This window comes from Acomys russatus, chromosome 17 (assembly GCF_903995435.1).
Source record: "Acomys russatus chromosome 17, mAcoRus1.1, whole genome shotgun sequence".
NCBI classification, from domain to species: Eukaryota; Metazoa; Chordata; class Mammalia; order Rodentia; family Muridae; genus Acomys; species Acomys russatus.
The window spans coordinates 42,443,200-42,725,121 of record NC_067153.1 but is presented as its reverse complement, the minus strand read 5'-3'; the positions used below and the strand labels follow the sequence as shown (position 1 = coordinate 42,725,121).

Below are 281,922 nucleotides of genomic sequence, written 5' to 3'. Positions count from 1 at the left end.
AGGAAGTCCCCCTCAGGCACAGTCATAGGGGAGGGGAGTAAGGGGAAAATGGGAGGGAGGGAAGAATGGGAGGATACAAGGGAGGGGATAACCATTGAGTTGTAACAAGAATAAATTAATAAAAAAAAAACAAAAAAAAAAAAAAAATCATGGATGATAATCCCTGTGGTGGCAAGATGGGAGTTAGAGCCCTAGAAGCAGGGGTCGGCCAGCCTGCCCTTTGTGGTAAAGTTCCTGGCCTGTGAGAAACTCTGTTTCAAGTAAAAGGGAGAAGACACTGGAGGACCAAGTCTGTCCTTTTCCCTGCACACATAGATACACACACGTACGTGCGCGCGCGCGCACACACACACACACACACACACACACATACACCCCAAACCACATTTTTTTTTTTCAAGACAGGGTTTCTCTGTGTAGCCTTGGCCATCCTGGACTCACTTTGTAGACCAGGCTGGCCTCGAACTCCCAAACCACATTTTAAAAAATCTATTAAGAAATAACCAACTCGGAGCTGGGCGTGGTGGCACACGCCTTTAATCCCAGCACTCGGGAGGCAGAGGCAGGCGGATCGCTGTGAGTTCGAGGCCAGCCTGGTCTACAAAGTAAGTCCAGGACAGCCAAGGCTACACAGAGAAACCCTGTCTCGAAAAACCAAAAAAAAAAAAAAAAAAAAGAAATAACCAACCCATAATGTGGAAATACTGTTTTTTGCTTTTGTTGTTGTTTTTGAGGCAGGGTCTCTCTATGTAGTCCTGGCTATCCTGGAATGTGTTATCTAAGTAGACCAGGCTGGCCTCAAGTTCTCAGAGATCTGCCTGCCCCTGCTGGGACTAAAGCATGCACCATGACACCCAGCCTGGAAATAATGCTTCTTAGTACAAGACCTGGGACAAGGCCCAGTTGGTAGAGTGTTTGCCTAGCATGCAGGAAGCCTGGGCTTGAGCGCTAGCGTCTCACAGCTGCTTAGCCCCAATAACAGCTCCAGTGGGCAGCGCCAGCACCAGCGCCAACCAGTTCATTCTGTCAAATCTCTCAAGCACCAACTCTGTGGAGGCCTGCACTTAATGTCAACGGTGGTACCATCCCTGTAAAAGAGGATGCCAACCAGGAAATGAACTCTCTGGCCTGGTCAAACCTGGGCATGAAAGATGTCCAAGCAGTGGGGAGGGGGTCACCCTGGGGTCACTTCAAATGGGGCCAAAGCCAGTGTGTGGGGGGGTCACCCTAGCTCCTCTAGAGCACCATCTCCTAGAGTCTCCTGTTGGCAGGCTCCCGTCAACTTCCTATTCTTCAACCTGCATTCACCCCTCACCCCTCAGTGCACAGCTGCCAATGCTTACTAGCCTGTATCATGAGATAGCCAACAAGGGTGGGGTGGGGTGGGGGAGGCAGAGCCCCTGCAATTTGGGCGTTGGTGCTCAGGCAGGAAGGGCAGGATCATAGTCTTCTGCCCTCACAGATTCCCTGATATTGTCTACTCGGACCTGGTGGATAAGAAGATGCTAATGTTTCCTGTGGTAAAAAACTGGAACCTGTGGCTGGGGGCAGAATGAATGGTCTGACTTCACTGTAGACTCTCCCTCTGGCTGCTGAGGCCAAGTGTCCCCACAGGAACAAAGCCACCAATTCTGTCGTAATAACAAAAGTTACTTGTAAAGAGAAAAACCAAAACTAGTATGGTGGTGAATGCCAGAAAGCCCAGCACCAGGAAGGTGGTGGAGACAGAAGGCTCAGAAAAGTTCAAGGTCATCCTTGAGTACAGAGCTAGTCCCAGTCTAGCCTGAGCTACAAATGACCCTGTCTCAAAAAACACAAGATTAACTTAACGTGATCCTAAAGGTGAAAAGTGACAGAAGACAGAGCACACCATCCCTCGCTGCCACTGTCCTCTTAGCAAATGCACACAGTCACGTCCTCACCAAGATGTTTGCCATTCAGCTGTCAAGAGGAAACTACTGGGAACCAGCCAGGACGCGGACAGGGCTCCGTGGTCAGAAGCAACTGTTGAACGTTGCACAGTGTCCCATTGGGAGCGCACAGCATAGGAAAGCCTGTGCATACGCATAAGCAAGCACAGGCAGCTTTTGAGCAAACCCCGCGACGTTGCTCATGCGCAGTGCGCAGAGCAGGCCCTGGCACACGTAGACCTCCAGCGTGAAGAATGCTGCCTGGCTTGCCACCTTGTTTTTCCTGCCAAAGTTATGATAAGAGGCTTTTCACTTATAGGCGATTTACTTTGTGAGTCATGGGCCAGAAATGGTGCTTTGGGATCTGAGCCAGCGTGGAGCAGCCGTGAGCAGGAGGAGGGGCTCTGTTCTTGGAACAAAGGCCCTTATTCGTCCCGGGGCCTTACTCACAGAAAAGAGTTAATGGTCACCAGCGGCACATCTGGACCTTGATTCTGGTCAAAGGAAGTAATCGTTTAAAAAAAAAGATGGACAGCTGTCTTCCCGAGTCTAAAGTTTAATGCGTTCTTTAGCATGCTGTAGAAAATCCGGTAGGGGAAGATCAGTGTGAACTCAGTCAGGGGTGACAGGAACCCAGTTCTGAGGGGATCAAATGACGAACAGAACTAATGAGCACCTCTGTGGTGTCAGTGCTCTGCCCCAGCAAGCTGCAGGTGCCTCGCCTCTGGCTCTGCTTGCTTTGTGTTGAAACCAGCTTCTTGCAGTAGGAAATCTGTGGCGGCAACAGTAACAGGCCCTCCCACCATCCGGACCGAGGAAGATGAACGGCGTGCCAGAATTCCAAGGGGGAAAACCCCACGAGTTTGATATTGATTGGACCAACATAGGTCATGTGACCACTTGTGACCTCATCACTGTATAGCCGAGAATGGAGTTCACTAGCGTCCACTGTTGCCCAAGGAAGAAAAGAAGGAAGGAAGGAAGGAAGGAATGCCTCATGAATATGAAGCAATTATTAATGTTTAAAATTATATTTTAGCCAGGTGTGGTGGTGCACGCTTTTAATCCCAGCAATCGGGAGGCAGAGGCAGGTGGGTTGATGTGAGTTCGAGGCCAGCCTGCTCTACAAAGTGAGTCCAGGACAGCGAAGGCTACACAGAGAGACCTTGTCTCAGGGCAAAAAATTAATAAATAAATAAAATGGTATTTTAGAGGCTGGAAAGATGGCTCAGTGGTTAAGAGCATGTACGACATTTATAGAGGACCTGAGTTCAGCTCCCAGCATCCACAACAACCAGTTCACAATGTTAAGTCCACCAGACAGGAGTAAAAAACCATTAACCCAAATGGCCAGATTGGAGCAAGCTTTTTTATTGTGCACAGCAGAACAAGGCCAGTCCAACAGCCCTCTCTCCTAGTGCAGGTTTTACAGAATGGCCCTGGTCACCAAGAAGATAAGGTTTTTATAGCTCAGGAGAAAGGAAAGAGACCTGAAGTGAAGAGGGGAAGGCCGCCATGGGTTAGCTGTAGGAGAAGCACATGGCCTGTGGCGTGGATGGAGAATCTGGCCCAGATGAAGAACATTTGGGATTATGGATGGGAGGTAGCTTGATAGAAGTTATTGGAAACAGATGGCATGGGATTGAGACAGGGATCCCATGCCTGAGGCCCCACTATGGAAAGTAGTTTAGAGGATTGATATCTGCCCTGCCCCAGGTGAACTAAGGCTATTTTAAAATATAACAAGTGTCTGTGCCTTGATTGCTTGCTAGCCGGGCCTATAGATAATACAGGCAATATAGATAAAAAAAATTTTTTTTTGGTTTTTTGAGACAGGGTTTCTCTGTGTAGACTTGACCATCCTGGACTCACTTTGTAGACCAGGCTGGCCTCGAACTCACAGCGATCCGCCTGCCTCTGCCTCCCGAGTGCTGGGATTAAAGGCGTGTGCCACCATGCCCGGCTCAATATAGATAATTTTTAAAACAATACTCCTTCCTTCTCTTTTTTTCTTTTGACAGTCTCTTTGTGTTGCCCAGGCTGGATCTGAGCTTGTGATCTTCCTGCCTTAGCTCCCTGAGTGCCAGGATTACAGATGTCTGTCACCATACCTACACGGGTCTTATCCTTTGTTTTAAGATATGCAGGACCTCACTGTACAGCTCTGATGACCTGGAACTCATTCTGCAGACCAGGCTAGCCTCAGACTCACAGAGAGCCACCTGCTTCTGCTTTGCAAGTGCTGAGATTAATGGGGTACACCACCATGACTCAGCCCTCATCTTTTTAAAAAATATATTAATTTATTATGTATACAATGGTCTGCCTGCATGTACACCTGCATACCAGAAGAAGATATTAGGTTATATTATAGATGGTCATGAGCCACCGTGTGGTTGCTGGGAGTTGAACTCAGGACCTCTGGAAGAGCAGTCAGTGCTCCTAACCTCTGAGCCATCTCTCCAGTCCCTCATCTTTTAATTTAGAATCATTACTGGAATTCTTTCTTTGCAGGGGGCTGGGGGGTGGGGTAGGGGAGAGGGGGAAGGAGGGGGAGGGTACATTTCATGTAGCTCTGGCCAGCCTTGAACTTGCTACAAAGCTGAGGATATCCTTGGAAACTTGATCTTCCTGCCTCTGTTTCCCAAGGATTGTAGGCATGCACTACCCATGCCTGGACTAATTCTACTCTTTAAACTACAGGGAGCCAGGCATGGTGGCGCACGCCTTTAATCCCAGCACTTGGGAGGCAGAGGCAGTCATATCTCTGTAAATTTGAGGCCAGCCTGGTCTACAAAGTGAGTCCAGGACAGCCAGGGCTCTTTTACACAGAGAAACCCTGTCTCACTACCACCCCCCCCCCCCCCCCCAAAAAAAAGAGTAGAAAAGAAACTACAGGGGCTGGAGAGATGGCTCAGTGGTTTAAAGCACTGGCTGCCCTTCCAGAGAACCTGGGTTTAATTTCCAGTACATAACTCCAGCTCCAGTGATTTGACACTCACACAGACATACATGCTGGCAAAACACCAATACACCCAAAATAAAATTTTAAAAAATCAATTAAAAAAATCTAGGCAAGTTAAAAATTAAAAGTGAAAAGAAAACTACAAATGGGACCAGGAGGTAGGTAAGGGTGCTTGCACCAAATCTGGTGAGCTGGGTTTGATCTCTGAGACACACAGTGGAAGGAGGGTACGGACTCTCACAAGTTGTCCTCTGCCCTCTGAATACGTCCTGCCAGGCGCATACAAAGTAAATAAATAAGTGTGGCTTTAAAAAGGGAATAGAATGCCCAGAAAGTGCATGGTGGCACTAGAATGCAGAAGAGCTGTGCAGAGGGGATCCTTCAAGGATCTCCTATCTCACAAACACCAAATTACTATCTCCTGATCCAACCTTCCTTTCCGCTTCCCGAATTGCTCAGCAAGCATCCACCTCTAAGTGCGACTCTCCTCGTGTCAGCTGGCGGCCATTCTACACCAGCCGGTTGCCCAGCCCTCACAGGAGGTCCTCACTGAGGCAGCTCTTTTTTTTTTTTCTGCCTATTTGTCTTTGCATCAGCTTCTCTTGCTTCAATTCCTTCCGTCTCTGCACTGCTAAGATGGTCTTCTCCGTATCCAAATGAACTCTATTTCTGCCCCACACTGTGCCTTCCACCTCAGGTCTCCAGGACTTTCTAGATCCCCGTGTTGAGCTAAGAGAATCAGCGCCACCAACCTCAAGAAGGAATCTGATGGGTTGTAGCGCACGCGTGGCCCACCGGCGTGGAGAGGCGGGTGATTAAACCAAGGGATGTTGGCTCAGTAAATGCTTTAATTAGTATACATCCTTTGAAGGCGTCCTCTGAGTGTATGCTGGCTGCACCTCTGATCCCAATCGAAGGCTGGGCGGCTGCCAGGTTGATTCATCCGTGACCTGAAGGAATCCTTGCCCGTAGCCTCCTAGCATTACACCTGAGCTGTTTCGTGTCCTTGCCAGATCTGTCACATCTTTATTGGCTTCCCTAATGACTTCTGTTGTTGGGAGTCATTCATTACATTTGCCGCCTGAGACGGCTGTGAATGAGGCTCTGAGACAGGGAAAAACCCTGGGCCCTGCAAAGGGTTTTGAGTCTACCCCCTTCCCTGACTCTGGCCCCCAAGCTTCTGGCTTCACAGCCCAATTCAAAATAGACCCCGACTATAAGAGAAAAATAAATCTTTCTGACATTTTCACTTCCAGACAATGGCCAAGATATCTGTCAGGTCCTGGGTCCACCACTCTGCTACAGGAAGCAAGTATCCAATGAGGTGTGAGAAACCATGCGGCTTTGTGACCTCAGAGACAAGTAAGACCTGGGTTGGAGCCTCAGACCCCAAACAGCAACAGGGTCTCACTCGCTGGTTCATGTTCATGAGCTCCTTCCTGCCTTCCTTCCTTTCTGCCTTCCTTCCTTCCTGCCTTCCTCCCTCCCTTCCTTCCTGCCTGCCTTCCTGCCTGCCTTCCTTCCTTCCTGCTTTCCTTCCTTCCTTCCGTCCTTCCTGTCTTCCTTCCTTCCTGCCTTGAAATGGCCATTTATCCTAGACTAGCTTCAGATTTGTGTCACCACATGTGTCCACGAACTGCTCATCTTGTCTCTACCTCCCCAGTGCTGAGCTAACAGGCAGGCACCCCATGCTCGCCTTGGACCTGATTCTTTTGTCCACAGAGGCCTGGAAGAGGGCATTGGATTCCTCGGAACTAGGATTACAGGTAGTTACGAGCCACCATGTGGGTGTTGAGAACTGAACTGGGGTCCTCTGTATGAGCAGCAAGTGCTTTTAGCCCCTGAACCATCTTGCTAGCCCCCCCCCACACATTGAGCTTGATTTTTTTTTTTCCCTCCCGAAACAGCGTTTCTCGATGTAGCCTTGGCTGTCCTGGACTCAGTTTGTAGACCAGGCTGGCCTCGAACTCACAGAGATCTGCCTCCCAGGTGCTGCCGTGACAGGTGTGAGCCACCTCACCTGGCTGATCCTGATTCTTGATTGAGAAATCTGTAATAAAACTTCCATGAGGATTAAATAAAAATACTTCTAGCAAATTCTTGAGATTTAGTGGACCATGTTTGCCAGCCTTCCCACTCTCTCTATAGGCAGGAGTGAAAGTTAAACATATTCTGAGGCCTTAGTGGACTGTGTCTGTCTTACACCCCATATCCTGTCCATTGAGCTAACATTCCTCGAAGACCCTGTGTATATGCTGGCTATGCACTTAAAAATATCACCTGGGCCCTGACACCCATGTATTTGAGGTCTTGGGTCTCCATCTTTCCCTCATGGCTTCTATAAACCTACCCAAAAGGGAAATTATATGGTAGGACCAAGATCTCCCCAAATCCGCAGAGGCCTTGGCAACTGGAAAATGTTGTAAATGGAGGTCAAAAGAAAACCTTCTTCTTCTTCTTCTTCTTCTTCTTCTTCTTCTTCTTCTTCTTCTTCTTCTTCTTTTTTTTTTTTTTGGTTTTTTGAGACAGGGTTTCTCTGTGTAGCCTTGGCCATCCTGGACTCACTTTGTTGTGGGAAGGAGTGAGCTTTGTCACAGGTGGGAGCAGTCTTGGTGGGCTTTACCCTTGGGCACCCCATGAATACCTTGTGACAGACTGAGTGGAGCCATCCTGGGTTTAGAATTCTGGAAGCAGACCTGGGAACCCCACCTGGTCTATTGTCTTTCTAATGGACCCTCACCGGGAAAAGGAGCCGGTCCTTCCCACGTGACTGAGGGAGTTGGGGAAGGGAGAAAAACAAAGTCAGCTGCAGGGAGAGCGTGCAGGAGCAGCGGACAAGCTAGATCAGCACGCCGGCCAGAGAGACACCTAAGGATCCGTCCCGTGGAACGGCTACCAGAAGGTTCACTCTTTCGTCCCTTTAACCTTTTTCCTTCTTTTATAAGCTAGTTGGGTTACATAATAAAGTTTAATTGCTAAGAAACAGAGTCAACACTTTGTAGACCAGGCTGGCCTCGAACTCACAGCGATCCGCCTGCCTCTGCCTCCCGAGTGCTGGGATTAAAGGCGCGTGCCACCACGCCCAGCATCTTCTTCTTCTTCTTCTTCTTCTTCTTCTTCTTCTTCTTCTTCTTCTTCTTCTTCTTCCTCTTCTTCTTCACATCAGATGGGTAATGTGCCCATGTTGTAACAAGGTCTAATGGACAGTACATATCGTGCAAAGGTGTGAATACCCAATCATCATGCTTATGAACCAAAAAAGGATCTTTAAAAAAAAAAGAAAAGAAAAAGATTTATTTATTTATTATGTATACAACATCCTGCTTGCATGTACTCCTGCATGCCAGACGAGGGCACCACATCTCATTATAGATGGTTGTGAACCACCATGTGGTTGCTGGGAATTGAACTCAGGACCTTTGGAAGAACAGTCAGTGCTCTTAACCTCTGAGCCATCTCTCCAGCCCCAACTCCCATCTTCTTTCTCAAGAAAGTCCTGAGCAGTTTTCTCAAGGATGCAGCCACTTTTGCAGTCTTCCTTTTCTACTTGCTTCGCTGTTTAGTTGACTTCTAATTCTGCCCAAGAGGAACGGGGAATGATGGGTCCAGAGACCCCACACCCCTCCCCCGCACTCCCCTCGCCCAGCTCCTCTCAGGACCACGAACAGCTCCAGGGAGCTACCTGCCAACAGGTTCTATCAGGCCAGGGGGTCTCCCTGCCTCTGTACAGGAGCCAGTCTTATGGCTGAGAGAAGCTCTACCTCCACAGTCTTGGCTCCTGGAAACCTAGCTCCATGATCATTAGAGTTCGTGTTGTGTACTGCTCAACCCTCCCTCACCCTCTGCTCTGGGCTGGAAGGTGGGGCTTAAAACCTGAAATGTCCAGAAACACTTTCTATTTTAACTCCAAGTAGAGATGGGAGTTCTAAGGATATAAAGGGATTGGAGAGATTAACCTACAAGCACTTTCTCACAGCGCCCTTCCTACAAGTCTCCTAAAGCCGGCCGGCGACAGTCGGATACAAGAGCTTCCAGGTGGACTGCCAAAGGAAGGCCAGGCCCACTCAGGACGCCTCACCCTCTTCTACTGTCTTATTTTTGGTGGCTACTAGTGTTGACACTACCTCTTTAGACCTCATTTTTAGACTGATGCATAGTCATTCCAGCATTTCAATAGAGAAAAAATATCTATGGTTATGTTTTCTCCCTCCCTGTCACTTGGGCCTATGAGTGTCTTCTAGGGCAAATCCCTCCTCCAGGCTTGAAGAACCAGAAAGGAAGGCGTCAGGAGACCCTGTGTGTGTGTTATGCTTTGGCTCAGAAAGCAGCATAAGGTGCCTTTTCTCCCATCATCAGAACACATGAGCCCAGGAAACCAGGGATGGGTGTGGTCCCTCACACTGAGCCGTCAGCCTCCCTTAGCGTGTTCACTACCCCAGCTCTGAGTCCTGCAGGCTTGGAGGTCATGATTTCTGCGGAAGAACACAGATTCAGCTCACTGACCCGGAGGCCAGGGCTACCATCAGTCCACAGGGCTTGTTATGCCTTTTGTATTAGTCCCCTTTCATGTGGTGTGACAAAGGACATGACAAGAGAAACTTAAGGAAGAAAGGGTTTATTTTGGTTCACAGTTCAGGCACAGCCCGTCAAGGGGGCGGGGAAGGTGGGGCACAGCAGCAGGAACGTGAGGCAGCTGCTCACATAGTGACTACACTCAGGAAGCAGAGATTGAAGGCTGAAGGTTTGCCTCCATCTGGGACCCCAGCTCATGACATGGTGCCACTCACATTGTGGGGTGGGGTGGGGTGGTGGTGTCATCTCACCTTGATTAGCATGACCTTAAATGCCTTCACAGACATGCCCAGAGGTTTGTCCTCTCGACGAATCCAGATGCTGTCATGATGACCGTGTTAACCATCTTACACTTTAACCAAGAGAAGGAAGGAGTGTCTGGCCTCCATTACAGGGACTTGTGGACTCAGTGCTGTGTGCTGGAGGAGGTGTGTCTGAAACCATAGGTCTAACTAGTGACTATCAGAGGATGGTAAAACTGAATCGAAAGCTTAATAAGAGAAGATTTATTTAGAATCAGAAAGGAGAGAGGGGAGGAAGGGGAAAGGAGAGAGAGAGAGAGAGAGAGAGAGAGAGAGAGAGAGAGAGAGAGAGAGAGAGAGAGAGAACAATACAGTTTGTGGCCTTTGGAGCCTAATATTGAGTCTGAGTTTGCTAATACTCCCCTGTAAACTCAGTACTCACAAAGCTGAGGCAGGAGGAGGGAATGCTCTAGGTCAGTCTGAGCTGCACAGTGAGAATCTGTCTTAAAAAAACAATAAGGTAGCTGGGTGTGGTGGCGCACACCTATAATGCCTGCACTAGGGAGGCAGAGACAGGTGGATCGCTGTGAGTTTGAGGCCATCCTGGTCTACAAAGTGAGTCCAAGACAGTTCAGTGGCAGAAGACCAGGGTTTGGTTCCCAGCACCCATATGGCAGCTCACAGTTGGGTATAACTCCAGGTCCAGGAGATCTTATGTCCTCTTCTGGCCTTTAAAGGTGTATTTGTTTATGTATTTTATATATGAGTGCTTTGTCTGCATGTATGCCAGCACACCAGAAGGGGCATCGGATTCCATTGTAGATAGTTATGAACCACTATGTGCTTGCTGGGACTTGAACTCAGGACCTCTGGAAGAGCAGAGCAATCAGTGCTCTTAGCCACTGAGCCATCTCTCCAGCCCCTATCTAAATGTGGTTCTTTTCTTTCCTGGGTGGCTGTTGGCCACCAGCCCACCAAGGCAGGAGGAGCAGAAGACAAGATGCAGGGCAGGTGGATTGCTGTGAGTTCAAGGCCAGCCTGGTCTACAAAGCAAGTCCAAGATAGTGCTACACAGAGAAATCCTGTTTGGGGGCGGGGAGGAAGACCTCAGGGAGGCTTTGTGGTCCACATCTGTAATCCCAGTACTTGGGAGGCAGAGGCAAGTGGATCTCTGTGAGTTTTAGGCCAGCCTCCTCTACAGAGCTAGTTCCACCACAGCCAGAGCTGCCCTGTCTGGAAAACCAAAAAACCAAAAACTAAAAACAACAACAGCAACAACAACAACAAAAAAGAAAGATCTCAAGATAATCTGCTGACTTCATGTCTTGAGGAACTACAGGAAGAGCAACCTGCGTCTAATAGCTGGCGGGTGGAAGACAGTTTCACAGATAACGCGTGGATGTGTGGTGATTACCGGATAGAAACAACAGAGGGCAGCTAGAAAGATAAAAGTTAGTTCTTTGGGGAAAAAAAAAATCAATACGTTTGGCAAGCCTTCACCCAGACCGATGAAAAACAACGAAAAGGCAAATAACTAAATCAATACTGGATGGGGGCCACTGCCGCTCCCATAGAGCAGAGAGGTTTAGGGAACCACAGGAATCAACTGTACACAACAGAACCAGGCGATTGTGTGTTCTAGGTGAACTGGACCAAAGCTCAGAAGGGACTGATGGCTAAAATCAGGCTAAGAAGAAACAGGAGGAACTGGGGACGGGATGTCGCTCATTGGTAGCGACAGGCATGCATGAACTCTGGGTTCAACCCCCTAGGAGCATTAAGGGGGAAAAAAAAAAGACAAACACAAAGAAGAAAGAGGAAATTTTGAGCGTGCTACAACAGATAGATTTTCATATGAGCCACCGTACCAAAAAGAGCCCAGAACGGAAGTTTTGAGAGTGAGTGCCAGCAAACATATCAAAGAACCCAACTTTCAAATCAGGAAGGAATGTTTCCTAACCCATCCTCTGAGCCAAAGACACCACACAAAAAAAGAAACCCTCTGATCAATATAATTTGTTAGCATTTCTGTAACCACCCCAGCAAGTGACTGGGGAGATGGCTCAGAGGGTGAAGGCCGGTTTTGCTCTTGCAGAAGATCTGAGTTTGGTTCCAAGATTACCTGTAATTCCTGCTACAGGGGATCCGACTTCCACTTCTGGCCTCTGTAGGCACCTTCACTCACTTGCACATACCTGTATGCGCGTACACACACACCCATGCACATAATTAGAAAATAAAATAAAGCCATGCTAGTGCACACCTTTAATTCTAGCTCTCGGAGACAGAGGCAGGTGGATTTCAAACCTGGTCTGCACAGAGATTTCAAGGCCAGCCAAGCCTACATAGTAAGATCTTATCTCAGGCCAATGAAAACAGATAAAGAACCAAACAAAAAACTCAGAAAACTAGGAATAGAAGGGAACGGTCTAAACTTTCTAAACACGATGCAGGACACTTGAGAAAAAGCCACAGCTACTATTGTGGTTGGTGGTAAAAAGTTTAAGTCTTCAGTCTACAGATGCCAAGAACTATAGGCCACCGTTTAATTCTATAGCTCAACATTTCAGACATTCTTGCTAGAGTGATCAAGCAACAAAGAAATAAAAGATGCCCAAATGGGAAATAAAGAAGTGAAGCTGTCATTCCTAAAACCCAAGTCTCAAAATCCACAAGAAATATAGCTATAGCTGACACACAGGGCCAGCAGAACTGCAAGGGGTAAGAGGGCTGACTGAGCGGGATGCCTACTGTGCGGGCCGGGCATGCGGCGCTGGAATCTCTGTAGTGGTGTAAGAACAGGGCAGAGAGGCATGTGCCTATAATCCCGGTACCACCAGGAGCTTCGTAGAAACGGAGACAGAAGGGTCCCTGGAGCCTGCCGACCAGCCAGGCTAGGTGAACCAGCACTCTCCAGGGGCAGTGAGAGACCTTGTCCCAAAAACGAAGATGGAAATTGATAGAAAAAAAATGCCTGATACCAACCCATGGCCTCCACATGCACTCAGGCATGCATATCTGCACACATGCACACACACAGCAAAATAAAGTATAAAAAGAGCAGTGTGCAGAAATTAGCTATGTTTTTACTTATCACCAAGGAGCAACCTAAAACAAAAATTAAAAAGTAATCCTGGGCTAGGCAGTGGTGTGCACACCTTTAATCCCAGCACTTGGGGGGTTGAAGCCGGTGGATCTCTGGGTTCAAGGTCAACCTGGTCTATAGAGCTAGTTCCGGGACACCCAGGGCTACATAGAGAAACCTTGTCTCAAACAAATGAACAGACAACAAAAAGAAAGAAAGAAAGACAAGAAGAAAACACCTGCATCAACAATAGCATATAATTTAAAAACCTGGAATAAATTTGAGAAAAAAGATGAAGTATTTGCACACTGGATATCATGAGGCATTGTGGAAATAAATGAAAGAAACACTAAAGAGATAAGGAAAAAAAAAAAAAAGAAGTCTGTGCTCAGGGAGTTGGAATATTTAATATGTTGACATGGCAACGTACCTTGGAGCAAACTACAGATTCGGTGTCATCTCTATCAGAGCAAACTTCATGAAAACTAATGGGCCATAGAAAAGCTATCATTATTATGAAATAGCAAAAAGCTCCAACTAGCTAAAACATACTGAAGGAATGTGGCTCAGCGGGAAGAGCACCTGCCTAGCATGCATCAGACCCTGGTTCCACGTCCAGCATTGCACAATCTGGGTACAATGGTGCACACTTGTAACTTCAGCATTTAGAAGGATGAAGCAAGAGATTGGAGTTTATGGTCATTCTTGGCTCCATCCTAAGGCTGAGGCTAGCCAACCTTTGTTGTTTGGGTTGAAACCCAAAGAACAGATGTGAAGGAGGCACAATTGCCAATTTCAAAACGTGTGGCAAAGTTGCCATGAGAGCACTGCTTGAACAGTGTGGACAGGAAACCATTGCAATCTGTGTGAAAGAAATTTGATGAAAGTCAGTGTTTCAGCATTGCCCAGGCCAGGTTCTGTGGCACAGGCCTGGAGACCAGGCTATTCAAGAAGCTGAGGTGGGAGTTTAAGGCCAGCATGAGGTGAGATAGCAAGACCTGTCCCAGTAAATAAATTAATGAGGCTGGGGACCAGCTCAAATGGTAGAGGCTTGCCTACCACGCACAAAGCCCTGGGTTCTATCCTCAGCACCAAAAAATCCAGGCGTGGTGGCTCATGTCTATGAACCCAGCACTCAGGTGGATCGGAAATTGAAGACCATCCTTGGCTACATAGCAAGTCCCAGGCCACCCTAAACTACACGGGAACTTGATTCCCATCCCATATGAAAAGGTTGATGTGGTTGTGTGCATCTGTAATTTCCAGAACTCTTTCTCTCTCTGGCTTTTTTTGTTTGTTTGTTTTGTTTTGTTTGTTTTTTTGAGACAAGATTTCTCTGTGTAGCCTTGGCTGTCCTAGACTCGCTTTGTAGACCAGGCTGGCCTCGAACTCACAGTGATCTGCCTGCCTCTGCCTCCCGAGTGCTGGAATTAAAGGCGTGCGCCACCACGCCTGGCTCTCTCTCTGGCTTTTTGAGACAGGGTTTTTCTGTGTAGCCTTGGCTGTCCTGGACTTGCTTTGTAGACCAGGTTGGCCTCGAACTCAAAGAGAGCTGTCTGCCTCTGCCTCCCAAGTGCTGGCATTAAAGGCGTGAGCCAGCATGCCCAGCTAACTCCAGCACTCTTATGATGAGATGGGGCAGGAAACCCCAGGGCTAGCTACCAACGAGCAGTAAACGCAGCAGCACAAACAAGAGAGGCCCTACACCAGTGAGGAGGAAGGTGAGGATTGATGCTGAAAGTGTTTGCAGACACACACACACACATACACACACACACACACAAACACACACACTCAGGCACACACAACAAATAAAAGTTAAAGATTAAATATTAAGGGACAGGAGAGAGACTCAGCAGTGACAAGCACTGGCTGCTCTTACAGAAGACTCAGTTTGGTTCTCAGCACACACGTGGTGACCCACAGCCTTCTGCAACTCCAGCTCCAGGGGATCTGACACCATCTTCTGGCCTCTGTGGACAACAGGCAGGCACGAGATACACAGACATATGAGCAGGCAAATGCTCGTGTACATAAAACAAATCACGCCTTTAATCCTAGCACTGGGGAAGCAGAGGCAGGTGGATCTCTAAGTTCGAGGCCATCCTGGCCTACAGAGTGAGTTCCAGGACAGCCAGGGCTACACAGAGAAACCCTGTCTCTGGAAAAAGCCAACCCCCCCCCAAAAAAACAAATAAAACCCCAAACCTTTTAAATAGTAAGTTGGAAGCCAGGCGTGGAGGTGCACGCCTTTAATCCCAGGACTTGGGAGGCAGAGGCGAGTGGATCGCTGTGAGTTCTAGGCCAGCCTAGTCTACAAAAAGTGAGTCCAGGACAACCAAGGCTACACAGAGAAACTGGTCTCGGAAAAAAAAATTTTTTTTTTCCTGTAGAGCCCAATTTCCTTACTTGAAGATGTCAAGTGTGTACGTTTGTCCTAACCGTTCCCATTGTTGGCCTAAGGCTGCTTCTTCTATCGTTGGGCCCTTAAGTCCTTCCCTGACAACACCTCACATGTAATTCCCAGGAAGCTGTGTTGTTCGCTAACTGGTCCTGCCAGTCTGCCACTTTTGATTTGTCTCTTCAAAAGCATTAGAGTTTGGCTTCCTTTAGTCATTGATTCTAAACGTGTTTCTGCTTTTGTGTTCATTTCCTCTTCCTATATTCTTAGTGTTTACCCAGCTGCTCTCTGTCCTGCCTCTCCTATTAAATGTTCGGCTTCCTGGGCTGGGGAAATAGCGTAGTTGGTAAGGGGCTTGCTGTGTCAACAAGAGTACCTGAGTTCATCCTTAGAAGCTGCGGGCAAGAGCTGGGTGTGGCCGCACATGTTTGTAATCCTGAGGGTGGGGAGATAGGAGGCTCCTGAATTTGCTGGAGAAGTTCCTGGCCAAGAGAGAGGATTGTTGTTGTTGTTGTTATTATTATTATTATTATTATTATTATTATTATTATTATTATTATTATTATTATTATTATTACCACCACTACTACTACTACTACTACTACCAGAGACAGGTTTTCTTTGTGTAGCCCTGGCTGTCCTTGAACACACTATGTAGACCAGGCTGGCCTTGAACTCAGAGATCCAAATGTCTCTACCTCCTGAGTGCTGGGATTAAATGTGTTTGCCACCACTGTCTGACTGAGAGACCTTGTTTTAAAAACAAAACAAAACACCAAGGTGGACATCTGAGGATGACCCTAAGATTGTCCTCTGACCCCCACACACTCAAGCATTCAGACACACACACACACACACACACACACACACACACACACACACACACACAATGCCTTATTAATATTCACTCTTTTCTTCTGATATGTGGAATTTTCATTTCATTTTCAATTTTACTTCTAAAATTACCACAAAGCTGACATACTTTCTTCCTATTTTTAATTAAAGAAATATTATATATATATATATATATATATATATATATATATATATATATATTCTGTTATTAAATTTCCCCAGAGTTGTAAGGAACACTATGTTTTGTTTTGTTGCTGTTGCTCAATGCGCCCTTTAGTTTTATACCACTTTGGTTTTCGGAAACAAGTTCTCGTTGTATACCCGTACTATCTCAAACTCAAACTTGCAGCAATCCTCCTGCCTCAGCGCACCCAAGTACGAGAATTACAGGCATGCACCAACAACATGTACAGATTCAGTCCAACCCTTTGACATGACAGGAGATCACTTTTTGGTGAAAAAAAAAATGGTCAGCTTCTGTAGTGTTCCTGGTGTAATGAAAAAGAAAGCAATGGGGCTGGCAAGATAGCTCAGAGGTTAAGAGCACTGGCTGCTCTTCCAAAGGTCCTGAGTTCAATTCCCAACAACCACATGGTGGCTCACGACTATCTAGAATGAGATCTGGTGCCCTCTTCTAGCCTGCAGGTGCTACATGCAGACAGAGCACTGTATATGTAATAATAAATACATCTTAAAAAAAAAAAAAAAAAGAAAGAAAGCGATGTCTACAGTTACTTGGGAAAAATTCTAGAAACTGCAAGGAAGGGAGGGAGGTTCATACTTCTGTACATCTCATTTTCTCAAGCCTTGATGCCTGTAGGCTGCTTCTTCATTTCTGCAGGGCAGACAGGAGTCGGCTGAATTCATTAGCATTGTATCTGAACTCATGGAGGTGGGGGGCACTGCTGCATTACACCTGAACTCATGGGGGTGGGGGGCACTGCTGCATTACACCTGAGCTCATGGAGGTGGGGGGCACTGCTGCATTACACCTGAGCTCATGGGGGTGGGGGCACTGCTGCATTACACCTGAACTCATGGGGGTGGGGGGCACTGCTGCATTACACCTGAGCTCATGGGGGTGGGGGCACTGCTGCATTACACCTGAGCTCATGGAGGTGGGGGGGGCACTGCTGCATTACACCTGAACTCATGGGGTGGGGGGCACTGCTGCATTACACCTGAACTCATGGGGGTGGGGGGGCACTGCTGCATTACACCTGAACTCATGGGGGTGGGGGGCACTGCTGCATTACACCTGAACTCAGGGGGGGGGGGGGCACTGCTGCATTACACCTGAACTCATGGAGGTGGGGGCACTGCTGCATTACACCTGAACTCATGGAGGTGAGGGCACTGCTGCATTACACCTGAACTCATGGGGGTGGGGGCACTGCTGCATTACACCTGAACTCATGGGGGTGGGGGCACTGCTGCATTACACCTGAACTCATGGAGGTGGGGGGCACTGCTGCATTACACCTGAACTCATGGGGGTGGGGGCACTGCTGCATTACACCTGAACTCATGGGGGTGGGGGGCACTGCTGCATTACACCTGAACTCATGAGGTGGGGGCACTGCTGCATTACACCTGAACTCATGGAGGTGGGGGACACTGCTGCATTACACCTGAACTCATGGGGGTGGGGGGCACTGCTGCATTACACCTGAACTCATGGAGGTGGGGGGCACTGCTGCATTACACCTGAGCTCATGGGGGGCACTGCTGCATTACACCTGAACTCATGGGGGTGGGGGGGCACTGCTGCATTACACCTGAACTCATGGGGGTGGGGGGCACTGCTGCATTACACCTGAACTCATGGGGGTGGGGGGCACTGCTGCATTACACCTGAACTCATGGAGGTGGGGGCACTGCTGCATTACACCTGAACTCATGGAGGTGAGGGCACTGCTGCATTACACCTGAACTCATGGGGGTGGGGGCACTGCTGCATTACACCTGAACTCATGGAGGTGGGGGGCACTGCTGCATTACACCTGAACTCATGGAGGTGGAGGCACTGCGGCATTACACCTGAACTCATGGAGGTGGGGGGCACTGCTGCATTACACCTGAACTCATGGGGGTGGGGGCACTGCTGCATTACACCTGAACTCATGGAGGTGGGGGGCACTGCTGCATTACACCTGAACTCATGGAGGTGGGGGGCACTGCTGCATTACACCTGAACTCATGGGGGTGGGGGCACTGCTGCATTACACCTGAACTCATGGAGGTGGGGGGCACTGCTGCATTACACCTGAACTCATGGAGGTGGAGGCACTGCGGCATTACACCTGAACTCATGGAGGTGGGGGGCACTGCGGCATTACACCTGAACTCATGGAGGTGGGGGGGCACTGCTGCATTACACCTGAACTCATGGGGGTGGGGGCACTGCTGCATTACACCTGAACTCATGGGGGGCACTGCTGCATTACACCTGAACTCATGGGGGTGGGGGCCACTGCTGCATTACACCTGAACTCATGGAGGTGAGGGCACTGCTGCATTACACCTGAACTCATGGAGGTGGGGGGCACTGCTGCATTACACCTGAACTCATGGAGGTGGGGGCACTGTGGCATTACACCTGAGCTCATGGAGGTGGGGGCACTGCTGCATTACACCTGAACTCATGGAGGTGAGGGCACTGCTGCATTACACCTGAACTCATGGAGGTGGGGGGGCACTGCTGCATTACACCTGAACTCATGGAGGTGAGGGCACTGCTGCATTACACCTGAACTCATGGAGGTGGGGGGCACTGCTGCATTACACCTGAACTCATGGAGGTGGGGGCACTGCGGCATTACACCTGAGCTCATGGAGGTGGGGGCACTGCTGCATTACACCTGAGCTCATGGGGGTGGGGGGCACTGCTGCATTACACCTGAACTCATGGAGGTGGGGGGCACTGCTGCATTACACCTGAACTCATGGGGGGCACTGCTGCATTACACCTGAGCTCATGGGGGGCACTGCGGCATTACACCTGAACTCATGGAGGTGGGGCACTGCTGCATTACACCTGAACTCATGGAGGTGGGGGCACTGCTGCATTACACCTGAGCTCATGGAGGTGGGGGGCACTGCTGCATTACACCTGAGCTCATGGGGGTGGGGGGCACTGCTGCATTACACCTGAGCTCATGGGGGGGGGGGCACTGCTGCATTACACCTGAACTCATGGGGGTGGGGGGCACTGCTGCATTACACCTGAGCTCATGGGGGTGGGGGCACTGCTGCATTATACCTGAGCTCATGGAGGTGGGGGGGGCACTGCTGCATTACACCTGAACTCATGGGGGTGGGGGGCACTGCTGCATTACACCTGAACTCATGGGGGTGGGGGGGGCACTGCTGCATTACACCTGAACTCATGGGGGTGGGGGGCACTGCTGCATTACACCTGAACTCATGGGGGTGGGGGGCACTGCTGCATTACACCTGAACTCATGGAGGTGGGGGCACTGCTGCATTACACCTGAACTCATGGAGGTGAGGGCACTGCTGCATTACACCTGAACTCATGGGGGTGGGGGCACTGCTGCATTACACCTGAACTCATGGGGGTGGGGGCACTGCTGCATTACACCTGAACTCATGGAGGTGGGGGGCACTGCTGCATTACACCTGAACTCATGGGGGTGGGGGCACTGCTGCATTACACCTGAACTCATGGGGTGGGGGGCACTGCTGCATTACACCTGAACTCATGGAGGTGGGGGCACTGCTGCATTACACCTGAACTCATGGAGGTGGGGGACACTGCTGCATTACACCTGAACTCATGGGGGTGGGGGGCACTGCTGCATTACACCTGAACTCATGGAGGTGGGGGGCACTGCTGCATTACACCTGAGCTCATGGGGGGCACTGCTGCATTACACCTGAACTCATGGGGGTGGGGGGGGCACTGCTGCATTACACCTGAACTCATGGGGGTGGGGGGCACTGCTGCATTACACCTGAACTCATGGGGGTGGGGGGCACTGCTGCATTACACCTGAACTCATGGAGGTGGGGGCACTGCTGCATTACACCTGAACTCATGGAGGTGAGGGCACTGCTGCATTACACCTGAACTCATGGGGGTGGGGGCACTGCTGCATTACACCTGAACTCATGGGGGTGGGGGCACTGCTGCATTACACCTGAACTCATGGAGGTGGGGGCACTGCTGCATTACACCTGAACTCATGGGGGTGGGGGGCACTGCTGCATTACACCTGAACTCATGGAGGTGGGGGCACTGCTGCATTACACCTGAACTCATGGGGGTGGGGGCACTGCTGCATTACACCTGAACTCATGGGGTGGGGCACTGCTGCATTACACCTGAACTCATGGAGGTGGGGGCACTGCTGCATTACACCTGAACTCATGGGGGTGGGGGGCACTGCTGCATTACACCTGAACTCATGGAGGTGGGGGCATTGCTGCATTACACCTGAACTCATGGAGGTGGGGGGCACTGCTGCATTACACCTGAACTCATGGGGGTGGGGGGCACTGCTGCATTACACCTGAACTCATGGAGGTGGGGGGCACTGCTGCATTACACCTGAACTCATGGGGGTGGGGGGCACTGCTGCATTACACCTGAACTCATGGGGGTGGGGGGCACTGCTGCATTACACCTGAACTCATGGAGGTGGGGGGCACTGCTGCATTACACCTGAACTCATGGAGGTGGGGGCACTGTGGCATTACACCTGAGCTCATGGAGGTGGGGGCACTGCTGCATTACACCTGAACTCATGGAGGTGAGGGCACTGCTGCATTACACCTGAACTCATGGAGGTGGGGGGGCACTGCTGCATTACACCTGAACTCATGGAGGTGAGGGCACTGCTGCATTACACCTGAACTCATGGAGGTGGGGGGCACTGCTGCATTACACCTGAACTCATGGAGGTGGGGGCACTGCGGCATTACACCTGAGCTCATGGAGGTGGGGGCACTGCTGCATTACACCTGAGCTCATGGGGGTGGGGGGCACTGCTGCATTACACCTGAACTCATGGAGGTGGGGGGCACTGCTGCATTACACCTGAACTCATGGGGGGCACTGCTGCATTACACCTGAGCTCATGGGGGGCACTGCGGCATTACACCTGAACTCATGGAGGTGGGGGCACTGCTGCATTACACCTGAACTCATGGAGGTGGGGGGCACTGCTGCATTACACCTGAGCTCATGGAGGTGGGGGGCACTGCTGCATTACACCTGAGCTCATGGAGGTGGGGGGCACTGCTGCATTACACCTGAGCTCATGGGGGTGGGGGCACTGCTGCATTACACCTGAACTCATGGGGGGGGGGGGCACTGCTGCATTACACCTGAGCTCATGGGGGTGGGGGGCACTGCTGCATTATACCTGAGCTCATGGAGGTGGGGGGGGCACTGCTGCATTACACCTGAACTCATGGGGGTGGGGGCACTGCTGCATTACACCTGAACTCAGGGGGGGGGGGGGCACTGCTGCATTACACCTGAACTCATGGGGTGGGGGGCACTGCTGCATTACACCTGAACTCATGGGGGTGGGGGGCACTGCTGCATTACACCTGAACTCATGGAGGTGGGGGCACTGCTGCATTACACCTGAACTCATGGAGGTGAGGGCACTGCTGCATTACACCTGAACTCATGGGGGTGGGGGCACTGCTGCATTACACCTGAACTCATGGGGGTGGGGGCACTGCTGCATTACACCTGAACTCATGGAGGTGGGGGGCACTGCTGCATTACACCTGAACTCATGGGGGTGGGGGCACTGCTGCATTACACCTGAACTCATGGGGTGGGGGGCACTGCTGCATTACACCTGAACTCATGGAGGTGGGGGCACTGCTGCATTACACCTGAACTCATGGAGGTGGGGGACACTGCTGCATTACACCTGAACTCATGGGGGTGGGGGGCACTGCTGCATTACACCTGAACTCATGGAGGTGGGGGGCATGCTGCATTACACCTGAGCTCATGGGGGGCACTGCTGCATTACACCTGAACTCATGGGGTGGGGGGGGCACTGCTGCATTACACCTGAACTCATGGGGGTGGGGGGCACTGCTGCATTACACCTGAACTCATGGGGGTGGGGGGCACTGCTGCATTACACCTGAACTCATGGAGGTGGGGGCACTGCTGCATTACACCTGAACTCATGGAGGTGAGGGCACTGCTGCATTACACCTGAACTCATGGGGGTGGGGGCACTGCTGCATTACACCTGAACTCATGGGGGTGGGGGCACTGCTGCATTACACCTGAACTCATGGAGGTGGGGGCACTGCTGCATTACACCTGAACTCATGGGGGTGGGGGGCACTGCTGCATTACACCTGAACTCATGGAGGTGGGGCACTGCTGCATTACACCTGAACTCATGGGGGTGGGGGCACTGCTGCATTACACCTGAACTCATGGGGGTGGGGGCACTGCTGCATTACACCTGAACTCATGGAGGTGGGGGCACTGCTGCATTACACCTGAACTCATGGGGGTGGGGGGCACTGCTGCATTACACCTGAACTCATGGAGGTGGGGGCATTGCTGCATTACACCTGAAACTCATGGAGGTGGGGGGCACTGCTGCATTACACCTGAACTCATGGGGGTGGGGGGCACTGCTGCATTACACCTGAACTCATGGAGGTGGGGGGCACTGCTGCATTACACCTGAACTCATGGGGGTGGGGGGCACTGCTGCATTACACCTGAACTCATGGGGTGGGGGGCACTGCTGCATTACACCTGAACTCATGGAGGTGGGGGGCACTGCTGCATTACACCTGAACTCATGGGGTGAGGGGCACTGCTGCATTACACCTGAACTCATGGAGGTGGGGGGCACTGCTGCATTACACCTGAACTCATGGGGGTGGGGGGCACTGCTGCATTACACCTGAGCTCATGGAGGTGGGGGCACTGCTGCATTACACCTGAACTCATGGAGGTGGGGGGCACTGCTGCATTACACCTGAACTCATGGAGGTGGGGGGCACTGCTGCATTACACCTGAACTCATGGAGGTGGGGGGCACTGCTGCATTACACCTGAACTCATGGAGGTGGGGGGCACTGCTGCATTACACCTGAACTCATGGGGGTGGGGGCACTGCTGCATTACACCTGAACTCATGGAGGTGGGGGGCACTGCTGCATTACACCTGAACTCATGGAGGTGGAGGCACTGCGGCATTACACCTGAACTCATGGAGGTGGGGGGCACTGCGGCATTACACCTGAACTCATGGAGGTGGGGGGGCACTGCTGCATTACACCTGAACTCATGGGGGTGGGGGCACTGCTGCATTACACCTGAACTCATGGGGGGCACTGCTGCATTACACCTGAACTCATGGGGGTGGGGGCCACTGCTGCATTACACCTGAACTCATGGAGGTGAGGGCACTGCTGCATTACACCTGAACTCATGGAGGTGGGGGGCACTGCTGCATTACACCTGAACTCATGGAGGTGGGGGCACTGCGGCATTACACCTGAGCTCATGGAGGTGGGGGCACTGCTGCATTACACCTGAACTCATGGAGGTGAGGGCACTGCTGCATTACACCTGAACTCATGGAGGGGGGGGGGCACTGCTGCATTACACCTGAACTCATGGAGGTGAGGGCACTGCTGCATTACACCTGAACTCATGGAGGTGGGGGGCACTGCTGCATTACACCTGAACTCATGGAGGTGGGGGCACTGCGGCATTACACCTGAGCTCATGGAGGTGGGGGCACTGCTGCATTACACCTGAGCTCATGGGGGTGGGGGGCACTGCTGCATTACACCTGAACTCATGGAGGTGGGGGGCACTGCTGCATTACACCTGAACTCATGGGGGGCACTGCTGCATTACACCTGAGCTCATGGGGGGCACTGCGGCATTACACCTGAACTCATGGAGGTGGGGGGCACTGCTGCATTACACCTGAACTCATGGGGGTGGGGGGGCACTGCTGCATTACACCTGAGCTCATGGAGGTGAGGGCACTGCTGCATTACACCTGAACTCATGGAGGTGGGGGGCACTGCTGCATTACACCTGAACTCATGGGGGTGGGGGGGCACTGCTGCATTACACCTGAACTCATGGGGGGCACTGCTGCATTACACCTGAACTCATGGGGGTGGGGGCACTGCGGCATTACACCTGAACTCATGGGGGGCACTGCTGCATTACACCTGAACTCATGGGGGTGGGGGCACTGCGGCATTACACCTGAACTCATGGGGGTGGGGGGCACTGCGGCATTACACCTGAACTCATGGGGGTGGGGGGCACTGCGGCATTACACCTGAACTCATGGGGGGCACTGCTGCATTACACTTGAACTCATGGGGGTGGGGGCACTGCGGCATTACACCTGAGCTCATGGAGGTGGGGGGCACTGCTGCATTACACCTGAACTCATGGGGGGCACTGCTGCATTACACCTGAACTCATGGGGGTGGGGGCACTGCGGCATTACACCTGAACTCATGGGGGTGGAGGCACTGCGGCATTACACCTGAACTCATGGAGGTGAGGGCACTGCGGCATTACACCTGAGCTCATGGGGGTGGGGGCACTGCTGCATTACACCTGAACTCATGGAGGTGGAGGCACTGCTGCATTACACCTGAACTCATGGAGGTGAGGGCACTGCTGCATTACACCTGAACTCATGGGGGTGGGGGCACTGCTGCATTACACCTGAACTCATGGGGGTGGAGGCACTGCTGCATTACACCTGAACTCATGGGGGTGAGGGCACTGCGGCATTACACCTGAGCTCATGGGGGTGGGGGGGCACTGCTGCATTACACCTGAGCTCATGGAGGTGAGGGCACTGCGGCATTACACCTGAGCTCATGGGGGTGGGGGGGCACTGCTGCATTACACCTGAACTCATGGGGGTGGGGGGGCACTGCTGCATTACACCTGAACTCATGGGGGTGGGGGGGCACTGCTGCATTACACCTGAACTCATGGGGGTGGGGGGCACTGCTGCATTACACCTGAACTCATGGGGGTGGGGGGGCACTGCTGCATTACACCTGAGCTCATGGAGGTGGGGGGCACTGCTGCATTACACCTGAACTCATGGGGGTGGAGGCACTGCTGCATTACACCTGAACTCATGGGGGTGGGAGGCACTGCTGCATTACACCTGAACTCATGGAGGTGGGGGGCACTGCTGCATTACACCTGAACTCATGGGGGTGGGAGGCACTGCTGCATTACACCTGAGCTCATGGGGGTGGGGGCACTGCCACATTATACCTGAACTCATGGGGGTGTTGTTGTGTCACACCAGAAGGTGGAACATGCCGCAGGTCAGTAGCTTTGTCTCTCTGATCCAGTTATGAAAACAGAGTGTATTCATCAGGGTTCTCTAGATTAATAGAACTTATGGAATGACTCTCTCTCTCTCTCTCTCTCTCTATATATATATATATATATATACACACACACACACACATACGTGTGTATGCATGTATATATGTCTGCACATATACATATATATGCATATGTGTACATATACATATATGTAAATGTATACACACATATACATATCTATATATGTATGCATGGACTGTATATATAAAGGCTATATATATATATGATTATATATATGGTTTTTAAAAAAGATTTATTTATTTATTATGTTTACAGTGTTCTGCCTGCAGTCCAGAAGAGGGCACCAGATCTCATTACAGATGGTTGTGAGCCACCATGTGGTTGCTGGGAATTGAACTCAGAACCTCTGGAGGAGCAGGCAGTGCTCTTAACCTCTGAGCCATCTCTCCACCCTCATATATGGGTTTTATTAGAATGACTTACATGTTGTGGTCCAGCTAATCCAACGATGGCTGCCTATGAATGGAAAGTCCAAGAATCCAGTAGTTGTTCAGTCCCTGAGGCTGGATGTCTCAGCTGGTCTTGTCTATACTCCAGGATCCCACAGAAGTGGGTTCTAATGCCAATGGAGGAGTGGACTTGTTAGCAAGAGCAAGAGCAAGTAGGCAAACAGAATCTTCCTCCTTCAATGTCCTCATATAAGCTTCTGGAGAAGTGTGGAATTATATATGTGTCTTCTCACCTCAGAGAGTCAGCTTAGAAGATGGGTGGTGGCTGTGCACATCTTTAGTCCCAGCACTTGGAGGCAGAGGCAGGCAGATCTCTGAGTTCTTGAGGCCAGCCTGGTCTACAGAGTGAGTTTTAGGACAGCCAGCCCTGTGGGATCGTCCCATTTCAGACGAAACAAAAACCACTCACAGGTGTATCCCTCCATTTTGGGGTTTTAGTTAGTTCCAGATGTAGGCAAGTTGACAACCAATAATATCCATCAAAAGTTCACCTCTTGTCAACCTGGCACACAATCATATCTCCTTATTTCATGGTTAATTTCTAAATGAAACCAATAACCAGGTCATGATTACACCCAACATGACATAGCTAAACCCCACACATTCACAAATGTTATACATATTTAACCAGATCATAATTATGCGAACATGTTGTAACTATCTCTCATACAGCCACAAACACATTATAAATTTAGAATAGGTGGCGATGACCCTTGAGAGACATTCCTTTAGTGTCTCAAATTAAATATGGTAATCATTGATTTTATCTTAATTGATGTTATATCACATGATAAAGAAATTGAGTAATGATTTAAAAAAAACCACAAATGGCTGTACCAACACATTCTAAACAAAATAGGACAAATATTCATGCCGATTATAATCCCTTTTCCTGCAAATGGTCGCATGGCCTCGGCTGGCATTTATTACTACCTTCCTCCACTACCCATTCTGTGTTTCCTCCGCCCTTGGCAAGCACCTCGGCAGGTCTTGGCTCTTTTCTTGGAGGAGTGACCCATTCCTTCATTCCTGAAGGGTCTGTGTCCTTGGGCCAGCTTGGGCCGGGCTGTTGTAGTTTCCCATTGACTTTAATCACAGGACATGGTAGCACCAAGGGACACACTAAAGGACAGCCTACAAGGACATCCTAAGAGGACTCCAGACATGATCTCTCTTAGCTCCATTATGGCGGAGCAATCCAGTCTCCCCTTGGTGACCGCGGTCAATCAATCTCCCTGCTAACACTGTTATTCCTTCCTTAGCCTGTCGGTTTAAGGACATCAGAAGCCAAGTGGCCAGGGGGAAGTCCAGCTTCCAGTTCAACAAATGTTTGCTGTGGGTCTTGGCAGGCACGCTCCCCCATCTGGAACCAAAACTTCTAGACCAGCGGAACTTAAAGTCACGGGAACAGGAAGCAAAAAATTTCCTTATGGGTCACTTGGAGTGACAGTGAGTGGAACTACTACTCCCTTTTACACCCCTTGGTCCCTGGGACTGAGGATTCTGGCTTTGGGAGAAACTACAACATACACTGGGTGTTGATTTTAAGCATATCCCATCTTCTGGAGACCCCTGTCCCAGCTCTCCAGTGCCACCTAATTGGCACTGTAACTGTGTCTTCAAAAGGCCGGTCCATCTTTCTGTCAGGCCAGCTGTTTCGGGATGGTGGGGAACGTAGTGGGACCAGTGGATTCCATGACCCAGGACCCACTGTTGCATCCTCTGTCTGTGCAGTGAGCTTCTTATTCAGAAACAATACTGTGGAATACCATGACGGTGAGTAAGGTATTCTGTAGGTCCACACATGGTGGGTTTGGCAGAAGCATTACCTGCAAGGAAGGCAAATCCATAACCAGAACAAGTGCCAACCCCAGCAAGGACAAAGTGTTGTCCTTTTCACAGAGAATGTCAACCTGCCACCAGGTCACTGGCTGGTCACCCTGGGGAATGGTAGCATACCTGGGCCTCAGGGCTGGTGTCTGTTGTTGGTGGGTCATTCAAGCAGCAGCTGTAGCTAGGTCAGCCTTGGTGAGTGGCAGTCCAGGTTGTGGAGCCACGCAGAATCCCCCATTTCTGCCATCACTGCCATGTGGTTCATGGCAGGGATGGCTGGGGAAAGAGGATGACTGTCCATAGACTGGGTCACCCTGTCTACTTGATCACTGAACTCCTCCTTAGCTGAGTCACCTTCTGATGAGCATTTATATAAGACACAAGTATCTTCACATCCTTCGCCTATCTGGAGAGACCTGTCCACATATGTCTTCCCCAGATGCGTTTCTCATCAGTTTTCCAATCACGCTCTTTCCAAGTCCCTGGCTCCAGCCCATGAGTCAGTGGACAATCACACATTGGCCATTTCTCTTTCCGAGCAAACTATAATACCACGTTTACTGCCAGTGAAGGAATGGGCTTGCTAGCAAGGGTGGAAAGAAACGGGGAGAGGGAGAGGGAGGGGGAGAGGGAGAGGGAGAAGGAAAAAGGGGGGGGGGGGAGCCTCTTCCATGTCTGTTCTCCCTTATATAGGCTGCCAGCAGAAGGCATGGCTCAGGTTAGAGGTGGATCTTCCCACTCAAAAGATTGGGATTAAAGGTGTGTTTCCCACCCCTAAGATCTGTATTGTATTACAAGTGGCTCTTCCAGCCCAGTGGTGGTGTTGGCAGCATGCCACTTTGCGCTACCTCTGATCCCAGCACTCAGGAGGCAGAGGCAGGCAGATCTCTGAGTTCTGAGTTTGAGGCCAGCCTAGTCTGGTCTACAGAGCCAGGATAGCCATGGCTACATAGAGAAATCCTGTCTTCAAAAACAAACAAACAAGCAGATTTTCCTACTTCAAATAATCCAATTGAGAAAAAAAAAAAATCTCTCACAGGTGTACTCAGCCATTTTTGGGTTTTAGTTAATTCCAGATGTAGTCAAGTTGACAACCAAGAACAGCCATTTGAAAATAGGAATAATTAACTGGGTAGTGGTTGTGCACACCCTCAATCCCAGAGGCAGGCAGATCTCTGTGAGTTCAAGGCTAGCCTTGTCTACAGAAGGAATTCCAGGCTAGCCAGGGATACACAGAGAAACTCTGTCTTGAAAAACAGACACACAGAGAGAGACAGAGACTAGTGTACATGCAAATACGCCTCCCACAGTTTCCAGGTGTAGAGACTCTGAATCCAAACTGTGCACAGCATCACACAGGGCAATTGCAGGGCCTGGAAACTCCCCAGCTGAGGAAAGGCACAGATGCCACACTAGCCTTTTCCCCTAGCAGCAGCTGGAGAGGCCAGATGACTGCGTTTCAGGTGCGGCAGTGTCGTGCCCTCTCAGGAATGCACAGCCGAGCCCCGGAGTGTGCAAGGGTGGGGCCAACAGTAGTGTTTTGCCCCTAATGTTTAGGGTGTTTCTATAAACTCTGCCCCTGCAGGTTACTCCGAGCCTATTATGCAAGTGCATGAAGACATGTGTTCACGGTCCCCAGCAAAGCCCGAGGGTTAACTTCAGCAGAAAACAAAGGCAAAAACAAAAAACCCTGCACAGTTCTTCAGTTGAGGATTGCAGAGATGAGTTAGGTTAACTTGCCCAGGGAGCTTCTCTGTGGCGAGCTGTATTTATCAACAGGAGGAAGGTGATGGATAGACGATAGACAGACAGACGGTGGATGGGTGGGTAGATAGATGAGTAGATGTAGATGGACAGACAGACAGACAGACGGTAGAGTTATACCTTGGCTCTTTATCAGAAACACAGTGGTTTGTTGGAGCTGAGCCACATAATTCATGAAGAGCATTCAGAACCCAGCCTGGCGCAGTATGTCTCCATTTTATTTTCTCTTGTAGGGCTTCTCACTGAACCCAGAGCTGAGCTCAACATGTGTTAAAAGCAGGAAGTTCGAGGCTCTATACACACACACACACACACACACACACACACACACACACACACTATACCTATATATGTACACACACACATATTTGAGACTAGGTCATTCTACGTAGCCCTGGCTGTCCTGGAACTCATTATGTTAATCAGGCTAGCCTCAAACTCACAGAGCTCCACCTGCCTGTGCCTCCCAAGTGCTGAGATTCCCCACCCCGCCTCCCTGAGACAGGGTTTCTCTATGTAGCTTTGGCTGTCCTGGACTCGCTTTGTAGACCAGGCTGGTCTCGAACTCACAGAGATCTGACTGTCTCTGCCACCCAAGTGCTGGGATTATAGGTGTGAGCTACCACACCCACTTGTGGATATAATTTTTAACCATGTAGTTGAGTCACTGACCTGGATTCTCAGGTAGCCCAGCTGAGCCTCCAATTCTGTATGTTGATAAAGATTTTTAAAAAAGATTTATTTACTCATTATTTATACAATATCCTGCCTGCATGTACACCTGCAGACCAGAAGAAGGCACCAGATGTCATAATAGATGGTTGTGGTTGCTGGGAATTGAACTCAGGACCTTTGGAAGAGCAGATGGTACTCTAAACCTCTGAGCCATCTCTCCAGCCCCAATAAAGATGTTCTTGATGCTGAGCCCCTGATCTTCCTGCCTTTCTTCTTGTTTGTTTTTTGTTTTTGTTTTTGTTTGAGACAGAGTTTCTCTGTAGCCCTGGGTGTCCTGGAACTTGCTCTGTAGACCAGGCTGGCCTCAAACTCACAGAGATCTGCCTGCCTCTGCCTCCTGAGTGCTGGGATGGCAGGCATGTGCTGCCATGCCCAGTTTGTGAAGTGCTGGGGCCCAATCTCAGGACGCATGCACGCAAGCACTCTAGCAACCGAATCACGTTCTGAGGCCCTACAATTTAGTCCTTCACATGGAGCCTTGTAGCAGTGAATCAGACTTCAAGTTCACAGTGTTTATCAGCTAAATACATTAGCTACTGGCTGAGAAGGCCTGTTGGTCTAACACTTAGGAAGCTGAACAAATACAGAACGGACCGTCCCAGAAGAAATACTTAAAAGGATTTAACATTTGTAAACCAGATCAAGTTAATCAAAGCCTCCTAAAAGATAATTACTTGAAAATATACTGATTATTGAAATCTCTTAGAAACATAATTAAAATAATATATTTTATATGTGGAATTAAAACTAAGCTAAATGATAAAGCAGGTTTTTCCTGTGGTGTTTAACTTTAATAAATTGAATATTAATTTTTAAAACCTAAGCAAACCAAGGAATAATTTTGTTTCTTTTTTCTTTTTAGTTTTTCCAGACAGAGTTTCCTTGTGTAGCCTTGGCTGTTCAGGACTTGCTTTGTAGACCAGGCTGGCCTTGAATTCACAGTGATCTGCCTGCCTCTGCCTCCCAGAGTGCTGTGATAACAGGCGTGTGTCACCTTGCCTAGCTGAATAATTCTTTTCTCAACACAAAAAGACAACTTAGAGAACCCCACACTAGCGGTCAATGTGTGTTTATAGTGTTGAGGTCATTGGAGAAATTCATTTCTATTTGTGTGGGGCTAAAGGGCACAAAATGTGTAGCCTTTTAATCTCACGTGGCTTTGGCCACAGCTCTTCCTGTTCCACACACAGCTGACAGACCACACAGGTCACACAGCATCCAGGGGTCACTGTCCCCAGCCCATTCAGGCTTGAGGGCATGGGTCACCCCTTGGGGAATGTCCTACCTTGCAGTGGACTGCTGCTGTGATACAGCAGTGTCACCACAAGGCTCAGTTCACCAATGCTGCTATGTTGTTTGTTCTCTCAGGCAAAGTCTAGCAGGCAGCCTGTGGAGGCTTGAATGGGTATGGCCGGCATAGACTGTGTGTGTGTGTGTGTGTGTGTGTGTGTGTGTGTGTGTGTGTGTGAATGCTTGGCCCATAGGGAGTGGCACTATTAGGAGATGTGGCCTTATTGGAGTAGGTGTGACCTTGTTGGAGGAAGTGTGTCAGTGGGGGGGTGGGCTTTGAGGTTTTACACTTACTCAGGCTACACCCAGTCTTCCTGATGCCTGTGCCTCAAAACGTAGAACTCTCGGCTCCTCCAGCGCCATGTCTGCCTGCATGCTGCCATGCTTCCCACCATGATAATAGTGGACAAAACGTCTGAACTGTAAGCCAGCACTAGTGAAATGTCCTTTATAGCAGTTGCCTTGGTCACACTGTCTCTTCACAGCAATAGAACCCGAACTAAGACACAGCCCATTCGAGCAGAGGCCTGCTCTGGACACCTGGGGTCTTTTGGAGTGGACGAAAGGCCTCCATGAGGGAATGGCCAGGCAGAGGGTATGTAGGAAGTCAACACACAGCTGCAGAAACTCTCTGTGATAGCCCTGGGCTGAGGACGGTGACTGAAGTCACTGCCAGTGTCCCCACAGTAGGGACTACATCACAGAGGTTGCTTCTAAGTTGATGTCATGACTAGCTGGGCTTGTCCTTGTGGCTCTGGACTCCCCTGTCCCTCCTGGGGACATCCAGGCATGTCCCCAAGCTCAGGCTCTGGGCTTTTTTATTCTTCCCTGGAGGCTGTATGCTTAGGGGGCATATCTCACAGGGTTCACTATACTCCTTGATATAAACTCTCAGAAGTTTCTCTTTTTTGGGGGGGAGGAGGATTCAAGACAGAGTTTCTCTGTGTAGCCCTGGCTTTCCTGGATTTGCTTTGTAGACCAGGCTGGCCTTGAACGCATTTGCTTCTGCCTCCAGAGCACTGGAATGAAAGGCGTGCACAACCAAGCCTTGCCCGTAAGTTTCTCCTTTAGAACTGTCCCATGGCCAGTGAGATAGCTCAGTGGACAAAGGTTCTCCAAGCCTGACAACCTGAGTTCAATTCGCAGAACCCACACTGACGTGGAAGTTTCTGGTTTCTTTGAAGACTAATTGTGTCACGTGGTGTTTTGCTGAAAGATGTCCTGTGAGAGGGCGTGCATCATTTTGCTGGGAGCAGACATGTGAGAGGGCATGTGATGTTTGGAAGGGGTGTGAATGGAACCCCACAGACAGTAGAACAACACTTTCGCGTTGCTAAGCCACCGTGAAACGCTTTGCTGGTCTCCGCTTTGCAGAGAGAAACGTCCCAGAGAAGTTCTCATGGTACTCCGGCTGATTATGGCCACTTCCGCTAACCCGTGTCCACTCGGCAGAGCCTTGCTGTCTCTGCTAGATCGTGCCCCCTCTACCGATTCGTGTGGCTGTCTGGTGTTGGCTATTGGACTGGACTGCTGGTTTCTTGACAACACAGAGTAGAATTGGCCCAAGGAACTACATCTAAACAGGTCCACAAATCCTTTTTCCTATATTCTTTCTCCCTTTCCTCTGGTCAGTGGGCTAGAAGTGAGGTTGAAGTGTTTAAGGACCCTAAATGAAGTAGGTTTTGAAAAATCAAAGCCTACACCAAAGGATGGGGAGAACTGATTCCCTCAACTTGTCCTTTGGCCTTCGTGCATAGGCACACAAATAAATAAATAGATATAATTTAAAACAAAACAAACCTTCCTCCAGAGGTAGAGATGTAGTTCAGTAGGTAGAGTGCTTGCTGAGCATGTATGAAGCTCTAGGTTCTAGGCCAGCACTGAAAAAAAAACAAAACAAAACAAAACGTATGGTGGCACATGCCAATAATCCTTGTGCCTCCCTGCAGAGGCAGGAGGATGAAAAGTTCAAGCTCATCCTCAGATGCACAGACTGAGGCCAGCCTGGGCTACACACCCCAGACAGACAGACAGACGGACGGACAGACCAGCAGACAAACTATCCCAAAAAACTGCAAGGACTGCAAGTGTCTGCAAGGACTGCACCCCCTTGATAATATGAGATGTTATCACTTACCCAAAGTCATCCCTGGAGACCCCAGAGAACGAGGAAGGAAAAAACAAAGGTTACATAACCCACAGTAGCAGATCGCACTCCTCCAGCCAGGTGTCATGGCCCTATGTGGGAACAGGACCACCAGGGTGTTGGCCAGAGCTGGGAGTGGGTACCACGGTGGCAGTGGCAGCCTCTGCAATCCTGCTGTGGGCCCTGAACCAGAACTGGGTAAAGAATGCTCAGTGGATATGTAGACGGAGCCCAAGGTGTGCCACCTCCAGCATCCCCCAGTGTCCTCTAGCAGCCCCCATACCCCGTTACTGCCTGGCCTTAATCTAAAATGAAAAATAATCTGGAGGAACAGCAGCTCCCCCAAACACAGGACAGAAGCTGCAGAGGAGAGTTTGCCAGTGACCCTGGGAGAGCACAGACAGGACAGGTTCCAGAGAGTCTGTAGTTGGAGAGCAGGTCAGAGAAAGCTGCTTCTTCCCTGGGGCCACAGTCCTCGGAAAGAGGGATGGCTGGGGGGGCGGCCCACTGGACCCAGAAGCTGTCCTGGATTTTCTTTGTAGTAACTCTGATGCTGGCTTTGAGCACCTGTCTGTCCCCCAAAGGGGCCTCTGGCTTCCTTGTGACAGATTGCATGGAAGAAATTCTTTAAGCCATAGTGGTGGTGTAGAAGGTTCACAGATGTCCTAATTCACTCTACACACACACACACACACACACACACACACACACACACACGCACACATACACACATACACACACATACACACACTCATACACACATGCACATGTGCACTCACACATATATACACACATGCACTCCTATCATGCACATGCACATGCACACTTACACATACACATACAAACACACACTCAAATGCACACACACTCATGCATGCCCTCTTGCACACATTTATGAGTACAACTTGCTGTCCCAGCGTATGGTTTCTGCAGGAACTGTTTCCACTGTTGCATTTGCCTGTCTCCTAGAATACACACCAAGGAGCCTGTGCTACAGTAGACCTAATCAGCAGTGGTTTCTCACCACTTGGAACCTCACTAGCTCTGCCCCTGCCCCTGCCCCTGGCCCTGCCTCTGCCCCTGCCTCTGCCCCTGCCTCTGCCTCTGCCCCTGCCTCTGCCTCTGCCCTTGCCCCTGGCCCTGCCTCTGCTCCTGCCCCTGCCCCTGGCCCTGGCCCTGCCCCTGGCCCTGCCCCTGCCTCTGCCCCTGCCTCTGCCCCTGCCCCTGGCCCTGCCTCTGCCCCTGCCTCTGCCCCTGCCCCTGCCCCTGGCCCTGGCCCTGCCCCTGCCTCTGCCCCTGCCTCTGCCCCTGCCCCTGGCCCTGCCTCTGCCCCTGCCTCTGCTCCTGCCCCTGCCCCTGGCCCTGGCCCTGCCCCTGCCTCTGCCCCTGCCCCTGCCCCTGTCCCTAGCCCTGGCCCTGGCCCTGCCTCTGCCCCTGCCCCTGCCCCTAGTCCTGTCCCTGCCCCTGTCCCTGAGCCTGGCCCTGCCCCTGCCTCTGCCTCTGCCTCTGCATGGAGCTTGCTGGGCTAGACCCCTTTTGTTCTGGGTTCTCTCCCAGAGCCTCCTCACTGCACTCTAACAAGGAACAAACTCTCCTCCAGGCCTTGAGAGGCTCTGTGATTGGCCCCTCCTCACTCTCCAACTTTCACCTCCCATCCGGTCAGCTCTGGCTCCACTGGCCCCCTTGGGTCTGCCTCAGGGCCTTTGTATTCATTATCTCTCTGCCTGGAAATCTCTTGCCCAGGTTCTCAGGTCAGGTATGGCTCCTCCAAAGTGCCCTTAACCACCCTGGAAGAAGGCCACACTCACATACCTTGTCCCCTTCACCACACAACCCCATCTAGTCCCTTTAAAACACATGACCTAGCCGGGCGTGGTGGCACACGCCTTTAATCCCAGCACTCTGGAGGCAGAGGCAGGTGGATCACTGTGAGTTCCAGGCCAGCCTGGTCTACAAAGCGAGTCCAGGACAGCCAAGGCTACACAGAGAAACCCTGTCTTGAAGAAAAAAAACAATAAAAAATAAAAAATAATAAAAATGAGATAACACACATGCCCTGCCTGCATGCCCTGCCCGTGCCTTGCATACTCAGTCTCTTTCTGCCACTCTGTAAGAATCCAAGCTACCCCAGGGCCGGAATGATCTGTGTCTACCATGTCACCAGCACTTAGAATCACATAAGATACACATTGCACAGAAGATATTATCTGCCTGGAGACTAGCGTCAAGCATTGTCTGGGGAATTGGGCGCTCTGAGATTCCCCAGGGAGCTCATGATTTATAGGAGGTGACAAGTGACCAGACAGAATTCCTGCAAGTAACCGAAGGGAGGCGAGAAAGACTGGCCAGCTCCATCTGGAAGGACCAGATATGGCTTCCTGCAGGGGGTGACCCCACAGCTGAGTACTGGGAGATGCTTCACGCTGGTGATGGGGATGGGCGGGGCTTCAGGGTCTATGCGAAGGAGGGAGGAAGGCAGCTGCATAGACCTGGCATATGAGCTTTTGGAGTCTGAGCAGTGAATGCAAAGGCCCTGAGGCAGGGAGCTCTCAGTGATGCCCTAGAGATGGGTGTGCAGCTTAGGGAAAGCCTTGGCTTGTTCTGATAGGTCACTGGGAAGACTTCCCACGATTGATGCCTTGGCCTCTTCAACATGGAGCCTTTTTTTTTTTTTTTTTTTTTTTTTCCTTCAAGACAGGGACTCTCTGTTGCAGGACATTTGATCCCATTGTGGTCCCTAAGATTTTGAACTGTAAAAAAAAAAAAAAAAAAAAATCTATCTTCTGTTTGGTGTGGCTCAGCACTAACACACACCTTTAATCCAAGAGCTTTTTGTACACACAAGATTTAATGAAGTTGGGCTGGAGAGATGGCTCAGTGGGTAAGAGCACTGGTTATTCTTCCAGAGGTCCTGAGTTCAATTCCCAGCAAATACATGTGGCTCACAACCATCTATAATGAGATCTAATGCCCTCTTCTGGCCTGTAGGTGTACATGGAGGTAGAGCACTGTATACATGATAAATAATAAATCTTAAAAAAAAAAAAAGGATATAATGAAGTTAACCCTAGGTCAAGAGGTCAAGAGGTGGAGCAAGATGCCAGCTGACAGGGATTAAAGAGTAGGCGGGACTTTGAGTTGAAGGGAATTTAAGACAGTGTGTAGAAGTAGAAAGGGCTTTAGCTCTTTAGCTCTTCAGCTCCTTGACCTTTGGCTTTTTGGGCTTTTTGGGCTTTTTGAGCTTTGACTTAGCAAGCCTTTGGCCTTCGGTTTTTGGCCCTTTCCTCCTGTGCTGTCAGCTGAACTAGTGAGCCTTCTGCCTTTTCCATCAGGACGTGAGCTCAGTAGGAAGGCCAGCTGGGTGCTGTCTCTGCCTCTCTGAGCTAGCAGGTGTTCACCCCAGCATCTGGCTCCTGAGTCTTTATTGGTAAAATAGACATTTGGGTTTTTCTTTTAAAACAACATCTCACTGTGTAGCCTTGGCTGTCCTGGACTCACTTTATAGACCAGGCTTCAAACTCACAAAGATTCACCTGCCTCTGCCTCCCAGAGTGCTGGGATGACAGGCCTGTGCCACCGCACCCAGCCAACATGAAGATTTTTAAACCGAGGAAGAATTCCAAACTTCATTTCCAAAAGACCCCTCCGTCTAAATTGGTGTCTCCCAGGTCCTTGCCCAGTTATGACCATATTCAGGCCTAATGCGAAACCATTCCAGTGCTGGCTTTCTAAAAATAGCCAGCCTTTCTTTAGGAGCACACAGTATCCTGGTATAGTCTTGTGGAAGACAGGACATGTTTTAGACTTTCTGTGTCTCACATCGGTCACCTGGATTCCCATCTGTAGTTTTATTGGTGGAGTTATATCCCAGGGCGGGGCAAGTCAGGTGGGAGGGGATGAGGATGAAGATGTAGACTGTGGGGGCTATTCATCCCTGCATTAAAGCAGAAGCCAGTGCTGTCCGAAGTGTCAGGAAGCATCACTACGTCTGCCTGGGATTATTTGGGGAATTGAATTAGCCAATATTGTATGCAAGTCAGGGCCACTTAGAGGAGTCCTTGAAGCATCTGGTGGGCCATGCGAAGGGTTAACTGTGGTAGGTAGCATCATGTGGAAGGTCTCTGGAGTGGACCCAACACACTGACTTTCAGTGTAAGAAAACCATGTAAGTGTGTGTGCATGTAGTACGTGCTTTTGCAGGGCACTATCCTCGACAGGAAGAAACAAGACATGTTGGCTCTCAGTTGCACAGGGTTGTACTCCACCGTGATGAGGAAGGCAAAGCTGTGTAGCTCAGATGGTGGTCATGGGAGGTACGTGATGGAGGCTGCTTACATCACAGGACCAGGAAGCAGAGAGCTAAGCCAGAACCAGAGGCCAGCCTGTCACTTCCATTTATTTATTTGTTTGTATGTGTATGTATCTGTTTACCACATGCATGCCGGGTGCCAACAGAGACCAGAAGAGGATGCTGGATCCCTTAAAACTTGAATTGTGGACAGTTGTGAGCTGCCATTCAGGGTGCTGAAAATTGAATTATGGTCCTCAGGAGGAGTAGCTGGTGCTTCTAACCATTGAACCATCTCTTTCAAGCCCCCAAACTATAACTTTCTTTCTTTTCTTTTTTTTTTTCACTTTTCTTTTGTTTTTTTTTTTTGGGGGGGGGTTGGTTGTGTGTGTGTGTGTGTGTATGTGTGTGTGTTTGTGGTTTTGTTTTGTTTTTACTTTTTTTTTTTTTTTTTTTGAGACAGGGTTTCTCTGTGTTAGCCTTGGCTGTCCTGGACTCACTTTGTAGACCAGGCTGGCCTCGAACTCACAGTGATGCACCTGCCTCTGCCTTCTGCATGCTGGGATTAAGGGCGTGTGCCACCACAACTACTTCCAGAAGTGAGGTTCTACATCCTAAAGCTTCCATGGCCCCCAAAATGGCACCATCGGCTAGAGGACCAAACACGAACATGTGGGGAACGTGTCAAATTGAGATTATGTCAATACAGTGTGTGCGAGCATGTTTGTGTGTTGTGTGTGTACCTTGAAACATGAATGGGCCTGTACTTCCAGCCCCACAGACCTGCCCCAGGCTGAAGTCCAGATTCCTAGAAGCCAAATGCTGTGTCCTCACAACAGTTCCACAAGACAGGAGACTCTCCATTTCACAAAGGAAGAAAAGAAGCCAGCTCCAGGCAGCATGGCTGGGTGCACCTCAGGCTCCAGCACCTGCTCAGTATCTTTCCACTTTGGGCTTCTCGGGCCCAGTGCAGAGAAAGAGGGGAGTTTGCAGTGAGGGTTTGAACAGCTTCTAAAAATCTCCTAGGTGACCCATCCACACATACAACAAATACGAACTGAACACCTGCTGTTTTCAAGGTCCTGTGTTGGCAACAGTGATGGAGGGGGAGCCAGGCAGGCAAAGTCCCTGGCCCCAGGAGCTTGGGGCCCAGTGGAGGAGTTAGATGTTAAATGTGGCAGGGAGTGTGGAGGGCTAGCGAGGGCGTGTGGGAAGGTAAAGGGACAGAGAATGCTGGGAGCAGAAGAGATCTCCCTTACTGAAGGTGATCAGAGGAAACTCTGAAGAAGAGACACTTGGCCTGTGGTCCCTATACTCAGGAGCTGAGGGGGTAACATTGCTTGGGCCCAGGAGTTTGAGACCAGCCGGAACAACATAGGAAAACTCCATTAAAGTAGGAGGAGCTTAGAAGAAAGTCCAGCAAGTAAAAGCACCTGCCAGGCAAGCCTGACAACCTGCGCTCATCCTTGGAACCCACATAAAAAGCTGATTTGGAGGCACGAATCTATGGTCCTGCTACTGATATAATGGGAATGGGAGGTCGAGATGGGAGAATCTTCTGGAAGCTGCACAGTCAGCTACCTCGGAGTTCACAGAGCAAGCAGAAACAAGAGGCCTCACATCAACAAGGAGGAGGAGGAGAGAGAACCAACTCTCAAAAGGTGCCCTCTGACCTCCACAAGGACACCACGGCACGCATGTCCACACACATACACACATGCAGCGATAATAACAGTGTTTTAAATAGGGGGGGGGGAGAGAGGTAACATTGGAGCAAAGACTAAAAGCAGGAAGGGAGACTGTGAGACTGTGAGTCCTAGAAATGCCAGCTGCTACAGCCATGAAGTCTCACCAACATGGCTGCCTAAACATGAGCTGACCGAGGATGGCATCAACAGACATGACAGAGTGATGAGGGGAGTTCACGAAGCCTCAGTTCTAGATACTGAGATGCTGAGTGTGGGAGAAATCACTCCCCCTCTTCCCCCCTCCCCCCAGAAGAGAAGGCCAATTGGTTACCCAAAACCAAATGCTTAGCCCTGGAAACATACATACAAGTAACACACACACACACACACACACACACACACAAAGAAAAAGAGGGAAGAATTTGAAAGAAAAGAGAGGAGTTGCACATGGAAGGAGTTGGAGAGTGGGATGAAAAGAGGTAATAATGTAATTATATTATAATCTGAAAAAGAAAGAAGAAAACAAGGCATGCATGCACCCATCTGACGGGGTATGCATGACATCTCATTCAGCCAACAGAGGGACGAGCACGTGCCAAGGGCCTGGGGGTGAGTACCAATTTGGAATCTGCAGAGCCTATAAAGGTGCCTGAGCTGAGGGGCTGAGAGATGGCCCAGCTGTTAAGAGCACTGGCTGCTCTTCCGGAGGACCCAGATTCAATTTCCAGCACCCACGTGGCAGCTCACATCCCTCCATAATTCCAGTTCCAAAGGATCCAGTGCCCTCTTCTGGCCTCTGCAGACACCAGAAGCGTGTGATGATCAGAGATACATGCAGGCAAAACACCCATCTACATGAAATATGATAATGCTTTGTAAGATGCATGGAAAGTCTCTGCCTACATGTTCTGGATCATTTTAACCCCCACCCCTCATCCCAAGGCCATGCCTGGAATACCAAAGCTCACAAAGACAGGAGTAGGAAGTGCCTGGGAGTTAGCATTTGTCTGCTGTACCCCTGTAGTCTTGAACCAGTGACCAACTGCTGAGGGCAACACTGATGTACTATGTACCAGGTTCCTGGGGGAATCAGGCTCAGGCCACTCTCTTCTTGAGCATGCCCTGGGAGATCCACACAATACACAGTGCAGCTAGCAGGTAAATGAGAAATATAGCATCTTCACGTTCTCAGCGAGGGTGATGAGGGTGTGGTACCCTGCTGGGCTGGGTTGGCCCACCGGATCACAGCCCGTATCATAGCCCTCACCATGAGTGCAGGATGAAGAGCCATGGGTTGCAGTTCTCCAGCGCAGGCACTGCTTTCCGTCACTAGGAAGGGACATCTCACTCAGCAGTGAACTTGCCTTGGGACAAATCTTCCATGGAATAGACATTTTTTGTTTTTCTTGAGACAGGGTTTTTCTGCATAGCACCGGATGTCCTGGAACTCACTCTGTAGACCAGGCTGGCCTTACAAACTCAGAGATTTACCTACCTCTGCCTCCCAAGTGCTAGGTTAAAGGTATGTGACATCACTCCCTGGCCTCTTTTTCTTTTCTTTTTTTCTTTTGGTTTTTCGAGACAGGGTTTCTCTGCGTAGCCCTGGTTGTCCTGCACTTGTTTTGTAGACCAGGCTGGCCTCGAACTCACAGTGATCTGCCTGCCTCTGCCTCCCAAGTGCTGGGATTAAAGGTGTGCGCCACCACCACCTGACTCCTGGCCTCTTTCTTAACCTTTCTTCCTTTCTTTCTTTGTTTCTTTTCTTTTCCTTTTTTGAGACCAGGTTTCTCTGTATATCTTTAGCTGTCCTGGACCCACTTTGTAGATCAGGCTGGCCTCGAACTCACAGAGATCCACCTGCCTCTGCCTCCCAAATGCTGGGATTACAGGCATGAACCACCACGCCTGGCTGGCTCTCTTAATTTTAAAAAACATTTATTTGACTATTTTTCTGTGTGTGCATGTGCCATGCCTCACATGTGGAGGCCTGAGGATAGTCTATGGAAGTCAGCTGTCTCCTTCTACCATGTGGGTCCTGAGGACCAAACTCAGGCCCTCAAGCTTGGCAGTGAGCACATCCAGTGATGTGCTGGTCACAGTTTAGCTGCTGAACCTCGCTCAACGTCAGCAGGTCCAAGGGCATCTGCCACCCCAGACTGGCATGATAACACCAGACAAAACCCTCCCTCCCCTCTCTCATCCCCTTCTCTACCCCAGGTGCCCCTCCCACCCCCGGCATAGGGCGTTCCACACACCTGTTCCTTCACTTGTCTGGCAGACTTTAACTAAAGCACTCACACGTGCCAAAGGCTAAGGACACAGCATCCTCAGCTGAAGGTCACAAAGGAAGGGGCTCCAAAATACTGCACTGTAAAGGGAGCATCTGCCCCCAGGGTCCTCACCATAAGCTCTGTCTCAAATTTGGACCTACTTGCGTCATTATAACACTGAGTTATTATAATATATAATTATATATTATATGATATTGATATTTTGTACTTATATTGATAATTATAATACACTATAATATATAATTGTAATATATAACAGCTACTTGTGTTATTTATAATAACCCTGTGCCTTAGTTGCCATTCTCTTGCTGTGAAGAGACACCATGACCAAGGCAACTAATTAAAGAAAGCATTTAATTGGGGGCATGTTTACCGTTTCAGAGGGTGAGTCCACGTTTATCGCGGCAGGATGTATGGTGGCAGACAGGCATGGCACTGGAGTAGTAGTTGAGAGCTTATATCTTATCCACAAGAAACAGGCAGCGCAAGACCAGGCCTGGTACAAGCTTTTGAAACCTCAAAGCCTACCCACGAAGCACACCTCCTCCAAGAAGGCCACACCTCCTAATCCACCAACTAGGGACTAGAGTCCATGGGCCTATTCTCATTCAAACCACTACCGCTCCCTTCACCACGTGACCTGGTTGCTCCTCCCATTCAGGGGAGGGGCCTATTTTCTCATCCCTAAATCGGCCACAACTTAGTGGCTGCACACAGTACTAGCTTATTACATCACACACCCATAAGTCAACAAAGTGGAGACTGTGTTCTCATCCCTTAGACTGCCATCAAGCTCAAGGGTCCTACACCAACCTTGGACCTATTGACACACTTTATTGCTTGGGATTGTAGGATGGAGGTCCTCAGCTTAGAAGCCACGCCCCATCCCTGTCACTGACTCTCTTCTTCAAGGTCAGCAAGATGGCAGCTATGTTGTCTGGGCCTCTCACATGACAAAGGCCTGACCAGGCTAACTTCCCTTTGAGCTGTTAAGAGTTAACTAGTTAGGGAGCTTAATCACATCTGCAAAAATCGCTCTACTTTTCCCAGAAAACCCAATGTGGGAGTGCAGTCCCAGCCTGTTCCACAAACTCTCCCCTCTTGTAAGGGGAAGGGATTGCATGGGATGTGTACACTAGGAACCGTGAGCTCATAGCTCGCTTTGACCGCGGGATGCATCACCAGAAGCGTTGTGTGACTTCTCCAGTTGGTTCTTCAGGGCTCCTGCAGCTGCGTGAGGGACCCTGAGCAAGCCCAGGGAAGGACAAAAGCTCACCGGGAGACAAGAGGACCACCCATCAGCTTTGGCCTCTCTCAGTGTAGCCACAGTGATGATCCTGGGCAAAACCAGGAAAGAAAACCCTCGGCTGGACCCAGCTAACACTTAGAACAAGGAGAAGGAATGCATCTGACAACTTGCAACCATACTTACGAGTTTCATGCTTTAGGTAAGACAGTGGTTCTCAACCTGTGGGCCAAGACTCCTGTTGTTGTTGTTGTTCTTGTTGTTGTTGTTGTTTCGAGACAGGGTTTCTCTGTGTATTCTTGGCTGTCCTGGAATGGCTTTGTAGACCAGGCTGGCCTCGAACTCACATCAATCTGCCTGCCTCTGCCTCCTGAGTGCTTGGATTAAAGGTGTGCGCCACCATGCCCGGCTTGCATAGCAGATGTTTATATTATGATTCATAAGAGTAGCAAAATTACAGTTATGAAGTAGCCAGGAAATAATTTTATGGTTGGAGGTTTTGATGATTAAAAAAATAAGATGCCAGGGGGCTGGAGAGATGGCTCATAGGTTAAGAGCACTGGCTGCTCTTCCAAAGGTCCTGAGTTCAATTCCCAGCAACCACATGGTGGCTCACAACCATCAATAATGTGATCTGATGCCCTCTTTGGGTCTGCAGGTGTACATGTAAGCAGAACACTGTAGAATAAATAAATAAATAAATAAATAACTCTTAAAAATATAAGATGCCAGGCAACAGATATTATATGGAGAAGTTTATTAGATAAGCATGAGGAGAGAAAGAAGAGGAGGCACCCCAGAAGAGAGAAAAAAAAAAAAAAAAAAAAAAAAAAAACAGGAAGAGAGAGAGAAAGAGGTAAGAGGTGAGAGAGAGAGGGGTGAGGTGGGTTTGTCCTTTTATATACTGGGCAGGGCCACAGCCAGTGGCAGGTAGGCAGTGACATCACAGGTAGACAGACTGGGGGCGGCGGGGTGGGGGTCACCACAACATGAGGAACTCTAGTAAACGGTCACAGCATTAGGGAGGTTGAGAACCTCTGGGGTAAGAGGACTGCTACCTATGGACAGCAGCTCACACAGGCCGGGAGAGGAGTATTTTCCTTGTAATGAATCAAACATCAGAACAGCTTGTGAGAAGTGAGGGAAATCTCCACCAAAGGTTTGCTCCCTAGAACAAGATGATCTTCTCTAGGGGTTGATGACCACTGGACAGGCTTCTAGTGGGGTGCCTATACATTTTTCAATTTTTTGAATGAATTAAGACATCACAATTTGCCAGGCATAGTGGCTCACACCTGTAGTCCAAGGACTCAGGGAGGCAGAGGCAAGCAGATTGCTATGAGTTTGAGGCCAGCCTGGTCTACAAAGTGAGTCCAGGACAGCCAAGGCTACACAGAGGAACCCTGTCTTTAAAACAAAACAAAAGACATAACAATTCTCAGGCCAGGCGTGGTGGTGTACCGCTTTAATCCCAGCACTTGGGAGGCAGAGGCAGGTGGATCGCTGTGAGCTCAAGGCCAGACTGGTCTACAAAGTGAGTCCAGGACAGCCAAGGCTACACAGAGAAACTCTGTCTCGAAAAACAAAACAAAACAAAAAAAGAAAAAGAAAAATAGTCAATGATCAAAAGGTATTACAAACCACTGAAAATCAAGGTGAGGGGCTAGGGAGATGGCTCAGTCTGTAAAGCGCTGGCCACAGAAATATGAGGGTCTGATGTGGGTTCAGAGAACCCATGTATTCTAAGAACCAAGTACTAAGCCCAGCATAGTAGTACAGGCTGCAATTTCAACACTGGTGTGTGTGTGTTGGGGGGGGGGGTGCCAAGACAGAGACACTGAGGCTCTCTGGGGCTTGCTGGCTAGTCCAACTAGTCAGCAAGCTTTGGTTCAGTTGAGAGACCCTGTCTCAAAAAACAAAACAAAACAAAACAAAAAACCAAGGTGAAGAGTGATTGAGAAAGACTCCTGGTGTCACCCTCGGCCTTCCACGTGCGTGTGCACTCACACAAGAAAAAAGCAAAACCGAGAAAGAAGGGTCTAGAGAGTGGTCTGTGGACCGATCGAGAAGGGACAGTGCTGATCTAATTAGATTCAGGTTGCTGCCTTGGAGGTGTTATTTGGGGCCAGGGTAACGGAGGGGTCTTTTCAAAGAAGCAAAAAGGTAATCACTGGTGGTGAGGTAATGATAGGATTAAAGAGTTGAGCAACAAAGCCGTGGACCTAGAAGCATCTAGAAGCCAGCTAAGACCAGGAGCTAGCTGCCTCTTCAGGGCCCCTTAGCTGTGACTTCAGCTCAGTGACAGTGACTTGGGACTTCTACCCTCCAGAGTGCGTCTTATTAAGCTGCTAAATTTGGGGCTGTTTGTTACAGCAGCAACGTGAGGCTAATCTGCCTCTGTTGTGGAACTACCTGCACTGGGTGGCTGGCACCTTTCTCACTGGACTGCCTTTTGTTCCCTGAAGCTTCCACACCGGCCCACAAGGACTGTGCACGTTCCAATATGTGGACCCCGAAGGTCACCTTCTTCATCTCCAGCCCCCTCACCTTGCACAGCTGCACCAACACCCACACACTCAACTGCTCGGCTATGCCACCCCAGAGGAGCAGTTCTCGCCTCAGGTGGCATTCACCTTGGGTTTGCCATCATGCCAGCTAAGAGCATTTTCTCATTAGCACAGAGATCTTGAGGGGGGCAGACGGATTCCAGTCAACGTACTTTCTATACGTATCTGCAGGGGTGCAGGGGGGTGGAAAGCTGAGAAAATCCTGGGTGGATTTGCACCTTCAAGAAATGGTGCTATAACAGAGGCTTGTACAACCCACCTCTGGTCCTAATAAGCCAGACATGGAATCAAGAGACAATCTTGATTGTTTCTTAAAAATCCCGAGCCGCCAATCCAGCCCAGCCCTAGACCACAGGTGAACAGTGCAAAATCTGTGTTAATGTTCAATCAATATCGTTAAGCGAGGAAGGCAACTCCAGTGTAAATAGTACAACCCTACGGTGCATAAACATTTAAATATAGAGGATGATATAAATGTACTCTACATGTGGATGGTGGTGGTGGTGGTGTGTGTGTGTGTGTGTGTGTGTGTGTGTGTGTGTGTGTGTGTTTATGCAGGCCTGCGGTTAGGGAAAGAACGGGGCTAGAAAATCCTAATGGTTAAATGCCTGTTATGGACTGTTCACTTTTCCTTTCCTTATCTGTACGTGTTTAATGTTTTTGTTTTGCAAAGAACAAGACCTTTGGCCTAATGGAAAATACAATTAAATAATTTCAAAACAAACGGAATGGAAGGCTTAGCGTTGGCGGGTTTCGAGAGGCGGGCTACATTCATGAGGGGCAGCTCCAGATGGCGGAATCATCCCTGCAGCTGTGGGCTGTAGAACAGTGTTGTGTGGCCTGCGGCCTGAAAATCCAAAATCAGATTTGACCATGAGGGCGAGTTCTTCTGAGCGACTCAAAGAAAGCTCTTCTCAGACTCAATCTGAGGTGTCGGGCGGTCCTCTTCCGATACCTCTCACTCTTCACTTAACAAATACAGGGTCTTCGCCAAGGTCTACTTGCAGGTGTTGCTCGCAGGCCTGGGTCATCTCCGCTTCCACAACCCCCCCCCCCGCCCCTTTCTGCGGTGGCGTTTTTTTTTGTTTTAACTCATCTGAACCCGTTACAAAACCACACTCCCACGAATACATAAATAATGGATGGAGTGATGTATTAAAGAAACCCCCACAGGGCCTGGCAAAGCTGCAGCGAATGCATTTCTGCTGTATCATATTTAACTGTTTGCAAACGTCGGCAGCAGGATGTACAGCTCCTGCAGACTCCGGAGCTTATCGCACCTCTCTGTCGAGGGCCTGGCAATTCTGTCGTGGGGAATTACAAAGAGGGTAGGAGGTGGCAGGGATCCTGGGCCTGCAGGATGAAGGGGACAACGTAAGATTGTACTGCACCTCACCCAGCTTGGCACTAGCCAAGCATCCATCGTTTTCCCTCCAGGACTGCGGCGGAGAGAACAGGCCCCTTTAAGATCCAGCGCGCGCCCCCGCCCGGCGAGCTCTCATTTTCCCTAGCAACCGCCCCGGGGGAGGGGGAGGTCCTGGCAACAGCGCTCAGGCCCGGAGCGTCACGTGACGGCCCGCAGCTGGAACGCGAGCGCGCGCCCCGCCGAGCGCCCGCCCGCCGGGGGCCTGAGCGCTGGGGCGCGTGCGCGAGCGGTGCAGCACCGGCCGCGGGAGCAGGGAGTATTATGGGCTGTGGGTGCCGCTGAGCAAGATGGAGCTGTCTGCAGTGGGCGAGCGGGTCTTCGCGGCCGAATCCATCATCAAACGCCGGATCCGCAAGGTGAGCCCTCGGCCAGAACGGTCCTGTGTCCCCCGCGGTGGTGTCGGAGCCCGCGGGCCCTCGGGACGCAGCGGTTCCCGCTAGCCGGGCTCCCTCGGCCACCCCCGCGCCGCCGTCTCCTCGAGTCCCTGCATCCTCCCCACCCCCACCCCCTATTTTTTTTTCTTTCTGTTTTTCAGGGACGCATCGAATACCTGGTGAAATGGAAGGGGTGGGCGATCAAGTGAGTGTCGTGGGGTTGGTGGCGTGGGGACCCGGGAGGCGGCAAGAAGGCATCTGGGCCTTAGGTAGGGGGTGCGTGTTTGTGCCCTCGCGGAGTGCTTCTGCCCCTTGGGTTTTCATTTTGCTTTTCTGCACGCGTGACTCGGCAGGTACAGCACTTGGGAGCCAGAGGAGAACATTCTGGATTCGAGGCTCATCGCAGCCTTCGAACAGAAGTGAGTTGAAGAAGCTGCCGACGCGGTGGGGCACCGCGCAGGGAAGCGGGAAAGGCGGTCTGGGCGGGGGAGTGGGGCCCGGGAAGGGAACTCTTTTTAATCTTTGCCGTTTCTTGGCTGCAGGGAAAGGGAACGTGAGCTGTATGGGCCCAAGAAGAGGGGACCCAAACCCAAAACTTTCCTCCTAAAGGTAACCTGGCCCAGCCCCAACAGCCCCCTCTCGGGCCCCCAGCCAGGGCGCAACACAGGACCTGCAAGGGAGGGACAGATCCGCCGCTGCCTATGCAGGCAGGCTTTTCCAGAGGGGCCCCAGCTGGCTAGGGGGTGGCAAGTCCCTGGCTACAGGCCTCAGCCAGCCCAGCCAAAGGGGGCCTGGGAGTCGGGGTAATCAGGGACCGAAACCAGGAACTTGGGGTGGGGGAATCTACTGGGCTCTGGGAAGCCGGTGGGTGTAGCAGGTGGGGCATCCTCCTGAGAGGAGGTGACCAGGAAGCTCTTTCTGCTAGCGAGCCCCTTCATCTCCTCCAGCCATCTCCTCCAGCCATGAACACACTGGCCTGTATTAGGATTTAGACTTGAAGCTAGTATGGGCTAACCTGGAACAAAAAGCCCTGTAGCTGCCCACCTTAGGGTGTTCCCCCTAGCACTTGGGGGCCCAACTTGAATATGACCTTAAGGTACTTCAACCTGAGTTTGGTCATCCACACCGGACTACTAGCTTTCGGGTGCTGAGCCTGTCTACCCCAAACGAAGGGAGCGTCCAATGAAGATGAGGAGGGGCATGGTGAAACATAGCCTGTTTGGCACCACCAGAGCAAAGAACTTCCGAGGAAGCCATCTTGGAGAGTTAGAATTCTTTTTGTTTTGTTTTGTTTTGTTTTTTGTTGTTGTTGTTTTGTTTTGTTTTTTGGTGGTGATAGTTTGTTTTGGTTTTATGAGGAAGAACAAACAGAGAGACCGGAAAGAGGAAAGCAAGCTGATTCCAGTTGTCCACTTAAGGCAAGGCAGCAGGTGGCCTCAAGCCACTGTAGTTTCCTTAAAGGATAAGGATGCCCCAGGTTGTCTTCCCATCAAATTTGGCACCAGAAAAACAGGAAGGGCTCCTTGGAGAAGAGACTGTAAAATGCAGAACCTCATAATCTGCAGTTTGTCCAAAGATCTCCAAGCTCAGTGGGGGCGGGGTGGACCAGTCTCACAGACTCTTGTCCCCTCTCGCCCCTCTCCCCCTGCCCTCCTCCAGCCAGAGAACTGGACGTAAAGGGTTAATCTTGGTAGATCAAAAGCAAAAGTGTGTGTGTGTGAATATTGGTCCTGGAATTTTATAGTTTTGTATTCCACTCCCCGCCCCTAGTCGCTGTGCATCTTTGGGGAATAACAACGCAGCAGCAACCTTAACCCTGACGCTTGCCGGGTAGGAGTGGTGGGCGGAGCAGCTGGAAGACTGGTGGGCTGTGTTGACAGCTTCTCGGCGCCCCTGGAGCGCCCTCTAGTGGCTATGGCTGTAATCTTGACTATCGATACTCAAAATGCCTTTTTCTCAAAAGTTGTGGTTTGAGAGCCCAGCAGTGCTGAGTCCTCCGCCCGCATCATCTCCTCCTATAATATTCTCAACATCCCAGTTGAGCTGAGTGTGCTACCCTCCCTTTCACATATGGGAATAGTTCTAATAGTGAAGTTGAAGACATCTACAGGAAACAGGATGGGGAGATGCCAGTGCAGGGGCCAGGGCGATGCACAGCGTCCCGGGAGGCCTTTTACGGTTACTGCCATATCCCCATTTCCCACCCAGTTAAAGAAAACAGGTTAATAACTTCACTAGCCGGGCATGGTGGCGCACACCTTTAGTCCCAGCGCTCGGGAGTCAGAGGCAGGTGGATCTCTGTGAGTTTGAGGCCAGCCTGGTCTACAAAGTGAGTCCAGAACAGCCAGGGTTCTGTCACACAGAGCAACCCTGTCTTGGAAAACAAACAAACAAAAAGCCTTCACCATCACAGAGAGCAGCGTTTAGATGTTGTTGTAATACTTCCGAAACCTAAGTGCAGTGAATTCACTAAGAATTCACTAAGCAGACCCAGGTCCTACTGTCAAAATGCTCAACCTGGGGAGAATTACATTTTTTTAAAAAGTGAGTGTTTTCACGTGTGTATGTGAACCATGTTTTGTGCCTGGCGCCCATGGAGGCCAGAAGAGGATCCCCAGAATTGGAGTTACAGGCAGTTGGGCTATGTCAGGTGGGTACTGGGAACTGAACCTGGGTCCCCTGGAAGAGCAGCCATTGCTCTTAACCTCTGAGCCGTCTCTGCAGCCCAAGAATCGTATTTTATGTAATACTCTTTAGACACTGCAAAATAAGAGATGTTTCTTATAGACAGTTTGAAAGCATGCTTTAGGGAAAGCTGGTTACTCAGGGGTCTGGCACCTGTCAAGTGCTGGCTGCCTCCAGATGTGTGGTTAGCAGGCACTCTTAGTGCTGATCACAGGAGGGCACCATGGCCTGCCCTCAGGACAGAGGAGGGGTTTGGAGGCTGTCATCGTGGGTCTACCATCTGCACACATCTTGCTACTCCAGGGGCCATCTGTCGCCACTGGAGCTCCATAGGACCTAGTCAGTCAGTGGGGGCTGGCGAGCAAGACGGCTCAGCAGCTAAGAGTACGTGCATACTGCGCTGTCAGAGAGCCAGACCACCAAACACCTGTAGCTCCAGCTCCAAATGATCCAACAACCCTTACTGGCCTGTGTCATACATAACACATTAAAACAAACAAACAAACAAAAAACCTAAAAAACTAGAGGTCAGGGAGTTGAGGCAAGATTCCAAGTGAATGGTACATCCTCCCCCAGCGATGTGCCTGGGAGGAGTGTAAGGGGAGAGGGGGCCCTGGGCGCTAGCTGTGCCCTCTGTGCTGCCACCTAGTGTCAGTGAGGCCCCAGCCTTGGTACATAGCCAGGGAGCCTTCAGGTGTGCAGCTCTCTAGAGGGCGCGAGGCTACCTGGTAAAGACATCAGGGGACCCCTGGAAGGTCACACGGTCCGGTCTAGACTTCAGAGGGTGTACAGGCTTCCTCTTTGTACTGATTAAGCATCCAGTGTGTGGGGAGTGGAGGTGGAGACACCCTCCCCCAACACAGGATTAATCATGGCAATGAACCCCAACTCTCCACCCCTAAGGCCTCCCAGCCTGACCCGGTGCTTTTCCTCACTGGAACTGGAGTTATCAGGTAAACTCAGGACCTTTGTGTCTCCCTCCCTGCTCGGTCCTCAGCCACAGCTGTCGTGGCAGCACCAGGGTGCGGCCTGCACGGCTCTCTGTCCCTAGCCCACGTCCCACCCTGGCTCCAGAAACTGCTGGGGTTCTCCATGTCTAGGTGGGGGCTGGTCTCTGGTGTCCTCCTGCAGGAGGCGTCATTCAGAGTAGACCCGGGCAGCTGGCACTCATTCAGTGCCTGTTGTCACCTCTCCATTTTAAGTCATCTGCTGGGGTTCTCCTGAGGTAGCAGCTGAGCTGCTGTTGGGCCCTGGGTCTCCTTAGAGATCACACTTGTCTCTCTGCTCCGTTGTCTTGTGCCCACCGAAGACCCAGCTGGATTCTCATACTGCCTTCTGGGTATAGGCTTTGGGATCCGCTGGTGTGAGTGCAGAGCAGGGCTGGGGCTAGGGCATTTGCAGAAGTGATGGTCGTCTATGGTCAGGGTGGATGGGGCAGAGAGGATCTATTCTCTGTCACCAAGAATCAGGCCCTAGGAGAGTTCTCTGCTTGGCTGGGGTCCCTCACAGGGTCCCTGTCATTGTTGCTGAGTCAGCAAGAGTGGCCTGCGAAGAAACCCCCATGCCGCCCCATCACCACCACACTTAGTGGTAGTAAAAAGACCAAGCGTTGAGAATTACCTGGCCCAGCCTGGCAGGCAGAGGCTGGTGTATCTCTGAATTCAAGGTCTACAAAGCAAGTCTAGGACAGCCAGGGCTACATAGAGAAAAGGGGGTGGAGGTGGGGAGAATTACCTGGCCCTTGTAGACAAGTTACACCATCGTCTTTCTGGAATGGATTTAATTTTTTTTTTTTTTTAAAGAGAAGAGTGTTATGTAGCCCAGGCTAGCCCCACCATGCCAGTCTTATTTGGTGCCTGGAGCCCCCAGCATGCTAAGCAAGCATTGTATCTAAGCTGCGCTTCCCAGGCCTTTACTTTTTCTGTCTGAAGGGCATAAAGTCACGGATTGTTCCGGGTATTGTCCTGAACGTATGCTGATGGATCTCAGGGCTAACTGGAACAGGGGTGTCCAGGGGCCTCAGGAACGCTTGAGGTTCCACTCATGCCCCTTTGCCCACAGGCCCGGGCTCAGGCGGAGGCCCTCCGCATCAGTGATATGCATTTCTCTGTCAAGCCGAGCGCCAGCGCCTCCTCACCCAAGCTGCACTCCAGCGCCGCGGTCCACCGGCTCAAGAAAGACATCCGCCGCTGCCACCGCATGTCCCGCCGCCCCCTGCCACGTCCAGACCCACAAGGGGGTAGCCCTGGCCTGCGCCCGCCCATCTCTCCCTTTTCTGAGACGGTGCGTATCATCAACCGCAAGGTGAAGCCTCGGGAGCCCAAGCGGAACCGCATCATCCTGAACCTGAAGGTGATTGACAAGGGCCCGGGAGGTGGCAGCACTGCGCAGGGCACCGGGGCGCTTGCTCGCCCCAAAGTCCCCTCGCGGAACCGGGTCATTGGGAAGAGCAAGAAGTTCAGCGAGAGCATGCTCCGCACCCAGATCCGCCACATGAAGTTTGGCACTTTTGCGCTCTACAAGCCCCCTCCCGCCCCTCTGGCGCCCTCTACCGCGGGCAAAGCGGATGTGGCCTCCTCGGGGTCTGGGCTGCTCCTGGACACCCCAGCAGCTGCCTCCTATGATGCACACAGCTCCAGCTCTTCCGGCTGCCCCTCACCCACACTGCAGTCCTCCGACCCAGACGATGCACCCCCCAAGCTACTCCCCGAGACCATGAGCAGATCTGCTCCCAACTGGCGAGAGCCAGAGGTGCTAGATCTGTCCATCCCTCCTGAGGTGGCCGCCACCGGCCAGCGCGTGCCTCCTGATGTCACTGCTGCTGCGGGCCAGGCACTGGAGCCCACAGGTGCCTGTTCCACCGAGCCTGAGGCTGGGGACTGGCGCCCCGAGATGTCACCGTGCTCCAATGTAGTCGTCACAGATGTCACCAGCAACCTCCTGACCGTGACCATCAAGGAATTCTGCAGTCCTGAGGATTTCGAGAAGGTGGCTGCTGGGGTGGCAGGTGCTACAGGGGGTGGCGGCGGCACTGGGCCAAGCAAGTGAGGGGCTTCCCCAAGGAGGGAGGCTTTGGGGGGCCTCCTTCCTGGAGTCATACTTGTGCTCCCACCCCATCCCTGCCCTCAGACCCGTCTGCCTGTGCTTTGCTTGCCTCAAATGGCTCAGTGTTGACCCAGGGATGGGGCTGGTAGTCCTGGACTTGGTTAGGGCCCTGGTAGGACACAGGAAGGAAGAAATGTTCCCTGGTGTCCTTGGCACTGTCCCTGACTGTGCAGGTGGAGCCCGTGAGGTGGTTTCTTGGGAACCCCCCAGAACTTGGGGTTCACCTATTCACATCCCACCCTGCCTCTCCTAGCTTGCTTCTTGCTCTTTGTGCAGCGTCTGGTCTCGGTGCTATCTTGGCAGCTGTGGGACCCCAGGAGATCCTGCCTAGGATGGGCACAGTCTCTTAGTACCACCTGGCACTGAATGAAGGATGAGGCCAAAATGGGCCCCTCCCTTGACGCCATTGAGGGTAGCATTGTCTGGGCCAGAGGTCCCCTTCCTTGCTTGCCTACATCTGGACCAGGCCCACGCGCATCTTGTGCCCCCCCACACCCTGTCTCCATCCAAAACCCCCTTTGAAGGTGGATGGGCTGGCAGACATAGCACCCTGCAGCAGCCCCTGGGCTTCTCAAAGCCCCTTCCGTTTTCTACCAAAGGTGCTGCAAGAACCTGCTGTGGAAACTTCTGGCTGTGCATGTGTGTTTGCCCCTTGGCTTGTTCTTGTGTGGATCCATGTGTGTGTTGGGTGCAGGGCCTCAGTCTCCCCTGCAACACCCTTTGCGGTTCCTCAGAGCAGGGTTGCTGAAGGCGTGGCCTCCTTTGCCTTAGCCAGGCCTCTCCAATCCCAGGTTGCTGGGGGACATGGAGCCCTCAGCCCCTTCCTGGGATGGTCAGCTTGAAAGTCAGACCTTCACCGCAGATGTGGCATGGTAGCGACTGTGAGAGAGGGAGAGCCTGGCTGCAGCGTCTTGTTGCAGTTGTACGTGGAGGAAAGAGAAGGCCTAGACTTGCCAGGCGTCTTCGGTCTCTCCCACTCCTCCGGCTTGCTTTTAACTGCTGAGGCTTCCTAACAGTCTAGCCTGTGGGAAGACTTCGGGTGCCTTGGGCATCTTCTGTTGTCCTCTGCTGCTAGGGAACCAAGGTATCCATGCCAATGGCAGAGACCAAAGCCCCAGATTCAGGCCAGGTACCAGGAGAGTAGGCAGGCCAGAGGGGAGAGACCACAGAGGTGGGAGGTGTCTGTCCCCAGGCAGCACTTAGGGGCTCCACCGGTCTTCCCTTGCACGGCCTGGGGTTCACTTGAGTGTCGAGTGGCATGTCCCTGTGTGCAGCCTGAGCTGGCTTCCGGTGTACACAGCCCTCGGAACCTTGCTTAGAAGCACGGGAAGAGGGAGAGCCGTGGGATCTGAGGACAAGTATTCTGGTCTTAGGGGAGACGCTCTTCCCTCCCATAGCCCTGCCAGGGCCTGCAGCCCAGCCCCAGCCCTCCTCCCCCCAGGGTATAAAACAGGGGCTCTCACAGGGTTTGAGGGGGCCACAGTTCAGGCCCCACCTTGTCCTGTGTCAGCTCCCATACCGTCCAAGTGCCAATTGGCTTTTCCCCCAAATAAGGGCTGGTATTTCGCCTCTGTCCCCAGAGGTGATTTCCCCCTCCCCCCTCCCCAGGTGAGCCACCACCTGGGTGCCAGTTACAGGTGTTTGCAGAGACCATAGAAATGTGTTTTCCTGAGAGTCTGTGTCATTTGTGACCTTTTTTTGTAAAGAAGTTGTGTTTTCAGAGGTGATTTTATGACAGGAAAGTGAAAGAGTTAGTTTTGCAAAAAAAGGGGAAAAAAAAAAAAGAAAAAAATTTAAAAAGTGAAAAAAAAAAAGAAAGAAAGAAAAAAGTAGAGAAAAAAATTGTGGGATTCCTAAGAGTGTAAGGTGGGGGGAGAAAGATATTTAAAAAAAACGTAGTCAGGCAGCAATTGCACAGGTGAGGTGGCAATGTTAGGGTGAAGTGGAGGCCTGAGCTAGCTGGTGGGTCCCCTGGAGTAGGAGGCACCACAGAGAAGGCCAGCGGGTAGGGTAAGCCATCTTTGCTGATGTAGGAACTAGCAGGCAGCTCCGGGGACAGGCAGGTAGCAGTTGTTGGGCTTCCCGGGGACTGGACCCAGTGCTGGTGCTTTCCCCCAGGAAGGCCTGTCACGCCTGTGCTCTTACTTTTCACCAGCTTGTTGGGTCATGTGGTTCCCAGCAGCTCCACAGGCACCCTGGTTGGGAAAGGGATGCAGGCTTAGGAGCCCCCTCCGTGCATGCCTCCGGACTCACGCACAAGGCCTCACGGTGCATGGACGCAGGGAAGTCGTGGGATGGCCAGTGAGTGGAATCCTTCGTCCCTCTCCTGGTTGGTCTAGAGCAGAGCCCAGAGGCTGCACAGACCCCTACACAGCCCTGCGTCATCAGCCTACTGCAGGCCCCCCTCCACCCTTGCTGCTTTTCATTTGCCTAATTACCAAGCAGAAGTTGCAGTCCGGTTTGCTTTATTTTTGTATGTGAAATGACCTCCCCCTGCCCATGGTCATGCCCTGTAAATGCACCCTTCCCACCCACTTGTCAGGAAATAGGAGTGGGTGAGCCCTGGGTCTTGGGTTTTGAGAGGAAGGTTGGGACCCATCTCTGTTTTGGTTCTTGCCCGGATCTCAGTCAGTCCCTCTGTACAAGGGCAACAAGGCCTTAGCAGTGAAGCTGTCTGGGTCTCCAGCTTCCCAGCCCCCGTGAGAGCCTCTATCAAGCCACCCTCCCTTCAGTGGGAAGGGTGGGATGGAGAGTGAGGTCTCATTTCAAACGAGGCCTCAGAGCCCAGGCTGCCCTGGCCTTTAAAGGGAAAGACGGGACTCTGGGTCAAGGATCTGGGACCTGAGAGGGTGCACCCCTTTCCCTTACTTTTCTGGTTTGTTCGGTTGGGTGTCTTTTGTTTTCTTTTGTTTTGCACTTCAGTGGTTGGTGGAGCCCAGCCCGGTCAGTTCTACCCCTGGGTTCCAGTGCACTAGACTAAGGGGGCCTCTCTGGGGGCGTCTGTGGTTCAAGGAATCACTTTTTAAAAGATAAGAGAAAATTTAACGGTTTTAGTTTTGTTCTGTCTGCTTCTCTTCTTGGTTCAGAAAGCCCAGAAAGTGGGGTTCCAGGACCCCTTCTGACAGCCACTAAGAGGCAAGAATAGGTACCTGGTCAGGTGGGAGTGCTAAGGACCCACTTCCCAGCCTACAGTACCCTCGTCCTTAAAGGAGCCAGGACTCCACTCCCAACTGTATGAGTAACATCAGCTAGGGATGGAGTCAGAGGGTCTGAGGGGCCCTGGAGGAATGAGTGAGATGCTGGGCACATGCGGGCCAAGGGCGAAGCAAGAATTCTTTTGTTGGTTTTAACTTAAGAACACAAAGGCCTAAAGAAATATGTATCTTATAATTTTTTTTAATTTTTAAGAAGCTCGTTTGATGAACTGCACGAATGGATTCTATATATATATATATAATATACGTACATAGCTCTATATTTGGGGACGGGCACTGTCTCTTTTCTCTCACATTTTAAAGATGAAGTGTTTTTGCCTTTGTCTGTGGTTCAACCATCCAGCTTACAGCTGGCTAAACTTTGCCTCTAGTGGTTAATGGCGAGAACGTAGTAAAGCTGGCCAACGGATGAAGGGGCGGGGCCCCCAGTCTGCCCCGCCCCTCAGGGAGGACCTCCGGTGGGGAAGATAGCTTATGTTGGATGTGGGTGCCGTTAGATTCTGGGCCAGGGGAGGGCGGGCTCGTACTGATCACTCTGTCTCGTTCGTTTTGTTCTGCTGCTCTTCAATATTGTATCGATGCCAGGAAAGGGGGTGAAACCTCTTTCACCCCCAAATAAATTGTCACATTCCGAAGCTACATGCCCCCGCCCCGGTGTGTCTGCCTCATTTGTTGTGGTCTCCCTGCGGCAGCTTCTCTAGCACCGCGGTGGCTTCCACACTCTGGAATCATAGGTGTGAGCCGCTATGCTGGGACAACATCACACCCAGGTCAGTGAGGTGGCACAGCAGATAAAGTCATTTGCTGTGAAGCTTGGCAACCTGAGTTGCTCAGGACATGGTGTGATTACCCTTACACATACTTCATACATAGGCACGTACCCACACACGCTTACATGAGCGCACGCACGCATGTAAATTAAGGGGCTGGAGAGATGGCCTAGAGGCTAAGGGCACATAGTGCTCTTGCAGAGACCTAAGTTCAATTCCCAGCACGCATGTAGTGTGGCTCACAGCCCTCTGTAATTTCAGCTCGGGGCTATCAGATGCCTCTGGCCTCCAAGGGCACCTGCACTCACATGCACACATCCATGTTCAGATATACATGTGCCTCTGTTTAAAAAGCGAGTCTTTGAAAAACTTAATCCATGATGTAGAGTGTTATTCATCAGGATAGTGTCAGCACTGGGCTGATCCTTCTCAGTCACTGCAAAGCCTTCCCAAACCACACCCAGGATGAACTGTAGGCCTGCAGGGTGCTTGACCATGAACACCGAGGCAGTGATAGAGGGTTAGAGGCCAGCACTCACCGAGGAAGGGGCTCAGGAGGTGGTCACTCCAGAGCCTAGAGGCACATAAGCCTGAGGGAGCCTGTGGCTGCCTTTGCTACTGGTCCCTACAGTTTGGCACCATATGGTCAGAGAGTGGTCTTTCACACTTCTAGGCGACATGAGACATCCCTGAGCTCATGAGCAGCCTTCAGCACTGTCCTTGGTGAACTGCAACCCACCGTGGGCTTCACCCAGCCCAGCATGAACAGCTGTCAGTCAGGTGTGGGCCCAGCGTCACCTCCCTCTGCGCCTCCTATCCCAGTGTCATATCTCCATGCCCAGTTCCCCACATGCCTCCCCACTTTGCAGCCCCCGTGTTCCCTAACCCATCCCTTTTAGCAGAGCCATATTCATGGCCTATAGGTTTTTGCCTGCATCCCAACAGGGCGTCTAGAAACTCCTCTTCAAACTGCCATGGAGCTCAGTACTCTCAGCCTTCAAGTTGTCCTCACCCCACTTGTCACTTCACCCCAATCCATGTCCTTCGAGACTACTTCCGTTGTCCAAGTGACTGGCCATTCCGCCTGACCTCCAGGCTCTGTCCTGGCTGCTCCTGACGTTAGCTTGTGGTCTCTTCTGTCCCCTCCTTCAAAATTGGTTGTCTTGTCCTCTCTCCTGGCAACTCCGAGCACCTGCTTGGTACCCTGCAGGCCCACCTTATCAACTGTCCGTAACCAACAGGATGACGATATTCTTGGACAACTGAGAATCAGGCCAGGACTGGCCGTGTCTCCATTTTAGCACCTCCAGCAGGTTTGGCTTGGGGCCAACAAGACTAACAGGAGGAGGGCGTCTCTGCCCAAGACACCAGGGTGACCAGGAGGAAGAGAGCTTCAGAAGCTCTGGCTGGAAGTGAGGCAGGGGAGTCCTGCCATGAAGGCAGTGCAGGTCCTTTGCGGCATTTGCTTTGTCGCTTGACACCTGGCCACCAGTCTTGAGAACCAGTGTCACTATTCCACTTCCAGGAAGCTCTTGAACCGGTCTCATGCAGCCCAGGCTAGTCTCAGGCTCACTAGGTAGCTGAGGCTAGCCTTGAACTCCCAATCCTCCCTCCTGCTTTTGCCTCCCAAGTGCTGGGATTACAAGCATGCACCGCCGTGCCTGGTGGTGGAACTCACTCTGTACACCAGACTGGGCTTGAACTCACAGAGAATGGCCTGCCTCTGCCTCCTGAGTGCTGGGATTAAAGGTGTGCGCCACTGATATTTTGTAACTCTTATGAGTTGCCTTAGCCTGAGTCCCTAGGCTTGTGCGTTGTATGCAAGGGCAGGGGGAGGGGCCAGTTAGTTCATTTGCCTAAGGTAGCCCACCTCTCTAGAGCCATCTTTTTGCATAAAACTGTAGAGAACAGAGGCCATAAAGTTGCCTTTGGAGGAAGGAAGATAGGTAAAATCTGTTGTCCCTGTCACATGCCTTGCCCCTGCTAAGCAGCTGTGACGCTTCCTTGTTGGGGGGCTGTGAGTGACTCCCACATCTCTTGGGAAGGTGAAGGTCTGGTGGGGCCCAGCACCATGAGCTGAGAGCGAGCCTACTCTAGGGCCTGATGTCCCATCTTCTATGCAGCAGGTGGGCAGTGCCAACCTGCCCCCATTCTTTACCCCGCATTCAGGGGTTAAGGTTAGTGACTAGGTGAAACGCAGATGTGGGACAAGGTGAGGAGTGGGCTTGGTGTCAGGTAAGAATGACCATTTGTTCTCAAGCCTACTTTGCTGATTTTGAAAAGCTGCAAGATCTGTTGAACTCTGTGAAGCAGGTGGTCAGTGAAGCTGCATTAGAATGCCACACCCCTCCTCCCAGGCCACGCCCCTCCTCTCGGGAGGCAGTTCTTCATCCAGATGCTGGCTCCAGAGAGCACACACTTCAGAAGGTCCCATAGCATGCAGAGGCAGGGCACAGACACCTGCTTTTCAGTGGAGTGCCACAGAAGGAGTGACAGGGGAGAGAGGCTGGGTGCTGGCCTCCAGCGTCCCAGGCATGCTGACTGATGCAAGGGAAGGCATGAACCCAGAACAGCCCTGGGGTGTGTATGTGCGTGACCATGGCCATCGTAGGGTGAGATTTGGAGTGACCTCTGTGGGGTTGATGAGACCTGGACACATAAGGCAACAGGACAAGAAGTTGGCTAGAGTCCAGTATGTGTGGAATGTGTGGGGTTTGGTAATCAAGTGTCTTTAGAGTTTTCTAGAAGGAGCCTATAAAATCAACTAGGTATGTAAGGTATAGACAGGAGGTAGGTGTTGGCACTGTTCACAGGCCGAGAACCCAGTGAGCAGGTAGCTGGGGAGATGACTCTGGGTAAAATACTTGTCACACAGGCACAAGGACCTGAGTTCGAACCCCAGCACCCACGTAGATAGTCAGGTGTGGTGCTGTGCGTCTATAAACCCGAGAGAAGGGAGGTGGGGACAGGAGGGTCCATGGGGCTTGCTGGACTGTCCATCTAGGCCAATCTGTGAGCTCTAGGTTCAGTGAAAGAAACTAAGGTAGAGGCTGGGCGGTGGTGGCAGAGTGAGGCAGATGTCCGTGAGTTCGAGTCCAGCCTGGTCTACAGAGTTAGTTCCAGGACAGCCAGAGCTACAGAAAAACCTTGTCTCAAAACAAACAAGCAAACAACCCTAAGGTGGCCAGTGATACAGAAACCTGACCTTCCAGCCTCTACAAGGAGGCATCTGGGGGAAGTGTATATTTACTTTGGAACAGAGGGCGGGGGGGGGGGTATTTATGAATGGATTTGAGGCTGGGCCAGTTCCTGCCGACTCAAGCACCACTGGAGAGAGCCTCGACGTCTGTCCCTGATGCTCCTAGGCTCTGGGATGACTGGTCATCAGTCATTCTGTGAAGACCACTAGGGACTCTCAGGCTTTTAACTCTAGAGGCTACTGGGAAACTCCAGGGGCAGTGTCAGCCCCTTGGACCCCTTGTCCCCTTCCCAAGCTCATTTGTTCCATCTCCGTAAGCAACTGAGCGACAAGAGACACATCAGACAGGTAAGGAGGCAAGTTGTATTGGGGTGGGGTGCCCCCAAAATCTGCCCAAATGGTGGAGCCTGGTTTGAGGCACTATGACCAGAACCTTCTGTGATAATACAAAACATTAGAGACACTAGGTAAAAAGTCACAGGCATCTTTAAAAAAAAAAAAAAAAGATTTATTATGTATACAGTGTTTTGTCTGCATATATGCTTGCACAGCAGAAGAGGGCCCCCAGATCTCATTATAGATGGTTAGGAGCCACCATGTGGTTGCTGGAAATTGAACTCAGGACCTTTGGAAGATCAGCCAATGCTCTTAACCTCTGAGCTGTCTCTCCAATCCCCATAGGCATCTTTTTAAATACTCAAGTTTCTAAGATAGGCTTGTTGTTGTTGTTTGCTTGTTTGTTTGTTTGTTTGTTTAGACAGGGTTTCTCTGTGTGGCCTTGACTGTCCTGGACTCGCTTTGTAAATCAGGCTGGCCTTGCACTCACAGTGATCCGCCTGCCTCTGCCTCCCAAGTGCTGGGATTAAAGGCGTGAGCCACCACTGCCTAGCTCTAAGAACAATTTTTTAAAAAAAATTCCTGGAGACCAAAAAACAAAGAGGAAATAAAACATTGGAGCTGCAGGAAGATGCTGTCCTGGGGCCAACCTGTGGGGTGGTGGGGTGGCATTTGTGGGGACAGAGCTGAGGCAAAACGTTGGCCCCTGCAGGTGTTGGCAGCTCAAGAGCTTAACCTGCGCCTCTATATAGAGATGAGGCCCTGGGATTGGGCCAGCAGAGGTGCCTGGATGCCTGAGAAGTGGGCCCAAGCCGGGAATCACCCCTCAGCAGAGGCAGTGCCAGGGAGCGCGGCTCATTCTTGACACTGCCAGAAACACACAAAAGGAATCCTCTCTTGAGAAATTACAACTCTAAACCTTCCCTGGCACAAAGTTAAGGTGTGAACTTGTATTTCTCACACAACCCTGGAACTCTCAAATTGAGAAATTAATATAAAAAACAAACGTGGGGTGGGTGTCACCATAGAACATGTGAGAATAGCAGATGAAAGTCCCTCCTGAGCACCATGCCCACTGCACAGACCACATGGCATTCTCTCCCAAGAAACCCCCGGAAACCACAAGATCACAAGCTCAAATGACAACACTGAGCAAAGGCGCAAAGGCAGACTCAGCAGTGGATAAAGGATTTGGGACCCAACACTTTTCTGTCTGCAACACAGGGCAGGGGCTCAGATGCTCCTGGGCGTCAGTCATGGAAATGCTGTACCGCTGAGCTACATCTCTGGCCCAGTTTTGACACAGAGTCTCACTAAGTTGCCTGGACCAGCTTGAACTCACTGTAATGCTCGTGAGCTTTGAGTAGGACCCTCCCACCTCCATACCAGAATTTCACATATAGAGTTTACACTACCAGGCCTTGCTCCCAACACATTTTAAGATATTAATTGAGGATTTTTCTATTTTTAGCATGTCTATATCAAATAGAACATAGAGAAAATCTCAGTAAAAAATTTAAAAGTCAATAGCAGTATCCAGGGCACTGTAATAAAAAGATAGGACAACAAGACAGAGAGCCTGAAGATAAATGTTCATTAATAGGCTCAAATGATTGGCTTACATTTATTTATTTATTTATTTATTGTGTGCCAAACTTAGGTCCTCAGGCTTGCCTGACAAGCACCTTTACTTCCTGAGTCTGCTCACCAATCTTAGTCAAATGATTTTTTTCAAAGGTGCCCAAACTAGCCAATGGCAAAAGAGCAATCTTTTCCCTTTTGAGACAGACTGGCCTCAAACGTGCTGTGTAGCCAAAGATGACTTTGAACTCCTGCTTGTGAACACATCTGGCTTATGTGGTGCTCCCTGCGGGTGGAACCTAAGGCTTTGTGCATGCTAGGCAAGTGCTATGCCAACTGAGCCACATCCCAGCCGCCATCTTTTCAATGAATAAAACTGTTTAGGAAAGCATTTAATTGGATTTTTAAGAGGTAGACACATGGTGAGGCAGGAAAGATTTTAAGGAGCTCCAGTGGTACAGTCAGCTAGTGCACAGTATTTAGATGAACTGTTTAAAATCTTGGGAACCAGCAAGATGGCTTACCTGTCAAGTGCTCTGGCAACTCTTTCAGAGGACCCAGGTTCAGTTCTTAGCACCTGTAGGGTGACTCACGACCAATCTGAACTCCAGTTCCAAGGGATCTGGTGCCCTCTTCTGGCCTTTTAGGGCACTGCACACACATGGTATACAGAGTTCAAAGTAAGACACTTCCACAAAAAACCTAAAATAAATACTATTGACAGTAAAATAGCAATGCATGAATGGACAAAAAAAAGTGCAAATCAAATATCTGATAAAAAGTTAAGACTCAGGCCAGGCATGGTGGTGCACACCTTTAATCCCAGCATTCAGGAGGCAGAGGCAGGCAAATTGCTGCGAGTTAGAGGCCAGCTTGGTATACAAAGCAAGTCTAGGACAGCCAGGGCTACACAGAGAAACCCTGTCTCAAAAAACATAAAACAACAAAAGAAGTTAATACCCGCAATACACAGAAAAATCTTAAAACCTAAGGACAGCAGGAAGGCACATGCCTTTAATCCCAGCACTTGGGAAGCAGAGGCAGGTGGATCTCTGTGAGTTCAAGGCTAGCCCGGTCTACAGAGCAAGTTTCAGGAGAGCCAGGGCTACACAGTGAGACCCTGTCTTGAAAAAAAAAAAAAAAACATAAAAGCAAAAAACAAAACCCCCAAAAACAAAAACAAAAAGTCCAGGAGCGGACCTGTGACCTCAGTGTTTCAGAGGCTGAGGTGGGAGACTGGGACTTCCAGGCCAGCCTGGGCTACTTTGTCTCTACAAAACAAAAACAGATGAACAACAAGATGGGCAAAGGACTTGGACATACAGTTCTCCAAACAGGACAGATATGTAGAGGGCCAGTTAGTCCAGAGTGGTCTGTATCAGTAACAGTTAGGGAGATGCCAATCAAAGCTGCACTGTGGCTGCCTGTGGCTCAGCTGATAGAGTGCTTTCGCAGTATGCACAGGCCCTGGGTTTGATCCTAGCACTCAGGAGGTGGAGGCAGGAGGACCGGAAGTTTCAGATGATCCTCAGTTACATATTAAGTCCCAGGCCAAGCGGCACTCTGTTGAGAGAAAAAAAGAAAAGAGAGAAAGGAAAGGAGAAAAACCTCTGTAGAGGCAATATCTTGTGTATTGTATGCATATATTTTGCCTGTTAATTAAAAAAAAAAAAAAACCCAATGCCTATAGGAAAGGATAGAAGGTGCTACATCCAACAGGCAGGAAGGATTCTGGGGTAGAGCCACGTGCAAGAGTTTTGTTCTGGAAGATGTGAGGACAGATGCATGGTATCTGAGCAGAGGTAACCAGCCATGTGGCAGAATGGAGGTTAGTATAAATGGGTTATTTTAAGTTATGAGCTAGTCAGAGAGGAACATAGCTATATGGCCTAGGTATCTGTAAATACATTTTGAGTTTCATAAGTCATTATTCTGGGTGCTTGGGGCTGGGAGGAAAAACACACACCCTACTACAGACCTCAATGAATTAAGTCCTAATATCTGCACTTTTAAAACTCCACACTCAGGGCTGGATAGATGGCTCAGAGCTTAAGGACACTGACTGCTCCTCCAAAGGTCCTGAGTTCAATTCCCAGCAACCAGATGGTGGCTCACCACCATCTATAATGTGATCTGATGCCTTCTGACCTTCAGGTATACATGCAGGCAGAGCACTGTATACGTAATAATAAATAAATCTTTAAAAAAAAAAAACAAAACAAAACACACACACACAAAAAAAACTCCACACTCAGGGTTGGGGATTTAGCTCAGTGGTAGAGTGCTTGCCTAGCAAGCGCAGGGCCCTGGGTTCAGTCCTCAACTCTGGGGGAAAAAAGAAAAAAGAACAAAAACTCCACACTCATATACTATGGTGACAGGAATATTAAATAGCACAAATACTTCAGAAAACAGGATGAAAGATGCTTAAAGACGTAAAACTAAAGCCAGGTGTGGCTTTAATCCCAGCACTCAGGAGGTTGAGGCAGGCAAATCACTGTGAGTTCAAGGCCAGCCTGGTCTACAAAGTGAGTCAAGGACAGCCAAGATAACATAGAGAAACCTTGTCTTGAAAAAACAAAACAGAACAAAAAACCACAAAACAAACAAACAAAAACCCTTAATACTAGAATTAACACAGGATCCAGGAACTGCTTCTGATTAACTTTAAAGTAAGATCTTTAAGAGGTGTTTCCTAAAAAAAAAAAAAAAAAGGTGTTTCCTCGTACCAAGAGTGGCACAGTTAACAACTAAATGTAGAAGCAACCCAGGCCTGTCAGTGGGTGAATGAAAATATAAAATGTGATATTGTTCAGCCTTGATAAGGAAGACAGTTCAGTTACATGCTAAAACAGGGATGAACCTCAACGACCCGATGCTAGGGGAAGCAAGGCAACTACAGGACAAATTCTGGGGGACCCCGCTTATACTAAGGTACTTTTGTAGAATGGGTCCCAGAGGGTTTCAGGCAGAGGAATGGAGAGTCCAAGTAAGAGCTCTGAAGGTGGTGGTGGTGGTGGTAGCAATCCAGCATTACAAAAGCAGTTGGTACATGGCTACCATCTCAGCTCTTGAGAGGCAGAGGCAGGAGGGTCAGGAGTTCAAGGTCAGCCTTGGCTACGTAGAGAGTTCAAGGACAGCATGAGCTACTAAGTCCTTGTCTCAAAACCAAACTAAACCAAACAACAAGGGGCGTCAGGAGATGGCTCAGGCGGTAAAGTGCTTGCTATGCAAGCATGGAGACCTAGTCCCATTCTCAGCACCCAGGTCAGAACAGAATACAGTGATGGGCTCTGGGGAGTTGGAGACAGGTGGCTCCCTGGAGCTCACTGGAAGCCAGTCTAGCTAAGTCAATGAGTTCAAGGCTCAGTGGGAGGCCTCATCTCAAAAGACAACATAGCTGGAGAGATGGCTCGGTGCTTAAGAGTACTTTCTGCTCTTCCAGGAGACCTGAGTTTGGTCCCCAGCACCCATATCAGGTGGCTTACAACCACCTGTAACTCCAGCTCCAGAGGATCCAACACTCTCTTCTGATCTTCACAGGTACCTACACACCTGTGACACATAGGCACACACTTATATTTTTTAAAAAAGTAATCAACTGCTGAGTTACATTAAAATAGTAAAGAGGGTCAATTTTATGTTGTGTGTTCCCTACACAGAAACACCGGAAACAAAATCAGTTCCCAAAAGAGGCATTGCTTCATCTATTCAGCAAGTATGTCACTGCTGTCACTCACCCACCACTGCTGCCTTCCCAGACTTATGCAGTCTCTGTGGGACAGCGAGATCTGAGGACAGCCATGACAAAGCCTGATAGAAGGCAGCCACCCAGGAGGCACACATCTGATCCGAGGTAGAGCTGGATGGACCCAGGTCCCCTCCTGTCCCTCAGCTGGGATGTGGCCTTCATTAGAGAAACTAGGGACCAAAGTCTTTTCTGCCCTTTCCAGAGGCTTTGTGAGCTCAGGGAATGACAAAGGCCTGTGCCTTCGTTCATGACGATGGTCGGTGGCCATGATCAGTGGCCACCGCAGTGGCCTTTATGAGTAAGTGGGCCTGGGGTGTGAGAGGCAGGACAGGCTGGGTGGCAGGGATTCTGTGTTCTGGGAAATAATGACACCACCCTGCCTCGTCCTCTGGTCATTCTTGCTTTCACGATCTGAAATGGAGCCATGAGCAACAGCATTTTGCGGGGGTGGATTTTGTGTCCCAGGCATTCTCTGTCGTGGCAGAGGCTCCTGGCTGTTGTACAAGGAACCAAGGTGCACTTCGCAAAAGGCAAACGTGCCTTTGCCCCTGATGTAGGTTTGTAAGCACAACCATCACCTCTCTGGCTCCCTCAGAGACCTCCGCCACACTCAGGCTTGCATTCAAGGCGCTGGCACCCCAGCAGGTAGCTTGCTGCTCTGAATACCTCCCAGAGCGCATCACCTGCTTCTCAAACTCAGGAGCCATGAAGAGCTTTGTCTGGAACTCATGTGGCCTGGTGGGGACCTGCTGGTCACCTCTCACCAGGCCTCAGTGTTCCTTTACCTTGAAGGAAAATAGGTCACCTTGGCAAGCTGGGTTACCTGGGAGGGTGAGAGGAGGTGATGGCTGAGACGACACACTTTCCATGACTATGTTTGAGATGTGGCTGCTCCTGCCTTCTGACTCGATGTCCCAGATGCTGGGGCACCAGTCACCATTGCTCAACACCACCCTAAACAGCATGAAAGGAAACAGGCTGAAATCCCTGCCCTCTGTGACCTCAGCCAGGCCATTTATTTAGCATGGGCTTCATGCTTCACCTGGAAAATGTGGACAGGGCTTCCTCGTTAGGATAGCAAACGTGGGCAGAATGGAATTTTTAAGGATTGAAGTCACTAAGATTGAACTACCTAGCACACAGCTCCTTTAATGCCCAGAGAAGTCCCAGGTCCTGCCGGACAGATTTCTGAGAGGTGGCCCTAAACCTGGGCCCCAGGCAGTCCTGCTAAAACTATCACACCATCCTGGCCCAACAGGATCCTCAGAGCCAGACTGCCTAGCTGTGTGGAACCTATGGCACATCTCTTACCTGTTCTGTGCCTTGGTTTTCCCATCTGTAAAATGTTGAAAGGATCTGGGGAGATATGAAGGCTGGTCCTATGGAGTGTCTGCCTCGAAAGCCTGTTCATCCCCAGAACCCACAAAAGAAGCCAGGCATGGTGGCACGTGACTGTAACCCCAGACCTGGGCTGGGGCAATGGCAGAGAGAGGGCAGACCCCTGCAGTTTATTGGCCGGCCAGCCTCACTGATCTCACAAGCTCTAGGGTCAGTGAGAGATCCTGTGTCCACAAATAAAAGTGGACAAGATGGCTCAGCGGGTTAAGGGGGTTGCTGTCAAGCTTGACGACCTGAGTTTGATTGCCAGGTCCCCCATGATGAAAGGAGAGAACCATCTCCTGCAACTTGTCCTTTGACCACACATGCGTGCGCACACACAAATAGATGCACGTAATTTATAAGCAAATACAAGTGGAGACCAATCAAGAAGACACCGGATGATGGTGTTTGGCTTCCATACACCTGCACATGTGTGCACACTAACAGGTATGCACCCCCTCCCCATAAACAAACCAAAATAGGAAAGGGCACTGAGGCCCCTTTCTTTGTGGGGTTGCTGGGAGCCAGACTCTGACTCTGTGTTTGAGTCTTCCAGTGATCCCCTGTGGTGCAGCCACTGAAGCTGAGAAGAAGTTGAGCCACCTGCTCCGGTGGTGGCGCTGGCAGCACGGTGGCGTGGTGGCGACAGCATTGAAAAGTTGTACAGCTGGGATCAAAGCCAAAGTGCTTTCTTCAGAGCACCCCCACTTACACAACCCGTTCTACCTCAGGTCTCACATTGGAAATCTAGCTCCCAACCACATGTGGTCCCCGAAGGCTGTCTGACTCACCTCCTTTCCCCAGGAAGTCCGAACTCTACCCCTGCCTGTGACTCATTCCTTTCCAGCCAGCCACCAGTGTCTGTGACTAAGTGACCCCTGCATGGAAATGTTGCTCTGATCTATCACTTCCTCTACAGCCTGCTGTCCCTTTCCAGTCCAGACCTCCAGTGGACACAGGGGCAGGGCAAAATGTGTTTGCGTCTCATTCTTCGACCCCATGTGGCCACAGAGCGAGGGAGCCATATTTGAGGCCTGAGGGTCTTCTTAAGGGTGGCTAATGTCACTGTTTTCCAAATCTTCTTACCTCAGCTCAGATGTTTGGTGAGAATTGGAAGTGAGGACACTAGGGACAGAGCTCAGAGTCTGTCCTATGTCTGGGCATTCTGTCCCATGAATCAGAGGCAGACTCCTTCGGGCTCAACTTAGACTCCCAATGTCTGGGAGTGGGGAGGTCATTCAGGAACATGTTTTCTTTTTTAGGCTCCGGTGTGAACCTTGGAGAATGTGGCTGGTATGAGGCCGGAGAGGTAGCTTAGTGGTTGAGTTTACTGCTCTTGCAGAGGATCTGGGTTCAGTTCCTAGCACCTGCTTTGTGACTCACAATGGTCTGTTCCTCCCATTCCAGAGGATCTGATGCCCTCCACTGGTCTTCAAGGACACTGTATGCATGCAGTGCACACACATTCACATAGGCACACATGCATACATACATTTAAAATAAAAAACTTTCGGGTTTTTTTTTTTTTTCAGACAGGGTTTCTCTGTATAGCCCTGGGGTCTCCTGGAACTCACTCTGTAGACCAGGCTGCCCTTGAGTCACAGAGATCCTCCTGCCTCTGACTCCTAGGTGCTGGAATTATAGGTGTGTACCACCACCACAGGCCAAAAATTAAAACCGTTTAACTTTGTTTATTATTACTGTGTGTGCCACGTGTCTGTGTGTGGGTTGTTGAAACCTTGCGTGTGTCACAGCGTGCATGTGAAGGTCAGAGAACAACTTTGAATCTGTTCTCTTTCCGCTAAAAGTTCTGGGGATCAACTCAGGTCATCAAGGCTTCCATGGCAAGTGCTTTTACCTGCTGAGCCACCTCCCCAGTAATAATAAGTCCCATTTTGAGGTATGATATGACCTGACGGCTTTAGAGGTCTAGGGCTGACCAGGACAGGGGCACATATACCTAGCAATGCAGCTTAAGTTAGGTGGATACACACACACACACACACACACACACACACACACACACACACACACACGCCCCCCTCTGAAGACAAGTTGTGACGGGAACTTACTGTAAGCAGGCAGCCAGTCACAGGATGTTTGCAATGGCCTCTCCGAAGAGTCTACAGAAGCAGCCATAATGAGAAGGAGTCAGCTTCTGGAACCTTCCAGGACATCTAAGCTCTGGAGAACTAAGCCAGGTGGAATTCCCCTTCTACCCTCCCCCTAACCCCAAACCCCTATGCTGGAGAATGCAAAGACACTTGGTAAAGTGTAGATCAGCTTGCTGTCTCAGAGGAGCAGCCTTGAGCCCACACACAACACGTTCTCTCCCTCTCTTCTCTCCCCTCTCTCCCTCTCTCCCCTCTCCCTCCCTCTCCCCTCTCCCTCTCTCCCCTCTCCCTCTCTCCCTCTCTCCTCTCTCCCCTCTCCCTCTCCCCCTCCCCTCTCTCTCTCCCCTCTCCCTCTCTCCCCTCTCCCTCTCCCCCTCTCTCCCCTCTCCCTCTCTCCCTCTCCTCTCTCCCTCTCTCCCTCTCTCCTCTCTCCCCTCTCCCTCTCTCCCCTCTCCCTCTCTCCCCTCTCCCTCTCCCTCTCTCCCCCTCTCCCCTCTCCCCTCTCTCCTCTCTCTCTCTCCCTCTCCCTCTCTCCTCCCCTCTCCCTCTCTCCCTCTCTCCTCCTCTCTCCCCTCTCCCTCTCCCTCTCCCCTCTCTCCCCTCTCCTCTCTCTCTCCCCCTCTCCCTCTCTCCCCTCTCCCTCTCTCCTCTCTCCCCCTCTCTCTCCTCTCTCCCCTCTCCCTCTCTCCCCTCTCCCTCTCTCCTCCCCTTTACCCCTCTCCCCTCTCCCTCTCTCTCCTCCCCTTTACCCCTCTCCCCTTCCCTCGCCCTCTCGCTCTCTCCCCCCTCCCCTCTTCCTCTCTTCCCTCTCTCTTCCCTCTCCCCTCCTCCCTCTCCCTCCTCCCCTTTCTCTCTCCCCTCTCCCTCTCTCCCCTCCTTTCCCTCTCTCCTCCTCCCTCTCTTCCCTCTCTCCCCTCCCCTTTCCCTCTCTCCCATCTCTTCTCCCCTCTCTCCCCTCCCCTTTCCCTCTCTCCCATCCCCTCTCCCTTTCTCCCCTCCCCTCTCCCTCTTTCCCCTCCCCTCTCCCTCTCTCCCAAGCTGGCCTCAAGGATGGTCTGACCTCATACTCCTGCCTCGACCTCCCAAGTGGCATACAGCATGCACCACCATGCCCAGCTTATTCCGTGCTGGAGAGCAAAGCCAGGTCCCTCATGCATATTAGGCAAGCGCTCTACCAAACGAGCCGCTCAGCAGATGTTTTAGCATCTGAAGATTCTGGTAAAGGAAGTTGGAGAGATGACTCAGTTGGTAGAACACCTGCCACCCAAGCCTGAAGGCCTGAGTTTGGATCCCCGACATCTGTGTAAAAACCCAGGTGTGGTGGCTCTTGTCCATGTTTCCAGTGTTGAGGGTGGAGGGAGGCTTGAGCAGAGACAGGCAGATCCCTGAAGCTCATTGGCCAGCAAGCCTAGCCAAATCTATGAGTTGCACAGTCAGTGACAACCTCTGTCTCAAAAAGAAGATGGAGAAGGATGGAGGAAGACACCTGTCTGTCATGGACCTCTGGCCTCCCCGTGGATACATGTGTGTGGACACCCACCCCCACACACGAGGAAGTCTAGTCAAACCGAGAGGTCACTGAACACATTGAGATTGCATCAGAGGTGGGAAAGATGGGTTAACTGACTGGCCTAAAGGGGCAGCCACTGGGCAAGAGTGAAGTCATCGCTGTCTGCAATGAGCCCAGCACAGCTCTTCCTGGGTTTCTAAGGATACCCTTTTGTTTTGTCGAGACAAGGTGTCACTAATGTAGCCCTGGCTGTCCTGGAACTCACTCTGTAGACCAGGCTGGCCTCGAACTCACAAAGATCTGCCTGCCTCTGTCTCCCAAGTGCTGGGATTAAAAGTGTGTGCCACTACCACCTGGCTCTATGGATGTTTTTAACAAGCCCTTCAGCCATGTCCTCAGATCTCACTCCAGGCTCGGGATTCAGGCCAGCCAGATGAGGTAGGTGTCTGGGTCTCTGACTAGAGACACAGACTACCCCAGAAATGTGAGTTTCAGTGTGTGAATCTGAACGTTAGCTCAAGTCAGCTGTTGAACAACACCTGTTTAACCGCTCTGTGCAGCTGGGCGTCATGGCGCATGCCTTCAATCCCAGCACTCGAGAGGCAGAGGCAGGAGGCTCTCTGTGAGTTCGAGGACAGCCTGGTCTACAAAGTGAGTCCAGGACAGCCAGGGCTACACAGAGAAACCCTGTCTCCAAAAACAAAAACAAAAACCACTCTGTGCTTCGTATCACTGTCTGCAATGCAGAAATGGCGGCAGTGGTACAGGGTTTCCTGGGGATTTTGTAAGGCTTTAGTGGAGAGCTTCAAAGCAGTACCTAGTGTGACAGGGCCATCTCAGGAGATCTTGGCTCCCTGTCACATGCCTTCTCCTGTTGATCCTGCAAAAGTCACCTCCCTCCATGCTTCCTGTTTTCAGATTTGAGGAATAGTGTGTGGGTGTAGTTTGCTGGTGGCTGCAGTTATGGCAGGTGGCAGGCAGACTTTAGACAAGGACAGACGTAAGGCTGGAGTCACCTGAGGCTGACAAACTAGCTCAGAGACAGAAACAAGAAGGGCCTGGCTCACAGGACTTTCTACCTGCCCTGAACACACACACACACACACACACACACACACACACACACACACACACACTCACACCGCCCATATTGTCTCATTTTTCAAGCAGAGAGCTTCCCTAACCTGGCCCCCGTTTTCAGATTCACCCTGGGTACAGGAGGAACCAGATGGCATTGGGAATTGCTGCCAGGCCCATATGAAGGGCCACCCGGGCAAGGTCCCAGGGCCCTGCTTGCTGTAGCCAAACCGGGGTTGTTCAGATCCATTTCACAGACAAGAAAGGAAGTCTCCCAAAGCACTAGACTCTGAAGACAGCATCTGAGGAACCCCAAGGTCCCCCCAGAATTCTCTTTTCTAGATCACAAACTGTCTCTGTACAGAAAGCAGATGTACCGGACCTGCCCAGAGACCACAGACTTGCTTATGGGAAAACTGTTTCTGGGCCTCAAAAGTGCATGCAGGGCTCAGTGGGTAAAAAAGTGTAATGACCTGAATTCCATCCCCGAGACCCACATGATGGGGCAAGAACTGACTCCGGCAAGTTGTTCTGTGACCCCTGCTTGCATACACACATCTCTCTCTCTCACCCCCGAAATAAATGTAAACAAATCCAAATGTTCACAAAAGCCATAGATTAGTGGGAGAGACACTGGTGTGGGGCCACTACGCAGGAAAGGAGGGGCTGTGTGGCCAACAGAGCTCAGGGGACAGTGGAGAAAGAGGCCATTTCTCAGGACATCTACACAGGACAGGCATGACGGGTTATAATGGGAGATGTTGACCTGACAACTGCTGAACTCACTTGGGCACCCACTGGCCATGGGACCCCAGGGCAAACCCCAAGCCCGAGTTTAGCTTCCCCAAGTGTAGACTGGAAACTGGGTAGCATATGGCTGCAGTCTGGCCATCGGCAAGACCCCACAAGGCAAGGCTCAGGAGGAGGAAGAGCCAGTGTCTGGGGGCTACTGGGAACCCGGTCTGTCCCTCCCAGCAATGGAAGGCCGCCTTGCTGGCCCTGTTCCCACTGTCCGTTCTACTCTGGGCCAGGCCTGGCCTGTGCACAAGTCGAATGCCCTTGCCAGCTGAATACACTCTTCCTCTTGCTTTGGTTCCTCCAGAGCCTGCAGGAGCAGATGTCCCCTTTCTGCCCAAGCCTGTGGCTGCCTTGATTCTCTAGCAGCTTCCAGGAAGCAGAGAGTCTGGGTGGAATTCTCTCAGCTTCCTCAGGAGGCATGCGCTATTCCCACCGGCTTCCCTCCTCCTCCCTGGTCCCAGTATCTGCTACAAAGGTACAAACATCTTTGGGCCCTAATAGGGTCCCGCTTCCCCTCCGGAGAGGCTGGAGTGTATTGCACCAGATATATAAATGAGTCCAGGACTCCAGTCATAAAGGGGGAGTGAAGAAAGGAGAACACCATCGACTGATCGCCTAATGCACGCTTAGGAACACATAAGGAAGCAGGCAGCACTTATTAATCACCTTCTGAGTGTCAAACACTCTACTGTGCTCTGGAAAGACAAAGCAATGTGGTAAGCAATGGAGCCTGGGGCCTGGAAGACGGCTTAGTGGTTAGAGGCACTTGCTACCAAGCCCGACCTGAGTTTACTACTCAGGATCCACATGGTAGAAGGAGAAGAGAGCCAACTCCTGAAATTGTCCTCTGATCTCCATCCATGCATGTGTGCATGCACATACACACTAGACAGATGATAGATAGATGATAGATAGGTAGGGAGGCAGATATATAGATAATAGATGATGGTTAGATAGATAGATAGGTAATAGATGATTAATAGGTAGGTAGTAGGTAGATAGAATGAAACAGTAAAAAGAAATGGTGCCTGCACCCGGCCCCTGGGAGAGAGGTCTATGCAATGTCTCTCCTACTTCTCATCACATCCTGTCAAGCAGGTATCACTGACCCATGGCAGATGAGGAGATGAAACAGCTCCTGCCAGACACCAGACCTCATAGAGACTAGACCTAGTCCATAATACAGAGAGGCGGCCTTCTACCTCATCCCCAGAGAGGAAGGGGATGCTTTGCTCACAGGCACACCCTCAAAGGGGGACACTGGCTCCAGTCATCAGGAGCCGTGAACGCTGGTCCCAGCCTGTGCACAGGCAGAAAGCACCAAGAAGGTGCTGTGAGAGACGGCACCCAGGGATGAAAGGAGGGAAAGGTGTGTGGTGACAGTTCAGTCCCTGGCAACATGGAGGGCCTGTGCAGAATGGCTGGGCTTTGGGGATGCAGAGGGCGGGGCCACATTCAAGGCTTGTCCAAGACTGAGAGATTCCCTGGGGTGTAGGACACTCAGCTCTAAAACCGAGGAAAATCCCAGGCCATCTGGTGTGATGGTGGCCCTAAGCCCACGTTCAAATTCTGGTTCTGCTTCGTGCCTGCTGTGGGGACAAAATAATCTATCTAGCAGCCGCCCATGCTTAACATTTTGATTACATTTAATGATTTATTGCGGGGTGGGGGACATGAATGCCACAGCACTTGTGTGGAGATCAGAGGACAACTTTCTTCTGTCAGTCCTCTTTTTATTTATTTATTTATTTATTTTATTTTTATTTCTTATTTTTTGACCTTTTTAACCATGTGAGTCCTAGGGATTGAACTCAGGAAGTCAGGCTTGGCAGCAAGTACCTTTACCTGCTAAGCTAGCCCACTGACCCACATCCTGTTTTCAGAAGTGATGTAATTATATTTAGTGCGTCCTTTCCATTCTTTCCATGCCTGTTCCTTTTAAATTAGCCGTGGTGAGGCTGGGTATGGTGGCAGCGCTCACCTTTAATCCCAATCAGAGGCAGGCGGATGGCTGTGAGTTCGAGGCCAGCCTGGTCTACAAAGTGAGTCCGGGACAGCCAAGGCTACACAGAGATACCTTGTCTCAAAACAAAGCGAAACAAAACAAAAACAAAAATAAATTGGCCATGGTGTGATAAAAACCAGTTGGGAAGAACTTTTATTTGTGTACTTATTTGTTTTACGGTATTTGTGGTATATGTGTGCACATGTGTGCAAGTATGTGGGGATACACGTACGTGTGTGTGCACATATGTGAAGAGGCCATAGGTCAGCACTGGTGTCTTCCTCATTTGTTTTCCATCTTATCTTTTGAGGCAGCATCTCTCACTGAGCTTGCTGTTTTGGCTAGGTTGGCCGGCGAGTCCTTGGCATCCATTTAGCTGCGTGGAACCCTATCACAGTTACAGACTTGTGCCACCATACCTGGATTCTGTTGTTGTAGCTCTAGCTAGTCCGAAACTCATTGCGTAGACCAGGTTGGGCTGGAACTCACAGAGATTTCCCTGTCTCGGCTTCCCAAGGGCTAGGAATAAAGCTGTGTACCACCACACCTACGCCAAAAAAAAAAAAAAAAAAAAAAAAAAAAAAAAAAAAAACAAACAAACAAACAAAAAACAAAAAACAAAAAAACAAAAAAAAACAAAACAAAACAAAAACCCAAAAAAACCTATCAAATATATATGTTATTTGATTTTTTTAGAAATCCCTTATCCTAAGAATGGAATGAAGATGAAGAAATGAAAAACCCAGGGATTCTGGGAATATATCTTAGGATCGAGCACTTGTGTAATATGCATACGCCCTGGATTCTGCATCACTAGAAGAAAACAAAGAGATGTAATGTAAGACTTGTGATGGGAAATGAGAGGTGGCTCCCTCAGGACACTGCTCTGACCATCATTGCAGGGTTCAGCTAGGATAAAGGAGGTGCAATCCCAGGAGAGGCCAGCCCAGCCTCCGCACTCCAGGTTGGGGAAGGGGCTTGAGCTGAGTGCCAGGGCTGGAAGGGAACGGAGGAGGTGGCACTGCAGCCTGGCCTCCACAGGCCAATGCAGAGATGGGAGGTGTTGCGGTGCCTGGGCCATTGGCAGTTTGAGATTGCTTCAGGTAGCCAGCACAAGGATGGAAAACCAAATTAGCATCTCTCTCTCTCTCTCTCTCTCTCTCTCTCTCTCTCTCTCTCTCTCTGTCTGCCTCTCAACAGGGTTTCATGAAGCCCAGGGTGACCTGGACCTCTCAACCCTCCTGTCTCTACCTCCCGAATGCTGTAATTGCAGCCATGGACCACACCCGGGCTTTTTGTGGCACTGGGGCTTCTGCTTGCTGCCAAGCACTCTGCGCACTGAACACTCCCCAGGCCAGAGAGAAGCCTTATGTATACTCTTCTTGTTCCTCGTTTTATAGAGGGAGACAAGGAGGGTGTCAAGAACAGCAAAAGGCCTGAGCTTCACCTCATCTGCAAACAGGCGAGTTAGGGCCAGGGGTGACAGTGCGTAGCTTTCATCCTAGCTCTCTGAGGCAGGGGGATCGCTATGAGTTTGGAGCCAATCAGTTCTACATAGAGAGTTCCAAGGCAGCAAAGGCTACATCGAAAGACCTTGTCTCAAAAACAAACAAACCAGCAAGTCATCAGATCTCACAGATGCTGGAGGAGAGTCAAGATCTCTCTCCCCTATGTGTGTTGGGGAGGAATCAGAGAGAGATGTCATTGCTCATATTATAGCAGGCGGCATTTACTGCATGGATGCAATAGCCTCCTGTGCTTTCATGGAGCAACACAGGTGCCTTAGATGGACACAACACACAGTAGTAGGTCTGTAGAACAGCCAGCAAACTGTGAGCTAAGACAGCCTCGGTCTTCTTTTGATGGGCTATCAGCTGACCCACTCCACTGTGGTCCCAGAGATGTGAACTGTACTGGTCAGGGAGCAAACCTGTTCTCTGGCCAGGGGGCAGCACTCACTGTGTTTTCCAAGCCCGTGTTCCATAAAGATATCCCTGGAAAGATAGTTCTCAACAAGAGATGGGGCATTACTGGCTGGTGTTCAAGCAGAGCGATGGCTTGTTAATGCCATTGGCTTGATAGTCATACTAAGCAATTAATAGACCAGTTTAAACAAGACTCAACCCCTGTACTCATCTATTCAGCTGTCTTCGAACTCTCCAGGCGGCTGATGACACTCAGATCACAGCTGACTCTTCTGCTCTGAGTAGTGGCTTCCTCTTGATCTCTCCTGGCCTTGCTGGCTCTCGAAGGACATTTTCCCTAGGTACATTAGAATAAGCTGGGGTGCTGATGTCTTATGCACCCCTAAGGCTTCAAGGGGTCCTCTCCCTGTTGTTGCCTCCAAAGATCTGAAGCGACCTCTCCAGTTGCGGATGCTTCCGTTAAGCCGTGCTGCTTGCTGGGTTTTCGGGTTACTGACTCCCATCCACACATAACTGGCTCTGGTGGTTTATTATGAACAGAGCCCACTGCGATGCTTACCACACAGATCTGGACAACAATCCCTGATTCTAGGAGGTGGATGAGCAGAGAGAACACACTCCGCATGAGTGTGGAGTGGAGAGAGTTGGAACACATGCCCCCTTCTCCTCCGGCCCCAGGCTGGACCGGAAAGGGGGCGAGGGGAGAGATTTTAAGTTGCTTTTTAAAAAAATTTTATTGCGAACCTAATTTTCAACAGAATATATATAGACATTTTAGACGTGATAAACTAAAACCTACACGCACAGCCCACTCCTGCCTGGTCTCAGCGCCCACCAGCTTGCTTCCCACCTGCCACTCTGATGGAGGCTGCAAGAAAGCTAGGGGTTTCTCCTCCTCTGGGAGCCTTGATGCTTGCAGGGCCCGAAGTCTCAGATGAAGGTGCTTACGATAGTACCTGCCACGCCGGGGGGTGGGGGGGGTGGTGAGGAGGCGGCAGGTGACGCTCAGGTGACCACAGCAGAAACAGATTAGGTCAAATTGCCTCCTCAACCCCAACTGTAGTCTCTTTCCTTTCCAACTTCCACCCTCGTACTCCTGTCCGGGCAGATGTGGTTCACCTCAAGTGCTCCTTCCAAGTGTGTACTAGCTGTGTGACCTTGGACTGCTACTTGGCCTCCGTGGGTCTGTTTCCTCTTTGTATCAAAAGCGAAATCCCACCGAGGATTAACTACAATCCAGCCAGAATCAGGCTGAGCCCAGAGCTCTCAGTTTTCTCATTTGTATCTTGAACATGTTCTCGCTGAGTGTTAACTGCGCCGAGTCTGCAGCATGCTGAGGCCAGGGCCCCGCAGGGGCACAGCTGTCTGCATCCCGGGGACCTGGAGAGGACCAGAGTCCAGAACGCAGGGTCGCCTTAGAACCCAAGTACCCTGTAGTCGTCCAGTCACCGCCCTATACGCGAGGTGAAGCCCTGGGCGTGGCGCACGCACCCTGGCTCCCGGCAAGGAACGGGTGCGGGGCTGGGCTTCGACCGTCCCCGGGGGAGCGAGTGGGGCGGGGCCGCCGCGCCCGCCTTCTCCTCCTCCCGCCGCGAGGGTTCAGAGCGGCGGCAGCAGCGGCCGCGGCGACAGCTCCGGCTCCCGCTCCGGCTCCCGCGCACTCGGGCCCCGCGCCCAGACCCCGCCGCCGCGCCTACCGGGGGCCTCGCGTGCCCCCTCCGCTCCTCACGCTGAAGTTCCTGGCCGTGCTGCTGGCCGCGGGCATGCTGGCGTTCCTCGGTGCCGTCATCTGCATCATCGCCAGCGTGCCCCTGGCGGCCAGCCCCGCGCGCGCGCTGCCCGGCGGCACCGACAACGCCTCGGCCGCCGGTGGTGGCCCGGGCCCGCATCGCAGCCTGAGCGCCTTGCACAGTGCAGGTGGCTCGGCTGGGCCCTCGGTGTTGCCCGGGGAGCCGGCGGCCAGCGTCTTCCCGCCGCCGCCCGGGCCGCTGCTCAGCCGTTTCCTCTGCACGCCACTGGCCGCCGCCTGCCCGTCGGGGGCCGAGCAGGGGGACGCGGCTGGCGAGCGCGCGGAGCTGCTGCTGCTGCAGAGCACGGCGGAGCAGCTGCGCCAGACGGCGCTGCAGCAGGAGGCGCGCATCCGCGCAGACCGGGACACCATCCGCGAGCTCACCGGCAAGCTGGGCCGCTGCGAGAGTGGCCTGCCGCGCGGCCTCCAGGACGCCGGGCCGCGCCGCGACACCATGGCCGACGGCGCATGGGACTCACCCGCGCTGCTCTTAGAGCTGGAGGACGCGGTGCGCGCGCTGCGAGACCGTATCGAGCGCATCGAGGTGAGCTATGCGCCGTCGGGGGACACAGGTTGGGGGGCGATGCCCTGCCTGCAGAGTGCTGGTGCTGGCTCCCTGCGGCTCTGGTCCGATCACCCAAAGCACGCTCCTGGCAGGCACCATGGGAGCATCTTGGTCCGGATCGCGGTGGGAGCCTGGCACGGTGACGAGGCAGGCTAGTGGGAGAACGGCGGCCACTTGTAGTGGAAATTGATTGAAAGGCAGGTGTGGGGAGGCTCTCCTTAGATGGTCTTCTGCCAGAACCCAAAGCAACACCCGCCCCATACTCGCTACCGTTAGAAGAATTGTACTCCTCTCAAGCCCAAGAGCGCCCCATTAACACCAACCTGCGCGCCCGGCACCACCTCCCACTATTCAGCCACGCCCAGCTTCATATCCCTGAAGCTCTGGGCTCTTGGGGAGTCATCGGATCACTCCCAATAGAGATCCACTTAGCTTCCTCTTTCTTCCTTTCCAGGTCAGATACAAGGAGCCCGGGCAGTAGGGACCCTACTTTGGGTTGTGTGTGATGCCAAAAGCCCTTTCTCCCTGCTACAAATTCCCAGTCTGGAGAAGTGTAGGTGAAACAAACAGATTGGGCAGGACAAACAGCCAGGAAGCCTTGGCCATTCCCAAGTACAGACTGATTTCCAGACTACAGGATAGATCCGTGAAGGAGAGGGGAGAGAGAGAGGGCAGACACTATGGCCCCCTGCTCTCCCTCAGGCTGCGTGCAGCTGGGCAAGCAAAGGTGAGGTGAAAGCATGGGGAAAGGACATGAATATGGCTCCGGGTTCAATCTGGAGGTACAGGAGGGGGATACCTGTGGAAAGCGTATAGGGCTCATCCTAGCCGACCTCCAGGAAGTCAGCTACTGACGTCGCCACCTTCAGGGTATCAGACCACAGTCGGCCTCACCACCCCCAGGGCTTCCACTCTCCCAGCACCCCTCCTCCCTGCCCAGGGGCAAGGTTCCTAAGCCAAGAGCGGGTAAAATGACCAGATAAATGCTCAAAGTCTGCAGGGAAAGGCGGCCTCAGTCTCCTCACCTGTGCAATGGGCACCATGACACTCTATGTCTCACCAGACCATCCAATTGCAAAGATACAAAGAAACACATACATGGGAGCAAATTCTCCCTTTAAGAAGATTGAGTTTTTGTTTTTTTGTTTGTTTATTTTTTGCCTGGCGGTGGTGGTGCACACCTTTTAATCCCAGAGGCAGGCGGATTGCTATGAGCTCAAGGCCAGCCTGGTCTACAAAGTGAGTCCAGGGCAGCCAGGGATACACAGAGAAACCGTGTCTCAAAAAACCAAAAAAAAAAAAAAAGAGAGAGAGAGATTTTTTTCCCCTCAACTTTCTCTCACTGCCCTAGCCTTGGCACCACTGACGGCACAGGTGGCTCCTCCCATGTCTGTAACCGACTCGGCAGGGTTGACCTCTGGCCCTGCTCCCTGGCACCTGGCTCTTGGCAGAGTGGGCTTCCCTGAAGTGGGCCTGCCAAAGCTGAGGGATCCTGGCGGCTGGGATTTGGCAGCGGGTCAGCTTCCCAGGTGTGGGGGAGCCCCGGCTTTCCCATATTCACCTTCTTGTGTTTGCTGAGTGTGGCAGACATGGAGCTACCGGGTCTGATTCCTGAGCCTGGTAGCAGTCAGGGTCAATCACCCGGGGTCACACTGCCACTGGGGACTCACACACCTCTAAGCCACTGACTGATTTCTCCCCTCTCTACTCACTCACTGTAGGTAAAAGGCCTGGGTTTACAGGGTCTGCTGTCACTGACGCAGTCCCCTGAATTCACTCTTGCCAATGTCCCCAGAGGTGATAAAGTGAAGGGGTTTCCGGTCTTTACCTTGCTGGCTCCTTTCAGACATCTGACCCCTTTCTCCCTGCCACATATGTCTACTTGGCTTCTACATGCGTTCCCCCCTTGTACTCTCTTGCAGCTCTGTCCGATTCGAGGTCCTTCTTGGTCCCGACAGTCCCCTGGGTGGGCTGAGCCACACCCAGGGCCTTCCAATGCTCACTCCACGTGCCCCATGGATCCTGTCTGTGTCTGAGTGTGCTTACTTCCAGCTGCCTTGTGTCTGGTCCCTCTCCTCCAGGCACACCCGAGTGTTCCTAAAGCCTAACTTGGGGTTTCTTTGTGGGGGCACACGCTTCAGCCTGAACTCAGCCACCTGCTTGAATCTGATCGGGATCCCCAACCCCATCTCTCAGGTCTCTCCTGCCTTTGCTTAGGACAGTCCAACTGGTCTTTCCACACATGTTAGTACCTGATCTAAGACTCTGCCTTCCCAGAGGCCTTCCCTGACCATGCTATGACCATCCCCCTACACACACACACACACACACACACACACACACACACACATACACACACACACACACACACACCTATGTACCTCTGGGTCACCCCTGCTCCTTCCAGCTAGACCTGACTTCAATAGATGGAGATACGCACCGCAGGTGGGAGCCGTGATTGAAGACTTCCGAAAAAGCAAAAACAACTTTTTTGTTTGTTTGTTTCAAGACTGGGTTTCATTTGGTAGTCCTGGCTGTCCTGGACTTGCTTTATAGACCATGCTGGCCTCGAACTCACAGAGATCTGCCTGCCTGTGCCTCCCGAATGTTGGGATTAAAGGCATGCGCTGCCACGCCCGGCTACAAAAACATTTTTTTAAATTGTATGTGAGTGCTTTATCTACAGAAGAGAGCCTCAGATAACATCTTAGATGGTTGTGAGCCACCATGTGGTTGCTGGGAATTGAACTCAGGACCTCTGGAAGAGCAGGCAGTGCTCTTAACCTCTGAGCCATCTCTCTAGCCCTCTACAAAAACATTTTTTTTAAAAACGTATTTATTTTCATTGTTCACTGGAAAAAGTCAACATGTTTAAGGAGAAATTTCTCAATTAACCCCACTATTTGCTCCCCTTTTGCAGCCCCCTGATACCAGTCCACCAGCAGGCATTGTAACAGGCCAAGGCAGAATCACCATATCCCCCACCGCAACCCCCGCCATTATCCATCAGTCACTAGCCCCTGTGGCTGGGGATGGGCGCAGGGTGCCTCTGAGTCTTCTCTTCTGCACTCTGTGGCAAAGCTGTTTGTTTCCTCTTCCATCTGTTGCACAGAGCCCTTAGCTGAAGTCCCGGGAGAGCCATTCCCAGGTCAGAGGGTGTTGACTTCTGACTATGACCAAGAACCACTTTCTGAGGGAGCTGGTCAACTTCCGTGGCATCCAGACACGCCAGCGTGTCCCAGGGGCTTCCATTTCTGTGCTAATGTGTGAGTAGAGTGAAGACTCAGGATTGGTTTAGACGGAATCTCCTTGACATAAGCCCTGCCCTCCGTCACCCGTTCTGGAGCAGAGCCATGGTGAGGCGCATCCTCACGGGAATCCCAGGGGATGCTGGGTCCAGGGAAGCCACACTTATTGATGTTCTGATAGCAATCGCCCCGTATTTGTAAGCACTTACCGTGCATTGGGAACTTCACAACAGCTCATTTAATCCCACCTCCATTCTGCGGAGGAGAAACTACTCCTCCCTTGCAAACAAACCAGACTTCAGAGAGGTTAAAACAATATCTGCAGGTCGCCCAGCATCAGAGGCTGGATTTGACCCAGCAGCATCTCGCTCCAGGGCCCTGTCTGTCAGGCTCTTCACGCTGACATTTTACATTCTGCATGGGTCAGACATGCCCCACCTACAAGGCAGAACACAAGTGAGGGCAGTGCCCACCTTCATCTTTGGGTGCTAAGAGTGGGCATGGGACTGGCTAGGCCTCGGCGGCTGGCCCTGCTGGTGTGGAGGCTGCTGTGGGGCTGCCGGAGCAGCTGGCTCTTCTTAGCTCCTCAGTCTGCCATGTAAAATAGGCCGTGTGAGGTTTCTGTCTTGGGGAGAGGAGACCTGAAGGCTCTGAGGAGTGAATCTGAGGAATGCAGCACAGGCAGACCTCTGCCCCTTGCCCCTTTATAATGACAGGGAGGGCATGGGTGGAGTTCCATTGAGAAAGTGCTCGCCAAGCAGACACAAAGCCCCAAGTCAGATCCCTAGCACAGAGTAAATGGGGGCATTGTGGTCCACACCCGTTATCCTAACTCTTAAGAGGTAGAAGCGGAAGGATGAGACTTTCAAAGTCATCCTCAGCTATGCATCAGGCTATGTTCAAGGCTCCATGAGACTCCATCTCAAAAAAATGAACAAATCTACAAGAGACCAGATGCTTCCTAGACACCTGGCCAGCTCTAAATGCACCACCCCGTGGGAGGGGGGCAGCCACATGGGGCTCACTTATGGCTTGGGACACTCTCTTTCCAGGCCTCAGTTTACATACATATCTGTAAAATGGGTGAGCTGGGCTGTGAAAGGCCCCTAAGGCGAGCTTGTCAGTGGTAGGCCATTATCCTAGCAAGAAGCCTGGCTTTGTAAACCCTGGGCCTGCAACTATCATGCTATGGCCTGAGAAGCCCTCTGTGTCTGATCCTCAACTAATGGGAAGGGACATCCCGTGCCCTTTTAAAAAGCCTCCTGTCGGAGCAGGGCATGGTGGTGCACGTCTTTAATCCCAGCATTCAGGGAGCCAGAGGCAGGTTGATCGCTGTGAGTCTGGGGCCAGCCTGGTCTACAAGTCCAGAACAGCCAAGGCTACACAGAGAAACCCAGTCTTGAGATTTAAAAAAAAAAAAAAAAAAAAAAGCCTCCTTTCTTCCAAGTCTTCCAAGAAGAGTGGACAGGATCTGACCGAGATATGTGGGCACCCTTGGGAAACACTCCCAGAGTAATCTTCTTCTGGACCCCCAGAATGGGTTTCCCCATTTTGGCCATGGTCACCATTGATGGGTTTTGCTCGTATTTAAACCTCGAGTGGCTTTGTGCCTGTGCCACAGGTCAGGCGTCTGTGGCAGTGGCCACTTGTCCCCATGCTGAGGCACCATCACCCGCTTGTCTGAGGACCGGACCTTCAGGTTATGTCTGATCCTAGTGTGAAACTACCGTGGACACTGCATGATCTCCTCGGGTGGCAACGGCCCTCCTTTCTGCTGGCCCCGTCTCCAGCAGTGGGATGCCTGAGTGCCAGCAGGGACATATATTTAGCCTCGGTAGGTACTGTGACACATTTTCCCAAAGTGGCTGTAAGAGTCTCCACACCCACCCAAGAGCGAGCCTCGCCCACCAGGCCTGGTCATCTGCAAGCTTTCCTGAGCTGGTGGGTGTAAGGGACTCGGGACCCGCATGGTTAATTGTGTATGGTTCTGCTAATTCATGCTGTCAGGTTCTGGAGCTGTTTGCCCATGGTGGGATAAGGTCAAAGCTTAGGCTGCTCACAAAGGAAGCTTAACAGGGTGTCCCGAGGATGGTTTGAATCTCTTATTCCCATTGAACTCTGAGGACAACAGTTGAGCTTATGTGTCCTCCATAGGATCAGAGAGACCGAGGGGCTTGTCCAAGGCCACACAACACAGTGGGGCTGAGCCAAGACTGTCGCCAGGGTTTCTGAGTAAAATGAACCAGGATGGAGACCGAGGGGCTTGTCCAAGGCCACACAACACAGTGGGGCTGAGCCAAGACTGTCGCCAGGGTTTCTGAGTAAAATGAACCAGGATGGGGACCGGGGGTAGGGGTTGGGGGTTCTTATCTTTGCTGTGGACAGCAGATAAGGCTCAGCATCACCTGTGCACAAGTGGCTCAGCTGGCTTTTTCTTTTTCCAGCTAGCTTTTTGACCAAGCAATCTAGCTCCAACAACACCCCCTTCACACACACACCCCGCCCCAGTAAAGATAATAGTAATAGTAGAAACTGCTCAAGGGCCGCTTGTGGCATGCCACACTTAGGGTCTGCTTTACATTTCATCACTTGCACCCCAAATCCAGGAAGTATTCAAATATGCCCTAACTTTCACAGAGGACACTCGTGGGGGCCACATAGCTTGCTCAAGGCCTCAGATAACGTAAGGGAGACGCCCAATAGCTGGGCAGACCGTTCAGCTAGGTTGATGTCAGGCAGGCAGCGTATTGCCGGGGTGCACACCACCGGATGAACGGGTAAATGAGGGCTCAGAAGCCAGGACAGAGCTTGGTACTTCATTCTTTTCTTGGAGCATGTTGGCTCCGGCGCCAGGAAAGCCACCATCTGGGAGAGCAGGCATTCTCTCGGCCAAGGATGGGGTGGGGCAGGAAGACTATTCCTGGCAGGAGGAACAGCATGTGCTGAGGCCTCAGGGTGAGATGGATTTGGGGGTGTTGAGGGCACAGGCACCTTGTTCCAAATCGGCCATCTTACCCCTCCCTGCCTTCTACCTGCCTCACTACCTGTCTCTGTCACCTGACGTCTGATGGTGCTGATTGCTGACCACCCTGTGCCTAGCTTTTATCTCAGTGCAGCCTGACAACTGGGTTCAGAGCTGCAACACAGTATTTATTTTTGAAATGGGATATTATGTAACCCAGGCTGGCCTTGAACTCTTTATATAGCCAAGGATAGCCTTAAACTTCTGACCTGCCTGATTTCACCTCCTGAGGGGGGGGTTACAGAGTGTGCACCATCACACACAGTTTGTGCAGTGCTGGAGCCCTCTGCCAACCAAGCTGTGTCTCCAGACCTCTTAAGGCATAGTGAAGCAGTGTTGGTGGCAGTGACAGTAGTTAGCACTCCACATAGCTCCCAGGGCCCCTGTCGGCTCTGAGTTAATATTGCTCTTGTGCCTCAGGGAAACTGAGGCATGGCATCTTTTTATAACAAGCCGCTCAGGCTGGGTGGAACCAGGGTATGAGGCAGCAGGACTTGTGGGATATGTGCATAGTTGGGAGGAGAGGCCTGCACTACTGTGCCCAGAATTTGGGCTGAGCAGGTGGGGGGATGGAAGGGGAGGGGAACAACTGACAATGTGTTGACCTGGGAAGTCAGGCCCTTCCTCTTTTCCTGTCACAAAAGAGACAGCCTCTTGTATGAGGCCAAGGCAGTTGACATTCCCACTTCTTTCCGTACCTCAGCCATTGTCACGCTAGTAGGACCCTCCTTTGGGGCCCTCTGTGTCACACAGAATGTGACAATGTGACGTAGCCTGCCTTTCTCATGGCTACTGAGACCATCCCTTTAAGCCTCCTAACAGCTAGGGTAATACTACATACCTACTTGGCAGAACCACAGACTGATACTCAAGACTGTGAGAGTTGGCAGGAGGAATGGACACGGGACTGCTGTGTGACCTTAGGCAGGCACTCCACCCTCTCTGAGCCTCAACACCCTGATCTCTGACTTAGTCCTCAGGAGGTAAGAGCAGCTGAGACGTTTGCCCCAAGTCTGCAATGCTGCTGTTCTTGCCATCCCCTGTTGAGTGCTAAGGAGCCCCTCCCCCCATCCACATTAGCTCATGTTCAGTTGAGATGGGCCTAGAACCCTGGGCTTTGGCTCTGGGCCCAGATATGGTAAACTGTCACGGACTCTCAACAGCCCACTTGAAATCCAGCTCCCCCCCCCCCCCCCCGCTCCTTCCTGCCCTATCAGGCACTGAGTGGGGGATAGTGTGACATCATCTCCACTGTCCCCCTACCGTCTCAGGCTGGGGCCCACTTGGCACGAGGCCCTGAACCCACGCCACACAGCCTGCGCCATGGCAGATGGAAGCGAGGTGGGGGCGTCATGTTTCTCTGATTCACATGCTGGGATAGGGGGAGGATGCTGCCTGGCCCCCCCCCCCGGCCCCCTCCTCCCTGGCCTCCTGGTGCCACCAAGAAGGTTTGACAAAGGACAGCTAGTACACCCACCACCCTTGAAGGCAGCAGCCAGGCCCTGTAGTGTAAACAGTTCTTGGTCACTAAGCTAGAGAGATAGACAGCCAGTGTCTCTCAGCATTTCTTGGGCACATTTCTTCAAGGCACTGGCCCTGCCCCTGGGGACAAGTGAGGGACCATTTCAGCCTTAGTGACCCAGCCCTGGCCTTGCTGGTCATTGTTTGGTGACACTGGGCATGGCTCTTAAGTTTTCCTGTGATAAGGGGACAAGTGTGTCCCTTGCATCCGTGTGATCTGGGGCACAGGAGCTGATGTGGTGACTAACGATGTGGCCTCAGGCTGAGGAGGTGCAGGGCTCACACTCAGCTTTGCTACTGTCGCTCACGGGCAGGGTAGAGGGTGACTTCCTGGTATCACCCTTCTGCCTGTAAGTCAGGGCTGTGACGCACAGGGAGAGAGCCCCATAGGCTGGCTGGGCATGAGTTTCAAGGGTTAGGTTGTGTTGAAAGACACCAGTGGGACACAAACCACAGCCACCCTCTGGATCTGTCATGGCAGGGAAGCTCCGTGGAAGTCAGGGAGAGCCTGCAGTCACAGGAAGCACCAGAGGCTTCAGACAGCTCTCCATTCTCCTCACCAGCCACGTGCTCCTCTCAAAATCTGTCTGGAAGCCCCCTGGGGGGCCCTGCACCCTCCATGTCCCATCTTTTCCCAGCTCTGCTGCGTGGCTTCTGCTTGGGGTGTGAGGTTGCCTCAAAGGACTGGAGGTCTTGGACAAGTTCAAAACTGCCTCTCAGCTCTGCTCAGAGAATCTCCCCGATTTGTTCGTCACCCAGACATGAATTAATACCCTGTGTGCCACGAGCATCCACTATATTTCATGGTACTACTATGTGCCAGGTGCTGCCCCAAGCACTGAAGACAGACAGTGCTGAGCTTCTATGTTGGTGCCTAAGCCAGAGACCCAGGTTTCACTCACTGCCTGGACCCCTGAGTAGTGTGGAAACTTTGAGCCTTGCAGAAATTGGGGGACCATGGAGGATGAAGGAAGCAAGAAGGGGTTGTGACATCAAATTTGGTTCCTCAAAGCTCCACTGAGGCTTCTGTGATGTGCTCACCAGAGGCCATCCTTTCCCGTCTGAACCTGTGGCCTTGCCCGCCTGACTCAATCCCACCCAATTTAAGACAGGACAAAGAGGACCCAGGAATGTCCTCATCCTGGGCCAGAAAGAGGTGTCAGCCTGCCTCAGGACACCCTGAATGTGAAAGACATTAGCAGCCAGCAGGCTCTGTTTATTGGTGTTTGCCACATGATCCTCCCCAGAATGGTAGTGCAATTGTCTTGTGAGGAAACGAGTACAGAACAGTCTAGAGGTTTTCCGAGCATCATACAGAGGGGATTTGTGTCATGGGGCCCAGCCATAGAAGTCTCTAGAAGCTCTCCATGTAGTCCTTTTCTACTATGAGGTTGTGCTCCAGAAGCCAGGCTCACCTGTGGTGGTCGGCAGGGCGGTGGCACCCCCCCCACGTGATGTCATCACACTCCTTCCTTTTCCTCTGGAGCAGCAGGAACTCCCAGCCCGTGGGAACCTCTCCTCAGCGCCAGCCCCTGCCGTGCCCACTGCCCTGCACTCCAAGATGGACGAGCTAGAAGGCCAGCTGCTGGCGAAGGTGATGGCGCTGGAGAAGGAGCGTGCTGCCCTCAGTCATGGCAGCCACCAGCAGCGACAGGAAGTGGAGAAGGAGCTGGGTGCCTTGCAGGGTCGCGTAGCGGAGCTGGAGCACGGTAGGTCCCGGGGTGTATGTAGATAGATGGCTGAGGTGCCAGACCCCTGGTCCTCTGGCTGCAACTTCCAGAGGCTGTGGAACATGAACGGGGACAGCCTGCTGGTGGTGGGGGGGGGGGAGTCACTGTCACTCTGAAAGTTACTGCTGACAGTTGTCATTTCTGGCTCTGCTAGGCCCAGGAGCTGGCTGCGTAATGACATGCTGGCTGATTTAATCTTCACTAACTGCAGGGATTTTTCACAGGTAAAGACAGTGAGTTTGAGAGAGGTCAAGTGACTTGCCAAAGGTCACACAGCTGATAAGTAGAGAGTCTAGGCCTGTAATCAGATCCTTCAGCCCACATGCCGTGCATTTAGCCAGACACAATTAGCACTTTGAGCAATCTGTCAGCCGTCTGCCATTTAACCCTCAGGCCTGGGGTCAGAGGATCATAATGGACAGTGTGGAGGTGTCAGGACCCCTGGGCTCCAAGCCTGTCACAGGCTTGCTCTGCAACCCTGAAAGGCCATTGCCTTTCCCCAGACCTTGCTGTCTTCACCTGAGAGATGGAGGGGCTGGATAAGGAACTTACGAGCTTTCATGGGCCCTTGTGAGACCAAGGTGGGGACATGGGGGAAGAAGCTGAGAGTGGCTCAGGTGTGAGACAGAAATTCAGGAGAAAGAAGCCTAGGTGACTTCCTGGAGGAGGAGTCTCGAGCCAGCTCTGTAGAGCAGAAGCAGCAAGTACCCATGGGAACCAAGGGGCCATGCTGGGTTTAGTTATAAGGGAGCAGTGGGCCTGGGGCACTCCTGGGAGGCACCCAGTTGAGTACTTGAACTGTGGCAGCAGCCTCCATCCCCACTCGATCCATCTTGTCCCTCCACACCAACACCCCTGAGGACCAGGGGATGTGCCTCCTTTCTTAACTGACTGCAGGATAGAGGAGGGAAGCCATGGTTGGGAGGCCCCTCCCCCACATCATTTTCCATCCTGGAGCTCCATCCCTGTCTCTAAACTGAGTTGAGTCTTTGACCGTTCAAATCCCAGCCCTGCCGCTTACTTTTGTGTGACCTTGAGTTAATAACCTCTGTGTGCCAAGGCATACCTGAAAAACGAGGATTATACCACTGCCTACCTCGTAATCGTGAGAGGAGGTGACACGTGGAAGGCGCTTCCAGTCAGCCTGCCACACACAATGTTTCTTAAGTAGGTGAACAGCTGTAAATAGTCATGATTATATATAGCTGATGAGCCTATGGGCCTGCCAGCCCTCACGGTGTGGAATGGAGAATGTTTCATTAGCCCATTTTACTGAAGAAATGGAAGGCCAAGGAGGTTGCATTTGTCTCGTTGGAGCTCACAGGCAAGATTTGAACTCAGGACATATGAATTTGAGAGCCCCCAGGCTTAATTTAGTCACACTTTTCAGCCCAGAGGCAAAAGTAGACTAGTTGAAAGCCTTTGGCACACACATCCCCGCCCCCTCGCTCCCCCGCCGTCCGTCCCTCCCACCCGCGCCCTGCTAGTGGCTTGGAGCCATCAACCCTCATCTCGCAGTGTCCACTGACCCCGTCCTGTCCCTTCCAGGGTCCTCAGCCTACAGTCCTCCAGATGCCTTCAAGGTCAGCATCCCCATCCGCAACAACTACATGTATGCTCGCGTGCGCAAGGCGCTGCCGGAACTCTACGCCTTCACCGTCTGCATGTGGCTGCGCTCCAGATCCGGTGGCTCGGGCCAGGGCACCCCTTTCTCCTACTCGGTTCCCGGGCAGGCCAATGAGATCGTGCTGCTGGAGGCCAGCCCTGAGCCAATGGAGCTGCTGATTAACGACAAGGTGGGCGGAGTCTATGGCACTGGGCGGGGCTCCAGGGGACGAGGACGGTTGGGCTCCCAAAGCACAGTGCCCTTGTACTATCTAGGAGCTGAATGTGGAGTGACACTTTCACTCTCCTGTTCACCATACTCAGCACACACTAAGCACCTACTGTGTGCCACGTTCGGTTCTGGGAATGTAGACACCCCAGATGCAGGACTGGCTAAAGGAGGGGTAACAGAGGTGACTCAGGTCGTCAGGGTATAGGCCAGCCTACAGGCACCCTGTGCATTCTCCTGGAGAGAGAGAGAGAGAGAGAGAGAGAGAGAGAGAGAGAGAGAGAGAGAGAGAGAGAGAGAGAGAGAGAGAGAGAGAGAGAGGGAGAGAGAGAGAGAGAGAAGGAAAGGCACTATCAGGAAGGGCTGCTGGTGATCCCCAAAGCTCGCCCTCTGCCTTTCCCACTATGGATATTTTGAGGATAGTGTGTGCGTCCTGGCTATTTTATGTGCCACCTGGGTCATCTCATTTACCAGCCTGTGCTTCAGTTTCCTTATCTGTTATGGACTCCAGAACTACTTTTTTTCTTTTACTCCCACTATTCTGCCCCCGGGTCATCCCCTGTCTGTCCAGGCCACCCTGTCCCCATGACTAACTGAGAACTGAATGAGGTCTCCTACCTGCCTCGATGTTTCCGCTTAGAGGGTGTGTTGGCTTTTTGAGACCCATTGGAAATATACATACCAAAGACCCCATTCCTATGGGACCAGCCCACAAGCTATACAGCTGGGAGCCTAATTGGGTGTCCAGGAGCCCGTGGCCCAGGGGGTCAGTGTGCTGCCTTGAGGCTTCTAAGATTACAGAGGCGATCAGGCGCGGGGTGGGGAGGGCTGTCCTGCTCCCCTCGTCGCGGTCTGCCGCGGCTGCCTGGCAGAGGGCAGCACTAGGCGCTCCCGATGGAGAATTCAGCACCATGGACAGGGAACCGCGATCAGCCCTGTTCCTGCCTCTGTTCTTTGCTCTTCTGTCAGTCCTGCCATGTCCTTCCAGGGGACTTTTTTCAGCGCGCTCACGCACACGCAAGTGCACGCACACACACGCGACTGTCTTGTGGTTGTGGCAAAACACCCGACAAAAGCAGTTTAAGGAAGGGTTTGTTCTGGCTCACAGATTTGAGGGTACAGTCCATCTTGGGAAGGCAGGGCGGCAAAAGCAGCTGTAAGTAGCTGGCAGGGCTGGCGTGTGAACAGGCTGGTCACGTTACATCCACATTCCAGAAGCAGAGTGACATGAGTGTGGACTCTCAGCTGGCGCCTTTTCACTCTGTCTGGAACCCCAGCCCATTGGCCACATTTGGGGTAGGCCTTCCCTCAACTAGGTCTCTCTAGAGACTCTCTCATGAGCAGTAACGCCCAGAGGCATGTCTCCTGTGTGACTGAAAATCCAGTCAAGCTGACAGTGGAGATGAACAGGCAACCAAACAGGCGATGTTGTCTCTAAAGCCTTGCTCTCCCATGTGGGCACAACTTGTTCAAGGCCATGCCCAGATCCACCCTCTGGGTCTGGAGTGGGGCCTGGTACCCAGCAGGCATCAGAGAATGCCTTATGAAGTCATCATCTCAGGGCATTTGTGAGATAAAGGAGCCCTTTAAAGCCACAGACAAGTAGCTTCACCTCACAGACCAGGGCCCAGCCACCCATAGTGGCTTCCAGAGCACCATGAGCAGAGTTCCAGCTTGAGTTTAAGCTCATGATTGATTAGCCATGTCTGCCCCTTGAGAACAGAAAGAGGCAGCCACTGTGTAGTCAACCTCCTACTCTGGCTCTGGGAGGAAAGAGCAGGCTCCTCAAGGTCAGATAGGAGGCTGATGGTAGAGCCAGGGCCAGGCTGTGGAACCCTTCCATCCTGAGTCCAAGACTCATTCTGCAAGGGTCAGTCCATCCATGCAGCCCCACTATGTGCTGGGCACTGTTTTAGGTGTACAAGGGAAATGGGTTTGTGGACACTTTCCCTACCATGTGTGACCTTGAAGCCCTGACAACAAAAAAGGACAGTCCCTGTGACCCGAGGAAAGCTGTTTGGTGGGGGTCATGTGGGAAGGAGGGAGAATCCGAGCAGGAAAGACAAGAGTTGGAATGCAGGTCAGACCTTGGATTCCATCCATAAAGGAAAGCTATGAGGCGGTCTGCCTGGCCATCCCACCTTCTCTAGCCTTGGGTCTCTAACCTCCGGTTTTGGTCCCGTGTCCAGGTAGCCCAGCTGCCTCTGAGCCTAAAGGACAACAATTGGCATCATATCTGCATTGCCTGGACTACAAGGGATGGGCTGTGGTCTGCATACCAGGACGGAGAACTGCGGGGTTCTGGTGAGAACCTGGCAGCCTGGCACCCCATCAAGCCACACGGCATCCTTATCCTGGGCCAAGAACAGGTAAGGAAGTAGAATGCGTCCCCAAGTCATTACCCCATCCACTCTGGGGCAGTGAGCATCTTGTCTGACCCACCAATTTGCAGATGAGCCACTGAGAACAAAAGAAGTGGGTGGAGCTGGAACCTGGGATGAGACCTTGCTAAAGTCTTGAGAGTGAGGCTGGAGCATTGGGAGGTAGCAGCCTTGGATGGGGCTAGAACTTTGGGAACCAGGCTTTGACAGGTACAGGGCCTGGCTCGACTACCTTTGTCCTTGTTCCTCGTTCCATGTCTCTTCTTTCTCTTTTGCTCTCTTGGCCTCAGGATACCCTTGGTGGACGATTTGATGCCACCCAGGCCTTCGTCGGTGACATTGCACAGTTCAACCTGTGGGACCACATTCTGACACCTGCCCAGGTGCTGGGCATGGCCAACTGCACTGGGCCACTGATGGGCAATGTCCTCCCCTGGGAAGATAAGTTGGTGGAGGCCTTTGGAGGTGCAAAGAAGGCCACCTTTGATGTCTGCAAGGGGAGGGCTAAGGCATGAGGGGCCACCTTGTTCAGGGCCCCTCCCTTGCCTATCACTTCTGGGACTTTGAAGGGGCACTCCCCTCCTCAGCCTGTCCATGTGTTGGCCTTCCCCTCCTTCCCCACTCCTGGCCGTACCTCCCACTTCCTCTCCCAGGCACCCTCACCTCCAGAATCCCGCCCCCTCTGCCACCTGGATAAGGACCAGTATCTCAATCAATTGGTCCAACCTAGGGGAGTTGAGGCAACCCCACCTCAGGGCAGTGGATTGGCTTGGTCTCTCACCTTACACACTGTCCCACTAGTCACATCAGAGCCCACTAATTATAACAACATGCCCTGAGGAATTGTGGGTAGAGGTGGCCTTTGACCCTCTCATCCCCTGTGCTTCCCCATAGGCCGGCGTCAGGCTGTAGAAGGGATGCTAGAGCTGTGTGAGATCAGAATCTCCTCCTCCAGCTTCTGCAGTTGCCCACTGGGGCTGCAGGGTCGTCAGGCCCACTGCCCTCCCTCCCCCTCCCTCCTCTCACCAGTTTCTTTGTGTGTTGTGGTTTGAATGTTGGTTCAGTGTCCGTTCAAGCCCCACCTCAGTTTCCAGAGGTTCCCTTCCCAGCTCCTACCCTAACAGCTAGGAACCAAGACCCCGGAAGCCAAAGGGCTGTGAACGCCCCCCTGTGCCCACTGGCAACTTTGCCCATCAGCATGGTTGTCTGCCCCCTCCATGCCCAAGACAGGACCTGGGTCACTCTAGCCTAGCCTGAGAGCATCCAAAGCAGAGGCACTGTGACCAAGGAGACAGTTCCCCCGGCAAAGCCCAGTGGCTTAGCCACCATGTTGACTTTTTCTGCATGGCCCTGGAAAGGATGGAAGATGCTGAGTGGGAGAGGAGAGGATTTAGTGAGAGAGAGGACCTCTTGGTTCCTATGACTTACTATGTAGCCTTTTGTAAGGACCTACCCTCTCTGGGCCTGGCTTTCCTTCTTTGTGAGCCGAGGCCATAGTGTTGGTTACTTCTGAGAAAGCTGCATTTGGAACATGAGATGAGCCATGATAGCTGGCAGACAGAGCAGGCAACCTGAAGGTCCAGTGGCTTAGCACAGAAGGTTCTGGAACTGCATAGCAGATGGGCTCGGGCTAGGGAGGGGTTAGGCTCACAGCTGGCTCAGAGAGTCAGGGTCAAGGGCAAGGGTCAAGGCAGAGCAGACACATATAAGCATTAGTTCCCATTGGATCCTTCGCCCTTGCCTTTCTGAGAGGGTCTCAACTGGCAGCTTCCTGGTCCCCGCCTGTCCCCACCTCCACCCCCACCCCAAGAGCTCAAAAGAATATCAGAGCTGAGAGAGGCTGCCCGTTGTAAGTTCCTGCTTGTGGAAGATGAGAAAGAGCAGAGAGAGGGCAGTTAACTTGTCCAGGATCAAACAGCACAGTATGGCCCTCGTCAGTGTTCTGCCCTGGGTACCATGCTATCTGTCCTTGAGTGTCTTTGAGCCCAGCTTATACCTGTGTGGGGAGACATTTGAGAGAATGCTTTCCCACAGGGCACTGGAACAATCTTTATGGGACACCCAAACATATTGGGAGGTGAGGGAAAGACAGCCAAGGATGCAGGGCCTTGCTGGTCCTGTCCCAAGTACTGGAGCCATAACAGGCTGGCTGAATCAGTGGGGACTGGTGGCTTTTGCCCCACCCCCTACTTTTGTCCTTGTCTCTGCTCTCCGAGGCCACTCAGCCCGAGACGTGACACAGGAGTGGGAGGCTGCAGCCCTGTGCCAGGGAAGCATGTCCAAGGCTTGCCCCTGGCCTGCCGATCCGTGTTTCCATTTTGAGAGCAACTACACGGCTCGGCACCTCCATCCACATCCCCTGAAGACAGTTGCTGAGGTTTCACCCAGACCTGCTGAGATCCCCGGTTGCCCAGTAACAGCCAATGACATCAGCCCCAGTGCTGGGTCAAGTGTCTGTCGTGAGGATGCCAGGGTTGTTGCTGGGTGACAGCTGGATTCAGAACTTAGACCTTGGGGGACTCTGTGCCTCACCAGGCTCTTGCTGTTGCTCCAGGAGAGGCAGCTTTAGAGGAGGCCTTAGGAAGGATGTAGCAGAAACTGCTCGGCCATTTGAGCCCACCAGACACACCATCCCAATCCTTTCTGCTTTGTCACGGTGGTGATGAGAAATGACACCTCAGCTGCATCCCTGTCAGGTCACTTTGTCCCACTGAGCTGGGAGTGTCCCACCATGCAGGGATACCCCCTTCTGCCTGCTCCACACCTGCATTGGCAAACACAGCAGGCAAGCCTGGGGCTCCAGAAGCATTAACACGTGCAAATCCACTGCCAGAAAGCACCCCCCCCCCCCCCCCCCGGTTAAATTCCAATTCCCCAGCCTAGGAGAGAGAAAAAAATGGGAGACACTGGGGTAGGGTTCTGAGTATGGATCACTGGGGAAGGGGCTGGCTCTCTTTCCAAACTCGCCACCCGATGCTCCCAAAGACAGCTGTAACCCTGAGCTGCCCTTGGGTCTGATGGAGATGGACCGAGGCTTGTTAGACAGTCACAGACACTGCAACTGCACAGACACTGCAACTGCAGGGGCCGCTGTATCCGCACCGGCTGGTTTATCCTCACAGCAGTTATAAGGCGGGGCTGACTGTTCTTGGCCCCGTGATGCAGGAGAGAAGGATAGGGCTCAGAAAGGCAAAGTACCAATCAGCCAGCTGGCAACAGTGCGATTTCTATGTGGAGGCAGGTTACATGCCCAAAGGACTGTGCCACCCCCTTCACAGTGCAGAAGGAACAGCGGTGAGTGTGGGGCTCAGGGCCAGTCAGGGGTCTCTCACCTATGCCCAAGCCTCAGCCTCAGAGGAAGAAAAGAGCATCTTCAGAATCTAGTGAGGTAGGCAGGGCGGAAGTGGCTCTTCCTTGGGCCCCCTGTTCTGGGCAAGGCCTATGTCAGGTGCTCTAAGCTGTTTTCTGCCAGATTCCCCACCTTTGAGGCACGTGGTGACCTCACCCACATCCCAAGGGATCATCCCGCCACAGTCCCTCATGAATGGGGACCACAGGCTGAGGCATGAGGATCTGTGGGAGGGAACTCACCCCTTTTAGATGAGGAAGCTGAGGCCTGGCCAGGGAGCTCCAATGACCCTTGAGGCTTCTCCAGGACACAGTGGCCACTTCCTTTCACCCCAAAATTGGGTCCCACCTACAAGCCCCAGCACCTTTGGCCTGAGGAAACTGGAGAAGGGTCTGCTCTGAGATAATGGACCACTCCCCTCACCCGTTAGTTCTACTGCCTGCCCACCCCAGATCCCACCTCCTACCCTATCCCTTGCCCCTGTTGGGTGGAGAACGGGGCAGCTTCCTGGGCTGAGCAGCTGGCAGCAAGCATGTTGTGAAGTCATGGGACACTGTGAAGCGAGCGGCCTCCACTGCCCTCCCTCCTCACTTTGCTCTCTTTTGTATATAAGTGACATGAGATGCTTTGTATATGTGTGAGTGTGTGTGTGTGATATGTGTCATGGCTTTTGTTACCTTTTTTTTTTTTTTTTTGTAAACTTGAATGTTCAAAATAAACATGTGGTTTACTCGGAGAAGACTCTTCTTTAATGGAGGGGGGGGGGAGCCTCTGCACACACAGAGCAACATCTGCCCCAAAGCCTCACCCATCCATATATGCCCCCTCTCAACCTGGACTGATCAGTTCCACCAAGCTGAGCTCAGATATAAAACTTCCAAGGATTTCTGAGGAAAGCTGCGTAGAAGCAAGTCCCACGTGGAAAGTGTCCCAGTTCTAACTCGGCTTTGGCCTCATTCCCAACACCCCTTCCCCACCTGTGCCCCAGTTCCAGGATCCGGGTCCCTGGTGTTGCTTAGGACCCAATCTTCCTGAGTCACATGCCCAGACCCTCAGAGAGCTTGGGGAGGGTGGGGCTTGGAAGGGTGGAGCTTGGGAGGTAGTACAGGAAGAGAAAGATGGTCTCTTCGCTTCCCTCCCTCCTCTTCCCTTCTTCTTTCCCCAAATTCTGTCTAGGCTCCTCCATGCCCTCTGACCTCTAGACCGGACCCAGACAAGCACTAGAGTCCACACCATCTCAAAGGGCACTTACCAGCACTGTCACTATTCCCTGCTGGTGACCTTTGGAAAGTCCAGGCGGAGGGGCAGGATTGGGGGTCGTGCATACCGGCAGGACAGAACTTCTCAAATCCCCGAGGGTGGATTTAGCCCTGGAGGAGGCACACATCACACAGGAAAGCCACAGTGAGATCTGCTGGGGCCTCTGAGCATCTGTGCACTCTCAGCTTTGTTTTAAAATACAATCCCAGAAATCTGCAGGCAGATACACCTGGAAAACTGAGCTGCTGGGCAGCATGCCCTGTTTATCCCACCTTGCACCACTTTCCTTGCAAACACCCTCTCTCCCTTTGTCCCACTGAGCTGGCAGTGTCCCACCAGGGAAATCCCCTTCTGCCTGCTCCACACCTTGCACAGGCGAACACAACAGGCAAGCCTGGAGTGCCGTAAGCATTAACACGCACAAATCCACAGCCAAAAAGGACAAAGGAACAGCCATCCCCTTCTGCCTCTGTTCAAAGTCTTGCTCTCCCAAGCAGCAACATCATATCTTCTCTGTCCTCAGTCTAGAACCTTCTGGCATGCAGGGCTGTGACCTTCCCTCCCAGCTCATTGAAGGATTGGAATGGGTCAGTGTTCCCTCAGTACCTCAGTACCGTCCCCAGGCCTGACCATGAACTGTGCCAGCCTCATCCTCAGCTCCCTCCTGCCACTCCAAATGAATATGTCTGCTTCTTTCAAAGGCAGTAAGATCTGAATCCTGCCATTTGACCTTTTCCAGAAGGGATCTCTTGAATCCCCAACTGCTCCTCATCTGCTCCATCATTCCTGTGGGCTTGCAGGTGACCGAAGTGTCTCCTCCCTTGAACAGACCTTGTTTGGCCTTATAGTTGCTGAGGTTTCATTCATTTCTGGGTGGTGTCTCCTCACCGTAAGAAAACCCTAAATGAGACAGTCAGCGAAACTTCCGTGAGTGCTGCGTAACAACCTGGACTTAAGGAGCAAGCAAACGCCAGGCTGCTGGGAATGAGGAGAAGGAGCAGTCATCACAGTAGAAGGGTGTGAGGGAAACAAGCTGTTCCCCCTTGGTGGCCAGGAAGGGGCAAGTCGGTGGGGGGGGGGGGGGCAGGACCGATACATCATTCAAAAAAATGTCCCGATGACTCATTCCTCCAAACAGGCCCCACCTCCTACTAGCTTGTACCACTCATACATGCAGTAAGTGGCGGAGTCAGAGCCCTCTGAGCCAATCACCTCTCAACAGCATCACCTGTTGGAGACCACCATCACCTTGACCATCCCCGTGGGTCTTTGTTCCTTTTGTTACAAACCCCCCTGGGATAGCAGGTTTGTCAGGCTAGAAGATGACTTCCGTAGACTGCCTGCCTAGCACTTACAAAGGCCTGTGTTCCTCCTCAGCCTGAACCAAGCATGGCAGCAAATCTGCACACTCTGGAGGAGTTTGGAGCTGGCTTCAGTTCTGCTGTGGGACCCAGGTGCCCAGCAGGTATTGTGTGGGCCCCGGCCCCGGCTATCTACATCCACTCAGCAGGCTGGTTCAGCTGATCCCCAGGCTGGGCTCACTGTCAGCCCCAGAGCTGCACTGCTGCCAGGCTGGGGTAGACCTCTTCTGAGAAGCCTGGGACTAGGAACTTGACCTCTGAGCTTCCATTTCCCCACCTGTAGGACAAACACCTGCCATGGCCATCTGCAGGAAATGGGGAGAAGGTAGAGATGGAGATACAGAGGGTTTAGAGGTGTCTATCTTCAGCTCCCGTCTCCAGAATGCCTTGCACGGGCTGGACCACTGCAGGCTGTCTCAGTCTCTCTCTCTCTCTCTCTCTCTCTCTCTCTCTCTCTCTCTCTCTCTCTCTCTCTCTCTCTCTGTGTGTGTGTGTGTGTGTGTGTGTGTGTGTGTGTGTGCGCGCGAGCACGCAGGGAGAGTTGTTGTTTTGGTTTGTTTTAGACAGGGTCTTTCCACATAATACATAGCTCTGGCTGTCCTGGAACCCACTATATAAACCAGGCTAGCCCCAAATTCAGAGACCCACCTGCCTCTGCCTCCTGAGTGCTGGGATTAAAGGTATGTACCACCCTGCACCCAGCCACATGTTTCTTTTTAAGACTTGGTTTCATTATTTCATTCTGGCTGCAACTTGCTGTGATTGAAGGCACATGCCACCACGCCAAGCTCCCCAGTATGTTTAGTGTGCGATCCAAACCTCCTCCATTGTCCTAGCCTACCCCCTTCTCAGCCCTCCCACTCAGCCACTCTTCCCCTTCGCTTATCATACCCTGAACATGCTTGTTGACCTGCTGTTCCCCGATGTGTGCCAGACAGAGACAATAAGCACCTGGGCCTGGACTGCTCCTCCTCATTCCCAGCAGGCTGGCTTTTTCTTATTACTTAAGTCCAGTTTGTTATGCAGCACTCACAGAAATTTTGCTGACTGTGTTAGGGTTTTAGTGCTGTGAAGAGAAACCATGACCAAGGCAACTCTTTTTGTTGTTGTTGTTGTTGTTGTTTTTTTATTTTTCAAGACAGGGTTTCTCGGTGTAGCCTTGACTATCCTGGACTCGCTTTGTAGACCAGGCTGGCCTCGAACTCACAGTGATCTGCCTGCCTCTGCCTCCCCAATGCTGGGATTAAAGGTGTGCGCCACCACCGCCTGGTGACCAAGGCATCTCTTATAAAGGAGAACATTTAACTGGGGCTGGCTTATAGTTTCAGAGATTTAGTCCATATTGTCATGGTGGGAAACACGGAGACATGCAGGCAGACGTGGTGCTGGAGAAGGAGCTGAGAGCTCTACATCTGGATCCACAGGCAGCAGAAGGGGACCATGCCACACTGTCCAGACTTGAGCTTATAAGGCCTCAAAGCCTGTTTTCACAGTGACACACTTCCTCCAACAAGGCCACACCTTCTAATGGTGCCACTCTCTATGGGCCAACCATTCACACACCTGAGTCTGTGGGGGGTCATTCCTAGTCAAACCATCACACTGGCCATGTGGACTAATTGGCTGCCTGGTCATTCTGTCATTTGCCCTACCTTTTTCATGTGTCCCAGATCTGGGGACCGAGCCCTTTTCACTCAGCCTGGACCGAAATGTGCATCTGCTTGGGGTCAGGGGTGTCCTCTTTTCTGATGGCCGCAGCATGTACCTCTTTGTAAACACCGTGTTTTGCTTTCACTGTGGGCCACCCAGAGTGCCTACAGAATGTATGTACATCACTCCATGGCAGAGGAACCAGATTTTACTGCTATATATACAGCCACACTTGGTGCAGACTAGGTGCTTACTTACTACGCCTTTACTGGATCCTAGCAGCCGATATCTACCAAGTGCTTACTATGTGCCAGGCACTCACTGCTCCCAGCATTTGGCATCTATTAGCTTATTCAGCCCAGCAAGGGAAGTAACACAAGCGAACGGGGACCCAGGAAGAGGCTTTGCCAGGATCACGATGCTGGGAAATGATGACACCAGGATGTTATGCCGCCCGATTCCAGAAGAGACACGCTGCCTTATGTCACCACAGCAGGAGGTTAAAGGGCTGGAGGATGACCCAGGGCCTGGGAGCAGAGAGGTCGGTGAGAAGCAGCCTTCAGCAGAGGGAGAGCCTGGAGGGTTGGGTTCCCCTGCTGCGTCCAGCTAGGGGCATGGAGCAGGAGGAAGGTGAGTCCTGACTGTCAACTTGGGACAGTCACTTCATCCCACAGGGAGTGGCGCAGTGTGGTGAGGAAGAGGCTGGTGAACAGGGCTGTGACCATACTGACTGGAACGGGGGATTAGGGAAGAGCAGGCTTCCAGGTGGCGGCCTGGGAAGAACGTAGTTGCTACAATAATGGTTCCGGCTGCATTGAGGTGCTGGGTCGGGGGCGTAGGCATAAGGTTATTGTGTAATTCAGATGCTGGGTTCTATAACCATCCCCCACCCCCGCCCCTGGTTCTGAGACTCTCCTATCTCACTGTTGTATAAACCCTGCTCTTCAATTGGCCCCTGTTATACCAATAAAGAAGCTCACAGCCAATCACTGATCAAGGGAGGGAATAGGGCTGGACTTCCTGCCATCCAAGGAAGAAGGAGTTAGAGGAGGAAGTCCGGGACTCAGCCACTGGCAGATAGATGTCCAGGAGGGACCAGGAGAGAGCTCAGCAAGGAAAGCTACAAAGTGCAAGTATCACTGGGACGCACTGGGAAGAAGCCACATTAGCTTAGAGGGTTAAGAACAGATTAATAACTGTTCAGTTATTGTGCTGTGAAGCTTGTTAAAATGCTATAATTGAGTCTCAATTGGTGTGATGGCTGGATTAAGAGAGAAACTGAGAAACAGTTTTATAAAAAATAACTTTAACACGGGTGTGTGTGTGTGTAAGAAGACAGCCCTCAAGACTAGCAGACCAGCCACTGGCTGGAGGTAGGCTAGGGTTGGGAAAGTATAAAGGTGACACATTGTGTCTGATGGAGGAAACGAAGTGGAGAGAGCAGCCATTTACCCAGATGAGGAATATGAGAACAAGCTGGAGGATCCATTCAATGTGGGACACGATACTTTAGACAGTGTGTGGGAGCCCGGTGTGGTGGCACACGCCACCCCTTTAATCCCAGCACTCGGGAGACAGCGGCAGGTGGATTGATGTGAGTTTGAGGCCAGCCTGGTCTACAAAGTGAGTCCAGGACAGCCAAGGCTAACACAGAGAGACCCTGTCTTGAAAAATAAATAAATAAAGTTTGTGGGCCATCCTGGTAGATGGCAGCCAGGATTCTCCTGGACATCTGGGCCAGGTGCACGAGGGACACCTAGTCTGGAAAGTAACCAATAAGAGCAATCAGAATCTAGATTAATGCTTCTCAACCCTCCTAATATTGCAACCCTTTAATACAGTTCCTCATGTTTAATGATCCCCAGCCATACATTTATTTTAATTCTATTTATTTTGTATACAGTGCTCTGCATGCAGGTACACCTGCAGGCCAGAAGAGGGCATCAGACACATTATAGCCGGTTGTGAGCCACCCTGTGGTGGCTGGGACTTGAACTCAGGATCTCTGGAGAGGCAGTCGGTGCCTTTAACCTCTAGCCATCTCTCTCCAGCCTCCTATTTTTGTTGCTACACTCATAGCTGTAATTTTGCTACTGCTATGAATTGTGATGTGTTTTCCAATATGTGGTTCTGCGTCTCCCGGGAAGCCCGAACGCCACTGGGCTTTTAGTGCGCACTTCTCCGCTGGAAGGTCCGAGCGCCATCAGTCTCTAGGCAGAAAAGGATGAGTGTGTCACAAGATCCCCAGTCCAGCCAGGGGTGCGGGGAAACGCGTTTCTCTGTAATAAGTATTACTGCTTTTTTCCCTGCGCTACTGGCCCCAGGCTAGGTGGCAGTGGGGAGCTCAGGGCCTGGCCTGTCTTGGACAAGAACAGCGGGGAGCCCCAGTGAGTTCTAGAGGTCACTGTGGTGGTTCAGAGGTGACTGCTTCGCCAGCAGTAGAGTCTGGGGGTCTAGCGATGAATTCAGGTTGCCTTTCTTTCCCCAGTGCTATAGCTCAGAACAAACAGCCAGTGAAGTAGACGGTGTGGATGGTGCTCGCTGCTTAATTTTATGTGAAACAGGGACATTATGAATCTCGGGCAGAGGGGAGGGGTTTTGAGGATGAATGTGTCTCATTGGCTGGGACTTAGGCTGTTGGTGATGCCCTATTTGCATAGGTAAAGTCAGCAAGCATGTGGCTGAGCACCTGTAGCCACCTGGGGGTTGTGCCAGGTACTTCCTCAGGCAGGCACAGACACACAGAGAGAGCTTTGTCCCACGCTCTAAGGATGAGTTTTTAAATCTCAAGTTTGAGATTTCTGGGGTTTGAACACTCTCCATCTCACTAGTCCCGGGTCAGTTCCCTTGGAGGCACGGTCCACAAGCCCCACACCCCAAAACTTAGGTGATCCCTGTAAAAGGGGTCACTACCTACAGGCTGAGAACCACTCGCCTAGAAGGAAAAGGATTAAGGGAACTGTGGGCATAAGAGCCCCCACGGGACAGTCCTAAAACAGCATTTCTCAGCTAGGCACACATCGAGAGCACTGCTCCCTGGGAGAAGGGGGGCCCTTCCAGCGCTCACACCTCCCACTTACAACTCCAGCAAGTATTGGAACTCTGCTCGATGAGGAAGCAAGCCAATGGAGCATCGTCACCAAATACCTGGCAGAGGCAAGGAAATGTAGCCGGGCTTTGTGGGGCACACCTTTTAATCCCAGCACGTGGGAGCTAGAGGAAGGTAGATCTCTGAGTTTGAGACTACTAGCCTTGCCTACTGAGTGGGTGAGTTCTAGGGCAGGAGCTAGGGCTATGCAGTGAAACCCTGCCCCTCCCCCCAACCCCCAAAACAGGCAGTGTTTCTTCTGGTTCAAAATCCAGAAGCATAGTCCATCATATACAATGGGGACGGAAAACATAAAGTGTGGTGACCAGGACTTGGCTCCTTTATATTTTGGTGGCTCCAGTAGCAGAGAGGAAAACTAGAAACAGGGCAGGGCAGGGCTGCAAACCCTCAAGGCCTACTCCGCAGCTGCCTGCCAGCTAGGTCTGAGGTCTCAAGAGTCTACAACCTGTCCAAACAATGCTACCAGCTGGAGGTCAAGTGTGCAGAACACATAAGCCCATGGGTGACATTTCACACCCAAACCATAACATTTTGTCAGAAAACCACATTAAATTAGAGCAAAGCAAGAGCCCCCCCCCCTAAAAAAATGAATTATAGCTCCGGGGGATACCAGAAAGTGAGGTGCCCTGTTACCCAGTGGCTGTCACTGTCGGTGTGCACAAGGCAGACTATGAAAAGCCCACATGCCCCCCCATTCCATTGCAGGAGACCCTGGAATCTGCATTGCAAAAGAGCCGTAGGTACTGCCTCTATAATGGAGAACTCCTGTGGAATAAAGACGAAGGTCTATCGATCCCTGCTTCTCGGAAGGTCACTGGTAACCATGAGAGAGGGAATTTCAGTGGCATCGTGGGAGTGGAAGCCAGATTGCAGTGGGCGGAAGAATGAAGGGGAGGCGAGAGAGAAGACGGCAGACGCGGACCCCTTTTGGGAGATGTCTGTCTGAGAGACAGAAGCAAGAGCATCATCCCCCTCAAAGGCTGCCCTCCGTCTCCTGGAGAGAGCTGGAAAAGAGGGTGGAGGCAATTTGGAGGCTGAGTAACACGTTCCACAGACCCTCAGAACTTTCCAGGGAGACAAGCAGGCGCGTGCTTAGCTGAGTTCGTGCTGCCAAGCCTCAAACCAAATCAGTTGTGTGTGTTCTCAGTCTACACAGTCAGGTTTAGGTTAGTCCAGTGTCCCAGATCAGACCCTGTTACTGCCCTAGTATTGCTCTACAGCAACTACTATGCCCCACCTCACATCAGGGGCTGTTTATGTTTTAAACCCCTGCACCTGCCAGGGGTGGTAGTGGCGCACGCCTTTAATCCCAGCACTCAGGAGGCTGAGGCAGGCAAATCACTGTGAGTTCGAGGACAGCCTGGTTTACAAAGTGAGTCCAGGATAGCCAAGACTACACAGAGAAACCCTGTCTCAAAAAACAAGACCAAGGGCTGGAGAGATGGCTCAGTGGTGAAGAGCACTGTCTGTTCTTCCAAAGGTCCTGAGTTCAATTCCCAGCAACCACATGGTGGCTCACAACCATCTATAATGAGATCTGGTGCCCTCTTCTGGCGTACAGGCACACATGCTGTATAAATAATAAATCTTAAAAAACAAAACAACAACAATAATAATAAACCCCTCCACCTACTACCCTACTTCCTTCTGTCTTCACCTACCCTACTTGGCCCTGCACCTAGGCCTCCTGGAGCCGCTGCTATTTTCCAGTTTTGTCCCACTCTTATCAGCCTTCTGGTCATCTTGAGCTCCGCTCACTTAGGTGCCACACTTAGAAGAGCCGGTACCATGCCAGCCTCTGCTGTAGAAGCAAGTGGAATAAATGATCCTGTATCCACTTCTTCTGGTGGCTTTCTCCCTGCTAGTCTGTATCCTTCTGGGAATCACCAGCCCAGGAAACCAGCCAGTGGGGGTTTCACCAGGGAATACATGTTAAGCATAGAGTAAATGTTTACATTATGGGGTATCCATAGTCTTCACCTTCCCCTCACCAAGCCGCACTGACACTCTTTTGGTCGTTTCCTCCCAGGAAGAATCAGAAGCAGGTTCTAGAGAGCTGCATCTGATGGCACCGGTGTCTCCCAGCCCCTAGAGCAAGGCACCTCTGGATGGTGCAAGGGAAGGAAGACTTGCGTTCCTTCTTCGGAATTATTCATTGATTCTCTCAAGTTCTACACATCGGTTCATACGAGATACTGGATGCTGTTGTAAAACACTAAATCACTACATAAATTCTGGTTGTTATCAGGCTCTTGAGGTCCTTGTAAAATAGCAGATCAGCGTCACGACACCAAAAGAAAAAACCCTTCATTTGTCATTTTCAATGAGGAAAACTCTCAGGGCAATACAGCTTTACGAAGTTTGCTTCTCTCCAAAGACAACTTCAAGCCGTCAGCGGCTGCTCAGGCATGTTTAGGACGACTATGAGTGAAGCTCCGCCTCCCCAGTCTCTAAGCCACGCCCCTACGTAAGCGCCGGCCTACTAGGCCCCTTTGGAATTAATTGGCACTTCTCTAGACCAATAATAAGTGAAATTGCTGTCAACGTCCGGTGAGAGAACGGGACTTCCGTGCTGGTTGCTAAGACACTCTTGCTCGCTCCTTGACAACCCTGGCGGGGGTGCGCTGGCAGCGGCCTCGGCTCCGGCCCCCGCGGGAGCAGGTGAGGCCGCGGAGTGCGGCGGGCAGCGCGGTGGGGCGGGCTGGCCTGGAGGGAGGACGGGAGGACGCGTGGGGCGGAGAAGGCCTGGCCCAGAGTGAGGCCCCACCTTGGCCCTCCGACAGAGGTTCCCGGCCCAGGACCTCCCCTTGCCCCAACGTAGGGGACCACGGAGCTGGGCAATGACATGGCACCCCACTACCACCACCACCGCTCTGCAGGGCGCTCCTCCTCACCTACCCTGGGTTCTGTTTAGAGTGCTCTCGCAGTCTCCCAGTTCTGACTCCCGCAGCACTTTGTCTCCGCGCCACCTCGCTGCTGGCTGGTGGTGTCAATCGCTTCGTCCCAGACCACTTGGTTTTGAGATTTGGCGACGTCCTGGGATTCTGGGATGGCTGTTGCCTTTTGGGGAGGACTCATCTATAAAGACGAAATTGGATTGAACTGTCGCAAAGGCGTTTTGGACTCTGGCGTCCTAGGATGTTGTTTTCGGACTCAACTATCAGCTCCCTGGAGAGGAGAATGTGTTCCTTTTCCCTCATTTTATGTAATGCAAAGAACTTGGCAAACCTAAGTTTAAGAATCCTGGCGAATTACCTGAGATCTCCTTGGGCACCAGCTGGTGCATCTATAAAGCCAATATTCTCCTTTGGCAATTGAAGTACAAAGGTCCAAGTCCAGTATAGATTCAGGACATGCTAGCTTGCCTTTTTTTTTTTTTTTTTTTTCCTGTGTGTATATGTGTTCCTTTGTGTGCAAGTTCATGTGGAGACCAGAAGTCAACATTTGGTGTCTTACTCAGTCACACTCTCCGCTTTCCTTTTTGAGACAGGGTTTCTCATTGATGCTGGGAGCTCACCATCGGGCCAGATGGCCAGTGAGTTCTGTGGATCCTTCCAGCTACTTCTCCAAAGCTGGGGTCACAGCTGTGGCTGCTCCACCTTGCTTTTTACTGGGGTGCTGAGAAGAAAACTCAGATCTCCATGCTTGTATAGAAGCACTTTATAAACACACCCCCACCCCAATTTCCTTTCTTTGTCTCTTACTACCTCGTGTTTTCCCTCCTAGGAGGAACCCAGAGATTTCCTATGGAACCCACTTAGTGTCCACTGTCTGTCCCTGAACCTCAGACCTGCTCTCTGGCTTTGACCTTTCGGTTAGGGACTCGGTGTGGGGGTGGGGAGAGGAAACCGGAAGAGGTGAATACGGTGGTGTGAGAGCTGGACCCATCCATAGCTTCCCTTTCCCCCCATCCATGATTCTGTCATCTTGTACTTGGGATCAAACATGTCCATTTGCATTTTGCCAGCTGCCAAAATCAAGCTGGCCTGCTTCTCTACCTGCCCACCTGTTCTGCCTGGTTTCTTCCATTCTCTACTAGGCCCATCCCACTGCGGAAGTCACGATTCTGTCTCCATGGGGATATCATAACACCCTTTCCATCGCTGAGGCTGCCCTTCTGGTCCAGGCCTTTAATGCCCACCAGGTGGTCTGTTGCTCTCCTTCCTGTCAACACAGTTACTGAGCACTGTGCTAGCTGCCGCCAGGAAAGCTCCAAGAAGCATGGTGCATGCACCGTGGTGCATGCTTGCAACCCAAATGCTTGGGAGGGAGAAGCAGCAGTTCAGGGCCATCCTCAGTTGCTCAGTGAGTTCAAGACCACTCCTTGTTATATGAGAGCCTATCTCAAAACACAAAAATCCACACTTTTTTTGATTTGTCTTGTTTTTTCGAGACAGGGTTTCTCTGTGTACTCTTAGCTGTCCTGGACTCTCTTTGTAGACCAGGCTGGCCTCGAACTCACAGCAATCCACCTGCCTCTGCCTCCCAAGTGCAGGGATTAAAGACGTGCGCCACCACGCCTGGCTAAGTCCGCGCTTTCATGCCTGGATTTTAGGGCCCCCCTACACTTCTACACCCCAGCCCCAGCCTTTTCTCTCCCTTTCTGTCTCCTAGTCTCAGGAAGCGTGAAATCTTCTCTTGCAGCCACGGCATTGCTCCCCTCTGGAGTGTCCTCCCGTGCCCACTTGGCAGAGTGCTCCCTCACCAGGGCTGCCTCCGGGGCTGCCTTTGACTCTGAGCTTCCCTCACTGTCCTCCCATCCCCCACCCAGTTCTCTGCATTCTCTTTCATGTCTTTCCGCCATGGACCATAACTCCTGGGTCAGTTTTCATATGTGCTGGGAACTCCATGGTGGCAGTGCTGCCTCTCCCATAGTTAGAGTGGAGTGTCAGAAGCATGTGCACTGGGGTGGGGGCTGGGCCTCCAGTTCTCATCCGGATGGGAAGGCACTTAGCTTTGCTCTGCCACGAGCTCAACAGTATCACAGGGAGAAGAGTGCCTGTTGGACCGGGTTTTTTGGGGGAGGAGGAGGATTTTTGAGAGCCTGTGTGTAGAATTCTTCTCCTGGTCTCTGGCTGAAGATCAGTATTAAGAAAATATATATGTTTTGATAATGTGTGTGTGTACGTGTACATACATGTTTATGTGTAGGAATGCCTGTGCGTGTGTTTGTACATGCATATAGAGGCCAGAGACAGATGACCGGTATTTTTCTCAGTCACTCATATATATACATACAGGGTCTCTCTTCAAAAACCTATAGCTAACAGCAACAAAAAAAAAAAACCAAAAAAAACTATAGCTCACTTATTGGCTATACTGACTGACCAGCAATCCCCAGGGTCCTCCTGTGCCTGCCTCCCAAGCACTAGTATTGGAGGCTCATAGCATAGCACCCAGCCACTTCTGGGTGTGTGCACTTCCGTATGAGAGAAAGAGAGGGTGTGGGCATGCACTCGCATCCCCAGTGTGCATGTGGAGGTCAGAGGACAACTTGGCAGCTGTCTCCTTCCACATGGGTTCTAGGGGTTGAACTCAGGTTCTCGGGCTTACACAGCAACATTTTACCCGTGGAGCCATCTCTGCAGCTCTGCACCCAGCTTGTTGTGTGGGTGCTGGGGATCTGAACTCAAATCCTAATGCTGAGCAGCGAGCCAAGCTGAGCCATCCCAGCTCCAGTTCAGTAAGGACCTCTCCTCTCCCAGGAGGCAATTGAAATGTAATTTAATTACAGTGTGGGTATCTTTTGGGCTTCTGCCATGTGCCTGCCACTGGACGGCTCATTCTGGGACAGTAAACGAGACTGCAGTCCCTGAGCTCCAGAGGATTGTCTGGACTCACGACACATGGTGAAGTTGTGATCACTTGTAAGCTATGACTACTGATTAACAATTGCTAGTGGTTTCCTAGGAAATAAATCAGTGCTGCATGCAATTTGGTCCTGTGATAATGTCACTTTTAACTCCTTATGTTCAAATCTGTTCTGCTAAGTGTGGAAGAAATGGTGCAGGAGCCTGTGTAACCCATGCTGTAGGCAGTTGCTCTTGTGCAGAGCCTGTAGCTGCCATAGTTAAGACTTTTTAAAAATTATTTATTTATTTATTAACTATGCAGTGTTTTGCCTGCATGCCAGAAGAAGGCACTAGATCTCATTGGAGATGGTTGTGAGCTACCATATGGTGTCAGGAATTGAACTCAGGACCTATGGAAGAACAGTCAGTGTTCTTAACCACTGAGCCATCTCTCTGCCTCTGGTTATAACTTTTTATTACACTTGTCTCTTAATGGAAATGCTTGGGATCTCATCCAAATTTGGGTATGTCCATGGGGGTATACTGTGTGAGTCACTGTCATTTACCACTCCGTGTTGGACAAAGAAAATGTTGAGCTGCCTAGCTAAACGAGTCAACAGATGTCTCTTCTAGCCCCACCTCTCCCTCCCCTTCCTTTCTTCCTTTCTCTTTCTCCTCCCTCTCCATAATCAAAGCAGAAAGAAGTTTTCACTGGGCCTCAGCATAACTGAGAAAGAGTAAAGGCCTTTTAAAACCAAAGGACACAACTTTTGTCTGCATAGAAAGGTAACTTTGTTTTTTGCTTTTGAGATAGGGTTTCTCTGTTTAATAGAGCCCAAAGTATCCTGGACTCCCTTTGTAGACCAGGCTGGCCTCGAACTCATGGAGATCCAACTGCCTCTGCCTTCCAAGTGCTGGGATTAAAGGTGTATACCGCCATGCCTGGCCCAGCAACTTTTTTTTTAAGGGTCTAAAGTTATCCCCTCCTTACTATCATCCTGTCTCTTGTTTACCTTGTTTACCTGCCGTCCTCCCTCCTTTTCCTTTCCTCTTTTTTTTTCTTAAAGAAAAGTTTCTTAAGACAGGATCTTATGCCAGGTAGTGGTATTGGTGGCACATGCCTTTAATCCCAGCAGTCAGGAGGCAGAGGCAGTTGATGCTCTGTGAGTTTGAGGCCAATCTGGTCTACAGAGTGAGTTCCAGAACAGTCAGGGCTACACAGAGAAAGCCAAGGTTGACTGTGTTGGGGGAAGACAAGGTTTCATGCTGTTGCCTTGTTTGGTGAAACCATTGTGTAGGCTAGGATGGCTTCTGCGTGCTGAGATTGCAGGTACGTTGCCCACGCCCAGCTAGATGATGGGTTCCTGATGCCCTTACAGTACAGTGGGAGAATGGCAGCCTTACTCTGTCCTGACCTGGGTAACCAGGCCTCTAGGGATCCAGCTGTCACCTGACCTCACTGCTGGTGTCCCTGGACCCTTCTCCTCACTGTCAGCTTTGTTCTCATTTGTTTGTAAAGGCGGAGTGTGGACATGTCAGGAAAAGCAGTGATGTGATGACCAAGGTACCCAGTGCATGTGCCCAGTGTGGGTATGTGGAAGGCGTGGAGGAGCCACACTTGTCCCCAGTGTGGGTATGTGCAAGGTGTGGAGGAGCCACACTTGTCCCCATTGTGGGTATGTGGAAGGCGTGGAGGAGCCACACTTGTCCCCATTGTGGGTATGTGCAAGGTGTGGAGGAGCCACAGTTGTCCCCAGTGTGGGTATGTGCAAGGCGTGGGGGAGCCACACTTGTCCCCAGTGTGGGTATGTGGACGGTGTGGAGGAGCCACACTTGTCCCCCGTGTGGGTATGTGGAAGGCGTGGAGGAGCCACACTTGTCCCCAGTGTGGGTATGTGGAAGGCGTGGGGGAGCCACACTTGTCCCCAGTGTGGGTATGTGCAAGGCGTGGAGGAGCCACAGTTGTAGAAAGTAGAGCTATTGTGGATCATTGTTGCTCAAGCATAGTCATGGTTGTCAAGATTTATTTAAAGCATGTGTTGCTTTAGTGCACCAGGTTTTTCTCATACTATCAGTGGTCAAATTAATGTTCTGCATAAAGATACAAACAGAATCTCTCAAAAGTGACCTTAGAATGGCCACTGTGGCTAAGCTGGCTCTCGCCTTTCCTTGGTCTTCTGGTAGTATTCTTATTATTCTCTTGTGCTTGCCTGTAATAGACTAGACGTGCAGGCAGTGCATTCAGCCTTAGCCTCTGTTACAACCACAATTTTCTCCTTAAAATACAAAAGAGGGGCAGCTATGGGAGACACTGAGGTCGTGAGTTCACAGATAAGCACTAGGGGAAGCTAGACTGTTAAACACGCAAGGCTGCTTCAAAGGAAGCAGTGCACAGCCTAGAAGGCACGGGAGCAGATGTGGGTAATAGGGGACCTTTGCCCCATCTTGTGGCTGAGATCACACTGGGGCTTCCCCAAGACCCTTATCACGAGCTTACCAATCTACAGAATCTGTCTTTATGGAGGATGTCACATGTACTTTACAAAGAGTTTTGATGTGGTCATGTCTTAAGCTTTGTGGTGCACATGGGATTGAGTTCATTGTCACCAGGATATTTTTCGCCAAACTGTGCTGTTGTTAAATACACCTAAAATAAACTATGCCAGGTTAGACTTTAGACATTTGAACCAACACCAGCTACTTAGTCATATTGAGCTGAAGTGCCTTCCTGCCTCCCACAGGTCCTTGCTCTCCTGGCTGTGTGGTTGTAGGGACGCGCCTACCCCACCCCCCACACCCCCTTGGGTAGAGGCAGGAGGCAGACACAGATAGGTGGCTGACCAGGAAGATGCCAATATTGAAGTTACTTCTTGCGTCAGGAGGATGGATGATCTGGGCTCAGATCCTGGCTCTACAAATGTTGGCTATTACTCCCAGGGCCAGCGACCAACTCTCCCGAGAACTGGGTGCCTTATTCTCCCCTCCCGCAGGGCCCTCCTTAAGAGTTAGAAGACAGTCCGTTGGGAAGCTGTTGTAGTGTTGAAATGAAGCGACAGATGTGCAGGTGGCTGTAGCCATGCCTCTGCCACCAGTAGTCCACCCCAGGCTTCCCTGGTGTCTAGTGACCCTCTTACACAGTGCCAGCAGAGGCCGACCCACAGGTGGGAATAGGGGGTGGTGACAATGTGCTGGGCCAGGTGTATGATTGGCTCCTGTGAAGAAAGATGGCAAATGTCCCTTCCTGCCACTCCAGCAACAGGTGTTAGTCCTTCTGTGAGGTAGAGCCTGCTCAGCCCCCACATCTAGATGAGAAGTGGAGGCTTAGGGCAGGAGCACCTGTCAGGAGCAGAGCAGATGTGAATTCAGACCCGCCAGTCTTTGAAAACACCATGACACACTCCAAAAGGGTCCTGTAGTTTCTTGGTTAAGTACTGGGTATAAGCCTAAGAGCCAAGAATGTTCCAAGCATTAAGTGTCAGCACATATGCACATGAGCGCACACACGCCTGCATGCACACTTGGGTGACAGACACTTTTGGCTTTTTCAGAGACCGTGCATTTTCCCTAAGCCTCCCACATGCTCTTACCTACTTAAAGATTCTCCTGAAATACCTCAGAAGTAAAGTCGCAAATGGTGACTTAAGGTCAGTGTCACAAAGAACAAGGGCTTTCCAGACAGGCACACTAGCTGTGACAAGGCCATGGGCAGGCCTGTGTGTATCTCTTGGGGAAGAACAGGCGCCACCATGGGCCAGATGGCGTGGAGTTGAGCTTTTGGCACCCTGACTGTGGCACACTTACATTATTAAAAAGTGTGCTCTAGTCTGATGCAGCCTCTCTCAGGCATGTGCTCACTCACATGGGAGATTGATAAGGTTAGTCCAACTCAGTTGTGCTATTTTGGGTAGCATCCGTTCAGCAGGGTGTACTAATCGTGGCTAAATGCCTGGAGCGGCACCAGAATGATACAGGGTCATAAAAATCCCTCCTCCCTTTCTGTGTGGAGGCATGTCTGTAATAAGCCTCTTCCTCTGTAAGCCTTACCCGTTGTGGATTGCCAGGAGTATATGCAGTGATTAGGAAAAGCTGTTGGTGTTCATGAGTCATGGCCATAGCATATTTGGTTGGATAGTGTTGGCTGAGTCCTGGCTGGAGAGTGACAGTCCTAGAGAGCAGGCCCCCTCCCAGTACTCACACAGGGCTTGTGTCAGCCTGCCAGGAGTGAGAAAGAGCGCCATCTCCAAGAAGCAGCGCAGGCCTCATTACAGCCCCTGTTCAGGGCCCCAAAGCCAAGGAAGGAGGCAGAACTCGATTCTCTTAAAGAACTGCCACCTAGACTGCAATGTTTCATTGGTTTGCTGACTTACACGTCTATTCTGCAGCTTTAGGGATTGAACTCAGGGCCTTTGACCTGCTAAGCTAGTGCTTTTCCACTTAGCATACCTGCAGCCCTTAGACCTAATGTTGTGACTTGGCATCCTCCACTCCATGCTGCTGCTCCCTAGAACTGTCCTGGGGACTTTGCTGTAGAGGACTCTGGGAGCACCCCTGAGATCCTGTGAGCTTCCACAGACTGCGAGGCTGTAGGCACGATGGCCTTGAGGATGGTGTGCACCCCTGCCCTGCCTGGCAGCCTTGCTGGCTCTGAAGATGACTCAGCTTGGGTTGAAACGCTTATTTGGGAGATGCTGGAGCAGCTGCTTCCACACTGTAAGTCGTTCCCACTTGGGATTCACAGAGGGAAACAACGTGGAGCGCCCTGGCACCCCCTGCCAATGCTGCCGGAGGAAGGTGGCCAAGGAGCCGGTGAAGTGGCGGTACTGAATCTGGGAGCTCAGGATGGGTTGGGAGACAGGCTTTAACGCTAGTGAGCAGAGATGAATGGCCCATTGGATTTTGTGGAACAAGAAACCTGACCAGAAAGTGCAGTGAGATTGTGCTTGGTAACCAGCCAGCTCCTATGTAGAGACAAACAAGCCCTGCTAAAAGCCAAGTTGTGCAGCCGCCCAGAGTTAGAAGATAAGGGGAGCCATCTGTCCTCTGGGAAATGAGAAGACACCAGTGTGGTGGATGGTGCAGTCTGTGCCAAGCTTTGAGCCTTGTTTGAGGGTGTCCCCCCAGTGGGGTGCACCGAGGGTAGCTGCAGCATCAGAGAGGTGTCAATTAAGAGCATAGTGCTGCCTGGAAAGAGTACCCAGAAATCTTAGTGCTCAGCCAGGCCAGATTGCAGTCAGCTAAGACTGCACGCACTGGAAGGGGAGGTGGAGCCTCACATTACTGCCAGGTCATCTGAGCCACACTCGTGGTCAAATGTGTAGAAGGGCCATGTGTGTGCATGAAGTGAGGGAACTGCTCCAGGGCAACACTATAGCCAATAGCTCGCCACAGTCAGCTGAGTGACCTCGGGCCAAAGGTGGCAGCTCTCCTGCCTCCGTTCCAAGGCTCTAGCTTCTGTGGCCATCATGGAGAGCTGGGAACAGGGGCTGGTGTGTGACAGTAATCCATGTCACCTGCTCAGCACCTCTTGGCCAGGCACAGTGGACTGTGCCTATATTCCCAGGTATTTCAGACGGAAGCAGGAGCTTCAAGCCTGGACAGGCACGGCCTCAGAATACACGCCTGTGTGCAGCCCCTTCCTGGGCATCGTGGGGTCTGGTAGCCATGCAATGAAATTAGGCTTAGATGCAGGTTCAAGAAGGGCCCTGTGATGTGAGGCCTCCTGTGTCCACTGTAAATTGTTAAGAAAGGCTCACCGTCATGGCGATTTGCATTCATGCCTGTCGGTGCCTCTGAGAGAGGAAGCCCTTTGATTTCATTCTAGGATGATGAAGAAACATCTGACTTCTGCAGGGCTGGTGGTCATTTAAGCTGCAGTCCATCTGTTTATGAAAAGCCCTACCTGTCGTTAGATGCCCAGATACGGTGGGAGAGGAATGTGTCTAGAAAGAGTCTAGAAGCCGTGTCTTGGGAATAAAAAGAAAAGTCTAGAACTGCCATTGAGTCCCCTGGGAGCCAGAGAAAGAGATCAGCCACAGACTGAGTGACACATAGGTGCCTGCTTCACCAGCCTTGTCTCATTAACTTCCCTGCCATGGCTGTGGCTCCAGTCACTAGTAAGAACTTCTTTGCCCCAGGCTGTGCTGCTGGTCATTGAACGGGAACCAGCACTAGGCCTTCCAGCTCCTAGACCAGCTACAGGACCTAGTGGCTCTGGGGACAGTAGGTAGGGACCATCAAGACACCTAGTATGCCAAGAAGACCACCACCCAGCACTGTGCCTATTAATGCAGAGCAGGGTCTTTCAGAAGGGACCCTCCCTTGGTGACAGACCCAAATTGTCAGTGGTCACCTGTGCATTTGGCTTCCTTCATACCAGACAGGCTGTCATCAGCACTCAGAAGCTGTCCTTGCTAATTGGTAGCTCTCGGCTGCATCCTGGCCTGGCCCACAGTCAGTCTGTCTTGACAATGACAGTGTGTTCTTGCAGTATCTCGGGTTGACTCACCCTCCGTCTGCAGACTTGCTGGCCATTTGGGAAAGGAGGCAGAGGCGTTGAGATGGGAGGTGTCAGATTGTCACTGAGACATTTCTAATCTGTGATGTGTGGTTCTGAAGCCAACTCTTCCCGCCTGCTTTTCCTGTTTTCTGCAGCACCCCTGGGGAAAGACATTTTCTGCTCCCGCCAAGTTGGCAAGGCCTGCTTCCCGAGCTGGGCAGGCGCTGTGATTGCCGGGCCCAGCGCCTCCTGAAAGCCCTACTCTCCTCCTGAGGGCACACTGGGAGGATCATGGGAGAGACAGAAGGAAAGAAAGAGGAGGCTGACTATAAGCGGCTGCAGACCTTCCCCCTGGTCAGGGTAAGCCTCTGGAAAGAGAAAAGTGGCCACCAGGCCCCATGGCCTGCAGGTGGGTGGAGCTTGCAGTGAGGTGAACAGGGCTCTGCTGGCTCCAGATACCTAACAGTCACAGTGATTCATTCTGTCATCCATCCATTCATTCACCAAGTTGAGTTCAGGCCACCTGCTGTATGCCAGGTGTGATCCAGGCACTGTGGACATGGTGGCCAGCAAGGCAGATGATGGCTCAGGGCACAGTGGCAGGCAGTCGGTGCTATAAAGGTAAACTGAGCTGGTACAGGGGCCAACAGGCCAACACCTGGAAGAAGATCAGTGACCCCCAGCAAGTTAGGTGGCAGGCCTATCAGGGATCTGAGGAAGGATCTGCCCCTCGAAGCAGCAGCGGGCGGAGGAGACTGAGTGGGACGAGTTTGGCATCATCAACATGGCTGGCTTGAGCCCCTGAGGAATGGCAGGTGTGAGGGTCAGAGTGATGATGGTGGGTCAGCCTGCGCACGCCTGGCTGGCAGGCACTCGAGGAACGTGGTGAGGGATATGAATTCTGAGATCCAAGGAGCCGTGAGGCAACATGTGTATGGTGGCATTGTCTCATGTCATTAGTACTTAGGAGAGTGGATTTAGAGGAACGTGCTAAGATTGCCATTGCCCAGTGACATGAGAGGCAGTAGTCAAGCCCTGTCGTAGAGGTGTGAGGTTGGCTCTGGTGCTCACTGTGGGTGAGATCTGGATGCCTGGGCCAGAAAGTCAAGGATAGGCCAGGTGTTTTAGACAACCGAGTGAGGTTCACCTGAATAGGGGACAGGGAGGCTAGAGCCCACAGAGGGGGTGAAGACATGGACGCCCCCGCCCCCGCCCCAGAAAGCACAGCTGTGTGGAAAGACTCGGCTGAAGAGGGAAAGGATGAAGACAGGCCCAGGCCTCCATATGGGAGGAAAAGGAACCTGGCAAACCTCCTGAGAAAGAGGAGCCAAGGAACAAGGGGAAGCAGGGCCTCCAGGATTGGCCAGGCCATCCCTTCTAGCTCTGGAGAAAAGCCCGCATTCTCTGGTGGGTGCCCTCCCACGCATATCCCCTGCAGAGGGGCATGGCCCCAGGGCCTATAGCTCATCCCATCACACCTGCTTTGCCCCCGCCAGGGATAAGTCACTTGCCCAGGGCTGGGCCAAGGAAGCCACCTAGTGTCCATTCCTTAAGCTTAAGACTGAGAGGCTGGCCAGGAAGGCCAGGTCACGGCTAAGCCTCTCTCTGTTTGTCACCCCGCCCTGTCTCTAGCACTCGGACATGCCAGAGGAGATGCGAGTGGAGACCATGGAGCTTTGTGTCACAGCCTGTGAGAAGTTCTCCAACAACAACGAGGTACTGCCATCAGTGCAGGTGGCCCTCGTGCCTCTGACCCTGTGTGTGATAGGCTGCTCCACAGTCCTGCTAGAGCCTTGGTTGGAGGTGGTCACTGTTCTGGAAGGCCAGTGAGAGGAAAGGTCGGTTCTAGCCAGGTTACCAAGGGCCATATCCACCCCAGAGGGAGGGAAACCAGCAGGGTCTCCATACTGCCTCTGCCCCCCAGCTTCTCAAGTAGGCTGTTGGCTAGGGCATCTTCCTGGGCTCCATCCCAGCCATGAGCCTGCCAGGCATTCATCCATGACTTCATCCATCCATTCAGCAAGGGTGGAGTCCCAGCTCCACACCAGGTATCGCTCTCAGTCCTGGGAACATGGCCACAGGCTTCAGCCCTGCGGTGCCACTCATGAGGCTGTGGTGAGAAAGGGCGGGGGTGTGGCCACATGCCGTCCTCAGCTCTGAAACCAGAGTCCTAGTCTGTAGACTAGGGGAGAGGGCGCCTCTTCCCTGAGCCGCTGAGGTGATAGGAACACAGGCCTCTTCATGCTGAGGGAAGCTTTTGGAAAGAGCCTGCAGGGGAAGTGGAGCGCCATTGCTATGACGGGTCTTTCTGAGGCCTGTCACCCTTGCTGGGAACACGCTTTTCTCACGGCAGCCTGCAGGCCCGTGTTGCCCCCCCCCCCACTCTGTTATCACACCTGGCCTCCACAGCAGCCTGTGTCCCTTTGTTCTGCTTCACCACTGAGGGTGTTGGTGCTGCTCTGGAACCCAGAGTCACAGCCAGCCCTCAGCTCAGGCTTCCTCAAGCCTCTTTCTCTCTTTGCCTTCACCACTTCCTTCCTAACTGACGCGGTGTGCAGGTGCTGTTCCCCTGTCGTAGTCCTGCGAAGGCTGCTAAGAACATCTATGGCAATCTTGCAGGGGCAGACTGATGTCAGACGCAGGCAGCAGCCCGTTTCAGTGCCTGGCCTCGCCTTGTGTAGGAGCTGGCCTGTGCTTGCCACTGTCCCTCATTGGCACCCTCTCCTTTCCAGAGTGCTGCAAAGATGATCAAAGAGACAATGGACAAGAAGTTCGGCTCCTCCTGGCATGTGGTGATCGGCGAGGGCTTTGGGTTTGAGATCACCCACGAGGTGAAGAACCTCCTCTACCTGTACTTCGGGGGAACCCTGGCCGTGTGCGTGTGGAAGTGCTCCTGACATCTTCACTGTGGCTCTCCTGCCTCTCCTCTGGGCTGGGGAGCAGCCCTAGGCAGAGCCTGGCCCTTGCAAGGAGAGTTCAGTCTTGTCTTTTGTCTTGTGTACCAGTTTCCTGAGCCATGCCCGAGTGTGCATTTAGTGACATCTCCACCCCCGGGCTCTCTGTTTTCTCCCTGAGTCCTGAGCTGTGGACAGGCATCTCTGTGCATGAGGGGTGAGGCCATGGGATTTTTCTCCTTGGAATGGACTGGTACCACCTTTTCATCCCAGGAGCCCCAAAGCCCCTCTGCCCCCAGGACTGCTGGGAAGTATCTACTGCCCTCATCATCAGTGGCTCTGTGGAAGCAGCCTAAGAGGAGGCTCTTCTCATGAGACCCAGGGACTTCTCTCCTTGTCATTGGGGAAGGGGGCTCCCTCTCCCCTTCCCCAGCCTGACCCTGGACGAACAGACTACCACCTCCTACTGGACCAGCAATTCCCACTCCTGGCTTTGGCTTGAGGATCAGTCTTCCTGTCCCCTTCTCCCAGCCCGGGCCACATGAACCTTTCACATCACCTCCACCAGATCAGCTGCTTGGCTGAGAGCTAGGGCTGCGGTACAGAGCGAGTTCTCAAGGTGTCACTGAGCTCCGGTGAGACACCTAGGCCAGGAGTGCTCTCACCGCGGGGCCCCGTTAGCAGGGAAACCTGGCCTGCCAGGGACTTCATCAGGGACCGCATGCTATTTGTACTTCTTACCTTGCTGGCTTTTCTAGATTCTTTTTGAGTGTGGGAAGAAGGGTTTTAGTAGAAGGGTGAATCATATTTTACACAGCGGTCTTATTTATATAAACGTGTTGGTTTTTACAATTAAAATGACCAAAAACTAAACTTGGTCTATTAAAGTTTCTTGGAATAAGGGCTCTGTTCTGCCCTACTCAGCCTGTGTATCCAGTTGTAGCGGATTTCCATCAGATCTACTGGATGATGCGAAAAGACCAGTGTTCCTGGGGGGGGGGGGAGGTGTGTGTGTGTGTGTGTTCATGCACGTGCATGTGCACACACGTGCATAAGTGTCTAGAGAAGCGCCACTGTAGCCATCTGGGCAGATGTGAGGAATACGAATTACGCCTCCTGGACTGGGTGGGAGGCAGCTCCTTGGCCCTTTTGGCGCTGCTGCCAGAGAGATAAGCAGCCCTGTGCTTGGGACAGAAAGGGGAGACGAGGTGGGGTGGTGCAGGAGGCAGTGTGGGGAGGCGGTGAGGGGGCACCAGCCTGGAATAGTTATGGCTGATCAACGCCTGCCTTGCATCTGTTCTTCCCTTAATCTGCCACACGTGGGTGCTGGCAAGTGAGGCTGGTTTCCCCAGCAGCCAAGGTGGAGTGGTGGCTGAGATTATGGGCCCCCAAGGTCCCCAGATCTGGTTCTTCTGCTATGTGTAGGTCTCAGTAGCTTTGTCTGTGGAGTGGGTGTGACACTTGCCTCCAGAGGTTGCTGGAGCATTTGCACAGCTAACACCCCAGTGGTGTGCACTGTGCCATCACTGTGACACTTTCCCTGCCAGGTCATGCTGGCTCACCTGGGCTGGGACACTCAGCAGGATGGGGCTGGGGTAGTGTCCAACCCACACAGTATCACGTCAACATGGTCACTGTTGTCAGTGCAGTGGACCCCTCCTGCTCCCAGGGAGTGTGGTTGTGTGGCCACTGTCAGGCAGGTACAGATAGGGCACCACAGCAGGGTACCTCCCTGAGCAGTCCTCTTCTTCCTCCCCCTCCTCCTCCCTTTTCTGCTCCTCCCTTCCCCCTCCCAATCCCTTCCTCAACAGTGTGTGAAAACAAATTATATTTAAGGGTGAAAGTTAGAAAAGGCTATTGTTATAGCTGAAAATCAAGTGCCTGCTTCCCCCACATAAGGCCATCGTTCACTAGGAACAGCAGCAGATGGTCAGCTTTGGTTTTCAACATAACCCAGGATCAGCTGGTAAGAGTCTCAAGGGGCATGCTCTCCATTGGGATGACCTGGGGCTGCTGTGGGAGCGTGTCTTACGTCAGTTGATGTGGGAAGACCCAGCCCACTGTGGGTGGCACCATTCCTAGGGAGGGGAGCCAGTCTGCTCTTGACTGGATGTGATGTGACTGGCTGCTTCACACACAGTGACTGTAATCTGGGATTCTGACTGGCTGCTTCACACACAGTGACTGTAATCTGGGATTCTGACTGGCTGCTTCACACACAGTGACTGTAATCTGGGATTCTGCTAACATGTAACACACGAGACAGCAGAAAAGCCATACTTCCAAGTCACAAACCCGCTTAAAATGTGCAGGGCAAGCAATGGGGAAACAGCTCAGGGAAGTGCTTGCTGCACAGGCATGAGGGTCTGAGACAGATTCCCAACAGTGGTGTGAAATGCCCGCATGGCAAGCATGCACCCGTAACCCCTGTGGCATGCACACACTCAGAATAAGCAGAAATGTAATGAATCAGAGAGCAATTGAAGAGGACACCCAGTGTCAATCTCTGCCGAGTGTAGACACACACACACACACACTAAGGTGGCCCTCTAGTTATTGCCCAGCCCCTACCTTCATGATGTTCTCAATAAGTGCTTCTTGCTAAAAAGAGGAAAGTCCTTAGAGGACACCACAGTCATGTTTGCTTCTCAGATACCTCAGTCCACCTCAGCACAAGAACAATTACCAGGGATGGCTCAGTGGTTAAGAGTACTGACAGGTCCTCCAGAGGACCCAGATTCAATTCCCAGCACCCACATGCAGCTTACAACTCTCTGTAACTCGAAGCCCTGACACCCTCACAGAGATATATATGCAGGCTAAACATCAATGCACATAAAATAAAAAATAAATTTGTAAAAAGCAATTGCCAGTTTGAATGAAGCAGAGATAAACCATTAAAAAGATCCCTTTCAGCCGGGTGTGGAGGGAGGCAGTGGCAGGTGATTTCTGTGAGGTGAGTTGGAGGCCAGCCTGGTCTACAAAATGAGTCTAGGACAGCCAGGGCTGTTACACAGAGAAACCCTGTCTCGAAAAACAAAACAAAACAATCCATTTCCTGCCAGCTGCACTCGGTCATTGCCATTGGGTGTGTTTCCCTCCCTCCTGCCATTGGGTGTGTTTGTTTCCCTCCCTCCGAACATTTGTGCACAACATCAACAGCTAGCAAAGCCCTCGGCTCCTAGGACTGTAGCAGGTTCAGTGGATGCAGCAGTTGGAAACAGGAATCGCTCTGGTTCCATTAGCAGAAGTCAGAAGCCCAAAGCTACAGGATGATGAGTCCAACCTTTAGAACTGTGTAAGGTGATGCAGTTGTGTCTGCCACGAGTTTTTCCAGAAGGAGTGTGCTGTCCTTGAGGAAGCTGCCTCTGCTCGTGGGTGCCTGGACTGCCCAGGTGCCTTGTCAGGCTTTCTTATAGACTATTCCAACAGCTTACATGTTGCGTGCGCACACCATTGTACTTCTGGCTCAGAGATAGATTTCCCCCATGGTTGTATAGCTGGGTCACAGGGACCTTTTAAAGATTTACTTTCTTTTTAGTTTAAAAAATTTTGTCAGCCTGGTCTACAAAGTGAGTTCAGGACAGTTAAGGCTATACAGAGAAACCCTGTCTCGGAAAAAAAAAAAAATACTGTATTCATTTACTTTTAGTTTTTTAAGACAAAGTTTCTCTGTGTAGCCCTGGACTTGCTTTGTAGACTAAGCTGGCCTTGAACTCACAGCAAACCTCCTGCCTTTGCCTTTCTGAGTGCTGAGATTAAAGGCTTACACTGCCACACCTGGCTACTTTATTTTTAATTACGTGCACATGTGTATGCCTTTGTGTGGAAATATGAGCGTGTGAGTGCAGTTGCCAGCAAAGTCCAGAAGAGGGCATCAGTTCCCCTACAGCTGGAATTACATGTGGGTCTGAGCTGCCTGAAGTGGAAGCTAAAAAGCAAATGCTTTTAACTACTGAACCATCTCCCTAATTCTATTAAATAGCAAGAACACCAGTGTCATGATCTCTATCCAGTTTCCCAGTTTCACCTCTCAATGCTAGCAGCCTTCAAACACACTTTACTGTTCTCATCTTAATCACTGCCAGATTTCCATCCTTTTTAAAAAGTTTATTATGTATACGGTATTCTGACTGCATATATGCCTGCACGCCAGAAGAGGGCACCAGATCTCATTATAGATGGTTATAAGCCACCATGTGGTTGCTGGAAATTGAACTCAGGACCTTCAGAAGAACAGCCAGTGCTCTTAACCTCTGAGCCATCTCTCCGGCCCCTTATCTACTTCTTTCAACTATTCATTACTTTTTTACTGTGTGTATGTGTGTGTGTGTGTGTGTGTGTGTGTGTGTTGTGCATATGTGTGGGAAGGAGAACATAGGTGTATCATGTGTGTGTATATGGAAGGGGTGAGGAGTGTGGCATTATTCAGGGAGCAACTGTAGAAGTGAGTTCTGTCCTTTGACCTTGTGGGTCCCAGGGACAAAACTCAGGTCAGGCTTAGTGGCAAGCGCCTTCACCCACTCAGCCGTCTTGTCGGCCCTATTATTTGTTTTTGTTTGTTTGTCTCTTGTAGCACAGTCTGGCTTTGAGCTCCCTCCTGCGTCTACCTCCCAAGCACTGTATTGTGCCACCACACACAGTTCCTTCTACCATTTTAAGGATGCTTCTGTTTTGACAGGAGTCTCTGGCAAGTTCTTTTCAGGCCTATTTCTTTCTTCATTTTTCTTTTTAGATATTTATTTTATTCTATCTGTATATGGGTGTTTTGCCTACATGTTTGTATGTGTGTCAGATGCGGTCAGATCCCCTAGAATGGATGGTTGTGCGCCACCCTATAGCTATTGAGAACCAATAGCCTTGAACTCAGTGATCTGCCTGCTTCTACCTCCTAAGTGCTGGCACTAAAGGCATGCGCCGCCGCCACCACCACCTGGCCCCAGTCTAGTCCTTAAAGGCCTGTTCTGGCCAGCTGACTGAGACCTCTTCTTTTAAAAGTCTGTGGCATACATTTCCAGGGTATGTCCCCAGGGGATTCTTTTCTTGACCCCAGGAGCTCTGTGTTCTGAGGTCCATGCCAGCCATGGCCCCCCAGCATGTCCCCTTGGGGTATCCTACAGCTGAAGAAGAGAGGGACACAACTGCCAGGGGCCAGTGGCCAGGCAAGCGGGGCATAGACCTGGGAACTAAGACCAGTGTGCTGAGCAAGTCACTTGCTGGGAAAAGAAGGTGGGGCTCAGGGAAGGACAACTCACTGCCTAGGAGAAGGCGAGGAAGGCTGGGAGGCTCCCTGAAGAGGTCACACCCGACTGCACCTTAGCATTTTCTGGGGGAAGGTATTCTGTGAAAGTCCCCCATTTGGCAGCCCCTGGCTTTCCTCCCTTGTGACATGTAATCCTTAGCAGACCTTTGAGGTAGGAACCGCCCTCATTTGCAAGTAGAGAAACCAGTGTTCGGAGGATGAATAGTTAAGCCAAGAGGCCACCAGGAAACAGCTCCAGCTAGGCCCAGGTGGCCAGGCTCCTGGCCCTCCCTCCCAGCGCTGCTGCATTCTCAGCCCTTCTCCTTACCTCTGTCCTGCTGAGGGGCTCCACATGAAGGCACGGCTTTGGCTCGCCTATTGCTTAGCTACTGCTGCCCTCTGAGAAGGCACACGCCCCCACACTGTGGCTCTCCGCTGCCATCTGGGGTACAGGAACCCTGAATCCGAGTCTTGCAGGGTAAGAGTCTTGCCTTGTTACACACAGGTGGAAGCTGAATGCCAGTACTCCACCTGGGAGAGAAGTGAGGGTTCCTCGTCAGCTGAGAGAACAGCATCGTAGTGCCACAAAGACCACAAAAACCAAGGACCATAGGCTCCAGGGCGAGTGGAGGGTACTCAGGGACTGGCCCAGTGAGGTAGAGGGCTCCATGGCAACCAAGGAGGGTGGGTAGCCAGAGGGGCACAGCCTTGGAAGTTCGTGGGGCCTACAGAGAATCTTCTAGTAAATATTTCATGTTGTCTTGGAAGTGGGCAGAGAAACCCCAGGAGCTCAACCTACTTCCTGCTTCCCCTGGCCAACCTTCCAGCTGGGCAGGAAGTGTCTCCTCTGGTGGAGGAGTCCTGGTCCAAGCCAGGACTGTCCTACTCCAGCAGGAGAGCCTGACTGCACAGCAGAGCTCACTTCCTCAAGAGCCTTGGGGACACAGAGCGGCTAATGATGGCTGACTGGTAGCTTGGGACCCTAAATCTTTGCCCCAAGTTTGGAGGTGGGTGGTTGGTATAGCCACAAACCACCCCCCTGTTCTATTTTCCCTTTGTCTCCTCATCTTGTATTTAAAGCAACTACCTCCCACTGCCAGCTGCTTCTTCAATCCTTAGAAAGATGGTGGGGGTGGGGAGAGAGCAAGCCACGGAGGCACAAGGTTCATATTGTTAATAATAAGACCACTAGACTCTCGGGTGCACAGATGTGCTGGGTCTGGTTTGGTGGTTCTGTCCACTCTGCTACCGACACGTCTCTCTCAGAAGTGAAGACTCAGGCCCAGTGGCAACAGGGCAGAGCCCCAGAGCCCAGCTCAAAACTGCTCAGGTGGCTGTTGCCAGCTCGAGCCAGCTCCTCCCACCTCTGTGTCCTCATGTCATCTGCAGGATAAGGATGGCCCTCCTGCTCCAGGGCCTGTGGGGCCCAGAGAGTTGGCTGAGAAAGTCCAAGGATGTCCACATTGCTGGGCCTCATGCATGTGGGGCAGGGCTGGTATGTGGAGCCTCGGGCTCCATTTCTTACACAGAACAAAGCATTGGGGGGGGGGGGTCTGGAAGGCTGGGCTGAGTGGGGCAAGATGGCCACGCTTACTGTTCTTTTACCATCTAAGTCCTACAAAGTTAAATCAGGAAATGCAGGGTGACCAATGCACACCATTGGCCAGTGACAGAGATTACATGCAGCTGGGACCAGACCCTGGGCCCTCATCTCAAGTTGAAACAGGCTCCCACAGCGTGTGTGCCCGTGTGGGGGCTTTGCCACTGACCAGGGTGGCAAGCACTCCTGCTATGTGTCCTCCTAGCCTCAGGACAGCCTAGCGAAGCAGGCCAAGAAGCCTCATGGAAGAAATAACTCACAGACATCTTGTGACACACCAGTGTGGAGCAGGCTCAGAGTGGGGTTCTCACTGTGGGCTGGGAGCTCAGGGAGACAGCAAGAGTGTTCCAGGCCCCGCTCTACCGTCCCCTACAGTGCTGACACCTGTCTAGTCATTCTGCTGTGGTTTGGGTTTTGGTTTTTCGAGACAGAGTTTCACACCGCATCCCCCGTGCCTTGTCTTCCGCCATGGTATCAGCACCTGCTGCACCTTGGTTACTCTGTAACTGAGCAGTGCTGCGGCCCAGGGCTCCACGCACACCACAGTGCATGTGCAAGCCAGGTGTGGTTCCTCACACTTGTTATCCCAGCCCTTAGGAAGTTTAAGCAGGAGGATTGTCAGCAATCTGAGGCCAGCCTAGGTTACATAGCAATTTCCTGGCCAGCCTGGGCTAAAGCCTGATCCCCTCCCTGTCTCAAACAAACAGGCTGCTGGTAGTGGTGGCTCATACCTTTGATCCCAGCACTCTGGAGGCAGAGGCAGGTGGATCTCTGAGTTCGAGGCCAGCCTGGTCTATAGAGTTCCAGAACAGACAGGGATACACAGAAAAACTCTTGAGAAATCGAAAGTAAAAATAAAAAATAAACATGCATGTGACTAATGAGCAAGTGAATAAAAGAATGATCATTGGGAGGCTGGAGAGATGGCTCAGCAGTTAAGAGCACTGACTATTCTTTGAGGGGACTGGGGTTCAATTCCCAGCACCCACATGGCAGCTCACAACTGTCTGTAACTCCAAGATCTGACATCTTCACAGACATACATGCAGGCAAAACATCAATGCATGTAAAATAAAATATTTTTTAAAAAAGAATGATGACTGGGTTAGACAGGTGGAAGCATAGATAGATGGAAGGAGGATGGAGGGATGGAGGGATGGATGGGATGGATGGGATGGGTAAGTGGAGGGACGGAGGGATGGATGGGCAGGTGGGTGAAGGGATAAGTGGATGGAGGGATGGAGGGATGGATGGGCAGGTGGGTGAAGGGATAAGTGGATGGAGGGATGGATGGGCAGGTGGGTGAAGGGATAAGTGGATGGAGGGATGGAGGTATACATTGGTGGGTGGTCTGAGTACATGGACTCAGAAGGGGACTCCTGAAGGAGAGCTGGCAGCTAGGAGTGCTGGGCAGGACAGGCTCACATTCCCAGCAGGAGCCCTCTGTGAAACTTCTGGAGTCCTCCCTGACCACACTGAGGACAGCATCTCCTGGATTTGAAGCCTTCAGGTCTGGAGTACCCGCAGAAGCAAAGGAACCTTCTGCTGCGTATGGACCCTTGGCAGGCTTGAGGCGACGTACACAGCTGTTGCTCAATCAATGGGTTGTAGGAGGCATAGAGGTCCTTGAACTCGCAGATAAACACTAGAGGAACCTGGAATGTCAAACACAGGGTTGCTCCTTCACAGGAAGGGGTGCACAACCTGCTACGCCGGCCACATGTCTGGTGGGTCAGCATCTGTGAGGTTGACCGGGATTCCTGGCCACAAAGTCCAGTTCCTATGCAGACACAGCCCAGCAGACAGGCTGCAGTGATCCATGTGCCTGGCCAGGGACCAGCGCTCTGCCTCCTATCTGAGTGAACCCAATGTTCAGAATAGGGCCACAGCTGCTTCCTCAGGCTCTCTGGACCCCATGAAGTCCCTCTATCCCATATACCCTCTTTCTTCTTCCTCTATCCCACTTTGTTAAAAGCCACATGTGCTGCTGGGCCCTGGAGAGGTTGGCATAAGCCATTCCTGTCATGAAACAGCCAGAGCATTAACTACAAACCCAGCTGACATGAGCAGGAAGCTCCATGTCCGAGATGCCAGGGAGCATGGAGGAGGGGTGGCCTCCCAGGAAGCACTGGCCCCAGGGGCTGTATACATGAATCACTTCATTGGTGAGGGGAGGTTTAGAGGGCCCTAGGGAAGTGAGGAGGGTCCCAGGTTTTCAGTCAAGATGCTGTGAGTAGGGAGTGCACACAGGCATGATAGGCTGGATGAGACTCATGAACAGGAGAAAGCAGCCTGGAGCAGTGGGCAGCGAGTCTTACAAGGTGGCAGGCCACTGATTAAGGACTGAGAACTCAGGCTCCTTCCCCCAGCTTTGAGGGTCTGGGGGCAGGGGTGGGGGTCAGAAGCAAGAAAGCCAGGCCAGTAAGAACCTGCCCCTACTAGCTGAAAATGGAGCTGGGCTGCAAGCCATGGCACAGGCACAGGAGGGCAGCAGCCTCTTCACACAGTCCTCACTTGTACCCTGAGCCTACTGACGGGTGCGGGCATATAACCCCCCAGACCCAAAATCCCCCATTGCCCTAGATAACAGCAGCTCCCCAGCCTGGCTTGCAAGACACATAGCTTGGTGCCTTCACCTCTCCCTAGGGCCAAGGTTCCTGGCACCCTAGCTCTAAGGCCTGAAACCCCGGGCCTTGCAGGGCAGGCGCCATAGGAAGCCCATGACATGGGACACCAGTGCCACCTTCACATGATCCAGGTGAGCTGGACCCAGCTGGGCCCCCTGTGGCAGAAGAGAAGTTCATGATGTTAAGTAAAAGTAGGCCCATCTTGCATCCCCCAGGAGCTCTGACCTCCATAGGTTAATTCTTCAGCTATGCCTCAGCCATTATGCTTTCTGAGAGAAGTCTCTACCGCTCAGCTTTCTGCTGCAGGCGGTGCAGGGCGGCCTCTTGTGGCCATATGTGGGCACAACATGGCTCTCGGTGCCTGCTGGAGCTTGCCCGGGAGGAGTGAGTGCAGGCCTCTGGCTGCTTCTTCAAGCTCATCAGGCCAAAAGAGAAGAGATGTGGCCGTTTTGAGTCAGCCAGAAACAGACTTCTGCTCTTCATTCACAAACATCTATTGTGCACTTCCTCCATGCACAACAGCAGGCCTGGTGAGGCAGAGGGTGGGCAGCATTGTCCAGAGCGTGCCAAGTGGGCACAGAGGGAGGAAGCGATGTTAATTTAGAGAAACTTTGACCAGTGAGGTCCCACAAGCTGCCAGGAGGCTCTTAGGGCTCAGCATAAAGTGATACTTACCTTATGGTGAGCGCTCAGTTAGCACAAAGAGACCCAGGGACATATTCTGGGCATCTTCTCCAGGGCAGTCACCCAGCCCACACACGACTCCTCCAGAGATCAGCTGCTGACCGCCAGGGCAATCAGTAGACTGAGAACCCGGGGTTTGCACTCAGGGCTGGTCATGTGGGCACCCTCTGCCTCACACATCCGAAGTTCCCAACTGACGGGAGGGCAGTCTGTCTGCATAGCGCAGTGTTTGAACAGACGGGTTGGGCACAGAAAGCTGGCCTTTCTCATAACATGATGGGACTCTTACCCAGATCCAGCTACCTGGAAGCCAGCTAGCTGGGGGCAGACGTACCAGATGGCAGAAAGGGGGGCAGACTATGAGAGTGAATGAAGCAAGGTGACCTGAGCAGGCTGTGTGTGTGCGCAACACCCCAACACCAGGTAGGAGAGAAAGGTTAGTGGGGAAAGGGAAGTAGTTGTCCTTAGCTGCTTCCTGCTGGTTAGAGTTGTTGGGTCCCTTAAGGCAAGTCCAATCCTTGTTTCCGGATGTCTCCAACTTCATCTCATCAAACTGCAGCAACAGCAGCCAGGGGCAGCAGGGAGAAGCACCAGCAGCCTTCTGCTTTATCGGAGCCTCCAGGCTCTCTCTGGGTCTGGCATTTATTCTCAGTGGCAAAGACCACACCCCCACACGAGGCAGTTCCCAGCTGACAAAGATCATGAGCCCTCTCATGGCAAGGCAGTTATCAGCTGTGGACAAACTGGAGCGGCCCTCATATCCCACACCTGGGATTAAAACAAAACAAAACAAAAAACATGTTTACATATCATAAACCAAAACTTCTACAACAGGCCAGCAACCCTAGCAAAGTGGGGAAAGATTGCTGGGGCTTCTCAGCTGTCAGCCTAGCTGAAAAACACAAGCTCCAGTGTCAGGGAGGGGCCCTGCCTCAAAGGAGTAATGGTAGAGAGTGGTTAAGAGGATGCCCTCAGCTGGGCATGGTGGCACACGCCTTTAATCCCAGCACTGGGGAGGCAGAGGCAGGTGGCTCGCTGTGAGTTCAAGGCCAGCCTGGTCTGCAAAGGGAGTCCAGGACAGCCAAGGCTACACAGAGAAACCCTGTCTCGAAAAACCAAAACCAAAAAAAAAAAAAAAAAAAAAAGGATGCCCTCATTTGATCTCACTATGGAATTGTTTGAGTTTGGGGAGAGATGTGGAAGCCAGCTGATAATCTAAGGAGTAAGTCCTAGGAGCAGGCAGTGCCCTCCTGATGAATAACCAAGGTCACCCTGGCTCCAGAACAAAGCTGTTGAGACTCAGAAGGGGAGGGTGCTGAGAAGAGGAGTGGGAAGGGACAGGAAAGGGAAGAAAGGAGAAGCTGGAGTGTGGTGGACTATCAGGCGCTGGGCAATAAGATAAAGGCCTGCAGGACCCTCAGAGCCTGCATGGCTGGATCTTGGCAATCAGTGGGAAAAGAAAGGAGGCAAGTCAGACGGATACATGTGCACTAGTCCCCCCCCCCAGGAGGCAAGTCAGACAGATACATGTGCACTAGTCCCCCCCACAGGAGGCAAGTCAGACGGATACATGTGCACTAGTCCCCCCCCCCACAGGAGGCAACAAGTCGGCGCAGGCCCCCCACAGAGGCAAGTCAGACGGATACATGTGCACTAGTCCCCCCCCCAGGAGGCAAGTCAGACGGATACATGTGCACTAGTCCCCCCCCAGGAGGCAAGTCAGACGGATACATGTGCACTAGTCCCCCCCCACACAGGAGGCAAGTCAGACGGATACATGTGCACTAGTCCCCCCCCACACAGGAGGCAAGTCAGACGGATACATGTGCACTAGTCCCCCCCCACACAGGAGGCAAGTCAGACGGATACATGTGCACTAGCCCCCCCCACAGGAGGCAAGTCAGACGGATACATGTGCACTAGTCCCCCCCCCAGGAGGCAAGTCAGACGGATACATGTGCACTAGTCCCCCCCCCCCCACAGGAGGCAAGTCAGACGGATACATGTGCACTAGTCCCCCCCACAGGAGGCAAGTCAGACAGATACATGTGCACTAGTCCCCCCCCACAGGAGGCAAGTCAGACAGATACATGTGCACTAGTCCCCCCCCCAGGAGGCAAGTCAGACGGATACATGTGCACTAGTCCCCCCCCCCAGGAGGCAAGTCAGACAGATACATGTGCACTAGTCCCCCCCCCCACAGGAGGCAAGTCAGACGGATACATGTGCACTAGTCCCCCCCCCCCACAGGAGGCAAGTCAGACGGATACATGTGCACTAGTCCCCCCCCCACAGGAGGCAAGTCAGACGGATACATGTGCACTAGTCCCCCCCTCCCACAGGAGGCAAGTCAGATGGATACATGTGCACTAGTCCCCCCCCCAGGAGGCAAGTCAGACAGATACATGTGCACTAGTCCCCCCCCACACAGGAGGCAAGTCAGACGGATACATGTGCACTAGTCCCCCCCACAGGAGGCAAGTCAGACGGATACATGTGCACTAGTCCCCCCCCCACAGGAGGCAAGTCAGACGGATACATGTGCACTAGTCCCCCCCCCCACAGGAGGCAAGTCAGACGGATACATGTGCACTAGTCCCCCCCCACACACAGGAGGCAAGTCAGACGGATACATGTGCACTAGTCCCCCCCCCACAGGAGGCAAGTCAGACGGATACATGTGCACTAGTCCCCCCCCCACAGGAGGCAAGTCAGACGGATACATGTGCACTAGTCCCCCCCCCACAGGAGGCAAGTCAGACGGATACATGTGCATTAGTCCCCCCCCCACAGGAGGCAAGTCAGACGGATACATGTGCACTAGTCCCCCCCCCACAGGAGGCAAGTCAGATGGATACATGTGCACTAGTCCCCCCCCACAGGAGGCAAGTCAGAGGATACATGTGCACTAGTCCCCCCCACAGGAGGCAAGTCAGACGGATACATGTGCACTAGTCCCCCCCCACACAGGAGGCAAGTCAGACGGATACATGTGCACTAGTCCCCCCCCCACAGGAGGCAAGTCAGACGGATACATGTGCACTAGCCACCCCCCCACAGGAGGCAAGTCAGACGGATACATGTGCACTAGTCCCCCCCCCCACAGGAGGCAAGTCAGACAGATACATGTGCACTAGTCGCCCCCCCCACAGGAGGCAAGTCAGACGGATACATGTGCACTAGTCCCCCCCCCCCAGGAGGCAAGTCAGACGGATACATGTGCACTAGTCCCCCCCCCCCCACACACACACACATAAGCCCTCCTTCTCCAATTGGCAGCTCCTGGCCACTGAGCCACAAAGCCTGGAGTCTAAGGCCTCCTGGAGGTCTTCGTATGGCAACTGGATGCCGTACTGCCTACAGCGCCTGGGCATGCACGAGTGGGAGGTGTTGGCAGCAAGGACTGACTGGCTGAGCAGAACACACCGCCACACACACGGGCTTTTGCAGCACTGCCCGTACCCCACAAAGACTGGCCACCTCATGCAAGCAGGAAGTACAGTCCTGAGGAAACAGGGACACTGTGAGGATGTGATGGACACAGGTTTTCTGGGGTCCTAGGTTGGGATGCCTTCATTGTAGACAGGAGACCTCCAGCCCTGTGTGCTTTCTGGGGAGCATTCCAGGGGCTTATTTTGGATGCTGGGGGAGGGGCGGGGCCTCTCAGTGTTCATCCTTGCTCAGGGAAGCAGGCTGGACATGCATAACAACACTGCTGTGCCAACCCTGCATCCTCAATGCCTTCATGGATCCTTCTCCCCAGGCTGTGGACGACCTTCGCTCTGCCACCCTGCCTCCATAGCCACCTGTCAGGAAGACAACGAGAAGAAGGTATGTCCCCACTTTGCAGATATGAAAACTGAGGCCAAATAGCCAAAGCCTGGAGGGTGAGGATGGATGTTTGCTGGGGAAGAAATTTGATTTATACTGGGGCCTCCCAGGCTACCAAAGGGACCAGGTGGAGGTCTCAGCAGCAGGGTCAGGATGGGCCTGAGGGGGGGCCTCTGCAAGCTATCTTAGTGGGCTTGCTCCTTTCACAGCTGCCTATTAACTGAGCTGTCCCCTCTTGCCCCTCTTCCCTTGGCCACTCCTCTCATATTTGGGGTACCTTTTCTAGGAGTTCCTTGACCCTTCATGTTGGGTTTTGGTCTGGTGCTACATGTTCGAATGCTAAATTCTGACCCCCGAGGTCTGGTTTCAGTCCAGATGAGCACATTCTCACGTACACCAAGTGGTGTTGTGTAAACCTTGCTCCCCAATTTAAAGTTGGTCGGTTAATAAAATAGCTAGAGGCCTGTAACTGGGCAGAAGAGAAGTAGGTGGATCTTAGGTTCCTGGGCTTGGAGTCAGATAGGGACCATGATGGAGAGAGAGGCAGGGGAGGAAGCAGGAGAGAAGGAAGTCACCACGGGGCAGCACAGACCATGAGCACCTGGCCATGAGGGCTGTCCTGATGGAGCAGAGCAGCCCAGGCAGGAACGATTATGGCAGGTACCTTGGGGTGTGTAACCGGGAAATAGCAAAATAGCTTGGAGGGTTGAAACCTGTCCAGATATTGTGTCTTAAAGCTTATTATAAATCTAAAAGGCCCCTGTGTCTTTTATTCAGGAACTAAATGGTCTGAAGTGGGGTAGAAAACCCAAATAGTTATTTAGGAGCAAAAGGAGTGTGGCGAACCCCCTGGAAAACAGTTCTAGAAGTCCATAGAAACATTACTACTTCTCCTTCTTATTCTTGTTCTTATTATTATTAGCATTGTCAGGAAGAGGAAGAGAAGGAGGAGGAGGAGGAGGAAGAAGAAGAAGAAAAGAGAAAGAAATAGATGTAATAAAGTTTGAAGTATGTTTGCCTTTTTTCTTTTTCCCGAGACAAGGTTTCTCTGTGTAGCCCTGACTGTCCTGGACTCGCTTTGTAGACCAGGCTGGCCTCAAACTCACAGTGATCTGCCTGCCTCTGCCTCCCAAATGCTGGGATTAAAGGCGTGCGCCACCATGCCTGGCCCTTTCACTTTCTTGTTGTTGTTGTTGTTTTGAAACAGGGTTTCTCTGTGTAGCCTTGGCTGTCCTGGACTCTCTTTGTAGACCAGGCTGGCCTCAAACTCACAGCGATCTGCCTGCCGCTGCCTCCTGAGTGCTGAGATTAAAGGTGTGCGCCACCATGCCTGGCCCATTTTCTTTTCTTTTTTTTTTTTTTAAGACAGGGTCTCACTATGTACCCCGACTGGCTTGGAACTCACTAGGTAGGTCAGGCTGGCCCCACACTCACAAGATCCCTCTACCTTTGCAGCCTGAGTGCTGGGATAAAGAGCAAGCACCACTATGCCTGCTCCACTTTGAGTTTTGAGGCAGTCTCTCACTGAACCTAGAGCTCACGGATTGGCTGGCTGGCCAGCCAATCGCAGGGACCCTCTTCTCTCTGCCTCCCCAGTGCTGGCCCATAAACCGGTTTGTGTGCTTGCTGGAGATCTGAACTCAGGTCCTTATGCTTGCAAAGCAAGTACTTTACTGGCTGACCATCTTCCTAGCCGTGAGAGAGAACTTAAAAACAAAACACATATGCTGTTGAAGTCATACTCAGGACTTGGTTATGGGGCTTGCTGTGGCCTGGCACCCGCCTGGGACTTAGGTTGTGCTATGATGTGCTGCATCTGGTCAAAGTTCATCCCTACAGCCTCATGCCCTGTCCAGCCTGACAGCGCCAGAGCAGAGCTGCAATGACTGAGCACCAAATCAGGCGTGGTGGCGCACACCTGTAATCTCAGCACTAGGGGAGGCAGAGGCAGGTGGATCTCTGTGAGTTCGAAGCCAGCCTGGTCTACAGAGTGAGTTCCAGGACAGCCAGGGCTACACAGAGAAACCCTGTCTCAAAAAATGAGACAAAATGAAACAAACAAAACCAAATGCCAACCTCACCACTGATAGAGCCTTCCCCGTGGTCCACACGCTATACTAAGCTTTTCCACACATCAGTTACATTGTTCAGATGGGGACATCAAGGTTGACAAAAGTTAAACAACATACCCACTTGTTCTTTAGGAGTGTCTGAGTCACGAGACAGATTTCTGAAGCACTGGGTCAGTAATGTCACTGCAGCAGCTGCAGCAGCTTCTGTTTACGTCAGAAGAACAGCCTCCCATAGCCATGGGACAAACACCTGCGCTCTGACCTATACAGCCATGTTCAAGGACCCTAGGCCTGCCCCCGCCTTCCTTCTGGGTGTTCAGTCCATGCAGGCCATTCCTCTAGGGCCCATCCCAGAATAGAGAGCAAGGGGCACAGGGATAGAGGGACGTGCAGTGTGTGGGAGCAAGCATGGAAGCCGCAGCTCTGCCTGGCAACATGAGTCGGGAAGTGTCAGGGGAGACACCCAGAAACCTGTCACTGAATGATTGGCAGGACAAGCCAGGCCCCAGCCCAACCCGGGCAAGGCCTTAGCCTTCAGAGACACCTTGGGCAAGGCTCTGGGAGTGCAATTGAGGCCCACGAGGGTCAGGAGTTGGGGGGGGGGGGGGACACTGCATCCAAGGCCACCTGAAGGCTGTGCCAGGAAGTCAAGTGACCGAAGTCCTAGAAGGTGTGCTTAGTGAGCATTTATTAGACACCAGACACTGTAATAGGCATGGGGGTCAGAGACGATGAAGACATGGTCATTCCAAAGAGTCTAGACCAACTGCTGTGTGCCTGGGAGTGTCCACCTCAGTCAGAGACCCACATCCCTGACCTACTGTAGCATGTACTCCCTATGCCTTTCTCTCCTCCAAGCAGACTCCTTCCATAAAACAGCTTTACTGGGCTGGCCTCTGTTAACAGACTCTTCAATTTGTTGGATCAAAGAGCCTGTGGGTACCATGTCAGGGGTGGGTAGGGTGCAGCCGCATCCCACGTCAGATCCCAAAGGAGGCAGAGAAACAGCCCCTGGGACTTGGGGGCACCAGTTTCTCAGGAGTTCCCACCCTCTGATAGCTGCCAAACCTGTTCGTGTACCCAGAAAACATGACATGAAAGTCCCCGCCCTGCCAAGTCGGCCTGTGATGGTTAAATGACAGACGCCAACACCCCAACTGCCGGCTGATGCTGACGTGGGGCGGGGAGATGTGGAGGTGGCCTTGGTTGCACAGAGGTGAGGGGGCTTCCCACAAGAGCACTGAGCACTTGTCACTGGCCATGAAGTAAGCAGAGTCACATAGCTCGTTCCACCACCACGTGGGGTGTACCAAGGGAAGCCCCCCAGCCTTGGCTACAGGTCAAGGACGAACTGAGGGCCCTGTGTCCGCCCCACAATGCCTGTGCATTGAAGTCTTTGCTGTTCTCCTCGCCTGACCTCACGGGGAGGCAGCAGAGTCCAGAAGGCCTTATTAACTTCTTCAAGGCCACAGTCACTTGGTGTGGCAAACAGAACGACTTATTATTTGCGTTTTATAAAAAGAGGAAACGGTTCAGAGAGGTTATGTGACTTACCCTGGATGAGCAAGCAGGGCACTTGGCCTACATCAGAGTAATAGAGTCCTTGACGTTGTCCCACCACACTCCACTGCAGTAGACCTTCTCCCACACTCTCCTGGAGAAGAAGGGGGCCAGTAGGCAGGGACCGTCCCGCGGGTCCTGTGGTGGGGGCGGTGTAGTCTTTGGCTCACCCCACTGAGCTCTATCTCACTCTTGGTATGTCTCGTGCAGGCAGCTTCATCAAGCACACTGGTTAGTTTCTGCCAATTTGACACAAACCTAAACTTATCTGGGATGAGGGACCCTCAGGTGAAGAACCGCCTCCATCAGATTAGCCTGTAGGCAAGTCTGAGAGGGGAGTTTCTTGATTGGTAATTGATGTGGGAGGGCCCATTGTGGGCGGCACTGTCTCTATCCAGGCAGTCCTGGGTAGTATAAGAATGCAATCTGAAGCCGGGTAGGGGTGGCGCACGCCTTTAATCCCAGCACTTGGGAGGCAGAGGCAGGCAGATCGCTGTGAGTTCGAGGCCAACCTGGTCTACAAAGTGAGTCCAGGACAATCAAAGCTACACAGAGAAACCCTGTCTCGAAAAAAAAAAAAAAAGCCCCCCCCCAAAAGAATGCAATCTGAGGGAACCCATGGGGAACACGCCAGGAAGCAGCATCTCTTCATGGTCCCTGCCTTTGCTCCTACCTTTGCTCCTGCCTCAGCAGCTGCCCTGACTTCCCTCAGTGATGGACTGCAACAGATGTGTGAGGCAAAGAAGCTTTTTCCTCCTTTAAGTTGCTTTTGCCAGTGTTTTATCACAGCAACAGAGAACCAAACCAGAACATCAAGTACATGTTGATTTCTTATAAATCAAGAAAACCGGGGCTGGAGAGATGGCTCTGCAGTTAAGAGCACTGGCTGCTCTTCCAGAGGACTTGAATTCAATTCCCAGCACCCACATGGCAGCTCACAACTGTCCGTAACTCCTGTTCCAGGGGATCTGACACCCTCACACAGACATACATGCAGGCAAAACACCAATGTACATTAAAAATAAATAAATAAAATTTAAAAAAAAGAAAAGCATTACACATAATAATAAAGTATCATCTTTATACCCACATGGGTAGAAACATAACTTTATTTTTCTAGAGCTGGAGATGGAACCCAGGCCCTTGTGCTCCAATCATGGAGCTATAATATGAGGGAAGGCACCACTAGAGGCCTACTAAAATAAATAAATTAAAAAAAAAAAAAAAAAAAAAGACAAAAAGTCAGAATGTGGCAGGGCACGATGGTGCACGCCCGTAATCCCAGCACTCTGGGAGGCAGAGGCAGGTGGATCTCTATGAGTTTGAGGCCAGCCTGGTCTACAAAGCAAGTCCAGGACAGCCAGGGCTACACAGAGAAATACTGTCTCAAAAACAAACAAATAAAACAGTCAGAATGTGGCCAGCCGTTCATGGCCAGGGTTGTCCTCTGTGATCCTCCTGTTCTTGGGGCAAGCCCCCCTCCCCAACACTGGAATGATGAGAGAAAAGACAGGGAAAGTAACAGGGACCCAAGGGTGGCAGAGAGAAGGCTGCCTTATGAATGACGGATTTCTCCAGAAGGGATGGAGGGTGGCAAGAGGCAGAAATGAAGGGGACACAGGTCTGTAATCTATCTTGAAGGCCTGATAGGGGCTGTGGTGACAATGGTCAGGAGACAGACGGTGAGGATCCCAGCACAAGCACGAGAGTGTGGAATACCAAAGGCAAAGAGTTCCCTAAATCCCCACATTCATTTCCCCACGGTGGCTATGACAAATGGGTACAAACTTGGTGACTTGGAGTGACAGAAATGTCAGTTCTGGAGACTTGAAATGTGTGATCTGTCAGGAATCCATCCATACTGCCCCCTTTCCCCTAGCCCTGCCTTCTCCTGAAAAGAATTCTAGTCACAAGGCCCCTGATAATCCCGGATCATCTCACTCCAAAACCTTTAATCATTTCTGAGAAGCTCTTCCATTCAGGCTCCAATCACAGAAGCCAGGATTAGCACCTGCTCATGTGTGGCGGCCTACCACACACGGAGAGCTTGCCTGCAGCCAGCCCATGGGCACGAGCCAGTGAGCCACAGAGCAGCACCTGGGAGTAAAAAGAAGTATGCTGTGCACTGGAGGTCTCCTTGATCTGAGCTTGGACAGAACAGGGAATTAAGAGTCCCTCCTTTAGCCTGGATGCCTTTAATCCCAGCACTCGGGAGGCAGAGGCAGAGGCAGGTGGATCACTGTGAGTTCAAGGCCAGCCTGGTCTACAAAGGGAGTCCAGGATAGCCAAGGCTACACAAAGAAACCCTGTCTCAAAAAACCAACAACAAACAAAACAAAACAAAACAAAAACCCAAAAAAACAAAACAAACAAACAAAACCCCAAAAGACTGCACCCATGTGTCCTGTCATAGCCGAACCTGCGGCTTTGTGGGGGCATTGGGTAACAGGGAATCGGGCACTTATTCCAGGGGGTTGGGAAGGAGAAGGATGTGTGGTCAGCCCTAACTTTTCTTGCCACCGGCTGTGGATGGCACCCTCCTTAAAACAGAAAAGCTTCTGTGAAACTTGGGGTTTCTGGCTGGACATGGTGGCACAAGCCTTTAATTTCAGCACTGAGGTAGGCGGATCTCAGAGTTCGAGGCCAGCTGGGTCTACAAAGTGAGTTCTAGGACAGCCAGGGCCGTTACACAGTAAAAATTTTTCTCGAAAAGCAAAAACAAACAAACAGCAAAAATCAGTGGTTCTGAAATTTGGGTACTATCCTGTCCATCCTGGAACACAAAATCCAACCTTAAAATGAAACAATATGGCCGGGTATGGTGGCGCATGCCTTTAATGCCAGTGATAGAGGCAGGCGGGATCATTGTGAGTTCGAGGGCAGCCTGGTCTACAGAGTGAGTCCAAGACCGCTGGGGCTCCACGGCGAAACTCTGTCTCGAAAAACCAAAAAACAAACAAACAAAACAGTATTAATCTTCTAATCTCAATTTCACCTCTGGGTGGCTCTACACAAGAAACAGAAAACTTCTACGAATCTGTTTCCTTCTCTTAAAAGGGGCAGACTCGGTTAGAAGTAGCAAGTGTCCAAACCATCCACGCACCTACCTTCGGCCTCGGGACAGGGACCCTTCCCGGGGCTAATTCCCACTGACATCTTGTGTACACCACTACCTAAAGCCTTGTGACCCCTGGGCGCGCGTGGGCAGGGGTGAGCCAGGGTATGTTCAGGTTTCACAGCCCGGGGGTGGTACTAGCCCCCACCTCCCACGCGCGGACTACAAGGCCCACGCGGAGGGCGGGCCGAGCCGGAGCCTTTGTGTTCAAACCAGCCAATAGGCGGCGGCGGAGGGCGGGGCGGGCCAGCTGGGCCAGGCCAATGAGTTGCGGGCTGTCAGCGTTGACTGACAGGCGCACACATACACACTCGGCCACGCGCGCACCGCCCTGCCCCACTCGCGCAGCGCGGGCCTCCGCCGGCCGCATTGTCCGTTCACCCACCCCACGCCGTCCCGCGTCTCCGCTCCGCGTGAGTCGCAGCCCCAGACTCGGGCCCGACTCGGCCCAGCGCGCGGCACCGCCCGGGGGACCTCGTCGCGGGAAGAGCCACGCAAGGTAAGGGACGGGGTGGGCCCACGGCCCGGCGCCCACTGACCCGGATCGCGGTCTGGCTGAAGTGCGGGCCTACGCCTCCTTGAACTGCCAAGCCGGACCACTCCAGTTCCTGCTACACGGCGCACGCCCAGGGCCACCCGCCGGCCGGCGCCCTGACGCATCCCGGTCATGGGGAGGGCGCTGTCCCCAGGCGGGACTTCCCCAGTAGCCTCCCGGGAGGAGGGCAGCTAAGACCCAGCCGCCCCAAACCGGCCCAGGGCAGTGCCACAGGCCAAGTCCTGGCATTGGAAGTTCTCAGCCTGCGCCACCGCCGCCTGTCACAGTTCGGGGGGGGGGGGGGGGGGGGGGGGGGGAGGCCCATTTAGCTCTGTTCCAAAACAGCCTAACCCAACCAAACCAAAACAAAGCCCTCGCGGCGCGCAGGGGTGTGACTTAGAGACAGGACGGAGGGTGAGCGCCGGGAGCACTTTTTCCTAGGGGAAGCGGTGTGGAAATGTCACATATAAGATTCCCCAAGACAGGGGTCATATCTCGGTTGTAATGAATACTCTGAAGTAGGAAAGGACGTTTTTAGTTGAGGGTTTTGTAACTGTTGGCTGGGTGAAGGAGTGTCTATCCTAGCGGCTTGCCACAGTGTAGACCTTTGTCATCTTGTGAAACTTGGATGGCCGCTGTGGTAAACTATTTTGTGACAACAGGATGAAGTACGAAAGCTAAAGATAAGGTCCATACAGCTCATACAGCCCTGGGGGGTGCTGGGAGGTGGCACACTGGCAGTGTTCAGCTCCCCACCTCCCCACCTCCTCAGAATGGCTAGATCATTGCCAAGAGCAGTGTGGCTACTGTATAAACCCTGGCAAAGGCTTCATGTGCGGCAGCGGGACAGGGGATGTGGGCATCTGGAGCTGTCAGGTGGGGGCGGCAGTCGTGGGTGGAGCTACCATATAAGGGCTGGAATACAACCCAGGACCCAGGCCAACTTCCTGCTTTGGCTACTATCAGGTTGATCCCTTTACCAACCTGTAGTGAGTGAAGGATGCCAGACGTGCATCCCACCTGGGAAGATGCCAGTTAGCCCAGACAGGAGGCTACTTGTCTTTCTAGCTGGATAAACCTGGCCTTCTGGTTTGTGTGGTCCGGGTTGAAGTGTGGTTCTCACGGCTGGGAGGTCAGTGTCCATCAGGAGTATCAGAAGTGATACAAAGTATACAGAGATACAAAGATCCCGGGAACTCAAGTAGCTGAGAGCTTGTTCTGTAATCCTTGCTAGCCTAGGCTCCGAGACTCACTCCGGTGTTGGTAATCTGAGATTTGAAATCGGGACCCAGCTCCGAAAGATTCATTTACCTTCTCTCGTGCGGTGCAAGGCTGTCCCTGGCCAGGTCTTTTCACCTTGGCCTTCTTGTCAGTTTCAGCCCCACCCCACGTCTTGACTGTCCTGTAGGCCAGCCTGACTGCAACACCACACACACCACAGCTCCGCCTTCCCCTTCCTCCTCCGTTAACAAATATTCGTTGTGTAACAGGCTGCATAGCCTCACAGTTTGCAGCCGGATTCCAAGAGTATGTTACCTGGAACTGTAACGCGTCCCCAAACAACTTGCAAACCTTTAGACCTTTGGAGTGCAAGTGACCAGGCCTTGCAGCCTGTCAGGTCCGAGCAGAGGGACCTGGCTCCCAGCCACAGCCTAGTGTCCCAGGTTCCTCTCTGTAAATGGGGGATGATGGCCACCTTGCTTGTGCCAGGGTCATTAGTGAGTAGGCAAGGAGCCAGGCAGCCAGTGGTCATTTATCATTGTCACGGTCACATCAAGATGTTACAGTGCAATGGCAGTGTAGGTGGGAAGGGTTTTTGCAATCGGGACGCCGCTGGGGCTGCACACCAGTGATTGTGGCTGAAAGGAAGGAAAGGAGGGGGTCTGGAGGGATGGCTCAGAGGTTAAGAGCACTGGCCGCTCTTCCAGAGGACCCAGGTTCAAATCCCAACACACACACACACACACACACACACACACACACACACACACACACAATGATGCTTCAGAACTGTCTGTAATTCTAGTACCAAGGATACAACACCCTCACACACAGACATACATGCAGGAAAAACACCAATGCACATAAAAATAAATAATTTAAAAAGGAAAGGAAAATATACCCCCATGGAAGGGGAGCAGTGGGTATGCGAAGCTGGACAACTTGAGAGAATAAAGCACTGGGTGGTGTGGGGGGCTGGAAGGCACACCCCAGTACCTGTCATGAGTCAGTCTCTGCTGTACCTTAGAGATTGAGCAAGGCTCAATTCTGGCTCCCACAGAACTCGGTGCCAAGGAGGATAAAGACAAGCAACCTGTACATTAGGAAACCTTATGAAAAGGGCCACAGAAGAGACTCCCTGAGTCCTGAGTAAACCCCAAGGCAGCAGGGGTGAGTGGAGAGGGATGCCCCATGTCGCAGGACTGTTTTCCTGAGTGCACAGGGCATCTAGTCTCTGCAGCAAGGTCGTGCCAGTATCTCTCTTTATATGTTGTCTTGTCTCCCTCTGCCCCAAGTCTCCCCTTCAGGAGAGGGTCCCCATCCTGCCCCATCATGTCAAGACGAAGCCAGCGTCTCACGCGCTACTCCCAGGATGACAATGACGGCGGCAGCAGCAGCAGCGGCGCAAGCTCTGTGGCTGGAAGCCAAAGTACCCTGTTTAAAGACAGTCCTCTCAGGTAGGGAAAGAGCCAGCTGCTCTTTCTTTGGCTGCTTTTGTGGATGGAGATGAGTTGCTTGATCTAGAGGATTCTGCCTCTCTTCACACCTGTAAGGATGTAGGGCCCAGGATGCTGCCTTCTGCACCCGCTGTGAGCAGAGGCCACCCAGCCTCAGGTTTAGTGAACAGGAAGTGGGGAGAGGCAGCTTCACACAGAAGCCAGGCAGGAAACACCGAAGCTGTAAGATGGGCTCACAGCAGCGACTGTGGATGGGTGTGGCAGTCCAGCCACCTTCCTAGGCCCACACTTTCACATCTCACCATCTGTAGGGCCGCAGGGCGCTCAGGGAAACAGCACCTTGTCATCCATGAACCCCTGAGGCTCTGGTTAGGTCTAGGAGGCCAGGTCAGGTTTGTCTGGATTTTTCAGTAGGCTAATGGAAACGCCTAGTCCCACTTGGGAACATGGGAAAAGATCTGGCTTTGAAGTTAGGAACTTGGGTCGGATGCTGGCACTGTCTCTAAGTGATGAGCATCTCTGGTGGGATTCAGCGATAGATACTAGGAGCTGAGCAGTAAGTACCTGTGATGGAAGTAGAAGTAGATGGGTTGTTGGTCGCCTGGCAACAAGGCCTACCCACGCAAAGCAAGGCTGTTGGCTTTCCCTTCCTGGCTGGGCTCACTTCCCTGCCTCTCCCCTCGTGGCTGTCCCACAGGACTTTGAAGCGGAAGTCCAGCAACATGAAGCGCCTGTCCCCAGCACCACAGCTGGGCCCCACCTCTGACTCCCACGCCTCCTACTACAGCGAGTCTGTGGTTCGGGAGTCCTACATAGGCAGCCCGCGGGCTGCTTCCCTCGCCCGGAGCGCCCTCCTGGATGACCGCCCACACAGTGAGCCCTATTGGAGTGAGTACCCCAGATCTCCCTCCTGAGACCTGGTCTTCAAATTCCTGCCCTCTTGGTGTTCCCAAGAGGCCCCTCAGGGGATGCTCCTTGGAGCATACCCCTCAGCCCCAGGCCCAGCAAGGTGGAGGCTGTGGGAGCTCATCAGAGCCCCTGTCTCCTGCCAGGTGGGGACCTGCGGGGGAGAAGGAGGAGAGGCACAGGTGGTTCCGAGAGCAGCAAAGCCAACGGGCTCACCACCGAGAGCAAGGTCTCAGAGGACTTTTTCGGCTCTTCCTCGGGCTATTCTTCAGAAGACGACTTTGCAGGTGGGTTCTGCCTCATTATCCCATGTGAGTGGGTTCTAGGGCTACAGGGAACCAAGGGCAAGGGGCACCCTGACAGTGTGAGGTAACCTCACATGTCATGGGCACGTCACAGCTTCCCTGAGAGCTAGAGAATTTGCCTAGCAAACATTGGCCTTGGGTAGTTCTTGTTCTCTCTCTCTCTTGTGTGTGTGTGTTCACACCTGTGCACACCTTACTGGGTGTCTGCATCAAAGCTCTCCCTCCTGGTCCAAGCTGTCCCTCACTAGGACTGTGTGTCTGTAGGACCCTCCTCCAGGGGTCTGTCAGTGACCAGAACCACACTTCTGTGTTTTGGGCACTTTAACCTGGGGCTCAAGAATGGTCAATACTCTGTAATTTCTGTTACATGCAGGAGTGATTCCCTTGTCTGGTTCTAAGCATCTGCCTAGAGATTGTCAGCAAGGTACAAAGGGAAAATGAAATGTCAGGACCGGGGACTCAGCTCAGAGTCACAGTGCTCGAGCAAGCACAGGTCCTAGGTTCAGTCTAGGATGTTGGAAACTTCCCATCCTGTCACTTCACAAACATTCCTTGACCTAGTGTGCGCTGGGCTAGTCTGACACTCTGGGCTGAGGATGGGTGGCTTGCACTCAAGGAGAAATTAGGTTCTACATCTGAGGCTTGGAGAAATCTGTGCTGGTGAGGAGCTGAGTTTGTTTGCCTCCCCTTCCCTGCAGGCTACACGGACTCTGACCAGCATGGTTCAGGGGCTGGGATAAGGAGTGCAGCATCTCGGGCGGGCTCCTTTGTCTGGACTCTGGTCACTTTTCCAGGTGGGTGCTGGCTGTGTCACTTCTTACTGTGTCTGTGACTGGGCACCCAGGCTATAGTTGGGAAAGGCTTGTGTGGGGACAACCGCTGGGAGCCAAGGGCTGTGGGCACCCCCTAGCAGGCTTGAGCAGGAGCCACAGCAGACTTGGCTGGGGTATAGGAAGATTGGGTAAGGGAAAGGAGTCACTGTGGAGTAGAGCAAAGGAAGTTTGGCAGGGGTTGGCCAGGGGAGCATGCAGATGGGGAAAGGGCAGTGTGCTAAATATGACCAAGTCTTCGGCTTAATGGCCACTTTTCAGGCCGGCTCTTTGGTCTTCTGTACTGGTGGGTTGGCACCACCTGGTACCGCCTGACGACCGCTGCCTCCCTCCTGGATGTCTTCGTCTTAACCAGGTGAGTGAGGCTGGATGATGAATCAGAAAGACCTGGTACCACGGGGCTTGCTAGAGCATCTAAGCCTGAATGTGGTCCACCATTCCCTGAAGGTGCCCCAGGCTACATGTAGGTTTTGGGTTAGGGAGCTTCTCCCTCCTGGTTGAGAACCCTCCCAGCAGTACTCTGGGACACCTGCATCCTTCCTAAGAACCAAGTGTCACCCAGTCCAGGCAATTCCAATCCTCACAGAAAGGGTGCCTTAGTTCCCACTGACAAACCGTGAGGCGCTAACACAAAAGAGGGGTTCTCAGGAAGCCCGTGATAGGCTACATTCCAGGGGTTCCTGCTCATGTATGAGGATGCTGTAGGGCCATTCCCCAAGTCCCCAAACCAACAGGGCAGAGGTTAAGGACTATGTCCCTTGGGCAGAGAACAAAGGCTAAACCAGGAGGTCAGGCACCTCTGCCAAGTCCAGGTCACAGAGCGTGGCTAGTGCTGTTGGAAAGAGGGACAGTCACCAAAGAACCTGAGAGAGCCAGGAATCAGTCAGAACTGAGAGTCTGTAGCTAGCCTGAGCTATATGGGGAGGCCAGGTCAGCCTGGGCTACCTATTAAGACCCTGTCTCAAAAACTATAAGTGTATGTGGCTATGAGAAGATGGCCCAGCAGTTCAGAGCACTGGCAGACCTTCCAGAGGACTTGAATTCAATTCCTAGCACCCACATGGTGACTCACAACAGTGTGTAACTTCAGTTCCAGGGGGCCCAATGCTCTCTTCTGGACTCTGAAAGCATCTGCACTCATCTATACATATGTGCACACACACATACACACATAGCACACACATACACATACCACGCACATACACACACATACATATACCACACACATACACACATATACACCCACATAAACACAATTGAAAATATGTTTTTTTGTTTTTTTGCTTTTTTCGAGACAGTTTCTCTGTGTAGCCTTGCCTGTCCTGGACTCACTTTGTAGACTAGGCTGGCCTCCAACTCACAGTGGTCTGCCAGCCTCTACCTCCCGAGTGCTGGGATTAAAGGCATGCACCACCACACTTGGCAAAAATAAGTTTTTATGGGCTGGAGAGATGGCTCAGTAGTTAAGAGCACTGTCTGCTCTTTCAGAGATCCTGACTTCAATTCCCAGCAACCACATTGTGTCTCACAACCATCTATAATGTGCTCTAATGCCCTCTTCTGGCTTGCAGGTGTACATGTAGGCAGAGCACTGTATATATAATAAATAAATCTTTAAAAAGTAAGTTTTAAAAACTCATACAACCAAAATTTCCCTATAACTCTTAGGATCTACAGGTACCTAGTCTGGTCCAGGTCCCATGAGAAGCCCAAACTCTAGTTTAGAATTCTAGAAAAGTCCCAAGGGACTGAGTGGAGCATGGAGGCCCAGATCCCACTGATGTCTGCCTTTTGTCTGCCCTCTCGAGGTCCAGGCACTTCCCACTGAACCTGAAGACTTTCCTGTGGTTCCTCCTGCTCCTGCTCCTCCTGACTGGTCTGACCTACGGTGAGCAGGGATGGAGGGCAGGGACGCTAGAGGCAGGGGTAGGGTGTGGCAGATGTGGGGCTGACATTGATCCAGTGGGCCAGGCAGAACCCTGAGCCTGATTTCCCCACTCCCCTAAGCCCTCCCCACAGCCTCTACTGACTCAGGCTGCCCCTTCCAACAGTGTCCCAGGGTAGAGGGGATATGCCTCATCTCCTGACCTTGTTCTTGCTATAGCACAGGGCGCCTCTGGGAGGAACGCGCCCCTGGATAGCCACTTTCTGGGTAGCAAACAAGAACTCAGAGCTATTATTAGGAGCAGCTATTTTCCTCTATTCCAAATCAGGACAGAGTGTGTGTGAGTGGATTGTTTTTACAAGATCAAGTGAAACCTTTGGCTGCCTTCAAGCCAGAAGCTCTGAAAATAGCCAGAAAGGCTCTGGTTGGGACAGTAAGAGCCACCTACCCACAGTTCTGCCTCATGCTGCCTGTCACAGAACCTTTTTGTCATCTTTGCCTTGTGTGTTCCACTTCTCACTGGACAATTTCACTGAGTTTCCTGTTGCACAGGAATTGGCTGTGTAGTCCCAGGCTCCTCACTTTCATTGCTTGCAGCAGCAATGCTTTTTTTTTTTTTTTTAAAGAGAGTTGGTTTTATGGTCTTCCTCCTCTTCCTTCTCCTCCTTCTGTTTTGCTGCCTTTTTTTTTTTTTTTAGACATTTCGCAGTATAGCTCTGGCTGTCCTAAAACTCACTCTGAAAACCTTGAAGTCACAGAGTCACCTGCCTCAGCCTCCCAAGTGCTAGGACTAAAGGCATGTACAGCAGCCACCACCACCCAGTGTACTTGTTTTTATTAGTAAGAGACTAGGACATTTTCCCAAATGTTGGTTTCCTGTTACAAGAACAACTTGTTCATACAGTGGAAACTAGGCATCACCCTTAACATAATACTTATTTTATTACTCACAATAGTGTAGTGTTTATCCTGACAGCACTTTCCCAGGTGTTACACACAGCTCAATCTGAGCTTCACCCTTTCCTCATGGGGTTGACAGAGCCAGCATCATAGCCAAGGCACATGGAGGAGCGAGTGGAGAGGGCCCAGACCCACTGAGGGAGCGTGTATGTGGCCATGTCCACTTGGAACTTCAAGCCTAGTGGCTGTGTACACTTCCTTCCTCTCCCTGTCCATGGCCGATAAGTGGCGAATGTGAAGTCAGGCACTCTCATTCTCTGTGGCTGCAATCTTGGCCCTGATCCTGGGCCCTCTGAGTCCCACCTTGAAGCGGGCACTGTGTTCCCATGCAGATGCCCAGGGTCGGCATCAGGCAGAGCAGGGGAGCTGCTAAGCCCACTGCCTCACACATGGCCACCAGACCCAGCTAGACCTTCTGCCTGACAGGGCAGCCAATGCTAGTTGTTGTCAAAGCTCCCCAGGGGACTGTTTGCAGTGGCCTGAGGTCAACCCCTGAGAACCTGCAACTGGTAAAGAAAGATGCTTTATCCCAAGTCCATCTGCCAAATGAGGGAAGGAACCCAGAGGGTGCTGTGAGGGTGAGGGTGTCATTTCCACCTCTGGTAGAGCAGGACTCACACTGAGTGACACAGGCCACGCCTGAGAAGACTGTAAGCACCCTCTCCCTGTGTCTAGGTGCTTGGTATTTTTACCCCTTGGGGCTGCAGACATTGCAACCAGCTGTGGCCTCCTGGTGGGCAGCAGAGGAGAGCAGGAGGCCACCTGAGGCGTGGAAATCCAGAGATGCCTCCTCGCACTTCCAGGTGAGTTGGGGTACTGAGGGTGAGGTGCAGCCTTCTCTGGCCTGACTTGGTAGGAGGCACCTCAGCTCTCCTAAGGCTGCAAAACTACAACACCCTTTCCTGGGTGTTGGAGGTCATGGGGGAGGGCGGGGGGGGGAGCACTAACTTTCCTTTAAACACAACTCAATAACTCAAAAGTTATGTGCCTCTTCAAAAAGCAGAAGGAAGGGGCTGGCAAACGGCATTGCTGCTTTTCAGTGTGATTTCTCCATATTGGCATGGGCCTCTGTGTGTAACATCCTGATCAAGCACCTCCCACCCTTCCCCCAACTTAAACTTATAGCTTAAGACTTCAAGTATGTAGTACCTGAGAGTCTGGGGGGCCAGTGGGCCCTCTGGCCTGTGCTAGGACAGGCTGTACTAGTTGTTTAGTGGGCCGGCTGCCCTAGGCCCTTACAGGGCAAGTGGCCCCACAAGTTTTGTTCACCTGTCAAGCTAGCCAGGGCTCGCTCGCTCCCATAGCAGCTCATCTGTGTTCTAGGAGGGGGAAATAAGCCAGATGGGGTAGGGCCTGGGGAAGCAAGTATCAGGACCAGAGCAGATTCAAGGAGAGGGAGGCAAGGCGAGGCGAGGGAAGGCCCTCAAGCAGGCAGCTTGCCAGGTCACGCTGCAGCGGCTGCAGACATGGGCATGGGAGACGGTGGTCAGTGTCTTAGATTGGGGTGGGTTCAAGCTGTGTGCTCCAGGGGCCTGCAGCCAGTGGAGGGTGACAGGTGGACATACAACCAGAGTGTAGTAGAAATACAGGTCACCGGAGCTGGAGACATGGCTCAGAAGTTAAGAGCATTGGCTGCTCTTCCAAAGGTCCTGAGTTCAATTCCCAGCAACCACATGGTGGCTCACAACCATCTCCAATGAGATCTGCTGCCCTCTTTTGGCATACAGGCACATAAGCACACAGAATACTGTATAAATAATAAGTAAATTAAAAAAAAAAAAAAAGAAAGAAATGCATGTCGCCAAAAACTCTGTCCCAGGGCTGGGGTTGCTGGGTCAGTGCACAGTGTGCTTGCCATGTGAGTATGACACCTGCGTTCAAGTCCCCTGTACAACTAGTGCATGCCTGTAACCCTAGCAGGGGGTGGAGTCAGGCGGCGCTCCTGCTTGCCAGCTAGTCAGCCTAGCTAAAACAGTGAGCTCCAGGTTCCACGAGAGAGCTCGTCTCAAAAAATAAGGTGGAGAGCCATAGAGGGAGACATCTTACATCAACCTCTGTTGCACATACATGTGCACACACACTTGCATACACCACACACATGAACATGGCAGGGCATAGTGGGTCACACCTGTAGTCCTAGTACTTGGGAGGCTAAGGCTGAAGAATCACCATGTGTGTTTGCAGCTAGCCTGGGCTACATAGTAAACCGCAGGACAGTCTGGACTAAGAGTGAGACCCTCTCCCAAGAAAACAAACAGCCTCCCCCCATCTTGATCCTCTAGTGATTTGAACCTTGTATCTGCTGAATTAAGCTTGCCATAATTTAAATCATATGTTCCAGCAAGGTATGATCTTCTTTCTTAAAATCATGGCATAGCCAGTCATCTGCACCTCAGTCTTGGGCCACTTTCATGTGAACAGGGGAAGCAAGGCCAGGAACAGAGCTCAGCCTGCCTCTGCTTGCTTAGAGACCCCAGGGAAGACAGCTGGTTTGGAGAGGTGATGGCAGGGCCAGGGTAAGGTGGGCTGGGAATGGGGTTCTGGGTTTGCTGCCTTCTGAACCATGCAAGCATGTTTAAAGCAGAATGTCTACAGCCTGAGACCTCTGCCCCAACGACCTTCGCCCTTTAAAGGCCAGTTGGTAGATTGCATTTTGTAATTTCCCTTGGCAAAGATTTGGTTGTTTGGCCAATAATAGTCCTCAGAATTCATGACACAGTATCAGATGCCACCCTGGGTCCGAATGGTAGGGTCTTCTCTGTAGGGCATTCATTTAAAGGAGGAAAAAAACAAAGCTTTCGAAGCATTTCCTCCTTTGGTGTAGTCATCTATGTGGAAGAGCAAAAGCACTTGAAAGCCAAAAGACCCTCCCCCACCCTCTACAACTCATGACATGGAGTGGAGGCTGCCCAGCTGGGCCCATGACCATCTGACAACTTCAGGAAATTTTCCTGGCCAGTCCTTGTCCTCAGACTTCCTCTCCCAACCACCTTTCCCTCCACACTGGGATCTGATGGTGACAACATTGTGTGTGTGTGTGTGTGTAGCATACACCAGGAATCGCCTGTCACGTGCTGTAGCCACTAGCCATGCCCCAGCTAGTTTTGCTCCCCCACCCCCCAGAGTCTCACTGTACAGTCCTGGCTGTCCTGGAACTCACTATGTAGACCAGACTGGCCTCAAACTCAAGAGATCCACCTGCCCCTGCCTCCCAAATGCTGGGGTCAAAGACGTGTACCCACTGTTTGAGTGGCCGTGCTCAGGAAGCCTGTGGTAGGCTCCTCTGGGCCCACACCTCTGTTCTTTCCCTCTGGCCCCACCAGGCTGAGCAGCAGCTTCTCTCCCGGGTGCACTCCCTCGAACGGCGCCTGGAAGCTCTTGCTGCTGAGTTTTCCTCCAACTGGCAGAAGGAGGCCATACGGCTGGAACGCCTGGAGCTGCGGCAGGGGGCTGCTGGTCATGGAGGTGGCAATGGTCTGAGCCATGAGGATACCCTGTCTCTCCTAGAAGGGTTGGTGAGCCGCCGTGAAGCTGCCCTGAAGGAGGACTTGCGCAGGGACACGGTGGCTCGCATCCAGGTGAGGAAACCACGCTACCTGGGTGTGGGACTGCACATCCCTGACAGTGCACATGTGGGGTGTAGGAGGCCCCACAGAGCATGAGGGAGACAGTAGTGTGTCCTATAGGGTCACTTGCCAGGTACCCTGTCAACATGGAAAAGATCCATTACCATGGTGGGAGTGCCTGGCACATTGCCTGGCACCAGTAAAGTATCCTTGTATTTCAGAGCTCATAGCATAAGGCCAGGAACTGAAACCTGCAAGTTAAAACCCCAGCAGCCCAGTTAGGCCATGTCCTAGTCACAAATGTTCCTCCATAGGGCAGCTGTCAAGCCTCAGGCTCTTAGGGTGTGGTGGCGCACACCTTTAATCCCAGCATTTGGGAAGCAGAGGCAGGCAGATCACTATGAGTTTGAGGCCAGCCAGGTCTACAGAGCAAGTTTTAGGACAGTCAGGACTACAGGAAGAGATGCTGTCTCAGAGCAAAACAAAACCAAAAAACACCCAAGAAAACAAACACAAAGACTTGAGTTTCCTCCTCATGGGCAGGAAGAACTGGCTACCCTGAGGGCAGAGCATCACCAGGACTCAGAAGACCTCTTCAAGAAGATAGTCCAGGCCTCTCAGGTGAGCGGACATCCATGAAGCCCCGCATTGGTGCTCTCACCCAGACTGTCCTTGGTTCTTCCATGAGTACTGCTGGGGTGTTGAGTATGAGGGGGGTAATCACATGCCTTCTCCAAGGGCTCAACTCACGCTCCACAGCGGCCCCAGGAATGTGCATGGGGCAAGGATGGTAGTTGGGTTAGGTGTGTTTACGCTCAGTGAACATAACCTTACGTAGGTGCAAGTGAGTGAGAAGGGGCAAGACTCACAGGACCTATGTGGTTTGATCTCTGCTGAAAGGGCTGGGAGACCCTGAGGCAGCGATCTCCCATATAGAACAGGCCCTCAGATTTCTCTATACTCACCATTTCTTGTATTTGTCCCTTCTTCCTGCTCCCAGGAGTCTGAAGCTCGGGTCCAACAGCTGAAGACAGAGTGGCAAAGGTAATGGCTGCCATCTGGCCAAGGCCTGCTCTGCCACCCCATTAGGGTTCTGCCTGGGCCCTTGGGGAACGATGGTTGCAACTTAGCTTAGGACGCTGGCTGCAGCCTCTAAGGTACAGGGCAGGTTGGTAAGGACTGGGAATGGCAGGCCAGGCACTGCAGTGAGACTGGAGCTTGTGGGCTGGCTGGCCTTTTCCGTGTGCTGTGGGCTGGTGTGCCTTCGGCCCCCATGACCAAGCTGTGAATGCATGGGAGGCTGTGTGAATTGTGCACTCCACAGCTAAAGGGAATCGGGCCAGAGTATTAGCTCTAAGACAACAGGCTAGTTCACAAGCTCCTGAGCTGTGTTCTGCTGCCAGACTCCAAGGGCAGCCCTGCTCCTTCACACAATGGCAGGAGTCTGTCAGGGGGACCCTCTTCCCTCTCCTCAGCATGGCCTTACCTGCTTCCCTCCCTCTGGAACTAGGATGACCCAGGAGGCCTTCCAGGAGAGCTCTGTGAAGGAGCTGGGACGGCTGGAAGGCCAGCTAGCCAGCCTGAGGCAAGAGCTGGCGGCCCTGACTCTGAAGCAGAACTCAGTGGCAGATGAAGTGGGACTTCTGCCACAGAAGATCCAGGCTGCCAGGGCTGATGTGAGTAGGAAATACCCAGAGCCTTGCCGAACATTCTCCCTCTGAGGCCACCCACCTGGGGAGGAGTGAGGTCATCTGGAGCAGTGTCCCTGGCCTGTCATTCTGGAGGGACATTCACAGCTGGACAGATGCAGGCCTGGGCTCTGTGGGAATGCTTCCTGTTCCTGGTCACTGTTCCTTTGGGTGTAGTTCCCAGCCTCTGACATCTCTTCCGGCTCTGCTCCCTCCCCCCTCCCACCCACCTACCCTACCATAGCAGCCCCTGCCACCATTGCTTCCAGCTTCTGAGTGACACTGTCCTTGTCCCTAGGTGGAATCCCAGTTCCCAGACTGGATCAGTCAGTTCCTTCTCCGAGACAGGGGTGCCCGCAGCGGGCTCCTACAGAGAGAAGAGATGCAGGCTCAGCTGCAGGAGCTGGAGAGCAAGATCCTTGCCAGCATGGCTGACATGCAGGGCAAGTCGGCCCGGGAGGCTGCTGCTTCTCTGGGACAGACACTGCAGAAAGAAGGCGTGGTTGGGGTGACAGAGGAGGTAAGGGGCAACTTCCCTGCCAAAGCACTTTCTACCCTGGACGTTGTAGAGTCGTCAGGCTCCCACTGCCAGCTCTCCGTGTGTTCTAGGACATACGTGATGGAGCCTCCTGGCTGGAGATGCGGGTGTATGTTCTGGGCCTAGTGTGGGTGGTGGGTGTGTACAAACCTGCATGGGTACCACTGGTGCCAGTCTAGCAGGGTCAGTCCATGGACACACATGCAGTGCCAGTGCCCCATTCACATCCTAACCGTCTGCTGGGGGCATGTTTTTAGCAAGTGCACAGGATCGTCAAGCAGGCCCTGCAGCGCTACAGTGAGGACCGTATTGGAATGGTGGACTACGCCCTAGAATCAGGAGGTGTGTGCTGCCTTCATCACTTCTGCCTTATCTTAGTCCTTACTCTAGCTAGGCCCCAAGTACACCAGGCAACCAGACACCCAGCCTAGACTCCCAACCAAGGCCAGGGATGGCTGAGGGAAGCCATGAGGTACTGAGCGGATGGATCACTGGCTGGGAGAGACCCTGTGAGTCTGGGTTAGAGCTAAGGGCTGGGCCTGAGGTGCTGGTCCCCATGCTCTTAGAGACAGGCAGTGGCAGTCTCTTCCCTGGAACTACTTGAGCTTATTGGGCCTCCCCACTGTAAGTTCTTTGTTTGTTTGTGTTTTTGTTTTTGTAGACAAGGGCTTCTTTATGTTATCTTGGCTGTCCTGGACTCACTTTGTAGACCAGGCTGGACTTGAACTCACAGTGATCCACCTGCCTTTGCCTCCTTCAAGTGCTGGGATTAAAGGCATACGCCACCACACCTGGCTCCCACTGTAATTTTATTTAGTTATTTTGGTTTCTTGAGACAGGGTTTCTCTGTGTAAAAGCCCTAGCTGTCCTGGACTTGCTTTGTAGACCAGGCTGGCCTCAAACTCACAGAGATCCACCTGCTTCTGCCTCCCCCGAGCCACACCTGGCTCACCATTTTGAAAACTTTCTAACAGGCGCCAGTGTTATCAGCACCCGGTGTTCTGAGACGTATGAGACAAAGACGGCCCTCCTCAGCCTGTTCGGCATCCCCTTGTGGTACCACTCCCAGTCACCACGAGTCATTCTCCAGGTGGGCAGTCTGAGCACAGTGGGGGTGCCCTATCTCAGCCAGTCAGACCTGGATTGGAGGCTCTGTTCTGACATGCTCCCCCCCATACAGCCAGATGTGCACCCGGGCAACTGCTGGGCCTTCCAGGGACCCCAGGGCTTCGCAGTGGTGCGCCTCTCTGCCCGCATCCGCCCCACGGCCGTCACCTTAGAGCACGTGCCCAGGGCCTTGTCACCCAACAGCACTATCTCCAGTGCTCCCAAGGACTTTGCCATCTTTGTGAGTACCTGATCTGTGTTGGGGTGGTGGGGGTGTCTTTGCTGAGAATCACACGGTGGTGGCTCTGGCACTGAGAGAGTTAGTGCATTTAAAAGAGGAGAGCCAGGGAGAGGCCTGGCCCTTCAGCACGGCTGTCTGAGGCTGCAGTGAGACACCAAGGTGTGAGTGAGGTGGCCCTCCCTGACTCTTCCACATCCCTGCATGCTTTTCTGCAGGGCTTTGATGAAGACCTGCAGCAGGAAGGGACGCGTCTTGGCACATTTACCTATGACCAGGATGGGGAGCCTATCCAGACCTTCTACTTCCAGGTACAGCACCACGTGCTTGTGGGGTGGCACCTCACACTCCCAGCCAACAGCAGACATCTCCCAGTACTTGCACTGCTGGACACACTGCTGGACACAGGGTTCAGGGATGGACCTGGCTTCCCACCCTGGTTACCTCAGGGTCTAGTGTAGAGATGTCCCTCCTGTCAGTGACAGATATAGTAGCACCCAGAGCTTCCTAAGCAGGTGCTGGCTGAAGTGAGCTTTACTGAGGAAGGGTGTGACAAGGATGTAACTGTGAAGGGTATTCCAGATGACCAGTCTGCAGTCAGCCAGGGTCTCAGGCAGGGCCTATGGCTTAAATAGAAGTCAGTATCAGATCTCCTAGGCCTGTTAGAGGCAGATTTTGGAGCTATATATGTAGCTCATTTCATTTTAATTGTTTTTTTTTTTTTTAATGAGAATTTTGCTTGTATATGTGTCTGTGTACTAGGCATTTATGTGTGGTGGTCCAGGAGGCCAGAAGAGGGCTTTGGATCCCTTGGAGCCAGAGTTACAGACGATTACGAGTTGCCATATGCATGCTGGGAACTGAACCTGTATTACATAGAAGAGTAGCCAGTGCTCTTGACTGAGCCAGCTCTTTGCCCGTAACACTATAGCTTTAAGCAGAGTACAGGCTAGACCCCTGAGAAAAAGCAAACTGTGACAAGGCTAACCAAGGCTGGGAGTGAATTCACTGGTGCTGCTCTCTGATACAGACTGTTCACATTCGGACCAAGGGCTGGCTTGTGGGTAGTGGTCCTAGGAACCCTGAAGTCTTCCCTGAGGGCCTTTGGCCTGGAAAACTTTGTTCCAGGAAATAGACAGAAACTTTAGAAATTCAGTTTTTTGTTTCGAGGCCCGGGGCAGGAGACATCTGACTGCTGGAGTGGCTCTCTCCCACCCTACCGCCTTCTCTGTTGGTGAGATGTCAAGGGACTGTGACACTGAACTCCTCTTTTCTGCCTAGGCCCCTAAGATGGCCACATACCAAGTTGTGGAGCTTCGGATCCTGACCAACTGGGGCCACCCTGAGTATACGTGTATCTACCGCTTCCGGGTGCATGGAGAGCCTGCCCACTAGCCCTCTGAGACCTTGTGCCTGCTGCTAGCCATCTGGGAGGCTCACTCTTCCCAGCAGCTACCCCTGCTGAGAGTAGGTGCAAAGCACCCCACCACTACCCGCACATGCTTGATAGTGCTGACTTCCAGGAGTGAGAACGTAGAGGCAGCACGTGTAGGATTCCCTGCACAGCCAAGCGCCTCCAGGTCATCCACAGGCTCCCATGCTTTTCTCCGTCCTCTCCCTAGAGCTAGGTGCCTACCAGGGTGTATATATGTAGAATACTTCGGAAGACTGGGAGCCAGGAAGCGAGACTATATTTGGTGAAGAGACTGGCACCAGGGAGCTCCTGGTAGGTGCCAAAGCCATGGATGTGCCAAGCCAGAGTCCCAGGGAGGTGAGCTGGGGGTCTTGTGGCCTTTTGGGACAGTGCTTAGCACTGTGCAGCTGGGGTTGTCCCTGGCAGGTGCCTGGTGAAGGACTCAGAGGCTGCTGTACTCCTCCAGTGTGGCAGGTGCCATGACCCACAGGGCCCCCGGTGTTTCCTGTGTGCTTCTGAGGGCTGTACAGTGCTGGGGACCATTGCTTTTTCTCCTGATGTGGAGTCTACTTTGCTCCATTCCTGCTGCATCCTGCCTGTGCTCCACAGCAAGCTTTCCAGTGCCCAGGGGAGAACCTCGGCCTGTCTTTGGGGCCGTTCTATCAGGGTAGTCTAGAAGAGTGGAGAGATGACTTTGTGTGGGTTCTCCTGGTCCAGTGCCAATAGCCAGGGGTGGTTCAAGGTCTCAGGTGGAGGGGGCTACACTAGCCCACCCCATCTAATGAGACCCTAGTGAGGGGCCTGTCGGCTCTAAAGCAACTTCCTGGGGCTCTCAGCTCTTACTTAGATTGTTTCCTTTCTGGCTCCTTCTCTATGGGGGCAGTTGATGGGGACTGAGAGGGAGCCTGGCAAGTTACCTTGTGTCGGGAAAGGAAGAGGCTTTTAGACCGAACAACCCTGCTGTATTATATATAGAATTCTCAAGGTTTTTGGTTTTGTTTGTTGTTTTTTTTTTTTTTAACTGAAAAGCTACAGGCTTGATTCCTAGCCCCATTCTGAGGGGCACCAGCTGGTACTCAGTTTCTAGGTCCTGGCCTCTGAGAGGGGCCTATGGAAGGGACCCAGGGGAGCTACAGGCAAAGCCCGGCTAAGTGTTCTGGCGAAATGGGGACCTGTACAGCCCTATCCTCGGGACTTGTTTTGCGCTCTCCTGTCACAAATGCTGCACTGTTGATTCTTTCTAAAAACAAAACAAAAACAAACCTCTCTAGATTCTAATTTATGCCTATGCAAAAAAATAAAGGATGCCCAGGATCAATGGATTGTCCTTTTTTTCTGGCTGTCACAGCGACTCAGCTGTTCTTTGGGGATACAAGGGACTGAGTTCTCAGCCAAACCACTGCACCCAAAGGCTCAGTTCTAATGCTCAGCAACACAGGTCAAAACCCACTGGGATGAACTTGAACCCCAGCTAAGATCTACTGCAGTGCTCCTGGATTTAGGGGCTGGCAGGAGAGAATGAGATGACTTTAGGAGCTTCCAGAACACCTGTGTGGGCAAGGTGCAGTAGCGTACACTTTTTATCCCAGCACTTGGGAGGGAGGCAGGCAGATCCCTGTGAGTTCGAGGCCAGCCTGGTCTACAGAGCAAGTCCAGGACAGCTAGGGCTGTTACACAGAGAAACCCTGTTTTGAAAAACAAAACAAAGCCGGGCGTGGTGGTGCACGCCTTTAATCCCAGCACTCGGGAGGCAGAGGCAGGCGGATCGCTGTGAGTTCGAGACCAGCCTCGTCTATATAGTGAGTCCAGGATGGCCAAGGCTACACAGAGAAACCCTGTCTTGAAAAACCAAAAAAACAAAACAAAACAAAGAAACAAACAAAAACAAAAACGCACCTCTGTGGAGGACTTTCCTATCTCTGCTTAAACACAGACAGCCAGGATCTGCCAGGTCCTGGGGAAGACACCCTGATGGCTACCTAGATTCAGCTCAGGGTGACCCTTCACCAGGAGCCTCCTACTGACCATGGCATTTTGCCCAGAGCTAGTCCTTGCCATGGTTGAGGAAGTAAAAGCAGGGACTGGTGAGCAGGGAGGAGAGGGCACTGGCTGGAGTACAAGGTGGCCCAGAGCCCAGGGACACTGGATCTGTGCTCACACTCCTTTCCATAAGACACGTCACTGGGCAGGAAGCGTCCCAGCAAACAGCCCTGTCACTTGCCACACACCACTAGGGCTCAGTGCTTTTGCTACCTGGCCCGTTCAAATCCCCTGGCTGCTTAGCATCTGAGCCTCACACCTTTCTCTTCCTAACTCTCCTCAACCTCAGCCAAATACACCCGGTACCATAGCACATTCCTGTTATATCGTCTCAGTACTAGGTACCAATGAGCCCCAACAGATGCCGACATGTGATGTGAGGATCTGGCCACCCGACCCTACCCCACAGCCTCAGTCCTAGAAAGAAACTGCAAACAGAAGTTGCACATAAAAAGGCTGGCTCTTCCTTGCACTTACAAGATTGATGGGTTAACAAGTTTATTCTTTATTGACTAAAAATGGGCTGGTATTTTCTCTAAGTGGAGAACTGAAAGGGCTAAGTTCTGCAGGGATCTTTAAAGTCCCTATTAATGACAGTTCAACACTGAGTCTAGTCAGCTCCCTTGGCCATACCCAGATCTACCTCCCTGAAGGCCAGAGGCTAGACTGGTAGCTATGGCTACTGAACACAACAGTTCTAATGACCACTGATGCTTACGGGGGCACAGTTAAGATGAGATGGGCTCTACTGTGGCCCAGTGCATATGAAGTCACAGCTGCCACTGCGCCATGTGCCATACTGTAGTCCCATTACTACAAAGGCACTGGCCCGGGTGAACCAGAGCCACAAAGAACAGGTGAGAAGAGTGGGAGTCAGGGGGCTGGCCTCTAGCTGGCTGGGCAAGGGCTGCAGGGTGAGCAGGAGCTAACACCGCTGGAGCCAGCCCTTCCCTGAGCTTCAGTGTCCTCATCCTCAGCGACGGTAGCAGCAATGCCCAGCGTGGAGTCAGCAAGCCAGCCCACAACAGCAGCAGCAGCAGCAGGCTGTGATCAGCCTGCCTCCCTCACACTCTATGAGTCCACACAACCCAAAGGCAGGGCTTTGTATGAAGGAAGTGCGGTTCAAAATAGCTGGTGGAGCACTTGTACTCTCAAAGTGGGGCTCCTAGACGCCCTGTTCCTCTCAGGTGCCACCAGGGGCACAGGGCAGGCAGAATTACAGTGTCCCCATGGCAGCACCTCCACCTGGAGGGCTGGGCAGGGAACATGACACTGTCAACTTAGAACAAACTTTTATTGTGAATGCTGGTCTGGTCAGTTCATGGCCATGGGGCAGTGGTAACTAGAAACAGCTAGAAGGAAGGGACGGGAGGTAAGAACAGTCAGGAGCAGAGGACAAGAGAGAGCTTGGGTGGGGAGGTGGGGCTGAAGAGGGACCCAGCCAGCTGGGCATCTGTCCTGGCTGAGAGAGAGCACCCCAGCCTGAGGTCGTGGTGCAGCACTCTATCCACACTGGCCTTGCCCACCCCACCATACCCTAGCAGCAGGCTGGCCTTCTAATGGCCTACAAGTCTGCACTGCCACCTGCCCTTGCACACCCTCATCGGGGGATCTGGGCTCAGGCCCTTCAGTGCTGGGATGGCAGCTGTGTTGGGGTGAGGTGGGGAAGGAGGGTTTCTAGTCCTGGCTCAACTCAGGAGTACCTCCCTCACCAAAACCCGACTGCAGGAAGACTCAGACCCAGTCTAGTCCCCCACGCTGAGCTCAGCCAGAGATGTAAGTGGAAACAGGAAGAGCCTCCAGCACGTACAGAAGCCAGAGCAGCTAGGGCCAGCCAGGCAAGCCCAAGATTGTCTCCACGGGGAAGCCCACCCAGGTCTTTGGATCCAGGGCAAGGGTCAAGAGTCAGGGTGGGCAGTCCTACAACACAGTCACCACGCCCTCCACACATCACAAGTGCCACTGAAGAGCGTTTAGAGTTACCTGCTTGGGAGCTTAGGAGGGAAAAAGAGAAATAGGGGAGGCCACCACTTTCTGTTAAACTCCCCACATCGTAGATTAGGGGATCCCTGAACCCAGGTCAGCTCCAAAGAGGGGCTTCTGGCTAACAGGGGCAAATGGCCAGGGAGGACAGGTGCCCTGGGCTCCTGAGGATCTCATCGAGACAGATGCAGACGGATGGAAGGACAGACAGGCAGCTTTCGGAGGCTGGTGGCCAGCCAGGACTGAAATGGAGACTGACAGGGTTAGCTGCACTCCTGCACACACCTCCTATGTAACACACACACACACACACACACACACACACACACACACACACACACACACACACACTCACACACACACACACACACGACAGAGATATATAATAAAAAGATAGAAATTAAGGGCCCAGATGTACGAAAGATATAAGGAAGAAGGCAGGTGGGAGATGGTCAGTCCTTGGACATCTGGTCCCTCTTCATCTTATAAATTACAATCCCCCTTGCAAAACGGGGGTGTGGCAACAAGGATGCTCTGGCTGTGGGCTGGAGTGGGTGGGTGGCGGTCAAAGATGCTCTGCCCAGCTGGTGAGCAGTGGCCAGTGAGCAGTGAGGATCTCATGGGTGGTCAAGTGGACCAGGGGAACATTCAGCAGCTGCTGGCAGGAGTCACACAGGCCCCCTGGGACTTCACCTTGTGGCGCTGGCCCCCTCGTCGCCGGCCCCCACTGCTGGGCTTGGGCTAAAAGAAAGAAAGCAGGCACTTGAGAAGCGAAGCTCCTCTACAGCAGGGCCAGGCAGCAGCCCTAACCTGGTCAGGAGTTTACAAGGAAATGGGGTCCTCCTGGCAGGCATGGAGATGTGTGCTCATGGCGGGGGAGCTGGGCAGAAGCATAAAGGGAACAGAGGTCAACAAGCATCACTGCTACCTGGCAGGGGCCCGGAAACCACATTAGGGCAGGGGACTGCAAGGGGGAAGGAGGGAGGGAGCATTGGAGAGGAGGCAGAAAAGAGTGGGCATAGTCCTGTGCAATTGTAACACATATGGAGGCCTATTCCAACAAGACCAGAGAGAAAACAACACGGGGCAGGCATCAGGGAGAGGGGTACTAGGCCTCTGTTAGGTCAGAAAGAACTAGAAAGACCAGGCAGGTGAGTAATATAATGACGCACACGCGGTACCACAACCTGGCGAAGGCCACCACCCTCATGCTGAGGTGAATGAGGAGCCTCTCAGGCAGTGTCTCTCAGGGGTGTGGGAGCTCAGCCAACAGCACCAGCACACCCACATATATTCTTATTATGAAGGGGAAGCCTTGGCTGGGCGTGGTGGCTCATAGGTGTGATCTTAGCATCAAAAAAGCTGAGGAAGACAGCCTTGAGTTCAAGGCTGGTTTAACCTATATAATGAATTTCAGGCCAGTCTGCCCTACAGAGTGAGATCTTACTTAAAAAAAAAAAATTGCCAGGAACGGTGGTACACACCTTTAATCCCAGCACTTGGGAGGCAGAGACTGTGAATTTGAGGCCAGCCTGGTCTACAAGGCAAGTCCCAGACAGACATGTCTAACACAGAGAAACCCTGTCTCGAAAAACAAAAAACAAAACAAAACAAAAAATCAAAACAACAAAAAGGGGAACCTTGACACTTTTCTATTCTGTTTTATTTGATTAAAACCAAATGCAAATCAGGACCAATTAGATTATCAGCCTTGCCAATCCCACCCCCATGCCAGAGGCCGTAAGAAGCTCTGCTTACCTGTGGCTGGAGACCACTGGATGTGGAAGCCTGTGTAGACCCCAGCGAGGAAACTTCATCCCCGGCTGGGGGCGCTCCTGCCGCGGACACACCAGATGGACCTCCTTCTTCTCGTTTGCTCAGGGGACCCTTTTTTGTGGACTGCATTTTAATCTGCTGGGGCTTTGAGTTCATAGGGGAGTTGTTGGTTGTCTGGAGGAGCTGTGGAGGCCAAGCGGAGAGAAGGTCAGGGCTGTCTGTCCAGCCTGAACAAGGAAGACAGAAAGGGCCATCCCAGGCGGCGGGGCAAAGAGGCCTCCATGCCCACTCTGAGGCCAGGACCACAGGACTAGTTTCGATGCCCTGCCCTGCTTCTCCCTGCCTGGAAAGGCTCCAGCCCTTTCTGGGCCCTGCTGCAACTCCCGCAGAGTTCTCTGAGCCTCTGCCACCCTGCCCTCAGGCAACTCCCGAGCCAGGGTCTGGGCTGCCCAGAGCTGCTCTGGACCATGCTGAAACTTCAGGCTCCCTGAAGAAACAAAAACAAACGCCTGTCCAACATCATAAGCTACCACCTAGGAGCAACTGCCTTGGAATCTTCCTTGTGGCCCAAGTTCAATCTCAAAGACGCAGGGAGGAAGACTGGCAGGGTTCCACAAGACACTACCATGGGCGCTGTAGCCTCTACCACACTGTCGAGAAGCCCAGATCCTCAAAGACAGGCCAGAGGGAAGCTTCTCAGGAAGAAAAGGCAGCCTGAGGATCATTCCAGTGGCAGACACGAAAGCCACCATGTCTGCCTCTATATGGGGCAGGGGTCAAATCCTCTACCAAAAGTCCTACCCAAAATCATGGGTGAGGTCCACAGCAGGCAAAAGGTGTGCTCCAGAAAAAACAACTCAAGCATCATGGGACGACCTTCAATACCCAGCACTCACTCCAAATGTATCTCCCAGGCTGTGGGAAGGCCTCAGGCACAGTCCAAGCAAACCCCAAGGCCCAGAGGTAGCAGGCACCTCAGAGGCCAATTCTGGCTCCTCAGACACTGTCCCATTGCCTGCTATGGAGGAGAATCCTACTCCCACGCCACCTTCTTTCCTTCATGACAGCCTTCAAAGCTCAAGACAAGCCTAGGGATAGATCCTGGGCAAGCAAAGACCACTCCAGGGCTCCCAAGAGGAGCTTGTGGTGACCATGGTTGCTGGACTGTGCTGAACTTAAGCGCCCTTGGGCAGGTGAAGTTATCCCATCATACCTTGGTGATGGTGCCAACAGCCTTGGTGCGACCTTCCCGGAACACCAGCCGCTGGTCTATGTGCAGGTACTCAGGGGTCTTGATGAAGCGAAAGTGGACAGTGGCCTTGTCTCCTGTGCGCAGACAGTCTTTATCCATGCTCAGAATGGTAGCTGTCTGCCGGATGCTCCCACAGTGTACTGCCAAGAGCAGAGTCAGGACATGCATGACCTACCCTGTGCCTTCAGCCTAGAGCTGTATGTCCAGGGCAGGACAAGCGCTCTGAAAGCCAGATACAGCAGGGCAGCCTACTTTCAGATCTGAATCTGCTTCCTCCCTATCTCTCCCCTTCCAAGGCCTAAGTGGCAGAGGTTGAGTGCCTCTGTGTGCACAAATGCCTTCCCACAGACTGTTCCTAACACCTTAAAAAAAAAAATTATTTTTTATACAGTGCTCTATCTGCATGTACACCTTCAGGCCAGAAGAGGACACTAGATTTCATAATAGATGGATGTGAGCCACTATGTGGCTGCTGGGAATTGAACTTTTGGAAGAACAGCCAGTGCTCTTAACTTCTGAGCCATCTCTCCAGCCCCCTGTTCCTATCACTTTTATACCACCAGGCACACAGCTATGCTCAACAACCTTGGCTAAACGAATACTGGCACACAAGGTCCCTGCAGACAGGTCTGGGTCTTAGAGCATCTGCAGGACTGAGCAACTAGTGTTGCTCAGAGGATGAACTGCAGGAATGAATAGAGCGCTGCCTTGCCTGAGTCGAAGCACTGGGCTTAGGTTGCGGGAGCCCCTTTGGGAGGGTGCCAGCACAGAACCTCTGGGGCTGGCAGGACCTTGGACACCTACCCATGGCTTGGTAGCGTGGACTAATTGTGGTGGGGTGGTGGAGGACAAGAATCTCAGCCTCAAATTCCCAGGAGGCCTGGGGATTCAGGCGTGGGGAAACCATCACCATGCCTTTCCGGATGGATGAACGCTTTATCTGAAAGGAAAAAAGAGAACATAGCTCAAGGGCCATGGTGTCTTTCAGGTTTACCCAGCCTGGTCCTAGAGATCAAGACATCTCTGCAGGAGTGGAAGCACTCCAACTCAGCCCTGCCCCTCACCACCACCGAATGCAGGCAGCACAAGGCAGCCTCAGTGGTGAGCAGTGAGCTACACACTACTACCAGAGGCATGAAGACTGCTCAGGAGCTCGGCCGTCCAGCTGCCTGGCCCTGAAGGATGGGCAAGAGCACAGGCAGGCAAGCATTCGGGAAGGAATCAGGGAGCATAACCTGACCACTGGACAAGACGAACCATACCCCATTTCCCCCTGTCATTTTGGCTTTCAGGAAGGTGACCCCAGAGCTAGCACTCAGCCCCAAACCCCAGGAGATGGAAGACCCAGTGGCAAGAGTATGTGGCACAGATCCCACCCATCCTAACCCTAAGGAGGATGGTGCCATGTGCAGGAGAGCTACTCCTCTCTGACTGCACTGTGAGCAAGTGACAACTGCTCAGGCCACAGGAGGAGGAGCAGAGCTCAGGAGACAGGCACTTTCCTGGCTTGGAAAAGTCACTATGTCGCCATGAACCTCAGCCTCCTCTGTGAAAACAGGGTCAGTAGCCCACACTGAGCCAAAAGATTTGGCTCAGACCTAGAGCTCAAGGGGAGTTTCTGGAATTATCCTCACTCACCTTCTTCAGTGCAAAGGAGGCCGTCTGGCCCCCCCGGACCTCCTTGACAGGCATGCGCTTGCGATGGATGGACTTGACAGCAATGGACAGGAAGTTGCCCAAGGGATCCGGGCCCAGCAGCAGTGTGTCATTCAGCTTGATCAGGCCCCTCAGTGTGGTCCCGGACACCACTGTCCCCACACCCTGCCGAGCAGAAGACCTCAACCTAGTTGACCATTCCTACCGCAGACTCACTCCTCAGTGAGAGTGGGAGGCGCCCAGGAGGCGCCCAGCAGCCACCCACCCTGCGCAGTCAGTCCCACCCAGAGGCACTCACGGGGACAGAGTAGGTATCATCTATCTGGAACTCAGCAGGCTCTTCCTCCCTGTAGCTGGTTCGGGGCGACAGGAGGTTGAGGAACATCTTGAGCAGATCGAGGTTCTCACCTGTGACATTGGAGATCTGGAATATCGGGCACATCCTAAATGGAAGAGAAGAAATAAGGAAGAGAGGCACTCGGGCAGCCAAGAGCTCTCGGCAGTCACCTTGTCCCTTTGGCTCTACTCTGTGACTTGTCTTGACATCAGGAACTCCACATTCCTGAGTGCCTTCACAGGCTACGGACTGCAAGGGGGGTGTGGGGGCTGTACCCCTGAAACATAACCCCTCATGATACTGTACAGATGCTGTAGAGCACAGACCGCGTGAGGAGGCAGGTGGCTCCCAACAAGGCCTGGGCAAAGGAGGGAACAGTCATCTAAGGATGGCCTTGGAGAAACGAGCTGAAGAGCCCTGGACGATGCTCAAATCAACATCTGAATCCAGGAGCATTAACATGTGGAAGAAAAGCCTGCCACAACAATGCTCAATTAAGCATTTATGCAATGAAAAGACTTGTTGCATAAACGCCAAACTGACCTGTGATTAGAGAGCTTTTGAGAAACAGTATAAAATGTCAGTGAGTCATGAAATGACTGTCCCACTGGTCGGGCACAGGCTGCTATACTCATGACTTCCAGTGCTCAAGCACCCTCTGGGGGAGCATGAGGGTTGTTGCCAACGTGCCTGGGTCTAGAACCCACTAAGAAGCAAGTACCTGGATGGGGCTGAGGCTATTTCTGGGAAGAAGCAAGGAGGCCCTTCTCCCAAGGTGGGCAGGGTTGTGGCTGGCAGAACCCCAGGAGGCCCCTAGAATGCCTGGTGATGGCAACTCCCCTAGGAGTGGTCAGTTCAGGGCACTGGGCACAGATACAGAGACATCTGAGAGAGAAGGCTAGGCATAGTGGCATATGCCTGTAGTCCCAGCACTCTGGAGCCAGAGGCAGGTGGATCTCTCTGAGTTCAAGGCCAGCCTGGTCAACAAAGTGAGTTCCAGGACAGCATGGACTATGCAGAGAGATCCTGTCCCAAAAAGCAAACAAACAAAAAATAAAAATAAGCCAACAGGTCCACTGTTGGAACTACTCAGCCTATAGCATGTAAACCAACCTAACATGTCCCATGGAGCATATATCCTTTCCACTGGTTCTGTGCTTCTAGAGAACCCTGGCTAATCCAGGAAGTTAAAACATCCCCATTTCCAAGGTAAGGATGCTGATGTCCCAACTGGGACTCCAACCACCGAGAGGCCAGTAATTCAGAATGTGAGTTACCCAATACAGGCTCTGAGCAACACTGCTGGCCTAGGAGGCTGTGTGAAGACAGAGCTGACTATTTCCTCCAACCATGCCCATGAGATCATGCTTGACTGCCTGTCTCTGTGGCCTGACTGGCAAGGGTGCCTGCCTAGAGGCAGGTGCTTCCTCAGCTCAGCCCAGCCTCCTCACCTCTCAGAGCTGAAGTTGGAGGCTGTGACAATCACATCGTCTTTGCTCTGTACCAAGACAGGGATCTTCCGACAGCCTGGTGACTTCAGCAGGCGCTGTAGCAGCTTCAGGGTTTCTTAAAGGGTGAAATGGAACAGAATTAGGGGACACAGCCTTCTCTCTGGCCGGACTTCCAGGGTAAGACGAGTGCACTCAATACTGATGCACAGACAGACAGACAGACGGACCAGTGTTACATGCCACAATGCCTGGAGAAGCAAAAAGGCGGATCAAAGCTGGAGGGGCACATGCTGCTAGAATACAGAGAGCACACGTGGGCCTCTTCTCTCATTGAGTCTAGACATACAGACAAGTGACTTGGGTTCCTGAGGACAATGTTCTTTCCCACAATGCTCTGCTTCCTGGGAGGTCTCATCTTGGGAATATCCTGGGCATTTACAAATCTATAAAGGTCCCTTTTTGTGTGTGTTTTGTTTTTCAAGATAGAGTTCCTCTATGTAGCCCTGCCTGTCCTAGAACTCACTCTATCGACCAGACTGGCCTAGAGCTCTCAGAGAGCCACCTGCCTCTGGCTCCTGTGTGTTGGGATTAAAGCCGTGTGCCACAGGCCAGCTGCAGGGACGCCTTTTGTGAGACCTAATGAGACAGTGTTCCATTCAACTTGCAGCACCAAGGGAAAAGTGACGAGGCCTCATCTTAAGGCCCAAGTGGAAGCTTTGGCAGCTAAAGATCACTAGGCTCCCTGCTTCTTCAGTGGTGCACCCCAATGCCGGCTGAGGCAGCGACTCTATAGATCCTGTACTTGGAACCAGGAGGGAAAAAGAACAGAGGTAAATTCTAGGCTTTGCTTAGATCAAAAGCTAAAAAGAACAGCTGGCACAGTGGTGCACACCTTTAATCCTAGCACTTGGGAGGCAGAGGCAGGCAGATCTCTGTGGGTTTGAAGCCAGCCTGGTCTACAGAGCGAGTCCAAGATAGCCAGGGCTCTTGTTATACAGAGAAATCCTGTCTCGGAAAACCAAAACCAAACCAAAACCAAAGGGAGGTAAAAAGGAGAGGGAGAAGTAGAGGACTGGGGCTGATGGACACTGAGGCTAATCTCGCACAGACAAGGATGCAGTCAGTGCTGGGCTGAGGCTCCGAAGCAGGCCGCCCAGAAATGCAGCATGGGCAAGCCCAGAGGCTGCTGCAGCTGTTTCACTTACCTTGAAGGATGTTGGCAGGACACATGTCAATCTTAGTGACAACCACAAAGACAGGTACATTGAGTGCCAATGCCAAGCCCAAGTGCTCTTTGGTCATCCCCACGATGCCAGCATTGCTGCCCACCTGCCGCAGAAAGGAACTGTCAGGACAAGGAAGACAGACTGCTGCTGGGTGGCCAAGGGACCTGGCCTGCGGGTAAGCGCTGGGCTGGGTGCAGTTCATTTAACCAAGCCCTGGTAATGGAGACTTATCCTGAAAAGCAGGTCCTGGTGACTAAAGTCTGCGGCCCCAGCCTCTCAGAAGCCTGAGTTTGAGGCCTGCCTGAGCTACGGAGAACCTTCTGGGCCAGCCTGGGAAACTAAGTGACACCCTATCTAGAAAAAAAAAAAAAGTAAACAAAGGGCTGGGCTGTAGCTCAGAGGTAGACTCTGCCTTGCAGCACAGACCAGAGGTTCAGTTCTCAGTACTGCAAAAAACCAAACCAAAACAAAACCAACCAACGAAACAAACAAACAAAAACCTCAATCAAACCAACAGCAAAAGAGCTGGAGAGATGGCTCAGAAGTTGAGTACTGATTGCTTTTCCAGAGGTTCTGAGTTCAATTCCCAACAGCCACATGGTGGCTCACAACCATCTAAAATGAGATCTGGTGCCCTCTTCTGGTGTGCAGGTGTACATGCAGGCAGAGCACTGTATACATTGTAAATAAATAAAAAATTTTTTAAAAGGTGCAGAGGTCAGGTGTTTATGAAGACAACATTTGTCTTCTCAGAAGGGAATCAGGATTATGTATCAGGTAAAAATAAAAACAAACTAACTAACAAACACCCAACAAAAGACCAGAGGCACCCTGTAAATAATAATAACAGCAAGCAGTCTGGGAAACACAAGCTTCTACAGTCCCCAAAGTGCATTCAGTTTGACACTCTTGTCTACAGTTAACACAGCTGTGCGCAGGCAGACCACTTCCGCTTTAGAGGGTCACCTGAGATTTGACGCCAGTATGAGTACAGAGTATCCCTGGGGCTGGAGAGATGGCTGCAGAGGACTCGGTACCTACACAGTGCCTCACAACTGTCCAAAACCCCAGTTCCAAGGGATCCTATGCCCCCTTTTGGACACTACATACATAGTACAAATACATGCATGCACGTACGCAAAATGCTCATAAACAGAAAATAAAAAATAAATAAACCTTAAAAAAGTGTCTCTGGCTGGACACCAAGAACTTAAGGAATGAATGAAAACTTCCTACTACGGCTCTCTGTTGCCTTTTTAAAAACATATTTAATCCCAGAATTTGGGAGGCAAAGGCAGGTGGATCACTGTGAATTCAAGGCCAGCCCCATCTATGAAGCAAGTTCTAGGCTAGCAAGGGCTATAATAAAATGGTCTCAGAAATTACTTTTTAAAAGAAGGCTTGTGTGTGTGTGTGTGTATGTGTGTGTGTGTGTGTGTGTGTGTGTGTGTGTGTGTGTGTACACTTGTGTGTGTGCAGGTGGTGGTGGTTAGGCATGCCGCCGTGGGTTTGGGAGACTGGAGGGCAGCCTCAGGAGTGGGCTCTCCCAGGGCTCCAGCGCGGCTGGCTGTCGGGCTGGGCAGCCGCTGCTGCCGTCACCCACTGAGCCGCCAGGCTGGCCTTCTTTGTTGCCTTGTATTTTCGGGCCATGTCAGTGAGTGCTTACTAAACACAACTGTGAGAGAAACTGTCACCCCGAGCCTGTGTGGCACTTTGAACATGCCAGGGCATCTTCACTGTGTAGCGTTCACTTGCTGGCGGAGGCCACAGGGGTCCTGACTGGCTGCTGCCTGCCCGAGTTAGGGACCCTCCAGCTGGCCAATTGCCGGTCACTCCCTTCCCACCCAGAGCCGACTGGTGTCATGGTCCCAGGCTGAGCTCAGAGTGCTGCTCTATTGGTTTCTATGATTACTTTTTCCTTGGAAATTCATCTCTGTGAAACACTACCATGAAAGCTCCTTGGTTTTGTTATTTATTTATTTAAAACAGAAAAAGAAATGGTACGAGTATGTAATCCAGGCTGGCCTCAAAGTCATGATCCCCCTGCCTCCACTTCTCAAGGGCTGGGATTCTAGGCATGAGGTACCACCACATACAGTTATCTGTCTGCTGTCTACAGAAGTTTAATAAATGGATGGTGGCCTAAAAGTGACAGGAAAAATCTGTTTGGGGTGCAGGCTATCCATCCCATCACTGCCCTTACTCATTACAGCTCAGTTAGGAAATGCTGTTTACTGTATGCACAACTTGAGTCTCTAAGCAAAGGCACGATAAGGGAACATGCCTTAGGCTCTGGCACAACAGGAAGTGTTCTCCAGGAAATGCTAACCATATGATATAGCTCATACACGCTGTATGCATGCACAAAAATACCCTGGACCTCACAAGTGGCAAATTATTACACATGCTAGTTAGTTACAAAACAAACACGCGCATGTGCGCACACACACACACACACACACACGCACAATGTTGGTTTCCAAACCCTTCATGATCAAAAAATATAGCAGGTAGTGGTAGTGTTGGTATTGGTGGTGGCAGTGGCACATGCCTTTAATCCCAGCACCGGGGAGGCCAAGGCAGTCATATCTCTCTGAGTTTGAGGCCAGCCTAGTCTACAGAGCTAGTTCCAGGACAGCCAGGGCTGCACATAGAAACTTTGCCTCAAAACACAAAAAAATAAAATAATAACAAAATACCTGCAGGGTAGGATTTTTTAAAAATTATTGTTATTGGGGGTGGAAAGGTGGTTTAGCAGTTAAGCGCACTGGTTGCTCTTCCAGAGGTCCCAGATTCAATTCCTAGCAACCACAAGGCAGCTGACAACTAGCTATAATCTAATTGCTGGGGACTTTGACACCCTCTTCTGACCTCTGTAGGCACTGGGCACCCATGTGGTACATAGACAGACACGCAGGCAAAACACCCAAATACATAAAATTTTTTTAAATTAAAAATTTAAAAATTTGTATTGGTGTGTGCACGCACACATGCACGTAGCGATCACACATGTAGCAGGTAAGAAGACAACTAGGTGAAGTGGGTGGGTTCTGTTCTACCTTTATGTAGGTGCTGGGGATCAAACTCAGGGTACCAGGTTTGCTTGGCAAGCCCCTATACCCATTGAGCCATCTTCCTCACCCTCCAAACCCTTCTTAATAGCTACAGCCCAATAGCTCCTATGTAACTTGCAGACATGCCTGCTGGTACGGCAGCCTTCTGTGGTCAAGAGAATGGAGGACAGCCTTTTGGAAGGTTCAAAGAAGTGAGAGCAACGCTGGGATCCCAAGAAGTGCGGGCAGGGGGCGGTGGGTAGCCTTCTCCGCTCCAGCTGGAGGCTGCCTCAGAACCTGTTTGTGGAGCAACTTGAGCAAGTTTTCTAGGAGCAGATGCCTGTGTTGGCCACACTGTTAGCACAGCTGAGGAGCCAGGAGGGCGGAGGGGCTTTGAAAGGACTTGGGAGAGGAAAACGTCTCTCCCTCTTTCCCTCTCCCTTCAAGCTGTGCACAAAGCACAGGAAGCTCGGCAGAGCACACACAAGCCAAGCCCCTGCCCTTCTCCTTTTCAGTGCCGTCCCATGGCAAGCTGCTCCAACTCCTGAGCATAAGCTCTCTGGGAACCCTAGGACCAGGAGGCCTGCTTCCCACTGTGCGTGCCACCAGGTGAGCACAGGGCCAGGCCCATAGCAGCCTCCCTGAAGGGCTGAACATGGTTCCACGTCTCCCTCCCAGGTCCTGAAGACACCACCTCATCCCCTGCTGACTGCTGCCCTTGGCGCCTGACGTGCTCTTTTCCTTTCTTCCCCAGGCTGATCTCAGAGGGTGCTACCCTGAGGGTCACTCTCTGGAAGTACCTCAAGGCTCAGGAAGGCATTAAAGAAAAAAATAAAAATAAAAAAGGCCTCTGTGCCTCTTCAAAAATGAAACCTGCAAGAGACACCTTGCTTTATACTGAGAGGTCCCCTCCCTGCTCTAATTGCAGGAGAAAGGCTAATACCTGTGGAGACCACAGAGTTCAGAGGACTGGGCTCCCTGAGACCCCAAAGTTGTCATGCTATCCCCACTAACAGGCCCCAATCTTTGCATAGCACCTCAGATCCCCTCCTGAGGGACCCTACACTTACCATGAGCATGCAGAAGTCAGGCAAATGGCCAGTCATGCCAAAAACAGTGGTCTTGAGGTACTTCTCATGGCCAGCCAAGTCGATGAAGGTGATCACCTTGGTGGATTTCTCGCAGATCTTTGTCCACTCCAGGCTGCCACCGTGGCTGTCGGGTTTGTTGACTACGTTGCCTTCACTGTCAAAGCCCAGAATGTCATTGCCCACACTGCTGGTTCGACCAGACTCAATCTCATGTTTGTGGCGGAAGAGTTTCTGGCGGGCAAAGCCGCGGCCATTGTCCAGCTCCCCGTGTGTCAGGACTCCCAGGAGTGTACTTTTGCCAGCGTCCACGTTGCCCACCACTGCCACCCTGCATGGACATGAAGACAGTGTGAGTTAGCTCCTGAGGAGACTGCGCAGCCAGAGACTGGGCCCCGAGTGCAGGCTCACCCCAGCACTCTGGCTCAGGACTTCCCTGTTCCTGGATGAGCAGAGGGAGCTTCCTGGAGCTGTTCTCAGGGAGCAGTACAAAGTTAGTCAGGAGTCATGGCTCCTTTAACACCCAGCCCTAAGCCCATTGCTGAGGAAGGCACAAAGAATCTCTCCGGCTCTGGCTTCTAGCCTCAAGCAATAGTATACTGAACAGAGCCACAAGGTGGCCACAGAAGGCATGGCTGGGCCTTCTCCTATATGTGCCAGATGGAATACCTAGAGAGGGACTCAGAAACAGAGCAGGACTGCCATGGCGAGTCCTCACACTCTCACATCTTATGAAGAGGTAGAGCTGACAGACAAGGGCCACAGGTTCTACCACACTCTGCGTGGTAGGCCCAAGTCATGTAGCAGGGCCCCTGCAAATGTTCTGAGACCTCACCTGACCTCCAGGAAGTCATTGTCTCCAACTCGTTTCCTGACTAGGTAATCGCGTACACGGCCACCAGCTTCTTGACGCTCACGCAAGAGGATGACATCAGCGTCTATCTGCTCCGCCATGCTCTTCACTGTGGCGTAGGAAGCCTCCATGTCAGCTTCACTCAGCCCGTACTCTGTTCCATCTGGTGACAAGAGCCCGGACATCAGCAGGAGAGGGAGTCCTGACCAATAAGCCGGCCACTCAACCCTACCTAAACAGACTCCCTCCTGGCACTGCAGAAACCCAGTGACAGCCCAGGTACACACAGAGCTAATGCATGACAGTGCCACAAGCTTCCCCTTAGCAGGGCACTGGGTAATTCATTCACAAGATTCTCCTTGAACTTATGCCAACCTTCATACTGGGTGCTGGGAACACAGGAGCCCTAAGTGGGCTCACAGCCCCAAATGGGGAGCATAAAAAATTAATCACTGTGACTGGAGCATTACCCTGTAGAACTGAAGGAAGAGAATGCAAAGCCCGGCCCAGGCATGTAGAGGGCAGCTCGAGGTGTGCTGAGCCCAAATTGGGTCTTCAGGCCTTGAGACAGGCACTACGGCAGAGAAGCAAAGCCGGGGCCTAAGAAGATGCACGGTGTGCAGGGAGCAGAACGGAGTCGGGAAGCGACAAGGGAGTGGAAGCTGGTATCACAGCAGATGGCAACAAACTTTTTGCACCAAGGCTTGGGGGACAGGCAGGACAATAGCATGGTCAGAGCAAGGTGGGCAGGAAGACCTTCTAGGCAAAAAGCAAGAGTTCAGAAGCAGGAGCCCAGCAGGGAGAAGTTCCAATGCCCTAGGCAAGCAAGGAGGGCAGGAAGATGGAGGGAGATGGGCGTGTGCCCAGGTTATCTTAGAGACAGTCAATAGCTGGAAAAAGGATTTGAGCCCAGGACATGGCAGTAGGCAGGAAGAGACTAACAGCTAGCTCCCTGTAGTCTAAGGCCAGCAATGCACCAGGTGTTTCCATGTAGGACAGAGTTCAGTGCCCACCGCTCCCTCAGCCCCTCAGTTCCTTCTAAGTAAATCCTGGAGCAGGGTACCATCCTCTGTTGCATCATCCAGGGAGGGACCTTGTCAGGCCAAGCCTGTTCCTGTTCCTCCTCCTCTTCAAGTTCCCTAAATCAAGCTCATCAATTCCAAGGTAAGGAAAGCCACTTCTCTCTCATGGACTGCTCACATTCTGAGCTACCAAGCTTCTCCTCAATTCTTCTGACCACCAAGGAACTCAGAATATAAGCCAACCCTTGCTGACGTTTGTCCCCAGTGTGCTGAACTTACCACTCTTAGAGCAGCTGCTGTCACCAAACGTCACCAGTGGCTTCCCATCATACAACACTCAGCCAGAATTCTCTTGATGTTTCCCCTGCCCCTGTGCCCTGATTGCCAGCATCTGCCAGCCCGCCCACTAAAGGCGCTCTTCTTCTTCCAACCTTTCCCCTTAACTATCTCCTTCTATGGCCTCACCTTGACAGTGGTGAAGACTTCAAGAACATTCTTATCCAGCCCTGGCACCCTCTCCAAGCTCTGTATGGAATGCAGTGGCCTGGATGAGATCTCCTAGAAGTCTGATAGTCAGGCTTAGCCACTCACCCTTCAAACAGTGGTGTAAATGACCGGCACCAAGGAAGCACTGGGCACTCCCTGCAACCTGTGAGGTAGGCTGGGCTGCAGCCTTTTAACAGCGGAGTAAGCAGCTGGACAATCCCAGCACTTGAGAGGATGAACAAGAGAACCCTAAGTGTGAGGCTCCCCTCAAACAAACAGAAAAGAGGAATGAGGGAAGGAAGAAAAGCAAGGTAAACAGAAACCAGCTATTTTGGAGCTGGGAGACTGCAGGGGGGCCACGGTGTAAACTGAGGTCTTCTGACTCCATACCTAGATGCTTTTCCTTCCCCGCTGTCCCTCCTGCTGCCTAGCTATCCCTCCTGCTCTTGCTATCCCCAGCCTAATAAAGACAATACTTTGCTTCTGGTCATTTGAGCATAACCCCCTCACCAGTCAGGCCCTGCCGACTCCAGTTCCCAACGGTGTCCCTCTTTTGCTGCCTGATTCAGGCCCATCTCCTATTGAATACCTGGTCTCAGTGACCCTAGTCTGAGTCTTCCCCTGCGCCACCCAGCACAGTCCACCCAGCACAGAACTCATACATTTAAGCTCCCAAAGAAACCATAGCTCTTTTTTTTTTTTTTTTTTTTTTTTTTTGGTTTTTTGAGACAGGGTTTCTCTGTGTAGCCTTGGCCTTCCTGGACTCGAACTCACAGCGATCCGCCTGCCTCTGCATTCCCGGGTGCTGGGATTGAAGGCGTGCGCCACCACGCCCGGCGAAACCATAGCTCTTACACTGCCTCTTTCACATCAAAATCTCTGAATGACTTTCCGGAACCAACAGAATGCCTTCCAGCTCCACCTCCTTTAAGCCCCTCCCCCACCCACAGGCTCCCCACATCAGCTCTACCCCAGTGCAAGTGACCCAGCAAACTGCACAAGCACTGGCCTTCCTGCCGGCATTTGCCACTTCCTGCCCTTGTGCAAAGACATTTTTAGACACATGCTCCCCCAACTACACAGATGCATCTTGAGGACGGGGACCACATCTTAACCGTTCTCTGGTGAATACCTTTCCTACTTTAAGTCCTCAAATGTCTGGAAAATCTTCAGACAACTGAACCACGTTAGAGCAGCTGGGCAGAGGGCAGAAGGGCTCCAAATGCACGGCTGAGCTCTAGCACCTTCGAAATTAGGGGAAATTGCCATCCTCATCCGACTACACACTTCCCTTGCCGCCTTGCAAGCTAGGGGCCAGCACCAATGTCACCTTGACCATCGGAGCTCTCAGGTGGTCACATTTCCTTTGTCTAGCAAGTTAGAAGTAGACAAAAGCCAAGGAGAAAAGCCAGAGTCCAGTTACTAAAGACCCTGCCAACCCTCATCAGATTTCTGTGCTGCCAGCTCGCTTACCCTCCCCACAGCATTTTCTACTCAAGGTGCTGTGGCAGCTGCCGGGCTTTGGGGACACAAGCCTCAGCTCTTTGGCATGGCATTCAAGGGCCGTAACTGGACCTGCCTAACCTGTCCATTCCCTCTGCACGTCACATTCTCCTCTGCCGACTACAGTACGTCTGGCCCCCCAAATACCCATCTCCCATGCCTCCACGCCTCCCGTGCCTCGGGGCTGCCGTGCATGTGGTTTCCTCTGCCCACTCACCACTGCTCACAGAGAAGCAGCTCCTCAGTGTGGCTGCTCCTGACTCCCACAAATACTGCCCCGCGCCCCTTGCTGTGCCATCTGTCACTCCACTGATCACCAGGGTTGATTAGCCTGATGTGGCTGGCTAGGCAAGTGTCCCCTCCCTCTCTCAGTGCTCCATGTGTCCCTCCACAAGTTGTACTCAATTGAAGAGGACGACCTTCCCTGACAGAACCATTCTTCAGTGATGGGTATAATGAAACAACAGTGTTCCCCTGCTGGAACCTTCAAAAGAGGTCTCAAGTCTTGACTTAATATTTAAGAAACAATCGAGGTTCTTTTAGCAAAGCAGTCTCATAATGAATCAACTACAACCTAAGACCCTGAAAAACCGCCACCACTAATGCTAACGTTTCCATGCCAAGTGTACACCCTGAGTTCTCATATAACTCTCATTAGAAAACCATGAGATACTCATATTTTCTTACTAATTACTTATTTTGAAAGATTTTATTTCTAATCAGATGTATGTGTGGGAATGTACACATGAGTGTAGGTGTCCAAAGACACCACAATAGGGTGTGAGAGCTCCAGGAACTGGAGTTACAGGTGGCTGTGAGCCTCCTAACCTGCACGGGAACTTTGGTCCTCTGGAAGAGAGGTACCCACTGCCCAGCTCAGTATTACCTGCATCTTAAGACAAGGAAAAAAGTCAGCAGGAAAACTCAGACTTTCAAGGCTCCAGATCCCAAACCAGTGGACCATTACTGACCTGCTCCTAAAGTCTCAGCCTTAAATGAAGAATACACAGAATTAGCACATAGTCCCCTGGATTGTGTACATAGTTTCCTATTTTTATTTGTTTGAGTTTTTCTTTTCTTTTTTTCTTTTTTCCTTTTGTCTTTTTCAAGACAGGGTTTCTCTGTGTAGCCCTGGCTGTCCTGGACTCGCTTTGTAGACCAGGCTGGCCTCGAACTCACAGCAATCCACCTGCCTCTGCCTCCCAAGTACTGGGATTAAAGGTGTGCACCACCACAACCAGCTGTGTACATAGTTTTCTTTCTTTTAAAAAAGATTTATTTGTTTACTATTATGTAGTGTTCTGCCTACGTGTGTGCCTGCACACCAGAAGAGAGCATCAGATCTCATTATAGATGGTTGTGAGCCACCATGTGGTTGTTGGGAATTGAACTCAGGACCTTTGGAAGAACAGCCAGTGCTCTTAACCTCTGAGCCATCTCTCCAGCCCCGTGGTCTTCATGTGCTTATCTGTGAAAGATTTCTCCAAGGAAGGTCTCCTTGTCTCCATGCTACGGTGGAAGGCCCTGGTGGAGGGATGAACACCAACACACAGAAGCAGCTGGGGATGAAGCTGACCTGTGGGGGCCTTGCAATCGACTCAGTGCTGTCTGACGCTCAACTTGTTTAACCCGTTCAGATCTGAGGGAGTCACTAAGAGGAGGGGGGTGGGGGGGCGGGGGCGGGAGGAAACAGGCAAGTGAGTTTTTGACATCTTACCTTCCAAAGGAGGGTAATTAGATCTGAGTTCCTGGATATGGCCAAGCTCAGACTGCATTAAAAGATGGGAGAAAATGAGGGTCTAAGACTTTTGGGAAGGCCAAAGCAGGAGCATTAAGAATTCAAGGCCAGCCTGGATTACAAGGCAAGACCCTACTACAACAAACAAGTAAATAAATAAGAGGCCTGGGTCTTTAAATATTCGCCCCACCACTTGTCAAAACTGACCCTTATGTGGTTTCCTACAAAGCAGGAAGTGACCTATGAGTGGTTTGTCTTCTTAAGGCAGGCAAGAGATGTACCTGACAAGCTTGGACAGGGAATCGATTTCTTATCACCAAGTAGACCGGCCTTTTCTGAATCGGCTGTCTAGCAGCACTTGGCAATGTGACTGACTCCCTCCCTCCTTGACAAGTGACCTCTTAGCCTATCTCTCTGACCATGCCTTCTTTTAGGCGATAGGAGCCCTGGCCAAGGGGTGGCAGGAGAGGGGAGATAAGGCAGGCATGATAGGATTTAGAAACTAAGCCTTGTCCCTGCTTGTCATCTCTTTTTTTCCTCACCCTGAGACAGGGCTTGTCTGTGACAGCCTTGACTGTCCTGGACTCGCTTTGTAGACCAGGCTGGCCTCAAACTCACAGAGATCCACCTGCCTCTGCCTCCCCAGTGCTGGGATTAAAGGAGTGCACCACTACCACGTGCTCCTGGTTGTCATCTTGAGGCGTTTTAAAATATTGTTTTCTCTGAGATTACTTGTGACCGTGCCATCTTTCCTCCTTGAGAGTGGGGACCAGCTTTCTTCGGCTTCCCATTGCTGAGGGTAGAACGCAGAGCCTTGCACACACTAGGTAAGCATTCTGCTGCTAACCCCACAAGCCCAGGGAACCAAATTTAAAGCATCCAAAAGCGCTCTGAAAAGTATCAAGCTTTAGAAGATCTCTAACACGTATGTCAGATAATGGAAGAACAATTTTTTCTCCCCAGTTCTGAGGATTCACCCAGGCCTTGCCCAAGTTAGGCAATGAAGCAGTGCCCCTAAGCTACACCTCCACCCTTTTTTATACTTTTATTTTGACAGTTTCAGGATGGCTTAGAATTGGCTATCCTCCTGCCTCAGTCTCCTGAGTACTAGGATGACAGGCATGCACCCCCAAGTCTCCTAGAAGGGGTGTGAGAGCTCCTAACTCAGACTCAAGACTTCTCAAGAACTATTCTGTGTGTTGCTCCTAAGCAGAGAGAACTGTCCCTAAGGCCCAGCCTGGGCTTCCTGCAAGCTATCCTCAACAATTTCTGCTTTCACTTCAGCAAAGATGATGTTATAATAACGATGAAGGTAGTAAGTAGGTTCTGGCATGGAGGGTATAAAGTAGGAGTGACTGGAGAGTGGACAAAACCAATCCGATGGTCTCATCTGGGACTCTGACACGGGACCTGCCCCTTTCTGGCCCCAGAGGTTCCATTGCAATCAATCAGTAGGTTGGAGCACAGTAACCAGAATGGTCACAAGACTATAAGCCTGACCAAATCTGATGGGAGCCAGGAGGGACTTCTGTTACCACAGCTATCCAGACTGAGTGGTCAGTGAGTGTGGTCTGGGCCAAACAAAATAGCTTGATGGAAGAGAGGAATTCTGAGTGTCTTTTCCTCGGTAGCTTCAAGATGAACCACAGAGCTTCTCAGCTGAGTAGGAAATAGCAAGCGATGGGATCCATAGACAGGGCCTGGGGAGGAAGACCTGGAGTGACCCAAAGCAAGATTAATTCTAGACCTACCTACGATTTGCTCCCTTACCTTAGACAAGAGGTCTCGTTGCTTAAAGCGTCAATTCCCTGCATGCAAAAGAGGAGTCCTGAGGTGGAGAGGAAGCATCTGTAGGGACTCTGGACCCCAGACTTGTCCTGACCACTAAGGGAGGAACTGACATCCAGTTACTGGTCCCTCCCTCCAGACAGCTCTGCAGATACTACAGTGTGGCTTCACAGGAGACACATGAGTAGAAAAGGTGGGGGAGCGGGGGGGGGGGGGGAGATGTACACTAAATAATTGCTTAAAACAAAGGAAAGGAAAACTATGCTCACCTGATCCCTGCCCAATGACATATATGGTTTCTCCGCATCCCTCGTCCATCCTCTCCCACATCTGCCGAAGTAGGCTGTCATACTGCTCTGACGTAGGGCTCACTAGAACCAGCTAGAAAAGAAACCAACAGCCTTAGGATCACACTCACTACGGAGTGTCACAGCCAAAGATGATCAATAGCCTGACCAAAGACCCTGACCAAACACCAGGGCCCCCTAATGGAACACAGCTATGCAGCCCCTCATATGCTTGCTGCCTCTCCTGGAGCAGCCTTATATGGCCCAGATGAGGTACGAAAAGGAGGATGTCTGTGCCACAACCCACAGGAGGAGAGGTGTGCACGGCCTGCCTCCCGCTGATTCACAAGAGGTCCCTAACGAGGGAGATGATGGGGTCTGATGCCGTCAAGCGGTGCTTTGTACCTCTACACAGGCTTTGCTCACTTACAGCCACATCCTGCACCCATAGCCCAGTGCTCCCATAATAACAGAAGATTTCTGTTCTACTGTGTCTATGCTATCTTGGTTACTACAGTGAAAACTACTTGAAAAGGCCCTCTTCGTCAACAAACCCCTCCTGCCCCTGAGGTTGGCATTATTAGCGCCCTAGCTGGGTAGCAGCTTACTTGGGGAGGCAGCTGCCATTAGGCACATGGGTTTCATTCTCTAGTCATTGCTATGTGACCTTGCACAAAGAACTCAACGTCTCTGAGCCTCACTCTTCTAGTCTGTAGAACATAATATCTAAGGCATTTGGGCTGGCTCATGTCGTGATACCAGCACTGGGGTGCTTGAGGCAAGAAAACTGCTGAGTCTGAACCCAGCCTGGGCTACAGAATGAGAGCCTGTCTCAAAACAACAAAACAACAAACAAAAGCATCTAGGCTAGGCTCGACCAACACTCATTACAAAGTTATCCTCACCCATTCATTTCTACAAGAGCTTCCGCATGAACCTCACCCCCCGTGATCATTGTTTTTCTTGCTGGAAGCTCTTGGAGCCTCACCTCCCACATTTAGCTAAAGTGAGGGTACACACATCCACTGTCACTCCTCTCAGGACTTACATGCACTCAAGCCACTCCTTCTCTCCTCCACACGGTCAGCTTCTCTCTCTCTCTCTCTCTCTGTCAAAGGATTTCCCCAGCTCTATGATGAAGTAACAGTTCCTTACTCATGGCAATTAAATAAATCGGTCAAAAAGGTACCACCCTCTTCACAACTCTATCCCAATTACCCACTGAGTTTTCGGGTTTCCTCAGCTCCCTGACCACGTACGGACGCCCCGCCGATCCACTTCTAACATGCCCATTTGACTCATGGGAGCTCATCACTGTAACCCTGATGCTGCCCAGGTTACACTGTCTCTGCATCTTGGATGGAGGGCTCCCTGAGCTTGGCCACCCTCATTACGGTATTAGAGGCACTAGACAGGATCGCCACGACAAAATGAAGCTAGCTAGCTTGCTTCCAAGTGCCCAGTAGAGACTAAAAGGAGAAAGAACGGTTGGGGATTGCTTACTTAGGTTGCAGGGAAAGGTTCTTTGCAGTTTAGAGCCAAGTTTTATGTAGTGGTGCCACCATGAGATGTCACAAACATTCTCAAAGCTCCATAAAATCTCCCATCCAAGTGGTAATCGGAACAGACCCTGCTTAGCTTCTGAGACCAGACGAGATCAGGCTTGTTCTGCATAGTATAGCCACAGACATCAAAGCTCCATAAAATCCCTATTGTAATTATCCTACGAAGGGCAGGGGGTGGGGCTGCTTTATCTTCCATCAGCTGCTTTTTAGTCCTCACAGGGAACCATCCTCTATCCAGTCCAAACATTTACCTAGTCTCTGATATGCATCTGGTACTATAATGTCTTAACATATGCCTCTAATTTTTGCAACACATCTATACTCTCTTGATGGGTTAGCTGGAGAACTTAGAGGTTAACAAACTTTCTTTTCTTAAGCAAACTTTCTTAAGGTCACGCACAGAACCTTTTTATTTTATTATTATTATTATTATTTTTTTTTTTCGAGACAGGGTCTCTCTGTGTAGCCTTGGCTGTCCTGGACTCGCTTTGTAGACCAGGCTGGCCTCGAACTCACAGCGATCCGCTTGCCTCTGCCTCCCAAGTACTGGGATTAAAGGCGTGCGCCACCACGCCCGGCTCAGAACCTTTTTAAAGGCGAGAGTTGGAAGGGAAACCCAGCCCTCCCGGTCTCCCCAAGTTAGAATTGGTTTCTTTAGTGATGTTAAACACCTTCTAAATACCAGTTACATTTTATACTTACTTTTTTATTTTCCACAATGTCACGTAAATAGTGCGATCTTAATTTCTGCCTACCTTCTCAACAACTCAGAAGACACTATTTTAAAACGCCCTTCTTTATTCCATGCATACAAGAGGTGGCTCCACTCCGAGGCTCGGGTCATGCTTACTGACTATCTTTCTGTTTGTTGTTGTTGTTGTTTTATTGTATTACAAGGCGGGGGTCGGGGGAGGCGACGCGTGGCACGGGTGTCCTTACGGACATCAAAGGACAACCTGTGGGAGTCAGTTCTCTCCTTCACCAGGTGGGTCCAAGGGATTGAACTGAGATCGTCAAACTTAGGAGGCAAGCGCCTTTACCTGCTGAGCCATCTCGTCAGCCCCATCTTTTTATTTTCTTTGGGTGGACACGGAAAGTGGACACTCCTCAGATATCATTCTCGCCCACTGGGCAACTGCTTTCTGTTTCTTTTCCAGAGATCAGGAACAGAAACGGCTGCCATCCCTTGATCCCTTTACACTGGCTACCTGTCTTCGCGAGCATCCGCCCCCTGCCCAAGCTACCCTGACCCTCAGTCCTCCGGGACGGTCTTGAAAGAGGAAGACCCTGTGTCTCGGGGACCCCTCCTGCGGAGGGCGGGCTGGCTCACACGGGGACAAGGGACGCAGGGCGCGCGGCCGGCCTCGGGAGCCCCGTTCCACGTGGCGGAGCCAAGGGGCAGCGATCCAGGCGGGAGCGGAGTGCGCGGGAGGCTGGGTGGACGCTGCCGGGTGCGGGAAGTGGGCCCGGGCCCCGCACGTCCCGGAGCGCGGCAGGTGGGCGGGTTGCGTCCCTCTGGCCTTCCACTGAGCCGCGCCACTGGTCGGCTGGCTGACCGCTGTCGCCTCGGAGACCGCCCGGCCCCTTCCAGTGCCCCTAGCCCCGCCACCGCCTCCCAGGCCTACCTTGCTGGTGAGATCCAGCTCCGGCTCGCCGTTGAGCGCCTCCCCATCCTCGCTGCAGTCCGAATCGAAGCCACCGTGGAGCCGTGCGGCGGCCGCGGCGGCCCGGGCTCCCCCTGGAGAGCTGGGCTCGGGGGCGAACATCGAGGCCGGCACCGGCGAGTCTACCGGGGAGCGACTCCGCTCCGCCGCCATCTTTAAGAACTTAGGCTAATTCGCAGCCGGCCGCCAGCCCTCCTTCCCTGGCTCATTTAACTAATTTATGCTCGGTCCCGCCTCCCCTCGTTGGAATAATTTATGCGCAGCTTCTCCCGCCTCCGGAGAGTGACACGTATCTCTATCAGGGACACAGGTGACCCAGTCTCTCAGCCACCAATCGCTGCAGCTGTCTCAAACACCTTAATTAATAATTAATGAGGCTCAAACCCCAACAACAAATGTCGTAGACGTCGGGAGTCTTGGTCCCACCTCGGGAGGGGCCAACACGGCGTGCACGCTACCTGCCTGGATCCTTCCCGCCAACGATAGCGAAGCAGAGGTTTGATTGACTTGACAGCTACCCAATGAAAGGAGACATCCATGCTTTTCCCCTCCCCCATACCGCCTCCTCACTTTCCAGAGGCGGGGCCAGCTTCCAAATCATACTGCAAAACAGTCCCGCCTGGAGCCCAGGATGATGGACAAGGGCAAGGTCCAATCTTGTCCTCCCTAGGTCCCGCGCGTCTGGCCGCTGCTCACCCAGATAGTAAACTGCAAAATGAGCCTGGCACGCCAAATGACTGTAGGCAGTAGCTGCAATACTATGTCCGGCGTGCTGGCATGCGCAAGGCAATTTTTATAGTAGAATCGATGCTATGAATTCCAAGAGTTGTAATACTATAGTAGCCAGACCAAGACAATTAATTAAACGTTGACCTTAGGGAGCTTCATTCATTGACTCCTTGGAGAGCTACAAAGTGAACAAATGACAGCCCAGACACCAGTGTAGAACACCTCACCACGTTTGTGGTGAACAGCTGAGCCAAAGGTCAAGGAGCTGTGAAGGTAGTTCCTGTGGGTTATTTTTTCAGTCGTCACTACTGGAAAGTCCCAGTCCAAAAACGTCCGTGTGGCTGAAATTCCTGTTTCCAATGTCCGAAAAAAACCTAGACTTTGTTAGGTGAGTTCTGGTTTCTATCAAGGTCTAATAATACTAGCTGTCCTGGGGGGCGGGGGGAGGGAGGAGAGAGAGGCGATCTGAGAAAGTATGGAAAATTTAGGGTTTGAACCATAGGAAGTACTGACCAAGAAAAGTGTTCAAAATATCGCGGTCTGCGAATTCAGGGAATCTATCTGAGATAACAGAATTGTATTCTCATTTGCAATAGGTATCACCAAGTCTCGGTACAGACGGTGCTGGAAACCTGGTCTTAATGGTTTGTTGTTATTGTTTGGGATTCATTTATTATTTTTATTTGTGGGTATGAGTGTTTACCTGTGTGCGTGTGTGAGCGTGTGTTGTGTGCGCACGCGCGTGCGCGTGTGTTTGTACCAGTGCGCCGCCTATGTGCGTGCCTGTGGAATCCAGATGGGGCCTGGAACCCTTTGGGACTAGAGTTAGTCTCCATTTGGGTGCTGGGAATCAAACCAAGGTCTTCTGGAAAAGTAGTCAGTGCTCTTAAACTCTGAGCCATCTCTCCAGCTCTTGTTGTTTTGAGAGTCTCAAGCAACCCAGGCTGGCCTTAAACTCATGTCGCATTCAATGAAGATGTCCTTTAGCCATGATTTTTCTGTCTCCACCTCCTAAGGGATATCAGGTGGGCCCCAGCACCAGTGCTGGAGACCAGCCCCAGACTTAGATAGGCAAGCATTCTACCAACTGAACTACATCTCCTTCCTAATAAGTTATTGATGCCCCACCTTTTTTTTTCTGGGTAAGTTGCTCATGACCCAACCTAGATACTCTTTTTGGTTGTGAGCCTAGCCTTTAATGGCTGAGCCATCTCTCCAGCCCGATACTCTTTTATCTAATCCCACGGTGTAGTTAAAAATATTAAAATGTTGCTTTGTTAGAAAAGCCAAATATCATGACATTGTTTTCATCATTTGTCAACTGTATGATATGGTGTATTAGGTCTTAGTCTATCTCCTTAACCTATCAGAAGGTCCAGAATGACATTTGCTTTTTGCATGCCAGCAAGTCAACCAGACAGATAGCTTAAAATGAAAAATCTGAAAAGAAAATTTAGATGGTGGCACATGCCTTTAATCCCAGCCCTCTGGATGCATAGGCAGGTCGATCTCTATGAATTCAAGGCCAACCTAGTCTACAGAGCAAGTTCCAGGACAGCCAGGGGCACACAGAAAAACCCTGACTCAAGATAATGATTTTGTTTTGGTTTGGTTTTTGTTTTTCAAGACAAGGTTTCTCTGTGTAACGTTGGCTGTCCTAGACTCACTTTGTAGACCAGGCTGGCCTCAAATTCACCACGCCTGGCCACAGCTAATGATTTAACTCTGATAACTATGTGTTGAAGCTTTCATAAAATCCCTGAAAAGGAGACACGCATGGTGGCGCACGCCTTTAATCCCAGCACTCGGGAGGCAGAGGCAGGCGGATCGCTGTGAGTTCGAGGCCAGCCTGGTCTACAAAGTGAGTCCAGATGGCCAAGGCTACACAGAGAAACCCTGTCTCGAAAAACCAAAAAAAAAAAAAAAAAATCCCAGCACTCAGGGAGGCAGAGGTAGGTGGATCGATGTAAATTCAAGGCCAGCCTGGTCTACAAATTGAGTCTATAACAGCCAAGGCTACACAGAGAAACCTTATCTCATAAAACAAAAAACAAGCAAACAAGCAAGCAAACAATATCCCTGAAAGGGGGCTAGAGAGATGATTCAGTGGTTAAGAGCACTGACTGTTTTTCCAGAGAGAAGGAGTTTGATTCCCAGCACTCATATGGTTGCTCACAACCATTATAACTCCAGTTCTGGCATTCTCGGGCACAGGTATCCCCATGGTACACAGACATACGTGCAGACAAAACATCCATAAGCAAAAATTAAAAAAAAATAATTAAACAACCCTTCTCGGAAGGACAAAGTCTAACTTGGGTGCCTGAGAACTGGATACATGAAGGCTGTGTCCATGTATTTGTGCATGCATGCTCATGTGTGCATATATGTGTGGAGGCCAGAAGTTGATGCTGGGTGCCTCCTCAACCACTCTTCCCCTTTTAACTAATCCCGTCATTCGGGAGGCAGAAGCAGGCAGAGCTCTGTGAGTTTGAGGCCAGCCTGGTCTACAGAGTTCCAGGATAGCCAGGTCTACACAGAGAAACCCTGTCTTGAAAAACAAAGATTTATGATTGTGTGTGTGAGATGTGTGACAGGCACACCTATGCCGTGCACACATGTGGGACTTTGAAGATGACTTCATGGAGTTGGTTCTCTCCTTTCACCATTACATAGATTTTAATGATCAAACTTAGGTCTCTGGGCTTTCATGGCAAACACCTTTGCTAGATGAGCCATTCTGCTAGCCTCACATATATATACCATATATATGATATATATATACATATATATGGTATACATACATACATACATACATATTCCTTAAACTTACAGAGATCCATCTGCCTCTGTCTCCTGAGTGCTGGAATTAAAGGCATGGATCATCATGCCAGGCTTTAAAAAAATTGTTTTTATTTTATGTATATGACTGTCCTGCCCATGTATGTATTGCACCAAGGGCATGCCTGGTGCCTACATAGGCTAAAAAGAGGACATTAGACCCCCTGGAACTGGACTTACAGGTGGCTGTGAGTGCTGTGTGGATGCTGAGAACTCTGAAAGAGTATCATGTACTTTTAACTGCTGGACAATCTCTTCAGCCCCCTCCATCTTAATTTTTGAGACAAGTCTCTCATCTTACCGATTGGACGAGACTGGCTGCCCAGGAAACCCTAAGGATCTTCATGCCCCTGCTTCCCCTCAGATTACAAGGAATGTACCCTTCTGCCTGGCTTTTTGTTTGTTTGTTTTGTTTTGCTTTTTGCTTGCATGTATGCCTGTACATCAGAAGAGGGTACCAGATCTCATTATAGATGGTTGTGAGCCACCATGTGGTTGCTGGGAATTGAACTCAGGACCTTTGGAAGAACAGGCAGTGCTCTTAACCTCTGAGCCACCTCTCCAGCCCCACTGCTTAGCTCTTAATGTGGGTGCTGGAGAGCCAAACTAAGGTCCTCACTTATGCTGAACTGTCTCCTAAGCCCTGTGATGGTTTCTGAAGATGTCTCACCCGTAGCGGGTATGGAAACCCCCTTTCCACATGCTTTGCTCTGTGTCTCTATTATTTGGCTGTTTCTCTGTACATTTTGTGATATCCTTTGGTTTTTTGTTTGTTTGTGTTTTGGTTTTCTTTGGTTTGGTAGGTGTTTTGGTTTGGGTTTTATTTGGGTTTTCAAGACAGGGTTTCTCTGTGTAGCCCTGGCTGTCCTGGAACTCATTTTGTAGACCAGGCTGGCCTCGAACTCAGAGATCCACCTGCTTCTGAGTGCTGGGATTAAAGGGGTGCTCCACCACTGCCTGGCTGAGATCCTTTGTAATATACTGGTAAATATGAGACTAGCACATTCCTGGGGTAAGTGAGCTATTATAGCAGATTGAGTTGGACCAAGAAGGCCCATGCGGAATGTTTTAAGAATGGATGGGCCAGAAATTCCAGAACTTCAGATCCTAACTGGCATTTGAAGTGAGAGGCGGTTTTGTGGGACCTTTATTTGGTTTTTGTTGTTGTTGTTTTGTTTTTTTCGAGACAGGGTGTCTCTTTGTAGCCCTGGCTGTCCTGGACTCGCTTTATAGATCAGGCTGGCCTCGAACTCACAGTGATCCACTTTCCTCTGTCTCCCAAGTGCTGGGATTAAAGGAGGGGCCTTTTATCTGTGGTTCTAACAGTATCTCCAAATATTAACAATTCAATTGTCTGGGGTGAGCAGAGGTGCCAGTTGTATTAATTCTATGGCTTCAGTCGATATTTAGCATTGTATGACCAGAAAGAGTTCAATTTCAGAATACATTGATACCTGACTGAAAAACAAAACAAACAAAAAACTCCATGTCCTTGTCACTATAGGATTTTTTTTCCCCAGAAAGGATATATATTCTGAGTATTTACTTTTTTAATTGAATGGGAGAATGAGTGTAAAAATTAACATTTTAGAGGTAATACCCAGGCTGGAGGGATGGCTCAGTTGTTAAGAGCGTGGGGTGCTCTTCCAAAAGACCAGGGTTCAATTCCCAGCATCCACATAGCAACTCACAACTGTCTATAAGTCCAGTTCCAGTGGATCTGACACCCTCTCACAGACGTGCCCAAATTCAAACCCTTAATTCACTACAGACACAGTGATTTCAATCATCTCCATAAACTTCTTTGTGCTTCAGTTTTCTTGCTGAGAAAGAGAAATCCTTAATATGTCACTTGGTATTATGTAATTATGTGTGTTATATAAATTGTTTACAATAATTCTAGCTGTGCAGCAAGTTCCTAGGTGCTAAATCCTATGTAAGTACACTGTATCTGTTTGGGGGTTCACAAATCACACAAAAAAAGTTTAAGACAAATCAAAAGTAGTCTAGGGAGAAGGAGAGGGAGTGGAAATCACTCAGATGTGTTGTGCAACACGGTTGACTGGAATGGTCTTGAGGATTAAAGAAACCACCGCTTTGAAAGTGCAAATTCGTTTCCTACGCCCCCCCCCCCCAACAAAAATCTGAAAGGAAGTTGGCCAGAAATGACTTAATTTAAAATCCACGAGAAACTGCAAATAGTCTGCTTTTCGACACAATGCACTGAGCTAAACTCAGAAAATAGGGAGCCCTAGTTGGTAGAGTGCTTGTTTAGCATGTACCAGACCCTGGGTTTGATCTCCTGCCCGGCAGAAATTGAAGTTCTTGGTTATGTAATGAGTTCGAGGACACACACACACACACACACACACACACTGGAGTTCTTGGTTACGTAATGAGTTCGAGGACACACACACACACACACACACACACACACACACACACACACACACACACACACACTCACACAGTGTCCAAAAAAGGATTGGAAGGAAAAAGAAAACACAGAAAGGAAAGCGTAATGAACTACAGCCATCAAGAGGAGGTTGCAGACCAAAAGGGCAGTGGGGCTGTGTGGAGTGAACGGAAATATGACACCAAGGATCTGAAATAGAACTCTCATTTCTATTTGAAATATGACTCCTCGCAAGGCTCCTCCCCCGCCCCGGCTCTCAAAGAAAACTGGAGGCCGACGGATTCACCAACCGAGATTAGGCTCGACAGCTTTGGTAAAGTGTTTGGCAGGAGCCTCTGTCCAGACTCAAAAAAGCACTCCTCCCGATGGAGGGCTGTGCGGGGTCCAGGCGGGAGTCGGCGCCGGGGCGGAGCTGCGGAGAAGTGACAAGTGCACCTTCTCCACTCCCGTGGGGCTCCGCAGTCCCACAGAACATCACCGCGAACTACAAGCGCGAGGCGGTGCCCCCAACAGCCCGCGCAGGTTACGTCACACTCACGTCACATATGACGAAAGGTTGGAGGGCGGGGTCGACGCGGGGGCGTGTCCGGGGCGCGCGCCGGGCGAACGCCGCTGACGTCGGGCTCAGGTGCGCGTGCCCGGCCGCTGTGCCCCCTGCTCGTCCGCGTGCGCGCGGGCCAGGTGGCGGCCGGCGAGCTCCAGGTGGTGACGAAGGGGCGACGAGCGGTCCCCTTGGGGCAGGCGGCGGGAGGGCGCCCGGGCTTGCCTCACGTGACAGCGGGAAGTCGCGGCGGGGACGGTCAGCCGGGTGGGCCAGGGCTGTACCGGGCGAGGCAAGGCGTCCGGCCGCACCCTCGCGGGCCGGGCGGGACCTCCCTGCAGTGGCGCTCGGGCCGCCGGTTCCCTCCCCCGGCTCTCCCGCGGCTCCGCCCTCGCAGAAGCGAGGTGTCTCCTCCGTTGGGCCGAGTCCGCCTGCCCGCCGGCGGGCATGGAGCGCTGCCCCCGAAGCCCCCGCGCGGCCCGCGACCGCAGATCCGCCGGCTCACGCTAGCTGTCTGCATCGGGCGTTTTCTCCACCACCCAACCGGGTCTTCGGAGTCTGTGGCGTCGTGATTCGGACGAAATGGAAGAAAAGGAGCGATGTGACCCATTCGGCTCTGCCCTCTTGCATTGAGGCCTAGTTGGCATCTGCAGAGAGGAAAACACAGCCAGGAAAGCGTGGTGTTTTCTTTTTTTTTTCCAAAGGGGGTGGGAAAGGAAAGTAGCTAAAGGGAGGAATCTTACATTTTATGTCATTTTTTTTCCTTTTAAATTCTGCACTTTGAAAGTGGTGGCTAGATAAACTAACCCAAAAGTTGTTTTATTTTTCTATCGAGAAGAGAGAAGAGGTGAATTTTTTGTTGTTGTTTTCCCTTTTGATTCCAACCTTTTCTCCCAGTGACAAAGCATAAATCATGGACACCAGAGCATAAGGTGAACCTCAGGAACCCGAAGACAGAGGAGCCTAGACCTTCCTCAGGAGAGAAGGAGTGGGGTGTTTATCTGCTCTGTCTGGAACCTAAATCGAAAAACATGAGTTGCATGCCATGGAAAGGAGACAAGGCCAAATCTGAATCCTTGGAGCCTCCCCAGGCAGCACCCCCACAAATCTACCATGAGAAGCAGCGCAGGGAGCTCTGTGCCCTTCACGCCCTCAACAACGTCTTCCAGGACAGCAACGCCTTCACGCGGGAAACGCTGCAGGAGATTTTCCAGAGGTAGGGCTCCCCAGCTTGGCACCTTGATCCCCACTTCTTGGTATGCCTGAAATTGTGTGGGTGGTGCAATGCCTTAGGGACATAAGCCTCTTCAACCCTATTGGTGGTGGTGGGGGGGGTGGTTGGAATTAGATGGTGTCGGCAGGAACGGGAGGTAACCACCATCTGGGGTTCATCTGTTGTGGAATAGCCACAGTTGTGCTGTCACCACGGATCTGGTCAGACAGGGGACTCCACGTTGCATGTGTTACTCCCATTTCGTGGTGCCAAATAACCCGACAAGCCATGGACTCAGGGTTGAGTTCAGGTCTGTAGCTCCACTGGTGGTCACTGCTGTAATGCCTCCTTGCCAGACCCTGCCACCAAGGAATTTAGAGTCTAGGAGGGACACAAGATAATGTTGACATTCGGTCACCAGTCACTGGAGGTGGGACATGATGAGCAGCGCGAGAAAAGTATCCCCACAGCGCTTAGCTTTTCTGAGGCCATGTGCTGGCTATGCTGCTCTTCACACACTGGTTTTTATTTTTATTTTATTTTTTCGAGACGGGCTAGCCTTGGCTGTGTAGCCTTGGCTATCCTAAACTCACTTTGTAGACCAGGCTGGCCTCAAACTCACAGTGGTCCTCCTGCCTCTGCCTCCCGAGTGCTGGGATTAAAGGCCACCCTGTTTTGTATGACTCTCCTCACAGTCGTTTCACCGAGAGAGAAAGGCACAGAAAGGTCAAGTGATTTACTCAGAGCAGCTTCTGAACAGCTGTGCTGTGTCTGGAGCTGACTCCTCCTGCTGCTCCCTTCTTGGGGCTGGTGAGGAGTTCAGTGATGGAGCGCTTGCGCATCATGCAGGAGGTCCTGGGTGCAACCCCCAGCACTGCCTTCCCCATGAGAAAAATGACGAACCCCTGAGAACAAATACGTCACTCCACAAGTGGCCCGGGTACAGTTTTATACCCATTACGTTGGTTTTTGAAAAGTCTTCTACCAAAGGCCTTGAGAGTTAATTCTGTAGTGTCTGGCTGGGCCCAACAGCACGGCTGCAGTCCATAGCATCTTTGATAGTGAGCCTGTCTTATCCTTTTCCAACTGGAAAAGGTTTGGTATACCCAGACCTCAGGGCAGAGGAAGCTCAAGGATGCTTTAAGCAGTGAACGCTGAGGCTCCAGAGGACCTTTTGACACTCCTTCCTTGGAGATGAAATAGCTGCTGCACACGAATGTCAGTTACAGCTCGAACGAGCTTTTTGGGGTAAGTTGTGAAGCGTCAGTGTGGACCACTTATCCTGAAAGAACTGTAGCTGCCTGTGAGAAGAGCTCTAACCCTAGTGCTCTCACAGAATTACAGCGAGGGTAATTATTTTCCAGTGCCAATAAAGGTCAGAATAACGCCTTTGCCTTAGCTGGGCAGATGTGCCATTTGCCTCATGACCATTATCTGCAAGAACAGTTCACTCCTCAGGAAATGAAGCTCTAGGAGGTGAGCAAATGAAGCTTCGACTACCCAGTCATGTGACAGAAAGGAGGGCCCACACCTCTGAGCTGCCTCTTTTTGGGCAGCTGTTCCTGTTTCTTCTGGGTAGCCCTGAATTGTTTCCTTATCTATAACCAAGGTGAAGGAACCAAGAGCATCTGAGTGTGCTTGGTACTTTATAGTGTGTGCTGACAATCTCAGAGCAACCTTAGCAGTGGTATGGGTGGCCAGGGCGCAGTGGCGTGGGGAGCCAGGCTTCAGCTTATGTAGTCTGCCTAGTTTTGCCCATCCGTAAACAAATGCCAGATTGTATGCAGTTAGTTGTATCAGGTTGACAGATTGTGACCTCTCTGAGTCCGGCTCCTGGACTGACAAGGGAGATCTCACCCTGAGATGGTAACCACTCAACATGTGGCATGGTCTGAGGGCCGTCTTCACACAGGCCACTGAGTCCTCACACCCAGCTTGGGAGGAAGGCTCTGCTGCTTCCCCTTGTTCCAGACGAAGAAATCAGGACGTGGGGTTTATATTTGCTAATGGCCAGATTTGGGCCCAAGCTTTATTTAGCTCCAGGGCCTGCCTCCAAAGTGCTCCTCCAAGCTGCTTGCTGCAGACTGGAAAAGCTCCTCAGAGAAACAAGAGCTTCAGTAGCTGCCTTTCTAGCTACTAAGTGGGACTGGACTGGGGGCGGGGGGCAGGGTCTGGGCTATATGTGTTTGTGGAGAATTGAGAGCATCTTTCAGATGTGGTTTTTTTTGTTTGTTTGTTTGTTTGTTTTTTTCTGAATGAAAGATGCTAAATATTTGCCTGGCACCCACATGGGACCAGGGCCCTGTGCCTTTTTTAAAGCTTTTGCAAATTGTGGTATATTTCTGTGTTTCTGCTAATAGAATTCCATAAAAAGGGGTTCTCTTATAGAACACTTTTATTTGTAAAGATTCTGTGTGGATAAGTAGAGACAACCCCCCAAAAAATGTATGGAAGGAATCTACAGGAAAATGTAAAAGACGAAGAGGGAAGAGGGAGACTAGTCATTTGCATGGTGCCAGGTCCTGGGAGGCACTGTGGAGGACACAAGCTGAGCAGGGCACCTCGGGGCTGCACCTCGGTGGGGCAGGGCTAAGAGGCTGAGGTGCAGAGAGAGCCATGGACAGTAGAAGAGTTTAGAGATGAAAGGTGGTCTCGTTAGAAACTAGCATTCACAGAGAAAAAGGCTGACAAGGCTTGCCCATACTGTCGTTAAAGCGTGGCTCATGAGTGGTAGCGCGGGAGCAGCAGTTGAGAAGAACTGTTTGTTGAGAGGGAGTTCATCAGAACGGCTGAGTTTTCACTAGCTGAAGGAGGAGGAATACAAAAGGGTGGAGTTTAATAGCGCTGTGGAGAATGACTCACGCTCAGGATAGAAGTGAGTAAGACTTTAAGAGCTGAGCCTGCGGTGCTGAGCAGCAGGGGCGTTGGGAGGGGGGAATCAGGTGTAGCTGAGGCTTCATCCAGGAGGGAGTATCTCCAAGGTGGACATGCGTCCTTGGTGTGCATCCCACCTCCTACAGTTTACTGTGTGTATATCTAAACCGAAAAAGAAGGGTTCTGGGGTACCTGAACTACCGGCCTTCTGCATGGTCAGCAAATGTTGTGTTACTCTTCACGCTCAGCTTGTAGAAGCATTTATCTTATTTTGAGATTTTATTTTATGTGTATGGGTGCTTTGCCTGCATGAATGCCTTTGCACCACATGCTTGTATTGAGTCCTCTGGAACTGGAGTTACAGGTGATTGTCAGCAGTCATGTGCAGACTGGGAACCAAACTTGGGTCCTTTGGAAGAACAGCCAGTGCTGTTAACCACTAAGCCATCTCTCCAGCCCTTCTGGTAGTGTGTTTTTGTTTCTTTGTTTGTTTGTTTGTTTGTTTTGGGGGGGTGGGCTAGGTTACTTTTGAAATGCTTAGGCCTGAAACAATTTTCCTGGCTCTTCCCTATTATTTTAGTGGTGAGATGTTCTTACAGCTACCTATGCACCCCTCTCCTAAATAGAATAGCTGCTCTAATCTGATTAGACAGAAACTAGCCTGGTTCCGGGGCGTTCTAAATGAAGAAGAGAACCAGAGGGCTAGGCTTGTTGGTGAAAGGTAAGCACCGTTCATTCAGTCCTGAGGATGTGGGAGGAGCTACATTTAAGTCAGGGAAAGAGAGAGAGACTGAGAAAAATGCTGAGGTTGTTTTGTTTGGTTTTGGCTTTTGATTTTTGGAACAGGGTTTCTCTGTAACCCTGGCTGTCCTTGTACTTACTCTATAGACCAAGCTGGCCTGGAACTCAGAGATCTTCTGTCTCTGCCTCCTGTGTGCTAGGATCAAAAGTGTGTGCGCCATCGCTGCCCAGCTAAGGTGCTGAGTATCAACCTCTGTGGAGTAGCTCATCCAAACCCATGATGGCAAGAGCTGATGTTTACCTACTCTTATGAGCTGTGCTTTATTTAAAAACATACCAAGAAATTCTGATGAAAGAAAGAATTAAGGGGGAAAAAAGTTGATTAAATCCCCCCCCCCTTCATTAAAACCCCAAATCACTACCAGAGCAGGCACAGTAATACTTTTGGAGAGGAGTGAGGACATGGGTGGTGCCCTGGCCAGACCTTACCTTAGACTAAGCTTCAAGATTTCTGTGGAAATCAGCAAGGCAGGTGTGAGCTGCAGCCACTGTACCCAAGGGGCTTTGGGAGAGTGCAGCGTGAGCAGCGTGTGTGGGGATTGGAAAAGGGGGTGGGGACTGGGGGGCAGGCTGGTCAGGGTTGTCTTAGAGGCTGCATCCTTGCTGTGCTACTAACCAGCCGTGCGTGACTGTGCAAGTCACTGTAACCTTTGCACCTCAGCTTCCTTATTTACAGTATCTAAGGATTGTGGAAGGATTAAATGATAACACCCATGAGGCAGCTAACCCAGTTGGCTGCCAGTTACCCTTAAAGTAAAAAAAAAAAAAAAGACTTTCTTGGGGTAGGAGGGGAGTCACAGGGGTAGACAATCCCTCATCAAATGACCAGTGAATGAAATGGGCAGAGTAATGGAACTAAAATCTCTTTGAGTTTGAGGCCAGCCTGGCCTATTACACAGAGAAACCCTGTCTCAACAAAACAAAACAAAAAACAAGAGAGGGGGAGATAGAAAGAAAGAAAGGAAATTGCCAGGCGTGGTGGCACACGCCTTTAATCCTAGCACTCAGGAGGCAGAGGCAGGTGGATTGCTGTGAGTTCGAGGTCAGCCTGATCTACAAAGCGAGTCCAAGACACCCAAGAAGGCTACACAGAGAAACTCTGTCTCAAAATAAAAATAAAATAAAATAAAATAAAAAATAAAAGAAAGAAAGAAAGAAAGGAAAGGAGCTGCTCTGTGAGCAAAAGGTAAATGTTTTTTCCAAACCTCTAAGGCTGTCTCTCTAGAAAGCAGAGGGAAAGGGGGTGGGAAGTTGTTTCCAAAGCTTTAAGGGGAACAGGGTCCTGGGTGGAGGGCTCTGATGTGTGTAACAGGTGTTTGTGGAGACTAGAAGCTAGCATAGACCTCGACATGCTAGTAGGCACCACACACATATATTAATGGAAGAGCCAGATCCCCTTTGCCAGAAATAAGGAGAATGCTTTTTTTTTTTTTTTTTTTTTTAAAGCAGTTTTGATGCTCTTTTCCCAAGTCCCTGAGGGCTTCTGTCTAAATGCCAGACTTTGGGGAAAGAGATTTCTTGGGAACAGACAACCAGCAGCCCTATAGAATGGAATGGAAATTGTTGCTAGTAATTCCTATATTGATCAGTTTGGGTTTTCTTTGAAAGGAGATCATAGCCCAGACTGGTCTGGAATGTACTGTGTATAAGAAGATGCGCTGAGCATCTGTCTGTTCCTCAGCCCTCCACCTCCCAAGTAGTAGAGGACAGTCCTGTGTCATCACTCCCCGTATTGGTCAGCCTGGGCATGTTTATTAAAGTTTCAAGACTTGAGCCGGGCGTGGTGGTGCATACCTTTAATCCTAGCACTCAGGAAGCAGATTACTGTGAGTTCAAGGCCAACCTGGTCTACAAAGTGAGTCCAGGACAGCCAAGGCTAACACAGAGAGACCCTGTCTTGAAAAACAAAAAACAAAATAAAACAAAAGTTTCAAGATTTACTGTTTGGTTGAATGTACTAAATGAATTCTTCAACAAATTAGTATCAATGATGTTTGGATAAATTTGGAATATGTGTGGCCCTCTGTGTCTCCCTCCATATTCTTTCTTTTCTTTCTTTTTTGGTTATTGGAGACAGGGTTTCTCTTTGTAGCCTTGTCTGTCCTGGACTTGCTTTGTAGACCACGCTGGCCTCGAACTCAAAGTGATCCACCTGCTTCTGCCTCCCAAGTGCTGGGATTAAAGGTATGTGCCGCCACACCTGGCTTAATTCTTTTTTTGGGGATGGGGTGGTATGTATGTATTTGTTTATTTATTATATATACAGTGCTTTGCCTGCATGTACCCCTGCAGGCCAGAAGGGGGTTTCAGATCATATTATAGATGGTTATGAGCCACCATGTGGTTGCTGGGAATTGAACTCAGGACCTCTGAAGGCCATCTCTGAGCCATCTCTCCAAGTCCTGTTTTGTTTTGTTTTGTTTTGTTTTGAGACCTGGTTTCTCTGGGTCACCATGGCTGTCCTGGACTTGCTTTATAGACCAGGCTTGCCTCAAACTCCTAGTGATCCACCTGCCTCTGCCTTCCGGAGTGCTGGGATTAAAGGTGTGTGCCACCATGCCCAGTGACAGATAATTCTTTTAATTTCTTTTCTGCATCAAGCCTCACTCCCTAATTACCCATAAAGCCAGGGACTGGGCACTTAGAATAACAGACCTCAAAAAGCCAAGGCAAGCCAGCCCAAGATTACTAGGCTCCCTCCAAGAGGAACCCACAATCTGTATGCTAGTGTCTCTGCTCAGAGCACAGTAGTAAAAGCTGATACACAGTAAGGTATTTTCAGAAGCTAGCAGTAACCCAGCCCAGAGGGGCTTTCGGCAAGAGGGTTCCCCTAACCAGCCAGGCTGTACAAAAAGTGGTGCCCATGAGTGCAGGTACCTGCACAGCCTGGAGGCATGAGATCCCTAGGAGCTGGATTTGGATGGTTGTGAGCTGCCTGAGGTGGATCTTGGGATCTACTGAGGTTCTCTGGGAGAACAAGCATTCCTAGCACCATGCCTCGGGCTTTTGCTTTTTTTCTTTTTTCTTTCCTTTTCTGTTTTGTTTGTTTGTTTTTGTTTTTTGAGTCATGGTTTCTCTGTGTAGCCTTGGCTGTCCTAGACTCGCTTTATAGACTAGACTGGCTTCAAACTCACAGCAATCCACCTGCCTCTGCCTCCTGAGTGCTGGGATTAAAGGCGTGCGCCACCATAGCCGGTGTGATATCAGTTTTTTCCAAAGGTTGTCACTGGGTACATCAGCCATACTTCAAGGTAGGCCCCATGCCTAGGCGCACTTGGCCAACACAAAACAGATCTCTTCTTTTAGTTTGACATTCTGGGGTTTGGGGTTGGTTTGTTTGGTTTTTTGTTTGTTTGTTTGTTTTTGTTATCTTTTGAGAGGAAAACATGAAGTTGAGTGGTTAGGGAGGTGAGAAGGATCTGAAAGGAGTTGGGAGGAAAAAGGAACATGATGAAAATATATTGTATGCAAAAAAGCACCAGTCAGGAGAAATAAACTTTTCTCTTTCTCTTTTTGTTTTTTTGTTTTGCTTTTGTTTTCGAGACAAGGTTTCTCTGTGTAGCCTTAGCTGTCCTAGACTCACTTTGTAGACCAGACAGACTGGCCTCGAACTCACAGTGATCTCCGCCTCTGCCTCTGGAATGCTGGGATTAAAGGCGTGTGCCACCACCACCCAGCAAGAAATATTTTCATGTGTAGGATATTTTATCTACATGTATGTGTACCAAGTGTGTGTCTGGTGCCAGCAGAAGCCAGAAGGTATTAGCTCCCCAGGAACTGGAATTCTGTCATGTGAGTGCTGAAAACCAAACCCTTAGCCCTTAGCCACTGAACCAACTCCCCAGCCCTAAATCCCTGCGGTGCTCAACATGGTGGCACACGCATGCCCAGCTCTGGTCATATTTTTTAAAGATTTATTTACTTTTACTTTATGGGTATGTTTTTTTGACTGCATATATGTTTGTGCCTCACTTGTGTCCGTTGCTCATGGATGCCAGGGAGGGGCTTCAGGTCCCACAGAACTGGACTTACAGTGTTCTGAGTCACTCTGAGAGTGCTGGGTCACTTCAGCCCTCCACTCATTCCTTTTGTTTTTTGAGACAGGTTCACACACTATAGTCCAGGCTGGCCAAGCCTGCCTCAGACTCCTAACTGTTGGAATTACAGGTGTGCACCACCACCCCTTGAGACTGGAGAGTTTTAAACGGCTTTATTTTTTAAAGAATGAGCTTGTGATATGCTCAGTTGCCAGAGTGCTTGCTTGGCCTGCATGAGGCTCCGGCACTGCCAACACCCACCCTAAATCACTATGGGTGCTATGTTTGAAGAAAGTTTTGGTTTGCTTAAATTGAGATTTCTTAAAGTTTTAGAATTGACTTCTTTGGCCCAAAGTAGGTATTTTCTTCTGGAAATGACATGTTGCAGCCTCTGGCACCTTCCTTCACATCTTCCAACACATCTTTCCCTTTACAAGAATGTCAAAAGACTTACTAACCCATGATGTGCCATATGCCTTTGGTCTTAGCACTTGAGAGGCATAGGCAGGCAGATAGATCTCTGTGAGCTCCCCGACAGTCAGGCCTATGTAGAGAGACCCTGTCTCAAAAACAAACAAATCCAACAACAAAAAGACATGTTGACCTGCCAGGCAAGATGGCCTTCCTCAATGGAGTGTGGTGGCGCACTCTTTACTCCTAGCATTTGGGAGGCAGAAGCAGGTAGATTTCTGTGCATTCAAGGCCAGCCTGATCTACAAAATGAGTTCCAGGACAGCCAGGGCTACACAGAGAAACCTTGTCTGGGAAAAACAAAACAAAAAGATGGTTATCCTCATCTCCTGGCTTGTCAATACTGTGAAAACAAAATAATAGGGTTGGGAATGCCTTTAGCATAGGCCTCGATGAAACATGGAAGGGTTTGAAATAGGTGGGGTGATGTATATCTGTAATCCTGGCACTTGAGCTGCGGCAAGAGGGTCCTAATTTCAAGACCAGCTTGAGCTGGTGTGGAGACCTTAGTTGAAAGCTGGGTACATTTGAACTCTGTCTGGTGTGCATTTTTTAAAAGAAACTCAGTCTCTTGCCTCTGCCTGCTTTTTGTTTGCTTGTTTGTTTTGTTTTTTCTAGACAGGGTCTCTCTGTGTTAGCCTTGGCTATCCTGGACTTGCTGTGTAGACCAGGCTGGCCTTGAACTCACATCAATCCGCCTGCCTCTGCCTCCCGAGCGCTGGGATAAGGTGTGCGCCACCACGCCTGGCTTGAATTGATTCTTGGTGCTTTTAACTTTTCTTTTTTTTAAGGATACACACAGGCACACACGCGTTCACACACAAAAGCGTGTACGCTGACTGTAGATGACTTCTACATGAGTTCGACATTCCAGTTTAACACAGGCCTCATTACTTTTTATTGCCTTTCATTTGGCTCCAGTTCCTGCATTTGTGCTGCCTGTCTCAGCCACTACACGGGCACACACACACCCCTTTGAATATTTAATGATTATGGAAGTACAAGCCGTAAGAGTATTTAAATTGCAAAAAGGGAGGGTAACAGCTACTGCCTGTGCTGTTTTTAAATGACACACACCAATTACTGGTACTTTTTACATTTATAGTGAAGATCTCACTATGTAGTTCTCACTGGCCTACAACTTAGCAGATGAGGCTGGACTTGAACTCACAAAGACCTGCCTGCCTCTGCCTTCTGAGTACCCTAATGAAAGTTGTATGGCACCACCATGCCCTGCTTTGCCTTTTTTTTTTTTTTTTTTTTTTTTTTTTTTTAAGGTTTGTATCAAAGCAGAAATAGCAGTAGGAAGGCTGTGGTGACAGTTGGTAAAGGAGCCAGCAGATCGCTTCCTGCGGTCATTCCCTCCACTGCAGCGCTCCTCCCAACAGGCCAGATACGTTCAACCACCCTGAACTGTTTTGCACTGGGAGCAGTAATCTCTAGGCTAGCAGGAGCCGGGCATGCCATGCTTAAGTAGAAACTCGTGAGACCGTTCCACTTGAAGTAACCAGCTTCCAGGGGCAACACTGTAAAGTGCTTTTCTGGCTGGGGAGGCTGTGCAGATCAGCAAGCCTAAGCCTTTCCTTTTACATTTGTAGGTTGTCTCCCAACACTATGGTGACGCCCCACAAGAAGAGCATGCTGGGAAATGGGAACTATGATGTGAATGTCATTATGGCAGCACTTCAAACCAAAGGCTATGAAGCTGTTTGGTGGGACAAGCGCAGGTAAAGAATTGAACTTAATTTACTGACCACAGCGGGGTGTGGTTCCAACCCCAAGTGAATGGGGGCAACCGTGGAGTGTGGCTGCCCCAGAGCCTAACACCTTTTCTCTTCTGCAGGGACGTGGGTGTCATTGCTCTCACTAACGTCATGGGCTTCATCATGAACCTTCCCTCCAGCCTGTGCTGGGGTCCACTCAAGTTGCCTCTCAAAAGGCAGCACTGGATCTGCGTTCGTGAGGTGGGAGGGGCCTACTACAACCTTGACTCCAAACTCAAGATGCCAGAGTGGATTGGAGGCGAGAGTGAGCTCAGGTGACCCTCAAGGCCGGACTGCTGGGCTTTTAGCGTGGTGTGCTGGGGAAGCCGAGCTCTTCTTAATTGACAAAGGAAATGAAATCCCTTATGTCCTTGGGTCCTTTCCTGTCTTCTTGGATTGGAGACTTAGGACTCCATCCCTGTGATGAGCAGCTGTCCTATCCTGTGATTCTAGCCTTCTAGTTTGATGGGGCTGACATTGTCCCCTCTGTAGGATAAGGGAGGAAGATGGCGTTCAGTCCAGGCAGGGCTAAGTTTCTCTGTGACTAAAGCTTTTTCATTTTCTTGTTGTTTTCATGACAGAGTCTCTATGTAGTCCCAGATGTCCTGGAACTTTCTATGTAGACCAGGCTGGCCTCAAACTCACACAGAGATCTGTCTTCTGGGATTAAAGGCATGAGCCACCACCACACCCTGCCTCGTGACTGGAGCTTTTCCTTTTATTGTTTCTTTCTGTTTGTGTGGTTTTAGTTGCTTTTCTGGAAAAGGTTTCTCTATGTGTCCTGGACTCTGTAGGCCAGGCTAACCCCAGACTCAGAAATCTGCCTGCCTTTGCCTCCTTGGCAATCTTAAAACTCCAAGGGTGGCCTGGCCAGGCCAGGTAGCTCACGCCTTTAATCCTAGCACTCTCTGTGTTCCTGGACATGTATGGAGGTCAAAGGACAGTTTTCAGGAGTCCTCTTCATCCACTGCGGGTTCCTAGGATCTAGGTCAGATTGTCAGGCCTACTTAGCAAATGCTTTACCTTGAGTTGGTCCAGATTTAGGCTGTTTTGTTTGAAACTTAGTAACAGCTGGGTGTGGTGGCACATGCCACCCTGGAGGCAGAGACAGGTGGATCTATGTGAGTTTAAGGTCAGCCTGGTCTACAAAGTGAGTCTAGGACAGCCAAGGCTACACAGAAAAACCAAAAGAAAGAAAGAAAAAAAAAAAAAAAAAAAAAAAAAAGGAAACTTAGTAACCATCAAAATATGCTATATTCTTGTCCTCTCAACATTGGCCACTAATGGCAGTAATATATATGAGGATGAGCAGAAATTGAGACTAGATTTTTTTTTTTTTAAATTTTTATTTATTATTATGTATACAGAGCTCTGCCTGAATGTACACCTGCAGGCCAGAAGAGGGCATCAGGTCACATTATAGATGGTTGTGAGCCACCATGTGGTTGCTGGGAATTGAACTCAAGACCTCTGGAAGAGCAGGCAGTGCTCTTAACTGCTGAGCCATCTCTCCAGCCCCAGACTAGAATTCTAACAGGAATGGAATGGTAACCAAAACTGAGTCAGTCACCTTGGACTTTTTGTTGTTTTGTTTTTTCTTGACAGTGTTTCTCTGTGTAGCCCTGGCTATCCTGGAACAATGTAGACCAGGCTGCCCTTGAACCCAAGAGATCCACCTGCCTCTGCCTCTGCCTCCTGAGTGCTGGGATTAAAGGCGTGCACCACCATGCTTGGCCACCCTTAGAGTTTTAAAATTGCCATAGAGAAACCCTGTCAAGAAAAGGAAAAAAAAAAGGGGGGGGGTGCCACAGGTGTGAGTGGGGAGGGTTCTGGTGGATCAGTGGCCTCACTACAACTCACTGCCACCTCGGTTGTGATCTGTTCCCTCTCCCATAGGAAATTCCTAAAATACCATTTGCGAGGAAAAAACTGTGAACTCCTATTGGTGGTACCGGAAGAAGTAGAAGCCCATCAGAGCTGGAGGGCCGATGTGTGACAGTTCTGCCAGACCTACTCTTTGCCTCAACCCTGCAGCCCTCTTTGATGTGCTGTGGCCTCGACAGTCCACTTTCCCAAACATCTCATTGGGTTTTCCCTTTAGATTTGCCAGTGCAATAGCACAGATGTGTAGACTGTCACAGCCACCCAGCGCTGTGCCTGGGGAAGAAGGTAGGAGCTCTGAACGCTTAGGGCAAGCAAGCCAGTAAACACCCTTTTCTATTTCAGAGAGGGAGGTGAAAGGGGTCCTTTGTGAGGGTAGGGCATTGCTTGCTTTCCCCTTTCTATGAGGTCTTGACACAGGTTCTCCTGGTAGTGTCACTGATGTTTCTGGCACAGGGAGGCCACCTCCTTTCTCTCCTAGGACACCAGGGGAATCTGAGGACACAGTACAAGCCAGTACTGGCTCAAAGGACCCAGAGCATAAGCTTCTCAGGAAACTGTCAAGTCCCCAGTGGTGGCACCGCATGCCATCTGCAATCATAGTGCCACCTCTTATCCCATTTTTAATCCCATCCAGCCTTGGAGTTTTATAATGAAAAGGTCTTATATTCCAAAGTAGGTGAATTGCACAGTATTCCAGCAGGTGATGGTGAGACGTCTCGTGTGGCTTTTCATTCCAGTTATGTCCCTACCATCTCACCGCCCTGACTTAGGAGGCGAAAGACAGTGAAGAGGGACAGTGCTCCTAGTTGACCATTTTAGCAAAGATCAGAAACACATCTACCACTGACACCAAATTTCACAGTTTGGGACAGAGTTGGGTAAGGAAACTGCCATGAAGGTAAGCTTCAGTTTGAGAGCAAGAACTGGCAGGCACATCCTGAGCACCAGAGCTCTGATTGGCTGTGTGCACCGGGCTAGAGCCCCTGGGCTCGGCATCTTTGTGTAGTTTCCTTTAAAAACTAAGAGTTGGCTCGCCCCCACCTCAAGTAGTTCTAGACCATTTTTCACCTGTAATTTTTTTAAAATAGGGAGTGGAAATAAGTACCATACCACACACCAATGTGTTGTGGTAGCCTTCAAGGCTGGTGGGCAGGCAGGGGACCTGGCCAGCCCTTATGGATCCATGGTCTCTGCAGGTCTGAGAGCTGCCCCACTGGCCAGGCTTCTCCCTTGGCAGCAGAGCTAGCCCAGGGGCTTGCATGTCAATCCTGAGCAAGCTTATTGGGATGAAGCGGGGCTATCTCCCCACTGTGACTGGAGTGCATGTTTACACCAGCACTTTTCTGCACATGTATCTTCAATTCAACAAGGCCGTTTTTTATTCAGGTGGCAGAGGCCACAAGTGGCTGTTGCATTACTCAGCCACGGTCGTCCTGCACCATTTTCTACACCAGATCTGCTTGGCACCATGGGGAGCTCTGCCCCTGCACAATGACATTCCAATCACTACCAGCCAGAAGTGACAGCCGACCTTGCTGATTGTCACAAGCAGGACCTCGGGTCCATTGGCACTGTCAGTGGTAGTTAAGCCATTTCTTCAGAGAGGAGACTCCTCCCTACAGATGTGCTTGGGCCTGTGCAAATGGCACTGCAACTGAATCCTGTGCAGGAGGAGTCCATGAGCCAGTGGGATGTACAAAGACACTTAAGCATTTCAGGCCTGGTTCTGTTCATATCCAATTCTGGTGCTTAGGAACAGGGACCCATGTTGATGCCCAAGGGCAAAAAGCCCCATTCCTTTTAAGGAAGGGGCATCCTGACCCTGATGCCCAGCAAGGGGCAGCCCTAGGCTTTGTTTTTCTCGCTTTATTCCCTTTTTCTGTTGGCCTTGTGCTGGGTTTGTTTACAAAGATGTATTTTGTTTAACCAAATATTAAAAATGAAAAACTGAATACAAATCTACTTGTTGCCTGATTAAGTAAAAACCTTTGGTGTGATTCTGCCATAAGAGGGATCTGTTACCACTCTGAGACACCTGGATCAAATCTCCCACCTGAAAAACCAAAGTGTTCACTTGGTGAGATTCAGTGCAGGGGTTCCCCCAACCACCCTGTTGTCCTAGCAGTAGGGAAGATGAGGCAGGAGGATTATGTTCAGTCAGTCTGGGATACAGCTGGCTACACCCTGCCTCAGAAAATAAACATGTGAATTTTAGTTTTTAAAAATGAGATTTCCACTGGAGTTTGTACCTCGCTCACCATCTGTTAGTGTTTTCCCTAACTACCAAGTGAAAGACCAGGCACACTGGAGCCCCTGGCCTGGAGAGCACACAGCAGAGGTCTGGTTGGAAGGCTGGGTTTGAATCTAGACTCAGCAGTGATAGGCTCTGTGCTGATTATTTAACCCGTGGGACTAATACAATCTCCTAAAGCAGAGTGCTGTTGAGAACTGATCGTATAGAAGGCTGAGACTGGCACAAAAACCAAAGTCAAAGTGTGGTATCACTTAGGTTAGTACAGCATTGATCCTAGCACTCAGGAGGCAGAGGTGGGCAATCCTGAGTTTGAAGCCAGCCTGGTCTACAAAGAGAAAAACAAAAGACTGAGTGGAAAAACTGCAAGGTTCAAAGATAGTACTATAGTTGAGTCTCTCAGATACTCACTGCAACTACTTAGAAAGAAAGCAGTCTTACCAGGTGTGCATGCCCATAAGCCCTCAGCACTCATGAGGAGGACTAAGTTCAAAGTTAGCCTGGGCCATGGAGATTCTTTACCCCCCAATAAACGCAACAATTAGATAACAAGCTCTATTTCCAGACTACCCCTCAAGACTAGAAGGCAGCACACACTGTAAACAGTTTATAAATACAGTGTAGACTGCACATCCAGACTCTGTCCTTCACTTTCTGTGGGAGTCTGGAAGTGATACTTGAATTTAGGGCAATAAGCACTACCACCTTGGGGATAGGGGGCAGTGGTGACCCATGCCTTTAATCCTAGCAGGCAGGTCTCGAGTTCACTGCCAGCTCTGGTCTACAGAGTTCCAGGACAGCCAGGGCTACACAATGAGACCCTGTCTTGAAGAAAAAGGCCTTTTGAGGCTAGCCTGCTCTACAAAATGAGTTCCAGGACAGCCAGGGCTACACAGAGAAACCCTGTCTAAAAAAAGAAAAGAAAAATAAAACTTTACAACTGAAGACACATAAAATGGGGTTGAAATAGAGGTGGCCCCGGCTTAAGCAAGAGGAAATCTGGTAGGCAATGTCCTTGGTTTTCTAAAGCAGCCTAAGTGTGAAATACTTATCACAAACACAGCAATGACACTTCAGTTGGAGGTCTTTTAATATTTAAATACAAAAAGTGAGTTCTGACATTTTTTTATACACACACAGGTCTAAGTCAAAATGTGCAGAGAAAATGAGTGCCTTGCTCTGTCCACAGTCCCCGTGTGGCTAACGCTACAGCCGGCTTCCCTTCTCTCCAGCTTACATAAGGATTCCTGGTGACTGTTCTGCGCTGCAGCTGTAATGGATTTTGTCAGTTCCACATTGTTTACACGGCCTAGACATTTCCATTCTTTTAAAAAAAAAAAAAAAGCCCTTAATGGTCAGGAGTTCTTACTTCTTTCCCACAATGGGCATGTGAAAAGTCCTTAGGAGCAATTTACTAAAGGACTAGGGTGGAATTAACTTTCCACGTAGCTGTACTCCAGCAACAGGAAATAAGTGAGGGCATTATGAAGGGCACAGGTGCAACTGGGGTTTCTCCATGAGAAATGGAGAAAGTTCCCACCAGGTTTAAATGTATTGATGTGCCAAAGTAAAAAAAAAAAAAAAGAATTAAAAAGTTCAAACAATCAGCAGTTCAAACACAACTGAATTTCAAAGTTCTCCCACCAGGACAAACACAGAAGTAACAATCTAGATCTTTCCAGGAAGTGGAGGTAGCGCCCCTGGCATTCCTCCTGACAGCCCAGTGTTAGGCCCTAAAAGTATCTGGAAAAGGAAAAAGAAAAGAGTGTTAAGACACCCATGAGGGGTAGGCAAATTCTACACTGCTGAGCAGTCAGGCGCCTAAAGTACACGGCCCTACTCCCACTTGGGGTTAAGTGCCAATTTACTCCTTGGGCCTCCACTGCTGGCCCAGAGCCCAGAGCATGTGCTTACCTGCCGTTGCTGTAGTTGCTGTTGTTGCTCCATTTGCAACTTTTCGGTCTCAAAGACAACAGGAAGAACCAGGATCATGAAGGAAGTGGTCCCGATCCACAAAGCTGCCCTGGAGAATCTGCAGAGCGAGAGTGTGTGTGGGGAACATGCAAAGAAAAGCAGAACGTGCAGTAGTTCCATGTTTCTGAAAGCATAACCTATTCACTCCTTGCACCAAACTCTTAGCAGAGGCAGGGGGCGTAGTAATTACCCAGTGATTACAGTACGTTGTTATAAGCCTCGCTTTTAATGACCTTAGATAGCCTGGTAGAACTCCCACGACCATCCCCTGTCAGGTAAGAACTCCAGTCTGCAGAAGACCAGCCACACTCGGGGTATGACAATGAATCGAATCCAAGGTCACTCAAACTCTGACTTGCGGCTTCTGAGGCCCAGTGTCCTTTGACAGCACCCGTCACTCCTCCATGCACACGCTTGGCATCTCTACTCGTGCCCTTTACCTGTACATCTTCTGAGCCACGAAGAGCGAGAGATCAAAGGTGGCTCCGGCGGCAGACCGGATCCTCTCTGGAAACATCTCCGTCAGACCCCAGAGTCTCTCCGACAGGGTCTCATCTAGCTGTGGTGGAGGAGGTGAGGGTCGTTGGCGAAGCGGCGGCACCACAGGAGCCGCCGAGCCCGGGGCCCGGCCCTTCCCTGCCGCGCGGAGAAGCCGCCCTCCCGGCTCGCGGCACCCACGCCCCGACGGCCCGTTCCCGCCCCGCTCCCCGCAGGCCCTAGCACCTCGTCGTCGTCGTCCTCTTCCAGCTCCTCCTCGGCCTTCTCCGCCTCGGCTTTCGGGAGCAATTCGTCGGGAGACAGCGGCTCCCCAGCGCCAGCTGCAGCTACGGCGGCGGCCATGGCTGTAGGACACCGGAAGCGGAAGGGAGCCGGTGAGAGCGGCCTGCCGCTGGACAGAGCGTCTTCCGGTAGCGAGTAGAGCTGGCTAGAGAGAAAGAACGCCACAACATCTCGTCGGCCCTCTCCCCCTTAACCCCCCCCCCCCCCCCCCCACGCCCCGTGTCACCAGTCTCTGATTTTAATTGACAGTAAGAGCCAGGAGCATGCTTTAGGGGAGGTGCAGGTCCTTTGCAGCTGTTCCGTGCAGTTGGGCCTGGGCTGGGCTCTGAAACCTGCAGTTTTTCTTTTTACAAGATCTGGTTTTTGTCATTTTGTTTTTCGAGACAAGGTTTCTCTGTGTAACCCTGGCTGTCCTGGAACTCGTTCTGTAGACCTTGAACTCAAAAGATCCGCCTTCCACTGCCTTCCTCCGGAGTACTGGGATTAAAGGCGTGTGCCACCACCGCCAGGTGAGCAGTACTCTTAGAGACAGGTCTATGTAGCCCAGGCTGGCCTGAAATTCACAGAAATATGACTGCTTCTGCCTCCCAAAGGATTAAAGGTCTTGCTGAGGTAGCCTAGGCTGGCCTCAGACTTCTCTTGCCTTGGCCTTCCAAGTGAATGGATTTCAAACGTATACCATTGCACCCAACAACAACGAATACTTTTTAAACTTTTTATTTTAAATTACGTTTATATGCGCATGAGTGTGGATGCCAAGAGGCCTTTGATCCCTGGAGCTGGAGTTACAGGCAGTCATGAGCCCCCTGACATGATACTGGAAACTGAACTTGGGTCCTTTGGAAGATCAGTAAATGATCTTAAATGCTAAGCCATCTCTCCAGCCTCAACAACACATAATTGGAAAAACTAAATCTTACTTTAAAAAATTACACTTTTGCTGGGTAGCAATGACACATGCCTTTAATCCCAGCACATGGGAGGCAGAGGCAGGCGGACCTGTGTGAGTTTGAGGCCAGCCTGGTCTATACGGTGAGTCCAGGTCATCCAAGGCTACACAGAGAAAACCAAACCAAACCACTTTTATTTTATGTATGTGCATGAGTGTACATACTCATGTTTATGGAGGTCAGAGGACAACTTGCAAGGGTTGATACTCTCTGTAACAGGGCCCCAGACCTTAGCATAACCGACTCCATGATGGAAGTGCCATTCAGGCTGTAAAATTCAGTACAGACAGCACCAACAGCCAAAAGTGAAAACAAAGACTTCGTCCATCAAAGTCCATAGTTCTGGGAAAGTCTCTAAATGTACTAACCTTGCTTCTTAGCTTCTGTAGTTTCATTTCTGACTAAGTGTTCTCATTTACTGAAGTGTGTCAACCCTGAACATATTTTTTGTACTTAAAAGCTCACCCTCAGAAAGGCTTTCCTGAACATCCAGTGTACTCACCAGCCAGCTAATAAAGATTTTCTTTTGGCTTAAACCTATGTTGGAGCAGTCTTCTCTGGTGAATACCCAACAACGCCGTCTGTCCATTCTCTTTCATTGTGTGTCCTGAAGATCAAATTCAGGCTTAGCAGCAAGTATCTTTACCCCCTGAGCCTCTCTCCCCAGATTAAGGCATGGTTTCATATAGCTCAGGGTAGCCTTGAACTCAATTTGTAGACAAAGATGACCCTGAATTTCTGATCCTCCTGCCTCCACCTCATACTGAGGCCACAGATGTACCACCACTGGTTTGTGAATGCTGGGTTTTGTGCATTCTAGGCTACACTCTACCAAGTGAGCCACAAACATGTTTTTGGTTTGTTGTTGTTTGGTTGGTTGATTTTGGTTTCTCGAGACAGGGTTTCTTGATGTAGCCTTGATTGTCCTGGACTCACTCTGTAGACCAGACTGGCCTTGAACTCACAGAGATCCACCTGCCTCTGCCGCCCAACTGCTGAGATTAAAGGCGTGTGCCACCGTGCCCAGCTTGTTTTTTATTTTTTAGAGACAAGGTCTCTCTATGTAGCCCTGGCTATCCTGGAACTACGTAGGCCTCCTACTCACAGAGATCCACCTGCCTCTCCCCTGTGCTGGGACTAAACTCACGCAACATCATGTCCAGCTCATACATGAATTTAAAAGAGCGTGTTTAACATTAAAAGGAGGTTCTTTTCTCCCCCCACCCTCCGGTGTTTGAGACAGAGCTTCTCCATTTAACAGCCTAGACTCCTTTGTAGACCAGGCTGGCCTTGAACTCACAGAGATCCACCTGCCTCTGCCTCCTAAGTGCTGGGATTAAATGTGTGCGCCACCATGCCCAGCTCAGTAAAGGTTTTCAATAATTGTAAAATTGCCAAGAGATGATAAAAAAAAAAAAAGGTGGATCTCTGTGAGTTTGAGGCCAGCCTGGTCTACAAAATGAGTCCAGGAAAGCCAGAGCTGTTACACACACAGAGAAACCCTAACGGGTGTGGGGTGTAAGGGTGGTGAGTAGGATCATGCAGTGTCACTTTTCGACCACTAGGGGGTGAACAAGATGATTCAGAGAAGCCTGAGTCTGGAGCATAGGTAGGACAGAATTCCAGAATCTGGGAGTGTGATGAGCACTGCAGGCGTCAAGGACAACAAAGGTCCAGCCGCAAAGGCCACACACAGTAAGTGGAATCCAGGCCAGAGGCCACACAACAGGACCTGTAAGAGTTCAGTGTGTGGTGGGAGGAGGGTGTCCTAGCACCTCTTCCCTCTCAAGGCTCCTCCAGTAACTGCCATTTCTATCCCAGTCAGAATTTTTTTTCTTTTCTTTTTTCTTTTTTTTTTTTTTCTTTTCATTTTGTTTTTTCAAGACAGGGTCTCTCTGTCCTGGACTCCCTTTGTAGACCAGGCTGGCCTCGAACTCACAGCGATCCGCCTGCCTCTGCCTCCCGAGTGCTGGGATTAAAGGCATGCGCCACCACCACGCCTGGCCCCCTGTCAGAATTTGAAGCTGGAGGTGAAGCTCTTACTTGCAGTATGGGGGCCACATGGGTCTCTGGGGGGGGGAGCCCACAAGAGCTGTAAAAATCCAGTCTGTACCTGCAAACCTCAGAGCAGTTATCAGACCTCTGACGACTGCCTCTAATGCTGTCTCACGCCCACAGAGCGTTCTATTTCAGCTCTTCAGTGACAGTCCTTCCCAAATCCAACGGAGCTCAAAACCTCCCAGAATTGTTGCCATGATTACAAGAAAGAATGCCAAGGAGCCAGCACTAGTCAGCTTCTAGTTTGCCTGAGAAAGGCTTTGAGGGAGAATATTAGTTATATCCCGAAGAAGATATCAACCTAGGAAACTCTTAAGAATGACAAGCTGAGAAGCGAGAGTCAAGGCTACACAGAGAGACCCTGTCTCAAAAAAAACAAAAAACAAAAAACAAACAAACAAAAAGAAAGCATGCTGAGCTAGGCGCCATGGTGCATACCTGCAATCCCAGCACTCAGGAGGCAGAAAAGCAGGTGGATCTCTGAGTTTGAGGCCAGCCTGGTCTACAGTGAGTTCCAGGGCAGCCAGGGCTACACAGAGAAACCCTGTCTCAAAAGCAAACAAACAAAGACTTGGGAGGAAGAGGCATGGGATCTCTGTGAGTTTTCAGCCAGCCTGGTCTACAAAGAGAATCCAGAACAGCCAGAGATGTCACACAGAGAAACCCTGTCTACAAAACACAACAAAACAAAACAACAAACAAACAAACAAGATGTCCAGCATCAGCAGTCCTCAATAAATGGTTGCCAGCCAGGTGTGGTGGTGCATGCCTTTTATCCCTGCACTAGAGAGGCAGAGGCAGGTGGGGCTCAGTGAGTTCGAGGCCAGCCTGAGCTACGGAGTGATTCCAGGACAGCCAGGGCTACACAGGGAAACCCTGTCTTGAAAAACAACAACAAAAAAGGAAAAAAAAAAAAAAAAAAAAAAAAAAAAGGAAAGAAAAGAAAATAAGGGTTGGAGAAATAGCTCAGAGGTAAAGAGCACCGTCTGCTCTTCCGAAGGTCCTGAGTTCAATTCCCAGCAACCACATGGTGGCTCATGACTATCTGTAATAAGAATCAGTGCCTTCTTGTGGCGGGCAGGTGCACATGCGGGCAGAATACTGTATAAATAATAAATAAATCTTTTTTTAAAAAATGGAACAGTGGCCTGGACACAAGAAAACCCCATTATTCCATAACCTGTGCCTATATGATGTATCTGGACCCTTTTATGGTTTCCTCAGTACTAAAAGCATTCTCTTGGGCCGGCAAGGTGACTCATGGGATGAGAACACAAGCCACCAAGCCTGACAACCTGAGTTTGATCCTCATGACCCACATGGGAAAAAGAAACACTGACCCCTGGAATTTGTCCTCTGACCTCCACCTGGAGCAGGACACATGCAACCTGCCCCGTACAAACAAGGAAGTAAAAAACAAAACAAAACAAAACCAAGTAAAACGTGATAGAGCTAAAGGCACTCGCTCTAGGATCAGGAACTGAAGTTGTGAGGTTGTGAGTTGTGGCTTTGCTGTCCATGCCCCTGCAGTGTTCTGCTGGCTGCTAGGAGGGACTACCAGCTACAGCCTCAGGGTAGGCGGGGCCCTCCTCTGTCACTGTGGACCAGGGCCCAGGCTTCCAGCACTTGCACCGTTGTCTAAAGCAGATTCCAAACTGGTCCCTGAACAGCTATGCAATTAGGCATGTTGATAGGCAGGGTTGGACTGGGGGGATGTGGGATGTGTCCTCTGGCCTCCACATGGAGCAGTGGGACGAGGGGATGAGGGCAAGTGTGCCAGGCTCAGTGCCAGTTCAGGAGGTAAGCACAGTAGCAGCAGTCCCCAGTTGAAAGCCCTGGGCACTATGCCTCAACCTGTGTCCCCTGCTGGCCTCTGACAACTAGACTCCCCTCTGAGGAGAGAAGGCTAGCTGGCTCCCACTAACCCGGGCGCTGGTTCCCATGCCACCCTAGTGGGCCACCAGTGCTACCTCCTTCAAGCAGGAAAGCAGAGGAATTTGAACATGATGTGACGTCACTATTTCTCTTCCAGTGTGGTTTTTCACTTCAAGGTACTGTTTTCCCAATCCCGAAAATCCTGTCTTTTGATGGAGCAACAAAAATTTAGAACCTAGGCTCTGTTTACTTCTTGAGGAATCTGTAGAGGAATTTTAATCCAGCAACACAGTTACTCTGCCTGGAATACAAACACTTCTTTAATCCCAGGAGACAGAGGCAAGCATAGAGCAAGTTTCAGATAAAAGCTTACATTAAAAATATATATTTAAAATTTTTTATTTAAAAAGGTTATTTTTTTAAAGTTATTTAAAATTTTGTTTAAAAAAAAAAAATAAAAGCTTACGTCCAAGAGTGGTGGTCCACACCTTTAATTCCAGCACTCAAGAGACAAGAGGCATGCAGGCCTCTGAGTTCTAGTCCATGCTGTTCAGGCAGTGAGTGAGCTGAGAGGCTGTGCAGTGCAGTTGAGTTTGTAACATGGAATTCAGAGGCAGTTTTTACTGGGAGAGTTTTACAGAGAGAAGTTTCAGAGAACAAGCTAGACACAGGTGAAAACAGAATGAGCCAGAGAATGAGAAGGAGCCAGAAGATTAAAACAGACTGCTAGAGTTAGAGGCCAAGCAGAGCAATTCAATCAGAAGCTGAGAGGATGCAGTTTGAATCAGTCAGCTTAGAGAGGAGTTTGAGCCAGACGAGCTGAGTTGAATCAGCCAGCAAGAGTTCAGGAAGAGCTAGAAAGGGTGAGCTTCTTCAGCAGTAAGTCTCAGAGGCTGAAACAGTCTAGGCCTAGATTAGATTCTAACAGGTTAGATGCATCCAGGCCTAGGTTAGCAAACGGAGGGAGTTAGCCTCTGAAACTACAATTTCTTCTGGACAATAATAGAAACTTTTACAGGAACTCACAATTGGGCTTTTTTGTTTTGTTTTGGTTTGGTTTACTTATTTTTGTCACACAGAGATTATTGAACACCATTTAATAAAAAAATAAAAAATAGCCGAAATGGGAAAGCAGAGTAAACCCAGTGTGCTGTGGGAGGCTGGAGCTTGCTGATGACAGAAGAGGCTGTGGGCTTGGGGATGAGGCTTCCCCAAGGCAGAGTGTGTGGCTGGGAGTGGGGGTGGGGTGGGGCAGGCAGGCCAGAGCTGTTGGCTTGTGCAACCCTCATGTGATGTTTTCTCTGGCCCCAGACACCAGTGTGAAGAGGTGAGCTGCCAGCTGTCTGAAACCTGGTGACTCTGAGACCTGGAGCGTTGGATGCTGTCACCTAGCGACTGTGACCAAAGGCTCACTATTTCCAGACCTTCCTGGGGCTTGCTTCCTGTGTCACCTCTCCATTCCCAGTCCAGGGGAGCCAGGGCCTGTTACTGCTCTCCTCTAGGGCAAGTCTACTAATCTGACTAAAAATCAAAGGGCTCGGCCACATCCTCCTCCCCTGGTCCGTGGGACTCTTTCTAGTCTCTCGAGTGTTCCCAGGCGCTTCATTTCCTCCTGCGGCTGATAATCTTCAGTTCATCCAACTCCTTGTCCTTTAAGTGGGACTCAGCAGTGGTCTCTGAAAGCTGCAAGCATAGCATCACACTGTTACAAAGACTGACATGTACCAGGCCATGCTGCAGGCTTGCACAGCTACTGTGCACTGAGGAAAGGCTGCCATTCCTCACCCAGCAGGAAAGCCTTGGTAGCCACAGGAATCTATGCATACTTCACACCCTTAGCCCTCCCGTTACATTACAACTGCACAGCATGCCCTGTGTGACAGGTGAAAGCAGCAGATACTGCAGTTAAGGGAGTGCCACTCACTCTGAGCTGTATAGCTCATATAAAGGCACTTAGGGACCGATGCTACAAAAAGAACTAATCGGGGACTGGGATGCTCCTAAAAATAATGGTCCTTTCCTCATCAGGATCTTTGACCCGGCTTTACAGCACAAGGTGGCAGACACTGAACGTGAAGACAGAGGGGCTGATGGGTAGTCTCTACTTCCATGAGGAAGGTACTGTTCTGATACCAGCTGCTTTGCTGGAGAGACAAAGTCACAGAGCAGTTAGCCAGGGGAGCAAAGAAGCTTTCCACATGCTCCACCATGCTGTCATCATCCTACATAGGCACTGCCCGGCCCAGCGGACACAGGCTGACATTAGCTTGGTGTGTGCACTCAGCAGGACTGCATTAGGTACTGATCCAGCCTATTTGAGGCCAGACACCTCCACGCTATGAGTGGACTTCCCTACCGCCTGGGATGCTTTCATCTAACCTCCACTCCTGCCACTAACCTGGGCCATTCAGTTTCCATACTGCTTTATCTGAGAAACTGTCTCCGCTGTATTGACCTCTCCTCCTGTGCTGGAACCAGACTCTGGCTTGGCCTAGAGGATACCCTCAGCACAGGCACAGGAATTGTGGGTACTGTTAACCATCCCTGGTGGCAAGGGTTGGCGTTTATGTTTGTGTTTGCATGCACAGGAAATGGACCTGGCAAATGGGCCCTGGGGAAATCAGCTGGACAGCTTGGCTCGAGGCAGGGGAAACCCAGGCATCACTTCTGATCTCCTTCCTCACCATGTCCAGCAGAATGTCCACTTTCAGCCTCAGGAGATTGTTTTCTTCTTCCAACTGCTGGTTTCGTTTGCGCAGGCGCTGAGTTTCCCTCCGGTCCACACCCCCACTCACCACCGAGTCTACAGGAAGCACACAACAAGAGTGGAAAGGGGTTTCCTCCTCTCATCCTGACTGACAAGACATCAGAAAGGGCCACTCACCTGCCACCCACTGGCCGTTTTCAAACTTCAGGCTTTGCCCCGCCAGGTTCATGGTGGGTGTTCCATAGTCAAGGCCCAGCTCCAATTCCCGCGTTGACCGATCTAACTGTGGGAAGACGACACCATGATGGTTCAAGAAGCCACAGGACAAGAAATCACGTTCCAGCTCCTCCAACTAGTTCTAGGTCCAACAAAACAGAGGTCTGTCCTCCCACCGGTACTTAGCACCTTTAAAAAACAGGTTTTCCGAGCCAGGGTCTCACTATGTCGCTGTGACTATCCTGGAGCTCATTCTGTAGACCAGGCTGGCCTGGAACTCACAGAGATCTGCCTGCCTCTGCCTCAACAGTGCTGGGATTAAAGGAGTTTACCATCACAGTTAACACCTTAAATATCCTTTAAAAGGCTGAACTATCCAACTATATATAACAAACATTTGTGCTAAAGGCTGAAGATCACTTAGTGGGTAAGAGTGCTTGCTGTGCAAACATGCTGACCTAGTAGTGTGTGTGTGTGTGTGTGTGTGTGTGTGAGAGAGAGAGAGAGAGAGAGAGAGAGAGAGAGAGAGAGAAAGAGACAGACAGACAGACAGACAGACAGAGACAGAGAGACAGAGGGGTGTAGATGGGAGACAGGAGGGTCAATGGGCTTTGCTGATCACCAGCCTAGGTGAAATCAAAAAGTTCTGGGTTCAGAATGTCTCAAGAGAATAAGGCTAAGAGTGAAAACACAGGACCCCTAGTGTCCGCTCTGGCCTCTGGTCGTGAGGACCCACCCACCCAATTTAAACTATAAGAGGAAGAGTTAGATATTCTGGTTTATACTTTGCAAGTTCCCACAAATGATATATATGTAGGCTGTAAATTTAATTATTTTTTCTGGTTTTTCAGGGCAGGGTTTCTCTGTGTAGCCTTGGCTGTCCTAGACTCATTCTGTAGATCAGGCTGGCCTTGAACTCACAGCAGTCTACCTGCCTCTGCCTCCCAAGTGCTGCTGCCACCATGCCTAGCTTGAATTTTTTTTTTTTTTGAGACAGGGCTTCTCTATGTAGCCCTGGCTGTGCTAGAACTTTCTTTGTAGACCAGGTTGGCCTTGAACTTAGAGATCCGCCTGCCTGCGTGAGTGCTGAAATTAAAGATGTATGCTACTACACCATCGTAAATTGAGTTTTTTATTTTTTACATCTACTTGATATTCAAAGAATCCCACTGTATTTTTTTTCTGAGATAGGGTCTCTCTGTGGAGCCTTGTCTGTCCTGGACTGGACTCCTGAGTGCTGGGATTAAAGGCGTGCACCACCACGCCTGGCCCCACTGTACATTTTTACATATGTAATAATACTTAATTTTAATCCATTCTCTTCACTGTGCATGTATTTCTTTTTGTACATTTATTTTTGAAAGGTTTTATTTATTTATTTTATATGAGTACTCTATCTGCCTGTACACCAGCAGTGCCAGAAGAGGGCACCAGATCTCATTCTAGATGGTTGTGAGCCACCATGCGATTCCTGGGAATTGAACTCAGGACCTCTGTAAGACCAGACAGTGCTCTTAACCACTGAGCCACCTCTCCAGCCCCACTGTACATTTATAATACAAGGAAGCTTATAAATTGTCATTTGCTTAATATGGAAGCATATAGTTACGATGAGGCATAAATTCTAATAGCTCCTGGTAGGACCTGTTAATGTGTGACAGTCTAATCTCCGTATTCATGATATATCAAACTCATCAGACACCTCCGTCAAGCCTCGCTCCTGCACAGTCAGACATAAGGGTGAATGACGACGAGCAACTCTGCCAGAGAGAAGCTTTCCACCCTCTGAGGGAGACATGAGCAGCTCAAGAGGCCGGATGCACTCGCGCCTGCGTGTGTGTGTGTGTGTGTGTGTGTGTGTGTGTGTGTGCGCGCGCGCCTGAGAAAGGGAGAGAGGGAAGAATCCAATCAAGTGTGTGCTGAACTGTCCTTTGCTCAGTTAGGATTTCCTTGACCATCCTGTTAAAAGTGGCAACTCTGTTCCACATCGCTCTCCTCGTTAAGACCTCTGCGAACTCAGTGGATTCAGAGATTGGATTTTTCCCCTGCCTCTTTTTTTTTTTTTTTTTTTTTAAATGGAGCTTGAACCTTGGGACTTACAAATACTAGGCAAGTGCTCTACCACTAAGATATATCCCTTGCTCTCTGTGTGTGTATAAGAGTGTTCATGTATGTGCAGATGCATGTGTGTACACATGTGTGGAAGCCAGAAGGCACCCTCAGGTGTCATTCCTCAGGCACCATCCACATTTTGAAAAAATTTCAAGCCAGGCATGGTGACCCACATCTTTAATCCTAACACTCAAAAGTGTTCAAGAGTCAGAGGCAAGCCAGGCGTGGTGGTCCATGCCTTAAATCCCAGCACTCGGGAGGCAGAGGCAGGCGGACTGCTGTGAGTTCAAGGCCAGCCTGGTCTACAAATCGAGTCCAGGACAGTCAAGGCTAACACAGAGAGACCTTGTCTCGAAAAACAAAAAAGAGGCAGAGGCAGGTGGATCTCTGTGAGTTCAGGGCCAGGCCGGTCTACACACAAAGGTCCAGGACAGCCAAGGCTACATAGAGAGACCCTGTCTCAACTCTACCCACCACCACACACAAAAGAAACCAGCATATAGGGCATTAGCTATCATTATGGCATTTTAAAGCAAAAGTGTTTTGCAGTAAATTCTCTTTTCCCCTCATCTTTGCATTTTCCCTCATAACTAACCCCCCTCCTAGTTTCTCTCTTCCTCCCTCATCTCCCACCCCCACCCTCTTCAGCACCCAGGTTGAAAGAAGGTTTTTCACTGGCCTGAAGCTCAGCAAGTAGGCTTCTCTGGCTGGCCAGCGAGTCCCAAGGATCCTCTTGCCCTCAGCCCCCTGTTTTCTTCCTGTGTGCCACACCAATTCACATGCCACAAGGCCAGTGTTTAACTTTTTAATTTATTATATTTTTAGAACTAGATTTGTAGCTGGGCGGTGGTGGCGCACGCCTTTAATCCCACCACTTGGGAGGCAGAGGCAGGTGGATCGCTGTGAGTTCGAGGCCAGCCTGGTCTACAAAGTGAGTCCAGGACAGCCAAGGCTACATAGAGAAACCCTGTCTCAAAAAACCAAAAAAAAAAAAAAAAAAAAAAAAAAAAGAATTAGATTTGTTTTTTCATGGGTGCATGTGTAAGTGTTTTGCATGCACGCATGCGTGTATGCACACCACGAGCATGCTGGGCGCCTGTGGAGGGCAGAAGACACTGGATCCCTGGACGTATGGTGGTTGTGACACACCGAGTGGGCACTGGGAATCTGACCTGGGTCCTCTTCGAGAACAACAAGTGCTATTAACCACTGAGTTGTCTCTTCAGCCCATGCCCCACTTTTAAAATGTTGGTTTTGGAGATTAAACCTAGGTCCTCACATTTCTCAACTGAGCCATTTCCCCATTCCCCTGGGACCCCAGCACCTAAGAGACCTCCTGATACAGATGACTAGGGAACACGACTCTGGGTAGAGCAACGCACACAGAGGAGGCTCTTGTGAGGTTGGGTGGTGGAAGCAAACGGTGTTCAGAGGACAAGGCCATGAGGTGACATATGTGCTTTTCTCAAGACCTGGACCACTGTCCTGTAGTAACAGGCTGCTATTAAGCTCCCTAGAGCCCACCGTGTTTTGTTTTGTGTTTCCTAGTTCCAGCAATTGCCTGTGAGGCAGGGCTGTAGGGAGGGTGAACTTCAAGTCACACTCAAAGACAGATGCTTTATCTGCTGCTGCTGCCTTTAGGACAAGGGCTGTCCCAATGACAGCACCATGTGTATTTGTGTCACCAGGGTCTGGAGGGAGTCTCAAAGCCCGTGGCATGGAAAACTAGGATCCCAGAGTGTTTAGCCTTAGCACTGTGATTTTAACTGGCAACTCAAGGACTTCAGAACTGGCCCTATTCTTGCTACAGAGCCCACTGAGCCCTGAAGGATCGGCTAATCTGAACAAATGGTCACGTGGGAAAAGGACAAACAAGTCAGGGCCCATCATCTGTGGTATGAAAGAGCCAGCAAGCTGGGCGTGGTGGCACACGCCTTTAATCCTAGCACTCGGAAGGCAGAGGCAGGCCGATCGCTATGACTCCGAGGCCAGCCTGGTCTCTAAAGGGAGTTCAGGACAGCCAAGGCTACACAGAGAGACCATGTCTCAAAAAACCAAAAAACAAACAAACAAAAAAATGACAACAACAACAAAAAGAAAGAGCCTTCAGTAGCACCCGGAACTGGGGCTGACAGGGATATGGTGGGGATGGAGGGCCCGGTTTGTGGTCACACATACTGAAAGGATTGTGTGGGGTCTGTATATATTTGCACTGAGGATGGAAGAGGCATCTCACGGCTAGGAATGACTTTATTACGTATTTTCTCAGTGTGGAGCCATGCATTCAGGTGGGTTCCACGTTGCCTTTGGAAAGCTAACCTTTGTCCCAGTGCTGTTAGAGCCCCAGATGGTTTTGGACCTCCTCTTTTGGAACGGTTATTATCCTTTCAAATGTCACTAATAGTGGCAAGTGAGCATCTTCTGTGACTCTCTGAAATAAACTCAATTTGTTTTGTTTTGTTTTGTTTAAGTGTTTTTTTTTTTTTTAAGGATTTATTTATTTATTATTTATACATTGCTCTGCTGGCATGCATGGCAACACGCCAGAAGAGGGCGCCAGATCTCATTATAAATGGCTGTGAGCCACCATGTGGTTGCTGGGAATTAAACTCAGGACCTCTGGAAGAGTAGCCAGTGCTCTTACCCACTGAGCTATATCTCCAGCCCTGTTTAAGTATGTTTTGTGGCAGGCCGTCGGGGTGTACGCCATTAATCCCAGCACTTTGGAGGCAGAAGCAGGCAGATCTCTGTGAGTGTGAGGCCATCTTGGTCTACACAGCAAGCTCCAGGACAGCCAGGACTACACAGACTCTATTCTCAAAACAACAACAACAAAAGATTTGTTTTTAATTGCATGTGTATGAGTGTTCTGCTATCATGTATGTCTGTGACCCTTGTAAATGCAGTGCCATTAGAGGCCAGAAGAGGGAGATGGACACCCCCCCCCCCAACCAGAGTTACAGAGGTTATAAGCCACCATGTGGGGGCTGGGGAACACAACCCAGGTCCTCTCTACAAGAGCAACAAGTGCCCTTATATCAAGGCCCTGAACTTGACTTTTTTTTTTTTTTTTTTGGAGACAGGGTCTGGGTGTCCTGGACTCACTTTGTAGATCAGGCTGGCCTCAAAGTCACAAGAGATCCACTAGCCTCTATCTCCTGAGTGCTGAGATTAAAGGTGTCCCACCGCACCCAGCTTGGATTTAATCTTCAAACATGACTAAAATGAATTCTTGAGCATATTTTGCAACTAAGAGTGACCGCACGCCTAGAATCCCAGCACTTGGGAGGCAGGGGCAGGCGGATCGCTGTGAATTCGGGGCCAGCCTGGTCTACAAAGCGAGTCCAGGACAGCCAAGGCTACACAGAGAAACTCAGCAGAATGAGGCTGGCTGTCTTAGGTTCCTGAATAAACTCTGACAGAAACTCCCACACAGGGATTCAAACCTGGATAATACAAACTCAAAGGACGCCCTTCCACACATTGCCTCCCCACCCAGAGGCCACACATGCCACCCCATTCTCCACTCACAGAATGCAGGTTGGAGAGAGAGGCGGACTTCCGAGGAGGGGTCTTCTTTGGGCTGAATATACTCCCAAAGAGAGGCATCCCTGTCTTGATGAGGAAACACCAGCACTTCCTTCTCCTAGGGGCAAACAGATCAGTGATGTCATTTTATTGTTCTCAGATTGTGAAAACCTTTTGCCCATTGGTGATCACCAATCCTAGCAATGCCTGCTGGGAAGAGTTGTCCCTTTACACAGAATGGCAAGGGGGGCCTGAGGCTCTGGCAGGAGCTCCCATGCACTGCATGCTCCTTATGTGCCAGGCTCCCTATCTACCAAGGCCTTGGCATAAGCTCACTTAACTCCCAACTGCCCCCTTGACAAGACCCTCCTACTCACCCCATCTGGCTGGTGACATTGAGAAAGCTAAGGTCTTCAGTGGGAACAGGTACTTGAACCAAAGTTTGTGTGGCTTCAGTTAAGTTAACCTGGAGCAATTTTGCCACGTTACAGTGTGGAGGAAGGAACGGAACTTTTTTTTACTAAGCCTGTAAGCAACTAAGCAGCACCAGGAACCCTAACTTCTGCACAAGTGCGGCAGATTGACAGTGGTGTTCATTGCTTAGTACATGCATCAAGCCACCTATCCTGAGGGGTAAGGTGTCTTTTTTTGTTTTGTTTTTAAGAGATAGGCTTTCTCTGTGTAGCCTTGACCGTCCTGGACTCACTCTGTAAACCAGGCTGGTCTCGAACTCACAGCGATCCGCCTGCCTCTGCCTCCCGAGTGCTGGGATTAAAGGTGCGCGCCACCACACCCAGGGAGATAAGGTGTCTTCACGAGAGCTTAAGACATGGTGGAGCTGGCAACGACACTGTCACCATTACACCAGCGTTAGTCACAACACAACCTCCTGCAATGCAAACGCAGAGTCCAAAGGCGGACACCAGGTGCCCTGCTCTCCATCCTTGTCTGTCGCATTCCGCATTCCCCTCGGTCAGGGTCCCTCGCTGAACCTGGAGCTAAACTGGTGGCCAGCAAGTGCAAGCAAGCAGTCTTGTCTTTGCCCCCAAAGGTACTAGAATTCCCGGGGTCAGAGTTCATGACAGGCTTTTTACCGGGGTGTTCTCGTGCCTAAGCATCAAACACCCATATTCTCCGACCATTTCCCCAGTCCCCTTCCCAACTTTTTCACTCTCTCCCTCTCTCTCCTTCCCTCCCTGTCCCCCTCCACCCCTCCCCACCCCCGACTTCTAGATCAAGGTACAGGTCATATCAGCACCCTGCAAAACCCTCTGTATGTTTGGACAATCAACTCTTTGAGATCCTAGGATTCTTTAGTTAAGCCCTGTCATAGGGAGGACTCAGGACCCAGAAAGGTAAGGGGCTGTACCTGGAATCCGAACAACACTGCTGCTCACCCTCAGTGGGATCCTAGTATTTTATTCCCCAAGACTCTCAAATGCTTTATTTGTTGTCGTTTTCATGCGTGTGGGTGTTTTGCCTTCTCGTAAGTCTGTTTACTGCGTGCCTTGTACCTGCAGATTCCTGGAACTGGAGTCACTGGCAGCTGTGAGTTGGGTATCAAACCCGGGTTCCCTGCGACAGCAGCAACCAGTGCTCTAAGCCTCTGAACCATCTCTCCAGCGCTCCAGTCTCTTATTTATAAGCAGGAATAATAACCGCACCCAACTTGGAGGCTAATGATTTAGTGTTTACACGTTGTTGGGACATTTGATGCTCACCATGACCCTGGAATGCAGACCAAGCCGTCTCCTTCTACAAGGGACTGCTCTAAAATGCACTACCTTCATTCTGACAAGAAATTAAAGGAAGCATCTTTGGTTTCCACTGGATTATGAAAGGGAAAGAGTTAAGAGCCAGCCAGTTGCGTATTTGTAGGAGTTCGGTAACGGTTAGGAGAAAACCCTCCAGAGATGGGTCAAAACACAGTCCCCGTCGCAAGATGCGCCCCAGGAACATGATGCCACCCGGCTTGCCCGCCGTCCTCACGAGGAGTACCCAGGCGTCCCACCCACCTCGGCTGGCCGGGACCTCCGCCGGCTGCCCTCAGATGTAGTACCTGAGTCTTCTGCAAAGCCCGAGTCCAACGCCGTCCACCAACTGTCTGCAAGGATCCACCCAGGCCGCGTCAACCACTGCGACTGCGATTGGCCGACGCCGGGCTCCCAACGCGCGCACGCACCGCCGCTATGGCCTCTACCACTGAGGACCGAGGGGGAGCCATCTGCAAGGCGAACGAACCTCCCCGAAGCAGCGCGGCCTCCACGGGCTCCCTCCGGTTCTCGAATCTAGGAAGGGCTTGGGAACGACTTCTAGAGTTACACACACGCTATGTGGCATAGGCCCGGAGAGGTGTGACCCCTTCTCCCCTAAACACGGTTGTCTAGTCCCCTGGGCAGCGCCGCCGTCGCCATGGTAACCGCGTGGGGGCAGCTACTGGGCTGGCTCCGGCTGCATTGTTGTGGGAGACGAGTGTGTAGTGACCTGGACTCACAGTAGCAAAATGGCCCAGTCTCCGGCTGCCCACGCCCGGACCACAAAGCAAAGCGCGCCCCTTCCCTGTGGTTTGGGGACGCCGATGCTGGCGGCCATCCGGAGCTTGGTCGGGTCACCGGAGGGATCCGTGGTGGAGCCGGCCCTGAAGCTTTGGTATTCTACCGAAGCTTTCAGGTAAGGCAGACAGAGGGCGAGTCACTACAGCAAACTGGCTCCTGCCAACCCTGCCTCCTCCTCACGCCCACAAGCAAGGGAGGCTGAGTTCCAGGCAAGGTCACCCAGCGAACAAGGAGCGGAAAACTGGAGAATTTAAGTCCTAACGGCGGCGTGTGTTGTAGCTCTGTTCGGCAACGAAGCAATGGCCCAGCTAGGAGGCGTTTCCTGGGTGCACTAGGTCATCCCAGCCTTAAGGGACCGGAAGGAGAGGTCTCTGTCCCCAGTTTTCCACCCCACCGTGCCACATTGCATCCATTAGAAGTTAGAGTTCCACGTTAAAAATCAGTGGTATCTAGCATAGCGCTCCCTAGCTCAACAGAAACACAAAGGAGACCACATTTGTAATCAGTTTTTGTTGCTGACCTCAGAGCCTAGTGCACTCTGACTGGTGAGCTATACTCAAAGAACTTTTTTTCTTTCTTTCTTTCTTTTCTTCTTTTTTTTTCCCGAAAAAGGGTTTCTCTGTGTACCCTTGGCTGTCCTGGACTCACTTTGTAGACCAGGCTGGCCTCGAACTCACATTGATCCGCCTGCCTTTGCCTCCTGTGTGCTGAGGTTAAAGGCGTGCGCCACCACGACCGGCAGACCCTTTCATATTTTGAAATAAAGCCCCACTCGATAACCCTCATCTGAACCTCCTCAAGCCTCTGAGCGCTGGGAGTATAATTTTTTAGATTTGAGACTGGTGTTCGCTATGTAGTTCTGGCTGGTCTCCAACTCACAGAAATCCTCCTGCCTCTGTCTCGGGAGCGCTGGGAGTGCTACCACACCTGGCCCTATGCTTTTAAAAAGTAAAATCAAAACAGACTTAAGTTGACTACCATTGTATTTAATTCGGTTTGTCCAAAATATGGTTCAACATAAATATCTTAAAATGTATCTTGCCTTGGTTTTTAATTTTAAAATAAAGTCTACCTTCTTCAGTCACACTAGCCAAATTTAAGAGCTTTGTTTTCATGTGTGGCTAGTGGCTACCGGGATGCGCAGCAAGCATGGAGCATCCTTCCAGCCTTCTTGTCCTTTCTCTGGGTGGTGTCTCCTCTTCCCACCAGACAGTTATAACTCCTGCTCTTCCACCAGCACCTTGACCTCAGAAATTAGGTCAAAACAAACTGTTTCAGGGATCTCTGTGAGATGGAGGCCAGCCTGGTCTACATAGCAAGTGCCAGGGCATCCAGGGCTACATGGTGGGACCCTGTCTCAAAAGAAACAAAGCAAACCACACTATTGTCATCTCATATCCCTGCGTACTTACCTTTGGGAGCATTACTGAGTTATAATTCATCTTAATAGGCAAAGTTTTTTTATGAATTATTATTTATAATTATGTACTTATTTAAAGTTTACAAGTCTACCCCAATAACCACAGATCCAGTGTGATTTAGCTCACCGTCCTATGCCTAGCTGGAGCACACTTGCTGGTCTGTGGGAGATCCTCAGTAAATAGTCACTGAGTGGCTGAAAGTTGACAGTGAACAGAAGAAGCCTGATTCCACAGCCTGCTATCAAATGTTAACTAAGCCAGGCGTGGTGGCGCACGCCTTTAATCCCAGCACTCAGGAGGCAGAGGCAGGTGGATCTCTGTGAGTTCGAGGCCAGCCTGGTCTACAAAGCGAGTCCAGGATGGCAAGACTACACACAGAGAAACACTGTCTCAAATAAATAAACAAACAAACAAAATAAAATAAAATAAGAAAACTTTAATTGGGCATGTTCAAATCCTAGCTGCTGGAATGCCCCAAGGCGAAAGGTTCCTTGCCTCCCACTCATCCACCCCAGCACCTGGCGGTGTGCTTGCCGCAGCACTTTCAATGAAGCGTCTTCTCCCTCCTCCTCTGCAAGCAAATTAAAACACGTACTGTGCTCCGGAGCATACGTATTCCTTAAATGGTATGAGGGAGAATTCAGCCCGGAGCCTTGTGTGTATTTTAAACATTCCTCTTTAGGAGCGTGCTACTCAGTTCTCACATTAGGCATGAGTAATAGCATTAGGCTAAAGCCGGAGGCTTCCTGACGGAGTCATCCGAACCCGGCTTCTCAGAGAACATAGTGTAATTTTCCAGCCATTCTGGGGAACGGGTAGGAGGACAACGAGAAACCCTAAAGTGCACCTGACTCCTCTAATCTCCCCCCTGCTTGGCCTGTGAGGCTAAAGACAAGAAGCAGAGGGCAAGAAATGGTGCTCACCTGGACCTGAGTCAGCCTTTCCTTCCGTCCAGCCAACTTGGAACAATGCAGGGCTTTGGGGGACGGGGTGGTATGGAGGGATCTCTGCAACCAAAGAGGCCAGCAGAGTAACGATCAGAGGGAGATAAGAAGGTTGTTTTTGGTTCAACAGGACTCAGTAGCTGGTGTTGGTTCAAACTTCAGGAGTGACCCTGTAGGTTATTTTAGGCATGTTTAAGCACAACACAATTTGTCAAAACGAAACAACCCCCCAAACAAAACAAAACCGACTCAGTCCCATCAAAACTTTATAAGAGCCAGGCACTGTGATCCATGCCTGTTATCCCAGCACTCACAGAGGCAGGCTCTTTAAGTTCGAGCCTAGCCTGGTCTATAAAGTGAGTCCAGGACAGCCAAGGCTACACAGAGAAACCCTGTCTCAAAAAAGCCAAAACAACAACAACAACAAAAAGCAGCTCTTTATAAAGTACAAGTGAGAGCTTCCGTAGATACGGGTTCTATGGAAGGCTGAGAGAACAAGTGGGGTGAGGGTCTGGAAGAGGACGGTGCTACAGGCACCAGAGACAGACAAGCTCACAATAAGGGTCTGGGGGATTGGAATGGCCTTGCCACACAAATACTCCCCGAGGTCACCAGGCTGTTACCTCTTGCAGTGCCTTCCGGATGGGAAAAGAGGTAGCACATCTTTCCCTGTGAAGGTGTGGTTAGCCTTCCTGCTTACCCGTAGTGCTTATCCGGGAGCACAAGAACCTACATGCCTCCTATGGGGCAGTCTGTGATAGACATCTGCCAAAAGAGATGCAGTATTGAGAGATTACTCTAATCCTATGATTAGATTACCCTTGGAGTAACTGGCCTAATAGAAGTAAGCCATTCCAGTTCAGGGTTTCATTCTTGAGACAAAGTTTGGCTAGCCGAAGCTGGCCTTGAACTCTTGATCATCCTGCTTGGGTCCATCCCCCCACCTTGCTGGGATTTTTGGTAGGTGCCGCCATGACCAGCTGCCAACTTTTGTATTTATGTATTTATTTTCATGTATGAGTGCTCTATCTACATGTACACTTGCATACCAGCAGGGGCCATCGGATCACTTTATAGATGGTTATGAGCCACCATGTAGTTGCTGGGAATTGAACTCAGGACCTCTGGAAGAGCAGACAGTGCTCTTAACCACTGAGCCATCTATCCAGCCCTCCCAGCTATCAACTTGAAATATTAAGTGCTGTAACAGATGAAAGCAGATACACAAAAGGACCATGGTTCTGGTGGCCTGGAATAATTCCAGAAGGTCTTTCAAAAGATGATGTATTACCTGAGGCCAAGTCTGTAGCTGGGACCTCCTGTGCAAAGGCACGGGGGCATAAAGAGCATTGCATGACTGAGTCAGCTAGATGCTCCGGCAGGCACAGGTGCTCACCACACAAGCTCCACCCCCGGATCCCCGGTGGAAGGAGGAAACTGACTCGGTGAGTTTGTCTTCTGATCTCCACATGTGCACCGTGGTTATGCGCCCCCATTAATAAACGTATTTTTAAAAGAGCATATCACGGTAGGGAACTGTTGCAGTACAAGAGCTGCCACCCAGACCACTCACGGGCACCAAGCTCGGTGAGATAGCAACAGTTTATTTGAACATTTGAACACTTTTTCCAAGATGATTGATCAGGGCTGCAGCAAGGGCCCGGGAGCCTAACTGTGACATCGGCCTGTTTTTATAGGAAAACCAAGACAAGGGATGAGGAGGCAGCAATACATTTTGGCTAACTGTGCAAAGCAATATTACGTTTTTTGGCTAATTAGGCATAAGTATTGACAGCTAACCTTTAAGCTGATTGAGCCCAAGTGAGGTGAATGAGGAGGTGGTTAGGGTCTTTCAGAGGACATCCACAGTGCAGCCAGGTGTGTAGACAACAGAAGCGTGCCGTGTGCAGCCAGACGGTAGCAAAGTGTGTAGATAAAAAAGTATAAGCTGGGCGTGGTGGTGCACGCCTTTAATCCCATCACTTGGGAGGCAGAGGCAGGCATTTCTCTGTGGTGAGGTTGAGGCCAGTGTGGTCTACAAAGTTAGTCCAGGACAAAGGCTACACAGAAAAACCCTGTCTGGGAAAAACAAAAATAAATAAATAAATAAATAAAATTAAAAAAACCTATGTTCTGGACACTCTGAGGCCACATCTAAATCCTTGAATACCTGGGTGTGGTCCTAACCAGCTGGAATAAAGACATTCAATTTGCTATAAACTGTCTGAGTGGTCATCCCTGGTAGGCCTCCAAATCTTCTCTTCCAACCGAGGCCCAGAAAGGCCAAGCAATTTGATTTTATTTCTAGTTTGGATGCTGACTTTGCTGAGTGGAGCCCTGGGCTTTTATTATTATTATTTTTTTTTTTTAAGATTTTATTTATTTATTATTTATATAGTACTCTGCCTCCATGTGTGCCTGCCTGCCAGAAGAGGGCACCAGATCTCATTATAGATGGTTGTGAGACACCATGTGGTTGCTGGGAACTGAACTCAGGACCTTCAGAAGAACAGACAGTCCTCTTAACCTCTGAGCCATCGCTCCAGCCCTCTGGGCTTTTATTCTTAAAGCTAAGTCAGAGCTGTCAAATGGCTCTGCAGATAATGCCTGCTGCCAAGATTGATGGCCTAAGCTCGATCTCTGCCACCCGTTAAGTGGAGAGAGACTTTGCCTCCCACGCGTTGTCTTTTGACCTCCACACACACCATAGCACCTGAGCTCAGGTGCGTGAGCACTCAAAAATAAAAATAAAAAATAAAAATAAAAATCCAGCAACAAGGGTGCTCTGGCAAGGGCTCACAGCCAAAGACCCAAGTCTGTACGATGCAGGTGGAACACACACCTTCAATCCTAAACAGTGATGTCTAACTGAAAGAGGCAGACACAATGATGAATCAGAGAAAGAGTTGACAGAATGAGTCAGAGATAGGATATGCCCAACTCAGGTGAGGACAGACAGAAAAGAAGCTATCTGAAACCAGCTCAGGGAGAGCGCAGCACTGGAGGGCAGCAGAGTAGAGCACAGTAGAGATCGGGAGTACGGTACAGCTTGGTGCAGTGCAGTCTGAGTGAGTACGATGCAGTTTGTGGAGTTCAGAGGCAGCTTTTCCAAGCAGAGCAGTTCAGTCAGAAGCTGAGAGAAGCCAGTTTGAATCAGACAGCTTGGAGAGGAGTTTTGAGCCAGAATAGCTGAGTTGAACCAGCCAGCCAGAGTTCAGAAAGAGCTAGAAAGGGTGAGCTTAATTCAGTGGTGAGCTTAATTCAGCGGTGAATCTCAGAGACTGAAACATTCTAGGCCTAGGTTAGCAGACAGAGGCTCAAGGCTGAAGCCTTCAAGGTCCCGGCTTGCAGAAGATTAGATTATATGGAGGCTAGAAGCTTCCAGCCGAGGCCTAGGGATAGTTAGATAGAAACACTCTGAGCTTAGCCCAAGCCATGTATTCATAAAGCTTGAGTATAGCGCTCATCTCACCCCCCCCCCCCCACCAAATCTGAGGAAATAAAAACATTTACTGGTGTTGCAAGGGGCAGGCATCCTCAAGTTAAAAGAAGCCTAAGAAGCCAATAAGTGACACAGACTGAAAGGTACTTTAAAGCTGCCAGCACTACGCCCAGCAGAATCTAAAATGATACAAATCTACTCGTAAACTAACATAAACTACTCTAAACCTCATAACATACATATATCCCAAGCACTGGCTACTGTGGTTCTCAGAGACTTCTCCTTCTCTGTCAAATGTAAGCCATCCTTTTTTTTCCTTCCTCTCAACTGTCAAACAGCCCCGCCCCCTCTCCAGGAAGTCCCGCCTTCCACTTCCTGTCCTTCTGCCCAGCTGATTGGCTAAACAGTACTTTATTGACAGTTGTTACACCCACTCAAGACATCCTCCACAGGCTAGAGCTCTGTGGCAGGGAGCTCGCCTAGCATGCCTGAAGCCTTAGGGTAAATACTTAACCACGGAGGTGAGTGTGGCTGGGAGTCAGCTTAGTAGGTAAAGGGCTCTCTGTGCAAACGCGAGAGGACCTGAGTTTGTGTCCCCCAAAATTCACATGACTAAAGCTAGTCTTGGTGGCATGCACTTGTCACATAACTCCGTCCGGGAATGGAATAGTGTAAGGAGAATTCTGAGTGCTTGTGAGAACACTCCAGCAAAACAAGAATCTCGTGGCCTCTGGGCCTTCAAAACACGGAATTGTTCTTGGACGGTGTTTTCGTGCTCCTCGCAGGTGTAGTGGCTAGGCGTGAGCTTGCTTCAGCTTACTCATCATTGCTTGTTGATGTAATACTCAAATGCTCGTGCCTCTATGGGGAAACGTGTCTTTGCCCCATGTGGTGTGTTCTTGGGACTGCACACAGCTTGACTTCATGCAAACTTTACTCATGTGACTTTTTTTTTTTTTTTAAACCCTCAGAGTATAAATTGTCTGATGCTCTGGATAAAGTTGGCTATTGCATTAGATGTCAGTCTCATTTATCTGCTCCATTCTTCAGGTCCCACCACCTCTAAAGCATTGACAGACCTGTAACCTCTGTTCTAGGAGGTTCCAGCACGCCAATCCCAAAGCTCATAGGTCAGCCATTCTGCCTGAAGCCGTGAGCAGCATCAGGTATGGCAAGAAACCCGTCTCCCAAAACAAGGTGCAGAGTGATTGAAGACGTCCCGATGTAGAGGAATGCTCCATCAGAACACAGCTGCTCTGGCAGGAGAGCACATCCAAAGACCTTCTCAGTCTGTGTGATCCGGCTGGAATACAAACACGCCTTTAATCCAGGAGACAGAGGCAAAACAGATCCGAGTTCAAGGCCAGCCTGGTGTAGAGCAAGTATCAGGTAAAGAGAAGCTTAGGTCCAGGCGTGGTGATACGTGCCTTTAATCCCAAACAAAGGTAAAGTTAGTTTGTAGAAGGAAGCACCCATGTTTGAAAATGAGTGGCAGAAAAGGTGATGAATCAGAGAAAATTTGACAGAATAGGATATGTTCAACTCTCATGAGAAAAGAGAGGAAAGGGAAGCTACCTAAGAGGCAGTTTTACGGGGGGTTGGGGGGGGGGGAAGAGAGAGTAGTTTTTTTTTTCAAACCAGGACAGTAATAGATGAGTTGCAGAGAGAGAACTCAGCTGAAAAGAGAATGAGCCAGAAAACGAGAAGAGGCCAGAAGACTAGAGCAGATTGTTGAGTTAGTTTGAGGCCAAGCAGAGCAGTTCCCGGCCAAGAGAGAAGCCAGGTTAAATAAGTCAGCTGGGAGAAGTTGAGCCAGAGCAGCTGAGTTGAACTAGCCAGCCCAGAGCTCAGAACAAGAAGAGGTGAACTTATTAAGCAGTAAGTCTCAGAGGCTGAGAACATTCTAGGCCTGGATTAGATTGTATAGAGGCTAGAAGCTTCCAGGGCTAGGCCTAGGCTAGCAGGAGGAGGCAGTAAGTCTCCCAGACAACAACAGAGCCAGGAGAGTAAAATTATTTTTACATTCCAGCACCATCCTCTGGCATCCACAGGAACTTGTGTGGGCACATGTTCATGGACTGGTAAGGATGAGCTTCCAGCCAGGCGTTGTGGCGCTCGCCTTTAATCCCAGCACTCAGGAGGCAAAGGCAGGCGGATTGATGTGAGTTTGAGGCCAGCCTGGTCTACAAAGTGAGTCCAGGACAGCCAAAGCTACAGGGAAACCCTGTCTCGAAAAACAAAACAAAACAACAACAACAAAAAGAATGAGCCTCCAGCTGGGCCCTGTGGCACACACCTGTAATCTCAGCCCTCGGGTAGGCAGAGACAGGTGGATGTCTATGAGTTCGAGGCCAGCCTGGTCTACAGAATGAGTTCCAAGACAGCTAGGGTTACACAGAAAAACCTTGTTTCAAACAAAACAAAACAGAACAGAATGAGCTTCCTTGTTTCTGTCCAAGCCAAGGATGCAGGCTCAGCCAGAAATCCTCCCTGCACAGGGGAGGCATCAGGGTACAGACGTACCCTGTACCCGAGAATTGCCACAGCCGGTCCTCTGCCAGGCTCCCTCTTGAAGGCCTCTGGAACTGTACTCTGTGGCCAGGTGGGAGCCAGAGTCGCAATGAAAAGTGTACGCAGAAGAAATGAAAGATTGGTAGATTAAAGTAGTTTTTTAAAAAATAATTTATTTTTACGTGTGTGTGTGTGTGTGGGAGGCGTTGGGGGTGAGACAGGTGCCTAGGGGGGCAGGGGTGAGACAGGTGCCTGAGGGGGTGGGGGTGAGACAGGTGCATGAGGGGGGCAGGGGTGAGACAGGTGCATGGGGGGGGCAGGGGTGAGACAGGTGCATGGGGGGCGGCAGGGGTGAGACAGGTGCCTGCAGAGGCCAGAAGAAGGTGTCAGACCTCCTGGAGCTGGAGCCACAGGAGTTTATGATCTGCCTGACATAGGTACTGGAATCAAACTTGTGTCCTCTCTAAGAGCAGTATGCACTCTAATCCCGTTCAGCTGTCTCTCCAGACCCTCCAGTGGCCTTTCTCATGACTTAGTAAGGACAGAAATGGATCCAAAGTAATTATTTACATGATTTCTCTTCCAAAGCAACCTAAGTCCCTTCATATCAGCTTTGGAAGCTCAGTCGAGCTGAGACTGGGGACTGGGGACACATGGAAGACTAAAGAGATGAGGATTTGTTCTGGAATCATCTCTTTCCATGACCTGTTTGTTTGTTTGTTTAATATTTATTTATACAGAGTTCTGCTTGTATGTACACTGCAGGCCAGAAGAGGGCACCAGATCTTATTGTAGATGATTGTGAGCCACCATGTGGTTGCTGGGGATTGAACTCATAACCTCTGGAAGAGCAGACACTGCTCTTAACCGCTGAGCCATCTCTCCAGCTCTCATGACCTGTTTTTTGAAAAAAGATTTATTTATTCTTTTATGTATACAGTGTTCTGCCTGCATGTACACTTTCAGGCCAGAAGAGGGCATCAGATCCCAGTACAGATGGTTGTGAGCCACCATGTGGTTGCTGGGAATTGAACTCAGGACCTCTGGAAGAGCAGGCAGTGCTCTTAACCTCTGAGACATCTCTCCATCCATCCCGTTTTTATTTTTAACTTTATAATTCTACTTTGAAGACGGGAGAAACACTATACATTTAGGAAATTTATACCAGGAAATTTTCCTTGAGAACTGCAGTTTTGTAGAGGGGAACATGTATTAAGTTTTTGATTGAAAAACAAAAACCAAAAGGACAGCCTGACGTCGTGACACAAGCCTTTAATCCCAGGACACGGTAGGCAGAGGCAGGCAGATCTCTTCTGAGTTTCAGGACAGCCAAGGCTATAGAGAAAGACTCTGTCTCAAAAAAAAAAATAAATAAATAAAACAATTCATATATCCTTAGATTTTGAAGGTTATGACAAATATAAATACATATTTGCCTGATGGGTTTGCCTTTCTTTTTCTTTTTTGATTTTTCAGGACATGTGTAGCCTTGGCTGCCCTAGACTCGCTCTGTAGACCAGGCTGGCCTCGAACTCACAGTGACCTGTGTGCCTCTGCCTCCCGAGTGCTGGGATTAAAGGTGTGTGCCACCATGCCCAGCCCTATGCTGGGTTTTATTAACAATTTTATTTTTATGTATATGTCGGCACATGTCTACATGCAGATGTGTGATGTGGCCAGAAGGGGGCAGCAAATCACTGGAGTTACAGGTGGGTGTGAGTGGCCCAACATAGGTGCAAGGATCCAATTCAGGCAAATTGGCATCTTTCTGGCTCTCTGCTGGTTTTTGTTTTTTAAATTACTTTATTTAGCCATTGTGTATGGGGAGTGTATGTCAAAGTGGAGTCAGAGGACAGCTGTGGCAGTTGGTTCTCTCCCTGTATGTAGCACACGAGTCCTGGAATCAAGGGCAGCTGACCTTTCTATGGAGTCAGTTTGCCCACTGGCTATGACTGTTGTTTAAGCACAGTTTGTAATACACACACACACACACACACACACACACACACACACACACACACACACACACACACAAATAAAGCATTAAAACAAACAACAGAGTAGTATTTGTGGGGTTTTTGTTTTGTTTTTGTTTGTTTTTTTGTTTTTTGTTTTGTTTTTTTGGTTTTTTGAGACAAGCTTTCTCTGTGTAGCCTTGGCTGTCCTGGACCCACTTTGTAGACCAGGCTGGCCTTGAACTCACAGTGATCCACCTGCCTCTGCCTCCCGAGTGCTGAGATTATAGGCGTGTGCCACCACGCCTGGCAGTATTTGTGTTTTAAGGGCTTTGCCATATGGAGTTTTTACTACTGAAGCTGATTGCTCAGAAGGTTTTTCATAGTGCTTTGATGTCACTTATTTTACTTCTGTTACCTTGATGGCATTCCTTGACGAGCCTGAGGCCACTTGTCTTCCCAGCCAGGACTTTACAAATAGGACCCACCAATTTATTTATTTATTTACTTATTTATTTATATTTTATTGTTTATTTATTTTTGGTTTTTCGAGACAGGGTTTCTCTGTGTAGCCCTGGCTGTCCTGGACTCGCTTTGTAGACCAGGCTGGCCTTGAACTCACAGCGATCCGCCTGCCTCTGCCTCCCCAGTGCTAGGATTAAAGGCGCACGCCACCACTGCTGGCTGGATTCACCAATTTAAGCAACACCATACTGCTACTGCTCAGTGAAGGTACCGACATGGCCACCACAGCTGTTCTTCTTTTGTACCTCCCCTCCCCCTTTCTCCTCTTGGAACTGGGCAGTTTAGGCCCAGCCACGGAGGGGGACTAAGTGAACACACAGAATGGGCCTTCTTTATCCTTGCTTGCAAAGCATGCTGCTGGCCAGGCGGCCTGGCATTCTTTCCCCTTAAATTGGAGTGAAGGGAGTGAGTGTGCCATGGCATATGTGTGGAGGTCAGCGGGCTACTTGAGGGAGTGGGCTCTTTCCTTTCACCAAGTGGGGGACAAGGTTGTGGGGAATCCAATCCTCACTGTCCTGGAACTCACTCTGTATCCTAGGCTGGCCCTGAGCTCAAAGATCTGCCTTCCCCTACCTCCTGAGTGCTGGGATTAAAGGCGTGCACCACCCGGAGAAGATTCACAATAGGCATCACTGACACGCTTTCTCTGGTGGCTCTTTGACAGTGGACCTCTGTGTAGAGGTCACAGCCCTAATTGTTTTGCCATGGTTCAGCAAACTGGGAGCCTATGCTACAGCCACAGGGTGCCTGTCTTACCTGCCCGGCTGCTATGGCTCTTGTGTTCTGCCTGCATGTATGTCTGTGTGAGGGCATCAGATACCCCCGGAACTGGAAGTACAGACAATTGTGAGCTGCCATCTGGGTGCTGGGAAACGAACCCAGGTCCTTTGGAAGAGCAGCCCACGACTGAGCCATCTCTCCAAGCCCCTCCATGCTATATTTTTAAGTCATGCTGCCAACGGGGACACTACATCTTTCACGTGGTGGCTCACAACCACCTGTAACTCCGGGCTTGCAAGTGCTATACACACATGCATTCAAGAGAATATTTATACATGGGAAATAAAGTCAATCTTTTTTTGTTTTGTTTTGTTTTTCAAGAAAGGTTTCCTCTTTGTAACCCTGGTTGTCCTGGAACTCACTTTGTAGACCAGACTGCCCTCGAACTCACAAAGATCCGCCTGCCTCTGCCTCCCAAGGGATAACAGGCATGCACTGCCACACCTGGCTTTTTTTTTTTTTAAGCCACATGTGGGGCAGGCAGTGATACAAGTGCCTTTGATTCTGCAGAGGCAGGTGGATCTCTGACTTGGAGGCCAGCCTGGGCTAGAGTGAGTTCAGGATGGTTTAGGGTTACACAGAGAAACCCTGTGTCCAAAAAAGAAAGAAACAAAAAAGAAGACAAAACAAAACAAAACCAAACCAAAAACACCCATGCATGGCCAGCAGTTGCTGTAGTCCTAGCTTTTGGGAGCAGGGGCAGTTGGAACCCAGGAGCTGTCTGACCAGTCAGGCCAGCTAAATGGGTTACATAGAAAACCCTGTCTCTACAAATAAGGTGGAAAATGACAGAAGAAGCTACCCGATGTCATTCTCCATGTGCATACATATATTTAAAATAATTGAGAATTCAAAGGTGGCAATTACTTGATTACTTTGCTTACGGATGCAGTTTATGACAAGGCTATGGAGGGGGAAGGCTGCCTCCTAAAACGCAACTTGGAAGAAATATTTTCGCATCAGTTTGGAAAAATAAAGAGCTCCCCAAACAAAAGCCTTTTCTTCCTGCATAATTGTGTGTTCCACGCCGCGTCATCCCAATCAGCAGGCTGTTGTTTTCTAAGACGGGTTTTATGCCATTTGTGCTTCCCAGGAGACTGACTGGCTAAAGGACAAGGTTGAATCAGGAAAAGAGAGGAAACCTTTTGTCTGCTGGTTTCCAAGAACTTGGACAATGGAGTCTGCCAAGAGGTTGGACGTCATCAACATCACCGCCTTGCCGATAGTAGTACTGGCCGAGCAGCCGGTGGTGTCGCGGAGAGGGCCGGAGAACACTTTGCAGAAGCAGTTGACGAAACACCTACCCAGTATCCTTCTAAAGCTGTCAGCCACGGTCAGACCAAATACACCTACCCGAGCCTTACCACCGAGTGTAGCGAGTGCTCACAGTTCATATGTCACCTGTGAGCTCACTCTATATGCCATGGTGATTCTCTGTCCAGTGTTTAAGTCCTTTCTAGCCTCTGCAGGAATGTGATGTTTTGAAGGGTTGCTTGGCTAGAGGTTTGTTTTTGAGACAGAGTTTCTCAGTGTTAGTCTTGGCTGTCCTGGAACTCAATTTGTAGACCAGGCTGGCCTTGAACTTGGAGATCCACCTGCCCCTGCCTCCCGAGTGCTGGGACTAAAGGCGTGAGCCACCACCATCTGGGTGAGGTTTATTTTTCAAGCAGAAGGAACTCAAAAGAAAGATGCCCAAGTTATAGCTGCTAAAAGATGGGAAAAGGTTTTGGTTTTTGGGTTTTTTGTTTTTTTTTTTTTGAGACAGGGTTTCTCTGTGTAGCTGTTGGGGATTTGCTCTGTGGACCAGGCTGACCTCGAACTCACAGAGATCTGCCTGCCTCTGCCTCCCAAGTGCTGGAATTAAAGCGGTGCACCACCACTGCCGGGCAGGTTTTATTGTTGTTTGGTGGTTGCTGTTGTTGTTTGGGTTGGCTGGTTTATTTGGTTTTGGTTGGCTTTCTTTGCTTCTCCCTTCCAAAGAATTAGGGCTGTAGACATAATAGCAACTAGAAGCCAAGGGCTAGCCTTCTGTCCGAACAGGTAAGCTTGCCACCTAGATTTTTCATTTCTTCTGGCTGGCCTCACCTCTCCTCACCTGCTAGCTCTCCTACTAGGGCTCAGTCTGCCCCCTCGGGCATCACTCAGGCTCTACTGCAGCGGCCCCCTCCCCCACCCTGTCTTCACTGATCCTCATCTCTCTAAACCCTGCATTACAAAACCCCATCTCACAGTCCATCCAGCAAATGGCCCTCTCGAGTTATAAATAACCCCAGGCTTTAAGTCAGGCTGCCACCAGGCAGATGTCACCCTCTGCTCCCTCATTTCCCACACCCCTTCAAAATCTTTCCCATCTCAGTCTGTAAAGGGTCTGACTTTTCTTGGGTCTCTTTTTAATGTGCCTCTTAGTCCCACACTCCACTTGGCCTTGTCTATGTCACATGTCCCTCTTGGCACCTTCACTGTCCAAGTACCTTCCCCATGGGAGACAGAGTGAGGCAGCTTCATGGGGAAGGAATGGATTGTCAGGATTTTGAGACTTACAGCCCCCTGTCCCGGGAGACTCTGAGGCTAAGACACAACAGTGGGAAGGTAGCAGGCAGGTCAGACTGATCAGATTTAAAGAGAGGTTCATGGGATAGATGACAATAACAGGTGCCCTTTGACTGAATCAATCCGGACCTGAAAATCTCCCTTAAAGAAATAGCCCAGGAGGGGCTGGAGAGATGGCTCAGTGGTTAAGAGCACTGACTGCTCTTCCAGAGGTCCTGAGTTCAATTTCCAGCAACCACATGGTGACTCACAACCATCTATAATGTGCTCTGATGCCCTCGTCTGGCCTGCAGGTGTACATGCAGGCAGAGCACTGTATACATGATAACAAATAAATAAATATTAAAGAAAAAAAAAAAAAAAAAAAAAAGAAAGAAATAGCCCAGGGGCTGGAAAGATGACTCCCATACTAAGAGGCTTACTGCTCTGGGTTCAGTTACCAGTGCCCCACACCGTGCTGCTCACAGCCACCTGGACTCTAACTCCAGGGGTTCCATGGACCCTTGCACGCACAGGGTGCACATATATACGCTCAGGCACAAGCATATATACACAAAGTAAAAACAGCTTTTTAGAAAGAAAAGTATTAGGGCAGGGCATGGTGGTGCACTCTGTCTCAAAAAACCAAAAAAAAAAAAAAAAAAAAAAAAAAAAAAAGGCATTCCACAATTTGAAACTGTTCTCTGTGGCCACGCTCATCACAGTGCTGTTTGTCGTTGTAAATGGCCTACAGAGCAACAGCCCAGCAACAAGAAAGCACTTTAAGGTGTGTGCTCTAAGTGCCCTGTACGATGCTACTGAAACCATATTGTGAACATTGTTTGGCTTTCAGGCAGGTTCTTGTGACGAGAAGTCATGGAGGTGAAACAGGCGCTGATATTGTGACTATGCTTCCAGGAAACACTGGAAGGGGCACATGCCTGAGGTAGGAGGAGCCTGTCCTCCCCTACCAAAAACAAACAAAAACCCAGAAGAAACCCTCCCAAAACTCTATTATTGTATTATTATGATTATTTTGTTTTCTTTTTTTTTTCTTTCTTTCTTTTTTTTTTAAGATTTATTTATTTAGTATACAGTCTTCTGCCTGCATGTAACACCCACAGGCCAGAAGAGGGCACCAGATTTCATTGGAGATGGTTATGAGGCATCATGTGGTTGCTGGGAATTGAACTCAGGACCTTTGGAAGAGCAGACAGTGCTCTTAACCTCTGGGCTATCTCTCCAGCCCCATCCCAAGGGTGGAGGGGGAGGCAGTATATGGATGGCTTTTTCCAAGGTAACTACAACACAGGAAACTTCTTTTCCTCTTCCTCCTCTTTCTCTTCTTCTTCTTTTTTGTTCGCTCACTTCCTGCCCCCCACCCCCTTTTTTCTTGTTCTTTTAGAGCATATATACTATAGCCCTGGCTAGCCCAGAGATCACTATGAAGCCCAAGCTGGCCTTAAACTCATAGCAACCCTCCTGCCTCAGTCTCCTAAGTGCTGGGATTGCAGTCATGAGTGTTCACACCAGTTCACTGGTTTTCATTTATAATTTACAAAGTAACTCGCTTAAACAAGACGAAGTCACGGATGCTGGCGAAGGGAGTGAATCCACAGAGACAGCGTAGCCTGGACCACGGCCCTGACCGAGGCGCTCTTCTGCCACCAGCCAGGTGATCACCTCCTGGAGTTTCCTTAGCAGCCCGCCTCCCAGCATGCATCATTGGCTCCATGAGCCAGGTGAACCGGAAGATCACCGAAATAGACTTGGGCCTGTTGGACAGCACGTTGGTGAGTTGAAACAGATGCTGCAGCTGAGGCAAGGCCTTGGGGACGGAGGGTCTTAGTGAGGGTCCTCGGGGTGCTGCTCTTTGGGCCCTGCATTTCTCTAAAAGCATGCTGGTACAGGTGAGGTTTCAATGTCCACTTTTTAAAAAATGTATGTCTCTGTGTGTCTGTCTGTCTGTGTGTGGGGCAGGGGGCACATGCGAGCAGGTGCTTCTGCAGGCCTGGGGTTGTTGGAGCCCCTGGAGTGGAGCCACCCAGTGTGGAGGATGGGTACTGAACTTAGGTCCTCTGAATGAGCAGCAAATACTCCTAACCACTGAGCGACCGACCGCCCCAGCTCCAGCAGGCAGCTGCTTAGGAGGAGATTTAAATTCACAGTGAAACATATGCTGAGCCATCATGCTGGCCTTGATATTCTTTGTATGCATGTTTGTGTGTGTACGCATACGTGTGCACATGTATGAGGGTCGTGTGTGTGTGTGTGTGTGTGTGTGTGTGTGTGTGTGTGTGTGTGTTTTCAAGACAGGGTTTCTCTGTGCCCAATACTCTTTTCATGCATGTGGATCCATTTTTTATGAGTGAGGAGTGGACCACGGGCATCACTTCCCAGCCCACCTCTGCTCTGGGACTGGAATTAAGTTGTGAACAGCAGGAGCTTACACGGACACACTCCCTGAAGTGGTTCTATATGATATTCATGTGCTGTGTGAGCTTTCTAGTCAGACTGTCAGTCCAAAGTTCCTGTCAGAGAGTTCTCTTGAATTCTGACAGGAGGGAACGATCCTCAACATCAGGTACCAGGCCTGACAATAACCCGTCTACCTCAGGGTGTTCATAGGGATGAGGTGGATGAGTTGCAGCACGTGTCTGACCCAGCTAGGGCTTAGAAGAGCACATGATCTCAGCAGGGGCAGTGCGTGTGTGTGAGTGCACAGGGAAGAGGGGCAGTGTGTGTGTGTGAGTGGTGTGTGTGTGTGTGTGTGTGTGCGCACAGAGGGGCAGTGTGTGTGTGAGTGGTTTGTGTGAGTACACAGGGAAGAGGGGCAGTGTGTGTGTGTGAGTGGTGTGTGTGAGTGCACAGGAAAGAAGTTTACATAATCTTCATGTCCTCTGCCATCCCAGAATCCCTCCTGCTGGGAGATGCAGCCAGCACCTGCAGACATAGCTCTGTCCAAGCACAGCACTAGCCTCTTGGTGGACAAGTGGTACATCATGAGGGCCACTAACATTCCCATTTCTTTCTTTCTAAGGTGAGGGTAGGGGAGCATTAGCGATCAGCAGTGGGCTCTGCTGAGAGGTCAAGGGTACCTCGATCACTAACAATGTTAACCCCTTGTAAGCGGCCCCATTTGACAGCTCTGTGCTGGAGTTTGACACACACTGAATACTTTCGGGTCCTTCTAGGGACCATGGGAGGTAGGTGGTATTAACTACTTCTTCTTCTTCTTCTTCTTCTTCTTCTTCTTCTTCTTCTTCTTCTTCTTCTTCTTCTTCTTCTTCTTCTTCTTCTTCCTTCTTTTTGAGACAAGGTCTCTCTGTGTATCCCTGGCTGTCCTAGACTCGCTTTGTATGCAAGGCTGGCCTCGAACTCAACATCGACCCGCCTGCCTCTGTCTCCTGAATGCTGGGATTAAAGGCATGTGCCACCACACCTGGCAAATTATTACCTTCTTATAGAAAGATGCGGGTTCAGTCAGCACCCTACTCTGCAGCCTCTGCTTCTCACAAGTACAGCCAGGAGGTCAGCTTAAAGCAGGGGTGCTGGTCTGATGACACACAATGGCCTCATGTCAGTGACATTGGTGACCATGGTGCTTGGCTACATACTTTGTTCTGGGCTTTTGGATGTCAATAAGGGAACCCCAAGCCTGGCTCTTTTCCTTGGATTTTACATTAATCTCTAACGCGCCACCTCCCCCTACTTTTTTTTTTCTTCTGGTTTTTGAAGGCAATTGAGACATATGAGTCGGAGAAGACGTCCTTAAAAGAGAAAACCCGCGGCAGCCCCGGAGACAGAGGCAAAAATTCTTTCTCAGCCTGAAAAGTATTTTTGTGGGGTTTGCTTTTATTGTCATTTGTTTGTTTAGAATAGTTTTTTTTAGCTGTTTTAGTTTTGCGGTGCTTGGCATGGATTCCAGAGCCTTGCGCATGCTTGCCACTGATGTGACCCCAGTGATTTTTTTTTTTCTTTTAAGTCTTTGAGTTGCAGTTGAGTAGTAATCCAGAATTCTACCTAAGGTAGTTTTTGTCCTCTCCTGTAGTAGCATTCCATCAGACTTGACACTGGACAAGGAAGGAGGGAGGGACAGATCCACACAGGGACTAACTTCCCGGTGGCACATCACCCCATCCTTTGATGCCCGTGCCTTCCCTTCATAAGGCCCCACCTGGTGGTGCCATCAAATCTATTTGACAAGAGTCCCTCTAGGAAGGAGAGCCTGCCTAGTGCGCAGTGTCTGGTCTTTGCTGCTGCTTCTAACTGGAGAGGCCAGGAGACCTGTCACCCAGCAGCCTTAGCTCCCAGTAGCAGCTGCAAACCTCACCCCTCACTTCTAACTTCTCCTCCATTCTCTCAGCCAAGAAACTGAAGGAAGAGCCACCTATTTCCTGCAAAGGCTCAGAGCTCCGGAAAGCCAGAGTGGCCCTGGCCAAAAGGGTAAGAGCCCATCACTGCGATGCTTTCCCAGCGGTCTCTACCATGTACAAACTTGGTGCCTAGATAGTGCTTCAAAGATCCAGCAATCCTTTAATTCTAGAATTGCTTCTGTCTGTCACTCTTGAAAGGGCAGAGCTGACCCAGCCCCAACAAGAGAGTCACAGAGCGCCATCTGTTACTGTTAGATATGAGGCGTTTCCCCCCTTTAGAAACAGAGTCCTCCCGCCTCACTGACATGGTGCCGCACAAGTTCATGTGCCTTCTACACACAGCGGATCCCCATGTTGCCGCTCCACTCACCAGCCAGGCTGGTTATGGTGATCGCTGCTGACACGGCAGGAAGTGGAGATGGCTGTCTGGGGTCATGCAGCATGTCAGAGGGAAGGCACAGCTTTCCACTCAGTTCACTGACTTCAGGCCATCCCCTCCTCTACTGCCAACAAGTCCTGACTCACAGTCGTCCCTGTCCAGACTCACAGCCATGGGCTGTGATTGTGGCCCAGGGGTAGAGTGCTTGTTAGCATGTACAAAGCTCTGTCTCCAGCATTGAAAAAAAAAATTAGCTTCAAAAAGAACCCACAAAGCTGGTTATTTATACTACCCAGATCACCTGTACCCAAAGCCTTAGGAAACAGTGAATTACTGTTTAAAAAAGGAATCTAATTTATATTTCTTTTGTATGTATGTGGGCGAGTGTGGGTGTGGGTGCACGTACCATGATACACATGTGGAGGTCTGAGGACAACTAGCAGAAACCAGTTCTCTCTTTCTACCTTGAGAGTCCCGGGGATTGAACTCAGGTCTTCAGACTTGGCGGCTGGCAGCTTTGCTCACTGAACCATCTTGATGGCGCCTATTTACACCATCCCTCATTTTCTCTCTACAAAACTGTTGCACTGTCTTCATATAGAAAGGGAAGGAAGGCACCCTATTGTTTTAAACTGTCAAGATGATGGAGCCTACATTCATATTTTGCTTTTATTTTTCTTCAGAAAACAGCAGATAAGAATCTGCTGGCAGAGCTACACCAACACCCCCCGTTTGATGAAACTAAGCCTAACAGACTTCCCAATGGCATAGAGTTCTGCGACATGGTGGGCAATGTGATCCGGTCTGAGAAAAACACCCTCAGTGGCAAGGTAAGGAAGACAGCAGAGAGCAGGTCTTGCCTTAGGCCAGCCCTCCCTTGACTGTGCACACGTGTGTGTGTGTGTGTGTGTGTGTGTGTGTGTGTGTGTGTGTGTGTGTGTGTGAGAGTGTGAAGAGGTCAGAGGACACTGTGGGAGGGATGGAACCCAGTCGTCAGTATTGGCAACGGTGCTTTTACCTGCTGAGCCATCTCACCAGCACTGCCAGTAAGTTTTGATCATGTGTCCTATGAAAAAACCCGGAGCATTCACCTTCATAGACACAGGCCTGTCTGTGGGCTACATGCTGGTCTGTCAGCCACTCTCTGGCACTTCAGTAAGCCTGACTTCTCTTATCTTCCAGTCAGGACAACTATAGTTTGGATGTGAAGGATCCTCCAACAAGGCTCATGTGTTATTTATTTATTTATTTATTTTTTGGTGTAGTTTTTTTTTTTTTTTTCTTTCTTTTTTTTTTTTTTTTTTTTTTTTTGGTTTTTCCAGACAGGGTTTCTCTGTGTAGCCTTGGCTGTCCTGGACTCACTTTGTAGACCAGGCTGGCCTCAAACTCACAGCGATCTGCCTGCCCTAGTGCTGGGATTAAAGGTGTGAGCTACCACACCCAAGCTTAAGGCTCATGTGTTAAAGGCTGGTTCCCAAATGTAGTGGTCAGGGGTAGGGCTTTGGGGAAGTGACTGGCCATGATGCCCTGCCTTCTTTGTCATTGCATCAATGGATTCCTGATTTGATGGCATAACTGGGGATTGGATTATGCCAGTTTTTCACATTGCGCATGGTTTCAGAGTGGTCAAGTGGATATGTCTCTGTCCATGGCAGTGGGGGGTGGTGGCTGCTGGTTTACATGGTAGTAGATAGGAAACAGGGCAGAGCAGAAGACCCATACTACGATTGGGCTACCCCTTGAGAGCTGTGCACAGAGCTCTGGAAGGGAGAGTGATGATGCCCATAGATGCTCTGTGCATACGTGAGGCAGTGTCAGAGGCAGGCAGCAACTGTGTGGACATCTGCAGAGGGAAGATGCTCAGAGCACTCTCGGCAAGACCACATAGCTGGGCCTCTTCATCTTTTATGGTTGTATCATCTCTGTCCCCCACAAAAGCTCTGGTCTTTTAAACAGTCACCCTCTGTGGTCCTGAGACTCACATGTCAACTGTACTGACTGTTACACCTCACTCCTTTCCCCCATAAGCCATCTCCCTGTCTCTATTTCTCTTACTCCATTTTTTTCTTAACCCCCATCCCTTCCTCCCCTTCTTTCTGGTGCCTTCCTGCTGCCTGACTGTGCTGAGTCAGTCCTATCTGAGTGAGATGAAGAATGAAGGGGTGTGATTCAGTGGCAGACACATGGGCAGCACTCAATAATCTATATTCTATTCTATTCTATTACGGGGCAACATAAGCTAAATTTTCTGCTCCTCTGAGCGTGTGAATAATTGCTTTAGTTTTGACTTACATGTGTTTGTTACTGATTCAGTAGAATCTCATGGCTCTGTCTCTTGCATTTGTGTAATAGCCACACAAGTTTGCAGCTGTTGCTGTCCAGAGATGAGAGGGGGAGGAGGTAGCTGGGTGCCCCCATCCCGAGTTATGGGTTCCCAGTACTGGCTCTGCCACTTGCTTGCCATAACACTTTGGTCCTCAGAGTCCTGACTGTGGGGCCTCAGTCTCTTAGTATGTGATAATACTGTGTGCTCAAAGATTCCAACCAGGTTAAGAGGAAATGTAATGTCACATAGCTTAGGGTCACAAAAATCATGAGGACTCACTGAATAGTTAGGGGCCTTTTTCTTTTCCCCCATTGCTGGGGAATCAGCACTCAGAAGGCTGAAGTAGGAGAGTCACAAGTTACAGGCATAGGTGACATAGTGAGACCCTGTCTTGAGCAACAACAACAGCGGTAATAACAACAACAGCGGTAATAATCACAACAGCAATAATAATAGCAACAGCAGTAGCCAGGCGGTGGTGGCGCACGCCTTTAATCCCAGCACTTGTGAGGCAGAGGCAGGCAGATTGCTATGAGTTCAAGGCCAGCCTGGTCTACAAAGTGAGTCCAGGACAGCCAAGGCTACACAGAGAAACCCTGTCTTGAAACCCACCCCCCCAAATAGTGGTAATCATAGCAACAGCAGTAATAACAACAATGACCACAATAATAATGTGTTTTCTTTTCTTTTCAAGTCTTTCTGTTCAGACAGAGAACTGGAGAAGTTTCTGACTGCTCCTTTTCCCAGCGCCATATGGCTGGATAGCTTTTGGTGGATATTTCATGACAGGTACCAGGTAAATATGAATCTCTATTTCCTCCTTTGCTTAACTTACTTTCCTATGGAACAGAGTCCTGTTACTTTAACATGAGCAACAAGCCCCTCCAATCCCATGAGTCACCTCTACAGATTCAATTTGTCACCTCCCTACTCAGGCTCCTCCCATGTACCTGAACTTCAGCCTTACCCAGTGTCCTGCAGCTCCCCTGAGCTTGAATAGACAGTTTCTACTAAGTAGTGGGTCTAGGGCAGGGGTGTGAGGAGAACTTGGCACCTCCTGGGCCAGAGTTAGGAGCTTTCCTTCACTAACACTTCTGACAGAAGACAAACAGCTTATTCCCCAAAGTATATGAGGTCAGCTCACTGGAGAATAATATTTCTGATGTGAGAGCCGTGATTCACCTGAATAGCAGACCCAGGCCAGGTGTGGTAGTCCATATCTGCGGTCAGCTTGGGGTTACCTGGTGAGGCCGAGGCCATGTCTGATGAAACAGCAAACAAAAAAAGCATGGAAGCCTTTGGCTGCTGCATCAAGGATGCTAGTGTCTCTCTGCCTCTCTCTCTTCTGGCAGCCGAACAAGGAGATCCAGAACAAGCTGTTCGACCGAATAGCCCAAAATTACGCCCGCCTATTGTTCACAAGGGTCTGGTCCCACTATGAAGAGGCACTCATAAAAGTGAGTGTCACCTGCTGCTTAGCAAATACTTCTGCTGGCAAGACAATGCCCCAAACAGACCTTCCATAAAGGAGTAATAAGTATTTGTGCCCTAACTTATAATTTAGCCATTGCAAAGAAGTATGGCCGAGTCTTATAGTCACTGGGGAAGATGTCACAATATGTTCTGAATGGAAAAAAAAATCAATTGAATGTTTTTTTTTTCTTTTTTCTTTCTTCCTTTTTCTTTTTTGTTTTTTGGTTTGGTTTGGTTTTTCGAGACAGGGTCTCTCTATGTTAGCCTTGGCTGTCCTAGACTCACTTTGTAGATCAGGCTGGCCTTGAACTCACAGCGATCTGCCTGCCTCTGCCTCCCGAGTGCTGGGATTAAAGGCGTGCGCCACCACGCCTGGCTTTCTTTTTGGCTTTTGTTTTTTGTTTTTTGAGACAGGGTTTCTCTCTGTGTAGCCTTTCCTGTCTTGGACTTGCTTTGTAGACCAGAATAGCCTTGACTCACAGAGATGCACCTGCCTCTGCCTCCAGAGTTCTGGGATTACAGGCGTGCAGCACCACCTCAACTCAATGCTTTAAAACTATGTATGTATAGCAATCACACATTTCGTAACAAACGACTCAGTTCACGGTATATCACGTCTCTGTCAGTGGTCCTATGAGATTAGATCACACAGAGGTGATAAGCCGTTATAGTTTGTGTAAACACAGTCTGTGATGCTCGTGCAATGATGAAACCATCTATTGACGCAGCTGTCAGTGTGTCCTCACCAATACATGATAACACACACTCTGTGTGTACAAGGACACACGCGCACATCCAGGAGTAGGAAAAAAATCTGGGGAATATTTGCCAACTTCTGAGTAACGGTTATCTCTGAGGAGTGAGGTCATGAGAGATTTTACTATTTTTTTTTTTAAAGAATTAAAACAGTTTGTATTTTATGTGTGTGGGTGTTTTGCCTTTGTGTGTGTGTGTGGCATGTTCACATAGGGCCAGCAAAGAGCAGAAGACAGGGCACTGGATCCCTGGGACTGAGTTACAGCCTGCTGTGAGCCACCATGTAGGTGCTGGGAATTGAACCTGGGTCCTCTGGAGTAACAGCCAGTGCTCCTAACTGCTGAGCCATCCTTCTAGCCCCTTTGGTATTCTAGCTCATGTTTCTGTAGTATTCAAATAAGCTTGTAAAAAATGAGAAGTGTAAACATGTATATTTTTTGTGTGTATGTGTATCTGAACTAAAGAGCACTAAGGGGAAGAAAATATGTCAATATTTAGATAATTTTGCCAGGCGTGGTGGCACACACCTTTAATCCCAGCACTCGGGAGGCAGAGGCATGCGGATTGCTGTGAGTTCGAGGCCAGCATGGTCTACAGAGCAAGTCCAGGACAGCCAAGGCTACACAAAGAAACCCTGTCTCGAAACGACAACAACAACAACAACAACAACAACAACAACAACAAATTTAGATAAATTTTACTTGGGGAAGGACAATGTAAACATGATCCAGGGGGAGTAGACACAAGGCATCCACATTGTGCGTGTGTGTGTGTGTGTGTGTGTGTGTGTGTGTGTGTGTGGTATGTATATGTGCGTGTGGTATGTGTGTGTGTGTGTGTGTGATGTGTGTGTGGTGTATGTGTGTGTGAGTGGTGTGTGTGTGTGTGTGTGTGATGTGTGTGTGGTGTATGTGTGTGTGAGTGGTGTGTGTGTGTGTGTGTGTGTGGTATGTATATGTGCGTGTGGTGTGTGTGTGTGTGTGTGTGATGTGTGTGTGGTGTATGTGTGTGTGAGTGGTATGTGTGTGTGTGTGTGTGTGATGTGTGTGTGGTGTATGTGTGTGTGAGTGGTGTGTGTGTGTGTGTGTGTGTGGTGTATGGCTTTTTGTGTGAGACAGGGTCTCACTCTAGCCCAGGCTAGCTTCAAACTATGTAGTGTTGACTAGCCTCAAATGCTACATCTTCCTACCTCAGTCTCCAAGTGAGAATTACAAGCCTGTGTCACTACACCCAGCCATTAACTGTATGGGTTTTTAAAACTACTACTACACACAATTAAGATATAAATACAGAGCAAGTTTCAGGACAGCTAGAGCTGTTACATAGAGAAACTCTGTCTCAAAAAAAACAAAAAAAACAAAAAAACAAAAACAAACAAACAAATGAGAAATCCACCAAGAAGATATATGGATAGGAGAAAAGTTTACACACACACACACACACACACACACACACACTGAAAATAATAGTTAAACACCCTTGGAGCTGGAGATGTAGCTCAGAAATGGAGTGTTTCCCAACATGCCTAAGGTCCTAGGTTCGGTTCCCAGCATCACACAAAGAGAAGGGGAAGAAGAGGAGGAGGAGGAGAGAAGCCCCTTTAAGCCTGTATAGTGGCTTATGCCTGTAATTCTAGCATTCAGGAGGCTGAGAGATGATTTTCCTAAGTGCTTGGGCTGCATAGTGAGACCTTGTCTCAAAACCAAAGGAAACGGAAACAAAAGCAAACCTGTTCCTGTTGAGGGAGGATGATGTAAGGGGGAAGTGCATGTGCACGTTTGTGGACACAAGTCTCCATATCTTGCTTTTTCCTTGGTTGTGCTCTGGGCAGAGCACAGAAACACTGAACTATAGACCACCGCGGAGGCATGCGGAGGGGTGGGGGGTTGGAGGGATGGAGGATGCTGGCTGAGCAGAGCAGTGTTCCTGAGGAGCATCCTCAGTGACCCCAGGGGAGGCAGCCCAAGGCAGAGTGGAAGGCAGCCGGGTGCCAGTGCTGGGAAGGAGTTTGGTCACAGACCCTTGGCTCTACTAGGGCTCTTTCCTAAGGCAAGCGACACTGGGACTGACGCTGAGTTCTGCTCCTTCCCCAGAGGCTTCCTTCACTTCTGAGCAAAGGCCTGTACACCAGCTTCTGCTGCTGCTTCCCCCAGTCCTGGTTCAACACCCATGAATTCAAGTCGGAAATCTGTAACACCATGGACCTGTGGATTTCAGGTGAGAAGGGAGGGGCTTCCTGCCAACCAGGGGAAGAACTTGGTGCAGGAGGCGGGGTGTGTTCCCTCTCCATCAAGAGAGCTTTCCTGGTCTCTCCTTAACGGTAATATGCTTGGGGTTGAGATGCTATGGCAGGGATTTTGTGAGGTGAAAGCCACGCTGAACTCGTGGCAAGACCCCACCTTAAAAAAACGCCATGAATACAACAGCCAAAATGAACTATAAAGAAAGTTAAAGCCCGGGCATGATCCTGGCACTTGAGAAGCAGAAACAGGAAGGTTGCTAAGAGTTTGGGCTAGCCTGGGTTACATGGGGAATAACCAATAGGAACTGAGACCCATCTCAAAACACCAGAGAGGAAGGGAGAGGGAGGGAAAGAGGGAAGGATGGAGAAAAAGGGTGGGAGGGAGAGAGAGAGAGAGGATGAGAATGAGAGTGGGAACTGAGCGGCAGTCCAAATTCCCCTTTCCTTATAGACAGTTCTGAGAGGTGGCTGCCTGACCTGAGCATCTCCGCCCACCCCACCCCACCCCATCCCCATCTGCAGGGAGCAAGGCATCCTCTCCTAGGATGCCGAAGTGTCAGCTGGGTCCTGTTAGTTACCCACGTGTCTCAAGCTGACGGACCCCAGAGCAGCATGACCCACGTGGCCACCACAGCCCACTTCAGCACACGCTGTGCCAGCTGCACACACCTCACAGCTGCCTTCACCCCTCCCCCACATCTTCGTCCAAAGCCTTCTTGAGGTCACTGAATGCTGCTATTTATTGTGAGGGTTTTTATGTTTTTTTGTTTTTCGTTTTTGGTTTTTTCTGTCTAGATACTGTGAGAAATGGGTAACTCTTACATTTTATGTTGGGGGCAGTAAGTGACGACAAGGTCACTTCCTCATAAGGAGCTTTACAGGTGCGGTAAGGAAGCATGGCTGGGTCACAGGGGAGAACAGGAAAGCTTTGGGGGGAATCTCTGTACAGGCTGCCTAGCACTCACCGCCTTCTTCCCACAGGAGTCACACAGAGGCCATTTATCTACCTGCCAGGGAGATGTACCTACTAGTGTGTGGTGTCTCCCCAGGAGAAGCACATCAGAGATTCAGTGGCCAAGGTTTTCATTCAGGGTGATCATGGAGTCACCTCTGTCTCTCTCTGGCATCACAGTTCTGGAAGGCCAGCGTTCAGCTAAGCCATACTGTATACTGACAGCCAGGAGCAATAGTTCACCCACTAGAAATTGTTTACTTTAGGTTTTTTTGTTTGTTTGTTTGTTTGTTTTTTTAGAAATAGTTTTATGTCAGGGTAAGGAACTATTTGCTGCCTGTGTTCCGAGACTCCAGCTAAGGCCTGGCCTTGCAGGACTTTCTCAGGCCAGCAGCCTTGGGCCTGCTGCATCGACTCTTTGCTGCACACCCATTTAGTCCTCTGACAAAGGCCAAAGAAGTCTGAGAGCAAACATGTTTTATTGGGACCCGGGGTGGTGAGGTCTTGGGTCACCGTGGCGCTCTGCCTTTCATTCCCCGCCTTCTTCTTGCTGTTCCTTCTCCTTGTTGATGTTTTTGTTTAACCAATCACCAGAAATAAACCTCCTGTCCACTCACATTGCCCAGCAAAGGCTGCAGCACTGCACATGGCTCAGCTTTCTCCAGGGACCCTTGGAAGTGTGAGCTTAGCATAACAGTGTGTTGAAGAAACCCTCACTGGGTACTTAACTGCTGCCAGGTCTAGCAGGGGGCACTGGGGACGTGGACATGACTGCCCCTGCCCCACCTCCTGGGGAGGGGAGCTCATGGTCCAGCAAGAATAAGGTATGACAAGCAGGGAACCAGGCAACCAGGCAACCGCTGCATCTTCATTAGCACTTGTCACAGAGCCACGCACCGAGGTACCAGAAGATGGTGGGGCAGGTGGCATTGTCCCTTTGCTTCAGGTGAAGAAACCCTCTAGAGAGGAAGTGACAAGGCCAGGATAATGCCAGTAGCAGATCTCAGGCTCCCTGTAACCAGGAGGCCCGAGGCCTCTGCCTCCCCTTGTCCTGATCCATTCTCATGGCTGCAAGTGTCCATCACAAGTCTTGGCTTCTTTCAGGGACATATCCTTGCCCACAGAGCTATAACAATTGGGACTACTCAGAGCTGGATCCTGAGAGGTTCCGGAGAGAAGAAATGATGTTACAGAGCAGTCGTCTCATAAGGGGTAAGTTCCCAGCTGCGGCCCCCTAACACAACCAGCCACCATGTAACTGAGGCAGGGGTACCAGGACATTGATGTCCCCACCAGATCATCTCTCAGACCTTCAGACTGGCCACTAAATAAATAAAACATTGAGCATTTATGCATTGTATACGAGGAATAGGATTTTACATTTGGTGGAAAGGCTGGGGGCAGCCAGCTTGGTGTCCTAGCATGTACAGGACCATGGGCTCCATCCCCCAGAGTTATAAGCAAACCAGCAAGCCCACCCTCTCGTCTATTCTCCCATACTGTATCGGGTCTGTATGTTCTAGCATCGCCCATGAGGTCTGGTGTGTTCTATATGCTGTACAGTCCGTTGTACTGTAGAGTATGGAAAGTTAGTTGGTAGGAGCCTATGAGTAAAGTGGTTCTTGGGACTTGCTGGAACCCCTGGGCACTGTTTCATCCTCATGACAACCAACATGCGTGTCACAGACAAGGACCCTGATGGTCAGAGGAGTAGCTTGCATAATAGCGACCATGTCATGTTATAAACATGTCTTGGTGGCACATACCTCTAATCCCAGCACTCAAGAGGTGGGGACAGGAGGCTTTCTTCAGATCTGAAGCCAACTCGGTCTACTACAGAACAGAAAAATCTCCTGCCCACCTGTCGACCGCACTGTGAGTACTCTGACTACAGTTGGTTGGCAGTGGTGTTTCGCTTTGGTGGCTGGTTTGGGAGTCGGTGACAGGTCATGTCATGTCATGTCATGAGCTCTGTGAGCCAGGCCCTGTGCTGACAGAACCACTGGGCATGTAAGCCCTGCCTCTCCTTCTTACCCAAGGGCTATGGAGGCACTTCAGCTACTACATGTGGGGTGCTCCTGCCTTGGGTGGAGACAGGGTTGCAGAGGCCACAGGGAGCAGTGCCAGGCCCTAACCCTGACAGTACAGAGTGTCCACACTGAGATTTGAAGGTAAGCGTTTCAAGCAGGCAAAGGGAAGACCAGCGCTGTAGAAGAGCTGGGGTTTCAGTTGTCAGCTCTGAAGGCTGACTGAGACCCACACCACCTGCAGCCACAGTGCAGCTCAAGTCCCATCTTGGGGTTCCAAGGAAGATCCTTCCTGTCCCCTTTTGCACAGAGCAAGCTGTAGCGTCTGTCTGGAAATGGTAACAGCCACCTCTGTCTCAGGACCAGACTCTGCCACCTGTCACTGTTCCAAGCAAACAGATGTGCTTTCCTTAGTTAGCAGATACACACGGGGATTTTTTTTTTTTTTTAAGTTATGAGGGGGAAAAAAAATGAAGAAACTAGTCCTTAAATTGTCTTTATTCTTGCCTCCAATATTTTTTTGATCAATTGTAAGTTTAACAACTTGTCATATGATAATTTGTGTATTTTGGTGGTTTCAGCAAGTGTGCTTTAACTACTAAGCAATCCCTCTCATCCTAGATTTTCTTTTTTAAATCTTTTGTTCAGCTAGACCTTCTGGCACATACTTCTTTTTTTTTTTTTTTTTTAATATTTATTCTTATGTATATGAGTTATCTATCATCAAACACACACCAGAAGAAGGCATCAGATCTCATTATAGGTGGTTGTGAGCCACCATGTGGGTGCTGGGAATTGAACTCAGGACCTCTAGAAGAGCAGCCAGTGCTCTTAACCACTGAGCCATCTCTCCAGCGCCCCCTGGCACATACTTCTAATCCCAGCAGTAGGGAAGATGAGGCAAGAGGATTGCAAACTAGAGGCCAGCCTGGTCTACACAGAGAGTTCAAAGCCAGCCCAGGCTAGTTAATAAGGGCCTGTTTCAAAAGCAAGCAAACAAAACAAGTGTAGTGGGGTATGCCTTTAGTCTCAGTACTTTGGAGGCAGAGGCAGGTGGATCTTTGTGAGTTCGAGGCCAGCCTAGTTATAGTCAGAGTTATATAATAGAGAGACTCTGTCTCAAAAGAAAAATGAAAGCGAAAATAAATGGTACTTACTTGTTCAGTTTCTCGGGATTCCAGTTTTCTATGATGCCACTGTAGGTTTGTTTTGTTTTCCTGTGCACTGTGCCCTGGACATGTGGTCTTGTAGACGTTATTCTTCTATTTATTTATTTATTTATTAGCTGGAGTTACAGACAGTTGTGAGCTGCCATGTGGGTGCTGGGAATTGAACCCGGGTCCTTTGGAAGAACAGCCAGTGCTCTTAACCACCGAGCCATCTCTCCAGCCCATAGACGTTATTCTTTGGCTAGCTCATCAGCTCTGCCTTCCTGAGCAGAGGCCCGTGCTTGCCTGGGGCCAGTTCTGATTTGGTTCTGCTCTTGCCAGCGCTTGCAGGGGCATTGTCTCGGCGTTCCCACAGTCTCACGTGGTCACACACCACAGAGCAGCTTTTCTGTCTCCTAGGAAAATATTTCTCCCTCTTCACTTGTAAGAAGGCCTCCATCCAGAAGGCGGAACAAAAGAGCAAGAGACTCCGGAACCTTCCGGTGAGTGAGGAGCACAGACGTGGGCCCCAACCTCCACAGCGCCCCCAAGCACAGACAGAAAGGGGATGGCTGAGGGCCAACTGCCCCCTCAGAAATCAGCATCAAAATATTATTCAGTGTTTGGGCACTGCCTCCACAGCACCCAGGACAAATAGGTTTCTTTGTACTGAAACACAGAAAGCCTTCTGGCATTTATTGCAAGAACCCAGCTGAGAGATCCCATCTTCTGTCCTGGAAATAGAAACAATCAAAAACTGGAACCTTGGAAGCAGCTGACATGCGGATGGTGAGCCAGGACAAAGGCAGCATTTGGTAGGCTGAGCTAGAGCCTCTTGCCATGAACAGACAGCTCCCCATCTGCTCGGGGAATGCAGCTGGCTGCAGTCAAAACATTCCCAAGAGCTCAGAATTCAGTCAGGGCACCAAACCACAATTCCTCTGAGACCAACCCGTCATCTGTCCTTGTCTTGCTAATATACTGAGGACTTACAATAGATCCGGCTTCTTCTGTGACTCAGGTGTAAGTCTCTCGGGAGCCTGTCAGAGACTCAAGTCTTCCATTCCTTTAATGGGTTTTAAAGAAGACGGTGGAAGGGCAGCTTCTAGAAAGAGGAAGTTGAGTGGGAAGATGGCTCTGTTGACAAAGTACTTGGCATATAAACTCAAAACCAGAACCACATATGTGCATGGGTTCCAGTGGGTACGGTGCCATGTGCCTGTTAACTGAGTGCCGGGGAGGCAGAGGCAGCAAGATTCCCGATCAGGGGTCTCTGGTCAGTCAGTTTAGTCTAATCATTGTGTTCCAGGCCGCTTGAGAAATCCTGTCTCAGAAACAGTGTTCTTGGGGACTGGCTGTCCTAGATGTCCTTTGGGAAACAGTTCCCCCTGTCAGCCATCCTCCCAGACACCAGAGTCTGTAAGAGGCAGTTCCTTGAATTGTTTATTCTGTCTTGATGCCTGGGGCAGGTGTGATGCATGGAAAGGTTGGAGAGAGGGCAACAGTGTGAGCCTTTTATTCTGGCATATGTGTAGCGAGAAAGAGCATGCATGTCATAGATGGCACTCCCAGCAGGTGCTATGTGAGCTGGGAACCAAAGAGGTTATCTTAGTTAGGACTTTATTGCTGTGAAGAGACACAGTGACCATGGCAACCCTCACAAAGGAGAACATTTAACTGGGGCTGGCCTACAGTGCCAGCGGTTTAGTCCATCATTTTCATCGCAGGAAGCATGGCAGCATGTTGGCAGACATGGCGCTGGAGATGGAGATGAGAGTTCTATATCTTTTTTTTTTTCTTCTTGGTTTTTCGAGACAGAGTTTCTCTATATAGCCTTGCCTGTCTTGTTCTCACTTTGTAGATTAGGCTGGCCTCGAACTCACAGAGATCCACCTGCTTCTGCCTCCCTGAGTGCTGGGATTACAGGTGTGTGCCACCACACCTGGCAAGAGAGTTTTACATCTTGATCAGCAGGCAACAAGAGGGGATTGTGGGCCACACTGAATGTAGCGTGAGCAATAGGAGACCTCCAAGCCCACCCCCAAAAGGAATGCACTTCCTCCACCAAGGCCATGCCTCCTAATCGTGCCACTCCCTATGAGCCAAGCATTCAAACACATGAGTCAGTGGGGGCCATTTCTAGTCAAACTTCCACAGGAGCCACTGGGGGAATGAATGTGAAAGCCTTTTGGGAAGCAGGAACATGTGCAAAGGCCCTGAGACTGCAAGAAAGGAAAGAAGAGAGGGTGGGAGGGAGGGAGAGAGGAAGGGAGGAAGGGAGGGAGGGAGGGAGGGAAGGAGGGAGGGAGGGAAAAGAAAGGAAGAAAAAGAGAGTTACTCCAGGAACAGGGAGAAGGTGGGAGAGATAGCTTCACGAGTGAGGGAAGTCGAGGCAGGAGTTAAGGCTGAGGACATGGACTGGCCAGTTCTCAGAAATGTGAGGCTGCACCAGATTTTCATATCCGTTCGTGTAGTAATGGGCTGCCGGGCCACTTCCATTTGCCCGCTGGCAAGAGCAGCCGTAAAGACACTAGTGTGGTAGATGTGGGTGTGTAGTGGTCTGGGTTTCTGCTGAGGGGTGAAGATCATACGGCTGTTTTATTTGTAATATTTTCAGAAACCTCTAAGCTGGTTTTCATAAAGGCTCTATTGATTTGTACCCCATGTCCGCAGCAATTCAGGACTCCTCTCTCTCAAATTCTCTCCATCATTTGTTGTACAGGCACATGGCCACAAAAAAAAAAAAAAGATATTTCCTTGACTCCCCTACATCTACGCATAGATGCATGGCTGTGGTTGGTTGAGTCAATGAGATACATGGCTGTACCATGTGGCTGTGTGGGGGACCCTTCCTTACTTTAAAAGGCTTATATGGATGTTTCACAGTTTCTCTTCCTAACCAGCTGCCTAGAGTATGAATGTGGTGACTGGCGCTCCTGCCACCATCTTGCTCTCTGAGGGCAATGTCCTTAAAAGTAAACCAGAAAGTAGGAGATGTCAAGTAGCACAGCGGGAACACTACATAAGCCAAGGGTTGTTTGTCTCCTATCTGTGGGAGAGTGGGTTCTACGTGGTTTGAGCCACTTGTCCTGCTAATCTGGGAAGGCTCCAAGGCAGGGACTAGATTTCAATGATTGCCTAGCACCAGATACCATAGTAATTTCTCAAAGAAATGTTAATGAGAGCCGGGCATGGTGGCGCACGCCTTTAATCCCAGCACTCGGGAGGCAGAGGCAGGCGGATCGAAGGCCAGCCTGGTCTACAAAGTGAGTCCAGGACAGCCAAAGCTACACAGAGAAACCCTGTTTCGAAAAACAACACCAAAAGAAGAAGAAGGAGAAGAAGAAGAAGAAGGAGGAGGAGGAGGAGGAGGAGGAGGAGGAGGAGGAAGAAGAAGAAGAAGAAGAAGAAGAAGAAGAAGAAGAAGAAGAAGAAGAAAAAGAAATGTCAATGAAGGTCACGCACTGACAAACGGCTTAGCATGGCCTTCATCTTCAAGAAACCCCAGGGAGCAAAGATGTTCAGTTACTGCTCCAGATCCCTAGCAGCTGAGTGACCCCCATTGCTGCCTGAGCCCCACCGCACATCATCCTTTCTCTTTGCTATGGTCCTAAAACTGTTAGGCTGGGCCAGAAAGCTCTTCTCCCATCTGTGCTTTTCACTGAGAATGGTGGGGTATAGCTAAGGTGCAAGTAATTCTCTCATTCCAGCTTGGCTAACTTTATTCTCCCCTCCCCTCCCCGCCCCTGCCAAAAAAAAAAAAAAAAAAAAAAAAAAATGTTCCCTTGAAGCCTCTTGGTTTACGTGCAACCCTTGAGAGAGGCGTTTTGGCGAAGCAGACCCCAGAGGAGAGGTCACGGTGCCACCATGCCATGAAAGGTAAGCAGGCTGCTGTGGAGGGCAAGGCTGGCTTTTGTCTCAGTTAGTGTCCTCAAAGTCCTGCTGCACGGATTCATAAGTTGCTTTGCCCTTGGCTTTGACCTGTGCCTTAGCATCAAGGAATAGGAGAGGGGGCTGGAGAGATGGCTCAGAGGTTAAGAGCACGGCCTGTTCTTCCAAAGGTCCTGAGTTAAGTTCCCAGCAACCACATGGTGGCTCCCAACCATCTATAATAAGATCTGGTGTCCTCTTCTGGACTGCTGGCTCACATGCAGGCAGAACACTGTGTACATAATAAATAAATAAACCTTAAAAAAAAAAAAAAAAGAAATAGGAGAGGGTGCATCGGTTTTTCGTTTGTTTTTCTGTTTTTGGTCATGTAAGCACCTCAGTGCACAAGACATCCCCCATGACAAAGAGCCCTCTGCACAGCTGTGAGGGTTGCCATGGCTCCCAATCCTGCTGATTACATCAGCATCGTGGGATGCAGTTGTACTTCCTTTGCATCCTTAGCAGCCTGAGGAGTTTCCCCTAGAGTTTGGGGACCATTAATCAGTCCAAACTAATATTCATGGCTACTATGCTGAAAAGAATTCCAGGATCTATCAGTACAGCAAAGCAAAGATAGAGGTTTTTTATTAAAGACACACACATACACACATGATTCTTTTTATTGGGGTGTAAGAGAAGGGGAGGAGAGAGAGGTGCAGATGCCCTCAGAGGCCCAGAAGAGTGCATCAGATGCCTGGAGCTGGAGTTCCAGGCAGTTGTAAATCACTGTAGCCAGGTGCTAGGAACCAAACTCTGGTCCTGTGGAGCAGATGCAAACACTCCTAACCACCAAGTAATCTCTCCAGCCACTGAAGATATTTTAACATAGGTTTCAGGAGGAAAGAGAGAGTCAGAAGAAATGAAGAAATGGAAGTACACCAGGGAATATGAGTGCAGGCTTCTCAAAGAGGGGCATTACCTATTATCATATTACCAATAATCATATTTAAGATTTTTTGGAGGGGTTTAAAGTTCCTGTCTTTTTTTTTTTTTTTTAAGATTTATTTATTATGTACATGTCTGCACACCAGAAGAGGGCACCAGATCTCATTATAGATGGTTATGAGCCACCATATGGTTGCTGGGAATTAAACTTAGGACCTCTGGGAGGGCAGGCAGTGTTCTTAACCTCTGAGCCATCTCTCCAGCCCCTAAGGTTACTGTCTTATCACTAGGTGGTCCTCAAAGGACACAGGAGTACAGCTGATAGCGTGAAAGCCCAGCCCACAAGGACTAAGGAGATAGGATTTTTTTTTTTTTTTTTTTTTTGGTTTTTCGAGACAGGGTTTCTCTGTGTAGCCTTGGCCATCCTGGACTCACTTTGTAGACCAGGCTGGCCTCGAACTCACAGCGATCTGCCTGCCTCTGCCTACTGAGTGCTGGGATTAAAGGTGTGCGCCACCACGCCCGGCAGGAATTTTTTTTTTTTTTTTAATTCTTTCCTTGCTGTGTAGAGGAGGCTGGCCACAGACTCATGGAGTTCTGCGTATTCATGGGACACACTCGGCAAGGATAAGTCCACTGTAAAGAAGCTAAGTTTTGTCAAGGTTCCATGCTGCACCTAGAGAGGTGAATGAGTCTCTGTGCAGGGTCATATGCATTCAGGCTGCATTAAGGCTGCTGCCTTAACGTAAAGTGCCTGCATTTGAAAGGAGTGTTGACGGTTACCAGCCTTTCCAGCATACAGTGGAAAGTAACCACATAAAGCGGTGGTGTTGGCTTTCTTGCTTCTTAGCTGGCGAGGTGTCAGTCATACTCTGGAGTAATTGGGCTCCCCTCTCTTCTCATGTCCTCATAATTTCCTGTCTCTCTTACTTCAGTTTTAGAGCTTTGAATTAAAAAAAAAAGATTTGCTTATTGTATGTGTGTGGGTGTTTTACTGCTGGTGTGACACTATCTCTGTGTCCTTTTCTCAGTAAACATGAAGGTAATCTATTTTTAGCACCTAGCGTGAACCTGGTACAGAACAGATGTTCAGCAAGTATTTGCGGAATGGAACAAAGGACAGACAGATAGATGGGCCGACATGGCCTATAGCTGTGTGTCTGGCTAAGAAGCAGGTGGAGTCATCTGGCTCCCCTGTCACTCCAGAGTTCTGACATCTTGCAGAGATCCCAACACACCAGGGCATTTTACTCTAGCAGGAAGCTGAGACCCACCCCAAACACTTTTTTCCTGGGCAAATACCCACGATCACTTTCTTGTGGTATCACATTGACAGATTACTTCATGCCAACCCTGTTCTCCAGAAGAGCCACGCATCGAGTCAAGAGGATATCAGAAGTCAGAGCGTGCTACAGTACATTTCTGAAAACGGTGAGCACGTGATTGGAAGTTTTAAATCTGTTTTATTGTTTTTAATTATGTGTGCTTGGGTGTGCATGTGTGAGTGTGTGCATGTGAGTGTGTGCATGTGTGCACATGTGAGTGCGGATGCTCTCAGAGGCCAGAAGGTGTCTGATCCCCTGGAGCTGGAGTTATAGGCTGTTGTGAGTCACCTGACAATGATCACTAAGAACCAAACTTGGATCCTTTGGAAGAGCAGCAAACACTGTTGGCTGCTGAATGTCTGAGACTTAAGAGGAGAGGTGATTTAAAGGAGGCGTGGCTAAAACATCTTTGTCTTACTAAGGAAGTCATCAGGTAAGAGCTGGGGTGTTTCTGATGCAGACCAGGTAATGTCCTCTGCTCTCCTAAGGACGATTCCTAGGTTAAGACACTCACTGGCCAGGCACGGTGGTGCACACCTTTAACCCCAGCACTCAGAATGCAAAGGCAGACGGATCTCTGTGAGTTCTAGACTAACCTGGTGTACAAACAGAATGAGTTCCAGGACAGCCAGGGCTACACAGTGAAACTTGTCTCAAAAGAACAAAAACAAAAAAAGACACACTGTCTGAATGTTTTGTCTGCATTTACGTTTCCCGCTGGAGCCAGGTGTCGTAGCTCACACCTGTAATCCCAGCATTTAGGATGCTGACTTGGGAGGACTGCTAAACATTCCAGGCCAGCCTGAGTTACAAAGTGAGTTCTAGGCTATCCAGGGCTACAAAGCCAGATCTTGTTCTCAGAAGGTCTAAATAAATACTTTTTTTTTTTTTTTCCGTTTTAAACTCAGATCCCTGTGTGTAAACAGCTGTGAGCCTGTTTCTTCTCTGTTAGAGAAACAAATATGTCTTCTCAGTGGGTTCGGATCTCAGTGCTGCCTCTCGCCTCTAGAACCGTGGTTCTCAAACTGTTGGTTGAGTTTTAGGAGGGTTGCACAACCCTTTCACAGGGGCACAAAGCAGATAACCTTCATATTCGATATTTACATTATTATTCATGACAGTAGCAAAATTATAGTTATAAATTAGCAACAAAAACAATTTTATGGTTGGGGTCACCACATGAAGAAGTTTTTAAGGGGTTGCAGCATTAGGGAGGATGAGAAGCACTGGTCTAGAAGACAGAAAAGCCAGCTCAGCATCTTTGGTCCCTGGTGCTAACAGCTGCTGGATCTGCTCTATGGACAGAAGGAAAGGCCTGGAACAAGCATGACCTAATCCGTGGTTTTCTGGTTAAAAAGGAGTTAGATTGGATAGTGACCGATTTGAACAGGGATGACAAATGGGACACCTGAGAGCCCCCGGGGGAGCAGTGGGAGGAAGTGCTGAGACAAACTGGTTCAGCCACAAGGTGTTGATGGGTAGTCATGGTCAAAGGTACATGTTGTTCCATCGCTATAAGAAATACAGGCCCGGGCTGGGGGGATGGCTCAGCGGTTAAGAGCACTGACTGCTCTTCCAGAGGTCATGAGTTCAATTCCCAGCAACCACATGGTGGCTCACAACCATCTGTAATGTGATATGATGCATACTGTATACATAATAAATACATCTTTAAAAAGAAAGAAAGAAAGAAAGAAATACAGGTGGCACACGCCTTTAATCCCAGCACTCGGGAGGCAGAGGCGGGCGGATCGCCGTGAGTTCGAGGCCAGCCTGGTCTACAAAGCAAGTTCCAGGACAGCCAAGGCTATACAGAGAAACCCTGTCTTGAAAAACAAAAACAAAACAAAGCAAAACAAAAGAAATACAGCATAAGCCAGGCGGTGGTGGCGCACACCTTTAATCCCAGCACTCAGTAGGCAGAGGCAGGCATATTGCTGTGAGTTTGAGGCCAGCCTGGTCTGCAAAGTGAGTCCAGAATGGCCAAGGCTACACAGAGAAACCGTGTCTCGAAAAACCAAAAAAAAAAAAAAAAAAAAAAAAAAAAAAAAGAAAGAAAGAAAGAAAGAAAGAAAGAAAAGAAACACAGCAACACAGCATTTCCAGACCAGGTGTGGTGTGGTGGGGCACTTGCCTACTCTGGTTAGGGCTGGATCACCAAAAGAAGGCAAGAACCGGTAGAATCTGCTGCCACCAATCCTCCTGCCTTGGCCTCCCAAGTGCTGGCCGTGTGCACCACCGCATTCCGCTCCTTTTATAACGGCCTACTAATTAGAGCCACAATCTTTGTCCTTGGTGAAAAAATTCAGTCTATAAAGAGTTTGTCAAAGTGTGTGTGTGTGTGTGTGTGTGTGTGTGGTGTCTATTGTCTTGTCTCACACATACAAGTGTACATGGAGGGAAAATGTACAGAAATGGGATTGCTAGAGCAAAATACACGTGTTTAGACTCTTCCCCAAGGAAATAGTACAGTTAGAATTTACTTGTCCCTGTGACTATGTTGCACATTGTATGATGATTTCGGGCCATCCTGATGAGGGGAAAGGGCTTTTGTTATTGTAATAGGTCACACATAAAACTTTTTCTTTGTTTTGGCCGTTTCCTGAGGAGGCATCTTATAGCTGGAGTTACAATTACTGAGTCAGGGGCGTGGGCCGTACACACGGTGTGTCAGGTACCTTTCTGCAGTAAGACACCTGGATAAGAACAACTTGAGGGGGCTGGAGAGATGGCTCAGCAATAAAGGAACTGACTGCTCTTCCAGAGGTCATGAGTTCAATTCCCACCAACCACATGGTGGCTCACAACCATCCACAATGAGATCTGATGCCTTCTTCTGGCATGCAGTACATGAAGGCATAATACTGTATACATAATAAATAAATAAATATTTTAAAAAAAGAACAACTTGAGGAAAAAGGGTTTGTTTTAGCTTTTGGTACAGCCCATGAAGATGGACAAGTGAAGGCAGCAGGAGCCTGAGGTAGGCTGGCCATGTCTCCATACTCAGGAAGCAGAGAGCTATAAATGGCCAGTTCTGAGCTCACTTCCTCCAAGTCACACAGGCCATACAGACCAGGATCACTACTCAGATGGATTTTTCCACCTCAGTCAAGATAATCTTCCACAGACATGCCCAGAAGCTAGATAATCCTTCACACTCGTGTTTGGGGACTTGTCAGATTGACACTCACCAACTATCACACGTGACAATCTGCTTTCCGTTTCTTACTTTCCCCTCTCAGTCCCACCCTGCCTGCAAAAGCCCCTCGTTGACAGCGAACCAGTTCAACCTTTACGGGAAGAGCCCGCTAATCGTGTACTTCTTCCTCAACTACTCCAAGTTGCAGCAGCACGGCCAGGACGTGCTGATCAGCAGGAGAGAAAGGACCAAACTCATCCCATATCCTTGCCACCTGCCACCTCCTTGTAGAAGCAGGCCCTGAGGAGAAGCATCCAGGCCTGGCACACAGAGGGTGCTTGGTAGGAGCAGCCGTGGTATGTACCTCAGGGATAGAGTTTTGCTCGTGTGAGGCTCAGGTAAGCCTAGGCCAGGAGAGCCCTGATCATGTCGAATTCCCCATGGACACGGAGTCACCTTTTTTTTCATCTTCCACCATGAACATAGGTACCATAGCCTCCCTGGTGTTCACTGGCCCAAGCGTTGGGACCATCAGTTTTGGTGTCCGTGTGTGTTTCACCTAAACCTCCTCCCTTCACGTTCCTCCCCAGCTCCATTTGGAGTTGGCATAAAGCTCGGCTTGGGAAACAGGCGGAGCACGTGTGGTTCCCTGAGCCTTAGCAACATGCCTTGGGTCAGAACATAAGTTCTACTGAGAGTCAGTTTGTTCTGCTTGTCCAAGTAGCCAAGACTCTGGAACTCATGCTACCACTAGCCAGCCATGTAACTTTGGAGACATTCTACTTTCTCACTGGGCATCGTTTATTTCATCTGTAAAATCAAAATAAGGGTTCCCATCTCAGGGTTGCTTTTTGTTTGTTTGTTTTATTGTTGTTTGGTGGGTTTTGTTGTTTATTTGTTTGTCCCACTGTGTAGCCCTGGCTTGTCCTGAGACTCACTGTGTAGATCAGGCTGGTCTTCAATTCACAGCTCTACCGGCCTCTTGTCCCATGAATGCTGAGATTTAAGGCTTGTGCCACCACGCCCAGCTTCAGGGCCGATTTTGCGGATTGATCCCCAGCCCAGTAGAGGGAAGCGTGCTCAGCACATGCTCGGTACTCAGGTGCCTTTGCTGGATTGTGGGCAGAAAGGGCACTGGGTAGCCTTTTCCTTGTCTGCTCTTAACACTTCATGTCCCAGATCTCTGAAGGAGGACCACCTGTTTCTAGGCAGCATGGTCCAAATTGTCCCCAGCATCACCTTGTTCTTTAGGTCACTGTGGCTCCAGAGACAACCCCTGACTAGGATGTACCAATCTTAGCAGCCTTACCCTCCAAGCTCCCAAAGTGAAGATGGTCCTACCAAGCCAGTAATATGACTGCATGGTGTATAACTGCCACTGGATGGAGAATTGGCACTGCAGTTGTCACCTTCCTCTAGTTCTCAACCTTCCCAATGCTGCAACCCTTTAATACAGTTCCTCACACTGTGGTGACCGCCCCCCCCCCCATAGTATTTTTTTTTTTTTTTTTTTTTTTTTTTTTTTTTTGCTACTTGATAACTGGAAACTTTGCTACTGTTATGAGTCATAATGTTTTCTGATGGTTAGGTGACCCCTGTGAAAGGGTCATTTGACACTCCTCCAAGGAGTCAAGACCCACAGATTGAAAAGCGCTGCTTGAACAGGAAGGATTATCTATTCTTTGCGGGGGGGGGGGGGGGGTTGTTCTTTTTTTTTTTTTTCTTTAACATTTACTTATTTATTAAGTATACAATGTTTTGCCTGCGTGTAACACCTGCAGGCCAGAAGAGGGCACCAGGTCTCATTATAGATGACTGTGAGCCACCATGTAGTTGCTGGGAATTGAACTCAGGACCTGTTCTTGAGATTCTTAAGATAGGATCTCCTGGTATGGATGAGGCTGGCCTCAAACTCAGGGCAATGGCTGCCTCAACCTTGTGAGTGCAGAGACCACAGGTGTAAACCACCAGACCTGGCTCGTAGCCCCTTTCATAGAGGCTTGTAGCCCCTTTCATAGATAAACAGAGACATAGAGGGTGACAGGAGCTTGTCACAATTTCAGCTGAGATTCTAACCAAAGGTGGAGGTACAGCAGAGGAGATAGGTGTTGTTTGTTCGTCTTGGTGTTTTGAGACAGTGTCTCCTGCAGCTCTGGCTGGCCTGGAACCCCCAGTGTCCTCAAACCTGACCCTCCTAATTCCATTTTCCAGATGCTAAGATCACAGGTGTGCGTTGCCTCACCTGACTGAAAGAGGGGCCTTGTCAGTATTAAACCTGAAACGGACGATGAGGCTGAGTGTGGCAGTACATACCCAGAATGTCAGTGACTCAGGGCCATGAGGCGGGAAGCTACTATGAGTTTGAGACTACACAGCCAGATCCTGTTTCAGAAAACCAAATCCCGCTGGCCTTGAGGGTGCACACCTGTAGTCCCAGCACTCAGGAGCCAGAGGCAGGTGGATCTCTATGAGTTCAAGACCAGCCAGGTCTACATAGTAAGACTGTCTCAAAAACCAAAAACAAAACCCAAAACAGAAAACAAGAAATGATTTCTCAGGCACACAAGGAGAGGGATGGTGGAGCCCTTCCTCTTCGCCATTGTGATGACAGACTCCAGACTAGTAAACTGGGATCAGAACTAAGCTTGTGGCTGTGGCTGAAGGGATCTATGGAAAGAATGAGGTGATGCTGGGGAACCCTCTGGAAACAACACTGCACGCCCAGCCAGAGGTACAACTACCTTTCCTCCTTTCAGACAGTCTAAGGAAGTCTTTTCTGGCTCCCTACCATGGTCAGAGGCAAAGGGAGCTTTCTGACCTGGTAGACACTGCCCAGCCACAGGGACGATGGACTCTCTTCATTCCCAGGCCAGCCATAGCCAGTCTCAGAAGACCACTGCTTGTGTGGATTTTGGGGTACCTCCTCTAGAATCCCAGAACACAAAACATTGCCCTTTGCACAACCCACATTCTCCTTCCCCTTCCCCATGCCCAAGGCCCGACCACTAGCAGCACAGGGACAGCACAGGGGACATTTCCTTAACAGCAGAATGCACTGACTCTGCCGTGACCTATGCTGACATCATCCAGCTGGTCACGAAGAACATAGAGAAGCGGAAGCGGAAGCTCAGGCAGCTGGGCCAGCTGCACGAGGACGAGTGGACCTATTTTAACAAATACCTGATGGATCTGAAAGAGAACTTTGATCGGTAGGTGTTGCGGGACACTTGGTCACACCGCGAACCCTGAGATTGTGTGCTGGAAAAGCCTGTTTCTTTCTTTCTTGGTTTTTGTTTGTTTGTTTGTTTGTTTTTTGAGACAGGGTTTCTCTGTGTGGCCTTGACTATCCTAGACTCACTCTGTAGACCAGGCTGGCCTCGAACTCACAGCGATCCGCCCGCCTCTGCCTCCCGAGTGCTGGGATTAAAGGCCTGCGCCACCATGCCCGGCTCACCTGTTTCTTGTTGTAGTGTGGCTCAGCCCTAGCACACACCTTTAATCCAAGAGCTTTCTGTTAACAGGATTAAATAAAGTCAACCATATGTCAAGAGGCAGGGAAAAAAAAACAGACTGACAGGGAATGAACAAAGGAAAAAAACATAGAGAGTGAGAGGAAATCTGAATGACAGGGAAATAGAAAGGAAGGACATTCAGTTTGGGTTTTTTTTTAAAGACAGTGTGGAGAAGAAGGGGCTTTTTCCATCTGGGATGTCAGCTGAGTAAGAACGTCGGCTCTGAGCTATTAGGTTTCACCCTAGCATCTGGCTCCTGAGACTTTATTGATAAAATCAAACATTAGGGCCTTTGTTTAAAAACAACAGGTAGGAGGGCATGGGTGCAGTCACCTGCGGGCACCCACTGCAGCGGTTAGCAGGATTTAACTGGAGTGGGGCAGGGCTGCTAGTTTGCTTACTACTCTCATTGAGCATGGTCAGCTTTTCTGGGCGGTAGTGGTGCACATCTTTAATCCCAGCACTCAGGAGGCAGAGGCAAGCAGATCTTGCTGAGTTCGAGGCCAGCCTGATCTAAAGAGCTAGTTCCAGGACAGCCAGAAATACACAAAGAAACCCTGTCCCAAAAGAAAGAAAGAAGCAATTGCGAGGGTGGGGGTTAGGGGGGCAAGGGAGGGAGAGGTGAGAGAGGAAATAGTTCATTCACAGACCTCCTGTGTGGTCAACTGTTTCCCTGGACACTGTCCAGCAAAGTGCCAGACGAATGTAGATGTTTATGTGTCAAGATTACATTGCAGGACAACCAGGGTTACATAGTGATTCTCTTTCTTGGGCCTGGGGAGGCTGTGGGGGTCAGGGGACAAGAAGAAGAAAAAGAAGAGATCACATCGACTCTTTCGTCCTTTCCCATATATGTCTTTTGTCATTTTATCCCCCAGGAAGATAAAAATTATCAATAAAAGAGCAGAGGAAAGAAGAAAGGACAACCAGGCATTTCTCTCCTCCTCGTTGCTGTTTGATGACTTGTGTGACAAGAAATCCAAAGGAAACCCCAGCAAGGAAACTGCATTTCTTTCCAGGTTTGTTCAAACAGAAGCCTTAGAAAATGTCCATTGTGAACGCTGTAAGAACTCTTACCACACAGGGAAGGTTCTCATTTGCAGGTCTGGGTCTAGAGGACACCCACCGAGCTTCCCCGGTTCTCATGTCTCAGAACAAAGAATTGGACCAGAGACACATGGGCAGTGATAGGGACTGTTTAGTGAGGAAGGAAGAAGGCTGTCTCTGAGAGTGGAGGTGTGCTAGGGATCCGGGACAGGGTGAGGCTCGGAGTCCTCAGAGTCATGTGGGGATCACTCATATAGTGCCGCCTGCTCTGTCTTGTCTCCTGTAGCCACTGTCAGGAGAGCTTTCTAGTGTTTCTGCCAACTGGCTTCTCTCATCTGTCTCCCTCCTCACCCTCTCTCCAGCCCCTCATCGTTCATCTCAATGCCTTCCTCCATCCCACTCTCCTTTTCCTTGAGAGCTGTGGTCCCAGAAGTTTTAAGGGAGGATGGGGGATTTAAAAAACAAAAACAAACAACTTAAGTTTATGTGTATGTGCCTGCATGTAGGTATGTGTTTCCCCATTCATGCAGGAGCCCAAAAATGTCAGAAACCCCAGAACTGGACTTACAGCTGTGAGCCACCGTGTGGGCACTGGAAACTGAACCCAGGTCCTCTGTAAGAGCAGCCAGTGCTCTTACCTGCTGAGCCATCTCTCCAGCCTCAGTGATCAGTGTCTGATGGCTTCCACGCACCTGCTGGTTACAGATGAACCTTTGGATCCCCCTACAGTAGGCAGTGGCAGCAATCCCTGAATTATAAAAAGTTGAGTTTGAATATATCCTGAAAGACATACTTTTTACAAAATTAAAACTACAAAGGCTAGCCAGGTGTGGTGGCGCACGCCTTTAATCCCAGCACTCCTTTTAAGGAGGAATCCACTGGTGGGAGAGATTAAAAATAAGGCAGTATGAAGTAGCCCGCCCTTTGTATGATGCACGCAATATTCCCATCCCTCACTGAGCCTATTCATACAGCCCCCATCCCCCACGCTGCTCTAGTGTCCTCCTGCCCACACTGATTCTGTCCCCTTGAGGCATCTTTCTCCACAGCTTTTCTTTGTTTGATGGTTTTTATTCTTTGAACTTAGACCTGAATTGTCTTCATAGCTTGGAGCAAAGCTCCAAGAAGTCCACACAGGGCCAGTCCTCCTGGCCAGGGCTTCTCCGTCAGTGGACTCACTCTCTTCTTGTAGCAGAGAAACAAGCTACCCCCACAAGGAGGTGCCTAGCATCAGCAGCCACTTTTCTCAGGACCATTCTGTGCATGGGGAGGGAAGAGCCTTTTCTTTCTGAGCTGACCCCTGGATGACTGAATTCAAGGACCCTACAGTTAAATAGCCACTCAACTCCCTTTACTTGGTCTTAATATCACTGGCCTCTATTTCAGTTTCTCTAGGAAATAAAATAAAAACCTTTAATCTTCATGATAGTGAAGAGACAGAAAAGCTGTTTTTCAGCCCTGGCCACTTGGTACTTTCTAAGATGGCTTCGGGGCTGTTGTATTCTACCCGAGAAAAGCCACACCCTCATACCTGTTTCGAGCACCTGACAGCACGTGATGTCCCAAGCTGAGCTCTTGCCCCCTCAGGGTTAAATAACTAGTAACCAATCATTTTAAAGATCAACTAACCAATCATGTTTGTACTAAGTTCTGTGTCTGTAAGGGTATTTAAACCCTCCGCCATTACAGAACAGGGTCTTTCCATCTCCCCATCATGGTGGACCCTGACGCGTCAGCTTAATAAATTCCTTTGCTTTTGCATTGATTCTGGACTCTGGCTCTCAATCTGGCTTCCAGGAATAGACTCTGGCGATCAAAGTCTAACCATAGTATTTGAAGCATTATATAAATTAGGATTTTATCTAGACGTCTATCACAGAAAAAAGTAAAATATACCCAGGCGTTGTGGTGCACACCTTTAACCCCAGCACTTGGGAGGCAGAGGCAGGCAGATCGCTGTGAGTTCGAGGCCAGCCTGGTCTACAAAGCGAGTCCAGGACAGCCAAGGCTACACAGAGATACCCTGTCTCGAAAAACCAAAAAATGTTAATCCCTGGAGGTGGACAGTATAGGCCCAGTGGGGGTCTCAGGGCCTCCAGGAGACTAGGGTTCACTAGCCTGTCCCTTAGGGTTCCTCAGGGTCCCTGTGGCCCTGGAGTTCCAAGCATGCAGTCTGTGCTCCAAGCCAGCAACCCAAGAAGGCTAATCTCATTCTGTTTCAGCATTCTCCTCAGAAGTTCCAATTGCTTTCCCTATCTTCTCATCGGTAGTGTAATAGGAATATACCAGCGTCTCCCTACCACTTTAATGCACAGCTCAATGTCTTGTAAAATCATCGAACTTTGACAATTTTCACGACTTGAATGACACCTGTAATGTTAAAGTTAGGCATCAGTGACCACAACCCAGTTTTTGAACTTTTTCCTAATCTATAAAGATTTGCCACATCCACTTTATAGATTCCCATCACCTCCTGTTTTATAAAGGCCCTTTCCTGAAAACACCATGATATTACCACTTTATTTCAGGGGCCAGATGCTGCAAAGGAGCTTGGGAAATGTAGTTTAAAAAGTTGGGTTCATTTCTGTCCCCAGACTGGTTCCTTTGCCAGGGTGAATGATGGGTTGGCTGGTGACGTGCCTCATCACTGACAGGTGGCAACAGCCTCTATTTTACTTTAAAAAAAAAAATTTTTTTTTTTACTCCACCATTTTATTAAACCAGTTTAAAATGTATGATGTTCTGATATGTTTAATGTTCTAATTGGGTCCGTTGTACTAAGAAAAAAAAAATCCCATAGAAAACATTTTAATATCTTAGAAAAATTAAGAAAGTTGAGCATGTCACATTGCACAATGTTTACATAAGAATGCTTGAAAATTATAAATATGCAATACTGTACAGGCTGCCTGAAGGTGTCTGTCATGGGCTGCCACACTGGCTTCGGCAGCACTGTGCCTGGGAAGTGAAAGTCCTTTTAAACAGTCGATAAGGAAGACAGCACAGCCGAGAACTGTTTGGCTCCCATTTGGGCTGATGCTCTGATGCTCCTGAGCCTCTCTTGATATTTAAGGTGGCTTTAGCTAAGAACCTGTAGACCCCTCACCTCACCTCTGTGGTGTCTACAGGGAACTTGAGGAGTGTCCACCTATGTGTTCATTGTAATCATCTTTTTCCTCCAAGTAGAGATGAGATTTCTTTCTCCAAGAATTATGAATGGAAAACAGTTGAAAACTTGTTTGGGGCAGTTTTAGAGTTGAAAAACAAAAACAAAACAAAACAACAACAACAAAAAACACCAAAAAACTGGGCACTCAGCCAGACTACAGAATGAGAGACTATCCTATTAAACCTTTGGATTGAAATTTTTCTTGACTTGAGAAAAGACTATGCTTGAGCAGTGAACTTGTAGGAGTCGTGAGGGAGCCTCACTACCTGTCTTTGTCACATCAATCCTAGATTCTCAGGCATCAAAACTGCACCTCAGCTGGGCGTAGTGGCGCGCGCCTTTAATTCTCGCAGAAGCAGGCAGATCTCTGTGAGTTCGAGGCCAGCCTGGTCTACAAAGCAAGTCCAGGGCAGCCCAGGCTACACAGAGAAACCCTGTCTCGAAAAACCAAAACCAAACCAAATAAAAACAAAACAAAAACCAAAATAATCATACCTCAGTCTAATTCCCCCAGATCTGACTCTCCTTTCTTTCTGACCTGACATTTTAAACCCAGCTCAGTTTCCCCTTCCTCCAGGAAGCCTCCCCTGATGTCTGCTCAGAGCACATCCTAGCCTGGCCCCAAGATACGGTTGGAAGATTAATGCGAGGGAGTTGCCCCGTGCTGGCCCTTTACTTCCACTACCTTTGCCAACCCTACCAACCTACGTTTATTTTTCTCCCAGGGCATCTCAAAGTGCCGGTCAGACTGCTGCTTAGTTTCTGTACTGGTTTTATTGACATCCATTTTGCTTCCCCGACAGGAAGGAGAAGAAGCAGATAGAAGAGAAACGGAAGTTTCTTTCCCCTGTCTCATTTCAAAGCCCCGCGGAGAACTATTCCCTGGGCCTTAAAAGCCCCTACAGCATCGGCTCTGTTTCCAGTATCAGGTGCGGTGGTCCAACAGTGGGAAGATAGGGAAGCAAGAAGTGCCCACTCCCTAGCCCAGCACCCTCAGGGGTTGCCTGAGAGACCTGGGGGGCAGAGCTTTGTGCGCATGCGCGGCTGCTGCACCTTTTCAGGCATTTTATTTTTGCATGGTATTTAAACATCGAACCCCTACCCCAGATCTAGCCAATGGACAAGGCATTCTCCACAGATGAGTGAAGAGTGGGGACTGACTTTCACACGAACCCTGGTGCCCCATATTTGACCACATTCCCTTGATGGCACTCAGGGGAAGGATAGCGGGCTACCAAGAAGAGACTTTATACCCTATGATCATATACAAGGGGAGGAGGTCCCCCTCAGTCACAGTCATAGGGGAGGGGAATAGGGTGAAAGTGAGAGGGAGGGAGAAATGGGAGGATAGAGGGGATGGGATAATAATTGAGATGTAATATGAATGAATTAATAAATTAATTAATAAAAAAAGAAAGTAAAAAAAAAGTATTGCCGGCTGGGTGACGATGGCACACACCTTTAATCCCAGCACTCAGGAGACAGAGGCAGGTGGATTGCAGTTAGTTCAAGGCCAGCCTAGTCTACAAAGTGAGTCCAGGACAGCCAAGGCTACACAGGGAAATCCTGTCTTGAAAAACAAAACAAAACAAAAATAAAATAAAGTATTGCCATAATAATATTACACTGTTGGGTGGATGACACTTCAATTTACCAATGGTCTACCCTGTGAGCATTAAGAAAATAAATATAACTCAGATAACTAATTTTTTTTTTTTTTTTTTTTTTTTTTGGTTTTTCGAGACAGGGTTTCTCTGTGTAGCCCTGGCTGTCCTAGACTTGCTTTTGTAGATCAGGCTGGCCTCGAACTCACAGCAATCTGCCTGCCTCTGCCTCCCAAGTGCTGGGATTAAAGGCATGCCCCACCACGCCTGCCAGGTAATTAATTTCATTCCTTCTCAAGTCTCTGATGGAGTTGAAGACCAGATAGTTTAGTTTTACAATTAAGCTCAGTTGTTTAGGGGTTAAGATGTTTCTAAGTCTGGATAGATGTTTAAAATTGATAGAGATGAGATATGATAGATATTGATTTACACTCAGAATTTTAGACTCACCAAAATAGGAAAGATGTTTTCTTCAAGGTTGCCAAATACAAATAACCAAAATATTATAAATATGGCACTAATGTAATAACTGGGTTTTGTGGTTCTTCTTGCTGTATGTAGTTTATATTATGTACGTGTAATAATATAGAGATATATATAATATTAAAAAAGAAAATAAGCATGACAAATGGGCATAGTGGCACACACCTGTAATCCCAGCACTCTGGAGGCAGAGGCAGGCAGATCATTATAGGCCAGCCTGGTCTACAAAACAGAACAGCCAGGACTACAAAAGAAACCCCGTCTCAAAAAACAGTGCAAAACAAAACAAAGCACGGTACAAACATGATCTCATCTCAAAGTTAAGCTTTCCTGAGGTAGGGATTAGTCACAGCACCCCTAAGCACAGACGAGGGTTATAACATCCTTCAAGACAGCCTGGGGTTGCAGCAGTTGTTACACACACCCCCAGCTGACAAGCAACTGGTGCCAGGAGGCAAATACATCATCAAATTAAATGCCCATGCAGTACTGGGGACCCTGGGAAGATGGAGCAGGGGTCCAGAAGCCATGCAGGAAGGTGTTACTAAGTCTGACACAGATGACAGTTTCCTGGCAGAAGGAGGGGGATGTGGAAGAGGCTAGGAGCTTGGAGGGGCGGGGGGAGGCCTGAAGACTAAAGAGCGGACAAATGTGGAGCTTTCCCTGAAGCCCTTGGTTTTCTGTTGTGGGAAATGGTCAGCGAGGGCATCCCTGATTTGAGTCAGCTTTTCAGAGACCCAGTACGTTTTAGTGCTCATGTTTGGGGGACTTGGAAAAGCTCCCACAAATCCTTGTCTGTACTTGGTACCCCTCTATACTTTTCAATCAGGAATCCCCAGGTTTTCTGGATTTTGGCTTAGAAAAATATTTCAGAGACCAACCCTTAATAACATATTATTTAAGAAATCATTTACAAGCAGGAACTGGTGGCAGGAGGCCGCAATTGGAGGCTGAGGCAAGAGATTGAAAAAGAATAAGTTCCTTGGTTCTAAGGATAGTGAATTAATTAATCTTTTGTTGCCTTACTGAGACACCCAAGGCTGAGTAGTCATGACCAAAGTATTTTTTATTTTGTCTTGTTTTGTTTTTTAGAGACAGGGTTTCTCTGTGTAGCCTTGACTATCCTGGACTCGCTTTGTAGACCAGGCTGGCCTCAAACTCACAGCGATCCATCTGCCTCTGCCTCCCAAGTGCTAGGATTAAAGGCGTGCGCCACCACTGCCAGGCATGACCAAAGTATTTATTTAGTTTACAGTTCTGGAGGTCTAGTGGGGGAGGGGGGGAAATTGTGACTGTAGCCGGGTGTAGTTGCACACGCCTTTAATCCCAGCACTCAGGAAGCAGAGGTAGGCGGATCTCTGTGAGTTCGAGGCCAGCCTGCTCTACAAAGTGAGTCCAGGATAGCCAAGGCTACACAGAAAAACCCTGTCTGAAAAACCAAAAGCAAAAAATTGTGAGTGTATGCTGTGAAATATAGACGGGGAAAAAAAATCAGAATTTTAAAAGAATCACACACACACGGGATGGCACAGTGGGTAAAGCCCTTGTCAAACAAGTGTGAGGAGGACCCGAGTGTGAATCTTCAGAACTCAGCCTGCATCTGTAACCCCACTATTCCTACAGAGAGATGGAAGCAGGGGCCGGAGCATCCCTAGAAGCCTGTGGGTAGCTAACCTTGCCTGTGCGTCACTAAACAACAACAAAGCGCCCTGTCTCAGACAATATAAAAGGAAGACAAGGGCCAATACCCAACGTTGCCCTCTGACCTCCCCACATGTGCCGCGGCACATATGCGCCCCACCCCCAACTTCATACACACATACGCACACAAAATGATGGTGGTTGTTCTGTGTAGCCTTGGCCGGCCTTGAACTTGCTCTGTAGACCAGGCTGGCCAAAAGTCAGAGATCCACCTGCTTCTGCCTCCAGACTTCTGGGGATCAAGGGCTTCTGCCACCGCCACCATTGCTGACATAGCCATCGTTTTTGTTTTGCTTGTTTTTTTTTTTTTGTTTTGTTTTTTGAGTTGTTTCTCTGTGTTACCATTCAAGCTGTTCTAGAACTCATTTTGTAGAAGGGGCTGGCCTTGAACTCAGAGATCTGCCTTCCTCTACCTCCCAAATGCTGGGGTTAAAGGAGTGCACCATCACTGCCCAGGTGACATAGTCACTAAGGGCTGCAGTAGTCTCAGATCGCTGAGCATTTAATGTGAGCTCCCCCAGGACCTCCTGGTTCTATGGCCGTCTCTTTGTCTGTCAAATGGGAATGATTATAGTAATGTACAACTCAGGGTGGATGGGTAGAATAAACCGCTCAACCCTTTGTGAAGCCCAGAACACACTGCCTGCCTGATACAAGCAAAGTAGGCATAAGAGGACTATGCCGTCATCACCATTATCAGCATTGCTGAGACATGGCCTTACTGTGTATCCCAGAGTGGTTCCAAACTGAACAGCCTCCTGCCTCAGACGCCTGAGTGCTGAGTTACAGCTGTATGCCCTCTATCCCCTGCCTTGGAAGTGATCCTTAAATTAAGCATCAACAGTTCTGCACAGATTGTATTTTTTTAGTTTTTTACTTATTTTTAAAGATTTATTTATGTATATGAGTGCCAGAAGAGGGCACCCAGATCCCAGTATAGATGGTTGTGAGCCACCATGTAGTTGCTGGGAATTGAACTCGGGACCTCTTGGAAGAGCAGACAGCTGACCCATCTCGCTGTACAGATTGTAGAACACTGCCTCCTCTGTCGCCGTTTCCCAGCTCCCAGGCAGCTGCATTTTTTTTTTCTCCTGGCAAATCTAATGTGAGGCTGCTGTGGCCACTTCCTCATCTTTTCCTAGCCTGTGTGCAGGTCATGTCACTTTCATTGAGTCACTAATAGATTTGTGATTCATGTAATAATGTCGTGAAACCACAACTGTGATTATTTGTCTTTCCCTAGAACAATTTTCTTTTGAGACAGGGTTTCTCTGTGTAGTCTTGGCTGTCCTGGACTCACTTTGTAGACCAGGCCTGCCTCGAACTCACAGAGATCTGCCTGCCTCTGCCTCCTGAGTGCTGGGATTAAAGGCGTGCGCCACCTCACCTAGCTTTAGTTTAATTTTCTTATCTTCTTGATTTTTTTTCTTTCTTATATATTTACCACAGTCCACCCCCATGTTTTTCTTTGGTTTAATACATGTCCTTCCTGGACAGTCAGACCCTCTATGCCATCTGTCATTCCCTGGTTTTTTGGTCTTTTGACTTGCTTCTCTCAGGTGCTTGATTGTAGCCTGCTGACATCTTTGCCGTCTGAGGTCCCTACCATTTTTGTGTCTTCTTGTTCCTCCACAGCGAGCACAACTCCAGTAAGTCCAAATCCCCACAGGAGATGCTCTTCAGACTCTCACCTTCCTCCATGGAATGAACTCGCCCAAGAGCAGGCATAGCCTGCAATGCTGATGGCTGCGTGTGTTGTCATCGGATGTGATGGAAAAGAGAATCAGCAACGGCCAGTGAGAGCACTGCTGCAGCCAGGGATGCGTGGAGTCCTTCCCTGTCCATGGGATAAAGAATATTAAAGCTCACATCACCACAAACCATTCAGGGCGTAAAGACACACTGATTGACCTCATTCATTCAGGCATTTCCTTAGTTCATTCTTTCATCCATTTTTTAGTTATGACATCACAGTACAACACATGCATATGAAACACAGCAAGCACCTTGTCTCAAAAAACAAGCAAGTGAGAAGAATTAGAAGGGAACTGAGCTGCTGAGTATAATGGTCCACTTCTTTAGTCCCAACACTCGGAAGGCAGAGGTAGGCGGATCGCTGTGAGTTCGAGGCCAGCCTGGTCTACAAAGTGAGTCCAGGACAGCCAGGACTACACAGAGAAACCCTGTCTCGAAAAACCAAAAAAAAAAAAAAAAAAAAAAAAAAAAAATGCGGAAGCCTGTGATGGGCAGAAGAGAAGTAGTCAGGCTTAGGTTCCTGGGCTTGGGGTCTGAGATGGCCTGAAGGAGGAGAGGCAGAAGATGTAGCAGGAGGAAAAGAAGCCAGAGAGAAGGACGCCATCATAGGGCAGTGTGGCCGTGAGGACAGACCGATGGAACAGAAGCGGCCCAGACAGGAATGAGTAAGCCAAGTACCATGGGGTGTGTAGCTGGGAAACAGCAAGATAGCGTAGGGAATTGATATCTGCCCAGCTCTAGTGCTTTAAAGCTTATAAAACAGGGCTGGAGAGATGGCTCAGAGGTTAAGAGCACTGACTGCTCTTCCAGAGGTCCTGAGTTCAATTCCCAGCAACCACATGATGGTTCACAACCATCTATACTGAGATCTAATGCCCTCTTTTGGCCTGCAGGGGTACATGCAGACAGAGCACTTATATACATAATAAATAAATAAATAAATCTTTTTTTAAAAGCTTATAAAATAAATTATAGTCTCTCTGTGTCAGTTATTTTGGGAGTTAGTGGAGGTTAAAGAAAAAAAACATTGATTTATTAATTTTTACAACAGCAAGTTCAAGGCTAACTCAGCTCTACCAGACCATGTCTCAGAACAAACAAAAATAAACTATGAGCACACATTTCCAAGTTCTGCCCACTGAAATAACCTAGAAATAAAAACTGACAACTGTAGGGGCAAAATTAATGCCATATCCTATATGTAACTTATATCCTGCAATTAATGATGGTCTGTATGAGAACTTGTCCTCTAGGTGCCCGTCTTCCTGCGTTCTGGGAATGACACCTGCTAGCAGTCTACAGAAACTGCACCAGAACAGTTAGATACAATTAACACCCAATGATCCCTGGAGATTCAGCCTCCTGGACCCAACCTGCTTGAAGGACTACATTCCTGAGACTCACGACCCCCCCCCCTTCTGTTTTTTTCCTTACTTCCCTGTGACCCCCATAGGGGGTCCTTATAAACCCATTACCCTTGAAGCTCCAGTATCACTCTCCTATCCTGGTCCATCAGGAAGGATTGTGATCCGAAGCTCTGAGCCGGTAATATAGGACCCTGTGTTTGTTGCATTGGTATCGAGTCCTGGTGGTCTTTTGGGGGAGGAGTCTCGCGATCTGGGTAACATAACAACAACAACCCAGGACACTCTGTCCCAGTGCCAGGCAAGGACTTTACCACTGAGCCACCCCGACCCCAGCCCACGGCTGTGGCTTGAGATATTGTTCGCACTAAAGGGGCTCCTATGAACACACCAGGCCTGTACGCAGGGCTTTCCCATACTAATTCAGAGCACGTAGACCCGAGCAGGCTGTGAGCCCGGGGCAGTGTGTAAATGGGCGCTGTGACAGACGTCGCCTCACTGTGTCTGTCGGAACCCTGATAATCCCCGAGAAGCACTGAGAGAAGTGCCCAGCTCCTGCGGGGGCTGTATGTATGCCTTAAATCCTGCTCACTAACATGCTCCGCAAACACGCGTCCTCGTGACCTCTTCCCTTTGCTCTCAAGACCTGCTTTCTCCCCAGAGCCTCACACTGCACGGGAACCACGGCCGCTCCCTGAAGAAGCCTCCTTGGGTCTGTCTCCCATCCTGTAAGGCAGACAGACCAGCCCTTGACCAACTTCCTGCCCAATGCAAGAGTTATACCATATAGGGCTCCCCAGGGACGCTGTGCTTGGCTCCCAGTGGCCTTTCTGGTCCTCATATGGCTCCATGCAGACCACCCTCTGTCTTCAGCTTCCCAGTGGGACTCTAGGTCCTTAGGGCAACTGCCTGTCTTTATCTCAGTATCCAGCAGAGAGCTGAGCTGAGTGCTGCACGCTGTGCTGTCTGTGGGCAACAGTATGCCTCTGGCGTGTGTGTGAGCTTAAAAGGTTTCACCTGGGGAAGTGGGAACAGATGAGAAAGTCCAAAATACATACTTACATATATATATATTGAATATATCATTTATCTATATATTAAAATATTTCCATAGAGAGCTGGGCATGGTGGACCACACATTTAATACCAGCTTTTGGGAGGAGGCAGAGGCAGCTGGATCTCTGAGTTCCAGGCCATCCTGGTCTACGAAGAGCATTCCAGGGCAGCCAAGGAGGCTACACACAGAAACTATCTCAAAAAACCTATTAAAAAACCAATCATCCATAGAATTCATCCATACATGTTTGTTAAAACATGTGATATAAATACACATACACAGTTATTTGGGGCTTGTTCATCTACTGTCTATATTAAGTTAGGTATTAACACATATCATACCAGAAGTTTATTTACATGTTCTTTTTTTTTCTGTTTTGTTTTTTCAAGACAGGGTTTCTCTGTGTAGATTTGGCTGTCCTGGATTTGCTTTGTAGACCAGGCTAGCCTAGAACTCCCAGTGATCCACCTGCCTCTGCTTCCCCAGTGCTGGGATTAAAGGCACGTGCCACAATGCCCAGCTCCTGTGCAGCCTTTTAAAGCTATGTGGGAGGCATGGAAAAGGCAAAAGTAAGACTAGAGGTGTGGCCGAGTGAAGAGTGCCTATCCAGGATGTCTTTTTTTGTTTTAAGGTTTTCGGTAAAGACCAATTGCTTCTATTTTGGGTTTGCTTTCTAAAACTTAGATGGTTTTCTCCTTTGTCTCATTTCCTCCCATTAAAACTGTAGGAAGCCTTTAGATCAGTGCATATGCACACATCATAGAATTCATCAGAGTGTCTACCCGAAAGAATAAGCATGGTATTTAAAATCAGGCAAGAGATGAAGGAAAGTAGAACAAGGGCAGAAGATGGGCCTGGAGACAGAGCTTGCAGCTCGAGGATATGCTTTCTCTGTCTGATGCCTCTCCTACGGAACCCCAGCTTCATACGCTGTCCCACAGCAGCGTTTGTCAGGGCCTCTCACTATCCTGCCAGCTACTCAGGGGCTCAGCCTAAATGCCGTTTCCCCTCCCCCCAAACATAGTTCAGGTACCCCTGTGCATGTTCCCATATCACCCTGTATTTCTTTCTATTATTTTTAAAAAATATTTCTTTATTATGTATACAGTGTTGTGTCTGCATGTACACCTGAACGCCAGAAGAGGGCACCTGATCTCATTATAGATAGTCGTGAGCCACCATGTGGTTGCTGGGAACTGAACTCAGGACCTCTGGAAGAGCAACCAGTGCTCTTAACCCCTGAGCCATCTCTCCAGCTCTCTTTCCATTATTTTTAAAGTTTTTGTTCTTATGTGTGTGTGTATGTGCATGTATGTGCAGGTCAGAAGAGGGCATCAGATCTCCTGGGGTTGCAGTTAAAGGCAGCTAGTTGTGAGTCACCTAATGTGGGTACTGGGAACAGAACTCAGGTCCTCTGGAAAAGCAGCCAGTACTGCTGACCTGTATGCATTCTTGCAAAAGGAGAATAATAAGGTTCCAGGTTAAGAATTTACTCAGCTGTGTGCTAACACTACAGGCTGTATGCATCTTACTCTTTTTTACCTGTTTGGTAAAAAAGGACATTAAATACTTGCCCCAAGCCTTCTATAGCACATTGCCAATATGGTAACATGAGAGGGCAATCGCCCATTTGCTGTTAGTTAAAAACCAAACAAACAAACAAAGCAGGAACTATTTTTAAAATTCTTTTTTTTTTTTTAAATTTATTTATTTATTATTATGTATACAATGCTCTGCCTGCATGTACACCTGCAGGCCCGAATAGGGCACCAGATCTCATTATAGATGGTTGTGAGCCACCATGTGGTTGCTGGGAATTGAACTCAGGAGCTCGGGATGAGCAGTCAGTGCTCTTAACCTCTGAGCCATCTCTCCAGCCCTATTTTTAAAATTCTTATTGATTCTTTTATGAATTTCACATCACGTACTGTAATCTCACTCAACTTCCTGTCCCTCTATAGCCACCCTCTGCCTTGCAACCTCCCTGACTGAAAAAACAAACAAACGAAAAAACCCCCAAAATACAAAAATACAAAATAGCTGGGCAGTGGTGGCACACACCTTTAATCCCAGCACAGGGGTGGCAGTGGGAGCAAAGGCAGGTGGATCTCTGTGAGTTTGAGGCCAGCCTGGTCTACAGAGTGATTCCAGGATAGCCAGGGCTACACAAAGAAACCCTGTCTTGAAAAACCAATTAAAAAAAAAAAATATATATATATATTTGGACATGGTGATGCATGCCTGTAGTCCCGGTACTCAGGAAGGCATGGTGAAGGAGAGACAAACCTGTCTTTTAGGATCCCAAGTGTGGGATCAGAACGGTGCTGTGAGAGAACAGGTGAGGTTAATCCACTAGAAGACCGACCACCTCGTGTGGGAGCTTGATTGTTGCCAGCCGAAAAGATCCTGTGACCAGACTCTGGGAGGAGATATATAAATGAGCCCAGAACTGGAGGCGGGGCCTTCGGAGACTTCCGATAGTTTTGGCTGTTCATCCGCCCACTTCAAGATGCTCCTAGAGAGAACCGCTGGAGGGAAGGCTTTGGAGTTCCGGCTCCTGCTGAGGTTCTGGGTTCTCGTTACTCCAGGTTCCAGCAGAAGAAATCCTGCTGATCACGCCAGGAGAATCATTCCTCGGAACTGATATCCTTACGGTTTTGTTATTGTGTTCTTTAATCCTCTTTTTCTGTTGTTTCGGTTAGTTGGGTTATAAGTGACGTATGCTTGGTTAATAAGTTGTAATAAAATATATTGGTTAAGAAAATTGAGCTAGCCGGGTGTGGTGGCGCACGCCTTTAATCCCAGCACTCGGGAGACAGAGGCAGGCAGGCGGATCGCTGTGAGTTCGAGGCCAGCCTGGTCTACAAAGTGAGTCCAGGATGGCCAAGGCTACACAGAGAAACCCTGTCTCGAAAAATCAAAAAAAAGAAAAAAAAAAGAAAAAGAAGAAAATTGAGCTTATAGCATGACAGGAGGACTGAGAGTTCAAGCCCAGCCTAAGGGGTAGGAGAGATGGCTCAGCAGTAGAGAGTGCTTACCCTCTCACAGAAGACTGGACTGTGGCTCTCAGCAGCCACAAACAACGCTGTGCCCAGCAGCTGTCACTGTGACAGCTCAGCATAGGGATGAGAAGTTCCTCAAAGGCTTGAGAGAGGGAGAATAAGTGACAGAGACTGAAGAGATGGCTCAGAGGTTAAGAGCACTTGACTGCACCTTTAATCCCAGCGCTCAAGGAGGCAGAGGCGGGAGGATAACTGATTTCAAGGCCAGCCTAGTCTACAAAGCAAGACCAGGACAGCCAAGGCTACACAAAGAAACCCTGTGTGGAAAACAAAAAACAAAAAATAAAGTACTGATTTATCTTTAAAATCCCAGCATCCACATGCTAGCTAATAACTGAACTCCAGTCCCAAGGATCTGCCATC

The 281,922-nt window shown here is 50.4% G+C and overlaps 9 protein-coding genes and 1 non-coding gene across 11 annotated transcripts; 6 read left to right on the top strand and 4 right to left on the bottom strand.

Moving 5' to 3' along the window:
• Positions 1–8,035: 8,035 nt before the first annotated feature.
• LOC127201899 (small nucleolar RNA U13) lies at positions 8,036–8,140 on the bottom strand. Its single transcript, XR_007832238.1, has one exon. It is a non-coding gene; the product is annotated as a small nucleolar RNA U13 (small nucleolar RNA).
• Positions 8,141–47,371: 39,231 nt separating this feature from the next.
• On the top strand, positions 47,372–53,441 carry Cbx6 (chromobox 6). Its single transcript, XM_051160001.1, has 5 exons — positions 47,372–47,542; positions 47,722–47,765; positions 47,914–47,979; positions 48,103–48,169; positions 52,307–53,441. Exons 1-5 carry the CDS (start codon positions 47,474–47,476, stop codon positions 53,291–53,293), a joined length of 1,233 nt encoding a protein of 410 aa, XP_051015958.1. The 5' UTR covers positions 47,372–47,473; the 3' UTR covers positions 53,294–53,441.
• Positions 53,442–77,920: 24,479 nt separating this feature from the next.
• Nptxr (neuronal pentraxin receptor) lies at positions 77,921–94,017 on the top strand. The gene is made up of 6 exons (XM_051159358.1): positions 77,921–77,963; positions 78,365–79,344; positions 88,646–88,865; positions 90,435–90,682; positions 92,910–93,089; positions 93,392–94,017. The coding sequence occupies exons 1-6, from the start codon at positions 77,921–77,923 to the stop codon at positions 93,614–93,616; spliced, it is 1,896 nt and encodes a 631-aa protein (XP_051015315.1). The 3' UTR covers positions 93,617–94,017.
• A 22,059-nt stretch (positions 94,018–116,076) lies between these two features.
• Dnal4 (dynein axonemal light chain 4) lies at positions 116,077–119,894 on the top strand. The gene is made up of 3 exons (XM_051160000.1): positions 116,077–116,478; positions 117,751–117,834; positions 118,851–119,894. Exons 1-3 carry the CDS (start codon positions 116,410–116,412, stop codon positions 119,013–119,015), a joined length of 318 nt encoding a protein of 105 aa, XP_051015957.1. The 5' UTR covers positions 116,077–116,409; the 3' UTR covers positions 119,016–119,894.
• A 20,175-nt stretch (positions 119,895–140,069) lies between these two features.
• On the top strand, positions 140,070–157,379 carry Sun2 (Sad1 and UNC84 domain containing 2). 2 transcript variants are annotated; one of them, XM_051159999.1, is made up of 18 exons: positions 140,070–140,242; positions 142,795–142,956; positions 143,654–143,844; positions 144,009–144,149; positions 144,866–144,961; positions 145,259–145,352; positions 146,812–146,885; positions 148,518–148,645; positions 151,166–151,420; positions 151,952–152,029; positions 152,409–152,452; positions 152,919–153,084; positions 153,395–153,616; positions 153,892–153,976; positions 154,609–154,724; positions 154,815–154,982; positions 155,198–155,290; positions 156,261–157,379. In XM_051159999.1, exons 2-18 carry the CDS (start codon positions 142,832–142,834, stop codon positions 156,372–156,374), a joined length of 2,190 nt encoding a protein of 729 aa, XP_051015956.1. In that variant the 5' UTR covers positions 140,070–140,242; positions 142,795–142,831; the 3' UTR covers positions 156,375–157,379. The 2 variants fall into 2 exon arrangements, with proteins under 2 accessions (XP_051015956.1, XP_051015955.1); XM_051159998.1 differs by having other exon boundaries at positions 140,071–140,242; positions 146,806–146,885.
• Positions 157,380–160,720: 3,341 nt separating this feature from the next.
• On the bottom strand, positions 160,721–183,339 carry Gtpbp1 (GTP binding protein 1). Its single transcript, XM_051159997.1, has 12 exons — positions 183,123–183,339; positions 179,915–180,026; positions 173,091–173,271; positions 172,238–172,586; positions 168,094–168,217; positions 166,889–167,003; positions 165,399–165,543; positions 165,083–165,265; positions 164,249–164,384; positions 163,406–163,584; positions 162,175–162,375; positions 160,721–161,157 (listed from the first exon to the last, which is right to left on the bottom strand). The coding sequence occupies exons 1-12, from the start codon at positions 183,312–183,314 to the stop codon at positions 161,065–161,067; spliced, it is 2,010 nt and encodes a 669-aa protein (XP_051015954.1). The 5' UTR covers positions 183,315–183,339; the 3' UTR covers positions 160,721–161,064.
• Positions 183,340–190,096: 6,757 nt separating this feature from the next.
• Josd1 (Josephin domain containing 1) lies at positions 190,097–203,157 on the top strand. The gene is made up of 4 exons (XM_051159996.1): positions 190,097–190,904; positions 200,683–200,811; positions 200,928–201,122; positions 202,744–203,157. The coding sequence occupies exons 1-4, from the start codon at positions 190,720–190,722 to the stop codon at positions 202,841–202,843; spliced, it is 609 nt and encodes a 202-aa protein (XP_051015953.1). The 5' UTR covers positions 190,097–190,719; the 3' UTR covers positions 202,844–203,157.
• Positions 203,158–206,449: 3,292 nt separating this feature from the next.
• On the bottom strand, positions 206,450–207,844 carry Tomm22 (translocase of outer mitochondrial membrane 22). The gene is made up of 4 exons (XM_051159340.1): positions 207,680–207,844; positions 207,397–207,515; positions 206,897–207,014; positions 206,450–206,725 (listed from the first exon to the last, which is right to left on the bottom strand). The coding sequence occupies exons 1-4, from the start codon at positions 207,794–207,796 to the stop codon at positions 206,651–206,653; spliced, it is 429 nt and encodes a 142-aa protein (XP_051015297.1). The 5' UTR covers positions 207,797–207,844; the 3' UTR covers positions 206,450–206,650.
• Positions 207,845–213,751: 5,907 nt separating this feature from the next.
• Positions 213,752–221,336, bottom strand: Cby1 (chibby family member 1, beta catenin antagonist). The gene is made up of 4 exons (XM_051159993.1): positions 221,186–221,336; positions 215,504–215,609; positions 215,304–215,422; positions 213,752–214,302 (listed from the first exon to the last, which is right to left on the bottom strand). The coding sequence occupies exons 1-4, from the start codon at positions 221,261–221,263 to the stop codon at positions 214,222–214,224; spliced, it is 384 nt and encodes a 127-aa protein (XP_051015950.1). The 5' UTR covers positions 221,264–221,336; the 3' UTR covers positions 213,752–214,221.
• A 1,943-nt stretch (positions 221,337–223,279) lies between these two features.
• Positions 223,280–276,112, top strand: Fam227a (family with sequence similarity 227 member A). The gene is made up of 18 exons (XM_051159992.1): positions 223,280–223,852; positions 236,409–236,622; positions 239,561–239,637; positions 241,583–241,652; positions 242,211–242,290; positions 243,283–243,429; positions 245,620–245,721; positions 246,278–246,382; positions 249,248–249,371; positions 251,453–251,560; positions 253,944–254,026; positions 257,315–257,402; positions 259,675–259,769; positions 262,909–263,066; positions 265,862–266,014; positions 267,196–267,336; positions 271,337–271,462; positions 275,957–276,112. Exons 2-18 carry the CDS (start codon positions 236,490–236,492, stop codon positions 276,027–276,029), a joined length of 1,863 nt encoding a protein of 620 aa, XP_051015949.1. The 5' UTR covers positions 223,280–223,852; positions 236,409–236,489; the 3' UTR covers positions 276,030–276,112.
• Positions 276,113–281,922: the final 5,810 nt, after the last annotated feature.

What these genes read in the sequence shown, in the direction of transcription:
- Cbx6 (XM_051160001.1), top strand. Translation starts at nt 47,474, where the DNA reads ATGGAGCTGTCTGCAGTGGGCGAGCGGGTCTTCGCGGCCGAATCCATC. An exon ending in TCAAACGCCGGATCCGCAAG is followed by an intron (nt 47,543 to 47,721) that starts GTGAGCCCTCGG and finishes TCTGTTTTTCAG; the next exon opens with GGACGCATCGAATACCTGGT. An exon ending in CCAAAACTTTCCTCCTAAAG is followed by an intron (nt 48,170 to 52,306) that starts GTAACCTGGCCC and finishes CTTTGCCCACAG; the next exon opens with GCCCGGGCTCAGGCGGAGGC.
- Nptxr (XM_051159358.1), top strand. Translation starts at nt 77,921, where the DNA reads ATGCTTGCAGGGCCCGAAGTCTCAGATGAAGGTGCTTACGATA. An exon ending in ACCGTATCGAGCGCATCGAG is followed by an intron (nt 79,345 to 88,645) that starts GTGAGCTATGCG and finishes CCTCTGGAGCAG; the next exon opens with CAGGAACTCCCAGCCCGTGG. An exon ending in TTATCCTGGGCCAAGAACAG is followed by an intron (nt 93,090 to 93,391) that starts GTAAGGAAGTAG and finishes TCTTGGCCTCAG; the next exon opens with GATACCCTTGGTGGACGATT.
- Dnal4 (XM_051160000.1), top strand. Translation starts at nt 116,410, where the DNA reads ATGGGAGAGACAGAAGGAAAGAAAGAGGAGGCTGACTATAAGCGGCTG. An exon ending in AGACCTTCCCCCTGGTCAGG is followed by an intron (nt 116,479 to 117,750) that starts GTAAGCCTCTGG and finishes CCCTGTCTCTAG; the next exon opens with CACTCGGACATGCCAGAGGA. An exon ending in AGTTCTCCAACAACAACGAG is followed by an intron (nt 117,835 to 118,850) that starts GTACTGCCATCA and finishes TCTCCTTTCCAG; the next exon opens with AGTGCTGCAAAGATGATCAA.
- Sun2 (XM_051159998.1), top strand. Translation starts at nt 142,832, where the DNA reads ATGTCAAGACGAAGCCAGCGTCTCACGCGCTACTCCCAGGATGACAAT. An exon ending in TTCAGAAGACGACTTTGCAG is followed by an intron (nt 144,150 to 144,865) that starts GTGGGTTCTGCC and finishes CCTTCCCTGCAG; the next exon opens with GCTACACGGACTCTGACCAG. An exon ending in GATGTCTTCGTCTTAACCAG is followed by an intron (nt 145,353 to 146,805) that starts GTGAGTGAGGCT and finishes TGCCCTCTCGAG; the next exon opens with GTCCAGGCACTTCCCACTGA.
- Gtpbp1 (XM_051159997.1), bottom strand. Translation starts at nt 183,314, where the DNA reads ATGGCGGCGGAGCGGAGTCGCTCCCCGGTAGACTCGCCGGTGCCGGCC. An exon ending in TGTCATTGGGCAGGGATCAG is followed by an intron (nt 173,272 to 179,914) that starts GTGAGCATAGTT and finishes TCTTGTCACCAG; the next exon opens with ATGGAACAGAGTACGGGCTG. An exon ending in ATGATACCTACTCTGTCCCC is followed by an intron (nt 165,266 to 165,398) that starts GTGAGTGCCTCT and finishes TCTGCTCGGCAG; the next exon opens with GGTGTGGGGACAGTGGTGTC.
- Josd1 (XM_051159996.1), top strand. Translation starts at nt 190,720, where the DNA reads ATGAGTTGCATGCCATGGAAAGGAGACAAGGCCAAATCTGAATCCTTG. An exon ending in GTTTGGTGGGACAAGCGCAG is followed by an intron (nt 200,812 to 200,927) that starts GTAAAGAATTGA and finishes TCTCTTCTGCAG; the next exon opens with GGACGTGGGTGTCATTGCTC. An exon ending in GGAGGCGAGAGTGAGCTCAG is followed by an intron (nt 201,123 to 202,743) that starts GTGACCCTCAAG and finishes CCTCTCCCATAG; the next exon opens with GAAATTCCTAAAATACCATT.
- Tomm22 (XM_051159340.1), bottom strand. Translation starts at nt 207,796, where the DNA reads ATGGCCGCCGCCGTAGCTGCAGCTGGCGCTGGGGAGCCGCTGTCTCCC. An exon ending in GTGGCTCAGAAGATGTACAG is followed by an intron (nt 207,015 to 207,396) that starts GTAAAGGGCACG and finishes CTCGCTCTGCAG; the next exon opens with ATTCTCCAGGGCAGCTTTGT. An exon ending in AGCAACTACAGCAACGGCAG is followed by an intron (nt 206,726 to 206,896) that starts GTAAGCACATGC and finishes TTCCTTTTCCAG; the next exon opens with ATACTTTTAGGGCCTAACAC.
- Cby1 (XM_051159993.1), bottom strand. Translation starts at nt 221,263, where the DNA reads ATGCCTCTCTTTGGGAGTATATTCAGCCCAAAGAAGACCCCTCCTCGG. An exon ending in AAACGGCCAGTGGGTGGCAG is followed by an intron (nt 215,423 to 215,503) that starts GTGAGTGGCCCT and finishes TGCTTCCTGTAG; the next exon opens with ACTCGGTGGTGAGTGGGGGT. An exon ending in TGGACATTCTGCTGGACATG is followed by an intron (nt 214,303 to 215,303) that starts GTGAGGAAGGAG and finishes CTATGCTTGCAG; the next exon opens with CTTTCAGAGACCACTGCTGA.
- Fam227a (XM_051159992.1), top strand. Translation starts at nt 236,490, where the DNA reads ATGGAGTCTGCCAAGAGGTTGGACGTCATCAACATCACCGCCTTGCCG. An exon ending in CGGCAGCCCCGGAGACAGAG is followed by an intron (nt 241,653 to 242,210) that starts GCAAAAATTCTT and finishes CCATTCTCTCAG; the next exon opens with CCAAGAAACTGAAGGAAGAG. An exon ending in AGAGACTCCGGAACCTTCCG is followed by an intron (nt 254,027 to 257,314) that starts GTGAGTGAGGAG and finishes GTTCCCTTGAAG; the next exon opens with CCTCTTGGTTTACGTGCAAC.